The 288,358-nt window shown below is 44.9% G+C and overlaps 1 protein-coding gene, 1 long non-coding RNA gene and 1 other non-coding gene across 7 annotated transcripts; all 3 read right to left on the reverse strand.

Moving 5' to 3' along the window:
- Positions 1-24,189: 24,189 nt before the first annotated feature.
- On the reverse strand, positions 24,190-151,748 carry Plpp4 (phospholipid phosphatase 4). 5 transcript variants are annotated; one of them, XM_052712548.1, is made up of 7 exons: positions 151,580-151,748; positions 103,851-103,959; positions 95,813-95,903; positions 91,269-91,332; positions 89,241-89,365; positions 37,271-37,441; positions 24,190-24,693 (listed from the first exon to the last, which is right to left on the reverse strand). In XM_052712548.1, the coding sequence occupies exons 1-7, from the start codon at positions 151,633-151,635 to the stop codon at positions 24,620-24,622; spliced, it is 690 nt and encodes a 229-aa protein (XP_052568508.1). In that variant the 5' UTR covers positions 151,636-151,748; the 3' UTR covers positions 24,190-24,619. The 5 variants fall into 5 exon arrangements, with proteins under 5 accessions (XP_052568508.1, XP_052568507.1, XP_052568509.1 ...); XM_052712547.1 differs by having other exon boundaries at positions 24,190-24,745; XM_052712549.1 differs by lacking the exons at positions 89,241-89,365; positions 91,269-91,332 and having other exon boundaries at positions 24,190-24,745.
- On the reverse strand, positions 27,963-28,069 carry LOC128095722 (U6 spliceosomal RNA). The gene has a single exon (XR_008213334.1). It is a non-coding gene; the product is annotated as a U6 spliceosomal RNA (small nuclear RNA).
- A 93,218-nt stretch (positions 151,749-244,966) lies between the features above and the next one.
- LOC128095221 (uncharacterized) lies at positions 244,967-258,752 on the reverse strand. The gene is made up of 4 exons (XR_008213187.1): positions 258,660-258,752; positions 253,488-253,621; positions 251,836-252,010; positions 244,967-245,114 (listed from the first exon to the last, which is right to left on the reverse strand). It is a non-coding gene; the product is annotated as an uncharacterized LOC128095221 (long non-coding RNA).
- Between the last annotated feature and the right edge of the window lie 29,606 nt (positions 258,753-288,358).

Raw genomic sequence — 288,358 nt, forward strand, 5'->3', positions numbered from 1 at the left:
CCAGTACTTGAAGTGTGAACTGGATCATGAGAGGATAGATAATGTGCTAGAGGTAAGAATAGCTTGGGCACAGCTAGTGAGTGCACTATTACTGGGCCTGGGAGGAGGAGAAGGGCAAAGGTACATGCAGGGTCAGGTAGCATCAGGGAAGGAAGGCATCTTAGTTGCTTTTCTTTGTGATAAGACACCATGACCAAGGCAACTTAGAGAAGAGAGGGCATATTGGGGGCTTATAGTTCCAAAGAGTGAGTTCACAACCATCATGGCAGGGAGCACGGCAGTAGAGAGGCAGGCGAGATTCTGGGAGCTTACATCTTGAGACACAACCAGGAGGCAGAAAGAGACTTGGAATGGCAAGGGCTTCTGAAACCTCAGAACCTGGCCCCAGTGACACGCCTCCTTCAACAAGGCCACACCTCCTAATCTTTCCCAAACAGTTCCATTTACTCCAGACCAAGCATTCAAATATATGAGCCTATTGGTGCCATTATCATTCAACCACTACAGAAGGCTCCTGAGCAAACTGATGCTCAGGGGTGGTCTTCGAAGGATGCACTAGCAACTCTGTGTGGCATGTGAGCAGGGCTGAGAGGAGACAGGAGGTTAAAAGATCATGGAGGAAGCCCAAGGCTCAGGTGAGAGAGGTAGAGTGTGTGTATGGGGGGCCGGGGAGGAGACAGGGCAGGCACAGGTGTAGACAATGAACCTATGAGCACACAGTCTATAGACAGAGACAAAAATATGGGCTGCTGTCTTAGTTGGGGTTGCTATTGCTGGGATGAAACACTATGACCAAAATAAATGTGGGGAAGAAAGCATTTGTTTTGCTTACATATTCTGAATCACAGTTCACTGAAGAAAGCCAAGGCAGGAACTCAAACCTAGTAGGAGCCTGGAGGCAGGACCTGATACAGAAGATCTGGAGGATGGCTGCTCACTGGCTTTCTTCCATGGCTCACCAGCTTGTTTTTTATACAACCAGGACCACCTGTCCACAGGTAGCACTGTCCACGGTGGGCTGGTCCCACCCACATCAATCTTTAATCAAGGAAATGCCTCACAGACTTGCCTACAGGTCAATATGATGGAGCCATTTTCTCAATTGATGTTAGCCCCACTCTCAGATGACTCTACCTTGTGTCAAGTTGATAAAAACAAAACAAAACAACTAGCCAGCACAGCTGCCATGCTGTGGGGTGAGTGTTATTAAGTATTATGTGGTGGTGGTGTGGGTATCCCGCAGGCACAGGAAATCATGCTGGCAGATGCATATCATGTGGGGCCTGGCCAGGGCTGTGGCTGTGGCGGCCAGTGATACACAACCCAGACTATGCATCCACTTGGAGAGTTTATTATAATAGAAAGATTAAGAGGCGGCGGGGGCGGGGGTTCGAGGGTGCGTACCTCATGGGAAGGAAGCGAAAGAGAGAGAGCGAGGAAGGGGAGGAGTTTTTCCTTAGAATGGGGCTTTTAGTCAGGACACAGGTTGGCACCAAAGGGTGGCATTTCAAGGGGTGGGTCAGAATATGAACAGTGAGGCTTGGGGGTGAGTCACAAACAAGAGCCTAAGCAGGTGCCAAGGCTAGCCCAAGAAGTGATGTGTGAGCTATCACAGACACAGGGAGTGGGGAAGGCAGGCAGGCATGGGAGGAGCTTAACTTCTGACATCCCTTTTAACATCAAAGAGTCCTTCTAGTACTACAGTTCTCAGGTAGGGGCTGGGGAGACGGCTCAGTGCGAAATGGCCCTGCAATCATAAATTTTGATCATCTATTTAATATGACCATTTCAGCTCTCTTATGACTAGGTCTGCATGTATAGGTTTTTTTTTTCAGCCTGAGATTCTTCGCTAGCTTCTGCCTGTGAATGCATGTGTATGCACACTCACACATGAATGCATGCGATGACACATACCACACATATATAAAAATTAAAAACCTATGTCAATAAAAGTCCTAGAAAAACAAATGTTCATAGCAGCCTCATTTACAATAGCCAAAACTCAGTGTTCACAGATATATGAAAAACTGCACTGTATTCGCACAACAGAATACAATCCACTAGTAAAACGCAATGCCAGTCAGAGGACCGAAAAATACACAGGCTCATGTAGACTTCATCACGGACTAAGAAAAAGACGTTTGACATTAAGAATGCACGCCATTAACCTGTATTTATACTCGATTTTCAAACCAGCAAAACTTATCAGTGTTGATGCAAATGAGATTGTTGGTTGCCTGTAGGACAGAGATGAACTCTGAAGGGGTATAAATGACATTTTGGGGGGGATTAAAATGCTTTAGATTGAAGTAGCAGTTAGACAGATGTATACATTTGTCAAAACTTATCCACTGGGCACTTAAAAATCTGTGAATTTTATCAGTGTAAATTACACTTCAATAAAGTTGATTTAATAAATCCTCCTCCGCTGAACAGCCTACAGCAAGATTACAGCTTCCACAGACAAGACAGATGTAAATGTGACATGCTGCCAAGGCAGACAGCAGCAGCTCTTTCTGCCAGTGCCCACCTTCCAGCAGGCAAGCAGCACCCTGCGGGCCGTATTAGAAGAGGGCTTCACTTTAAAGAAACGAAGTGACTGGCCAGGCCTAGAGGTAGGGGACAGACTTTGAAAGAAAACATCTGCCCGGGAGAACTCCAGCCCTCAGCCACAAGGGAAGGACGGAGATAGTAGACATTTCTGTGGGAGCACCTGAGGGGTCACAGTAGTCTGGGGTGCACAGGGTTCTCCACTGTTCTGGGAAAGAAGAGTCCAAGAGTCAATGACAGCAAGTGTGGGCCAGAGACCCAGCTCCACCCTGCCTCTTCAATAGCCTGAGGAGTTCCTGGCGGAGCCCTCCATTCAAGCAAAGCAGGATCCTTGAGTTGACCACAGGAAACAATTTCAGAACCCATCAGTATGAATCAGAACTAGGGTTTATTAAAAGAGGTTTTTTTTGTTTGTTTGTTTTAGCACAAAATTAAGTAAAAGAGTTAACAAAAGAGAAGAGTTAGTGGAGTGATTCTCAACCTTCCTAAAGCTGCGACCCTTTAATACAGTTCCTCATGTTGTGGGGACCCCCCCAACCGTAAAATTATTTTTGTTATGAATCATAACGTAAATATCTGTATTTTCCAATGGTCTGAGGTGACCCCTATGAAAAGGTCACGACCCCCAGGTTGAGAAGCACTGGCTTAGAGCAAGCCGACAAGGTCGTGGCTGTGTGCTTCTCAAGGGAGCCACACTTCTCTGTCTATAAGGGATTTGGGTGGGTTCGGAAGTTATTATTTTGCAAGGTTGCTAAGGAACGTAAATGAAATCACAAAGTGCCTCCTGAGGTGAAGCAGATAGGATTAGCGTTGATAAGATAAACCCCTAGCTCCTCAGAGAGCTGTTAGGGTACGACGCTTTCACTGTAAACAAAGTTAAAGAGTCTTGATTGTGAGATTTTAGGAGGTAACCGGGAAAGAGCTGGATTACAAAGGTCTGGGCTTCAAGCATGGTTCACTGTTATTTTAACATTCACATTTGAAATACCTTTCTATAAAAGAAATGTCGATTCCCAGCGGGCTAGTGAGATGCTGCAACCTGACTCTGAGGCCAGGCCTCCTTCCCCTTCCTGGGCCCCATCCTGCCCCACAATCCAAAGGAACAATTTCTTAGGTGAACAGTTGCTGGTTTACAGTTGCTATTATTGTTAGCCGTGGTTTGTGGCAAGAGGGAGGTGGGAGATCCTTCCTGCATCCTAACTAGCTTCTTGGAGAGAAAAGGCAGACCCGGGAATCAGAGCTGGCATGGCTTCCTTCCTCCCGGGCAGTTAACATTAATCTACTTTCCTTCACATCTGCAGGTCCAGACATTTCCTAGCTATATTCAATCCATCTTCAGCTAAAGAGCCAAGTATGTCAACACAGCACCTGGGGGGCCCCACGGGACTTATTAAAGCTGGATTTGGAAAGTCGGAGTTACTAAACCCAAATTAATTGCTGTAAATTCCATCACAGCCAGCCTTCTTTCTGACAGAATGCAAAACATACAGCCAAACCCTCAGCTCTTTTCTGCTCCTCCTGGTCTCCTGCTTGGGGAAGATGCATCTACAGACGATACCAGTTGGGTCTCAGACCCGCGGCCTGGTAGAGAGGGTGCAGTGAGACAGCTGAACTAGACCACCCCATGGGTGGAGAGGAGAGCTTTATTGGGAATATGAAACTGCTGTGTGGTTAACACTTGGTTGGAGAAAGAATAGCCAGGGGCATTTGCGGGAGTCCAGAGCTGCCATGGCTACCTCCCGGGAGGCAGAGAGAATAGCAAGAAGGTAGGAAAAGCCTTGCCGGTTATAAAGAGGGGGGGGGGAGCTTCAGTGAGGAAGATGTGGCAGCCAGAACAGCCTGAAAGTTTAGAGTATCTGTGGGGGATTTGGATATGTGTTACAGTTATATGCTAATAGAGAACTAGATGCCCCGTTCGCTGGAGGTTAGGGGGAGATAGGGTTTCCTGGTAGACAGAAACCCAGTTCACAAGTTTCAGAGGAACACTGAGTGTTTCTCAGTCTTTCTGTTTCTCCTGTTAGAGCCCAGCCTGGACACTGTCGGTGGCACTGCCATTTTGGGGTTTGGGGATTGGAATCTAAAACTACCACCTATCCATCCAGATAGCTTCACTATGCCCAATGAAAGCTCCAGCAGGCCTCACATGCTGATGTGAGCTGCTGCTAGATTTGAGGGTTGCAAGACCAGTCCAGAAATGGAACCTTTTTGAGTTCTTTTTATTTATGTGCATGAGGGTTTTGCCTGCATGCATGTATGTGCCTGCCAGAAGAAGGCATTAGATGCCTGGAACTTGAGTTACTGACAGTTGTGAGCCACCGTGTGGGTACTAGGAAAGAGAACCCAGCCCTCTGCAAGAACAGCCAGGGCTCTTAACTATTGAACCATCTCTCTAGCCAAAGAAAAACCAGTCCCACCATTTTGGCCGAACTAAAGCAAGCTTTTATTAAAACTTTATATATTGACCAAAACGGAATTTGGTCAGGACCACTCCTGGAAATTTTCCAGCTGAGTGGCTCTGAGACACGTGTTATTGGGGCTTTTATGGACAAAACTCATAGGGCACTGTACTTTGCCCGTGAGGTTTTGTTGTTATTTTCAAAAACTACAACTCCCAGAATCCCAGGAAGTTTCCTGTCTTTGGGCAGGTGGGGCTTACAGGTTAACTTAGGGTCTAACATAGCTAAGGAACCAGAATTTTATCTTCTTTAAAAAAGACCAAAAGAGCTTTACCTGCAGCAATTAATAGTCATCCCTTGAGTCCTTTTGACTGCAGCCAGGATGTATTGCTCTTGTTACTTTGTGGCCTTCCCTCGGGCTTGTTTTCATCCTTTGAACAAACTTTTTGTTCTATACCAGATAGCTTTCAGGTTCCTTCCCCAGTTTGAGCAAGACACACATTGACACTCCAGTGTCCCACATGCTTGATTAAGAAGCAGCTCCAGGAGCAAAATGCATGCTGGTCAGAGACCATGCACCAAAGGAAAAACCTGACATATGTGACCAAGAAACCTACAGAAGCCAGAGTAGAACCTGCCCGCTAGGTGGATGGACAGAGAGGACAGAAGGACTTTTCTGGCCAGGAAGTTGGGGAAACAAGACAGTTAAGGAAAGCTATAGAGTTGGGATTGAGAGCAGCCACTGGCTATAGACAATTACCTACCATAAAATTGGACTCACATTCCCCAACCCCTGCCAACCACTCCAACGGGCCTTTCTTGTTGTATGGAGGCACCATTATCCAGGTGCCCACTAAGAGCCCAGGGCAGCATCTAGTCAGGCTGGCTGGTTTGTTAAATGAAGGTTAATAGCTGGGGCCAAGGAAACAGCTCAGCCAGTAAACTGCTTGCCACGGGAGCTTGAGGAGCTAGCTGGATTGATACATTCCGGTTCAAAGTGAGAGGACCTGTTGAAATATCCAAGGTAGCCAGCGTCCTGAGGAACAACATTCAAGGTTGATTTCGGGTCTCCACACATATGTACTCTCATACATGCACTCCTGAACACACATCGACACACATACAGAATATACACTCATACAAATCAATTTGTAGATGCAATGTGACCCCTTCCCTTCTCAGCTTTGATGAAATAGATTACCTTGAACTGTGAGACCAAACAAAATCTTCTTTCATTAAAAAACAAAATAAAAACTTAGCATTATGTTACCCATCAGTACCAAGGACTAGATAGATCTGCCTTGATATTGGGTAGGGTTTCTCACCTGGCTCTGTTCCCAGTGTGCCTTGGACTCACAGAGATCTTGAATGCTAGGATTAAAGATGTGTGCTACCATTGCCTGACTTCTACATTTAATATAGTGGCTGGCTTTTTCCTCTGATCCTCAGATAAGCTTTATTAGGGTGCACAATATATTGGGAGACACAATATATCACCACAAAAGTCATTTAAAGGAAGAGAAGTTCATTTTGGTCCACAGTTCAGAGGATAAAGGAGTCTATCAGGGTGAGAAAGGCATGGTAGGCAGGGGATCAGATCTGGTCTGTGATGCCAGGAAGTTGCTAGCTCACATTTTCTGTAGATCAGGAAGAAAACAAGAATTCCCATTTGCTTTGATGGCCTTGTCCTTTCTTCTTCTTCTTCTTCTTCTTCTTCTTCTTCTTCTTCTTCTTCTTCTTCTTCTTCTTCTTCTTCTTCTTCTTCTTCTTCTCCTTTTCCTCCTCCTCCTTCTCCTCCTCCTCCTCCTCCTCCTCCTCCTCCTCCTCCTTCTTTGTGGTTTTTTGAGACAGTTCTGGCTGTCTTTGAACTCGCGCTGTAGCCCAGGCTGGCCTTGAACTCACAGAGATCCGCCTCCCTCTGCCTCCCGAGTGCTCAGCCCAGCTCCTTTTTCCCTTCTTACCCCCATCCCAAAGCTGTACCCCACCAGTGCTCTAACTACTTATTCATCTAAGGAACTTGGCAATCAAAGCTAACATTAATCTATTTTTCTCTTGGGAAGCACCCCTCACACTTCAGTGCAAAGAGAGGTGACCCAGCAAACAGCAGTCTTAAGCTGAGGAGACAGAGTGGGGTTCATGAAAACTGAGACAACTTTGCAGGGTAGCAAGCTAGAGAGAGAGGAGCTATGCAAAGAAAGGGCTCCAGAACTCCACCTCAGTGTCTCCTCAAGTCTCAGACTCAATACTAAGCTGTATGTTTTTAGAGTGAAACTCTAGGACTGGGCAAGAACTGCTACCTAAGAACTGTGAGGTACACAATCCTCAGAACTCACCTATGGTTGGTGGACGTTCACCTATAACCAGCCAGAGGGGAGAAATTACGTTAAATACCCAGGGAATGTAGTAAAGACTTCATGAAGGTCAGGATATTGTAGTGAGATGAAACTCTTGGTTAAAGGCTATTTTAGGACCCCCAAATAGAGTTTAAGACCAAGCCTAAAGGAATGAGTTTGATCTTCCAATGACTTAACTACCAGCCCAAGTCCAATTCTCTTTAAAGAAGGTGTCAACATCTAGATGCTCAATTTTACAAGGTCTAGGATACAATCTGAAATAAGTATTAGGCCAAGATGTAAAAACCAATGCCCTATAACCAGAGGGAAAAGGAGGGTGGAAATAGAGACGGGGATTCTGAATCCTGGGTTTATTTTTGTCCCTTATCCAATCCGCCTTTTAATTAGCAATTGATTTTAGCTCTGTCAGCCTGTCTCACTATGAAGTTACTCTGTTTATTCCCAGCTGACGTTCTTGACATCTAATTAACTAAACATTTACCAAAGCCCCTTGGATGTCTGCTGACAGCCGCTGCCTTGAAAGAGCTACGAACCTGGGTTTGCCTGGATGAGATGAGGTGTAGCTCACCATGACACATAAGAATAATACCCAGCAGATGGATTCCTTCCAGAGAGTTCATTTGCCCATTTCCTCTTCAGCCCCTATAGATTTTGTCCTTGTGTCCCCAAGCTGCACCATTTATGCATCCCCCCATTTACCTACAGCGATTACAAAGCAAAATAAAAAGCTACACAGTAAACACTGACAGACTCCCAGGAGACAAGCAGTGACACAGTGAGCTTCATTTCAATGGTGTGTTGGCTCTCTATGATCCATGGAGGATTGTGACAAATTGTTTCTTTTTCTTTAGTGAGCACATTAAAAAGTGTCCCAACATTCATTCAATAGCTATGGCTTTTACTCACAACAAGCAGCCCAGCAGAGCCTGCAGAAGGCAGTGGTCATGTGGCTGTAGAATGGACCTCTCTATGACCAGGTGGAGGATGTGAGTCTCCAATAGAACCCCTAAGTGGTAGACTGAGGACATATGCAGGGCTAAGCTTTATTTTAAAAAGTCCAATTCAAATGTAGGTTTTCATGTTAAACATGTATGCATGCACACACACACACACACAGACACACACACACACACACACACACACACACACACACACACAAACACATACAAAGTCCCCCAAAACACACAAATATATAACCCTTTCCACAAACACAAACCCCCTATGCACACATGCAAATGCACATACAAGCAAACATATAAAACCTCAACCCACACACATGCAGGTACACACACATATACAAGCCACCTTCAACACACAGATATGCATTGCTCATTATATGTAGCATTGTATGCCAAAGTGACAAGGAGTCTGGGTCACTCTCTGACTTTGCTGGCACCAAGTTGAAGGATCATACAGTAGCCACAGATGTTATTATGTTCTGTATCCAGAGTGCAATTGTCCCCTTCAGACCTCTTACTTAAGTCACTATGTGGCTGGCAATGCTCTGGCCTACAATGACCCGGTAGGAACTGAGACCCTGTAATTTTTCTACCATTTTGGAGTGTTATCCAGAGCCAGTAATACAGGGCTGCATGCAGGCACTAATTAGAAGGGAGCTCTAGTTGTTTGCGGGATGATGAGGGGGAAGTCAGTGATTTAATTCTGCCCACTCTTGTTCCCTGTGGGGTTTGGGAAGGGAAACAAAGCATTACCCAGGCACACATTTGGTTGTGGCTGCCACTGTTCCTGTCTCCTCTGAACTCTGCCCCAGTCTGAGAAGCATTTGTTTCCAAGTGGCTTAAGCTACTCAGGCAGGCCATGAAGACTACTGTTCTGTGTCCTGGAGTCAATGTTGTAGCTGGAAGTTTTTCTGTTCTGCCTGGTCTGCAGTGGCTCATACCCAAGTAAACACACAGAGGCTTATATTAATTAAAAATGCTCGGCCATTAGCTCAGGCTTACTACTGACTAGCTCTTACACTTAAACTGAGCCCATTTCTGTTAATCTATATGTTACCACGTTTTCTGTGGTTTTACCTGTGTGCCACTACATGCTGTTCCCTGGACAGTGGGCTGGCATCTCCTGACTCAGCCTTCCTCTTCTCAGAATTCTCCTTGTCTGCTTATCCTGCCTATACTTCCTGCATGACTACTGGCCAATCAGCATTTTATTAAACCAGTGCACAAAAGCATTATCCCATAGCATTTCCCCTTTTCTGTTTAATTTAAAAGGACGCTTTTAACTTTAACATAGTAAAATTACATACAACAAACAGTTATCAAGCAAGATGGTGGGTTTGCAGTGGTGCATGGGCTTGTGTGCAGCATGGCAGATTCCTGTCACTGTACACAGTGGCGTCTGCAAGCCACATAGTGTGGTGCATGGTGGATTTAGCTTTTGTTAGTACAAAAAAAATGGTTTCTAGGCTACATGCTGCTTTGATGGAGGCATAGACCCACTGCTTCACAGAGTCAGTGGTAAACGTAGTTCCACCATGTTGGAAAGCTGAGGTGGGTGGAGCCAGCTGCCAAAGCTGCCATCTCAATCCTAGTCATGCTGCAGTTTAAAGCAATTGATTCACAATAAGGCAGATTCAGATGGAATAAGACTTTAAACGGTTTACAGTGTGTGTAAAAATGTATGTAGGCTTGGAAGACAGAAGAATATGAACATAGGCAATTATATGAAGAAATAGTTTAAAAAATAAAGTCTTTAAAGAAACAGTAAATGTAATATAAAAAATAAGCCACATAAAGATGGAAATCACAGAGATAATCTGGATTATGTTGTCTTTGGGATTTTTAACTGCAGAAAGACATTTGATTGAAAAGGCTACTCAGTTAAATCAATATGTATATTTTAAAGGTATCTTGACTCCGAAACTTGGATCTAAGGTTATGTTGCTTTGGAAGGGAGGTTCTGCTTTTGTTTTCACAGAAAATGAGAACCTATGGATTGCTTCCAGGCTAATATGATTTGACCAGCCAAGACCCCCTGAAAGGTTTCCAATGACACCATGGCCCCGATGATCTAACATCGAGAACAGCTTCAAGGCAACTGACTCAGACAATGCAGCCTCACAGACTATTTCAGTCAGGACTTAACTATAATTCTTAATTTTCTCAGGATCACCGTAAGATTGCCAGTGCCTTCAACCAGCAGGAAGTAGTATGAGAAGCTATGCCTAAATTCCCAAAATATTGTTTATAAATGCTTATTTTTATTTAAAGGGGGTTGATGATATAAACATAATCTTGTTCTAAAAGAAGAAAGGGGGATATGATAAGAAAATATAGGATACAGATATGATATGATAAAAGGATGGATTGTTGAACCTACTTTTAAAGAGCAACTTGTTTAAAATGTTTTACATTGGTGTAGATTTTAGTTTTTTGATACGAATTTAAAGTTAATTTTGTTATACTGTATGTATATTTCTACTCTTGTTTAAGGTATTATGTTTGTGCAGCTCATTTAAATTGTAATAGATAATTAAGAAATACAGATTAATAGTCTTCTATGATAGTCAAACATATAGTCATGTTAAGTTTTCTAGGTATACATAGATATAATTCGGTTAGGTAGATAATCTTCAAACACTTGAAAGACCTACAGAATATGGCATTTAAAATGTTTTAAAAACTTAGGCTTTCTGAACAGTAAGACACATCTGCTCCTGGCAGCACTGATTTACTTCAAAAAGAAAGATGGGCGTTGAAGACACTCCATATGGAATTTATCTTCTTCTTGCCAAAAATAGGCATTTGGGCAAGAAACTGTTCTTGCCTGGACTGCTTGACAAAATGTTGTATCGACTGGACATGCAGGACCCATAGGAAGGTGACCACTGAACTTTGCAAGGCTAAATGGTCCTTCAGTTTCCTGCTTTGCAGAAGAAACAGTCAGACATTCTACAGGACACAGAGAGAAGTGACTGAGAGACTCTAGGCCTGTGGGCTGAAGACAGATGCCCCAACATTGCAGAGGAACTTTGGGTGACTGTCCAGGCAGGCAGCTGTCTCTGTCATTCTAGATTTTTGAAAGTTGCTTACAATGCATTTCCTGTTTACTTAGGTAATATTGTATCCTTCTGAGGTCTTTGATGTAGTTGAAGACTAGATAGTTATAATTATGGTTTTCCTTGGTTATGATAAGAGATAAAGGAGATATGAAACTTTAGACTCACAAATATAGGATAGATAGAATATTTAATTTTACAAAATACAAATAGACTAGATATTGTAACTAATTCTTGCTTGATATATGTAATTTTACTAGGTTAAAGTTAAAACCTTCCTTTTGTTTAGACAGAAAAGGGTAAGTGATGGGGGAATGTCTTTCTGTATGCTGTGAAAATATGTTGCTCTGATTGGTTGATAAATAAAGCCATTTGGCCTATGGCAAGGCAGCTTAGAGGTGGGCAGAAAATCCAAACAGATAGACAGGAAGAGAAAGGAAAGGCAAAGCTTGCCACCTGCCACTGAAGGAACAACATGCCAGCAGACTGGTAAGCCACTGCCACGTGGCAACTTATAGATTTATAGAAATGGGTTAATTTAAGATATAAGAACTAGATAGCGCCGGGCGGTGGTGGCGCACGCCTTTAATCCCAGCACTCGGGAGGCAGAGACAGGCGGATCTCTGTGAGTTCGAGGCCAGCCTGGGCTATCAAGTGAGTCCCAGGAAAGGCGCAAAGCTACACAGAGAAACCCTGTCTCGAAAAACCAAAAAAAAAAAAAAAAAAAAGAACTAGATAGCAAGAAGCCTGCCATGGCCATAGTTTAAAAATAATATAAGCCTCTGTGTGTTTACCTGGGTCTGAGTGGCCGCAGACCAGGTGGGACACAGGAGAACTTTCAGCTACACAATGTGAAGCACAGAATCCAGTTCTTCAGCAACCTCAACATGTCCCCGATATCTGGCTTCCTCTGTCAACATGCTGTCTGCATGTTTGGGCTCTGCCAGCATGGCTGAAGGCAGGAACGCCCTGCCTCACTGGGAAGCCCAGTTTTCTAAGAAGAAAGCTTTAAAAGGAACTGAGGTCTCTCTTTACTACCTTGTGTTCTTTCTTCCTTTCACTGTGTAAGAAACACATCGACTGGGGGTTCTACACAGTGGCATTGGACATGCCACACCTTGCTCCTGTCCCTGCAAGCATGCTCCAAGCTGGGCCACTCCCCCACTGGACTGCAGTATTGACACAAAATTCTGATCATCTAGTTTTTGCTCCCTTTTTGGCTTTTTCTTTCTTTCTTCCCCCTTTCACTCCCCTCCTTCACTTCCTCCCCCTCCATCCCTCCATCCTTTTCTCCTTTGCTTTCTTCTCACCCTCCTTCCTTTGTTCCCTTCTCCTTCTAAGACCTCCCTCTCCTTCCTTCTGAGCCATCTTCCATCCTTCCATCCTTCCTTCCTTCCTTCCTTCCTTCCTTCCTTCCTTCCTTCCTTCAGCTCCAAACATACACAATTTGGAAATATTCTCCGGGAACACTAGTGTGTGCCTTTTTGAGTCCCTTAGGTTCTCTGGAAGCTCTTGAACGAGATCTGCTCTTAGCAAGGGTTTATTTTTGCTCCATAAAATAGATTTTTAGGTCCTACTCACTCAAGAGCTGGGTGAAGAGTGTGCTGTGGCATTTTTTTTGTCCCCACATATCAGTATGACTGCAGCCGCACCTCAACTTTCCATCACATAGCACAGCTGGTTTTCTGTGCACAAAGTGGAGTCAAGACTCAAGACTATTACTTGATCGCACGCAGGAACATGTCCATTTAAAGTATCAACTGATAGCAGGAGAAGCACTCGGTTGTCGTGACCCTTTCTTGCCAGGGTCCCAGGCCCCCACAGCATTGTGTAATGGGCAGACGTCACCTCTGAAGGCACACAAAGTCCAGACTTCTGCCTGGTAAGTAGAGCTTCTTCTCTTTTGTCATCAGACATTGAGATCCAAGATCAGACATCTTTCTGTCTGCTAAAAGGTGGATGCGCCCCTCAAGAGAAGAAGTGTTCCAGACTGCTTTTGTTCCTGTGGCAAGCACCAGGACCCCAAAACAACTTTGGGAGGGAAGAATTCGTTAAAGTTTGTTATATGTCCATCATTGAGGGAAGCCACGGCACAAGCTTGAAGCGTAAACCATGGAGAGATGCTGCTTCCTGGCTCTTCCCTTGGTGTGCTCAGTTACCTGCAGCATGAATCTTCAGAAGGTCTTATTAATAAAATCAAACCTGGAGCCAGGTATTGGGGTGAATGCTGGAAGATCAGAGAAGCAGAACAAGCCACAGCCACCTCACCTCGCCAATTCCTCAGCTGATCCTGTTTCCTCAGACTGGAAGCCTCTGAGTTCTCATCCAAATGGATCTCAGCTGAACTGCTGCTCAAAGCCTGAAAGCTTAACCAGCTCTAGTTCCTGGTTCATGCTTTATATACCTTTCTGCTTTCTGCCATCACTTCCTGGGATTAAAGGTGTGAGTCACCATGCCTGGCTGTTTCCAGCGTGGCTTTAAACTCACAGAGATCCGGATGGATCTCTGCCTTAGGAATGCTAGGATTAATGGTGTGTATGCCACCATTTTCTGGCCTCTGTATCTAGTGGCTGTTCTGTTCTCTGACCCCAGATAAGTTTATTAGGGTGCACAATATTTGGGGAACACTATATCACCACAGCTACTTTTCTCATATAGCCCAGGCCCCCCTGCCTAGGGATAGTACCACCAATGGTGGGCTGGACCTTCCCACATCAACTAGCAATTAAGAAATTGCCCCACAGACTTGACCCAGGACCACCTGATGTAGGCAGTTTTCAGCTGAGTTTCCTTCTTCCCAGGTGACTCATAATCTGTGTCCACTTGATGAAAGTTACCCAGCGCAGGAGACAGCTGCTACACATCTTCCTGAGAAAGTCCATACAAAAGTAATTTACAAATGGGATTTAAAGTATTGCTCATGCTGTTGATGGTGTATTAACCAGCCTTCTCCTTACATCTCTTCATGTTTCTCCCCGCAGATTCCATCAGAGGAAGAGTGGGTTTAAATGGACGCCTATTTATTTATTTATATAACAGATACTTGGGGAAATTGGACTTCCATGTCCCTATACTTTCCAAAATGGCATAATGGGCATCAATGACAGGGTACCATCATGGCTCTGAGCCATCAGAGGAAATTGCCGTTGAAGCCCAGCTGCGTGCGCACAGCCTCTTGCTGATGAGGGCAAGCTCCAGAATACAAACCAGCACACAGCAGCATTTAGCATTCAGCCTGCATCACCCAGACTGAAAGGCAGTGTGCTAATGAGAGAGGAGAGAGCTGAATGCTACGAAGAAGTCTCACTTGACAGGTTCTAAAGCGAGCTGGATACGCGGAGTGCCACTGAAGATGGGCATGGCAAACAAAAAACCCGGGAGGTAGAGAGAACATTTGGGGCAGGTTCTGAGCGACAGCCCCACCCCTGAAGAGAAGAGCAGTGAGCAGGGAGAACATGAATACACCTCTGCCTCGAGGCCCCAAAGCTAAAAGAAGTGCCCGCTCTGCTCAGCCCCATGGGACGAAAGATCTAAATTTGACCGAAGAAAACAAAGAATTGCATCATCTCAAACACCTGGGAAGCCAAAGGCATAGCTGGCCTTTGGCACAGCTGGGTCCAGAACCCAAATGAGGCCATCTGTTCCTTCCCCCAGTATTTGAGCTCTGACTGCCTCACTGCAGGCTTCACCCACAGTTTATAACTCTTTTCTGCTGGTAAAAAACGGCTACAGCTTTTCCAGGCTGTCATTCTAGCCTCTGGAACGGCGTCACAGGAGCTCTGATTGGTTACCTGCAGGTCACATGGTCTTCCCTTATCCAACCAATCCCTGAGGTCAAAGGGATGGGATCACCCGATTGATTAGCCTGACTAGGTCACATGCTGACCTCTGAGGTTAAGGTGAGGACAGGTCTGCAGTGGGAAAAATTATTAATTTCCCCAGGAAAAGTTGCCTTTTATCAAGCTAAAAAGGCTATGGACAGCAGCAAATGGGACCACAGTCACTTTAGAGCAACCAGCTGAGGGAGCAGAATGTCTATGGATGGCTGAGGACTTGGAAATCTAGCACTAAATGGTGGCTCTGTCACAGTTCCAAATGAATCCTCACAGTCTGAAGACTCCCTGAGACATCAGGGCTCTGTTCTTACCAGCTGTCCTTGTCACGGTGGCCATTATTGAAAAGGCACAAGATTATCAAGGACAAACAGAAATGAATTCATTCTCATTATCAGTCAGATGTCTTGAGGGCCCATAACACCTAATCACACACAGTGATTGTCTTTAGTTACAATTTTTATTTTTAAATTATGTGTGTGCAGATAAATTCTAAATTATGTGAGTACAAATGTCTCCGAGTGGCCTTGTAGATGTGTAAGTACAGGTACCCACAAAGTCCAGAAGAGGTCATGGGATACCCTGGATCTGGAATTGTAGGCAGGTGTGAACCACTGGACATGGATGCTGGGGAGTGAGCTCTGCAAGAGCCGTGGGCACTCTTACCCACTGACCCATCTCTCAGCCCTGTCTTTAGCATTTTTGATAGCTTGTAAGTTTCTGTGTTTTCTTCACAGACTATTAACAGTGAAGCCACTGTTGGGGCTTCCAGTGTGAACTTCAAAAGTTGAAGACATTTCAAGTTGCAGGTTTTATTAGAAGTGTCAAGGGTCATCATTTCATCGATTCTGGTGATGCTTCTCCCAGTGTCCTTAATGCTGAACAACTGGGAGAGGCCACTCTGAAAGTCACAGGTAGCAAACATAAAGCTCTTTAAATAGTGGATTCTCTGAAGAGGGCGTAGCACAGCATGGCAGTGTCTTCCCACGGGAGTCTCTGAGTTGGTCTGATTGACTCAGAGCAGTTCCCATGAGGTAAGACCTGGCTACATGGAAATCTGAAGGAAGAGGAGAGGAGGGAATAGTGTTCACAAATCAGAGGGATCTAGTGATGAGCGTTATGCGGAAAAGACCAGGCCTGGCTGTTCCTCACTTCTCAAGTGCCTACCTGGCTGTGTCGTGGAATCTCTCTGGAATGAGTACTCTGACATCAATGAGCATGGAAGAGAGGAGATGTCACCAAAGGCTCTGGTTCCCCCAGAGACACCTCCTCTCTTCCACTCTCAGTGCTGTGAGAGTTTTTATTCCAGAGAGATTCCTGCAACGTTTCTGAAAGTCCCAGTGAGATCTCCTTCACCACGACCCCATGGTCAAGAGGGGCTTCTCCTCCCAGGCCTCTCATCCCACCAAAAGTCCCTGGAACTGGGATGCATGCACTCCAAATAGGACTCAGGGTCCCCTTCCTGTGAACAAGGAGACTGTGAGACCTGGGCCTGGAGTCTCTGAGTAGAAGTCTTTGAGTTAAAGAGTCATCTTCTACTAGGCTGGATGCCCAGACTAGGTAAGGATCCTGAGGGGATGTATGTAGGGAGAGCCAGAAACCTGATCATCCCACAGGAAATTGCATCTGAAGCCTTAAAGGGATGCCCAGGTGGCACTGGTCTCCAAGGAAAAAGCCTTGATGGGATATTGAGGCAGATTAATCTCAGGAGAAATAGACAGGGTAGGAATTTAAAATGGGAGTGCATAACTTCTGAATGGATAGTGAGTGAGTGTGTAAATGTCTGTAATGTCCCCCAGCCTTGTGGCTATGGGATTTGATGGGGCCCCAGCCTGGAGTTCTGCTGAGGTCCTTTCACACAAACAGGCAATCACCTCCCATAAAAGGAGTGACCAGGCACAGAGTTATACAAGTGGCCCTTAGGTAAGACCTCCTAAATTGCCACATGGTGGCTGGCCAAGCAGTTACCTGCTTGAGGGGGAAGCTGGTCTCTACCACACTATATGCACCACACAGGGTTAGGCACATATCACTTCCTCCAAGCTCCTAGATAGAGAACTTTTGTCATCATGGGATTTTTCACAGTTCCAGTGTGATACTCACACAGTCCTGCAAAAATTTTTAGGCCTGAAGACACCAAGGAAGCACCCACATTAGCTTCCCTAGAGGATGAAAACTTGCCTGTGATGCTGCCTCCCTACTAGCTCCCATTGCCAGTGCCACACGGTGCCAAGGCAGTCATGAGACCACCTGTCCCATCCTTCCGACTGCCACCAAGGGAAATGCTAGGCTCTCCCCTCATCCAAGAAGATGACAGCTATGTTACCAGGTCCTAAGTCTGGCCACATGCTTGGCCTGAAGTGGAGGGAGAGCCCCTCCATGACCGTGGAGAAATTATAAAAGAGATTTTTCTCCTCACAGCTGCTTCCCAATGTAGACATGGCAACTTTTACCAGTCTGGAGGACCTGAGATGGATCCCTAGGACCCATATGGTGGAAGGAATGAACAGACTCCAACTTCCACACACATGTGGTGGCGCGCGCACACACACACACGCACACACACACAGTAAATAAGTGCAATGAAAAACCAACATGAGAACATGAAGTCTTCCCATCACTATAAGAGGTCAGATTCTGAGCTTTCATACTTACTGTCCCCTATGAATCCTGCAGACACCCTGTGAGTTAGGTAGGCAGATGACACTTGCCCAGTGTGGCGTAGCCATCTTGGATCCACTGGGCTAACTCAAAAGCAATGGAAGTACTGAAGGTGAGCCCGAAAATCATGAATTCTTACCACGTTGGGCGCCAGATGTAGATGTGACCATCTTATTAAATAAGAAACACAGAGCCAATGCAGAGATGAAAGCCCAAGAGGTCAGAGCTAAGAGCTAAAAACCTTACCCTTCACTGCCGCTGCTATCTTCCTCAGCAAGAGACCTATTTCTTGTCTGTTTGTCCTTTTTATTGACTTTCTCTTCTGCCTTCTCATTGGTTGTAAACCCAACCACATGACCTCCTCATCACTGCCTGTCTGTACAGACCTCCAGGTCTTCTATGGTTGGTATTGAGATTAAAGGCGTGTGTCTCCACCTGTCTGTGCTGAGAGGCATTTGTACTCCTTCCTCCTACTGTTGCACACAGCTTAGGCTGACACTCCAATCACCAATTTGACATAATCTAGAATTCCCAAGGAAAAGGCTCTCAATGAGAAATGGTCTAGATTGTGTTGACCTGCGTAAGGGATTATCTTGATTTTTGTTAATTGAAGTGGGAAGATACACCGACTGTGGGTGGTACCATTCCCTAGCTGAGAATTCTAAACTGTCTAAGAGTGGATAAAGGGAGCTGAACACTAGTGTACACTCATTAATTCAGTGCTCTCTGTTCTTGACTATGGTTGCAATGTGTCTGGCTGCTTTACATCTCAGCTGCCTTGAGTTCCCCCCCACAATGATGGAATCTGGAATTGTAAGCCAAATAAACCCTTTCTCTCCTAAGTTTTGTTTGCCGGGGTATTTTATCATAGTCACAGGAAAGGGAACTAAGACGTTCAGCATCATCCTTTCCATGACCTCAGCCCACCTGCTGGTCACATCCCCACCCAGCCTAGGGCTAAGCAGCTCAGGACCTGGGTGGGAGAGGCCTAGAGAATGGGACAGCAAAGCTTCCCCTGACAGAACTTTGATCCTCCTTCAGCAGCAAAGAAAACCCAACCTAAGTCCTAATCAATTCTCCTGCTCTCTATGGGTCCACTAATGAGTGTTCAGAATTATTTTCCCATCTTTGAGCTGTCCAAGGAATAAAAGGCATGAGTGGAAAAAATAGTTATAAGGATTTCAAAGGTCTTTCCTACTGAAAGGACAAAGTCAAGAGGTTCCTTCCTTCTATCCCTGAATAATGAGAGACTGCATCCACATACTTCAAGGGATGTTTCTTGCTCTTTGTTCCACGAAAGAGCTGGGTGTTCAGTGTCAGGGAGGCTGATGGAGTTCCAGAGAAGCCTGTCAAACTCAATCACACAGCAGCATGACACAAGAGGAAGACAGAGACACACCCACAGAGACACTGAGAGAGGGACAGACACTTAGAGAGATACATGAGCATTGACGTCACATAGACACACACCAATATAGAGTACCAGAAACAAATACCAAGCAAATGAGTGGGGCTGAAATGGGAAGAAAGCAGCCGCGTCAAATCTTGAATTTCATGTTCTGTCTGTCATGCTAATTTTGAGTTAAAGCAGTTGCTGCATCATTTAGACCCCTCAGAGCAGAGGTTCTCAACCTGTGGGTCGTAAACCTTTGTGGTCAAAGGACCCTTTCACAGGGGTCATCTAAGATGATCAGAAAACACAGATGTTTACATTATGATTCACAACAGTAGCAAAATTACAGTTATGAAGTAGCAACGAAATAATTGTATCGTTCAGGGTCACCACACATGAAACTGTATTAAAGGGTTATAGTATTAGAAGGCTGAGAACCACTGCCTCAGCGGAAAGACAATTTCACTTGCAGAAATATTTAAGGCAATCAGCCACTAAAGAAATGTATTTTTGATCTGTAGCCATCGTTAATACCCTGACACATCTTTGCAGGCATTTGCTGTGCTGAATTTGGTCTCTCCCCTTCCCTCCAGTGTTGCTTAGAACCTAGATGGCCTCTCCTTTACTTGGTCCTTCTGGAAAATGTCCCTGGGTTTGTAGGCCAGTTTGCTGTTGTGGTATGTGTGTGTGTATAAAACAATAATAAACACAGAAGAGAAGGTCACGAATTTGAGAAGGGGAATGGGAGGAGTAGAAGGGGAAAGGCAGAAGGGAGAGGGGGAAATGATATAACTACAGTACTCATGTATGAAATTCTCAAAACTTAGAAAATAAAAAGTCACACATCACCCTCCAGGACAGGAAAATTGAAGAGGAAACCACAGCAGAGCAGAGACTGAGGTCATGGCTTTGAAAGGTAAAACTTCAACTTTCCATCTCCATTCTGACAGACGTCAGGCCAGGGGTTCTGATGAAGTATAAGCTGTCAGCTTCAGGATCCCTTTGGAAATGAATGACCCCAAGTATGAAGCTGTGGTGGTTTGAATGAGAATGGCCACAATAGGCTCAAATATGTGAATACTTGGTCCCCAGTCAGTGGAACTGTTTGGGAAGGATTAGGAGGTGTGGCCTTGTTGGAGGAGGGGTGGGCTTTGAAGCTTCAAATGCCCATACTGTTCTTAGCTCTCTCTCTCTCTGCCTCCTACTTGTAGATAAGGATATAAGCTCTCAGCTACTCCTCTAGCACCTTGCCTGCCTTCCTGCTGCCATGCTCTCCACCAAGATGGTCCGTGAGGTAGCCTGGACACAGAAAAGGTGTCAGTGTGTGTCAGCTGCTGTCATCATTCCTCCTTCAGCTCAGAAGCCATCAAGAACACAGGGGAGTCCTGTGCTGTGGTGATATTTTATTTGTGCTCTAAATAATAAAGCTTGCCTGGAGATCAGAGGAAAAACCAAGCCATTATAAGTAAACACAAAAGTCATGCAATGTTAGCACACGCCTTTAATCTTATCACTTGGCAGGCAAAGATCTGTTTGGATCTCTGTGAGTTCAAAGCCACACTGGAAACAGAGCCAGGTATGGTGGCACATTCCTTAAATTCCAACATTAGTTAACCATGGAGGTCTAGAGGTCTCTGCAGACAGACAGGAAGTGACAGAGCTGGGCAGGAAGAAGAAGTGATGTAGCTGGACAGAGAGCAAATCAGATGGCAGAACAGCAAGGCATATAGGCATGGGTAGAGAGGAAGTAACTCTCATTTGGAAGCTGTGGAGTTGGTGAGGTAAGGTTAGCTGTGGCTTTCCCTATTTCCCTGATCTCTCAGGTTTTCACCCCAATATCTGGCTCCATGTTTTTTATTTAGTAAGACCATTTAGAAATTAATCTACACTGTGCTGTTCTTTTGTTTGAGTTACTGAGCCCTCTTCCTTCCAGGAGCATGGCTGTCTACTGAAGGGAGCCAGGTGTGTGTGGACAAAGCATGTTGTTAGCAATGCAGGGTGTTTGCCACTGTGGACTCTATCAGTCTGGTGACCCTTCCAGAACATAGCACCATGTGAGGCTGTGGTGGACAGAAACGGTCACCAGAGTTCAACCTCACTTCCTCTCTTACTGTCTCTGGGGCACCACTTTTTTCCCCAATCATGGCTTGTATTGACAGGTTCTGGGTGGTTCACAGGACTGGAATGAGGGCAGAGCAACCTCCCCAGGGAGACAGGAAACAAAAAAAAAAAAAAAGGAAACTTTTGGTTTTAAAAATGCTAGAACTTTTCATTTCAGTGCAGATCTTAATTTTTAAGTTTTATGTGAATTTCATCTCTGGATTTAAAATTGTGTTTTATGAGCTATCATTTCATCGTTAGAATTAGAGGCGTGTGCTCATCTTCTCTAGAATGCTGCCTGTATTAAGACAGCTCAACCCTGTTCCAACACCCACAACCAAGACTGCTTGATCCGGGCCACACTCCCAACCTCTTTGAAAACTCAGGAGACCTGGCCATACCAGGCTTGACTTCTAGTGTGGCAAAGTCACCCTTGAGCTATAGCACCTGAGCACCACTTTCCCAGGTGTGCACTTGCTGGTGCTCTAGTCCCTACGGCTCCTGGTATCCCCAGGCCACCTCATTCACCGTGTTCCTTTCCCAGTCTCTCCTGATGCCTGATCTGAGAATGCAGCCTCTAACATGTGCTCTGCGCAGGTGACCCCGCGGAGGAGGGAGTCTGCTGTTCACAGCTTCCAGGGGGAGCCCTGACTCACAACCTGAACCCCCTGACCAGAGACTGAGCTAGGCTCTTCACCCTTCATATTCAGAACAGACCAGGGCCCGAGGCACAAGTGTTCCTCTCCACAGCCACCTTACTGGTGCATCATGATGTTACAGTTACTTCACATTAATAGACTGTGAAATTAAACATATGGATCTACAAAAAAACGCCTGCCTTTTGTGAGCTGGCTTAGGTCCTTAATTACCGCTCCTAAGGATCCGGCTGCGTGCTTCATGCTATTACGTCCTTTGCAATTTTAATTACATTCTAATCAAAGCTTTTACAAGGCCTATTTTAAGGCTTTCAGTTTAATTATCAGCATTAACAATATTCTGTTGTGCTTTACAGAGCCCTTCTGGCCGTTTATCTTTAAATGTTAAGTATTTATACAAATGGACACCTCCTGGTCCAGAATTTTAAGTAACCACCCCCTAAAGTGTAGTTCTCTCCCTTCTTTCTGACTGCCATTGCCGAGCCAGGTTTAAGCCAGAACCAAATGAGCCCAGAGACTCCGTTTTCATACAGTAGCGCCTTTTCTTGCACTTTTATTCTTGTGCTTGGTTTTAAAAATTCTAGAAGTTTTCATTTCGAGCCAGATATTAATTTTTAATGTGAATTTTATCTCTGGATTTAAAATTGTGTTTTATGAACTAACATGATTTCATTATTAAGTGTCTTATATTCACTTTCCTTTAAAAAACTTATTATTCATTTGTGTGTGCGTGCGTGTGTGTGTGTGTGTGTGTGTGTGTGTGTGTGTGTGTGTGTGTGCGTGTGAATTCCATGGAGCATGAGTGGAGAGCAGAGGACAACTTGTGGGAACTGGTTCTCTCCTTCAACCAAATAGGTCCTGGGGATTGAATTCAAGTTGCCAGGCTGGACAGTAAACACCATACGACACTTCACCTACCACGTCATCTCACTGGCCCTCACGTTCACTTCAAGGTTGCTTGTGAATGTAGCTGCTGTAATTTTTTTGTAATCTAAGCTTTGAACTGGGTTGGAAGTTCATTCAGGCATTTCCCTGCCTCACTCCACCATTAGGCAATCATGTGGCTCTGTGCCAAAAACCACAGCTGGAGGGGACCACAGCTGGTGAGGACCACAGCTGGAGAGGACCACAGCTGGAGAGGACCACAGCTGGAGAGGACCACAGCTGGAGAGGACCACAGCTGGAGAGGACCAGAGCTGGTAAGGACCAGAGCTGGAGAGGACCACAGCTGGAGGGGACCACAGCTGGAGAGGACCACAGCTGGAGAGGACCACAGCTGGTGAGGACCACAGCTGGAGAGGACCACAGCTGGAGAGGACCACAGCTGGAGAGGACCACAGCTGGAGAGGACCACAGCTGGAGACGACCACAGCTGGAGAGGACCACAGCTGGAGACGACCATATTAGGGGCCAGGGAACAGGTGGTGCATGAGCTCCATGAGCTCCACGTGCAGCTTGTAACAGAAATGTTACGGTGTTGGCTCTACCTGGACTGCTCATCCCAGAGCACTCAGCTGATGATTTAGACAGTCACACATGAGTCTCTTAAAGTGCAGGCTGTTACATTAACTGCCAGAATATGGCATTCTTCAGACATCAAAGACGTAGTACCTTGCGTAGCATCCAGTCCCAGCAATCTGGAAATCCAGAGAGGAGTGAAGGGAACACACTCAGCTTTGAAAAGAACAAGCCGGCTGGAAGCTGTACTCAGCCTGAAAAAGATGAATGTTAACTGGCTGCATCTGACAACTCAAAGAGCCCCACAGAGGCAGCAGCTCCCTGTTCTTTTCCTGCTCCTTCTCCCAGGTCCTGCCATGCTAATGCTTCCTCCTGGCCTGAAACCAGACTATGATGCCGCCAAAGACCCCTCAGAACAGAGCTGTGCTCCATGTAACTCCCAGAGGTATAAGACACCTCAATGTCAGTTCTTACCTCTACTGCTTCCCTAGCCAATCCCCCAAGGTAAGCCACAGGACTGACATCCTCACCAGCGTGCCAGCTCACTCTGTCCTCTGTGAATTCTTTGCTAGGGTGGAATTACATTCAGAACTGGCTCCCTAACCTAGACTGCAAGGTGGCAAGAATCTTGCACCCAGGACCAGTGAGGCAACCTCCCTACACAGGGAGCCCCTTGCTTCCAAAGTTAGAATGATCCAGGGACAGAGCCTACTTTGGGCCTCACTGTGAATCCTAACAACTTTTGACACACTCATGGTCAACACCACGTCTTCTGGGTGGGAGACTTTATTATATTTTACAACATGAACACAGAGGAGGGTGGGTGCTTCAGCAAACCCTCAGGTAAAGGAATCGCCGGATGAGCAAGCACGCCCACCCAACCCTCGCATCCTCCTTCCTGGTACTTGGGTCTCTCAGAGACTGTTCCTGGTGTCCCAACCTTACAAGTTGAAAATGTTGAAGGGAGACATGGAGAGTGGCAGGAACACCATCCACAGAACGGAAACTGGGGGGACTTTAAAGTAACTGATGAGAATCACATTACAGAAAATCCTTTCCACTGTGTAATGACATCAGGGTAGAAGAATGAGCCAGGGGCTCAGCGTCCATCTTCCCCAGACACCCGTCATACAGGACCCTCAGTGATCCCCTCCAGAGGCAAGCTGGGTGCACTGTCGGCTGTAGGTCTCTCCTCCTTCTTCAGTGAAGTGGGCACTCGGAGACTGACGTATGGTTTGTGACATGCCGTGTTGGCCAGAGGAGGGTAATGCTGTCTGTAGCAAATATAGGCAAAAATGAGGCCAATCACTCCTCCAACAAAAGAATCTAGGTAGGAGACAGGAAGTGGGAAAAAACCAGTTATTCTATTCTTCCTTCATGTACCCAGCCCAGATTTCCAGAAAGGTCTCTTCCCACTTGCCCTAGACGATGGATTGCTTTCAGTCTCTCCACCCTAAAGCCCTCCCACCCCCACTTCTGGAAGACCAAAGGAAAGAAAGCATACTGAAGGTGCAAACCGTGGTGGTCTCTGCAAACTGCCATCATTTCTAGCGCTGAAATGCTAAAAACCAAGGACTCAGACTACGGAAATGGCTCAGCATGGAAAACACTTGCTGAGAAGCCTGATGACCTGAGTTCTATTCTCAGAACCTACATAAAGTGGGTGGAGAGAACAGACCCTCCAAAGTCACTCTCTGACTTAGATGTGCACCACCCCACCCCGCCCCCGGCATTTTTTTTTAAAAATCAAGGACTTGACTCTGTGCCCCAGCCCATTAACTCACACCCAAGCATTGCATGAGCTCAGATTGGTATTTTGGATTTTTCAGAGCAGAAGAAGAATCCTAGTCATCTCTCTCACATCTGAACACCCGCAGGGGCTGACATTTATTTTTCCCTAGGCAAGTCTTGCTGGCATCTTTCAATCTTGCTGGTGAGCCACAAAACCCTAGCAGGTGTTCTGGTCTCTGCCTTACAGTAAGGGGTTTCTCGGGGATAAAATAAATCCTCAGAGGCATATGGTGAATAAAACCTTTCACAGTCCTTGAGACTTGGAAAACTCTTTCAAGCTCTGTAAAAAGGAGCTTGATCCCTCCAATGAGATGCAGGTATCGCTGAGATGAAGGGGTAATGAAGAGCAGATGAAGCAGGATGACTCATCTGTAGGCAAAGACAGGCTCCTTTACCACACAGGGCCTCCAGGAGCTCAGGAGAGACCCCACGAAGGTGGCCTACCCATCAACCCTGGGTGTGTATGTGATGCATGCCCCAACTTTCTCTACAGACTATTTCTGCCAAAACATCCTAACATAGTGGGAACCTCCCACAGTAAGAGAAATCTGAAACACATGTCGTAGTCACTGCCACGATCAGCTGTCATTCTCTACATGCCAATCCTCTCGTGAAGTCATGAAGACTTCCAACAGATAGTTGGAAGCACCTCCATTTTCCCCAGCATTCCAGTTTAATTCCATTGCTGTGGCAAATCCCATGACCAAAAGCAACTTAGGGGAGGCAAAGGTTTATCTCAGCTTACAGTTTCAGTCTATCATCTTGGGAAGCCATGAAAGGAACTTGAAGCAGAAACCATGGAGGAACATTGCTTGGTGGCTCAGCCAAAGACCTATGCTTGGCAAGCTTTCTTATATAGCCCAGAATGACTTGCCCAGGGAATTGTGTCACCCAGAGTGGGCTGGGCCCTTCTACATCAGTTAACAGTCAAGATATTCCCTGAATATACATGAATGCAGGTCAATCTGATCTGGAAAATCCTTTAATTTTAGATGCCCTTTGCAGGTGACTCTAGGCTGTATCAAGTTGACAGATAAAACTGGCCAGGACGTGGACTGCTGGAACACTATTAGCCTGAGTCTGTAGTCTGTGCTGGCCCAGGGGCTGTGTATACCTTTATAGGTTCATTCTAGGCTTGATAACCTTGTGACTTTCTGAGGTCCCAGCCTTCAAAATGCAACAGGGCTGTGGGATAAAGGCTATGTCCACCCTGGGTCAAACAAGGAATAACTCTTTCCACACTTCTTAGGAAGCCAGACACTGTGCAGTCACCTCAGGTAAGTCCAGTTACCTGCCTTTTGCTTCCTGTGAGACCATAATAAGGTGTGGTCAAAGCCTTGTATCTTTCCAGAAAGTGAACCTCGCAGTGTGTAGTTGTGTGTGTGATACCAGTCACTGCTGGTCTTGTCATAAGTATCTAGGCTCTACCTTGATCTATCAGAATAATTTTAAAAATGTCCCATTTTTAAATTTATTCAGTGCACGAATATACATATGTACATATGCACATGTGCACGCCACAGTTACTGTGTGTCAGAGGACAACTTTCAGGAGTAGGCTCTCTCCTTCCACCACGTGGGATCCAAGGATCCGAGCCATAAGGCTTGTCAGCAAACACCTTAACCCCCTGAGCAGTCTCGCTGGCTCTGTCAGAATTTTTAATGGGCACAAAATTTTGTATGTCACTGTCCTCCATAGAACCAACAACTGCTGCTGTTAAAATTTACAGTAGGCCAACAGGCAAACACAGTCTTCCCTAACATACACTTTAAAGTTCTTCCAAATAAATGTAGCATTTTAGTGTGTGTACTTTTATTGATCTACAATAGTAAAATAGGAAAATAACCAAGTATAGATAAGAGTGCTTGTATTCTAGACATTTCCATGATGGAGCATGGATGTCAAGGGCATGTAGCCCAATGTCCAGCTGCTGCTCTAATGACCAGAGTCTAGACTCTGGTCACAACAGCTGGTGAACCTCCTTCATGTGCAAATAGATGGAACTGCTCCTCTGCTCAGTGGGACCTCCACTGCTCCTCAGAATCAAGAAGGCCTGGTGTTAATCAAAGCTGCTCACGTGGCTCTGCCACATACTCCTGTCTTGTCTCCTTCATGCACCATCTTCCTGCCTATACTTGCTTATTGGTTGCATACATGTAGTTTCCATCCTGGGCTCAGAAAAGGATCCTGCTTACTCCCTGTCCTGCTTCAACACTTAACTCCTTATCTTCGTACCATGAAGCCCAGGGACACATGGTAGCGACCCCTCCCCACTCCTGTGCAACTCCAGTGGTGAATAAAGGCAAACTTTACAACTGTGGATGGTTAGCACTAGGTTTAGAACTCTATGAGGGGAAGGGCTGTGGGTCTTGTTGGCTGCTGACCCCTCAACACTTGGCCAATATCTTGATGCTCATGGTGGAATTAAGATTGTTGAGGGAGGTGAGTGCACAGTAAGTCAAGGGTTAGATTTGACTTCTGTTCCGTGTATCCTTAAGTGAGTCCTTTGTCACTGAGGTCCTCTGCCATCATGTTGGTTATGTCTGAGTATGGAAAAAGCACATGGCCATGAAGAGGATTTCTTTTTTTTCCACTTAAATTTTTTTTTTAACATAAAACAGGTTATAATTCAGTCCAGTTATTTGAAACTGGAAAATATTTTCTCTGTAGAAAATAGTAAAAATGATAACATTTCCCAATAAGCCCCTTTAAGCCAAATAATAGCTAAATTATACATGTAAATATTGATCAGAAAAAAAAGGAATGTTTCATGAATTTGTGTGTCATCCTTGAGCAGGGGCCATGCTAATCTTCTCTGCATTGTTCCAATTTTAGTATATGTGGGGCTGAAGTGAGCACAAAGAGGCCTTCTTGTATAAGAGTGATCTGACATAAAGGCCAGGAACACATATGAGCGAGTGTCTGCCTGGCCCTGATGAACAGCTATTAAGATGGGAGTGGTGGTCTTAGAGAGAATAGTAGAATTAGGAGACCATGGGCTTCAGGAGGTAGCCCATCCTCATCCATACCCAGGGCCAAGCAGGTGCACCTGGGACATGGTAATACACTCATCATCTACTCTCACCCCAAACTCAGAACATCCTTGTGGTGGGATCTTTGTCTAAGACACTACAAGCCCCTGCCAGGGTGAATCATTTCACTTCCCTGAGCCTTGGCCTCCTCAGATGTCACAACAGGACCTAAAAGCAGCTAGTCTCATCGTGTCCCTTTCACATCTTACTCCGGTACTTATGGGGAGCTCTTGATTTTTCTCCATCTTTCTTCCCACACAGGAAGCCAAGAGTCCAGAACTGTAACCTCAGGAACATGGCCATAATGTTTTTAAAGCATTTTATTTTATTTTTAAATGCAGTACTCTTTTAACAAAAGATTAATTGTGTGTGTGTGAGTGTGTGTGTGTGTGTGTGTGTGTGTGTGTGTGTGTGTGTGTGTGTGTGTGTGTGTGTTTGTGTGTGAAAGTTAGAGGAAAACTTGCAGGAATTGTTTCTCTCCTCCCACTATGTGTGTCCTAGAGAACAAACTTAAGTGTCAGACTTGACATCAGGTGCCTTTACCCATGGAGCCATTTTGCCAGCCCTTTATAGCATTTTAAATAAACTTGGAAAACATGCGTTACCCAGAAACCTGTAAAGCAGTATAGACTATGAATTCTTGAACAGGGCTTCCAGGCACAGTTAGCATCCTAGAATGAAACAGCACCGCAAATGAAGAATTTCTTCATGTAATCTATGGATACCAGTCCATAAAGCACATTACAACCTTTTCTAGTTCAAGGTCTTTGAGCTGCACTATTATTTCATTTTATTATCTTGTCCAAGCTCAGGGAATAGTCCCACAGGGTGTTACTTTTATGAGCATCTAAAATAAACCACAAAACCTAACCTGCATTTGAGCCATTGATTGTCAAACAGACCAAAGAGCTAAGTGTATGAATGACACCACCTGGCTTCTCTATGGCTCAGCATTTCAAGAGGAGGGTCATTGACTGAAGACATCTAACAACTCTAGGCATATGCTTCCTGGGCTCACTGAGGTTGCAACAAAATGGTGAGGCCAGCCCAAGCATCTTCCCATTTGATGGAACAAATGAAAAACCAAGAGGGGTGGGAAGCAACAGGAACAAGAGGTAGTCCTATCCAAGCCACCTTCAAGCAGTTACTCGAGGCTGCATTTATTACCAAGATGTGGACAAGAAATAACTTGCTTTATGAGGGAGCTTGTCACCAAGGGCTCAAGCGGGCAACTGCTGCTTCAATCAGCTCACACTCACATCCTGTTGACAGATATCAGGCAAGGGCATGCAGGTCTTCATTGGGAAAGAAACCATTTAGGATTGATTTCACCCCAAGAAGGGTAGCATGCTCTTGAAGGACTCAGAAAAGAAATGAATGGATCTCCATGTCTCTAGCATCCAAATGTTGCTGTCTCCTTACTTAGCATTGGTATCAATCTCTTAACCCATGTGTTTACTGTATGTGTATCAGGTATTAGGCATTGGAGTCAGGCCAAAGGAAGCATAGGAGACCCTGCTACCCAGAGTTTACAGCCCCAAGGGACAAAACAGATGCCATATAATGATGGCTTAACAGTGAGTTGCAGCTGTGATAAGCACCAGGAATGAGAAGTGGGGGGGGGGGGGGTCTGAGAACTGGTTCAGCAGTGTGGCCTTGACTAACCTAGAGCACAGGGTTATGCTGAGGGTAGAACCCAGAGGCTAAGACATTATGAAGGGATGTAGAGGCAAGAAGAGCATCTGCAGTTTTCTAGGAAGAAGGGAAAAATGCATAAAGCAGCCAAGAAAGGAAGAAAGGGGCTTGTCAGACTGAGAAACTGATGGTTAGCCCATCTAATAAAAGGGTTATAGGACATAAGGTCACCCACCAGGTTGGGATGAAGAATATTTTGTCACATTTCTATACAACTCTAATGAGCTCTCAGCATGGACCAGAGTCCCACTTCCCTCTGGGGCATCATCTGTGCATTTTGCAGCCTCATACCTTCCATCCTGTTTGGCACCCCATTTCCAAGACTGTCTGCCTACTAGATGGTGTCTAGGATCCTAGACAGCTTGCTCATGTGCATTCCTCAGAGCTCAATAGTTTCTATTCTGTAAATGTTTGGCAAACAGATACACTGAACATCATCTACAAGATACACCAAACTGTCAATGCTACTAGTCACAAAAGACCATTCATTCCATAGCACCTAAAACAGGCAAACTCAGAGACAGAAAGTCGATCAGTGTTGCCAGGAGCAGGGGATGGTGACTGTTAGTAGTAAGCTTAGGATGGTTGCACTATTCTGAATATGCAGATAGAACCCACGGCACTGTGCACTTCAAGGGGGAGAGCTTTATGGTGCCAAATTAGAGCTCAATGAAGCCTTTCTTTATAAAAACAGAGGGAGAAAACCAACACCAGATGGTTTCTAATGGGACCAGAAACTGTGACTTTGAATCCAGCAACCTGAGAAATGAATCTTTGCCTTCACAATGGGCACAAACCCATCCTCATCTTATGAGATCAAAGGACAGGAAATGACCTTACCAGGTCTTCCACAACCAATACACCAAGCTATGTACACCTGCTCCAAAAAACCAACATGAACAAGGGCTTCCTATTTGTGTTGGCAGGTCCCCAGGAAGGGAACATCCATTCCTATCACCATGGCAACATCCAACATCATTGAGTTCACTTGACTTGAGACCTTATATGTCTTGGGCTTTATGACCCAAGACACTCAGGCAAAATTCAACTCTGAAAAACTCAACAATTGCATCTGATCTTTTTGTTTTGTTTTGTTTCTGTTGTTCTTTTTATTTTTTCCAGTGAGTCTCTGTCTAATGAGATTCCTGCTTTTGTGACTGAGTTTCTAGAAAAGAATTTATATAATACCAACCTACTTAGTACACTGTAGGCTAGAGGCATATCAACCATACTGCCTTACTGAGCCCACAGGTACAAGGAAGCATGACCAAATAAATTCTTAAAATGCAAATTTAAATTTTTTACTTTTAAAAGGAAAGCTTACAGAAAATGTGCTTATTATATTAAAATAAGTTGGATGAGCTCAGAAAAAATTCATAGTGTCTGTGTCACCTGCCATATCCCACAAATACCAGTTTCTGGTCCAAAGCCTCTAGTTAAGCCAAGTGAGGGATGGAAGCCGGCCAAGAAGGCCAACATGGAGTCCCACAAGGACACTGGGAGCCCAGTGGGCTGGCATCGTCTGTAGAGGGGACTGTTTCTTGCACAGCAGTGTCTGCTACTCAGCTACTGCTTGGAATGTTGTCCTATAAGATGAAGTGAGCTAAGTTCACGATGTTCCAGCTCCATAGTCTAACACAAGACCCTCTCCCCGCAGTGGGCAGGGCAGTGGAAGGGGGAACTGTGGAGTGGTCTCTTGAAGCCCACAACTACTGGACCCAACAGCAACTGTCCTGTGTCATCTGTGCTCCTACATACTTCCTGTTTGTCTTTCTTTCTGTTAGGATGTTACAGGGATCCAATGTCCCACACACTGTTGAGCATTTTCTTCCGTCTCTGGGCAGCTTTCCCCATTGCCTTAATACAGACTGGCCAAGGATGTCACCAGTGCAAAGAATGTGACCAGTAAGAGAGGAGCACGTGATAAGCCATGTGCATGTTTGTAACCCCAGTACTCAGGAGGTTGAGGAAGGAGGATCTTGAGTTTGAGGCTATCCTGGGTTACAAGATGAGTGACTTCTAGGGCAGCCTGAGCACACAGTGAGGCTGGCTCAAATAAGGCAAAACAGAAGACAAAGGGACAATTTAGGCAAAATCATTCACTTATTTAGCACATATGTATTGAGCGGACCTATGTCCTTTTAAAATTTCTGTCAAATTCCCAACCCCTTATAACATAGTGTGACAGTATTAGGGAACTGGGTCTTAAGGCTTTGAATTCACTGTGGAACCAAAGATGACCTTGAACCAAAGGAGACAGAACCCAGGGCCCCATGTATGACAGTAATCACTCTACCAAGTAGCTCTATCTACAGCAGAAAATGGGTTCTTTCTAGAATATGAGGTCATTGGGCTGGATATTTACCCAATATGGCTGGTGTCCTTATAATGAGGTTAGGGCAGACAAAGGCAGAAGGAGTGATGTGAAGAGATGCATGGAGGACAGGGACAGAGCCCGGAACTCTACTTCTACAAGTCAAGGAACATCTTGGATATGAGAAACTGGGAGAGGCAAGGAAGATTCCTTCTTCAGGTTTCTGGGACAGCTGTCCTGACGGTCCTTTGTCCAGCCTCCAGAATAGTAAGACAATATACTGCTGTCGTTCTTAACACCTGATGTTTAGATGTTTGATCTAGAAAGTCTAGGGAACTCCATCAGAAGACAGCATGTGACATGCAAACATCCCTGCCTATATTGGAGGGACCGGTCAGTGACATAATTCTGCTCATTTACGTATCATTTATGGCTGCCCTCACATAACTGTCACAGAAATGGTTTATCTACATAAGGCCAATGTATAGTATTTACAAAGTCTGCCTTCCTCCCCTTGTTCTAGTGAATAGGAACAGACAATTCTCATTGCGCACTATATTAGTTGTTAGAAGGTAGCAAATGAGTTAGGGTAGAGGGGCAGGATATGAGGGGAGTGCTGTGAGTGAAATGATATGTCAAGTCTATACCAATGTGATGTATGGAACAAGGCCAGAGGAGGGCAAAGGGCCACTGTACACCCACGTCAAGGAGGATAGGGTTGCAGCACATGAAGAAGCCAATTCAAAGGCACCATGGTGAGATAAGCCTAGAGTGTTCAACGAACAGCAAAAAGCCACATGAGCAGGCAGGTCTGAAGGGTGGGATTTTGTGGGTCACTGCAGGATCTGGGCTCTGATGTTGAAGGAGCAGAGCATCGATGGAAGAACTTATGGACAGAGCCACGGTCCTGAAGGCTCACTGGCTAGAGCTCAGGGACAAGGATGAAGAAGACCAGTCAGAAGCATTGGACCAGCATGGGGAGAGGGATTGGATTCTAGAACTATCTTGAACATGGAAGTCCACAGGAAACCACAGGAAGCTGAGAAGAGAAGCATTCCCTGAATAAAGTGAAGCAAGGTGCCCATGGAACTCGGGAGCAAGCAACATCTTTCCTCAGGGAAACTGGGCAATGGGCCAGCCAAGTGCGGAAAGATGCAAAAGGCCCAGCTGAGGAAGACTCCCATGGGCCTCGTTCTGTCTGTCAGGTGGGCTCTGCATGGCCGGATGAGCACCAGGGGGCTTCAGACTGCTCCTACTCCCCTGAGCACTAACATAGACATGGTGCGACCATGGGCATCTGGGCTCTGAGGTTCCTTAACAGCATGGAATGTTGTGAGTTCAGCCATGCCACACAGATAGCCAATGGAGGGGAGATACGTTCACTTGGAATGGAATTAACTAAAGGGTGAGCTGCAGGGCCAGATTTTGTTCAGCCTAGGGCTGGTAAGTTTCTGGTGGGAACAACCATACAGTCCTAAGAACCCCTTTCAAGTCCCTTCATTTAGAAAATCAAACGATTGCTTCTGATAGCCTAAGAGAGACCTGGTGAATCAATCTCTCCCAGCCCCCTCTCTTTCTTCTCCTCCTCCTCCTCCTCCTCCTCCTCCTCCTCCTCCTCCTCCTCCCCCTCCTCCTCTCTCTCTTTCTCTCTCTCTCTCTCTCTCTCTCTCTCTCTCTCTCTCTCTCTCTCTCTCCCTCTCTCCTTCCCCCACTCTGTGTGTGCCTGTGTGCCCATGCATGTGCCTTTGTGTGTGTGTGCACATGTGTGTGTCTCGCATGTGCCTGTGTGTGCCTGTGTGTGAGCTTGCATAAGTGCTAATACACCCTGGGATGGCACCAAGTACCTGTTCTTACCAGTCCTAGCTCTGGTTCTTCCCTGACCAGGAACCACAAAATGCACAAGAGAGAGAAAGCAGAGGCAGAAGCTGCCGTAAGGCATGCCCTGTCCTTCTCTGCATGGATTTTCCCCAGCATGGGGATTCTACAAATTTCAAAGTTCAAATGCTTTGTGTTCATGGTTAAACACAAAGGTGAGCCCTGCTGCCAGGCACAGGGCCCTGCACTGGCACCCCCTGTGAGTCTCTCTGGCTTCCAAATGACCTGAAGTCAACCTACCACAAAGTCAAGGGGAGCATCCGCCACACAGAGTTCTGATATCGATCCAGCCAGCTCTCTTCCTTGGGAAGTTTCGCTAAATATTTAAATGTAGCCCTATCTACGCCTATGCCCCATAGTGCCCTTGTATATTTAGAGTGGACTAGGGAGGTCGAAATAACAGAAAACAACCATTGTAACTAACAGAGCAAGCCATGTGAGATTATGGGATATTGATTAGATATGAATATGTAACGAAGTAATTGGTTGTTATTTCCATATTTGATATCATTGCTTAAATCATACTGAAATGGAGTTGTAAAATCCCATAACAACAATGTTGTTAACTAACATTAATAATGAGAAGGACTTGGGCTTTGCCGGCACCTATGGAGTTCCACATGGATTTTCACCTTGATTGATGGTCCCTGCCCATGGTCACTGGGCAGCTCAGTTCACCACAGAGAAACAAGCAATTTGTCTCAATCAAGCATCCTGCCTCCACCATCCACCTACACTGCAATCAAAGGCCTCGCTGCTCTGTGTCTGCCAAGCTCCAAACCTCAGAGGCCACCCCCATTTCTCTCCAAACAGCTGAGCACTGAATAAATACAATTTCTCATTCTTTCCTCTTGGTTACATTACTCAGCCACAGAGAAAAGGGCAATAAGCCGGGGGAGGGTCAGAGAGGGCTGAGGAGGTGCACACCTCACATCTCAGGTCGTCAGAGGGCTGAGGAGGTGCACACCCCACACCTCAGGTCGTCAGAGGGCTGAGGAGGTGCACACCCCACACCTCAGGTCGTCAGAAGGCTGAGGAGGTGCACACCCCACATCTCAGGTCGTCAGTACAAGATTGTTATGCAAAGATGAAGGGGGAAAACATCAATTCTAAAACTTTTTTTTTAAAATCTTGGGACAGGGTCTCATACATCTTAGGATGAGCGTGAACTCATTGTACAGCCAAGGATGACCCTAAACCTCAGGTTACCCTGCCACCATGACCCTAGTGCTAGAATCGTGAATGTACACCACCACATCCAATCTATGTAGTGCTGGGGATGGAACCCAGTACTTGATGCATGTTAGGCAAGCGTTCTACCAATGAGCTACATCTCTAGCCCCTTGAAGTTCTTCCTTGTTTCCCAAATCCAACCTGGTCAATTAAGAGTGGCAACTCAGTATCAGTTGCTTGTAGACAGATCATGTTGCGAAAATGCACCTGCGGCCAAGTCAGTTGTTTAGGAACCGCTACACATCCTTCCTCAGTAACAGTGAGGAAGTCAACAGAGATACCGATTTGCAGAGTGCCTCTGCATTTACCAATGACTATTTGTTATTGCATTCAGTCTATGCCAGTGCTCTGTGAAATATTCAGATATTATTCTATGGGCAAAGAAGAAATTGGAGCTCCCTGGGAAACAGGGACACAATTCACACATGGCCGTTGGTCCATACTGTTCCTGTTGAGAAATGCCCTAACCCTGCAGGCCACAAAGGAAAACACTGCTAGAGCCAGGCTGCAGTGAAGACACGCCCCTGTGCTGTTGACTCAGGGACTTTGTCCCTCCTTCCTTCATGTAATGTGGTTTTCAAGACACCAAGCACTTCCTTCAACTCGGTGGTGAAAATAAAGACCAAGGGAGGGCTGCAGCTCCAGCCCCGTGGTCCTTTCCTTACCTCCTCCATTCAGGGGGCACTGGATGCTGATGCGTCCCGCGTCTAAACTGTGCTTCAGCATCTCTTCCCCACACCCTGCACCTTCTAACTCTAAAATGCCATTTCAGGTACATGGCTCCCAAGACATGAGCTCCAAGAGGGCTGGGAGTAGACCAGAAGCTGGGAGGGAGCAGGAGGAGAAACTGGCTCTTTACTGGTGACTCTCAGCAGTGACCGGAAAGGACGGGATCCTTTGTCAACATGCAGACCCCTGGGCACCACATCAGACTCCATCCTACTCCAAGATACAAGTCCAGGACTCCGTGGAGAGGGGTGAGGCTGATCAAGGTGGTCTGTGGATGCCATTTTGGGAAGCCATACCATAGATCCTGCTGTCCCTGGAAGCCACAACTACTTTGACTGTCACCTCTGTATCTGCTCCCTGTCTATTATGGCAGGTGGCGATTCTCTTTCAGGCCAACTGAGGAGCTGCAGTTTATTGGCAGAGGCATGGTGAGGTCAGTCACATTCCAGGAATAAACCCTTCACTTGCTTGTGATTTAGATTTTAATGAATATCCTAGGACCGACACATGGAAGCAAGCTTCACCCCTGCCTTGAGACAGAGGCAAGCTTCATCCCTGCTTTGTGATAGAAATCTTGCCTTGAGACAGAGTAAGTCTCAGGTCAGCCTTGTGATAGAGGCAAGTCTTGCCCTAGCCTTGTGATAGAGACAAGCCTCACCACAGCTGTGTCAGATGCTAAGTCTCACTCTAGCCTTGAGACAGAGGTAAATCTCACCCCAGCCTTGCGATAGAAGTAAGCCTGACTCTAGCTTTGTGGTAGCTACTAAAAACATTGATGCTATAGGTCCCTTGACTGGACATACCCTTTGGCACTGCCTCTTTGGTGAGAAATATGTCCTTGGGGACTGGATTTAAAATGGAAAAGGAGCCAAAACCAGCTTGGCACTGAGTCTGGGGACCAGTCAAGCAGAGAAATCACATCTGGGCCTGAGGCCAGGGTGACTACACTGAAGACCTGATATCCTGGCAGGACTTGACAAAGTTTTCCTGAGAACAAACGAGAAGACAGAAATCAGCAGGGGCAAGATGAATGTCAGGACACACAGGAAGGGGCCCGTGTCTTTTATGACATCTAGTCTGGCTTCTGACAACAGGGACTCAGTTCTTCCCAGTTCAGTGACTGCCCAACACCCATCCCTGGAAGAAGAGTGAGGCCACGCTGAGGACTGAGCAGAGACTCACCTTGCCAGTGATGCTTGTAGTCACACATGCGGGACAGGGCGATCATCATGGCGCAGTACAAGGGCAAGATGGCAGCACACAGCCGCCAGCTCTTGCCCCGCCCACTCTCTGTGAAGCAGTGCAGCTTGCCAGCCAGGTAGAATGTGGTGAAACCAAGGCCCGAGAAGGCAACTGCCAAAGAGAAAAAGCAGGCATTACCCTAGCAGGTGAGCAGTAGCAAGAATTTGTGTATCTCAGCCTTCCTGCCTGCCATCTTCGTGCCCCAAGGTCAAGGCCAAGGCCAAAAGGAACCAGGCACCATGTAGCCAAATCTGTTCTCCTGCCACAACCATTCTAGAATAAACTTTTAACCAGGAGAACGACCCTCCAGGCCTGTATGTGTCTACTCTGTGGCATTACTTCACTCACTTCCTCATTCATTCAACAAGGTTTAGTGATTCTTGTGATGGGTAATCTTGGCTGTCAACTTGACACACCTGGGAAGACGGGACCTCAGTTAAGAAACCGCCTTCATCAGATTAACCATGGACATGTCTGTAGGGCCGTTTCTTGACTGCTAATTGAGGTATGAGGGCCCAGCCCACTGTGGCAGTATCCTCCCTAGGCATGGGAGCCTGGGCTATTTGAGAAAGGCATCTGAACGTGAGCTAGAGAGCAAGCCAGTACTCAGGTTCTGCTTTAAGTTCCTGCCTTGGCTTTCCTCAGTGATGGACTGTAACCTCTAAGGGGAAATAAACCTTTTACTCCCCAAGTTGATTTTTGTTTTCAGTGGTTTATCACAGCACAGGAAAGCTAGCTGTCCAATATATGCTAGGCAGACACATGCTAAACGAGGGAAGAAAAAGATGCCCAGGACACTATCTCTGCTCTCACAGGGTATGCTGGTTTGAAAGAAAATGGACCCCAAAGGGAGGGGCACTATTAGGAGGTGTGGCTTTGTTGGAAGAAGTGTGTCACTGGTGGGCTTTGAGGGCTCTTTTGCTCAAGCTTCCCTCAGTATGACACTGAGACCATTTCCTGTTGCTTTTTGATCAAGATGCAGCCAGCACCATGTCTGCCTGCACACTGCCATGCTCCCCGCCATGATGATAACGCACTGAACCTTTGAAACTGTAAGCTGCCACCCCAATTAAATGCTTTCCTTATAAGAGTTGCTGTGGTCATGGTGTCTCTTCACAGCAGTAGAAACCCAAACTAAGACACAGGGCTTAGGGGCTGATGGAAGGACATGGCCATTCTGAGAGATTATTTTAAAATGTACTACATTCAGTAAGAAAAAAGTGTACCCAGTTCAGTAAGAATTGCTTAGATTAGAAGGGTTGGGACAAGTCAGGAGCCTGAGATGACCCCTTGTGGTTGGTATAGACAGAACATGCAATGGCAGCATCTGCTAGGAGGACATCAGCAAATGCCACAGAGGAGTTGACTTGATGGAGAAGATGGCCATGGCAACCACCTTGAATTATTCTTAAAATATAAAATTATTGTATTTTAGACATGCCAAGACTTAAAACCATGGAGTTTGGATATAGTATACACAACGCTCCCCCAAATTTTCATCCATTTCTTTATGACAATATGAATGGATCTGGAAGACACTCCATTAAGTGAAATAAGTGTGCCCAAGAAAGACTGTTCTGATTTTGTTTCTGGTGCTATGATGAATACCCTGAAAAAAAGAAACTTAGGGAAGAAAGGGTTTATTTACTTAAAATTCCAAGTTACGAGTCCATTGTTGTGGGGAAGTCAAGGCAGGAAAGCAAAGCATCGGATGTATAGCCAATAGTGGGGAGAACTGAGTGCATGGAGCCTTGCTTCCTTGCTCTCAGCTAGTTTTCTTCTCTCTTATAGGGGACTGTTCAGGATGTCCCCTGCCTAGGGGATGGTGCTGCCCACAATGAGCTGGATCTTCCTTCATAAGTTACCAATTAAGATAACCCCCCATATACATACACACAGGCCAACCTTTCCTATATAATTCCTCATTAAGAATCTCTTTTCTAGTGATTCCAGTTTGTATCAAATCAATAGTTAAAACCAATAAACACAAAGAAAAACACCATGCATATTCACTTGTGCAGGATCTAAAAATTTGACCTCACAGCAGAGAGTAAAACAGTGGTCACTAGCAGGTGGGATGAGTAATTGGAATAGAGAGAGCTTGGGTAAAAGGCATTGAGTTTAACAGGAGACTTAGTTCTAATGCTCTATAGCACAGCAGGATGACTACAGCCTATGACATCTGCTGTGTATTTTAAGATAAACCTAAGTTTCCAAAGGCCCCTACACAAAATGTAAGTGTTTGAGGAGCTGAAAATGCTAATACCCTGACTTGGTCATTCTGCATTGTTTACAAGTATTAAACTATCATACTCTACCCTATAAATAGGTACAAGTATTGTGAACATTAAAATTTTTTGCAAGAATTGATGTTGGAAAAAAAAAGTTGAGGTTGTAACTCAGTGAGATTTAAGGTTGGTCTCTGAGTGCTAAGAACAATGGTGCTCAACCCTGGCTACACACACAGTCTCCTTCAGTAGACAGGAAACTTAAAAACTGCTGGTATCCAGATCCCATTATCTGTAGTGGCCTGGCATGGTCCCTGGTTGGGCGCATCTGTTCCTAGGTGCAGCACTGTGTGACATAACTGAACTCCCCCATGGTTACAATGGCTGCCGTGACTGAGTTCAGGGGCTTTCCTTGAGGTCAGGTGCTGCAGCTGCTCACCTCTGGATGGCAGTTTTACCAAACTTTCATCTCGATTGGAAGACACTGCTAAATATGAGAGCTCCTACACACCCAGCCCACACAGTGACTCGGGGAGAACAGGTCTGACCAATGTTTTGTCAGTCCACCAACAAGTCCAAGTGCAAAGCCTTGGCTATAGTGTGGGCATCGCAAAGACGTTTATTACACATGCAGGCTCTCAGGTGGGCTCCAGACCCGTAAGTGAGGACTGGCTTACCACAGCACTGCCCAAAGGATCATATACACACTGCAGGGTGAGATGCCCTGGCTAAAATGTGTCCATCATCCTGCTAGGGGGTCTTTAGATCAATCTCAAGGAGGTAGCATAAACTCTGAGGGGGAACTAAACAACGTTCTGCTCAAAGTTGTTTACAAAAGTGGAAAATGGAAAGCATTTGTTCAGAGGCATGTGACAAGTTCAACAGCCAGGAAGGTGACATGAAAACCCAGATTACGCAGCAGTATTGAGTGAAAAAAGGACTCAGCAGCAGGTTCCAGGTCAGCACAGCTATCGTGTATGACAGTGAATGACCTTCAGCTTTTCCAAATTATCTCTGAAAATTATGTACCTACTTAAAAGGGATCTTGGTTAGGAGCATGAACCTGTACCAAAGTAAGTCTTCCTCAGCCACCAAAGCAAACAAGGTTATAATGGATCCCCATTGCCTTTTTTTTGTTTTTGTTGTTTTCAAGACAGGGCTTCTCTGTGCAACCTACTCTCATTGTCCTGGAACTCACTTTGTAGACCAGGCTGGCCTCAAACTCACAGAGATCCTCCTGCCTCTGCCTCCTGAGTGCTGGGATTAAAGGCATGCACCACCAGCGCCTGGATCCCCACTGCCTTTTAAACAGATGTTAAACCTGGTTTGTCTCAAGTACACAGATGAAACAAAAGTCAGGAAACAAATGGAAGCTGTATGTGTGCACTGAAATTTTTCTCATTATTACCAGCATTCCAATAGCATATACATGTTGAGGATAAAGCTTAACCTAAAATGTGAGACCTGGCACTGCCCAGCGTGGTATGCTAGGATGATAGAAGGGTATTAAGCGATTTCCATAGTGTTCTAAAGTGGAATCATTTGGATACCATCCTAGCTGGTTCAATAGCTTCTTAATTCCCACCCACATGCACTGGACTCCATCCTTCCCATTCATTTACATTCTCCCATGAGGTACAGGAGTGGGAAGGCTGGACAGCTCATTCCTGTTGGCTCTGGCCTCATCCTGAGTTCTTCCAGGAGGAATAAAATGGTCTTTAGTCAATCGAGATAGCTTAGCAAATCTATCCACCTAATTACCCTAAGTGTGAGGAGCAGAAAAGAACAGCCCTGGGGCTCTGTTGGGCTATGGATGGAAGTCTCCAGAATCAGAGAGAAGAGAGCCCAGAGAAATTCCAAACAGAGTACTTAAAAAGCCAATGAACACTGAGTGGATGAGGAGGAGGAGAAGGAGAGGGAGGAGGGGGAGGAGGATGAGAAGGACAAGGAGGACGAGGAGGAGGAGGAATTTGTATACGGCCCATATAAGAATATCTTGAAGACTTCAACACTGATGAGTCAACAGCTCAGGCTACCAATTCTAACTGCACTCAGGCATCTTCAAGAGATGGCGAAGGAACTTCCAACTTCTTCCTGACTTCCGACACCCAGGAGCTCTCATCCGGCAGTGCCGGCACCAGCCCGGGCATCAAGGACTTTGCATCATTCTCTGGAGTGCAGGCAGAGTCTTCTCTTTTGCCCAGTGGGAGGCAGCACCAGAATACAGCCTCTCCCAAGCATTGAGGCCTCTGCCTTTCTTTGGAGAAGGAGTTCGGAGGCCTGGGGACCTGCAGCAGACAGTTTCCTTTGACACATGCTACTGGTCCTTTGGACTGTACTTTAAAACTGCTGTATGCTGTTACTTTTCTAGGTGACAATATAAAGCTCCAATTTCATGCTAAACCTTATGCTTGTCACTTTCTTGCTGACATTTATACAGTTATTGAACTGATGTAATGGTTTCTGACAAAAGGCTTCGGAGGATATTCCTTCTGGCTTGGCAGACACAGCTGAGCATCAGGCAGCTCTGGTCCTTTGCACCTCTGCCTTTTCATCAACAACTGAGTCTGAATTAGACCCACCAAGCTACAGCTGAAAAAATGTCATCCCTTATGTGACAAGGCGTTTGGGATCAGGACGCAATGTTCCATGAGCCATTCTGCTCTGAGGTCCTAAATCCTAGATTCAAATTCGATGAGGAGAGCGAGTAAACAAGAAAGTCATCACAGACAAATTTTCCAGCTCTAAGCATACCACACCCTATTTTCTTCTCACAGCAACACACTGAGCTGAGCTGCTGGGGCACTTCACCCCCCTGCCCTGGAACCAGTTAGATGATGTCCATTGGAAGTGAGAGTCTGTTCTGTGTCTGCCTTTACATGCATCCCCACTTTCTAACCTGATTAAGACACAAAACTGAGACTAGAATGTAGCAAGGCTGGTAGAGTGCTTGCATGAGGCCCTGGGTCGACCATAGTACCACACAAGCCAGGCATGGTAATGCAGATTTATAATCCCAGCACCTAGGCAATGACAGCAGGAGACAGAAAGGTCATAAGTTCAAGGTCATCTTCAGGTGCATAGAATTTAAAGCCATCCTGGAAACCAGGAGACTCTATCTCAAAAGAGGAACGGAGGGAGGAAGGGAGAATCCAACCCAAATGGAGATATGGGCTTTCAAACACATAGCCAGTGCACTGTCCACTTTGGAAGATGGATTTATAAGATACACACACACACACACACACACACACACACACACACACACACACACACATCTGTCAGCATTGCTAAGAATAGAGATATGAGCAGACACCGCCCCCGCCCCCACATACACACAAAACAGTGAAGTGAGGGTGTTCCAAGAACCTGCTTTATCTGAGTACCAAACTCCCAGGTGTTCTAGAATTTGGAACACAAACGCACACACACACAGCCTTTACCACAGATGGGAAGGAAGTGGGCATGGTACTCTGTGAGAAAAGCATTGTGCCTTTTGCTTTCAGAGTCTGCAGGCTTTCTTGGCTGGAAGCAATTGACTGTAAATATTGACATGAGGCTCTGCCAGAGAACAGCAAAGATGCTCTCAGCTAGGAAGAAGGCAAAAGTGAGAATCTCTCACCTTGTTTCATGAACATGGATGCTTACTCACTGTTTTTAATGACACAAACAGGAGAAATGGTCCAAGAGGTGTGCGGGGGTCCATCCAGTGACAGGGCGGTCTGCCTCCCCAGTGATGCTGGGGAGTGATCACTCATTGCTCTCCTTGAAACCCAGATGAATGAGCAGAGGTTTGCAGTTCTTCTCTTGCAAAGGAAAGTCCATTTACTGAACCCACTTAGGATCACATGTGGCTTCCCTTTCCATCTCAGCTGACTCATAAACCAACTCTCACACTTAAGATGTGAGAAAACTGACACAGAAGAAGATTCTTCAAAAACCAGTTGATTCTTCTTGTAAGTGGGAAGAACAACCCTAAACTTCAGATGGAAACCTGAAGACCCCGGATAGCCAAAGCCACCCTAAGCAAAAAGAACATTACTAGAGGTATCAGTACCTGATTCCAAGTTATATACAGAGCGATATAAAACCAGGGTGGTACTGGGACAAAAATGGACACATTGGTCAGTGGACTAGAACAGAGGGTCTAGAATTAAACACACACACACACACACACACACACACACACACACACACAGAGAGAGAGAGAGAGAGAGAGAGAGAGAGAGAGAGAGAGAGAGAGAGAGAGAGAGAGCTACCTACAGCCACCAGACCTTTGTTTGACAAAGGTGTCAAAAATAGCCTGAAAAAAAAAAAAACAGTCGCTATAAGAAATGGTGAGGAAAAGCTGGTGTCTCTCAGAAGAAGAAAACTAGATCCCCATCTCTTACCCCATACAAACATCAATTCAAAATGGATGAATGATTTCAATATAAGATCTGAAACTTCTAGGGGGAAACACTTCTCGATATAGGTACAGGTAAGGGCGTTGTGAAAAGACACCATGAGCTTAGGCAACTGCAGCAAGTGTCGGCAAATGGGATAACAGGACATTCAAAAGCTTCTGCATGTCTAAGGAAACAGCTGGGTTCCGCCATGCCCACAGAATGGAGGAAACTCTTGGCTAGCTACACGTCTGAAGAGGGTTCATGACATGGTGACATCAAAGTCTAACCCCCAAGCCACAAACAACCCAATCAATAAATGGGATAATGAAATGAACACAGTTCCCCAAAGTACACATTGCTAAGAAGTATACGAAAAAATGTTCACTATCCTTAACTATCAGTGACACGCTAATTAAAACTCCCTTGAGGGCCGGGCGGTGGTGGCGCACGCCTTTAATCCCAGCACTCGGGAGGCAGAGCCAGGCGGATCTCTGTGAGTTCGAGGCCAGCCTGGGCTAACAAGTGAGTCCCAGGAAAGGCGCAAAGCTACACAGAGAAACCCTGTCTCGAAAAACCAAAAAAAAAAAAAAAAAAAAAAAAAAAAACTCCCTTGAGATTCCATCTCACTCCAGTAAGAATGGCTATCACCAAGAAAACAGGCAATACAAGTACTGGTGAGCATGAGGGGCAAACAGAGCCCTTTATATTGCTCATGGAAGATGAAATTAATCCAGCCACTGTGGAGATCAGTGTGGAGGTTCCTCAGAAGAATAAGTACAGGTCCATCACATGTCCCAGCTTTACCACTCTCGGTCTATGCCTGAAGGACCCTTAAAGTCAGCATACGGTAAAGATGCCTTCACACGTATGTTTGATGCAGCTCCGTTCACAGTGGTCAAGTTATGAGATCTGCCTAACAGATTCCATTCATAAACAGAGAAGTGGATAAAGAAAATGTGGTCTCAATACACAATGGGGCTTTATTCAGTCCTAAATAAGAATGAAATCATGCCATTTTCTGGAAAATGGATGTAACTGGAGATAATCATATTAAACAAAACAAGCCAGCCTCAGAGGGATAAACATCACATGTTTTCTCTCATTCGTGGATGTGAGATCTTCTATAGATGCATCAAATTATTGAGATATATGGCAACACAGAAGATGGGATACTGGAGAAGGGAGGAGGGGGTGAGAGAGAGAGAAGAAAAGGAGAATGTGGAGATGAGTATGGTCCATATTCATGACACCCCTGAAAAAGATCATCTTTATGAAACTGTGGACAAGGAAAATAGGAAACACATATAAAGACGATGACCAATGGAAATTTGATGTAAGTGAAACTCCAGGGAAATGAAGAAGTATAAGAACCAATTAAATCATTATGTGTCCCATAGCCAAGATGCCATTGATTTTTAGATTTATTATTGTTTTTGTACCACATAAAGAAAAAATACTGACATTTGCTTTCTTATCACACTCACTGCAAGATGTGCTCAAACATTAGCTAATTAAAACTGTCTTGTAACTAAAAGAACAAATGAGACAAGAATCGAGGAATCATCCTGTCTTGCCTGTTGTATTTGTAACTTTTGCTAGTAATGAAAAATTTCCAGGCAAGCATCATTCCTGGAACAGTCATGCTTTAATGGGGCAACCTGCATTGGGTGGTATTTTGTTTATGCTCTTAACAAAGCTTGCCTAAAATCAGAGGGCAGAGCCAGCCACTGAGTTAGCCATAGAGGTCAGGCAGTGGTGGCACACACCTTTAATCCTAGCCCTCGGGAGGCAGAGGCAGAGATGTTTGGATCTCTGTAAGTTCTAGACTACACGAGATTAATCCCATCTAAAAGAGACACAGAGCCAGGCAGTGGTGGCACACATCTTTAATCCCAGCACTTGCGATCTCATGCCTTTGCTACCAGTATTTGGGAAGTACATACACCATTAATCCCAGAGCTAGGAAGGCTGAGCCAGGAAATTATGTGGCTGCATGGAGAAAGGCATATAAGGTGGAAGGAGATAGGAACTCAAGCCCTTTCCGCTGAGGACTCAGGGGCATTCAGTCTGAGGATTCCTGAAGACAGGATCTTACCTCCCCTTTTTTTTTTTTTTTTTTTTTTGGTTTTTCAAGACAGGGTTTCTCTGTGTAGCTTTGCGCCTTTCCTGGGACTCACTTGGTAGTCCAGGCTGGCCTCGAACTCACAGAGATCCGCCTGGCTCTGCCTCCCGAGTGCTGGGATTAAAGGCGTGCGCCACCACCGCCCGGCTCTTACCTCCCCTTTTAACCTGAGGATTCAGTAGTGGTGAGAAGTCTCTCTAGTGACTTGTTCCTTTGTCTCTCTAATCTTTCAGCATTTACCCCAATATCTGGCTCCAGGTTTTTATTATAAGATCAATTAGGATTTGTGGAACACTGTATGAATCTTCCATCTGATTCAAAGAGCTGGGTTTCCTTCCCTAAGAGGAAGAAGGGCATCACTGGTACCTCAACAACAATGTTGGATGGAGGATGTTCTGCAGAGGCTTCAAAAGCATCTGGGCAGAACCATCCAAAGCCAAGGGTACAGGCCACAAGCATGCCACCACTGCCTCATAAGGAGCAGTGTGGCAGCGAGAATCAAGGACCTGGTTTCCTTACCTTGGCTACTTTCTTAGAAGAATGCAAGCTGCTTTTACTCTCTGGGCTTTAGTAATGAGAGGCTGGGTGTATGCACATTCACAAACACACTAAATAAGCAAATAATGTAATTAAAATAAAAAAACCTTAAGAGTGATGTACTGACATTTCTGAGAAATGTCTCCAGTTTTTAAACACAAACAATCAACCCAAAATCAATACTGTGTAGACTGAATAAAACTCAATCACGAGCAAGCAGGGCTGGATCTCAGGATGCCACTCTAAGATCTCACCCTGGTCCTGCTTCCGATGTCCACAGTGTTCAAAGAGAACTCTGAGCCTAAGCTTCCACTGCCCGACTCTCCCTACTGGAGAAAAAAAAAATCACCCAATGGACCTCAAGTCATTTTTCTTAAGGTGATAACAGCTCCTAGTGGAGTTGAGCAGGTGATGATAACTTCATTTATTCCAGGGAGCACTGTGAGTAAAGGAGAAATGGGGGCTTTCAGGAGCACTGAGTCTGTAGTACCCAGTACTACCATGGAGAGTCCTGCATGAGCTTGCCTCTTGGGGCCTTCATGTCCACAATTGCACAGTAGGTTAGTGATGTCTGATCCTCCATACTATTGTGAAGACTAGCAAACAGAAACTTCGGACCCTCCGCTTAGGTCTCGGTAGCCAGTGCTAGCTCATTTCTTTCTTTCTCTGTCTCTGACTCTCTCTCTCTCTCTCTCTCTCTCTCTCTCTCTCTCTCTCTCTCTCTCTCTCTCTCTGGGTAGCTTTGGAGTTTGTCCTGGAACTCACTTTATAGACCAGGCTGGCCTTGAACTCACAGAGATCCACCTGCCTCTGCCTCCCGAGTGCTGGGATTAAAGGCGTGCACCACCACCGCCCAGCTGCTAGCTCATTTCTTATCACTGGCTGTGGCATCTGCCATTGCCTCCATTCTGTGATGCCCTGTTGTGAAAGAAAAGCTTTTATAACATCTCCCTATGCAGCCTCCAGCTCTTTGCTTACATAACTACAAATCCACTTAGAGAGAATCCCAGGGTCAGCGTCCAGGGCTCTTCACAGCCCCCAAGTCTCTTAGGAGATGTTAGCAAAATTAACGAACTCGAAGACAGGAAGAGAACAGGCAGTGGAGGGGTTTGTCTTCCTTGCTTTGTGGTAGGCTTGGAGCTCTCAGAGCAGAGGGACAGACACGCTTGTGCCAAGTGATTTATTCCAGAAGTTATCTCCTAGATGACTCCTTGGAAATGAGTTTTATGTATTGGGGCCTCTCTCCCCCTCTCCCCCTTTTCCTTCTCTTCCGCTCTCTCTGCCTACCCCCAACATCTGAATTTTGGGGCCAGGGTCTTATGTAGCCCAAGCTGCCTCAAACTATGTGTCTAAGAACAACTTTAAACTCCTGATTCTGTCACCTCTATCTCCCAAGTGCACGCACCATGATGCCTGGCTTTATGTGACCAGTTTCTCAATTTGTCGCTTTCCTACTTTCTCAGCTCACAGACTTGGCCTAGCTAAGACACCAAAGACCTGGCTTCTGCCCTGGGGAAGTGATACTGAAGAAAGGGAAAATGAAATAACACAAGCAATGGAGGACAGACTGGGAGGCGGGAAAGGGCTGAGGGTGACCTTGGCTATCTGGAGTCCAGGGTTGACAGTGTCCAGCCTTGCTGAGAGCTGCTTGTGAGTTCAGGCACGGCTAGAACGGCCAACAGTTTCCGGAAGAATCACTTCATCTAGCATCATGAGCCTTAAGATGCCACAAAAAAATGGTGTGCTGGGCCCTTGCTGGGAGCCATCTGCTTGAGCAAAGGTGGTGAACTGGGCCCTAAGCACCCTGGGGAAGCAAGCTGAGCCTGGATCACTGAAGCTACCCTCTCCTGTCCTGTCCTGTCCTGTCCTGTCCAAAGGGGTTCCGAGAACCATCCTGGACCACTTACAGAGGAAGAGTCAAGTGGATACAACCTGGCTGTCTTCCTTTTGATGGGAAGCGCTTGGTACATGCTTAAACTTATGCTGTTTCTACTGTATTTCAAGTTCATTGACAAGCTGCTTCCCCTTCCTAGGCTTGAGACCTGAGAATCCCATGTTTCTTTGTTTCCTGTAGCTTCCTCTGACCTATGAACGAAGGGGGTTCACTTTGTTCCTTGAGTCTGGCCCAGATTCTGAGCAGCCATCCCCAAAGAACAGAGAGGGTCTTGCTCTTTCAGAAGCCCAGGGGATTGTGAGATCACTATAGCAGACAGACAGACAGACAGTCTCTCCCTGCCCGCCCCCCCTCCCCCCGCCACCACACTTTCTGGAGAGTGAGATGCGGTCTCACTCCCTCTCACTGTTGCCTGGAGACAGTGCATTTGCAAACCTGACTCCGAACTTCTTCCCCTCTATTGGGCACACCCCTGCCTTCTTCTTTTGCAAAATCTTCCCGTATCATCATGTCTGCCTCCTCTCTGTCAATGTGTACATTTGCTGAGCATCTAAAACATACAGACATGGGAGCCAGAGAGATTCCTCAGTGGTTAAGAGCAGTGGAAGAGAATGTGGTAACCAAAAGGATAACCGAGGGTAGACGGTACCCATCCCTTTGTCCACGTTCTTGAGGCATCAATCCGAGAAACAGGCATTGGCCCAGGAGAGGAAGCAGAAGCTGAGGAGAATTAAGGGTTTTTTTTGTTTTGTTTTGTTTTGTTTTGTTTTGTTTTGTTTTGTTTTAAACAAGAAAATCCACCATGGCTTCCCTCACCCACCCCAGGGATGGCTGAAAAATGTTTATCAGGATTCAGAAATGTTCTTCCTGGGCCTGTGGAGAGCTGTGGGTGACTGACTGGGAAGATGGGAAGTGGCTTTGCATATTAGAATATCCCTAGCTACAGCAGGTCTAAAGCCTCAGGACAACTTCTCCTTTCTCAGCCTGGATGATATGTCACAATGATTTGAAACATAATATAAGACTAAGCCTTCAAAAGGGAGAAATTACCTTTCCCATTAGGCCTTGAGGGGAGCTGATAAGAGCCTGGGCAGGATTCCCACAAAGATAATATTTTAATGGAAAATGCTTTTATTCCACTTCCAAAGCCTTGGCATAACATAAATTTGATGATGGGGTCTGAATAGTAATGTGAATGCTTGGAAAAGGCCAAAAGGCAGTAGCTTTGATCTGCTCCATGTGCTTATCTGATTTCTTTACTTGGATGGTGGGGGGCTTTGGCTACTGAACTTTACAGAGTCGCAGTGGCTGCCACTGCCTGGTATCCTCTGAAAACAGCTTCCACCCGCCTGTCTTTTATGAGATGCTATAGCGAGACAGCCGAGAGCATCCCTAAGGCAGTCATGGCAGGGCTCATAATGGATGATGAACCAATCACATAGCACAGCCCTAATCATGTTAACTCTCCCCTAAATAGAAAAGTAACTCTGGTTGGTCAAAGGAGCATGAATAGGATGTGTGAACTCCTCACTGGTACAGCCCAAGCTGCATTCAAAAGTGACCAATGTCAATTAAGATGACCTCTATTTCTATACAGTTCCTGCCATAAGAGCTATAAAAGACTCTCTTGAGCTTTTACCACTTTTCCTTAATAAGTCTACATGTGCTCAGCTCACTCCATCTGCTTCCTTATTCTTCTGGGGCATGGGGTAATGAGCTCAGAAGCCATGCATTAGGGTGCTTTGCTGACCACAACAGTCTGTTACCCCAGTTTCTCAAGTTATACCCACAAAGAGCTAAGGATGGCTCTGTCACTTTCAAAGAAGCTCCATCAGTAGTACTTGCTTCAGGATTTGTTAGGGAAAACAAGCCTTCAAGGGCCCCTGGGGTATTGGAAGGGCATGCAAGTAAGGGCAGGCAAGATGTGCTTCCTCTGTGCGGTATGGCAAAGAGAAAAGTCTGTGATGGGTACTGGCCAAGAATCCATGCAGAGCTCCTAAGCTCTGCATAACGGAAGGAGTCTCAGGCATGGTAGCTCATACCTATAGTTTCGGCACTCAGAAAGCTGAGGTAGGAAGAATGGTTTGAGTTTAAGGTCAGTCTGGGATACACAGCGAGTTTCGGGTCAACTTAAATTCCAGACTCTATTGAAAATAAATACATATTGTAATAAGGAAGGGGGAAAGGGACTGGACTGGAAGTTACATCCTGAGCTATGCCAGGCCATTCTGTTGTTGTTGTTGTTCTTATGAGGAAAATAGCAGTCTCAGACATTCCCTAGTAACGGTTCAGCTGATGCAGTAGCATTCAGAGATCCCCAAACTTACTTGTGTTTTTCCCTCTGAAAATAATCTTTGTATAACCATAGATCAGCCATGATCATCTCTCATATTAAGAGAAACTGACCATAAATATGTCAGAGAGCTTCACTTCTTTGGCCTTTGAAAAGGATGTCTCCCCTATTATATTTAAACTTAAATAGATGAGTGTTTTGTTTATATGAAAAAGATGGGTGTTTTTAAGTCTGGAGGGCCATGTTAAATTTGGGAAAGAAAATGTATTGTACTATTATCTCTATGATGTTCACAGACAATGGCTAAAACTGATCAAGGGATTTTTATCCAGAAAGTCAGCTTCAGGCTTCAAATCTCTCAAGACAGCATGTAAGTGATGTCAGCGAACGGAACTCCTCTGCTGGCTTTCTTAAACTATCTACTCCAAGTCAGCCTCATCTCCCGAGTGTTGGAAAACTTGGGTTCTAAATCAGCTTACGTGGGCATGGTGTCTTCCATAGAGATCTCATCTATTGGCCAGATGTGGACAGTCACACCTATAGGAAAGCACTTTGCATGCGGAACCCAGTACGCAGCTGTAAGGTGCTGTCATTTGTAGAGCTCGGGAAAACAGAGACCTAGGAATACTGACTGGAGAAGCTGGGCTCAAACTCAGACCTGTCTTATGCTAACTTAAAACACAGGTGCTTCTTCTCCATTCTCTCTATCATTTCCTTGTTACTGTAGAGCTCCAGTTAGACAACCGTTAGACCCTCTCACCCTCTCTAACTTTCTCATCTGCCTCTCTAACTTTAAATAGTTTAGTTTTCCTTCCTTTTCTCAGCATAGATACACCCAACAATTCCCAAACTCAGGACTTTAGATCTTCTAATTGAAGCTGTATAATTATTATGGTTATTTATTATTAGTATGTTATTTATTATGTGTGTTATGTTTTAAACAACCAAATGTTGATAAAATTAAAAACAATCTCCCCTTAAACACATCATTGCATTGAAAGAAGAATTAATAAGAGCAGGATTTTCCCGAATGAAGAGATGGAAGGAAAGAGTTAGGCCATGGGCACCTGAGTATCGTCCATGAAGGCTCTTGATCTATATCAATGGACATGGCAGGGGAGGGTTAGTGGGGGCCAAAAATCTCAGTATACTTAAGGCTGAGACTGTGTTGCAGGAGAACTGAATAAGCCCCAGGACCTGAAGACTACACAACCTTCCCAAGAAAAAGGACAGCACAGACACTTTTCAACTTCCATCTCTGTGCTGTGTGGAGAGATGTGAGAACTACCAGCCAATATTCATGGACTGTTTAGTTTATGATCCTCTTATGGGTTCCACAAATCTTTAAGTGAAGAATTAACTTTTTGAGTGGTCCTGACAAGGTTGTGCTATGACGCAATTCATATAGGAATTTAACATTCACCTAGACTCTCCCAAATAGCAAGCTCTAGTAAGAAAACTCAATCACAAAAGATTTCTGGTATCATGAATGAGAACACACAGAGCAAGCTGACTCACCATCAACTTAGATATCCTAATGACAAAGCAGAGAATATAAAATCACTATATTCAGCATGTGTCAAGATTTATTGAGAAGCTTGGAAATAAGAACAGGATAGTCATGATTAAGGAATTATAAGATAGGTGTTTTAAAGATTTCTTTTTTAAATTTATGTATATCCATATGGGCTCACATGACTTGATGTGCACCATGTGCATACATGTGCTTTTGGAAGGCAGGACTACCTGAGTCCTCTGCAAGAGCTCTTAACCACTAAACCATCTCTCCAGCTCCAGAGTATGTGTTTTAAAGACAAAAGAGAATTTCCATAAATGAAAAATATTAACCATAAAATTTATAAACTCAACAGAGGTTAAATAGCACGTGAGACAAAACTGAATAAAGAATAAGCAAAATAGAAAATGCATTTTTTTATAGAATCCAACTAAAAGACAACAAAGGAAGAAGAATGGAAAATAAAGGAAAAGTTGGAAGAGAAAGAGGGGCTGGAAAGATGACTCAGCTGTTAAGAATATTTACTGATCTTGTAGAAGATCCAGTTTCACTTCCCAGCATCAGGAGGCAGGGCTCATAGCTGCCTGTAACTCCAGTTTCAGGGAATTTAATGATCTTTTCTGGTCTCCTTGGGCACCTGGACTCAGATGCAAACATTGACAGACGTATAATTTAAAGATAGAGACAGGAGCAGACAACAGGATGAGGAAATCTAACAAATGTCTCACTGATACTCCACATGAATGAAGAAACAAGATTCAGATCCATAACAGGTAAGGGTATCTCTAAATATTGAAAGACATGTTCATAAAGTCAAATGGATCCCAAATAAGACATGGGAAAGAAAAGCTATGCCTAGAAATATAATAGTAAAACTTCAGGAAATAAAAAGAAAAGCCAAAATGTTATAAAGAAAAATCTAGCAAAAAAGAAAAGGAAAACTCATTCTGAAGTAGCAACAAGACTTACAGATAACTACAAATGAACCCCAACTAAACACTGAAAGATAATCAAATAATATTCCTAAGGTTCTGAGAGAAAAACTGTTAAATTGGAACCCCATATTGAATAAAGCTGCCTTATAAAAATGACAGAACATAAAATTTAGAAAATTGAAACAAAGTTTCACAGAAAAAAAATAAGGAAACTGAAAGCATATATTTTCAGTGAGGAGTGGAAAGGCTGGGTTAGAAGAAGGAAAGAGAAGGAAAGACACTGACATTAGCTGAACTATGCCTGGGCTGGGGGCTCTATTGGAAAGAAGGAAACAAAAATCAGGCTTGGCATTAAAACACAAGACAAAATGAGTAACTTATACTATACTCATCAGACCTAAAGCATCTACTGTCTTTACACTGTTTAAAGAAAAGAAAAAATTACTCACTCAAAACTTTGTTAACTATGTGTATTAAAACTGAAGTTTATAAAACTTTCAAAGGCAAAGAAGAAAAATATAGATGTAGATGTGAGAATAGTACAAAAAAGAGAAAGTATATAAAATTACTATACATAGTCTCATATTTCAATAAAGAGTAGAAATGCAATTGAAATTATTGTCTTAAATTTTAAGTACATAAACAGGGTATAGACAATAGAAAAAATACTAGACAAACATTAAACACTAGAAAGCTGGAATCAATATTAACATAATATTACTTTTTATTAACACTGCTATTTTTTAGCAATAATTATATCCTTGAAAACACATGGTAACATTTGCATATGATTTTGTGCCTATATTTCACGATTAGTTAATCACCCCTGTTAAATAATGGCAGAGTGCCATGAAAATTACTTATTTCGAGAGCAAATGCAGAGCTGGAAATGTCATCAAAGTGATCACAACAGGGACTGTGCAGGCTCCCACGGGGCCACCAGGCACCACTTCATACAGGACACCCGTGCTCAAGTCTCTCAACCTGCACCTCTTTTCATTGTGACAGCTCAATCTTTGCAGGGCATACCCTCCACATGCCAAGGCTCTGCGAGCCAGGGAGAATAAGACACTAATGACCAGAAAGTGCTGGATTTGGTTTTTCAGAGACAAATACATACTATAATTACAGAGCCTTTAAATTGCATTTTTATGATGATAGTGATTTGGTTAACCAGAAAACAGAAAGCATGTTCCTCAAGAGAAAGCAGAGAAGGTAGCCTACCGGAACGTCGGCTCATTATTCAAGTGCAATGAACTCCAACTAATGCTTAATTACAACAGGCGCGGGGAAGATCAGAGGAGAATGAGACATGGCATCTCCCGAGGCACTTGATTGATTTCTCAGATTACAGAATTCAAGCTACTGAAAATTCAGAACACACAGACCCAGCCAGATAGGGCCCAGGGAGTACACATGGCTTGTGGAGGGAATGAAGGCCGAATGAATGAGACTAACTGGGCTGCCTGGGCCAGCTCTTAGACTGGACCATATTTCAGACTTCATCGCTATTTTACTTTTCAAGTGTAGCCATTTTAATGTTGATTTATGTGTGTTGGGGGGGGGCAGGCTGGGGAACATGACTTGTGTGTTGAGCTCAGTAGCCAATTTGTTGGGGTTTTCTCTCTCCTTCCACCATGTGGGGTCTGGAGAGTGAACTTAGATTCTCAAGCCTTTACTGGGTAAGCCATCTTGCTGTCCCAAGTGCAGCTATTTCTTAAGGTGAAAACACAGACTTCATTCTCCATTACCCGTGATTCTGCCGCTTGTTCGGATATTCTACATGATTTTCACAAGCTCAGGAAAAATTCTAAACCAAAGACTTGGATTATTTCTTTTCTTTGAAAATTAATACCAATGAAATGCACTCTACAAACATGAAAATGAAATAAAGTTCCTTTGTTATAATTTTTTTTTGAGGAAAAAAAAAACCCACAGCTGCATGGATTATCAATTGGAGATTTCTTTGCTGACAACGTCTTGATCTAAATTCAGTCAGCCCTTCCTGTCAGTAGCCTTTACATCTATGGATTCATACAACCAACTGCAGATGAAAAATATTTGGGAAAATACAGCATTTGTACTGAACACATATAGACTTTTTTCTTCTCATTATTCCCTGAGTGATAAAGTAGAATGGTTATTTATATACCACTTCTTTTGTATTCAATATTCCAGGGGATTGGAGGTTTAAAGCACACATGAAAATATACACAGGTGACATGCAAATAGGAAATCATTTTATACAAAGGACTTGAGCATCCAGAGATTTCATGTCTGTAGGAGGCATTGAAACCAATCCCCACAAACAGTGAGCGGTGACCGTGTAAGAAAAGGACATATTTATACAAAACAATCTCTCCCCATTTGGAGCTTAACTTCACTATTTCCTGGCTGTGTGACTTTGGACAGGGCACATAGCCCTTAATTTTCACCTGGAAAATGGATAAAGTATTTGTCATTGTGACAATTTTAATAAGATTTAATAAGGTTTAAATAAGATAATGCATGTCAAAAACTTACTGTGCACTGGGCAAGTACCCAATAAATGTAGCTGAAACATGGTTGAAAACCTCTGTATATAGTTTAACATTCTCAGGAGGCAACTGGACTTCTCCATGCCCCTTCTATTGTGAATGGCAATCTTACATTTCATGGCTGTGTCCACTGCTTGGCACGCTACCCATGACCTCTGAAACACCCTGCTCCCAAACAGATGCATGGGGCAGAAACAGTTATTTAAGCTTAACCTTTCTGTAGATGTAACCAACCTTCTTACTAAATAAGAAACACAGAACCAATGCAAAGAAGAAAGCCAAGAGGTCAGAGCTAAGAGCTAAAACCTTACCCTTCCTCCTGTGGTGGTCCTACCTCTCCAAACCAGAGCTACTTTCTGTGTTAAAGTCCCTATATAGAATTTCTGTTCTGCCTTCTCATTGGTTGTAAACCCAACCACATGACCGCCTCGTCACAGCCTGTCTGTACAGACCTCCAGGTTTTCCATGATTGGTATTGAGATTAAAGGCATGTGTATCCAATACTGGCTGTATCCCTGAACACACAGAGACTTACCTAGCTCTGCCTACCAAGTGCTGGGATTACAAGCATACACCAACCACCACTGCCCTGTTTTCCTATGGCTTGCTAATAGCTCTGACCCCGGGCAACTTTATTTATTAACATACAAATAACATTTTAATACAAATAAAATATCACCATACCTTTCCATTCCCTCTGTGACTTTAACTATGAGAACAAGGAAAACAAACATGAGTAAGGTCAAGGAGCCGGCTTTCTGCTCTCTGTACGACTAGAAGATGTGCTTCCCAGGACACTACGAGGAAGTTTCATCAATGTGATTTAAAAAAAAAAAACAATCACTTCCAGGAATCTTTGCAAAACACAGGCACCAGGGAAAGTGCTCGGTGATAGGGAAAATCATTGAATTATTGAGAAAAATGATTTAAGGCAACCCCTCCTCCCCCCAAAAAAAAACACACACAAAAAAAACAGAAACAAATCCCCCCCCCCAAAACTAAGTTGTGGATGTTAAGGACCCAAACTGTCACTATCGGTTCCTGGTTATGTCCTCAGAGTAGTGTGTGTAATCTCCTAACGGCCCCCACCCTTCCCCTAAGGTAAGTAAAGATGGGCAGCCCTTTAGGCCACAAGCCACAAGGCTGAGAAAACAACAGATTGAGAGGTAACAACACCCCAGTCTGGTCTCCCAGGAGACGGAGCCAGTTAAGGTCCCGTGTAAAACTCCCTTTTGTTGTGTTTCTGTCCTTCCTAAATGGAATTTCTATAGGACTGGTGTCACTGTGGTTGACCTCTGGGCCCTCAGCACTTCCTCTAACGCTTGGCACCCAGAAGGCAATCAAACACTACCTGCAGAGTGCATGGATGAGATGTCCAGAAACCTGTTCAAAGTCTGGCTTTCCAGTGACAGATGTAAGACTTGCGATCACTTCCATCCACTCTTCTAGTCATCCACCCATCCAGTTCCTCAGACACTGAGTGTGGCAGATCCCAAGTCCTGGCTCTTTCCTTCTATACCTAGTGGGTCTGGGTTCAGTCAATATTCATCAAAGCCTCCACCCAGAAGCTTACCAGAAAGAGCATCAGGGGCTCCTGGGGACCCGTGGCAACCGACTGAACAGCTAGCCCAAGGAAGTACAGATGCCATGTGCCTCCGGGGCTTCTTCTGTTGTTTTCTATTGAAACTGTTTCCACATGACTGGAGAGAAAATAAAAAGCTGGATACCAAGTAGAGTTCTAGTGATGCTGATTAGAATTCAAAGACCTTTGTACCTAAGCAGTCCCCACGCTCTCGACACAAGGCAGAGAAAATTAAAGTGTGATTCTAGCACAAGGATGTGAGCCTAGTGGGGCCAACCCACCGTAGAGAGCTCCTGCAACCTTTATTCAGATCAGCCATGGAACAAGGAGAAAGAGTTTCTGGTCTACTCCATGGGCGGGCACACACGTTCTTCCATGGAGCCGACCTTCCCTTCCCTTCTTCAGAGGCTTTGCCATTTCTAGTCTGCTAGAGTTTGCTGTTTGTTTGCCCTCTGTTGGTGTTTTCTCTGCTTTCTTCCTACTGCACTGCCTGAATCTACCCTCCTCTTCCACCTGCAGGCTTGGAAGGGTATCAGCATACCTCATACCTCCCAGGGGCAGGTTTGGGATGAGAGTGGTGTAGATGGGGATGCTTAGTTTTCATTGCCTACTGGACACAGTGAAGAATTACCTGGGAAGAGTCTCATTGGAAGACTGTCCCCATCAGGTTAGCTTGTGGGCAAGTTTGTGGGGAGTTAGCTCTACTACTTTAATCAATGAGAGAAGACCCAGCCTAAAGTGGGTGACGTCATTCCTTGGGCTTGGGTTCTGTAGATGTGTGGTGAAATCAGGATGAGCAGTAGTACACACGTGTCCATTTCTTTCTGTTCTTGACTGTGGGTGTGACTAGCTGCTTTAAGTTCTTGCTGCCTTAAATTCCCTGCAATGACGGGCTATAACCTGGAACTGAAAGACAAAATAAACCCTTGGTCCTCTGAGTTGCTTTTTGTCAGGGTATTTTATCACAGCCACATAAAATGAAAGGAATACATAGACCTACACTGCCAGTCTTGTTCCTTGAGGGCAAAACCCCAGTACAAGAAGTCAGAATCTTTCCAGCCACTAGTAGGAACTCTACCTGGAACATGGACGGAATGAGAAGGCTCTGGGAATGAGAAGTAAGCCAGGTGCTGTGGTCTGGATGTCTATGTTCTGCTAAGATGTCTGCTTCTCAGCCATATCTCACAGTCCTTTTAGGTTTAAATCTACCTCATCTGAAACAATTCTACTGGCCTCCTCCAAGAAGACTTGCTCATCTTCTGTTGCTGCTGCCTCTAACTGCCAGCACCCGATCTGGAATGCCCGCAGCTCTGTAGCCATTTTCTTTGACTTTATGAAATTCTGCATCTTTCTCAAAATGAGCAGCTTTCCTTCGCTATCAGCATGTGGTGTATTTGCCTTGCACTACTTGCCATGTTCATCTGAGGTTGCTGTAACTCAGAACTGTAGAGTGGCGACTTACAAACAACAGACATGTGTTTCTTACAGTTCCAGAAACCGAGAAATCCAAGGCCAAGGCTGACTGGATGTCTATGGAGAGTACCTTCCTAAGTCCTACATGGCCCCTTCTTGCTACATCTTCTCATTGTGGATATGGCAAAGTGACAAGGTAGCTCCCTGGGGCTTTTTTAGGAAGGGTGCTAGTTCCATCATGAGTGCTCTGCCTTTGCGACTGTCTCTCACAGTCCACCTCCTTACACCATCCTACTTGTGCTTAGTTTCTAACACATGAATTCGGGGAGGAGACATTCAGTCTATAGCAATGGTCATATTAAAATATCCAGGAATGAGGGAGAACTGAGTAAGGGTGAGAGGTTCACCCCCACCTAGGGCTTGGAAGGAACAGATGACAGAGAGCAGGCTATTTTTAGAAATGGTCCACTGCTTTCTTCATAACATGCTGACTTGGGTTTTCCCACACCATCCCCTAACTGCAAAGAATGAGACTACCAGTCAGGAAACAAAAACTTGGAGAGCTTCGTCATTTCGACTTTAGGTACATATTCAGTATCCCACAGGTGCACAGGGTTGTGCTCACTCACAAAAAGCCAGCATCTCTGCCCCTTCCTGGCGAGAGGGAGCACAATAAATAACCAATAGGGGAGCATCTGTGAGAACCCCAGGTTCCTTCACTATACCCTTCAGAAAGACCTCACCCTGCATCCATTCCATCAGCTCCAGTCTTGTCTACTCACTTCTTGAAAAGATTCTGAAATCAATGTGTGACATTCCTTTCCAATCACTAATGCAAGTCCACAACTTTGAAGAGATGAGACTCAGGGATGGCGGGTGGTCTATGCACTGCAGTGCCAAAGTAGGTCAGAGATTCAGTAAAGTTCAGTGGAAAAAAATACAATAGCAGCCAAGGCACTTATGAAGTCAGTCAAAATGCCCCATCTGGTCTACCAGCCAGACTGCTTTTCTGCAAATGAGTACCATACTGTGCACACGTGGAACACAGAATCTGCACATTGAGTTGAAACAATAGAACTCCCTTGAGACTTCCCAAGAGACTGTTTTTGATGGTCAATGGAGATAGAATGAAAATAGGTAATGCCAAAGCCTTAATGTCAAGACAGAGTCCACATTTCCACTCAGAGAAAGGTAACAGCCTCTGTGTTTCTACTGCGTAAAGCAGCTCTGATCCAGTAAGGAAAAGTCATCTTATTAGTTACTTTTACTGTTGCTGTGATAAAGTATCCTGACAAGAAGCAACTAAAGGAAGGAGGGAAGGGTTTGTTTTGGCTCATGGTGGGGATATCACAAGAGGAGGAGCTTGAAGCAGCTGGTTACACTGCATCCAGAGTCAAGAAGCACCAAGTACAGAATTCTTATACTGAGTTCACTTTGTTCTTATATAGTCCAGGATCCCAACCCAGGGAATGGTGCCACTCATATGGGTGAATCATTCCACCTCATTTAACCTAATCATGATAGGCCCTCATGGGCATGACAAGAGAGAGCCCTGTCACCCAGAGGATTCTATATCTCAAGTTGACAAATGAGGTTAACCACCATAACACCCAACTATAGGCAGTAAAACATTGGATTTGAAGGAAATGATTTAGCTGTAAGCCCTAAGGTGATGTAAGATTGTGTCAATGTCTAGGAATACGGCCTGCTAGGATTTTTATGGACTTCATAAAACACACAAACAATACACACCATCTGATTAGCACAGTCACAGAACCCACCACCTGGAACTATAGGGTGAGAGTTTTGTTATGAGGTCACTAAGTCAACAAATATTTGTTCAGATCTGCTACATTCTTGGCTAGTATATTGATTCTAGGGAACAAATATCAGACTTGGTTAAAATCCCAATGGATTTAGATATAGAAATCATTATTAACTGCCAAGAGTATCAGTAAAGAAGCAAAATAGGCTCTTGGGAGAGAGGATGCTGGGTGGGAACAGGAGAGCTACACCGTCATGTATACATATGATGGGCAGGGAAAGGCTATATAAAGAGTACTAGAAAGAGTGGTGTGGTGATTTTTTTTGTGCTCTAACAAAGCTTGCCTGAAGATCAGAGGGTGGAGCTAACTCCTACTTAACCATAGAGGCCAGGCAGTGGTGGCACACACCTTTAATCCCAGCACTTGGGATCTCATGCCTTTGCTCCCAGTACTTTGGAGGCACATGCCTTTAATCCCAGCACTAGGGAGGTGGAGACAGGAAGTGATATGGCTGGGCAGAGAGAGGAATATAATGTGGGAAGAGACAGGAGCCCAGCCTTTTGGTCTGAGGATTCGATAGAGGTAAGAAGTCTCTCTCTAGTGGCTGCTCCTTTACTTCTGTGATCTTTCAGCATTTACCTTGATATCTGACTCTAGGTTTTTATTATTCAGACCAATTAGAATTTTCACTACAGAGAGGCCAAGCAGGCATCAGTATAGATCCATGAAGAAGAAATACTGAATGTAGTCACGGTACCACCAGATGCCAGTGTAGGGCTTGGGCACAGAGCTCAGAGGTACAGTGATGGTTAGCATATGTGAAACCCTGAGTTCAATTCCCAGCATACAAAGGAGAAAGCTGCTAGTGTAGCTGGAAGGGAGAACAGCATGAGATGAAGCCTCAGGAATAAGCAGGGCTAGATTTTACAGGGCTTTTAGTAAGTCATTCCAATTTTATTCTAAATCAGTTTTATCCCAAGAAATTCAATGGGTAGCAGGAAATGAAATGGATATGTATGAATGGCTGGGAGATGAGCAAAGGAGAACCAAGAAGACCAGCTAGGAGCCATTGAACTTCAGTATCACTGGTTCTTCTGGAAGCTTGCTTGGCGCTTTCTGGCACCATGAAAGCTAGCCCACCATGAAAGGGAGGAGGCATTCAGGTCAGTCCAGCTTTAAGTTCTCTGGGCCCTGCGTCTGAACTGCATGGTGTCTTCAGGAACAGAGACTAACCTTCCACCTCCAGGGAGTAACCAAGGGCAACAGCAACAGGCTATGTTTTGGGAGTTTCTTAGACAGCTCTGGCTAGCAACTTGAAAGATGGCTTCTCATGTCTGATAGTGGGTTTTGCTAGGTGGTCTTTGGCTTTTGGTGAAAAGACTATCAGTCCAGATGAGAAAGGTTCATTAAAACTATATATGTATATTTTTACATAGAATTATCTGTATTGTAATTTTTTTATTTTGGTAAATAGTTAATAGTATGACTCCTCGTTGCCTTTTCAGATATCCTAATAATTATTTTATCATCTTCTTCCTTCATCTTTGTTTACTTCCCTCCCTCTTGCTAAAGAGCACTCTTTTCTCACTTCCTCTATCAGATCATTTTATACATTGTATTTTGACCATCTTCATCCCCCTCCCCAACTCCTCCCAGATCCACTCCCTTTTCCCTACCCACCTGACTTTGTGTCCTCATGTTTGTCTTAAGCCCATCCAGTCCTTAGTGCTGATGTAAATATTTGTGTGTGTGGCCACCTACTAGAGTGTCTTCAACCCATCTGTTCAAAGTTTTATTTATTTTCACTTTTTAAAAATTTATGTGTATGAGCCTTTGTGTCTGCAGGTGCACCACATGCAGGCAGGTGTCCAAGGAGGCGGGAAGAAGGCATCGGAGTCTCTGGAACTGGAGTTATAGTCAGTTGTGAGCCACCCACTGTGGATGCTGGGAATTGAACCCAGGTCCAAGGCAAGAGCAACAAGTGCTCTGAGCTGAGGAGCCATCTCTCCAGTTCCAGCAATTTCCTTTCTTTGGCTATCTATTCTCTTGTTGATATACATTGGTATTGTTTCTGGTTTGGGGTTATTAGAAAGAAAATTTACTATTTTAACACTTTGTACAAATTCTTCTGTGGATACATGCTTTTCTCTTGGTAATGCCTAGGAAATGGACCTGCTGGATAATAGGACAAGTATGTGACTGAATTTCACCAGAAACTAAAGACCAATTTTCCAGGTGATCATTTGAATTGATACTTCTACTAGCAATATCTGAGAGTTCCACTCAAGTCACATGTGACTTGAGTCCACTCCCAACATGTGATTTAATTTAGTCCATTTTCTTTAATTTAGTCATGTTGTGAAGCACTGTCTTGTACAGGTTCAGTTTGCATTTCTCTGTAAGTCAATAACAGAGCTCCTGTTCACATCCTTACAGTGACCTTCCTTTGTGGACAGTCTTTTGCCTACAGTTTTATTGTATTGCCACCCCCACCCCTACACTGAGCATTTTATCTAAGCCATCTCACAAGCTCTGCCTCTCAGTCACATCCCGCATCCCAAACCTGGGTTCTCTTTTAAAATCACTGGTCTGCAAGAAGGACTTTGTGAAATATACATGACTGGAAAATATTTTCCTTCAGTCTGTGACTTGACTTTTAATTTTCTTTTTTTATGTTAGGGCTCATGTCTTCTAAACAGTTACGTTGAGTCTTTGAACTTAGGAGTGAAATTGAGGGTGCTAACTGAAAAATGTAGGCTTAGTTATTATAATGATGTACATTTTTTGTTTATTTAATGGATCTGAATTCTGGAGATTCAAGCAAAGCACAGTAAAGACATATGCATACCCATGCTAAAGCCTTTGGGATAAGTGGTCGCTATATGGAGTAATGACATTTTCCCTCAGAAAGGACAACAGAGAAGTCAGTTAGTAGGATAAAGACATATACAGGCTTCTGGGAGTGATGAGAGTGCAGGCTGGAAATGGTGGCTCAGTGCAGTTTTATTGTTTTCCATGGATAGATGTTGACCATCAGGAAATTTAAGTGATCAGTTTTGGTCTCTTCATATTTATGCAAAGAATGGCCAAGTTCTATAAGATAAGAAATAGAAAAGGATGAATATGTTGAGATAAGAAAAACCTGGATGATATCATGGGTCAAGGTTAATAGGAAATGCTAAAAAAAGAAAAATTAAACTAAAATTATAAACTTTAGTGTTTTCTTTTTTTTTTTAATTTTCTTAATGCCTTTGGAGAGATAGGAAAAAAAGGGGGATTTTGGTGGAATTCTATTTATCATTTTATTTTATTGCTTGCACTGTAGATCCTTTCTAAGAAATCTTGCTTATCCCAAAGTACTAAGGATGCTCTTGCTAGCACCCTCTAGAGGATTTCTCTCTTTTACTTTAATATCTGATCCATTTTGGGTTAGTTTTGCATACGGTGTGTTTTGAGTCAAACTTTTTCTTTTTCTTTCAGTTTTTGTTCAGGCTTTTTATTACCACTGACTGAAAATTTTCCTTTCATCAATAAATTACATTGTTATCTATGTCCAATTTACACCAACCATACATGTGGGTCTATTTATTAACACTGTACTGTTCCATTAACATGCCTCTGGAAAAGTTTTATTACTTTATTACTTACTTAATTTTTGTGTGTGCATGCATAACTGTAGCACTGTGCACAAGTGGAGGTCAGAGAAAAACTTGAAGAAATCAGTTGTCTTCTATCAGGTAGATCTGAGGGATCGAACTTAGGTCACCAGATTTGTTATTAACCATCTTCATCTGCTGAGCCATCTCCCTGTTCACTCATCTATTCTTAAAATACACAGGATCACTACAGTTTTTATAATGACTCTTAGAATTAGGTACTTTAAACATTTCAAATTTCCTTGGTTATTCTGGGTTCTCTGACTTGTCAGATAAATTTTATAATAAACTTTTAAATTTCTACACCTATTTTAAAAATAGAACTATGTTGAATCTATACATTAACCTAGGAAAAATTAGTAGCTGTGTTGTACCGTCCTTTCATGAACATGGTATATGTTCTACTTACTTAAGTCTTCTTTAAATAATAGTTTTTTAGTTTTAAAAATATAGACTTTTCAGTTTGTTTATTACTTATGGATATCTAAATGGATGCCAGTGTAAGTGGCATTTTTAAAGTTTCTAACTGCCTGTTTCTATTATAAATATACAATTGATTTATCATGTTGCCCTTATATCTCATGATCTTGCAAGACTAGTTTACTAGGTCTAGAACATTTTGTTGACTTCTTAGATAAGAAGTCTCTGTATTTTATCTCATTTTCTTATCTAATTGCACTGACCACCAACACAGTGCTAAATAAATACACTGGAGACAGACATATCTTCGTGATGTTTATAAGCAAAACTTTAAAAAAGAAAGGCATTCAGTATTGTACCATTAAGTATGAATTTAGCAGTGGGTTTTTCACAGATCCCTTCATCAGTCTAGGGCAATTTCATTGTGTTTCCAGTTTAACAAAAAATGCTATAACTATCAAGTTTTGCTTTTTAAAAATATCCATTGAAATAATCATACAACTTTCTCTTTTATTTTCTCGGTGTGGTTAATTGCACAAATTAGTTTTATTTTCAATTTTAAAGGATTTATTTTTTTTATTTATGTGCATGTGTGTGCTCATGTGCGTGCCACATATGTGCAGGTGCCTGCAGAAGCCAGAAGAGGGTGTTGGATACCCTGGAGCAGGTGTTACATAGGTTAGGAACTGCTGCGCATAGTGCTGGGTACTGAATCTGAGTCATCCACAAGAGGAGTAAGTATTCTTAACTAGTGAGCCACCTCTCCAACCCAGTCTTTTCCATTTTTAAACCATCTGTTTAATTATAGGATAAATTTAGATTTTTAGAAATGTATTACTAAACTCATCTTGCTAACTTATTTAAGAATTTTGTCTCTGTGAATGAGGAATATTGGAGTGTAGTTTTCTTCCATACAACATCTTTGTCAGATTTTGTTATCAGGAATATTTTATGACCTATTTGTATCATCTGAGAAAACTGATTCCTTCTCTATTTTCTTTGAGAATGTAAGATTGATCTAAATTCAATGCATGTATGTATGAAAATCAAGTTTCAGAATTCCTATGGAATATCATCTAAATTAACTCCTCAAATAATAACATCAATTGATCTATATGCACATGCCATTATGAGATTCAATCACATGGGACTAAAATAGAGATAGTGACATTTTTGAAAGGCCAATGACATTGTTCTTATGGTAAAACTATAAAATATTTCTATATTTGCTTTAGAGATGAGAAAATCAAGGCTTAGGTAAGTCAGATTACCAAAGTCCTTGAAGCTACCCTGGATTCACACTTCTTTCTGCCTTCCACATTTCAGTGCCCGTAAACATTCCACTCAGCCTCATAGTTTCTGTGAACCAATCCCCAATAGTGCCCCAGGGACCGAGAACTGGAAGAGGACTGTATCTCACGAACCTGAACAGCCTACAGCAGGAAAGAGGAGTGCACAAGAGGAAAAGATGCTGTGCTGGCTAGTTTTATGTCAACGTGACACAAGCTAAAGTCATCTGAGAGGGGGGAACCCCAATTAAGGAAGTGCCTCCACTCAGGAGTCAGAGGCAGGTGGATCTCTGAGTCTGAGGCCAGTCTGGTCTACAGAGTGAGTTCCAGGACAGCAAAGGCTACATAAAGAAGCCCTATCTCAAAAAACAACCAACCCCCCCCAAAACAAAACAGAGAGAGAGAGAGAGAGAGAGAGAGAGAGAGAGAGAGAGAGAGAGAGAGAGAGAGAGAGAGAGAGAAGGAGGGCGGAAGGGAGGAAAGAAGAAAATGCCTCCATGAGATCAGGCTGTAGGCAAGCCTGTAAGGCATTTTTTTATTTTTATTTTTTTAAATTTATTTATTATGTATACAGTGTTCTGTCTGCATGTATCCCTGCAGGCCAGAAGAGGGCACCAGATCTCATTACAGATGGCTGTGAGCCACCATGTTGTTGCTGGGAACTGAACTCAGGACCTCTGGAGGAGCAGCCAATGCTCTTAACCTCTGAGCCATCTCTCCAGCCCTGTGCATTTTTTAAAATTAGTGATTGATAGGGAGCACCCATGTGGAGGCCCACAAAGGTTTCCTAGTGAGATCTGAGCTTGCTTTACCCAGCAGAGCTGCATTTAGAGGATTGCTTGACCACTGTGTGTGGTTACCAGGTGTTTGGATGGGTCTGCACTTGGCTGTGCTAGGGGAGGTCTTTTGCTCCACCCCTTGACATTCCTTTTAACAAGCCCTTTAGAAGAGACTGAAGGGGCTGGTGGATAAGGATCCAGGCCCTCCCGAGGCTCTCCTGTGTTTCTATCGGTCTCTCTCCCCTCTATGTTTCTATCTAGATATTTCTTACTTTTCCCTCCTCAAGAGTACCCTGGGGTAAAAGTGGGAGGGGGACTCCCACAGGCCCAGTCCATTGTGGTCTTGGGTTCTATAAGAAAGCAGGCTGCACAGGTCATGGGAAGCAAGCCAGTAAGCAGCACCCCCACTCCCCCATGGACTCTGCATCAGCTCCTGACTCCAGGTTCCTCCCCTGTTTGAATTCATGTCCTGACTTCCTTCAATGATGGGCTACAATGTGGAAGTATAAGCCAAATAAATCCTCCCCTCCCCAATTTGCTCTTGGTCATGGCATTTCATGACACCAGTAGTAACCCTGACTACGACAGATACCCTTGGGTCTTTCCATGTGGGTCAAGAAGGGTCCCCATGTGCTCAACAACATACAGTTGTTGACAGAAAGCAGCTCCTTGATCAACTGTAGACAGATGATACAGATCCACATCGAGTGACTAGGAACCCATCACTTGCCCACTGGAACTTCCCTGCAAAGTCAACTGTTTTTTTTCAAAAGCTTACAATGCCCACCTTTCATTCCAAAGGTGTCACCAAGGAGGGTGATGAATCCCACTTGCAAGGACACAGTGTGCTGTGTCTAGATAAAACCACAGCACTCCCAACTTCCAGTCCTTCTTTGAAAGGCACTTAGTTCTTCCTAGTCAAGAAACACAAAGGGTAGAGCACACACTTGTTTGGGGACCTTCCTAATGGAGTGCCTTACTTTAGAAAATGAAGAAAATTGGTTCAGGCATTGTTTGGAAATATCCTCAGGTTGCAATTCCTCCCCACACACCCCCGCATTATGAAAGAAGTTCGTAATTGTGAATGAGGCAGATTCTTGGTGCTGAGGCCATAGAGGCAAGCTTTGGGCTTCCTGGGTTATGATGGGAACGGAAGAAGACCACAGAGCAGGTAGAGAGGGCTGGTGAGGTGCAGAATCCAGGACAGTATTTTATTGTCAAGAGTTGAAATGAAAAGCTGGAGGCCAGTCAAGCCTTCACCCTGCTCGCCTGCATGCTGCAGTCACATTAGGCCAGAGCAAGGAACAAAAGCAGCTCCTGAATCTACATCTGCTCAGAATGACAGCGATCTGAGAGACTCTGATTAGCCCTCAGGGCGTGCATCACCACATCTCGGGAAATTTGGGTTGATGTGAAGGTTTCTTTTGGGTTTGGTTTGGTTTGATTTTATTGAAGCTTGTAATCCTCTCGTCCTTCATGAGAATGCTGCCTCTTACACTGCTAAGTCACTTCCCTGCCCGGACAACTCTGAGCAAGGTGCTCATGAAAGCTCAATGTCTTGATCTTCTCCTCCATGAGTGGCACCATCTGAGGCCCCAAATGCCAAAGGGAAACATGAAGACGAACACAGGTGCGGCCTTCTTCTGAGTTTGGAACCATGGGAATAAAATGAACAGAGATTAGAAGCACTTGAGCTTATCGCACCTAAGAAAGAAGACAGAATGCCTTATTCCTCTCAAGACCTTGACTTTGTGTTGCCAATCCCCAGCTTTCCAAAGTCTGATGAAGATTAGTAATCACCAGACATCCTTCTTATCAGACTAAACTGCTATCCCAATGGAGATAAAGCCTTGGGCCACCACCCAGGACTTAAGTCACTGGAAGACCAGGTAAAGTTATGAGCACATGGATGGGAGCTGGCCACGTGGCAGGTGCTGGCTTAAAAGGTAGTTTCTAAGGATTTGCCTCAGTATCTAGCTAATGTCTTAAAACCGTCTACAAGCGGTAGCTCCTTCTCCATCACCAGGGCAAGCTGTGTAGCCATGTGCACCAGGGTGAGGGGAAGGTGCATGGAGACTCTTCTACCCATAAGCACTCTTGACCTGGTCTCACCCTACTCTTCAGAAGTTCCTGTTCTAGATCCCTCTGGCTGTGTACATTTATAATTATGTATGATACATTTTCCAACTAGCGTGCTTTGGTAGTATAATTAAATGGCCATTTGTATAATTATTTATTTAATATCCACTGTTATGCATCACAGCTGCTGAGGAAGGTTGTTTAGGATGTCCACTGTACAAGGGTGCCCAGTGCAGGAGGGAGGCCTGCTCCTGTTCACTTGGCTCTGTGCCTAGGGATGTGCATCTGCTGGGAGGAAGGAACACCTTTGCTTAACTGCCATAGGGTACTCTCTGTGCTCACAGTGGTTCTGCCCTGTGAACTCTGTGAAAACAGGGACTATGGACTGTGGCAGTTTTATACCACTGTCTCTTCCTGCATCAAACCCAAGCCAAGTACACAGAAAGTACTCAGTACGCATGTGTGAAATGAATGTTCTCCCTGTGTGCATGTATGAACGTGTGTGTGTGTGTGTGTGTGTGTGTGTGTGTCCCATGCAAGCATGTGTGAAAGCCAGATGTTGATGGCCAGATGTCTTGCGCAACTACTTCTCTTGTTTGTTTTAGAGGCAAGGTCTCTCACTGAACCTGGACTATTTACTGTTTGGACAAGACAGACTAGCACACAAGTTCCCAGGATCCACCAGTCTCCATCCCCAGTACTGAGATTACAGACACATACTGCCACACCTGGTTCTTTCCCAGGATCCACCTGTCTCCATCCCCCAGTACTGAGATTACAGATACATACTGCCACACCTGGTTCTTTCCCAGAGTCCACCTGTCTCCATCCCCCAGTACTGGGATTACAGATACATACTGCCACACCCAGTTCTTTCCCAGAATCCACCTGTTTCCACCCCCAGTACTGAGATTACAGATACATACTGCCACACCTGGTTCTTTCCCAGGATCCACCTGTCTCCATCCCCAGTACTAAGATTACAGATACATACTGCCACACCTGGTTCTTTCCCAGAATCCACCTGTTTCCACCCCCAGTACTGAGATTACAGATACATACTACCACACCTGGTTCTTTCACGGGTGTTAGGGATCTGTATTCAGGCCCTCATGTTGATGCAGCAAGCACTTTACCCAATGAGCCACTTCTGCAGCCCAAATGAGTGCTTTTAAAATAGCTTACAGGGTACTGGGAGTTTTACCAAAGATAGGAACTAAGCCACAGGGTCACAGGACAAAGCCATCGGAGAAGTAGGCAGTGGATATGAGATCCCTCATTTGACCACAGTCAGCAATTTTCTTCCTTTTTTCTTTAAATGATCAGAATCTTGCATAACTTATAAAATGAATAATACCCAGACCAGAATATCAAACACTTTCCCCAAAGACTACATTAATAAAGGACAAAAAAAAAATAACAATATGAGCCAAGTTCTTTACAAGGTCACTAGCCACCTCTGTATGGGGGAGGGGTTCTCCATTAGAAGGCACTCCTGGGTGACAATTAAATGTTCCACTTAGTAAATAAGCCCAAGGAAAGCCAGGATCACCCTCCTCCTCTCCCCGCTCCAGCAAGGACAAGGCCTTAGTTCATTCCTCATGACCCAGAAAGCTGATGCAGCTCACCCTATGAGAAAGAATGACTCGGATCCCGGAACTGGGTCCACTGATGGATGGCAATAAGCACAAATAGGTCCCCACAAAAGCTTCAAAGTTCTGGAAATGTCCATGTACTAAAATATAGAGTACCCCATCTGCAGAGTGAAGACACTCATCTGCTTCCACTCCTACAATTCCCTGGTCCCCAGTTCCATCCCAAGCTTCTGGGTGAATGGCACCTCATGTACAGGCATTCCTCCAGCTCTTTCCAACTCTGGGCCAGGCCCGTGGCTCAACAAAAGGAGGCAGAAGGGCTCCAGAACATACCAGCCTCCTTCTACACGCCTGGCACAGGGCTGGGTACTCAACACTCTTCATCCCAGCAAGATGCTAGTCTTCTGTAGGCATGTGAAGCCCTCTTGGGAAGTAGATGGAATAGAAGGCAACAGAGACCACTGATTTCACAGCACAAAGAAATTGGTAGCTCTATCCTGGCCCTGTCATCTCCTGAGGGAAGAGGAAAACCCTGAGTGGTGAGGAGGCCACAGTACGGGTCTCTCTTACTAGGAACAAAGGAAGGTATGGACTTGCCACAGATGGCAGAACTCAGTTCATGAACCCAGACTCAGAGCTGTAAATGGAAGGTTTCATCAGAGAAGCTGAGGGTCCATGAGCCTACGGGAGCTTGAAGGACCTAGAATGCTAAGTTTTTATCAGGGATGACTGTATGCAAAAATACTATACAATCATTAAGTCTGTGTTTCTAAGGAATAGATGATTTTGCTTAATAGATCACCAGGCAGAACAAGGACAAGGAGTTGTAGACAGAAAATACATGGGAGCAAGACAAGCCTTTGTGTCTCAAGAAAGGACATCCCATTCCCTTGAGTGAGAATCATCATTTCTTTCTGTCCTTAGTGTGCCAAGGGTCAGAGTACTCTTAGATGCAGAATGTATTCCTTTCTCAAACAAGGCTGTTGGCAATGTGGAATGTCCCAAAAATATGACCTCAATGATGACACTGGGATCCTAAACACACACACACACACACACACACACACACACACACACACACACACACACACACACACGGAGCTATTTTGGACTGTTAATTGTGCCAGACAGTAGAGACACTTCAGAGCCGAGTCCTTCACAGTCCATGCTGTGATGGAGCTAAAGGTAGATACTGCAAGAAAACGACTATAAACAATGGTGATGAAGACAGACTCAATTAAACATTCTGACAAGGAATAGTGAGGGAGAGAGTCAGGGTTTGGGATCTAGAATCTTTGATAAGGCCCATGGAGCCAGAAACACTGGGAGCACACAGGAGGTAGCCATGGGATGACCTAGTTTTGGGTTCCTTCAAGATGAGACTTTGAGATGAATTCAAGTGCCAACAGTATATTAGCAAGATGAACCAGGAAGCTCCCAAGTAAGACCAGTTGAGAAGGAGACTGTCAGAAAGTATGGAGGAGCAAGTGATGACCCTAGGTACAGCCCACTTGATGCCTCTGGGCACTCTTGAAATTGAAATCCACTTGGGGGAGATTACTATCCTGTCTGAGCCTGGGCAATAAGACAAATCATAAGTAGCGAATTCAGAAATGCATAATGAGTATATTAAATGGAGTAGGGCTCTCCAGGCCTTTAACACAATGCCTGAGACATGTTATTGTCTTGTGTTTCTTCAAGAGGATGGGAGTGAAGGACTGAGATGTAGAAACAAGGGGAAGGAGAGGACCTGAAGCCATTAGAGCAGCAATGGCCATGCCATGGAAAGCATGGATATCCATGTTGCAGTCCAGGTATTGGTTGCCACTGAAGACCGAGCTGAGGGGTTTGCCGAAAGAGCCATTCTAGGATGTAGTGGACTCCAAAAATATGAGTCACCTTTCCTTCTGCATCTTCCATGCTAAGATTGCTGATGGCAAAGGATGAAGGTGCTGCTTTGCATTAAATAACTGGAATCCAAAAGCTGATGGAAGGACAGATGCATTGATCTGAATCATCCCAAGGTACCCTGGCTTGGCTGTGGAAGGATCTGTTTCATTTGCCTTTGGCAGACATAACTCTCTGACCATGCTGACTTGGGCTGCCATCCAAAAGAGTTTGCATTTTCCAAGCAGTTGCCAATGGTGGGCAAAGTGTCCCCTGAAACTATTGGGAGGCATAGGGAAGCAAGCTTGGAAAAAAGTGGTCAATATGGAGGCCATGGAAATATACGTATGCTAATGAGTTCTACTCAAAAGAGGAAATAAAGTACTCTTCTGAGGAAATGCATTTGAATGTGGAAATCACACACACACACACACACACACACACACACACACACACACACTGAGCTTGGTGATTCTGAACCTAAAAGGTAATACTTCTATGGCAAGACATAGGCTGAGGATGGTCATGGTCATTCATCTCAGAAATAGCTATATTTCCAAAGAAGGGAATTATGGAACACTGATGGCTCCTGATATCTACCTTTTAAATTATTTTCAGCCTTACTGAGGTATGACTGACAATGAAGTTCTATATATTCAAGATGTTTATTATGGGTTAGATCTTAAATGCTCCCTCCTCCAGTCTCATGTGTTGATGCCTGGTGTCTCAGTTAATTGTACCAATGATGTTCAATCTTGATTATCAACATGATTGGATTGAGGGGCACCTAGTATATTAGAATATCACACTTTTGGGTGTGTCTGTGCTGGTGTTTTCAGAAATGACTTGAATTTGGCAAATATGTCTATTGCTACTGTATAACACACACAGAGACAGAGAGAGAGACAGAGAGAGAGAGAGAGAAACACACTCCTCTAGAGAGCCTGAACTAAGAAAGCAATGATGGAAACTTCAGGAGGTAATAGAGGCTGCTGAATGACTCCATTCCACCTCCCCCAAGTCAGGTAAGCAGCTTGTCTCTAGCATGTGCCTCCTGTCATGATGTCCCGCCTCATCACGAGCCAAAATAATCAAGACAAATGACAATGTCCCAACAAATGGAGAATGTCAGCAAGGAAACGGAAACACAAAAGAGAACCGTATGGAAACATTGGAGTTGAAAAGTACAGTGACTGACATGAAGAGTTCCTCAGAGAGGTTCAAGTGTAGATCAGAAGTATCAGGAGACAGAATTAGTGCATTCATCGATATCTAATAGAGAGTGTATAATCCAAAGAAGAAAATGGGAAAAATGGACAAAATTATACAGAGTCTCAGAGAAATGTGAGACATCCAAGCATACCAACATATGTGCAATGGGAGCCCCTGAAGAAGAGGCGAAAGAAAGAAAGGAACGGGAAAGTCACTTAAAGAAATAATGGCTAAAACATCCCCAAATCAATGAAACACATTAGTGTATACACCTAAGAAGCTCAACACACTACAAACAGATAAAAATAAAGAATCCCCACAGAGAAAAGTCATTACACATGTAAGGGAAGACAAGATAAGGATGTACTAAAGCTGGAGGGGGAAAGGACTTGTTGTATACAAGGGAACCTAATAAGGTTAATAGCTGGCTTCTGGTTACAAGCAATCCCAGGAGGAAACAGCATCCTAGACTCCAATTGCTCAAAGAAAACAACTGTCAATCAGGTCAGGAAAATTTCCTTTCAAATATGAAGGAAAACTAAAGATGTCCTCTGAGAAATTAAGTTGCCAGCTAACTCACCTTATTAAAAACAGTGAAGGAAGTCTTTGAGCGGAAATGAGTGATTTTAGGTAGTAATGTAAATTCTTGCAGAAACCAGAGAAAACCATTAACATTCCTAAAGACAACATAAACATGAATCTCTTCACCATGTTCTTAAAAAAAAAAAAAAAGCAATCGTAGGGACTAGTATTCAACTGTATCGCTGGGTCTCTGCTGTACCAAAAGGAAATGTATTTGCTAATAACAGCACAGAAGAGGATGATGGGAGCAGAGCTGGACTAGATTAAGAAAATGACACTGGTAACTCACCTGTAAGAAAATGGATGGTAACTCACCTGTAAGACTCCACAATAGAGACACCTCAATTTCAAAACTGTTAAAGGGTCTGCAGAGAAAATTGCCCAAAGAAGACACAAAACTGATCAATAAGCACATGAAAAGATTTTAGCCATGAGTTGAATGTACAATATTGAGCACAGGTTCATGTGTTCAAATACTTGGTTCCCTGCTGGTGGTACAATATCGGGAGGTTGTGATACTCCCTGGATATAGGTGGGACCTGGCTGGAAGACTTAGGGCCAGAGGAGCAGTGCTTGAGTGTTACACCCTGATGCCCCTTTGGGATGGAGCCTCTTTGATTCCTAGTTACCTACACAAATTAATCAGTGCCGTGTGTACCTGCTGCCAGCCATCCTCATCATCTTGGACCACATTTCCTGAACCACAAGCCAGAATAAACCCTTCATGCCTTGAGGTATTTTTGTCAGGTATCTCATAGCACTAATTAAAAATAACAGGTACAGTCATAAAGGAAAATTACAAGCAGACAACAGTTTACACCCACAAAACATACCTCAAAAAACTGGATGTAGCCAGTAACAAAGAAAAAGAGTGCCAGAGACCTCATTTACTCCTGGTGGGAATAGAAAATGGTACAATGCTGTGAAAAACAGGAGCACAGCTTCTCCAAGTACAGAGCAGCCATGTGGTCCACCATTCCATAGCTGGTTATAAGCCCCTCCCCGCAAAACCTGAAAGTAGCCATCCATACAAATTTATACAGGTACTTATGTAGTGTTATTTCTCACAATCCAAAGCTAAAAGCAGCTCACGTGTCCATCAACTGGTAAGTGGAGAAATGAGTTGTGTCCTATATTCATACAATAGAATTTGCAGGACTGTGGAGTGCTCAGCCCTCCCCATGCACATCATATGACTTAATTTTTTGACTTGAGTGGAACAGACAACCAGTGGTTGACTGGCTGTGGGGAGGCGAAAGATGGGCAAGCAAGAGCTGACGGTTTCAGGCTGTCTCTTATGGATGACAGAAATGTCCTAGGCTAAGACTAAACCTATCAAAACTCTATGAATGAACTGTAAACTATAAGCTGTAAGTATATACCACAAAATATTTTAATGGTTGAACTGTATCATAAGTAAATTTTAGCTCAATAAAAATTTTCAAAGACTAGTGTTTGAAAACACACAAGCTGTTCATAACAAAAGCTATTAAAAGCATTATAGAGGAGAACCTTATGAATAAATGGGGAAACAGACTATTGATGGAGCAGAACACCTGATGGTAAAGAGATGTCAACTCTCCCTCAGGGCAGTTCATTGACTCTACACCAGCTCCACCCCATCCCTGGCAGGCCTCAGAGAAAGCTATGAGCCAATGCTAAAGTACGTGGAAAAAAGAAAGGACTTGTAATTGCCAAAGGCAATCTTGATAAAAAAAAAAAAAAGACCAGAGATGAAGGCTCAAATTGCCTGACTTCAACCTCCATTGTGCTGCTGTGGTAATCAATAGGGTGAGATCAGCTTAAGGGGAACAGCTCGGAATTGTGGACAGCACACAGTGCAAAAACAGACCCATACTTATTAACTTCTGCAGAGGCACTAAAGCAATCTTATGGAGAAATGGAAGTCTTCTCAAGAAAGGAAGTTGAACAATGATCTCAATATGGAAATACATCAGCTTCAAACCGGACTTTACACTATGGACAAAAACTGGTTTGAGAAAAGCTTCCAAGTCAAAACAAAAATCCTAAGGTTCTCTGAAAAAGATTGACTTTTATTAATATGTGTGTGCATGGCATGTGTTCACCACACGTGCAGGTGCCCACAGAGGTCAGAAGAGGGTATCAGATGCCATGAAGCTGGAGCTACAGGCGAGCTGCCTGACATGGATATTAGGGACCAGCACCCTTAACCACTAAGCCACCTCTCTGGCCCCAACAATAAAGTTTTGTTTTGTTTTTTTTTTAAGGAAACAATAAAGATATCTTTGCAACTTCAGGGTAGCAAAGGGAATCTTACCCAGTACACAGTAATAACCATGAAAGAAAAAAGATTTATTCAAATTCTAAACTGACCTCTCATCAAAGGATACCATCAAGACAACTAACGAGCAAACATCTCCATCGCAATGGGAGAAAACATCACAAAACATTTATCTGGCCAAAAAGGAAGAAAAAGTGCTTATAAACCAAGTACGGGAAACACTACCAACTAACCTTAACTAGAGAAAATGAACTTGAGCAGATGATATGCAAATAGGGAGATATGTGAACAGTCACTATGCAAAAGGAGAGACTTCACAGTGTCATTAGTCATCGGGGACATGCAAAGTAAATCTGCCAAGAGGTACCACTAAATACACACCAAGATGAGTAAAATTAAAAAGACTAACAACACCAAATGCTAGTGTGATACGGAAAGTCTAGAGTTATCATACATTGCCAGTGGGAAGGTAAACTGAGGCAAGTGTTTTGGAACAGGGGTCAGCAGCTTCTTTTTTCTTAATTAAGGAATTTTTTATTCATTTTACATACCAATCACAGATCCCCCTCTCCTTCCTCCTCCCGCCCCTCCCTCCTTCCTCCCCCAACCCACACCCCCATTCCCTCCGCCAACAAGGTAAGGCCTCCCATGGGGAGTCAGCAGAGCCTGGTATATTCAGCAGAGGCAGGTCCAAGCCCCTCCCCCTGCATCAAGGCTATGCAAGGTGACCCACCACCATAGGTAGTAGGCTCCAAAAAGCCAGCTCATGCACCAGGGATGGATCCTGATCTTACTGCCAGGGTACTCCTTAAGCAGATCAAGCTACACAACTGTCTTGCTTATGCAGAGGGCCTAGTCCAGTCCCATGGAGGCTCCACAGCTGTCAGTCTAAAATTTGTGAGTTCCCACTAGTTTGGTTTGGTTGTCTCTGTAGGCTTCCCCATCATGATCTTGATGCCCCTTGCTCATAGAATCCCTCTTCTCTCTCTTCAACTGGACTCCTGGAGCTTAGCCTGGTGCTTGGCTGTGGATCTCTGCATTTGCTTCCCTCAGTTACTGGATGAAGGCTCTATGATGACAGTTAGGGTACTCACTGATCTGATTACTGGGGTAAGCCAGTTCAGGAACCCTCTCCACTATTGCTAGTAGTCTAAGCTGGGGTCATCCTTATGGATTTCTGGGAACCTCCCCAGCACCTGGCCTCTCCCCATCTCCATGGCGTCTCCCTCCATCATAGTATATCCCTGACTGCTCCGCAACTCCATCCCTGCTCCAGCTACGATGAGAACGGGAAGGAGCAGTTTCTTCTAATGTTAAAAATAGGTACCTTTTGACCTACAAGTGCTACTCATAAATATTTAAAAAAAACAAAACAACAACATGTATCAATGGAAAGATCTACATAAAAACATTCGTGGAGGATTTATTTATAACTGGAGAAAACCCCAGTGCTGCCAAGAATAGAATGGACACGCAGCTTTGTGGCACTCAGTAGGGTGACATACAGCTCAGCAATAAAAAGGAATAAATTACTGATATTTACAACAACATGGTTGAATGAGAAGACATTGTACCGACAAACACTCCCGTGCACTGAAGAGAACACATTGAATGACTCCCATATATGAAGTTTAAATAGACAAAGTTAATCTGTAGTTCAAAAGGAGAGAAAGAAAAAGGAAAGAAAGAAGGTACAGGAGAGCTGAAGAGCAGATGCCTGACACCAGGGGAAGAGGATGGATTGTCTGGAAGTGGACAGAAAGGAAACATCAGTGAGCAGAATAGTCACCTGTCAGGACTGATTGGCTCCAACTTACACATTTCAAAGTACGAGCTGTGAACGTGGTTAAAGTCTAACAAGAAAAGAATTGTTACCTTCTGTCAGGGGAGTGGGGAAGCAGCAGGAAACACAAAACCAACCAAGTGGAAAACCGGAAAGGAGAAGAGTAGAGGGGGGGTCAGATTTTTATCACCACACCCGAGGGAAGCATTTGAACAGAGGGAAGCCTTGTTTCTGCTCACGGTTTCAGAAGGTCCCAGTTCCCAGGCCCTTGGCTCCAGTGTTCCTTGGTTACTTCGAGGAGGAACTGCTCATGGCATGGTGGTCAAGAAGCAGTCAGAGAATGCCTGTGACTGGGGCCTTCCAGCATCCGTCCCTCTTGTCCCATCCACGGCACCCACATTTGGGGCAGGTCTCCCCCGCCAGTCAGTGGTCTCTAGAGACCCTCACAGACAGCACAGTTGTGTTTTCTTGGTCTCCTAGGTGTTTCTCAAGCCAGGCCAGTTGATGAGCCAGGCTGGTCTGCCTGTGGCATGGGGATTCCTCGGGCTCTCATTTCTCACTTCTGTGCCCCAAACTTTTATGATAAAATGTTAGGACTAAATAAAGTGGGCAGAGAAGTGGGGAGGAAGGGAAGAAAATGGGAAGGGAGGTGGACAGGCGGACAAGGAATCAACTGGAACCATTCATCTGACTTTGGTCCTTTTTTCACAGAAATTCAACAGCAAGTCAATTTGAGACAGATTATTTTGAATCAATTAAATAACAACCATTTAAAAATATTATACCTATTCAGAGCAGGGACTTGGGGAAATGGGTGAATTTAACACATGAATAACCAACATCTTCCCTTTCCCGCATAAGTGCCCTAGGCCAGGTTTTACAGCCTGGATTAGAAGGACTGACATTTTGGATTGTAAAATCCTTTGTTGTTAAGCTTTCCATGCTCAGCAGCATAACCCCCTATACACAGACACACACATTCACACTGATACATAGACACACACACAGACACACACTTACGTTGACATACAGACACACACATTCACATTGATAGATACACACATACACACGGACACACCAATGTGCATACGCACACGCTCACAAACACAGACACACTGACACAGACACATAAACACACAGAGAAACATTGGCACAGACAGATACACAGACACACAGACATAAACAAGTGAATATAGACACAGACACACAAATGCACACAGACATATAGATACACATAAATGAACACAGACACATAAACAAATGCACAGATACATATATACACATAAACACACGCACATAAACAGACTGACATACACACAGACACACAGAAACATAGTCGCATAGACACACAGAAATACAGTTGTATAGACACACACGGACACGTGTGCACAGTCATATCACACACACACACTAGACAACCCAAAATGTATCCAGACATTGTTAAATGTTACTGTGGAGGGACAAACGGCCCAGTTAAGAATGCCTGCCCTAGAATATACATTCTTGACAAAGATGCCATTCACCCTGTGGGGAATGAAAATTGGCTTTTGGAAAGAGGACGAGTCTTACATACACATTACAGCCACTTGGAAAAAATATCATCGGAGGGGAACTATGAGGAACTCTTGCCAAGCTCTCTGGTGTCTCTTGACATCATGGTGACATTGGGAGCTTTTATTCTTAAGTACATTAAAAGAGATATAATCTGTGGCATTACAATTTCATAGTGGGACTTAAGGGGAAAGTCTACCAATTCCACAGGGAGGATGTTGGGTCTATGATAAACAGATGATGGAGAGGGGACTATGATAAACAGATGACGGAGAGGGGACTATGATAAACAGATGACGGAGAGGGGACTTTGATAAACAGATGATGGAGAGGGGACTATGATAAACAGATGATGGAGAGGGGACTTTGATAAACAGATGATGGAGAGGGGACTATGATAAACAGATGACGGAGAGGGGACTATGATAAACAGATGATGGAGAGGGGACTTTGATAAACAGATGATGGAGAGGGGTCTATGATAAACAGATGATGGAGAGGGGTCTATGATAAACAGATGATGGAGAGGGGTCTATGATAAACAGATGATGGAGAGGGGTCTATGATAAACAGATGATGGAGAGGGGTCTATGATAAACAGATAATGGAGAGGGGTCTATGATAAACAGATAATGGAGAGGGGACTTTGATAAACAGATGGAGACACACTGCTCTATAGTGTGATACTTGCCATGCTGGGAGTTAGATGTTTGCCTAGCATGTGTGATTGCCTAGGTTTAATTCCTCGTACCAAACTGAGCTTTCTCTCACTCCAGACTTTTGTCTGCTCAAAATAAGCCATCCAGCATGGAGGCAGTTCTTCTCATAAGTAGAAATACAGGACTAAATGAATTCAGTTGCTCCTCAGAAGCTTCCCAATTGTTCTGGAAGCTTGGGATGGAGGATAATAATTTAGGGGGAGGGAGAAGAGAAAGAACTACGAGGGGCTTGTGCCACACGTGTCTGCTCTGCTGATGTTCCTGGTCATGACAATAAAATTGGAAGCTTTACTGTTTACACCACAAGACAAACCACATAATGTGTGACCTCAACTCACTGGCAGTATGTCCTGGTTGAACCAATGACCTATGAAGCCCATGCCCTTTTATCCAATGCTTAAAAGAAGCATAAAGAAGCAATTGTAAGCATTCTGTCCACCCACAGAAACCCATGGTAGCAATGGTGTTTCATCAAAGGACGCACAACAAATGAATCTTGCCATCCCTCTCCCCTGGTTCCTCTTTCTCCACACAAAAGCCAGCTCAGCCACTTCAGCAGCTGCTTTATGACATTGAATATTCATGCTTGATGGAGTCCAACCTGGCATAGATGAGATCTTGCGATAATTTCCCAAGTTGTAGCTAAAACCTATTCAGATTCCATTGCTGAGAACAAACACCCAGACGCTGAGCTTGAGAAGGCAGACACACTAGTGTACACTCCGCTTTCAAGGACTTTGCTGTCAGAAACACCACCGAGGCTGAACAAGCACCTAACAGCACATGGAGCCTCTACGCTGGAGGCATTGGAGCATCATGGTGATGTTTCTGACTTTAAAATGGCAGAGAAGTGGAGCAACAAATGGTGGTTAACCATTTGTTGACCAATGTGGCTCCTTAAGGTTGCCAGTTGCTTGATCCAACCTACTCTAAACATTGCTGTGTCCTGGGAAGTGCCAGTTTTACAGTCCATTGACTTTAAACATCCAGATTTCATGCTGTACAGCCTCCCATCGGCTGTTAACCTTACTAGGGAAGATTGGGGTTTCCTCAATAAGAAAGAACTCACCTTCAGAAGTGTCACATAGAGGGCTGGGAACACAGCTCGGTGTTGGGTCATTTGCCTGCCATGTGTAAGCACCCGGCTTCAGTTTCCAGCATGGGGCATGGAGCTCATAAAGCGTGTGTGTACAAAGTGTACAAAGCTTTGTGTTTGATGCTCGGCATGTTATAAACCAGATAAGATGGGGCATGCCTGGAATGCCAGCACTTCTGAGGTGGAGGCAGGAGGATCAGCAAAGCTTCCCTTGACTATCCATGCACACATACACACACAGGTAATATGCTCACATGCACCCAGATACTCAGCCTGAGTTCAAGGTCAGCCTGGGATACAAGAGACTCTGTTATTTAAAAAAAAATTGATGCCACATAGAAACTTTGCCTGAGTATCCCACCTCGATAATCTGTCTGATATATTTTGGTTTAAGATGGTACCATCAACTTTTCCTTGACATTCTAACCTGTCAGCCTGCCCTCCTTAGACTGCCAGCCCTACTGTCTCATGAGCCAATTCTTTCAAATAAATGTCTTGAGGAAGAAGACAGAAAGACATCCTAGTGCTTCTGTGTCTCTGGATAACCCAGACAAGTCCAAACAAAACATGGATTCCATCTGGCAGCGCCTGAACTCCACCCCACTGCAGGGAGGAGAGAAGGAGCGAACAAAACAGCTGTTAATTTCCTGAGCTGAAGACAGCTCACTCTTCCTGTCCCCAGAAGACAGCAATGACAAGAAGCAGCCTTTTCAACCCATGGGACCCTGCAAACTTAGGAGCCAGAGGTATCGGGTACAATGAAAAACAGATGAGGCAGGACTTCAGAAACAGGCGAGCAGAGAGTCTCTGTAAGGAGAAGCCAAGCCTCACACTTTCCATCCTGTAAGGCCTGGAAGTCACCCACAACTTGACTCTAAAAGCTTTGGGCTTTGGAAAAAGAGGGAAGTGGAGGATCCCATGGAGGAACGAGATTGAAAACAGGGTGACTAACAAAAGTCTAGTGGGTAACCCAAAAAGCACCGGGCCTCCTGCATAGCATCAGGAGCTCTGGTTCACACCTCTGGAAGAAACTGGAGAGCCTCCCCTGAGGATCCAACAGACTCAGGGTGAAGGCCAGATGCTAACAAGCAGGGCCCCTGACTGAGCTAAGCTCCCTCCCAGTCACCCATGGAAAAGACCAGTTAATAGCAGCTTTATCTATCCACCCTGAAGGTAGGACCCATGGCTGAGAACACCAGGTATTTGAACAAGTGAGCATGTGAGGACACAGAGAAGGGAAGGCAAAACTCGAGACACAGAGAGACAAGAGTTATCATCCCATCTGTGAGAAAAAAGAACAAGGTATTAAGTTTATTAAAATCCAAAAGTTTGAGAAAGCTCTTAGAAATTAAAAATAGAAAAAATAACAATTCTATAGAATCTTATGCCATTCTCTATGTCTTAAATCTCCAAGAGGTGATTGTAAAGCAAACAAAAGGTAGACAACAGGAGAGAAAGATAATGAGAGAGTAACTCAGTATCTGCCCATACAGAGCTAGAAAAGAAATGGGTACAGAAACAGAGTGACCAAACTCCCAATTAAAAAGACACATCCAGTGGCCAGGACAATAAGTACAGAAACAGAAGTTCAGTGGGATATGTCACTGTGAAGTTTCAGATGGCCAGTGGTAGAGAATGGGTCCTTAAGAAGTCACAAAGGGGGGGAAAGCAAAAGTTAAGTGTTCTTATTTTTAGACAGGATCTCATGTGCCTCAGGCTAGCCCTGAACACCCTATGGAGCTTTGGATGACCTTGAACTCCTACCTCTACCTTCTGATTGCTGGGATTTACAGGCATGTACCACTATACCCAGTTAGTTCAGTGCCAAACACCATGTGTGCTAGGCAAACATGGGTACCAATTGAGCTACAGCCCCAGTCCTTAAGCATCTCCATCAAACACGCCTCAGGCACACTGCAACCTGGAGACCTTCATGGAAATGACGGAAAACCTGAACTTCCACTCTAAGAGCATAAAAACCGCAAGACATGTAACTCATGTTACTCTCTGGTGAGAAACTACGAAAACTCCCCTCCTGGAGGCTGTCCCTGCCCCTGGACTGCCTTTCTAGGCCCCCCTACTCTCATCACACGGCATCCCAACACTAGTGTTTGCCCTCACATTCAAGAAGGGCACAGTCAAGTTCATCCTTGCCTTCTCCACCCAGTCAATCTCAGTCCAGGACCCACCAAATACTCAGGGTTCACAAAGTCAGTTATAATCCATATGCTTTTTTTTTTTTTTTTTTTTTTTTTTTTGGTTTTTCGAGACAGGGTTTCTCTGTGTAGCTTTGCGCCTTTCCTGGAACTCACTTGGTAGTCCAGGCTGGCCTCGAACTCACAGAGATCCACCTGCCTCTGCCTCCCGAGTGCTGGGATTAAAGGCGTGCGCCACAACCGCCCGGCTTCCATATGCTTTTATATCTTCTCTGCCATACACATGTATCCCATAAGCAACAACTGTCCCATTTTATACAGTGCCAGAGTTGTTGAAAAGTGAGAGTTCCAGGGCTGGAACTGCAAATCAGTGGTACAGCACTTACTTAACAATCCTGAGGCCCTGGATCCCATCCCCATCCCCATTTAAAAAACAAACAAGAACTTCATGTGTGCGTTTTGAGCATGCTGGTCTTGTTTTAGCTGTTTGTCTGTTTAGTGGGCTGGCGGGTGTCCTGCGGTGCTTTCTATGGCTGTGATGAATACCCAGGACTAAAAGCAACTTGGAGAAGAGTCGGTTTAGTTGGCTCATACTTCCACATCCCAGTCCATCACTGAGGAAGCCAGAGAAGAAACTCAAGGCAGGATCCTGGAGACTGGAACTGAATCAGAAGCCATGGAGGAACACTGCTTATGGGCTTGTTCCACATGGCCTGCTCAGCCTGTTTTCTTATAGCATCCAGGACCACTAGCCCAGGGATGGTACTGCCCACAGCAGGCTGGGCTCTCCCATATCTATCATTAGTCAAGAAACTGCCCCCACAGACTTGCCTACAGGCCAATCTTGTAGAGGCATTTTCTTAAATGAGTTCCTCTCTTCCCAGGTGACACTAGCTTGTGTCAAGCCGACCAAAAAAAAAAAAAAAACCTAACCAACCCAGCCCATTTAAGATAAGAGTTTCACTATGCAGTCTAGACTGCCCTCAATCCCATGATTCCTCTGGCCTCTACCTCCCTTTCTCTGCCGTCATAGGCATCCCGCCTTAGTAACGTCTTGTGATACTGCTGCTTTGCAGTATTGGTACCAGCAAGGCTGCTGGTCTTTCTCCACAAAGGGCAGATCATAACTACAATCCCATGGGCCTTATGCCCCTCTCACAGCTGTTCAGCTCTTCCACTGTAAAGGGAAAGCCACCATAAAACAGCAAGTGGATGCATGGCATCTTGATGTTCCAGTACAGAGGGACTAGCGAGAGGAGCAGTGGCCGGAAGTGGCTCACATGCTGACACCTGGATGCTATGGCTCTCACCAGAGGTGGGAAGGAGGTCTCGACTCCCACTACTTTGGGAGGACAGCGGTTTCTTTATAGCTTGACAGGACCATGATTTGTTATCTCTGATGTCTCCCTCATACAGATCCTCCTCCTAGAAGCTGAATTGATACCCAATCAAAAATTGAGACAATTCCCTGTTCTGAACACCCTCATATTCAGCCCCTGGAGAAGGCACGATGCTATCATCTCTTCTTTAACTACTAAGTTTACAACCACTTGCTCTGTGCAATTGTGATCTCTGCTCTTCCAATCAAGGAAACTCAGGCTGTCTCACAGAGCAGGTCCCCTGAGAATGCTGGGATGGGGCTTTGCTGCTTGCTGCATGAACACACCACACTAGAGTCATTCAGCTGCTTAAGGGAGATTCAAACCAAGCTCTTCTGTTTCCAAAACAAACTGATGTCTGTTCTTAAGTTTGAAGAAAAACCAAGTGTTCTACAGGATAATATGAGAATATGGATTACATCCAGCTACCAGCAATCTGTGAATAGAGGAGCCCGACCCACGTCTCTTGAGCCTGGGATTCGCCTCATCCAGTCACTCAAATCTAGACTAGAAAATTGATCTTGTAAGGAACATCGAGTATTATAACAAAATGAGGGTCCACTGAGGTCATCCCTTCTGAGGAGCAAAAAGTCACACCAATCATGAGGTGTCCTAAGAGTGGCAACAAGAAACTCAGGGCACAGCACTTATGAGTTTGTCTTGGATAAAGTGGTTCTCTTCAAGCTAATACAAGTCTCACAAGTCGGAAAAGAATACAAACAGCAAACATCAAAACCCAGAGACTATGATGGACATCACTGTGTCTGCCAACAAGAGCAAATGTTAATGTCTTAAAGAGCATCTGAGGCAAGAGGTGTAACAGCCTCTGCCCCAAAGCCTGTCGGGTACAGATCCCTGCCAGCCACACATCTGCAAGGCAGGCAGCCAGAGGAAGCCTGTGAGAAAGCAAGCTTTTGGTGCGGGAGGAGAGAACACACATCTAAAATAAACATTTCATTAAAGCTTGGCCACTAATATCTGAGGTCCATAGTCTGCCAGCTTGAAGTGTGCACATGACAGCTACTTCCTGCCCAAGTTCAAATGTACCAGCAGACACTAACCTGTGCTATGGCCCTCAGTCAAATATTTGAAAAGTCAGGATTAAGATTTTCTATTTTAGGAAAGGTTTCATTTCCTAGTGATCTTAAATTTTAAAGCCCTTTAGGATGCATCATTAGCAGTAAGTCTTGCGGGGAGGGGCAGAACATGCCTCAAGAAGCATAATGATAAGGAGATGGCTCAGTTAATAAGGTGTTTGTCATGCAAGCATGAGAAGCTGAGTTAGGATCCCCAGGTCCACATTTTAGAAAAAAGAAAGCTTAGCACGGTGATGCATGTTTGGAATGCAGGTCAGCAAAACAGAGACAGGTGGATCTCTGAAGCTTGCGAGTCAGCCAGCCTAGCCCAGTCATTGAGCGCCAGGTTCAGTGAGACCCCATCTCAAAGCACACGGTGGAGAGCAACCAAAGAAGGCACTGCATGTCACCCTTTAGCCTCCACACATGCAACACACACACACACACACACACACACACACAAATATATATACACCCATGTAATATATACACCACATGCAATACACACATACACAAGAAACAACACGACATCAAAGACAGAGGGCATGAGTGAACCTACCTACAATGAAATGGAGAACCTCTAGGAGCTGATCCCCCACCCTAAATACTATTCCAGATCCCTTAAAACATTACAGCTTTGGAACCCTTGACAATGAGGGCATAATAACCTAATACAGCAGGAACCTGTCCAGCCGGCACCTGACCACAAAACACACACTCATGTTAACTAGGACTTGAGAACAGCAAGGTTGGAAGGAGGCCCTCTCGCGTTCTGAGGGAAGCCCAGAGCAACCTTGGGCTATACTTCCTCCTGTCACCATGTCCTTGCCGTAGGCACCTCAGTGGCATGATAAAACAGTGGCTTACGGCATTGGATCTGGTTGTTGATGCACTTCCTAGGCTGCTGAAAAAAGGCTATGACAAATTTGGTAACATAACAGACACTCACTCCCATACAGCTCTGGAGACCAGAGTTCCCAAACTGAAAATGAAGACGTCGGCGGGGCCGTACTTCCTCTAGGCTCTACAGAGAACCAGTCCTTCGGCATCTCCCCGTTCTGGTAGATCCAGGTGCTCCCTGCCCGTGGTTGCATCACTCCATCCTGCTGCGTCTTCACTGAGCCTTCTCCCCACCTCCATCTCCAACCTCCTCTCCTGTCTCCTATAAGGACACCTATCATTGGTTCAGGGAATAATCTAAGTGTTTATTTTAATATTCTTAACTTGTGGGGGTTTTTTCCCTCTGGGAATTAAACACTAAGATTTCTCTAAAGCAAAAAGCATGCATAGAGAACAGTAAGTGCAGTCAAGTTACTTAACACACCCGTTTTCTTATGTAGTCAGTGTGTGTGTGTGTGTGTGTGTGTGTGTGTGTGTGTTGATGTGGTATGGTGGTGGTGGTGGTGGTGTGTGTGTGTGTGTGTGTGTGTGTGTGTGTGTGTGGTGATGTGGTATGGTGGTGTGTGTGTGTGGTGTGTAAGTGTGTGTGTGTGTATGTGTGGTGTGATGTGGTATGGTGGTGTGTGTGTGCATGCATGCGTGCGTGCATGTGTGTGTGTGTGTGTGTGTGTGTGTGTTGAGAACTCCCAAAGTAAGTCCCTTGGCAAATTTCTAATATTTATTATGGTATTATTAACTACAACCTTTTAAAAAATAAAGCCAGATTTATAAGTTCTAGGACTAGGGCCTGGATTTACTTAGGGGACTCTTCAACTTAGGGGACAGTATTCAACTTACCATAACCGTCACAGCTGTAGAGAAGAAAATGAGGCATTTATTTAGCTAACATGGCACAGGGACACTCCATTGTATTAAATCTTTGGGAGGTTGAAAACACCATCACGCCAGAGGCTGCCTTCCTTGGATGAGTAACTGATCCTGCCTGATCTCATTGTTTTGTGTGTAAGAAGACATAAGGCCCAACCAGGAAGGCTGAAGTGCCACAACAAGGGTTGCTAAGGGTCCCTTAAAGTGTCTGCCACTCCCATAGCTCGTTGACAGAGCCTAGTTTCCAGTATCTCTGGGAAAATGTCCATACAGAGAAGCTTTCTGATGTTTCTCAATTCAGCCACTCACTGGTCAGTTGCATCTTTAGCACAGGATTTGGGGAAAAAAATCCCATTAATGTAAGAGGCCTGCCAAGAGTAAATGCTGGTCAGCTGTGTGGGGAACCAAGGGCTTCACAGTCTGACAGGCGCCTTTCCTGTTCCAAGCAGTCAGTCACTTGCAGCCGTACTCTGTCTCCGGTTACCCCAGGAGTCACAACATCACAGACAGCCCGCTACACCTGTGTATGTCTAGGGCCGTATTCTGTCTTATTTATCTCTGGATTCCAAGCACCAATGTCTGGTGCCTGAGTCATTCAATAAACACTGTTGGAGTGAATGGAAACACCAGCCCTGGAAATAAATAACAGGGAGAGCTACGATGGTTACAAGTCCAGATCCCAAGTGCCTTATACTTGAGGGATTAAATAAATAAATAAATAAATAAATCTCCACCTCCTGCTTTGAAGGGTGCTCCAGAAATGTTAGTAATTATTATTGCCGACTTTAATCCTCACTCCTACTGAGAACAGAGGTAGTCCTATTTCTATTAAACACGGTGGGACCCAAGGCTCAGAAAGGTGCATTGAAAGAGCTAAGGATGTGTCACGATTCAGAGATCTGTGCTTTTGCTGCTATCTCAAACTGCTGCTGGTTCAGGCTAGCCTGTGTGTAAGGTTAATCTAGGCTCCGGCATCTGCAATATACTGAGGTGTGTGTGAGCATACACACTTTCATATGCATTATGTATGTGCATGAATGTTACATATTTGTCCACACACACAATATCATAACTTGACAAAAGATTAGACACGAAGCTGAACATTGAACATCAATGTCAAGGAGCTTGGTAAGTTCCCTTCGCGCTGTCAAATTCTTGAGTCATACCATCCCGGGGTGAAATGTCACATGCCACATTCTTCCGAGCTCACAAAAGCAACATACACAACACTATGTCAAGTCTGGAGCCTTGGCTGCCAGCTCGCATGACCTCCCCTGGAACACTATTTTTCATCCACCCCACAGTGAGGAAAACAGCACCATGCTGACATTCAGGCACCAAAACTGTTCTTTTCACTCAAACGCCCCCCCAAAGTGAGCAGGAGAACACGCGTCCTCGCCTTGAACTTACACGAGGAATGGATGCTGGGGAAGCTTTTGCGGCCCTCGGACACCAGGTCAGGGTCCCCTGTACAGTGCATCTCTGAATTCATCACCCCATCTGGAAAGCAGCGGTAAAAGAAATCGGGGCGAGGTCTACAAAAGACACCATGGACATTTTCAATATACAACGCTGCCATCACAACGAGACCCAAGCTGATCCCTCCTCCCCACAGCCCCCGCCCTTCTGTAAGTCCCCTCTGTCAACAACCACAGGAGTTTCCCCAGAGCCTCCTGAACACAGTTGCTGGGGAAATCCTCAGGCTTTGGGGTCAGAAAGAGCTCAACTGGAGCTAGTTGTGTAGCCTGAGGGAGATCTCAGCCTTCCCCCATCTCATTTCTTTATCTGTAAAAGGGAGAATCAACACCTGACCAAAGGCGAGGTCTTGAGCATTAAGTAGTGGGACTTCCTGGAGGCACCTAAGCCCAGTATCAGCAGAGGAGAAGGGACTATCTCTCTTGATTTACTGCTCTACCAAGCTAGACCTTGCCCCCAGTCTCTGAGAGTCCAGGACATGACATCCCTACATGCCATATTTTGGTGGTCAGTTGCCTTTCCTCAAGCAGTGGCCCTCAACCTGGCTGGGAAACTTGAAAACTCAGCCACACAGTATGAGGAGTTCGGTGACCCAGGCCGCTGTCTGTGGCTTAAAGCAGGAAGCGGGCAGAGATCTCTAGAGGAAAGAAGGGCGACTCTGGTCCTGAAGCCATGCCTTCCAGAGCAACCACAGCTAATATTAACGTATTCTTGAGCATAGATGTAGTACCAGGCACTGCACATTCACCATGCCATATGAAGCCTACGACAATCTTAGAGGCAGGATCAGGGGTCTGAAGGAGATGACACTCCTGCCAAGATCACTCATGAGCAGTATGTGGCAAACACAAGCTGGGAGCCTTAGAATCGAATCCTGTGCTCAACATTTGACCACATGTTTGAATGTTCTACTCAAGTAAGGATTCTAGTGTGGATATGTGCCAGCCCGCTACCCTGTAGCAACTCAACTAATATTTCTGTGCACATAATGTGTGTAGGCTTACTAATACTGCAAGCACGCCTCCCTTTGATATTGCACACTGGGTCATTGTTATCACATACGGACCCATACACTGAACCTCCTAGCTCTGGGATCTAGGTAAGATCCCTCTGTGATCTATCAGACCTGCTCTTGTGCTCTCTTTTCCAGACCTGGCCAGTGTTTCTCCAGTGTGGTTGTCCACCTACTCAACCAGAACCTCAGGGGGTGAGCCCCTAGAACCAGCACTTTATCTGGGTCCTAAGGGCATGTTAAGCAGGAAGGACATCCCAGTACAGTGTCTTTATTAGCCCAGATTTACCCATCTTCCACCCCTTGATGCCTAGCTTAGCACCTGTACCATGCCAATAATCTATAAATGCTAAGGTTGTAAATGAAATCTCATTTGTTCAAGGCCAGGAGCTAGTAGTCGGAGCTCCAGTGAGCTGTAGTATTGAGAGGCCATGGGGCTTCTCATCGCTGCAGAGACCGACTCTCTACCAGAGCAGCCAGAGGACAGGGAAAGCAAATGGACACTAGAAATCATTTCTCAGGAGCAGTAAGAGAAGTGTGTCATAAAGCCAGATCTGAAATGCCAACCCATACATCTCCTCCCAAAGAAAACAATTCATAAGTGATCTTATTAATTTGTTAAAGGCCAAAACTGACAAGTATATAAGCCTGGCCAGGTGCTGGGACAGCAGTGGAGGGCTCTGGAAATGCCAAGTGCAGGCTTTAGCCAAAAGAAAGTGTGGTCAGTCAGCCAGTGGACACTTTCTTACTAGTGAACTCCCTAAAATAATGAGTTCATCATTCAAAGGAAAGAAAAGATCTGTACTGAAGGTCAGAAATCCCAGAAGGGCAACAATTTAAAGGAAAATCAGACACTGTGGAATCTGTCCTACCCAGTGTCCTCTGACCGTGGTTCCCATAGAGATGAACTTGGTAGTATAAGGGACCATTTGTTTCTTCTTGAGACTTACCTTCCCACTATTAATTTAATAGTGTTTGTGCAGACTCCATTCAAAGCAAGAGCCAAGGACACCGCTACAAAACAAAACCAACAGACAGAAAAAGAGAGTTGGGTCTCACATTAAAAAGTCATCATCCCTCAAACCACCACCATCATCATCACCATCTAGCACCATTATCACCAGCACCATCAACATACCATCATCACCACTACCATCACCACCATTATCACCATCACCACCATTATCACCATCACCACTATTATCACCATCACCACTATTATCACCCATCACCATCATTATGACCATCAGCCATCACCATTATTACCATCACAACTATCATCATCATCACCACCTCTAATTGCACTTAGTTTATGATCACAGAGTTGTTAAATAATACTTTTGGAACATGATGGAGCTTTGTTGCTAGGGGAAAATATAATTGGGACAGAACTATGGAGGTTGTCCCATAAAATGCCACATTCCTATGACATGAAATCTTTCCTTCTTGACCAGAATTTTCAGCTTCACAAACAAGCCCATCCATCACTTTCTAGCCTGATATAAACAGATTTAATACTAAAACAGCGTGTAGAATTTCTTTTACTTGTAGCAAGACATAACTTTTTGTATTTCCTCCTGGCAATTTCCCCAGACATAATTCGAATCAGAGAAGCTGCCAGACTCCTTCTGAAGAGCAGGACAGCCTTGCTAGGCCTCTGTCATCCTGACCCATCACCTGCCAACAGCTGTCCATCACTGTTTCCAAGAGGGCAGAGAGTCCAGGAGGTAACTTTTGTCATCTAAACCAGCAAGAACTTCTAGAATATATGAGTTTAAAATATACAGCCCAGGGACTTTCTCCCAGCAGCCTGAAAATCTGTTAGATTCGGGGCAGACCCAACAGAAGGGGAATCAACACCCTTTCCTACACAAACCATGCCCTGGCCTCCTACAGCTTGTTAAGAGGACTGAAGGGCACAGTCATCACCACCAGTGTGATGAAGGTCAACTGTCTTACATTAGCAGCAGAAACTCAGGGAGGCGCTCTCTGAGTAATAAAACACGTGAGCTACCCTTTCTCTTTGGCAAATATTAACTCCTTGACACCAGCAGAGATTTGTGTAAGATGAGCGCAGTGGAGGGACATTTTCGGGAAGGCGCTTCCTCAAGTGATTCGTTATCATCAAGGGAGACAGATGAGTCACTCTCCATGCAGAAAGTGCTGTGGCATAGCCATCCCAGTCACCAGGGCACACACTCCTGAGATGGAGACAAAGCCACCCACTTTTATCAGGTTGTAAGAAACAGAAAGAACAGGGAGGGTTGAGATGAAAAGGAGAAACTGAACACCTGAGTGGAGATGAAGCATTCCTGGCCATACATGAATGGAGTGGGAAAAGGGACAGGTCCCTGTTGGAGAGCTGGACATGAGTCAGTACCACAGTACTGCCATCAAAACGTCAAACATGCAACCCGGGGTATAGACTGGCTCTGAGTGCAGAGAACATGAGAAGGTCCAGGGACTACAGTCTTTACATACAGATCTCTCCTGCTGGAAATGCCAGCTTCCTTCTCTTCTGCAGAAGAGATAAAAACCCCTAGGCTGTCCTGGCTGAGTTCTCCCAGAGTCCTGACAGCGAACAAACTGTGAGCTAGCATGGACCTGACAGTGGTGGGCTTTTCCCTGTTAGCGCTGGCCCTGCTGTGCTTTCTAGGGGAGCACCATGCCTTCTTATCCTAGGAGCACGGCCTCAGTTCGGAGAAGCCATCTGTGAGCAAGCATCACTGGCTGATATCTCATCGTCCCACATCAATCTTAGTGAACTTCATACACAGCTCCATTGATCCAGAGCCCAACACACCCCCCATAAACACTCGGGGCTGAGTAGACTTGTAGACAGTACAGTCTTTCCAAAGGTTTGAAGTAAGTGAGCTAGAAAACACCAGCAAATGCACTGTGGGATCCAAATGTCCAAAAGAGACAGAGAAGGATGGGAAGCTAGAGTGGTGACATTTGGGAGTGTGGGAGTTGCTTCAGCATTCTGGAATTACATGGGACTGATGAATTTTTATCTGAATGATAGTTTGACAGGGTACTGATGGGAAGGCAGCAAAATGACAGGGTACTGATGCAGGGACCTTTCATGAGGTATCTCCTCCAATGTTTCTCATTCTTTAGAATGAAGGCTGGGCTCTGATCAGATCCTCGGTGCCCGGAAAGCCAGGAGAATACACAGCCCCAGGCAAGAACACTTGCTGACTACCAAGAGCCCCACAGGTCTAGCTCATGTGGTATTTTTTTACAGCATCTGACAGCACCATTTTGACTGATGGATCAGAAACACAAACAAGACTGGCTGATAAAGAAATTCAAAGTGGCATGTCCTACAGCTTGGCTTGCTAGGGGCTGGTTCTGAGGGCACTATGAGTCTGGGGGGTATGCCAGAGGACTTGAGAGCTTTTGCTGTTATTTTTGTAGTTTTAGGCAGCCCAGCATGCCAGTCTTTCCATATCAGAGTTCCTAGTTAGTCTATAGCCCGAATGCCTGCAAGCTAGACGTTGCACAGGGAAAACACTGCCATTCTTGTCTGTATGTAGCAGTGGGGAACACTTGGGGCTCGGGTGTAAGTGCCTGGGTTAAAATCTTCTAAATATCCGCAGTACAGAAGGACAACTAGCCTCCCCTCCCTGAGAGAGTTCTGAATTCCAGGCTTGATTCGAAACCACCTAGTTTCCCGACTTTGATGTATAAGGTCGCCCTTCCTGCCTCCAACCCTTCCTGAAAGCACGGGTTGTTTGCAACCTCTGTGCACACTGCTGGCTTTTCGTCATTTTCTGGACAGGAACTCATCGATTTAGGCAAACAGAACAGCCAATAATTCCTTTTTAGTTACCGTGTAGGAGGCAGAGTATGGTGCTCAATTTTGAAGCGTCACCCTAAGGGAGATTTAGCTGAGAATGAAAATGTCTAGAGGAGGTGGTCGGGGCTGCTTAGAGACATCACGGGAACACAGCCCCATAGCCAGCAGTAAACTATAGCCACAGCAGTGACAGCCATTCCTACCCACTGTCATTTGGGACTCTATGTGAGGGATCAGCTACAATATAACATGAGGTGAAGGGATTCCCAAACCAACAGAGAGGGTGCCCAATAGAATTCACTAAGGACCACAGTAATAGCCATCCAAATACTGCCCCACCACTAAAGCCAGGTATGGTAAGGTACCAATGCCCCCACACCCCATGAAAACACTTAAAACTTTCTGTCATCACAACTAAAGAGACCAAGGCCATGTGACCAAACTCTCAGTCTACAGGTTAGCAGCCTGGAGCATACACCTGACCTGACAGAGAGAGCCTGTAACCGCAGGCTGGCCAGAGTCAGGACTGCTTTGCTTTCAGCCTGGAGAAACAAGGGAATCAAAGTCTCCATCTAGGAGCCTGGGACCAAGGAACAGAGTGAGCATGGGGGGTGGCCACCACGGCTGAACAGTCAGACGTGCAGGGAGAAAGCAACACCACTGCGAGCCCACGCCCACAGGAAGCAAAGGTCTGGGGCAGAAGAAACCAAGTCCAGGCTGGGGAGGAGACAGGAAGTGGGGAGATGAGGGAGGGCATAGTTGAGACAGAGCAGGTTGTGAGATGTCAACACTACAGCTCTCCCCCACTGCAACCCCACGGGGCACTGCTGTGTTAGCCCCCCTTTGCTTGGAGTTGATAAGATTGCTTATTTTAGCTCTGTCTTTAAACCCACTATTTACTCGAGCTCATTTGAAAAGGAAACTTAACATTATTCTTTTCAACTAGACAGACTTAACTAAAGCTTGGTTATGTAAAAATGGCCTCTATTCTTCCTTCTTTAGACACACACTCTGCCTCAGTCATACTCCCTCACTAAGAAAAGAGAGGAGTGCCATGCTGCATTTTCCTCTTCACAAGCCCAGTAATTAACAAACACATCCCTTAGTGAGGAACCTCTGTTTCCAGACTTACCACCCCAGAGGATGGCAAGTCCATAGAATATACTAAACTCAAGCTTGGGGATGAAGGTCTAGATAATTTATTTAAAGTATATACATATCCAATTTAGTTCTCCAGAGGATTAAAAAGCTAGAGATTTAGACACAGGTTAAATTACCTTGGTTGCTAGAACACCCCAGTAGGATTGACTGATTCATTCATTCATTCTTTCTCTTTCTCTCTCTCAACCTCTCTCTCTCTCTCTCTCTCTCTCTCTCTCTCTCTCTCTCTCTCTCTCTGTGTGTGTGTGTGTGTGTGTGTGTGTGTGTGTGTGTGTGTGTGTGTGTGCGTGTGTGTGAGTGATCCATGCACATGCAGGCATGCTGGGCACCTTCTGAGAATGTCCGCTTGTGAGTGCCCTTTACTTCACATTGACTTAGAACCTTTTAAGCTTATCTTGTCTTATTTTCCCAGAGTTTAATTTTGACCAAAGGAAAAAAAATCAGTTGGGTGTAAATGAGTTTTTTTTCCAAATGTGATTATCTAATTAAGATCATTCCCAGCCCCTAAAGCAAGAACTGTGAATACTCTACCCAAGAAGGCTTCCTTAATTTCAGTCTTGTCTGTCCGCCGGATAATTTTCACCACACAAATAACAGCCAAGGGTGTGAGGAAAGAAATTGCCTGGAAGAGACAACAAATAATCCCTCATGAGGACTCTGATTTGCTTCAGATGTGGCAATTCTTAATTAGTCCCAGTTAACTTCAACTCGCTAGTCAAATGACCTTACCGAACTGACCTTAAACAAAGAAGGGCAATTTGTCTATCTGGAGCGAAAACACAGGCTTGGGAAACTAGAGGTCTGATTGCAGGTTCTAATTGATTTGTAATTGCTCGGAGCCACATTTAAAGTGGGAGCTTTTTAAAGAGTAAAGAACAGTGTAGCATTATGATAGTTCATCAACACCAGGAAACCCTGGAACACCCCCTTCTCCCCGCCTTGTGCGTTTGAGGAACGTGACTGCAGGCTCTGGTTCCACCTCCGTAGAAATATGAGAGGGTAGGCCTTCTTAATGACAGTCAGTCAGCTCGTCCCCTTTTAGGTTAGAAGTGAGTCCTTTCATTCAAATTCTTCCTCCCAACATCGTAAGATATAGAATCAGCTGGAGTTCAAACCCCTGGATATGTTTGTAAGGGAGTTTCTAGATTGGGTTCATCCATGTAGGAAGAGAACCCAGCTGTGAGCAGTACTATTCTGTGGGTAGGGTCCGAGACAGAATGACAAAGAAAGAGGCTAAATACCAGTACTCATTTCCCTCCCTCTCCTTCTCTTTCTCTCCCTCTCCCTCTCTCTCTGCTTCCTGCCTCAGATGCAACATGACCAGCCACTTCCTGCCTCTACTGGCATGACTTCCCCACCATCATGGACTATATCCCCTCAAACTGTAAGCCAAAATAAATCTGTGTTTCCTTAAGTAGCTTCTCATCAGGTATTTGTTTATGGCCACAGGAAAAGTACCTAAGGTGCCATCTACCCAAACCGCATTGGAATGAAGCTGGTGAGGTCCACATGCAGTCACACGCATCCTAAAGCACCCCAGGAGATTGTATTAAGAGCTGTATTGGACTAGTTACAGCTCTGAGACAACTTCTCGGGTTCCGTGATGGGCCTGGGGTCACACAGCTTCTAAGCTACGAGGCTGATCTTATAGTTTTGGTTGTGAGCCTAGACTTTAATGGCTGAGCCATCTCTTCAGCCCGAGGCTGGTCTTCTTAAGCCAGTTTTCTGCCTCCAATATAGTTTCTTTAATTACCACTGCCACTAGGAGAAAAGGTATTTACTTAACTCTTCATGGGTAACATCTCAGGACAACAGTGTCCAGATGGACCGAACATTGCATCAATCAGTAAGTGATGGGAAGGGGGTGGGAACTATGTTCCCTTATGTTCCCACTTAGGAATTCTTCAGTGTGCTCAGATGAGACTGTCACTTTTCACAGAGGGGCTTCCCAATGGGACAAAGTCATGGCTGGAATTTGTGAAAATGACCATGACCTTTCAAAACAGCCTCTTCCCATTTCAGGCAATTATTTTGGGCACTTCTGCCTTCAGAGATGGCTTATGAGACATCAGACAGCCTTCCTTCTTATTTGCCATCATGTCTTTGTGACCATGAGAGGTAGTAACTTGTTAGGGTTGTCCCCTTATTAGTTGTGGCTCTGGATGCCGTGGGTTATTTGAAAATAACTGGTGGAGCCTGGAAGTCAACTGCTCACATCTGAGTAACTTCAGGGCTTGCAGACATGCTGGCATACTTGTATGACCAGTCTGGGAACCGAGGATCTTTTTTTTTTTTAACAAGTATCCCAAACAATCCTGATGCTGTTGATTGAGTAACACATCTTCACCTTCAGATCCTGAAAACTGATGTCCAGAGTAGCACCGTCTAACAGCCAAGACCACAGTCAAGGCTCAAAAATCCTTTTCGTCTCCAAGCTCAGCAGCCTAATCGTTTCCATCCCTTAAAGCCCTAGGTATAGTTCATGCCACATGCTCCCTAAGAGGAGAGAGCAACTCACCAAACAGTTACCTGAAAGGACAACATCACCAAGTCAAGCCTCAACAGAATAACAAACACTGGACAGAAGAAAGCGTTAAGAGACAACCCTAGCCCACATGCTCCCAGGTGTGTAGGCAGGAATAAAATTTCAAATGAACTATGAGTGGGAAAGGCTTTCCCATGAGGCCCTAAGGCTGGTAAAAGAGGTTTTAGAATAAGTCGTTTTAGCCCACATAGAGGATAGGGCATCAGGTAAGAACCATGCAGGCTCACAGGCGGGAATGAGAGCTGGGGAGTCACCAAGGCCTGGTGGCAAAGAACTTTCTTTCAGCATCATCTCCTGACACAGACCTCTTATTTTTAACTAGGTCTCCCTCCCCTCTGCCTCTGCCAAGACCAGCCTTCATTGTACCCACTCTGCAACTTTCCTAAGTAGGTGCTATTTGGGGTCATTCTTATGTCCACCAATCGCCTGCTTACTGAGCCAGTACTAAGCCTGGGGTGGGGCGTGGGAACAGCTCAGTTTCCTCACCTCAAGAGCTCCAGAAAAGGGCTGCAACCTGACAGAGCGCCCAGCTCCATCTCCGAACAGAAGTATCTATGGACAACGGCGGGGTGTGATCTCTCCTATGTCCCAGCAACACTGGGGACACCAGTCTCATGTCTTTGTCCTGGCCATGTATGGTGGTTTGGAGAAATGACCTACATCAGCAGTTCTCAACTTGTGGGCCATGACCATTGGAAAACACATGTTTTTGATGATCTTAGGAACTGAGACACTGAGCAAAATTACAGTTATGAAGCAACAATAAAAATAAACTTATGGTTGGGGGTTCCTAAGACTTCAGAAATGTGTGATTTCCAACGGTCATGACCTACAAGTTGAGAAGCACTGTCCTATGTAGTCTCATGCATTTGAACACTTGTCCCCAGTTGGTAGGAACATCTATGAAGACTTAGGAGGTGTGCTGGAAGAAGTATGTCACTGGGGGTTTTGTAGTTTAGAAAGCTACATGATGATCTTTTCCTGCTTGTGGTTTAAGATGTAAGCTCTTAGGGAGCAAAGAGCCCAAAGACAGAGCAGAGATATATTTATATTTACCATCCCCTCCCCCCATCTGTTGCATGATGTCTCACCATATCCCAAAAATGAATGTAACATGTACTCAGAATATACCCACAAAGTACCGGGATATCGTATGGGATTAAAATATGCTCCCCCATGAACCCACAGGGCCTGAGTAGAGAATCCTGGGCAAAGGAAGAAGGTTGGAAATAATAAAAAAAAAAAAAAAGAGGTTCCCAGGCACCTTGCCCAAGTAATATATGACCACTGTCTCCAAGTGGGTTCTCACCTGTGTTCCCACCAGTGAACCCCGTGTAGGAAGTGCCCTCAGTGTCCAGATTCTACTCCATCTAGGAACAGGATCTGCCTCAGCACTGCTGCAAAGCACTACACTGTTCCAGACGTGTCGAGGAAAGGACGCAGCTTAGAGCAGCCTATCTGCCGAGGGAGGAGGCGACCACAGCAGGAAACTTCCACAACTGAAGGAGTCCAGCCCGCAACGTTCTGATGTCAAGATTCCAGCCTGGGAGGCGGCCACCAAGGCTCACTCATGTCACAGCACAGGGCCAAAGTGCCTACAGCTCTGGCACCTTACATAAAAGTGGTCAGTGAAGCGATTTTAAAGGTAACTCCAACACACGCAGACACCTAGCAAAGGCCCCACTTTGGGTAAACAATGGCAACCTGTCACCAAAGAAAGGGCCGTCAAAGACTTAAAAAGAGACTACAAATTAAACTGTCTATCACCAGCAAAGTCTGTCTTCTCCTTCCGTCCTCTCCCGGAACTGACTAGTTCCCATCGTCCTTAAAAGCATCCCAGAATAGTAGATCCTCCTAGCAAATCATCACAGTGACAGGAAGATTCTGGGAGACGAAATCAGGTGATCTCTGGCCATAACCACAAGAGACAAAGAAAATGAGTTGGACGTTTCCTTGAAAGACAAGGGAAAAATCTGCAGAACTCTACCTCAGTTTCCCTTTTAAGTCTAAACCGGTCTTCAAAGGTTTTCCAGCAGTGCTGAACCGCCCAGCTGACATTTGGGTCTGCGCCTCCACTAGACTAGAAGCCACATCGTATTCAGCTCTGCATCCCTACTGTCCACCCCTGGGCTTGGCTCATGGCAGGTATTTCATCACTGCCTGCGTAGTGAGGAACAACAATAATAATCATTAATCTGAAGTTATCTACCACCCAGCTCCATCCCTGCCTTATCTGCGCCCTCACCCTAGAGATACCCACCCCCATAAACTCTGACTCAGTTCACCCGATAGGTGCTCCCCAATAAACTCTGACTCAGTGGGTCTATGTGGCCTTGTTCTCCCACTTTGGAGCTTTTATGTCTGCGTTTTCTGTGTGTCACATGCTGGAACCACCTCTCCACCTCACCCAAGTCCAAAAGGTGGCATCAGAGCCTAAGGGCTTCTCAGTGTTCTGAGAGGGTCTGGTCTAGCTTCTAACAGTTGTAAGACCTTGGTAAAGTTGTCTGGTTTTTCATCCTCAGATTACTGAGCTGATGAAAAATGGTGCCATCAGAGATTCTGAGAAGCATTAACTGAGATGCCGCTCATCATGTGTTGAGCACAAGCACTGTCCTCAAGAAACCATGGCCACTGTGGTAGCTCATGATGGTGGTAGTGACAAGGATGTTGACAGATGATGGTGATGATAGTGATGAGGATGATGGTGAGGAAGATGATGGTGAAGATGACGATGAAGATGAAGGTGAAGAAGCTCCACAGAATCTCCCCTCTGACCTTTCCAGATCCTATTTTATATCAGGGTATAGCAGGATCCCTGAGGGTATGCTCCATGCCTGACCTGACTTCTTGTTCTCCACAGCCCTTATGGGCTCCCCTACCTACAGCATGTTCTTTGCAAGTGTGCCCTGAATGCACAACATAACATCAACAGAGGGTATACTAAGTCACATTCATGACCAACTGGCATTCCCTACACCAATAGCAGGTGTTTGATCACGCTCTGATAAACCCCACACACTCAGCAAGGACTTGTGACCTCTTCTGAATAACAGCACAGCCTCTGGCAGGGGACTGAGTGCTTGGCAGATGATGGAGAAATGTTAAGTCAAGACTCAGGGTTTCTAAAAGAATCCTTGGTCTGTCTCTCTGGTCATCATGGGAAAACACAATCTTGGCATCAAACAGTCCCACCATACCCAGACCCATTACCTGCACTATAGGAGTCACGGGCAGATAAAACGTGAGCTGAGCTTTTTCTGAGGTTGTCAATACCACTTCTTCACCCTTTGATCACACTTGACTCAGTCACCAAACTTTTACTAATTATTTTTTCTGGTTACATTTGACCAAGGGATTTTGACATACACAAACACACATGCGTGCATGCATGTACACATATGCACACTCATGACTCATGACTTGGGACCACTAATTACTTGAAAAACATTTTAGTTAGAAAGTTGGAAAATTCACCTTCAGATGGAAACATTCCAACCTACATGAAAGAGCCAAGATTTTATGAATGAAAGAATGCAATTTAGGCCAGTGAGGTGGACAGGCCAGCAAAGGTACTTTCTGCCAAACTGCTACCCTCTGCATTCCATCACAGAAACCCACACAGACTACGGAGACTCTTCTCTGACTATGACAGGCACACCATGGCATGTGTGCATCACACACACACACACACACACACACACACACACACACACACACACACACACACAAAATTGACAAATGTGCCTCCAAGAGAAACCGATCTAGATTAGACATCTGGGAGACAATATGCTCCACTCAACATTCTTCTGCAGTCACTGGGAAAGTTTCCCAGGATTCAAAGTTGGCAAACAATAGCTCACATTAAGTTCTTAATAAAATCTAGGTGAACAAATCTAATTACGGAATGACAAAGGATTTTCCACCCTTGAGCGGCAGGTATTTTAAATGGCGCTTCTGCTCTCCTGCTGCTCTTGTGGACTGCACTGAATCTGGTAGCCAGATGCATGTGCTCCATCAACCACTATTAGCAAAGTAAAAGACTGAACTGGTTTCACTATCAGGTTAGAGAGCAAGTCAGTGCATGGAGCCAAATACACATCTATTCTTCAAAAATCACGGCACAGAATGACCTGTTTGCATCTCATCCAAACCACTGGCCATGTGCAAATTGTTTCCTCCCACTTGTGTCTCTAGACAGAATCGTTGTGGCATCTTTACCCACTCTTCAAAACAATCCATTGTTCATAAATCTAGGCCAGAGCCACGAATTTCTCTCCATGTCCCGTACGAACATTCAGCTCCAAATTGCATTTTACGGCACTTGAAATGCAAAACCCTGGGAAGAATGGGTCTGAGTGATAAACAGATGTTTTCCCCTAATTGTGCTGTGAAGTCATTAGCCACACACTGGTTCCTTCATATCTAGGATTTATTGAGTTAGGATGGAATTGGAAAAGGATCTTATTGTAATATGTGAGTATCTGTCATGCCCTACTGCCAACCGACCTTAATAGTTCACATTGCCTAAGATTTACAGAAATTGATTTCATTTTCCAAGCTGAAAAGTAATTATTAAAAGCAACTGTAATAACACCTGAATGTTCATGCAGTATAAAAGACATTTCCATTTGCAGCTATGAATATCTTTTTCCAACCATAGTTACTTAAAAAGCTTTCCTCTGTGAAATAAAGGGATTCTTTCAAACAGTCCCATGTATATTGTGAATGTTCTGGAATAGTCACTGCAGTCCCCAGAAGCACAAGCATCATGGTGGGTCAACAGGAATCACCTTCAAGCCGCTAGGCAGCCCATCTGAAAGTTTTGCTATTGTTTCCGGTGGAGGGAGCATGTGACTGCTTCCTTTGCTACAGAATGGCTCATTAGCAATGCTCCAAGAGTGACTGAGCATCAGTAAGGAGCTCCCGATGCTCTGGAACATCCAGGACAGTCTCAGGGTGGACAGCTGACCTCAGATCAGACACTGTCACTCACCAGCCATGTGGCTTCAGGAAAGTCCCCTCATCTCTCTGGAAGCATTTCTGACCCTGCAGGCTGTGGATAGTAATGACCCCTTCCTCTCTGACGTAGGCTGGGACTATATGAGGTAGCCTTTCCATAGGTATTGGCACACAGGGAGGGAAAGGTCAAAGGCTGTAATTGCCACGTGGTAAGAGAAGGAGGTAAAAATAATCCCACTATATCCACCAGCTGCTGGGGTGTTTCCTCATTCATTCTAGGAGACACAGACAACATCTAGTAGTTAGGCTATGGGGTAGCCTTTTTTTTTTTTCACTTGTGTCTGGGTGTATGGTGTACACATGTGTATTTCTGTTGGCGTGTGTGGGCACAGGTATGTGTGTGTATAGCATGTACAGAGGTCTCTAGTTGAAGTTGATGTCTTCCTCAATGGCACTCCACCTTATATATTGAGGCAAGTCTCATACTTGAACCTAGAGCACACTGATTTGCCTAGTCCAGCTCTCGTGCCTGCCTTCCATGTACTGGGATTACAGGCTGGCCACCACACCCACTTAGCATTTGCATGAGTTGGGGGGATCCGATCTCCTGCCCTCGCACCTGGCAAGTACTTTACCTAATTAGACACTTCCCAGCCTACCACAAGGCAATCTTGTCAGTGATCAATAACCGCTCAGCCCAAACTAGAGAAGTGGTTCGCAAAGCTCTCTACAGTGATTTTCAGGCTTATCCTGAAAAAGGGACAGGGAATTCTTGTCATTAGCTTCCAATCTGTCTTTACTAAACTGTCACTATGTGGAAACACTCAACATAACTCAGGTAAGCAAGTTCCCCTCTCTTTCCAAAATGTTAGATAATCACAATTTCTCAAGTGAGCAATCAGTGCCCGTCATGATCTGGAAGCGGGTTTTAACTGGATGGGCTACTTTGCTCTTTATTTAAAGTTGACTACTGTCTTCAACAGGGGTTAGAAGAGTAAGGATCAAAGCCCATTTGGTTTGTAGTTGGGATGGTGAAGACATCAGCCACCAAATCACGGTACTTACAAACATGAGGCGCGTCGGTATGTTGTCTGACTGCACCAAAGGATTTTTATAGAGCCAGATCTCTTCTGGCTGGATGACTCTCTGGAATGGATCCAAAAACTCTGTAAAACTGAAAGAAAACAAAGAAAAGGACATGAAAGCTGAGCATTCAGCTGCTGGGGACAGACCCTGGGAAGCCACTTCTGCACGCCCTTAGGAGAATCTTCCAGACTTCTGGGAAGGGGAGAAATAGCCCCCAGTGATGGTCCTCAGCCAGTTCCAACTGGAGAAAGACAAAGAGACACTGAGACTGTAGAATCCTCTGTCACCCCCTGGCAGCAAAGACTCATTCTCCGGGTAAGGAAACAGCTTTGAAACTGTTTTACAAAGACACTAAGAACTCAGGCTCCTAACGTGAGCTGAAAGCTCAAGTGTCTCACAATGGCTCACGCAGGGTCACAGCACACTGTCTGAGAACAAAATGGCTCAGAGACAGAAGTGGAGACTCAGCAGGCTCCTGTGACCTACCCAGGAGGGGACAGGAAGTGTCCTGCCCTCCCTCCAGTTACCCAGATGAGGCCATGCTGCTGCCTCTCCCTCCACTAGGGGGCAGAGGAAGGATGCGATGAAGCGAGGGATGTTTGGGTCTGCTAAGGGGCTAGCTCTAGGCATCTTTCATCTTCATCTTTCACCCTCTGAGAACCCGCCCCTGCCATGGTAACCCACCGCACTCCCCAGCCTGGGCTACGTCTTCATTAGTTGGAAAACCAAAAGCAACCGCTAAAGGGGAAATGGTGGGGGTGTGGGAGACAGGCAACATGAATTTACTTTTTCAGATTTCAGCCATTAGCCTCTGCTCAGCCTCTCCAACCCCACCTCCACCTAAACCTCATTTGGAATGGTTTCAGGCATGTTGGCTGGGAGCCAGGGCATCAGGAGGTTCCAGTCTTCCTCTGCCAAGCTGAGAAATTTTGATCCTGAGCTAACAGGATGGGAAGAGCCACTCAAAGTGGTACCCCTGGCAACACAATGCACAGGACTTGGAGAAGAGCAGAGGAATAAAGGCAAGAGGATCTGCTCAGGGGTACACAACCACCTCAGTAAGAGATGTCTGCAAAGTGGCCGAGAGGACACATGGAGGGCATGCAGGTAGGTGGGTGGTGGGAATGGAGTCCAGTCCAAGCTTCCAGTTTAGGGTACTGTGGACCAAGATGGGGAGCATGGGGGGGCACTAGAAGAAGAGGAGGGCAGCTTCATGATCCTCTAGGGACTTTTAGGGTACCTAGCAGCCTTAGTCTTCCCACAGCCATCCCTGCTTTAGTCCTGAATCCAGAAATTCCCTCTGTCATAGGCAAAAAAAACCCCCCAAAAAACAAAAAACTAAACAGTCATCCAAGAGCCAGGTCCTAGGCAAATTGGGAACCTCACAACCTCAATTTGTATCCCGAACTTGAGTGTCCTATGATCACGGTCCGTCTGTATTTTTCATGTACATTTTCAGCAGTGACCACACAAGGACTGTGAGCTGAGAGCCTCCTAGGATGGCTGGACCACTAGGAGGCTCCGATCCTGCTGAACTCAACGTCCACTCTGAGGAGCCTTGCAGTCCTCCATTGAAGGGACTGGCCTCGAAGTCCACCATCGAAGGGACTGGCCTCGCAATCAGCTCAACCATGCACCTAAAAGAAGCAGTTCCTCCCTGTCTGTTTCTCCATGCCTTTCTGTCCTTCCTTCCGTTCTTCCTTCCCTGTGCATTCACCTGTAGGTGGGGTTTTAAATGCTAAGAACCTGTGGACTTAGGAATTCCAAGAAGAAAGAGGTGACTTTGCCAGCTCTGCTCAGCCTGGTGTCCACAGCCCCCCCCCCCCACCTGGAATGTTTAGGAGTCACCTGGGACATACTTGTCAGTGTAGTAGTCACAGTCATAGAGACCAACCAAGCCCTCACCAACCTGAGCTGAGAATGTGTCTACTGCAGAATGGAGCTCTAAGTGGGCCAAGAACCTGGACTGCAAAACTGCCATGGGCCCCGTGTGTAGCTGGAGTTTTCTCTCTGGGTCCCGCCAAGCCCCGGCAGTCCCTTAGCCCACTTATAAAATAAACATACAGACACTTACATTATTTAAACTGTTTGGTCATTAGCTCAGGCCTATCATTGTCTGGCTCTTACTTTTATATTTAGCCCATTTCTATTAATCTATACTTTGCCATGTGGCTCGTGGCTGGTACCTTACATCTTCCTTGTCCTGGCGGCAGCTGGCAGGTCTCTCCCTCTGCCTTCCTGTTCCCTCTGTTCTCCTCTCTGTTAGTCCCGCCTATACTTCCTGTCTGGACACTGGCCGAATCAGTGTTTTATTTATACAGAGCGATATCCACAGCACCCATGTACTTTCTTCAAAGCAAGGTATGCCGAGCACCTCCCTGAGCATCAGAAAACGCCTCCCCATCACAGCAGCCCACCCATGACGCTGCTCTACGCTACTGGGTAAAGCCCTGCCCCTTGTGGGCTGCCACGTACTCACCTGCAATGGGGAGGCTTGTGACTAAATCAGAAGCCACAGCTGGAGGTGGCTGAGAACTTTCAGATGTACAAGCGGTAGGGATACGACCTGAGGATGTGGATTTTAAACTGTTCTCTGGGTGCCATACCCCAGTGATCCCTTAAGGGTCCCACACTCTTTGACTCCAAGAAACTTGATGATTTAATTTTCATCATTTACAATCCCAGTGTGTCAATCCAGCCCTGGCTATGTGGTGCATGGAAAGTCCTTTCCTTAATGCCCGTACTCTTCAGTTTCCTTGTCTGTGCATGGACCCTATCTTACAGAGCTAGAACGGGAATTAAATGGAAAGAATACACACGGAGACTGGGCTGCAACTCACTTAGTAGATGCTTGCCTGCCATGCACGAGGCCCGGGGTTCCACTCCTGGCACCCTATCAACTGGGTATGATGGTGCACACCTACCCAACAAAACATGGGCAGAAAAGCTAGTATTTTTCCCCCATTTGCCGCTGTACTCCAGTCTCTAGTGTGTGTTTCCACCAGTTTTTAGTATTTTCTTTGACTGTGTCACAGCTGACTCCTTGCTCCCAGGTGTTTTAAAAGCACTTTAAACAAAACAAAAGGCAGCAAAGTTTATTTAAAAGATGTTTTTAGGCCATATAGCCTGCTTGTGATAACTACAATTTCTTGAATATTCTGATTACTGTGACTCTACAATAAATCATCCAAAGATATTTGATTTCACTCGTGAGTTTCTGGTTTGAGAAATTCCAGTAGTCCAGCTGAAGGGTTCTTACTTAGATGCTCTCTCTCAATATCTCAGAACATTGGCTGACACTGCGGCTATCTGAGCACCAACACATCCCCAGCAGTCCTAGGGTCCTGAGAACTCCAGCATCCGGAGAGAGGTAGGCAAATGCTGCCTGACTTCTCCTGGTCCAGCCTTAAGAGTCATGTAATGTCATTTTCATTGTTTGGATGTTGATGACCCCCAAGGGTTCAGGTGTTTTGAACATTTCATTCCTAGGAGGTGCTACTGTTTTGGAAGGGTGTGGGACCTTTAGGAGACAGAACCTAGCTGGTAGAAATGGGTCACTGAGGACAAGACTTAATGTTTATTTAATAATTTACTTATTTTTATTTTATGTGCCTTGGTGTGTTGCCTGCATGTATGTCTGTGTGAGGGTGTCAGACCTCCTGGAACCGGAGTTAGAGGCAGTTATGAGCTACCATGTAGGTCCTGGGAACTGAAACCAGGTCCTCTGGGAGCGCACCCAGTATTCGTAGCCACTAAGCCATCTCTCCAGCCCCAGGACTTGGCATTTATAGGCCTACCCTATTTCCTGTCCCATTTCCTAATCCGTCCAAATGTAAGTGAGCAGCCTTGGGCACCTGGCACCACATGAAAGAGCTGCTTCTGTCTTCCCTGACACGATGGGCTGTACCCCTAAACCACGAGCCAGAAAAGACCCTCCATCCCCTAGGAGTTTGTTGTTGTTGTTGTTTGTCAAGTACTTGATCATAGCAATGAGAAAACTATTGAATGCTGTCAGTGTGACCACACTTGGGACAAATCTTGCCGTTAGCGTCAAGGAAGGGAAGCAGACGCCTTCTCTTGACAGGTGTACTAAGCCCTGACTACAGAAAAGCAGGTGGATGCAGAATATGACTCCAGCCACCACTGAAGGACCATCTGCCACCCACAGCGGGTCGCTAACTCTAAGGGTTCCACAGCCCACTGTCAGGAACCCAGAGCCTTGACTCCCATTTATCCTCCACAAAGCAGACCACAGGAGACTTAGACACATCACTGAGCAATTTCCTTCCCACTGTCTATGTCCTGGGTACCTCTCTCTGTCTGTCTCTGTCTCTTTGTCTCTGTCTCCCTGTCTCTACCCCACCCCCTCGGGTGGTGTTCATGTACACAAGTGTAAGTGTGGAGGCCAGAGGTCAACTAACCTAAGATACTGACCTCATATGTTGCCCCCTTGTGTTTTGACACAGGGTCTCTCAACAGGCCTGGAACTTGCCCATTAGACGAGGCTGTCTGGCCAGCAAGCTCCGGGGACCCATCTGCTCTGCCTCTTTAGCACTGGTATTACAAGTATGTATCACTGCACCCTTCTTTTTAAGAAGAGAGTGGGGATTGAACTCGGGTCCTTACGCGTTCCTGTCAAACACTTTACTCAAGTCATATCCCCCCGGCCACAAGTTTTACTTTCTAAAGGTCAGGTGCAATTTTTCTAAAACATTGTCAAATACTGAGACTTTTGAACAATCCTTCACTGCACCCTGACTAGCTGCAGCCAAAACACATCTATCAGGCAAATCGTATCTCCTGGGAACAAGAGTGCTAAGAAAGATAGATGTCCCTTCTGCAGCCACTGGCGTCTGCCTCAGAGAGTCCAGACAGGAAGGCAGCTGCTCGGAGGACCCAGGGTTGATAAAAGCAGATGGGGTCAGAAGAGGGCATGTGGAGGATGGAAAACCCTGGAGACTTAGTAGTGCTTCCGAGGGAGGGCACAGCCAGCCCTGGGGGCATCCTTCTCTAAGCTCTTTGGAAGGAGGCTGTAAAGCAAGAAGTAGAAACTCTGGGGCTGGGGCTGGGGAGGTCATTCAGTCAGGAAGGTGTTTGCTGCACAAGCGTGGGGGGCTGAGCTTCATCCCCAGAACATGCACAAAAAAGCAAGGAATAGGAGTGAGCACCCATAATCCCCCATGGAGGAAGGCAGAGAGGAAGATCCCTGGAGCTCACTGACCAGCCCCTTGGCCTACCTGGTGTGTTTCAGGACAGTGACAGACTCTATCTCAAGAAATAATAATAAATAAGCAAGGTTGGTGGTCATCTGAGAACAACTGAAATCTCAGGAAAGACAAAGTGGTCCCCAGCCTCCACATGCAACCGAACACACAAAGGGTACCTCATACACAAGAACATGCACACACATGCACACATACACACGCACATGCACAAACCTTGCTTCTTTGTGAGCTGTGGAGGTACTGTCTTCAGTTACCTCATCACCAAGGCTCACTCTGAGGACACCAACGGTGTGACAGGTCTTAGGATCCCACACTCTAATGTGCCCAGGGAACACATCTGGGTGGGGGCGTGTGACTACAGGTCCAGGTACAAGAACATCTGGGAGCTGACATTTCTGGCAAGCTTCCTTCCTGATGATGACATGATGCTTACCTGTGCATCACGACCTGGGGAGTCTGTCTCAACCTCAGACCTGCAATTTGGACCTTCACTTAGCAAGCCCCAGGGGATTAGTGTGCTTTCTATGAGTTGAGACTCAGTGTTCTCAGTAAGCGCCAGAGTTTCCTAATTCCAGCCATTCAAGAACCAGGTTGGCTGATTTGTACTATTATTTTTCTGTAGACAGAATCCCCTTGGAAGCTATTCTGATTATTTTAGATGAAATTTCATGTCACTTTAATTATAAAACCAGCATGGCCTCTAATACATCTGCTAAGCCTCAACATAAACACAATGGAATCACAGGGCTGTTGACTAGTCCTGCACAGTGACCATGGTCTCTGAACAGAAGGCTGTCCTCTCTGAGAGGGTACAGAAATGTGGCCGAGGAGGCCCTCCCATGCAGGGTGGAAGAGGACTGGAAAGACCACTGAACTCCTTCACTGCTGCTGTGAGGAAAGTCATGCCCATGTCTACTCGCACTCATCCCGTAAAGCCTCGAATACCATCTCAAACCCCACTGTGTCATACGGGAGTGTGGGGCGGGGGTTAATAAAAATCAACACAGAACGCCCGAAGGCTCGGCAATCTGGGTCATTCTGAAGAAAAGTGGCTCCAGCAGCATTAGCAACATCCGTATCAACATATGCCAGTATGGAGACCACGTCCTTAGCTTTGCAAGAAAAGGATGAGGAACACAAGGGCAAATCTTTGGCCCCCTGTCAGGTACATAAAATTATTTAGTTTACTTTCATTCCCAGCTAATATAATGCAGAGGTCAACATCTTAATGGCCCAAAGCTCTGACAGGCTGAAGATGGAACTTGTTGCTTCCATTTTGAATGGCACTTTCCCTGGCTCTGTGGGGAAAAAGACCTGAAGTAACTATGTGTGCAATACAGGACCCTCAGCACGCTGATTGCATGGACCATGCCCAGATCTTCACTGTGTACCACAGTAGTCTTAACGCTAGAGAAAGACACCCAGAAAGTCATTAAGTTTGCTGACAAAAGCTGAACAGAAGGGGAAGAATGCTGTACCAGAAGGAAGCACAGAAATCTAGCACGTCATAGGGGGCAGTTACTCAGCACTTCCAAGAAAAAAACAAAAAACAAAAAACTAATATAGTGAGATTGGTTAAGTAAAGGTGCAACACTTTTTCAAACAGCCCAGGATCAGTAAGCAGTATCAGCCTAACCTTAAGTGATGGTGTCTTCCTTCATCATCAGCATGTAGAAGACACTAACTATTGTCAACCTCAGGTCACTCAAAAACAAAATGTCTGAACTCTGTAAGTCAAATGTTTCTACTACTACTAAAGTAAATACATATCATTAAGGGCTAATATAAATATGCACACGGATCATATTCTTTATGAAAACTGTGACTGTTAAAAAAAACCAAGTGACTAACTGGGCAAAAACTGAAGCATGCTCCTGCTTCCCCACTGTCTGAGAGGGACAGTCCTCTGCGTCCACCCATGCTTTACTGTCCCCTCAGCAAAGGGGAACAATGTTCCCCAGCTTCCCATGACACAGTGTGAAGGACGCAGAAAACACACAGAATACATTTTCACAGACATGATCCTAACCTTATGCCCAGAAATTCTCCCCTTGATTCATGCATAGTTCATGCACAGAGTATTTGTTTAAATCTCCCTGAAGTGCATCTCTCGTACACACATTGTACACACATAGGCAGCGTGCACGACCCAAACGCAGGCCCACACATCAAAACTGACTGAAGTGAGTGGGGAGCATGGAAAGAGAGAATACACTAAAACGTACTGAGCTGGAAAAGAGGGGCTAATGACAGCAAAGGCGAAGTAGGCAAAGCACTACAGTATGAAGGACTGAGGCCGAAGCTAACAGACAGAAAACCAAACCTTCTCCTCTGGGTGGACCCTCACCCCCTCCTCCTGCCTTTTCCTTCAGTCACCTGACTCTTCCAAGCAGCAGGTGCAATTCTGGGAGGGGAGGATGCAAAGCACCACTGTGGACTGTCCAAGCCCTTTCACAGGTTGGCCACCCCTAGAGGATCCAAAATGAGGTGTTGCAGCAGTCACACACACACAAAGGGGCTCAGACAGAAGAATGGTTACAAGCACCGCTTGACTTGGGCCATTCACTGAGCCAACTGTGGCCCAGAAAGCTGTTTCCAAACCCTGAGATCTACAGTGGGGAGACCTGGTGTGTGCTAAAAGGGCTTTGCAGGTGAGAGCCAACACCAAAGCATGTTTCCTAATAGCACTATTGACTTTTCCTCTCCACTGGGTCCTTGCAAATAGACATCAGCCGTGGCCAGCAGAATAGGCTGACCGCTCCACACTTGCTGGGAGGAGGTCTATCAGATTGTTCATTAGTGCTGGAAATGAGGGGTGGAAAGTGATTGTGGAGAGAACATATTGACAGATTATCTCTGAGCCAATAAACCATCAGCCAGACTCCAGGTGGGTCTTCCTCTGGGGCAGAGTCCTTGGAGACTGCAAGTACAAAGGTAACTATTAGAATCACAAGCCAAACGACCCATCATACTGGGCTCTGTCCTGTGCCAAGCACTTCGGTAGTGTTTTCCATAGTAGCTTCAGTAATCCTCAGAACCACCTTTTGGGGACACTGGCAGTGTTCAGCTCAGAGTCAAGTGCACCAAAGCTATAAGCTGTGGGATGCCTGTCCAAGTCCATGCTGATTTTTTAAAATGTTGTTACTGTTGTGAGTACATGAATGCCACATTTATTACTATTATTGTTGTTGTTGTTATTGTTGCGAGCACACGAATGCCATGTTTTTATTGTTATTGTTGTTGTTGCTGCTGTTGTGAGTGCAGGGATGCCCTGGTGTGAGTGCAGAAGTCAGAAGACAGGAGGACAATCCAGGTTATCAGGTTATGGCAAATGATTTTCCTCACTGAGCCCTCTCACTGACAGCCCACACAGCTCAGCCCACTAGTGTCCATTATTCCTCAGGGTATATCCTGCAAGCTTCAGGAAGTCTGGGCTCTTATCCCTCTCTCATGTCTCCCTCACACTGGTCTCCAGCCTCACTCAGTGTGAATGGCAGGTCAGGGCTTAGGAGAGGGTAGTTCCTGTGTTTACTGGGGGGGGGGGAAAGATCTAGAAGGAGGAAACAAGATTCAAGAAATCACTGCCACCAATGCCCTCCCGCCTGTCACTCAGACAGCAGCTCCCCTTGCAGCAGGTGATTTCATCCAATGGCCTGCCCTCACCAGGTGAGAACTGTGCCAATGCCATCTGCTCTAGACCAGATAAGGACCAGCTAGCTCCATGTGTCACCTTCAGCTCTGTGTGTCACCTTCTCCTCATTCCGAGATCAGCTTCCCACCCGGGTACCGGCACTGACTTCACAGACGTAAGTGACCCTTGAGGCAAAGCCTAGACACACACTCTGCTTCTCACTCTAAATATATGCCCTTTCTAGCTGAGGCCACAGACTCTGGGGGACAACTGGCTGGCTTGGATATCCATTCTTCTCTTTTCTGCCTCGTGATCTTGGGCTCCTCATCTCTCAAGCCTTGTTTCCCTCATCTGTAAAGTGATTCTGAGAGCAGCACCTACCTCAGAATACGTACGACGTGGGTCAGCTCCTTTACATTTGGACATCGGAAAGTAAAATCAAGACTTTACATCATATCTGAGCGCAGCATCTTACACCAGAAGGGTTTCAGAATCCTAATCACTAGTCTGTCCCCTAGTGATCCCCTGTCTACTTGCAGGGATAATGTCTCCTAAACAAACAATATTGTCCTAGTGAGGAGCCAGGCAGTTCCTGCTTATTCCTGAATAGCAAATCCTAGTTCCCTGTCAGCCAATACTCAACTGTCCTCTGGGAACATGCCTTAGCCCTTGCCCAGGGACTTTGTTGCTATGTGGTCTTGCACAGCATCCACTGTTCTCTTCCTGAATGAGAGTGTCTATGAACCAGAAACTCTGTCCAGGGTTGCTCATTGCCTATGGTCATTCCCCAAACCTGAGGTCAGGATTCCCTCCCTCGACTCTCTAACTCCCGAGATCAGAAATCCTCCCTCCATACTGGATGGACAATGTACAAGTAACACATGTACCCTACTACTGTGTTCTCCTAAGCATGCCAGCATAAGATGATGGAGTAAGGGCAGGACCATGGTTAAGCCTGGAGACTTTGTTCATCTGCCTAGCTCCTGGGAGTGGGGGAGGGGAGGAACCCGAAGAGAGTGGACCAGAAACCAGCCACCTAAGAGAAGCTACTCTGCTAGTGTAACTCTTCTTCAGATCTTGGAAGCTCACTAATGTGCATTTCCCCCCTATGGCCACTAATACTGGGCCTACAGCCTGTTCTTTCTGGACCTCCAACTCAATGTGATATGAAGCATATACATGGCATCTTCACTGTCAACCTGGCTGATTCTGGGTATAACTAAAGGAGTTTTCAGAGAGATTTTTTTAACTGCAGAGAGAAGACGCACTCTGAATGTTGGTGGCACCATCTCACAGGCTGGAGTCCAGGACTGAATAAAAAAGGAAGAAAGTAAACTGAACAGCAGCATTCACCTCTTTCTGCTTTCTGGCTGTAGACACTCTGTGACTAGCTGCTCTACACCCCACTCCTGCCTCCACATCTCCCCCACAACAGCGGGCTGCGTCCCCTCGAACCATAAGCTAGAACAGACCCATTCTTCCTTAAATCAGTGTCATCACTCATTGGTCAGAACAAATTTGTTACTATGAGAGCATTCCCATCAAACATTTTCTCCAAACACAGAAACCCCAAACCTCACCAAGACTTTGGATCCAACAGGGGCAAGAGAACCAAACCAGACACCTTCAAGGAACACTGAGATGAACACAGGAAGAAAACCAGAAGTAATAGCCAGGTGACCGAAGACCAAAAGACCAACCAAAACAAAACACCTCCACAAATACAGTAGGAATGCTTCGACTGGGTTTAAACAATGTTAGAACGGGGATGACAGGGGAACTGTGGGATGGGAGACGTCACTGGATATTAGGTGACAAAGGAAGGGCTGGTGTCCTTCCCCGTAGTGAGGACAGGGGTATATGGAAGAACACTTCCTTTGCAGAAACAGCTGAGGCTTTCGGGGGGCTCCAGATTCATGGAGTGTCAGCTATTTCTCTGTAGATGTTCAGAAAAACACAAATGCCAAGGCACGGGGTCAATGTGACAACTACTGACAACTTGCACCTCTGTGTGGGGCACACGGGGATCATCCTACTCTTCAATTGTTTGGTATGCCTGAACTATTTCAGATTAAAACACTGGCATAGCAGAGTCCAGAAACAGTACCTCAGAGGTGGAGGGTAAGTAGTGGACATGACAGCACACACCTGTAACCCCAGTATCCAAGAAGCAGAGGCAGGGAGGTTTTGAGTTTGAGGCCAGCCTGGGCTACATAGTAAGTCTCTGACTCAAAAGAAAAACTTAAGTAGGAAGGAGAGGCTGCAGAGAAGGCAAGAGTTGCTAAGGAAGATGGTGGGAGCTAGACCTCTAAATCCCAAAGCCTGCACACTCTTCTGACCACTCATTACCTACGTGACTCTGGGCAGGTGGTTTATCCCCCATGAGTCCTGGGAAGAGGAGCAAGGGTTCCGCTCATCACAAGAACTATGCCAGGGAAGGCAGAAGGGACTTGGCTCAGCGCTGAGCCGCACTCTGTTCAGGCCACATTCCCTTTCCCGAGGAGTTGGTCTCCATTTGTGTCTACAGCATATTGCAATTGACTTCTGTTTCACCAAAGCAGCAATACACACTCAAATGTGCTTGCAGGGCACCCAGCATGTGTGTAAGCTGAGTTGGCACAGTTCATGGGAACCATAAAAGCTGCTCCCAGAAGTCCCAACACTCAGAGCAAGGCTGTTTGCAAACATTTCCACACAGGGTGCTTCCCCTTGGGGGTAGACAACAGAAGATGGACATGCGTCAGTGGCATGAAGCCAAACAAAATCCCTGGTCTTCATGAGTTGAGACTGCAAAGGCTGATGCAGGAGGGTCTTTTGGGGGTCTTCATGGCCTCTTCTCATTTGATAAACCCCTCCTCATCTATAAAACAAGCAGGGTGACACTGCTTGCCACTGCAGGGTGACAGACATTTAGCACAGTTGACAGGACCCAGGACAGGAACTCAGTCACTGTACTAACAATACTAATTGTTGGAAAATTCCAAATTACAAACACCCTAGGACTGTTAATGAATTAGCAGGCACAAGGAGTGCTGGGGGGTTATTTTGTTTTGTTAACTGTTTAACTGACTTTGTTTTTGAAGATCTTCCTCATTAGAATAAGTATGTAGTGAAGTATTTACTATGAAATGGTGCCATGTCTGGGATTTGCTTTAGAAGATTCCATATGACAGGGAGAAGGGAATAGATTAAGTGATTGGGCTGATTGCTGGCAGAAGGTATTTGGAAATGGGATTTTTGTTGTTGTTGTTGATGTTGTTTGGTTTGTTTGGGTGTTTGTTTGTTTAGACAGGGCTCATGTGTCCAAGGATGACCTCAAACATAGTATGTATAAAGGATGACTTTGAACCCCTGTTCCTCTTGTCTCTACCTCCAAGTGCTAGAGTCACAGGCATGTGCCAGCGGACCTGTTCAACAATGTTTCATAGAATGGTTTTGCTCAGGCCCACTGAGACACTAACAAAAGTGTTTATGCCTGTCAAAGCAACAGCTTACTTTTGGGAAGTATTTAGTTCCAATTGCATTTCAGTACAATGTGATAATTAGATGAGAAATGATAAAAAAAAAAAAAAAAGGAAAGGAGAAAGCTGGCAGGAAGAGAAAACCAGAAGGAAGGGGGGAGCCAGAAAGATGCAGGACCATGTGTAAAATCAATCACCTTAAACAATTCAGGTTCCACCTAGGAGGACGTCTCTGTAGGTGAAGCGCTTGCTGTTTACACAGGGACCTGAATTTGATCCCCAGAACCCACGTAAAAAAAGATGAACATGGTTAACCATGCGTGCCATCCCAGAACTCAGGAGACAGAGACAGGAGGATACCCTGGGTTTGCTGTCCAGCCAGTCTAGACAAAATCAGTGAGTTTCAGGTTTAGTGAGAGACTGTGTCTCAAAAACAATGTGGAGAACCACCGAAGAAGAGACCTGCATGGTCCTCTGGCCTCCCCATGGGCACACATACCTCCGGACTCTGGAGTCCAGGCAAAGCTGAGGAGTCTCCACCAGGGCTTGGAGGCTGTGTGGAACACCCTGAAGGAGTTGCCAAACAACCCAGAGTTGAGAAGGGGCTGGAAAAGTGAGCCCTCTGGTGGCAGATGACCGTGGTACAGCCAGGCCAGTGGGTTTACAAGACTCAAGCCTGAAGAATCAGCTTTCCAAACAAAGTCTGGACCTCAATGGAGCAGAAGCAGGCTGGGTATTCCCCCTCCCCCTCCTCAGAACCAGAGCAGAGTGATCTCCCAGGTGGAATTCCTCTCTGGGGCAGACAAATTTCGCAGTGAGAGAGGCTGTTTGGAACAGGAGCACACACCCTCTCCTCCCCGGCTGTGTATGACACCCAGAAGCAGAAGTACATCAAAGAAATACCTAACATAAGACAGACAAGAGAAAACTGTAAAACTGTCCATTTCCTTCCAAGAGACCTCATTCTCCAATAACTCGCTGCCCACAGTGTCCAGCAAAGTGTTCAGCCCTGTAGCAAGTAGGGATCTTTAGGAATTCAGATCTTAAAACACACTGGGACATTCTACAAAAAACAATTTGAACAAGGCCACAGCATGATCCTAGGAAAGGCCACTGATCAAGACAGAGCTTTGAGCAAAAGAGAACTAACTCCATTCAGTGGTCAGGGAAACCCAGTGAAGAGGAAACAGCTTGAAGGGGGTTTCGGAGCCTGTTTTAATCAAACACCAGCCAGGTTGTATCATCTCTGGATCGGGGGACTGGGCAGAGCATATCTGAGAATTTCATCCACTGTAACCTCTGAATTCTCCATTGGTCAGCAGTGCAGGTGGCATTAGGTCTTCATATTGCTACTCAATATCTCTCCCGCCTTGAAACCAACACCAACGGGTCATCAGTCTGAGCATCTCTCTATCACCCCTCCGGGAGGTCAAGGCTGTGTTCTCCTAGCATGGTCTTTGGACGGGCTGGCTGGTAAATGCAGGAAATGAACAGCCACAGAGCAGAGGGCCCAGGCCTGGGGGCAGCCCACAATCCTACAGGAGGGTGGGGCGGGGCCACAGGGTTGATAACAAGCAAGTGGGAGATAAGCCCTGTGAACCAACCCCTCTACCTGAGAAATATCCACACTTAACAGTTTTTAAGCAGCAAAGGGGACCTCACACTTGTTCCCCACTAAAATAGTAAATTTTGCTCACGTTAAGTGTATCACTGGGCATTTTTATAACCACCCTTATGCAAACTCTTAACTCTTCAATGCAAAGTGAGATGAGACACCACACTGCTTGGTGTCCGTAACCCAGAGTCTGAGTCAAGGCTCAATAATGGGGGCCTGTTGACACAGCTGGGCTCCATGGGTAAGGTTGAGCTGCTCACCTGAAATCTTCCGAAGAAGTTAGGATGTCACAAGGCCATTGCCATTGCTGCAAAGAGTCAGAGCCATGGAAGAACAGTAGTTCCAAATGGGCAACATGGATTTTTTTGGTTTTGTTTTTGCTTTTTGAGACAGGGTTTCTCTGTGTAGTCCTGGCTGTCCTGGAACTCATCCTGTAGACCAGGCTGGCCTCCAACTCAGAGATTCACCTGCCTCTACCTCCCAAGTACTGGGATTAAAGGTGTGTGACACCATCACCAGACTACAACATAGATTTTTAACCTGTTTTTGAAGATACATTTGTCTTTATTTTATGTGTATAAATGTTTGCCTGTATGTATGTATGTATGTGTACCACAAGCATGCCCCGTGCCCATGGAGGCCAGAGGAAGGTATCAGATGCCCGGAACTGGAGCTACAGATAGATGTGAGCCTCCAGACGGATGCTAAGACCCATGGAGCCAGCTCTCCGGCCCCATGACCTGTTTTTGACTACAGCTGCACCACCAGCATTTAGCACAGTGCCCAGCACATAGTAGGCAGTCAGCAAACATTTGCTGAACCTGTTCCTGAAGAAACAAGTCCACAGCAGCTGTCTCAGGAAAGAGGCAGTCTTCTGCTACATGAGCTTTAGTTGGAGGCTGCTGGCTGGCAGCCTGGATGCAGCCTGCTGAGAGATTGAGTTTCGACTGCTCAGCGTTATAAAAATGTAATTCACAGCCAATATTTAAAAAAAACAGGAGTTTTTCATCAACACCTGAATTTCCGGATCCTGTTAAAGAATCAGTTCTGGTTACCTTGGGTCTGCACCCCTCTATACCAACTGCCAGTCAGACAAACACAGAAGCAGCTGCCTGCTGCATGCAAGGTAGATGTCCACTCCATTTGTGTTGGGAACCTGCTCTCATAGCCACTGGGCTGAGGGGCAGATGGGCTTCTGCGATAGTTAATCTTGTTTTTCCACTTGACAGGGAAACAGCACCATGGAAATGTCTCTGGGCCAGCCTCTGAGAAAAGTTTAACTGAAGAAAGACACCACCTGAATGTGGATGGTGCCACTTGCAGCCTGCATTCCCAGACTGATTGGAAGCCTGAAGATTTCATTTACTGTTCTCTACCTCCTGATTGTGAGTGCAGTGTGGCGAGCGCCCTCCCCTGTCCCAGGTAAGGAACACTGGCCTTCTGAGCTCTGAGGGCAAGGTTTGATAAATAAGAGTCACACACACACTCCTCTTTACTCATAGTAAATGAGATCTCAGCACAGACATCCAGGAGGAAAAGGGGGTGAGGGGGCAACAGGGGCGGTGTCAGAGGATCATTTGCTGACTCTGCCAGATGCCTCTGACACCTTATCCCAGTCTCTCCTCACATGTGCAAAGTAGGCAGTTAGCTCCATATTTTCAGAGAGAGAGAAACTGAGTTACAAAGCGGCTTCTTGACCTACCTGGGGACATTCAGCTGACAGGAGCAAACTGGGTCTTTTGGGAATATGGTCAAAGAGTAGTTGTGGCAATGAGTGGGCTCAATGTAACAGCTTGACAACACGGGGACACAATAGGATGACGCAGAGCCCTTGGCAATATGAGGATGCGGAGTAGTGCTGTGGGAGCTAACGTGCCCTGCCTCACCCTGCATTAGCCCTGTTACTGCTGGAGAGCCACCCACCCCTCAGTGCTGCTATTCCTTGAGGGGTGAAATGGACATTCCACTACTTACAAACCCATACATTCACCTGAAGCATGACACAGTAAAGGAAAGGCCTGAGTCCTGAAATGCACCTCTTTGGGTTAGACCTTGGCCAGCATCATCTTATTTCTGTGTCTTGGTCTATCGTCTGTAAAAAGAGTTCTGACAAGTACAACAACCAGCACCCAGGGGCAAGTTTCATGAAAGCAGCTGCTGTTTACCCTCTATTTATTCCCGCCTTAGTTTGGTGCACAATGGCAGCCACCCATGTGCCAATACACAGTCAACATGGAGTCACTTCACAAGCTAGGGTCCCACCTACAGAGGACTAGCATCGATCCCAGGCTCCCTGGGGACTGTCCTCCTGCTCTTTGTGCCTCTCTTTGCTCATTTTCTCCTCTCCAGCTCTACTTCCCTCCATCCAGTCTCATTGTGAATAATGTCACCCCCGTGAGGCCATCTTGAGACTTGACCTTCATTCCATGCAGGCCACCTCTACTCCAAGGAGACCCTGACTTCCAGGGCTTGTTCTCATCAATCTCTAGGTTCCCTATTCACAGGGGGTCCTCTAGGATTCCCTAGGTTCCCACTGCCCTCTTGTATTGGATCCCCTCTTGTCTCGGGGACTCTAACTGTGCACCCAAAGATTTCCTATTAAACTTGCAAGATAAGCCCCAAGTAGGAGCATGGCATTCCTACCAGAACTGGATCAGGTCCCTGGAGTTCTCTCTCCTAGACTGGCTGCTAATACAAGTAATTATTACCAGTTAGAAAACCCAGCTTGGGGAGTGTCTAATCCACTACATGCCAAGTCCATGGATGAGCTGCCTTCCCACCGTGCTGAAAAGTACCATGACTTCTGTTTTAGTTAAGGTTTCTATTGCTGTGAAGAGACACCATGACCATGGCAACTCTTATAAAGGAAAACATTTCACTGGAGTGACTTGCTTACAGTTCAGAAATTTAGTCCATTATCGTCATAGTGGGAAGCAAGGCAGCATGCAGGCAGACATGGAGCTGGAGCGGAGAGTCCTTACATCTTGATCCAAAAGCAACAGGAAGTGAACTGAGATACTGGGTGTGGCTTGAGCATATATGAAACCTCAAAGCCCACCCCTACAGTGACACATTTCCTCCAACAAGACTATACCTCCTCTAACAAGGCTACACCTCCTAATAAGTGCCTCTCCCTTTGGGGGCCATGTTCTTTCAAACCACCACAGCATCACTCTCTGGCTCACCCTGAAATATAAAACTCAGAAGCAACAGCCTTGTTCTCACCATTCCTCACCTGTTGCCAGACCTGCTGGACTTGGTAGAGATTTCTCCAGAATCTACAGTCATTACTGGAAGGTCTTAGTCAGTTTCAAAGATTTTTGTACAGCATTGCAAATTTAGGTAATCAAGTTTGGGAAAGAGTGTAATCAAGCTGATTTATCCACAATTACCTTTCCCTATTATCCTCCTTGTTACTCCATTCTGCAATTACTTGCATGGAAAATTTTTATGTAATGGAGACAGTGAAGAAGACTTCAGATACTTTGTGAGTCCTATACTGAGCCAGGACTCAGCTCTGTCTGTGAGCCTACGTGCCTCATAGGAAACATCTGGGGTAGGTCACCTTTTAGGCAGGTAGGGAAAGTAATGCACAGATGTCTCATGAGCCAGTTCCAAAGTTAGCAAGCTCCTTGGACCTGTCCCACTTGGGAACTCACTGTAACCTGGCCCCAAGTGAGGACTTGCTCCCTGTCTAGTCAGAGGAGACATCCTGACCTCCCCAGCACATCCCCAAGGACGCTGGAAAGCCACTGTGAAAACCAAGTCCTTCCATGTTTGCTAACAGCTCTGAGACCTCAGGAACCATTCTTCTCTCAATATCAACAGGATATCAAAACAATATTATTTGCAACAGATTCATTCTAAATACTGCACAGAATTTTGGATATTTTAAATGCATGTTTTTTTCAGTCTCTCAGCTATTACGAACTGTGGATTAGTATTAAGCCTGTTTTTACAGATTGTCAAATGGAGGTTCTCAGACTCCAGAGGCCACGCCCATAGCAGCGAATTGCCTCCACTACTGAAAAGAAGGTGGGGATAGACTGAGAGGTAAAGTGGGTTCAAGTTTTACGTCTCTTAAAGAAACATTTTGGAAGAAGCAAGAAATCCTGTCAGAAATGGAAAGAAAACTATTTCCTGTTGGGACTGGCCTGACAGGGCACCACCGACAGCATCCATCAGCTCTGTGGTGGGCATGCGAGACCCACGGAAGTCAGCTTTGGTCTCAACCTGCCCACCAGCTGTGGCATGACCTTGAGGGTGACACCGGCCTCTTTAAACCCTAGTGTCTCCATAAAAGAGAGGGCTGTTTGGGTGGTCTGTGCATGGCATTTAGTGAGTTCCAGAGAACAGCAGGACAGGACACCTGGGGCAGCTGCCTGCTTCTCAGATTCTGCTCTTGCCTTATTCTGAATGAATTAAGCTGGGGCTCCCAATCCAGGGCATCCAGGGTGGTACACCCTGCCAAGGAGCCTCCTTACAGAGCCTCTTGTAACTGAAGAAGCCAGTGAGGCATGCCTCTTTATTCTTTTTACTTGTTTTCTTTTATTGGAATTTTCTTTGACATGATCTTTGCCTCATTTACTTCCTTTCTCAACGCACCAGCAACAATGGGCCTCTTCATTTTTTTAAATAAGATATTTACAGTACCTAGCACCAGAAATTGGGTGTGGGTGGGTGTGTCTTGCCGATGAATCCTGCCGTCTAATAGCAGCTCCCCTTTTGAGGGAGGTCCCATTTGTTGTGAGCTATGCCAGCAGGCAGCACTCCAGCCTGATACAGAAGTTGGTCCCTCCACCTTAGAGGCCATTCCAAGTAGCACACAGCAAGACTTGGAAAGGAGACCAAAGCTCCTCTCCATCCTTACACCAGAGACCCAAGTTCTGAGCCGACACAGAGAGTAGCAGCACACATCTGTTGGACTTGAAGGTCATGGCAGCCGCTGAGATCTAGAGTGAACAATGCGTAGTTCCTACCCTCAGGGAACTCCAGGCTAAGGAGAAGCCATCTTTTGTCAAGAAGGTGCCTGTGCAGAGTGTCTTACAAAACTGGACACTAACTCAATTTTACAATCCAGGTTAGAGAGATTAAGCATTTGGACTGTGACCACACAGCGGGGCAGCAGGGACTCAAACCAGGCTGTTCAACCTCTGATCGGTGAAGCCCTTCCATCATCACACTTCCTCAAGAAGGATACTTGGTATCCTTGGTTGACTGGTGCTATTTTCGAGTGAGTCATGCCCGAGACAGTGAAGGGTCAGCTGTTGATCCAAGAACATGGATAGAGAGGGCAGACAAGGACTCCACTAACAGACACAAAGTCTACCAAGGCCGTGAACTAAAGTTTCTTCTCTCACACACTGGAGATAGATGTGCAGAAGCGCAGCTCAGAGTCTTCCTGAGGAGAGCTCACCCACAGGCTTCCCAGGAAAGCCTTGGTATCCTCTACCTCACTGAGGCAGTGAGCCTTATGCTTGGGCCAGCTCAGGAGAGTCTGAGATGGATTCGAACTTCTTTATCATTGCCTTCCGACTCCTCCACTTCCGCTTTCAAAGCCTTCTCCGGAGTTCAGCACTGGAGGTCAGCAGGTGGCAGTTCACAGTCGTTCTGAAGTCCTCTCATTCCAGAACCAAGCCGTCCCTTCTCCCTGATATCTACCGAGCTGCCCAGAAGCCCTTCAGAAGAGTCCACATGACCTCTTTGGCACCTTGGGTACAGCTCAGCCCTCACCCATGTCTGTTTCCATCCTGACTACCCATCTGAAATCCCACCACTTCTCCCCAATTCTAAGAAATGGCATGGCACCACCAGCTTTTCCTCTGTGCCGGTTATGATGCCTCTGCTTGGAGCAGAACATCTGATGTGGAAGATCTAGTCACTGCCTTCCAGTAACCTTGTGTCCAAAAGGCAAGGCAGACCATGAGAGCCTGGTCATAAAATGTGACAAGAACTCGGGTATGAAGAGAGGGCTGCCCAGGCCCTTGGAAGGACAACAAAGGGAGTCTGTCAAGTGGCTTCAGGGAAAGTTAGAAAGCAAGAGGTCCTTTTCAGCTCCCGGTTGTGCCTGGAACCCTTAGAAATTGAGGAGGAAAGAAAGAAGGGAATGGGATGGAAGAAGGGGAAATCCCTCCAGTAGAAGGAGAGACAGAGCATCTGTAGGGCAGCTGGGCAGTTGTTGATCATGTATGGGGCATAATTAACTTACAATTAACATCTGGAAAACTCATAGGCTTTCCTAGGTCCCCAAACTGCCCATGTTCTTCCATGGCAGGCAGGCACCGGCAGCTCAGCCCAAGCCAGCTGCAGGCTCAAATCCTATTAGGATTTATCTTGTTAGTTACAGGCCCATCATTCCTCTCAGGATTTTTATGAATCTTGATTTTATTATCTGACATATTAGTCTTCCACCCCAGTTTTGTGTCATTCATAAATTTGATAAGCCTGCCTTCAAGTTGCGGACAAATCCTTACACAGAAGAGAGCATATTTGGAGTCCCGAGGCCCAACTCTTGGCAGTGGCTCCAGCTGTGCCCCAGATGCAGAGTCACAGTTGGCACTTTCTGTCCCACCTAGAAAGAGTGGCCTTTGAACCCCTGGAACGAACACACAAAAGAACGGTGACCAGGACTATTCTACCTATACTAGCTCACCTGGGACTCACCGACCCAGACCATCCGTCTATATTATATAAGATGCAATCCAACAAGTCTCCAGGCATGCAGAAGACTCAGGCACTGAGCACTGGAGAGCTGCTCACATGCACAGAACTGGGCTCCCTAAACATTTCCCACCAGCAACCTCTTTCATCTGAGAAATCTTCATGGGACTCGAGGAATACAAGTATATAAAGTAAGTATGCAAATCAAACATTCACTGGTAAATCTCATAAAGAAATTTATTTGAAACAATTCTTTGTCAGACATGGTTTTGCCTGATTAAAGATTAAAGCAATTTTTCACATTAATAAGATGGAAGTTCTTATCTGTCTAATGCAATACAATCCAAAGATATACTAATTTGATTCTTACGTGCTGAGGAATAATGGAAGGCACCTACTAAAAGCCTTTGTTTTCCCTAATTAAACCATTATGCTTCTATAGAGCTGAAAACTCGGTATGCACAGTAAAAGCACTACAATTCCTAACATACAACTGTCCCAAACTGGAGTCGAGGTCTTTGAGGCAGTATTCATTGGCATTGTGTGGTGGGATGGCTTGCACAGGGCAAAGTGTGTGAGCCGTGCATTCAGAGCCAAAGCTGTGGTAAAGCTGTGCAGTGCAACCTGGGAAAGCAAGGCCCAAGCCACCTCGATTAATTAGGCATTTGATTTTGAATTCATGTCTGGTTATCGAGCATTTGCAAATCTTTCACTTTGTTAAGGTTTTCATCACCACCATATCCAGCTATTCAGTCCCACGTGGGGTTGTGACCCATACTCTAAGAGGCTTTGGGCTGGCCTAGCTGCTCTTCTTTTGCACATAGTTTTAACTATCTCCTCTCAATACCTTGGGCAGATTATCAGCAGCCAGTCAGAAGTGGAAGCGTGACCTGCTTTAGACACCTGCCATCTTAGCCTTTCATGAAAGGGAAGTGGTTGTATGCTATAAGAAACTATAATAATTACAGCCCCTGGATAGTCCCTGGGAAAGGGGCCTCCCACCTCAGTTATATAACAAGCTGAGGGCTGCTCATGGTCATTCTGTGACAGGTCATTTTGATTGGCATCAAGCCCAAACACCCTGCTTCCACCTTTAGAGTGCCGGGTTGCATGTGTGTGCCACCAAACCTCACTGTTAATGGCTTTTTAGGGCATGATAATCATGAGTGTCTCTGATGATGCAAGTAGATATTCACATCCTGCATACAAGGCAAGGAAGGCAGGCATTCAGGAACAGTTGAGGTGGGGAGAAGTGCAGGACAGCAGTGACCCCCCCACAAGAAAGATCCCCCCACAAGAAAGATCCTCACACCTGCAAGAGTGCAACCTGCTGAGCAAAGACACGGTAAACTGTTGTGGAATAATCTTTTTGTACACTGTGAAGATACGGCACTCTGGTTGGTTTAATAAAAAGCTGAACAGCCAATAGCTAGGCAGGATTTCTGGGCACAGAGAGGGCACTGAGAAGAGGAAAGGTGGAGTCACCAGCCAGACGCGGAGGAAGCAGCATGAGCTATACAGAGAGATGAGGTAACAAGCCATGTGACAGAACACAGATTAAGATAAATGGGTTAGTTTAAGCTATAAGAGCTAGTGGGACAAGCCTAAGCTAAGGGTGAGATTTCGTAATTAATAATACACGTTGTTATTTGGGATCTGGCAGTAGAGGGAAAGACTTCGTTACAATAAACAGAAATGGCATTAAGAGACAGATAGCATCACCTCAGACGGCAATGCCATGACAAAAAAGTTCGGAAGATGACGCCCAAGGTACACAAGCTTAAGGATCCAAGTTTAAAGCCCCAGAATCCACACAAAAGTCAGGCACAGTATCCCGAGTCTATAACCCTAGTGTTCCTATGGTGAAATGGGAGATGGAAACAGGAGAATTTTTAGAAGCCTGTGGGCTGGCTAGCCTGGTGCAAACAATGGCGAACAACCAAGAGACCCTGTCTCCACAAGGTGGAAAGTGAGGACGGATACCCCAGGCTGTCCTCTGCCCTTCTCAAGCATGCTATGGCATATAGGTCAATGCCATGGGGAGACACACAGGACAATTGCAGAGAGTGCTCTATGAAAGGGTGCCCATGCGGGGCATTTGAGCAGGACGGATGGGGAGAACCAGACATCTCAGGTGCCGATAAAGAGGCATGGATTGGCCTTTCTATGGGGGCAATTTGGCAGGAGTAGAAGGGAAAGCCTTTGCCATAGAAGTTCCTCTTCAAGGGATTGAGCGGAGGAGCACAAGATGTTCCCAGCAATGGTGGACCAGGATGTCCGTCATGGTTTTCTCTACAGCCTGGGGAAACCAGAGAAAGCCTGGCCATCTCCAGCACCAGCGGGCTGGCTGTGTTATTTGCCTTTGTCATGGTCTTGCAAAAGCCATATGAAGGAGAATATCCTCAAAAGGCAGGCAAACAAGGAGGGGGACAATATCATGTAAAAAGGAGGCCTGGAAGGGGCTTTATTTTGAAGCACATCTTTTGTGCAGAAATGTTTTGTATTATGAAAGGGGGAGGGGAAAAAACCTAAAGAGATACAATCAAAATGTTAACTTGTTTCCTCTTGGTAGTAGGCTCATAAATAATTTCATTTTCTTTCCAGTTTTCCTTCTGTATTATATAACTTTCTTATATTTGTTTCATAAGTAATCTTTTATTTAAGATAAAAGGAAAGGATCCTCAAAAGGAGAACTCATTTCAGAGCAAGGGGGTGCTTAGTCATGAGGAGGAGGAGCCCCCTCCCTGGGGAGATGGATCAGGCACCTAGACTTCAGAGAAGGGGCCTGAAGCCTGCCAGAGTCACCTATGTGTCTACACCTCCATCCTGCTATGTCCTCTCTGCATAGCCTCCAAAGGGCTAAATGCTGTGGGGACAGGCCTAGAGCCACTAGTCAGGATGGAGGAGTAGAGTTGAAAACTTCACAGAGCATCTTGAAGCCACTCCTTTCCTCAGTGTGTGTCCCCTGGAAAAAAAATGATGACCCTGAGACCCCAGCCTTAGTCATGATCATCTTGTACTTGGGCACAGGAGATTCAGAGATGGTGTCTTTCTCCAGTCAGTAAAAATATGACTGGAAAGCACTTCATGTCCATCATTTATTCACTCAGTTAGTTACTATTCCCTGGGCATCCCCCTGGGCCAGAGAGATCTCAGATCCTAAAGGCACACAGCCCAACAAGATGACTGTTGTCCTGACCCGGGGCCACATAGATAAATGGCACCCAGACTGGTCATAACTACCATTGGTCTGTACTAGGTCATGACTGTCCAGGGTGAAATCTCATCCAGCCCTGTCCAGGCTCAGACCTGCATTTGAGTCTGCGCTTACAGGAGGTAGAAGAGGAATCCAGGTCTGCAGCGGGAAATCCACGACAGCCCTCACCAAGTTCTCCTTGTATTTAAACTTGGAATAACTAAATTGAATCCAAAAAGCTCCTTGACATACCTTCAGATTCACAGAGAAGGAAGGAGGAGCCCTTGGGCATGAGTTAGAAGTGCTGACAGAGCAGTTGGGAGGATTTTTTTTCTTGGTTTTTCTTTTTGTACTGTTCTTCTGGATTAATTCAAAACAGGTGCTCACATTGCTCACACTCTTGAGAAGAAAATGGAAGCCACGACTCACTCTTGAGACACAGAAGACTCAGAAAGTTCCCCAGGCTCTGGCTGAGGCCCTTGACACACTTTGGATTGGCTTTTCAAAGGAACACAGCTTTCTAACAAGGTCTTCTGACATCCAAGGAGACACTGTACTTGTTAAAGAAGAGCCCAGGACTGTAGTAAGACAGACAGTCATTATAAGCAGATAGCTTACATGGGCAGGAAAGTGTCTAAGTAACACGAGGGCTACTGGGAAAGGGACACAGAAGACATCTGTGAGTAAAAATGTATGTTGAGCAAGTATAAAGATCTGAGTTCAAATTCAAAGAACCCATGGAAAAAGCTAAGTGTGGTCAAGTGTTCCTGTAACCCCAGTGCTGAGCAGGCGGAGATTGAGGGCTCATTGAATATCTTAGTTAAGGTTTCTATTGCTGTAAAGAGATATCATGACCACAACAACTCTTATAAAGGAAGATATTTAATTGGTGATGGCTTACAGTTTCAGAGGTTTAGTCCATTGTCATCATGGCTGGATATGGAGGTATACAGGTAGACATGGTGCTGGAGAAGGAGCTGAGAGTTCTACATCTTGATCTAGAGGCATCAGAAAGAGTCTGACTCACTGGGAATGGCTTGAGCACAGGAGATTCCCAAAGACTACCCCAACAGTGACACACTTCCTCTAACAAGGCCACATCTACTTCAGTAAGGCCACACCCCTACGGGGGCCATTTTCTTTCAAACCACTACACTGGCGGAATAAAACAAAGAGTGATAGCACAGGACACTTGACACCCTCCTCTGGCCTCTGGGGCTGCACATGGGGAGGTCGGTCCTTAGGGCGACTTTTCCACGTGTCCCAGCAGTGACTGTTCCTCCTCCCCCTTCTTATCTTCCTCTTCTTCCCCTCCCCCTTTTCTTCTTTCCCCCCTCTTCCTCCTTTCTCCATTCCTCCTCCTACACACGTATTTACACATGTACACATGTACGGGTGGTAAAGACCAGCTCTCAAGAGTACAGAGATATTGGTGAAATGTGTGGCATGCTCCCTATGTGCCAGGCAAAACTGCCAGCGTGTACGCCTGGATGACTCCATCCTGTAGACACATTTGTACCTCTTCTCTGTAGATCAGTGAACGGAAGAAGGAGAGGATGAAGGAGCCAAAAAGAGATGGAGAACTGATCCCAGGACCTCTGGCTCAGATCCTTGGATCATTGCCATCCAAGTCAAGTCTATCTGGACACCGCTTTGTTAGATGCACAGGCTGCAGTGTGGGGAACTCAGGAGACAGTGCTCCATCCACCTGCAGCGACAGAGCCATGGCTACAGAGACTTTAGAATGGGAAGAAGCCCACTGGCCAATGACCACAGGGAAAGGGATCCCTCCCCAAGCTCCAGTTTCCCACATGTGAGATAACTGATAGTATCTTTGTCGTGGTGGCTTAGGTAGCTTCACTGCACATAAAGCATACGAGCCTTGCCTGAGGAAGGTGAAGGGAAGGAGGAACAGGAGGAGGAGGTAGAGGAAACAGAGGAAGAGGAGGAGGGGGAAGGAGAAAAAAGAGGAGTATGGAGGAGGAAGAAGAGGGGAAAGGGAGAAGGAAGAGGAATGGAGAAAGAGGGGGGGTGAGGTGAGAAAGAAAAGGGGGAGGGGGCAGAAGAGGAAGATGAGGAGGAGGAGGAGGAGCAGCCACTGCTAGGACCCATGGGAGAGCAGCCCTAAGGACAGACCAGGTAGCTGGAGCCACAGCAGGGCTACGCAGAGGAGAGCACACTAGCCACAGCTGAAGCCTTTTCCTGATGCCCACAACTCTCTTCCTGCTCCAGCTCTGCCCATTTCCCCCTCCTAAGTCCCCAGCTCGCCTTTAGCCCCTCACTGTCCCTGGCAAGTCCCCCATGCAATGACGAATTTCCCAGGCAAGTACGGTTGGCCTCACTACAACCTAGGATCTCAGGACCCTGCTGTCCCCCCATGGCACAAAGTGGCGCAGTAAAGCCAGCACATGCTCTTACTCGCCTTGGTTCCAGGGTCTCATACGGTACCTGACACAAATGGGCTCAGCCATATCTGTACAGGGCAAATAGGTGAAGCCAAGGATATTATCATAAATGAGGAAATGCCACTCTCAGAGTCCTTGGCCTTTTCAAGCTGGTCAAAAAAAAAAAAGTGCCTCTCCCAGCAAACCTTAGGTTTCATCCCTTTCCCAAGCAAAGACCCATGGGAAAGTTCACTCTGGGAAGACAAGAAAGTGAAAAGACACCAGCCTGGGGTTTATCTTGTTCCCTGGGCCTCTGACACAGCTTTTGTGCTTCCTAGGAAAGCATGTTTGACTATGCTGAGGGCTACACCAGGCCTTCCTTTAGGGAAAGATCTGCTTTTAATGAAAAGAAGCTCGCCCAAGGTACCACCCTGAAATCTGCCCAGAAACACAGCTACATTCAAATGACCCCAAGAAAGAGAGGAAAGGAGCTGGGTAGAGAGTCCAGCAGGCAGAGTGTTTGCCACACAAGTGTGAGGACCGGAGTTTGGATCCCCAGAACCTATGAAAGAGCAGAATGGGTTGGGTGGCCTGGCACAGGAGACAGAGTCAGGAATTCTCAGAGCCTGGTCAAAGGGTGGCCTGGCTCTGGGCTGATCAAGAGAGCCTGCCTCAGTGTAGAAGGTGAACAGTAATGGACAAAGGCACTTTGTAATCTGGGGCCTCCACACATATGTGCACCACACACACATGAACTCCCACTACATGCAAATTCAATATATGGATATCTATGCATATCACACATACATTCATTCAAAACATTTGTACATAAAGATAAACAGGGTGGGGAGGACAAGGCCACACCTGCAGAACTTTGCATTTCTGTAACAAAGGAGGAGGAAAGGCCCTACCACTGGACAATGCTCTGACAAAGCTCCCTGGGTGATGGTGATGGTGATGATGATGATGATGATGATGATGATGATGATGATGATGATATAAAGACATTTTAAAGGAAAAAGATACAGGATGCTTCCCAAGGCCTCTCCTGGCTTGGACAATGGGCAGAAGACAATCCATCTAGCATTATTCTGAGAATGTCAAAGTTCCATTTGCTCAGAACATGTCCATGTCCTTCATGTCCAGGGTTCCACTGAGGTCATCAGGGTCACTTGATTATCAGAAAGCCTGGTCCCATCTCCTCTTCCCATCAAATCTCATGTAAACTGTCCCAACATAGGAAACACTCCTTTCAAATTTCTTTACAAAGCACTGACCATCTCACTTACTGGGAGTGTGTGCTGGGTGAGTTCATTAGCCTCCTTAAACCATAAACTCATCATCAAAGAAAAAAAGAAAATATGAACTTCCTGGGAGGGTTTGGAGGGAGGAAAGGGAATGGAAAACCAATTAAATTATAATCTTGAAAATAAAAAAGTAGGGGCAAAAAGAAAACCTTCCTAACCCATAGAGTTAGTTAAAGATTTAAACAATAATTATCTTTCTAGAAATAAACTTTATTATAAAAACTTATCCTTGAGAATTTAATAATGCATATAATAAAGTATGATCATATCCACTCTTCATTTCTCCCTTCCAACTTCCTCCAGATCTCCCACAACCAACTTGCCCCTTCCCCTTCCCAACATTGTTTTTTCCCTCCCTCCCTCCCTCCCTCCCCCCTGCTGTGTCTTTTATTAATCTACTAAGTGCAATTAGTGTTGGCCATTTGTGCCTGGATATGAGACCACTCACTGGCGTGTGGGAACATTCCAACAGCCGCATCTCCAAAGAACAATCCTCTCTCCCTGTCCTAGTTTGCCTCCCCATCGCTAAGATCAAACACTGACCAAAAGCACCAACCAAAAGGGGATGAGCAAGTTCACTTGCCTATAGCTTATGCTCCATCATCAAGGGAAGCCAGGGCAGGAGCTGAGACAGGAACTAAAGCAGAAATCATGGAGGGGCGCTGCTTACTGGCTTGCTTCCTCTGGCTGGCTCAGCTCTCTTTCTTATACAGCCCAGGACTACCTACCCAGAGACCACACTGCCCACAGTGGGATGGGTCCTCCTATATCAATTAACGGTTAAGAAATGCCTCACCCAGGCCCACAGGCTACTCTAATACAGGAAATTCCTCAACTGAGGTTCCCTCTTCCCACTATGTCTGGGTTTGGGTCAAGTTAGCAGAAACAAACTATGATGCTCCCCAAACAGCTATCAAGGACCAATAACCATTCAGTTAGGGTTGGGGCCAGGTGAGCTCCTCCCTGTCTCTTCTGGAAGTTTGGCTAGCTTGATCTTGTACGGGTCTTATGCAGGCAACCACAGCTGCTGCGAATCCATGAGAGCAGGAGCCAACTGCCTTATCACACACAGCCAGGAACACAGTAAGAACTCATGAAGGGATTTAGTGCTATCATTTTCTTCTCCCACCCCATTCCCTGTTACTGTTTGTGTTTTTTAGCAAACAGTGACAGGATCTCTTATATCACGGAACGGCAACATATTTCTCTATCATATAGGTTTTCATAAACAGGTGTTAATATTTAAAAGTCTAACTCTGCATGTTCTCATTGATGACTGAAGAGCTTGTCACTTGTCTACCAGACTGAATTAAAGGTAAACACATCCAGAAGCCAAGTACGTCAATTATTTCAACAAAAGCATAAGTGAGAATTTCAGGGACTTTTGTCAGCAGTATTGTATTCATTAATTTAGGGCTGATATGGAGTGAAACAACATCCCGGATAAGTCAAGTCTGTGCTGAATTTGGGAAAATACATAGAATTTTAGATGGCAGAACAAGACCAATGGAACGATGACTCTAAAATCCATAAATATATTCATGATAGAAATGAGAACCGATGGTGATTTTGCTGTCATTTTGTTTTGTTTTTGAGGCAGTATCTCATGTAGCCCAGAGTGGCCTTAAAGTGGCCATATAGCTAAGATGACCCTGAGCTCCTGACCCATCTGCCTCCACTTCCCAAGTTCTAGGGTCACAGGTCTGTGCCGGTCTGCCTGATATGTGTAGTAATGGGGAAGGACCCTTGTATGCCAATGGGGATGGAACCTTGTAATGCTAGGCAAGCACTCTTCCAACTGAGCTACAGTACCAAATTCTGACCATTTTTTACTAAATACAGTTTTGTGATGAAACATATGAACTATGCTCAAAGTGTTCATTTTTTTTTTCTGGGGATCAAACCCTAGCCCTTGCAACAGTCAGGCAGATGTTCTAACTCTGAGCTATACCTGCAACCCTTGAAAATCATTTTAAAACCTTTAAAATTTTTAGATTTATTTTATTTTATGTGTATGAATGTTTTTCCTGAATGAATACATGTATGTACGGATGTGCACCACATGGGAGCCTGGTGGACACAGAGGACAGAAGAGGGCGTTGGATTTCCTTGAACTGGAGTTATAGATGGCTGTAAGCCACCAGGTAGGTGCTGGGAACTGAATGCCAGTTCTCTGGAAGAGCAATAAATGCTCCTAACTGCTCAGCAATCTTTCCAGCCCCCTTGAATTTTTTTTGTTTGTTTGTTTTTTCAAGACAGGGTTTCTATGTGTAGTTTTGGTGCCTGTCCTGGATCTCGCTCTGTAGACCAGGCTGTCCTCGAACTCACGGAGATTCACCTGGCTCTGCCTCCCGAGTGCTGGGATTAAAGGTATGCGCCATTGCCACCTGACTGAAAAAAAATCTTATTAAAGAAACATGCAGTTCAAGACTGATGGAATCTCCTCACATGTTTTTTCTCTTTCTTTCCTTGAAAACCACTGCTGGTAAGAATGAAAACATAAATACAAATCTACACCCAGGCAGAAGAGCCTCAAAGGATGATAATCAGTTAAACAAAACAGGTAAAGGAGGAATGTGGGAAAGATGAAGTGCACGGGAATGAAATAAAGACTAATGTAATAAAGAAACTTCCCTGTAAAGGAGGTTAGCCACAGGGGGGATCCAAACCATGCACAAAAGTTTCTCACCACTCATTGGCAGCTCAGAAATTGCAATGTACAGGCCACTCCAAGGACCCCAGAGAGAAGGAACAGCTGCAGCCTGCAGAGCCCAGCCGAGACTTCGGCAACTAACTGGTGAGGCCAGGTAAGTCTGGGATTGAAATTCCTCCAACTGTAACTTTCCACTGAAATCCCAAAGAGGCAAGCGAAGGACAAAGCACATCCCAGGATTAAAGCGTACAACTTATGATCAAAGGCGACACAGACGGCTCAGGCCGCCGAGGGCCACGGCTCCGAGGGGAGGGCGAAGGTGAGCCAACGGCAGGAGTCAAGTGCAAGTGAGGTCAACAGCACTCCAAGCGGGGGGATAACAATTCCGAGTCTCTACAGTGTGTAAGCCACACGCCTGTACGAGTAAAACAAAATAGGAAGGTCTGCAAAGAGATGTTACCCATTATCAAGGGTGGGGGGATATCAAAACTATGGATTGTCTTGATGTCTTTACTAGCAGTAAAGGATTATCTAGTCTAAATGTTAAAGGAGGATAAAGAGAAATGCACACAAGCCAACAGATGGAAACCATCAACAGAGAGACTACAGCTCTGACAAAAACAACCAGATTTAAAAAGAAAAACTAGAACTGAAAGGAAGTTCTGCAATAAAGCACGAATCACCCAGGCTTGGAGGCAAAATAGACACAGTCAAACAAGGAATTAGTGAAAATGAATGTCAGTCTCAAGACAATCCCTTAAACTGAGTCACGAGGCAGAAAAGTCAGGAATAAACAAAACAGAGCACCTAATGCTTATGAGACAATAGCAAACTGTCTAATACAGATCCAAAAGGGAAGAAGCAGAAGGAATACGGGTGTGTGTGTGTGTGTGTGTGTGTGTGTGTGTGTGTGTGTGTGTGTGTGAGGCGGGGGAGAGAGACACCATCTTAAGACTATTCACTTGATGAAAGAAAGCAAGCCAGAGCTTGAAGAATCTCACTGAACCCAGCAAGGAAGATGCAAATGGGATGAGCTCAAGCACATCACAGTCAAACACTGCTTGAAAACAAAATGCAAAGAGAAAGCCTTAACGCTGTCAAATAAAACAACACGCAATATTTAGGACAGCGGCAATGACGGCAAGAACGACAGAGCCCACAAAACAAGATAAAGACAGCCTCAAAACGCTCTACAAAACTGACAACCTTGGGTTCTATATCTGCCAAAATAGCTTTAAAGTAAAATCGAAATGAAGACAACTGCAGGAAAATAAAAGCCAGCAGAATTCATTCCCAGCAAACTATACGAGAAACGTGAAAGGAAATTCTTCAAGCGTAAAAGATACAATCCCCGACAGAAAATCAAATCTCAAAGAAATAATATAAAGTATTGGAAATGCAAATATTTACAAAGACTATCAATTGGATTAATTTATGAAATTCAAGGCAAAGATTATTGGGATATTTTATGGGGCTTATAATTTAAAACAAAATCTAGGATAATTTACCAAAGGCTGAAAAGCAAGAAGGATGGATGCTATCCTAGATTTTTATATTGCAAATGTGGTACTTCCCTAAGGATGGTGATGATTAGCAAAAATACACCCTGATCTCTAGAGAAACTAGCAAACTGTATTAGAGGGGCATCAGTTAACATTAAAAAAAGGATACAACGGAGAATATCAACAAGTATTTGACAAACCTGAGAGACCGTAGGAAAAGAAGGTAAAAGAATAGATGAGACAAATGAAAACCAAAAGTAAATAATCAATTTAAACCTACAATAGATATTATTGCATTAACTGTAAATGTATTAACATTTCTAACTAATGACAGAGACTGGCCAGATGGATAAAATTAGAGAAAGAACTGAATGCTGTTTATAAGAAACATCTTTAAAAATGAAGAGAGTAAAAAAGATATGTTGAAATTAAAAGGATAGAGAATATATTTTGTATAAATATTAGTCTCATGAAAGGTAATATAGAAATATATTAATGTTAGATAAACTTCAAAATAAGGAATTACACAAAAAAATGACATTTTCATTAGTTTTATCACCTGGGCTTATAGGGATCCACAGGGACTAAGCCAACAACCCGGGAGCCTGCCTGGAACTGACCCAAGGTCCTTTACTCCTAACAGTGGGAGCAGGGGCTGCCTCTGACTCTTTTGCCTGCTTTTGAAATCCTTTTTGTTATACTGGGTTGCCTTATCCAGCCTTAATTATGAGGGGAGGTGCCTAGTTTCGTTGCAACTTGATATGCCAAGTTTGGTTGATATCCATGGGAGGCCTGCCCTTTTCTGGAGAGAAACTGAGAAGGAGTAGATGGGGGAGGTGGATAAAGGAGGTAGGGGAGGGGCTGGAAGGAGAAGAGAGAGAGGAAAGAGCAGTCAGGATGTGAAAGAAAATAATAGCAATAAAATAAAATAAATTCATCAGGAGGTAAAAGCGATGCATTAACTAGAAACACATTGGTAGAAATTATAACATACAAATGACTAATGGAGATAAGGAACGGTAACAAAAATATTGTCAGTTACTCAATTAAAAGTAAGATGCATGAGGTTGGGGGTGTCTTAGTCCATTTTCTGTTTCTATAACATAATACCAGAGACTGAGTAATTTATAAAAAGCAAAACCTGTTTTGGGGAGGTCCAATACAGAAGTGCTCCTGCATATCCATCCAATGTGGATAGTGCTCCATCATTCCATGGAAAAAGGAAGACAGGACAGGAAGGGCAGATGAGGACAAGGAAATGAACTGACAGCAGCCGGGTCTTTACTAACCACCATGAGGGTGAAGCCCTGTGACCTATGCACCTCCCATCAGGCCCCACCTCCTAACACCATTACACTAGAGATTAACGCGTCCTTATTGGGAACATTGGGAATGTATTCAAACCGCAGCAGGAGAGAAGCATCAAAATATAAAATAGCACAGAAAGAAACACAGGGAATGCTGGAATCAATAGGACAAAACAACAATTATCTCAACAGCAACAATAAAACAACCCAAAGACTTTAATTATCCCCTCTGATGGAGAGAGCCCGCCATCACATTTAAAGGGCTACACTGAAGAACAAGTTTGTAAGGGCTTAAATAGCATAGTCAACTTGCACTAGTATATTTAGAACTCTGCCCACCAAACAAAAACTGCTCATTATGTTCAAGCTGTGCATATTTACTCTTAAAATTCACTATATATGGCCACACAGAAAATGGTAATCATAACTAAATAGATGAACAAGCTACAGCCTTTGATCTCAATACAATGAAGCTATTTTTACACCATCGTTAATCCATATTGATGATTATGTAACCAATACACAGAAAGTAACTTGTCCAAGTTTTCACAGCTAGTTAATAGCACGTAAGTACTGTGACCCAGGACATTCTGAACTGGAAGCTTACATCACTAACCACTGTGCTACTCTACTTTCTACAAGATGGAGCATTTCCTCAAGATATTCATTCTCTCTCTCTCTCTCTCTCTCTCTCTCTCTCTCTCTCTCTCTCTCTCTCTCTCTCTCTCCTCCCTCTCCCCATATGTGATACGTGTATGTGTGTGTTTGATACACACACATACATACATATGTATATCAGAATAGTTAAAAAAAAAACCAACTACAGTAATTAAAATGTCAATTGAATCGCAACAGGTAAATAGAAAATCTGAATAGGATCCAGCTGCAAGCTCACAGACATATGATATTTGCCTCTGATAAAAGTGTCACCGAGACAAACTAGAATCTCTTCATGACAGAAAAACCATCTAACAGGAAATAGAGGGAGGACAGCTCAGTTGGTCAAGCATTTGCTGTGTAAACATGAGGACCCAGTCCATCCCAGCACCCGTGAAATAAGCCGGGGGCAACAGTGTGCACCTGTAATCCCAGCGCTGGAGAGGCGGAGACCCAAGCATCCCTAAGAGATGCTTGAATTCTAGATTCAGTGAGAGAACCAATCTCAAAAGCTAGGGTGGAGAACACCTAGGGAAGACACGCCCTCTGGCCTCCCCTGTATGTCCTCAACATGAATGTGCATCTGTGAATACACACATACACAAGCATGCACACAAACACACAGTTAAAAGAAATAACCATTACACTAGAGAGTTAATATTAAACAACTAAAGCATAAAATACTAGACACTACAAAGAATATTTCTATTTTAGGTGGGAAATGAATTTCTAAATAAGAAAGAAATCGTATTGGAGAAAAATGGCAGTTTTAATCTTATGAAAATCCAAACTTGTGAGCAACAGAAATCACAAAGAAACTTCAAAGCCAACCATGGAGGTATAGACAACATTTGCAATATATAAAGGTCTAATATCTGTCATACTGGATATTTCTCCCCTTGCTCTGACAAAATATCTGACAAGAAGCAATTTAAGAGAGGCAGGGTTTACTTTGATTCATGGTTGGAGGGGTACAACTCACCATGGTGGGAAATCCTGGTGACAGTCAGCTCCATGGTGGCAGGAGTGTGCGGCAGCTGCTTGCTCACATCTCCATGACCAATAAGCAGAGAAAAGCCAGGCTATAAACTTCAACACCTCTTCCCACCCACCATGCCAAGATGAGACTCACTTCCTCTAGCAGGGACCCAATTCCCAAGGTTCCACATCCTCCCACAACAGCGCCACCAGCTGGGGACCAAGTGTTCAGTCACATAAGCCAAGGGAGACATGTCACATTCAAACCATGGCATCCACACAGCACAGAGCACTCCTGCACATCAAGAAGAGCAATCTGGAGATCCAGTAGAAGTATGAACAAAAGAGAAGCTGGACATTTTACTGACAACCAAGTGTGTGTGGGTGAGAAGCTGCTCAACGCTGAATACGGAGACATGAGAAGCAGATACTACCGTCCCTCCCAGACGTAACAGACAGTTACATCCTATACAGGGGCTGGAGATGGCTCAGAAGTTACAAGTGTTTGTGGCTCTTGCACAGGACCCAAGTTCAGTTCCCAGTACAAGTTGGATGGCTCACAGTTGCCTTTTCTCCAGCTCCAAGGGACTAACCACTCTCTCTGCCTCAGTGGGCACCTAAAAACATGTAGTATCCACTCACACAAAAATAAACACACCTACACATAAGGTAAAATAACAAAAAGAAATCAGTTTAACATCCAGCATTATACAAAAAAAGTCAACTTTCACATGTCTGGTGATATGTAAATATAGATAGTAGACCATTTTGAATGAACAGCTTGTCAATGTGGAGATAAATATAAACTACACAAGTGGACCTTTCTGGAAAGGTCCACTGTAAAAGCTTCTTAGGCAACAATATCACAATGCTGTTTGTCACATAAATAATGAAATATTCTAAAATTCTATTCCTAGATTAATAGATTAGGGATCCAGACAGCTAGTAAAAATAATCAAGCATAATTTACACAGATAGAAAATATCTACAAGATAAAGAACGTAGAGAAAATTAACCTGTAATAGATGGTAACTCTTGTGGGGCTTCTGCAGGCTGAAAGTGAGGCTGAGACAGAGTCATTCTCTAGTCCAGGCTGGCAATTCACTATGAGACCAAAGCTGGTTGCCTCAGCCTCTCAAGTTACTGGGATTACAGGCATGCTTCACTGTGATGTGTGTGTGTGTGTGTGTGTGTGTGTGTGTGTGTGTGTGTGTGTGTGATAAGAACATATATCAAAATGTTTACATTTGAAAAGTGAAGGGAGTGGTCCTGATAGAGATAGATGAAGGAATTCAGAAAGCATTTCATCTTTCTTTGGGGGGAAATGCACTCTTTCCAACACGTCCGCCTTGCCATCCTTTCTAGCATTTGTCAAGTCAAACACACTTCTAATAGCTGTGACTCTGGGATAACCTTGTGCAGTGTTTTTATCACATGTATCATAAAATTTTATCTACCTGTTTTAAAAGATTTTCAGAAGGAGGTTATTTTAAATAGCAATATTATATTCTCTCTGTGTTCGTAATTGCAAGCCATCTTCAAAGGGGACCATTTGAGTTTTGACCCATTTCATTTTACTTAGCATACATACTTCCTTAGATGTGTAGGGACCGTTGCAATAAAAGTCTTTACAGGTGAGGATTTTTATGCCTCCTACTTTGGCACTTCAATGTATTTCCCCACAGAACTTTAGAGTAAAGGGGCAGGACTAATTCTGTGGTCAATGTGTTATAACATTGCTTCTCAAAGAGGGCCATGGCCATCTCTAACTCTACCTGCTGCCTCTGTCAATGTCCCTTGCCGTGGTTTGAATGAAAATGGCCCCCATAGGCTCATATGTAGTGGCACTATTTGAAAGGACAGAGAGGTGTGGCCTTATTGGGGGTTGGCTTTGAGGTTGCAAAAGCCCAAGTCAGGCCCAATGGCTCTCTCTCTCTCTCTTTCAGCTGCCTGTGGATCTGGATGTAGAACTCTCAGCTACTTCTCCAACACCATATCTGCCTGGATGCCACCATGCTTCCCACCATGCTGACAATGAACTAAACCTCTGAAACTATAAGCAAGAGTCAATTAAATGCTTTTTTTTTTTAAAATAAAAGTTGCCTAGGTCATGGTGTCTCTTCATAGCAAGAGAGCACTGTCAAAAACAGAAGCTGGTACCAGGGAACAGGGTATTGCTGTGGCAAGTCTAACCATGCTGCTTGTTGGCTGAATGTAGACTTGGGACTTTGGATTAGGAAAGCAGTTGAACACTTTAAGCAGGGCCTCATAGACCATACTAGTAGAAGTCCGGAAGACAGTGATACTGAGAGTAATGTAGATGAATTATCACAGCATGGCTCAAGAGGTTTGAAAGAAGAATATTAGTAAGTGGCTGTTCTTGTGATATTTTAGCAAAGAAGGTGGTTGTTTTTTGTCCGCTCCAAAAAAAATCTTCCTGAGGCTAAATTGAAGAGTTTGGGATTGATAGTGTTGGCAGAAGAGATTTCAGTACAGCCTAGTATTGACTTTGTCGTGTGGTTATCAGTGGCCACTCTTATACAGATCTATAATTTTTTAAAAAAGCAAGCTGAGCAAGCAAAAATACAAAATGTACAGTTTGAGGAGAAAAGGAACACCAGGAAGCAAAATGGAGCCAAATACAGGGTTTAAGGAGATCAAAAGTTGAAAGAAAAGCTTGATGTTAAATGAAATAAAGGGAGCAGTGACCTCAGGCAAAGACCCCACCCAGCTTAGCTTCCAACTTGTGGAAAGGAATTTTTAAAAAGCTTAAGCAATGGATGAAATCACTGACAACAGAAAGCTGGTGCAGATGTAATGGAACTAGGGTACCATGTTACAGTCCCAGTAAGCAGCAGAACTTGCCAGTTTTGGCCACACGGTTCTGGCTTTAGAGTCAAGGATATAAGAAAGGAGTTATGAATATTCCTCCATGACTAAGGAAAGCCACTTAGGCCAGGCAAGTGTCAGGGGGTTTCACAGGGGGTTACAGTTAGGAGATTGCCATGAGTCTCAGAAAAGACTTTGAACTTTTAAACAGTGTTGAGACTGTGATAGATTATGAAGACATTTGAAGTTGGTCTAAATGCATTTTGCATTACGATATGGCTACAAGCCTATGGAGTGAAATGTAGTAGTATGAATAAAAAGGGCCCCCATAGGCTCATGGGGAGTGGCACTATTTGAATGATTATGGGGTGTGGCCTTTTGGAGTAGGTATGGCTTTTTGGAGTAGGTGTGGCCTTGTTGGAAGAAGTGTGTCACTGGGGGTGGGCTCTGAGGTTGCAAAAACCCAAGTCAGGCCCAGTGGCTCTCTCTCTTCCAGCTGCCTGTGGACATGGATGTAGAATTCTCAGCTACTTCTCCAGCACCATGTAAGCCTGCATGCTACCATGTTTTCCCCATTTTGATAATAAACTAAATTTCTGAATGTAAGAAAGCCCAAATTGTTTTCCTTCATAAAAAGTTGCCTTGATCATGGTGTCTCTTCCCAGCAATAGAACACTGACCAAATACCCCTTCCAACATGAATTATAACTGGAATGTTAGTCTTTCAGTTTTCTTAAATGTTCTATATGATGTAAAATGCAGAAAGATTGATTCAAGGCACATTCCCGCTTCAAATATCCTGTAGCAATCACCAAAGAAACCCTAGTGTCACATTCAGAACTCATGTGTGTGTGTATGTGTGTGTGTGTGTGTGTGTGTGTGTGTGTGTGTGTGTGTTCTGTAACAGGAAATATGATTATTACTGGTTATGCATAAAAATCATAAACCTTTACCATAAAATTATTTAAATTATAAATAGCATGAAGCATGGTCTACAGAGCTAGTTCCAAGACAACAAGGGCTACACAAAGAAACCCTGTCTTGAAAAACAAAACAAAGAAACAGACAAAGTAGCATGAAAAAACACCAAATTTATATTATCTAATTCTATTAGCACACCCTACCCCATCACTGAACAAAAAACCAAAAACCACCACTAAGGTGTCTTATTGTGGGTCCTTAGAAGGATGTTATCATAGCTAGAAGAACAAATTGAAAATGTCACATCACCCCATGAAAACATCCGTGCACATGCTGTCCTCTGCCTTATCACTTACTGATAGTGGTTAGGTGTCGTCCAAGTCAAGAGATAGTCAACCGGAATGACTGACTATAATGGCTGTTTATGTCTCCCAGCACTCCTGAATGATGAGCTGGGCTCATCTGCATGCAACGTCACCGTGCTGTTTGCAGCGGCATATCTAGCATTGCTACAGAAGTCACATGCTGAAAGGTAGATTTGGTCTTTGTGTTTTCAGCAGATCTCTGTTCACAGCCCTTGCCCATTTTTCTATTGAGGGGTTTTTCTCTCTTCATATTGATTGGTAGGAGCTCTCTGAATATGAAAGGTGTTAGCTCTTCACTCTGTAAAATGAGAATATCACTTCCTGCCTGAGTGGTTACAACGATCCAGTCATCTAACATGACAAGAGGCACAGTCGGTGCTAAAGCTCTTCCCTGTCACCCCGCTTCCTATAGCCATCATATATACATTAGGTCAATTAAAGTTACCTACATGTAAACACATACCAGCATTTTCTCAATGACTTCTTTCATCCCTAAACTTTCTAAATCCCAGTACCAGGCTCAGCTCTCTCTTGTGGTCCTGAGAGCTGCATGCATCCTATTTTTATCACTCTGTGGTATTAGGCATCTTCTCAGTATTAGGCATCTTTTCACTGGTGTCTGTCACAGCTCAGGCACAGGAAGGATGAGAAGAAGGGGTGTTGTGTAACAGTTTCCTCTGAGATTGAAACATTCCATCCTGCAGGAAGCTCCTCAAACAGGAAAGTAATACAACTCAAAATAGCTTCAGGAAGTTCTTGAAACTGACCAAATTCATTAGGCCCCACTCTGCCAGGGTAACTAATAAAAGCTGAGAGTGCTCCTCAGACACAGGAAGGTGAGTTTTAAAGAAGACACCCAGACAAGACAAGCTGCAAAGAAGACTTGAGAGCACATTCAGCTACCTGAAAGATGCAGAAACCAGCCGAGCTTCCTGGAAGAGGTTTAGAGCAACCAGGGCACCTGGAAGGGATACTCTCGAAATGGGTGAGCTACCTATAGGTGTGCTGCATGCTACAGGTTCCTAGCTTTTGGGAGTTGTCACCCTTGCTGGGGAGGGCTTTGGTGATGCGGCTGTCTTTGAGTCATTTCTGTTCCTGTAATTAACCCCTCACCCATATTCCTATAAGTAACCCCAATAAAAAGCATTGGTTCACCATGCTGGACTTTGGTGATATCCATACTTTGGTGTGTCACAGGCTCACTATCTGGGGTGAGTAGATACGTGTGTTGCATCTCCCCAGGAAAAGTTTTGTCATACAAAGGGAATGAAGAGATGAGCTTAAACATTAATCATATGCTGTCCTAGGCATCCATCACATATTACATCAACTTGCATTTACAGCACTTCTCCTGGGTAAGATCTCATCTTTATCCCTAACAGAGTGAGGACTTAACTACGTGACCATGTGTCATGATGTACACCCTTCTACAGGGTGGGATGTTGCTGTAGGCCTCTCTGAGCAACTCTCTGAGGGAAAGTAATGTGCTATACAAATTGGATTGCAATTTCAGAGTTCCTGTTGGACAAAGAGAAGCCAATCACTTTGTTAAAAAAAAAAAAAAGTGCATTCACCCAAGGTATAGCTCCCCCTAATTACAAATAGATTTGTCAAAAATCACACCAGCATTATGTTTAATTGTCAAAACCATCAATAACAAGCAACATGAGTAACTAAGCAGGGTTTCGGGCATGCATAGGTATCTCTGTGGTGTGAGAATAAACAAGGGCTCTCGACAGTGTGGAATGAACGGTCACATGCCGAGACAAAAGTCACATGGAAGCCCGCACACTGTGAGTCCATTCATGTTGAGTCAAAAATTTGTGTTGGGGTGGTTATGGAAGTCGGCTCGGCAGGTGGGGGCTGCTCTGGGCTGCTGCACCATTATGAATAGGGTACTTTTCTTTGTGTATGTTATTTTTGGATTGAACTAAATGAAATTTCCAGTTTTGTAGGTCAAATCAGTCGAACACCTACAATTCCATACGGCTCAAACTCCCATTTCAATGGAAATATACCTCTAAACCCCTCTGGTAAGGCAGATGGGAGCATCCAGCATTGACCAGCTGATCCCTAGCTTTCTGGAAAGTGACCTAAATGCCCCTACTGAGTGGATCCTGCTCTCTGTGCCTCTGTTTTCAGTAGAAACAGTGTATTGCCAGCCCCCAGCTCCTATGGAGCCACTTGTGTTGATGCTGTCCCCAGGCTTCCCTGTGGCATCTACCTGCAGCATCCTCCCACTTGTCCCCAGAACCTCAAAGTCCCCTAATCCCATCATGGTCCTGGCTGAACAAGAGGAGCTGTCTTTAGGCAGGGTTTATAGCTCTTCCACACATGGCATCAAGATGATTGTTTTGTTTGTTAGTTTGGGTTTTGTTTTGGTTTTGGTTTTGGTTTTGGTTTTGGTTAAGACAAGGTTTCTCTGTGTAGCTTTGCACCTTTCCTGGAACTCACTCTGTAGCCCAGGCTGGCCTCAAACTCACGAGATCCGCCTGCCTCTGCCTCCTGAGTGCTGGGATTAAAGACATGCGCCACCACCGCCCAGCAAGATGATCGGTTTTTAAAGAAGCAATATTACAGAGATAATTTTTATATACAAATACTACCCCAGAAAAATAGAAGTGCCAAGCTTTTATAAGCCTTGTGAGGCTCATAAAAGGCATCATCTTTATCACTAACTGAGATAACGGTATCCACCACTTCTGAAACTGATGATCCCTTTTTGTCATCTCCCTGTGGGAAAAGACCATCAATTCTGAGCACTCTGGGCACAGCCATCTCTTGTACAGTGGCCAATATCATTTGAAACAGAAGCACTATTTGTCAGTCAGTTGGGAAGATGCATTTCCAGGGCGAGAAGACATGCTCAGGGACACTTACTCCTACGTGCATAGATGAAGGCAAGAGGGTATTGGATAGAGAAAGCTCCTGAGCATGGGTCTAACTGAACTCAATGACTCTGAAGGCAATAGGAATAGACGGTTTCCATTAACGCATTATCTGATACCGATGTACTGGTGACACTTTGGGTCCACCGTCTCAGAATTGCTATTACGAAGGTCCATAGGTTGAGTTCCCATTAAGAAGCCGTGGGCTGAGCTCTCCACCCCATCTGATAGCAAGACCCATGAGCAAGCTATGAGAGCTGGACTTGTTGAGTTATGGTAAGCTGAAACTCTGGGCAGGCTAAAAGGAATCCCTCGAAATATACTTAAAGGACTTTATTCTTTGCTAGAAATCCCACACTAAATAATTTATGATAAGAATACTCTTATCTATCTACAGAATTTCTCTCCGCATTATGGATTTGTTTTAATAAAGGACAATAATGGCATTAGCTTTTTTTGAATGCCTACAATGAGCTAAACACTGTCTCACTTAATAAGCACAAGCCTGATGTTCATGAATATAGCTACATATCCTTATTAAATAGATGGGGACGCAGAGCTTTAAGCTGGATAAATAATTTGCCCAAAGACTCACACAGTTTATAAGGGGCAAAATCAGAACAGAACCTCAGGCAACCTAAGGCTAAAGGCCACAGTCATAACAACTCTACCGTGGTGCCATTCACAGACACTACATATATGTAATAAGGATTAATGAGAGCGAGGAGAGAAGAGAGTGGCATCTCCTGCAGGCACTAAAAGCACCCATTCTAATCAAATCCGGTGAGCTATTATCTACACTTCTCATATAAAGTAACTAAGGTTCAGAGATCCAAAGCAATTTGCTGATTAGTGACAGCACAAATCCAAACATGAACCCACATAGCTCCAAAGCCCATGGTCTTCTGTTATACCACTTTGCTTCCAATACATCATTTGGATCTTGCCATAAATGGCAACAAAACTACTACAGGTATGCTATCACAAAATAGGCTAATGCTGCAGTAGCTAGCCAAACCCCACATCTCAGTTAGCAGAGAACTACCTTCTGTCCTAGAGTCCACCTGCAATATCATGAGCCTCCATGGCAACTGTCCTGGCGGCCCTATCTCAAAACTATGTGTGTCAGCATACAGCTCCATGCTCTCCCCTAAGGAAATTCACAATGCCTCTACCCAGTGCTCCATGGACTAGGACTCCTTGCCTGGCCTCATTTTATCCCTTAGCAGGGCCAGGGAGGGCAGCTGTTTCACATGGCCAAGAAGGAGAGAAGAAGCAGAGAGACCCTTAAAGGGGAATATTCATTGACAACAGCTGCCCTAGGGTTTAAGACACATCTCCATCTTCTTGCCTTTCCCCCTTGGTTCCCCATGTGATCTGGCCATGGGCCTGATTGATACCTTCTGACCTAGCTTCCCGATGGTCGTTTTCTTAGAAATTTGAGTGTGCTGCATCAGTGCAGAAGGAAGCTACTTCCAAAGGTAGTCTGCTGACCACCTGTGTCAGTTACCCACAGTCCAGTTCGGCACTTCATAACCCATGGGCTGATGCGAAAGAAATGCTGGGGTCTGCGTTTTGAGATGTGTCTCAAACCCTAGAGCAGCTGTTGGCAATGCAGTGCCAGGCAAGCACAGAGGTGCCAGAGCACAGTACAAGACAAGCTGAGAGAGGTGCTCACACATGTCTCTGCTCTTCGGGGAAGCCGAGCAACAACCATAGAGCCACACGCTATTACCCATGGAAGTGAACAAGACCTGTGTGACCAACAGAATGGTCCCTTCACAGCCCTGGGCCAATACCGGAGCAGATGGCCTTGTTTCACATCTTCAGAGCCAGGCTGTGGAGACGGCACAAGTCTGTAGAGTGTTTGCCTTGCAAGTTTGAAGTCCTGAGTTTGATCCCAGGTTCAAAACTAACAACAAGAAAAAGCTGGACATAGTGGCGTATGACTGGAGTCTCAGCACTGGGAAGATGGAGGCAGGTGGATATCTGGGACTCACTGGCTAGGAAAGTTCCAGGTCAGTAAGAGACAGTCAAAGAAAACAACAACAAAAAAAAGGTGAACAGTGCCTGAGGAACAAAACCTAAGGTTGACTTCTGGCCTACACACACACACACACACACACACACACACACACACACACACACACACACAACCTACCAGGCCTCCTTACAGTCTCCTTACATTCTAAGCTCACTTCCCATCAGAAAACATCCCAGCTTGTCCGTAAAACCACAGCCTGCAGCCACACCTGGTGAGCTGTTCCCAGTCCAAACTACGCCTGTAGGCTGCCAGACCTTTACTCTGCAGGAATGTCCTTGAGCTCAGGCCGGCCTCATACACCTGGTACTGGATGCTTAGGTGAGCAGTCAACTCCGGGCAACATTCCCTGGCATCTATCCCCACCTTCTCATCACTCCCCGGGGTTAATTATCCTTCCATTGCAGTACACTGAGCATTTTGCACAAGCTACCATAACCAACCCAGGCTGGAGTCCTACAAATGTCATACGTGATGTGTATGACTATGTATGGTCTGTACTTGTGGGAGTGTACGTGCCAGCAGAAGCATAAAGAAGGCATTATATCCCCTGGAGTTAAACTTAAAGATGTTTGTGAGATGGCCGATGTGGGTCCCGGGCATTGAATTTGGGTCCTCTTTAAAGCAATAAGTTCTCATAACCCCTGAGCCATCTCTCCAGCCCCCATATGTGACAGCCTTCATCACCACCTCACATGCAGCATTCCCCCAACGAATGGGAGCCCCCATATTGGGAACAACAGTAAATGTTATTGGAATGTTGGTACCAGCAAACCTAGGGCACAGGGCTGGTGACCAGGAACTCAGAGCTGATGAGCAAGGTCCAGGTCTTGCTGGCATTTGTTAGACACACTTGCTGATTCTCTCCTGATGAGCAAGGTCCAGGTCTTGCTGGCATTTGTTAGACACACTTGCTGATTCTCTCCTGGAGTCTTGGGTGACAGCTTATCCCTATCTCTGGATAGGACCAATAGGGCCCCTGAGGCCCACCAGCATCAGAGCACTCACTGTCCCCTCAAAGCTGCATGTGGCCCTCTAAAGTTCCCGTAAACATCACCCTCTGTTAGGCTGAAGTTGATATGCAGCTCCAGACTCATTGCCCTTTACAGCTGTTCCTTTGTGGTTGTTCCCTTGTTAAGTTTTGAAGCAGGGCTGCCCCAAAGGCACCGAGTCTGAGACTGTCAGCAGACAATCCTCTCTGCAACTTGAACACACAAATCCTGGGCACCATACCTGACTTCCTCACCAAGACCTTTCCCTCAAGAGTCACCGAGGGACAGCTTACAGGCCCATGGGTCCAGAACATTTTCACTAGCCCTCTTTTAAAGTCTACAGGGAATAGTCTGGGCATCAGCTGAGATGACAGGCCTGCTTCCAGGCAGGGAAAGGTGTCCAGAGGGCAGGCACATCTCCAGGAAAGGTCTAGAGCAGTGGTTCTCAACCTGTGGGTCACAACCCCTTTAGGGTCTAATGACCCTTTCAGAGGGGTCACATAGCAGATCAGATATTTACGTTACAATCCATAACAGTAGCAAACTTACAATGATGAAGTAGCAATGATGTAATATCATAGCTGGGGGTCACCATAGCATGAGGAACTGTATTAAAGGGTCACAGCATTAGAAAGCTTGAGAAACGCGGCTCCGGAGCATGAGCTAGCACAGAGGGGAGCTGCTCTCTCAGGTTTAAAACCAGCCTCTCATCCTGGGAGAGAGGACAGACATGACAAGTTCAAACAGGTGATGAACTACATCATCTACACTGGTCGGTATAGCGGGGAGACCAGCTTCAGCTTGCCTGGAGGGACTTCCCAAATAGTCCAGGGCTGTGGGGACCACCATCTTTATGACAAGGAGTCTTCACTCAAGTCTCTTCCCCAGGACAGCACTGCCAAAAGGAAGGAGAAAACTCCCTTCCCAAAGCCAGCTTCTGTCAAGGTGCCAGGAGCTTATCTGAGAAAACAAGGGGTCATCTGTGTCCCCGATCTTCCTGGGCTCTACCGGAAGCCATTATCTGCCTGAACCTCCACCCCCAGCTTGCCTTCAGAGCCAATCTGGTCTTGGTAGTAATATTTGCAATTTCATAGGAAACTTAAGAATCATGCCAAAACACAATCAATGTCCATATGTGTCCTGCAGTGGGGGGTGATTGCAGATCCCCCACTGAGTAACACAGGAGGGGACTCTGGAGAAAAGACTGAAAAGTGATGTTTGTTTGGCTTTTTTGGTTTTTTGTTTTGTTTTGTTTTTTTTACATAACAATCTTAGAAGAAGCCAGACACATATAAACAGTATCTACCATGTTTTCTAATTCACTACACGAGCCATTGTATATTTATAAACATTTCCTAAGTGTTCAGAAGAATGTTTGAAGGGAAATGTGAGAACATATAAATATTTTACATGTGGTTAGACCCTTTTAGAGAAAATATTCCCAGAAGCAATTAAAGCAGCTAGCCCACGGGCCTATTTCACTTTATTCCTGCTTTTTCTTTGGGGGGGAGGGGGTACGGGCATTCCTCCAACAAACGTTGTTAGATTCTACCATGCACTAAACATTTGTCTATCATTTTTAGCACATAATAATTGAATGGAGTTTTATCTGCCAACCACAAACTGCCCAGAGACCACTCACTCCTTGGAATGTTTGCTCCAAAGGTAGAGAGTTGGAGTGAGGGGAGGGAAAGGGTTTTTTCAAATGCATCAAGATCCAACTGAAAGTTCCCGCTCCTCATTCCCAGTGAATAACACTAGTGTTCAGTCAGAAGGCAGCATGGGGGGGGGGGGGTGGCCTGCATCTGGAGAGCTCCCAGCCTTTCCTGATGGTGTGAATGAACCCTCAGGATGAATTTAATCCCTAGTTTAAACACATGTGCGCACACACACACACACACACACACATGCAAAAAAAAAAAAAAAAAAAAAAAAAGCATCACTTTCCTTGCATATTCCCTGAGATGCAGAAGTAGTCTTTGATACGACACACACATCTGCCATGGTTGGGGCAGAAATTCTGAGGGGGGGGCTCTGTTTGTCTTATGGGACCTCCTCCCAACACACACCCCGAGATCCCAGCAAATCCAGAGTCTGTGCAACTTTAATATTTAAAATGTGTCAGCCAGCTATGGGTGCGAGAGGGAAACCCCGCCTGCTACTGGAGGGACACGTGCAGATCTGTCGGCCTTGGTGACAGGCGCTTAAGGCTGGCTACTAGGTGGGTTTGAACAAGACAGATGAGAGAGATGAAAAAGCTCACTGTGGTGGGCCTTAGGACCAGTGAGAAGCAGAAGCAGTCTGGGTGCCGGAGGAAGCACTGGCATCGCTGAAGGAATTGCCAGGCTCCCTCTTTTTTCGGAAATGACTATTCCCAGGTGCAACCTGGACATTTCAACGCTGTCCCTGAAGGGCTTCTGCCTCTCAGGAGAAGAACACCTACCTACACCTACACGTAAAAAAGAGCTCCTGGTGTTCCCAGCCCCGCAGCCAGCTGCAGTTCCTGACCTGCTCAACCCTCCATGGCAACAGTTATCCAGCCAGAGAAGTAACGCAGACACCTCTTGGGAGGGTGCTCTGTAGGGCGGGCAGCTCAGGAGCCACATCCAAGGAGTCTCCTAGGCTGACCCTGGCAGCCCGGGCACAGCATGGGGTGGCGGGAGATGGGGCCAAGAGAAAAATCAGCCTGCCATCATCAGCTTCAAAAGATCACAGGAGAAACTTCCCTAGGGCACCGGCCAGGCTGCATGACCTGGTCTTAAAGAGCATCCTGAATCCCAGGGACAGGTGTGCAGGGCTGGGTAAAAGACTCAGACTTGGGGCACCCGAGCTAGGGGCCGCCAGACACGCTTCCAGACTAGGGGCTACTATGGAAGCAGGTCCCAGTCCCAGCCAGGCATGCTAGGATCACCGTGCACCAAGGGTCCCAAGAAAAGGAGGAGAGGGTTTATTTTGATCCCACAGGGAACATCCCAAGCACCAACTGAGGAGAGATCCTCGAACCCAGACCCCAGAGGGATGCAGCAGCTCAAAAAAAGTTGGGGTTCCCAGAGGCTATGTCTTTTGGGTCCCCTCCCGCGGCGCACCACTACTTACACGAAGACCCCAAAGAGCAGGGCTCGCACCCCGATCTCGATGGCCAGCTCCCGCATGGTGCAGCCGGAGTAGCTCCCGCAGCAGCAGCTGGCGCTGTCCGTGGCTCCCACGGCTCGGCCCGAGCGGCTCGCCAGAGCCTGGGCGGTGAGGGAGGCGCGCTGCAGGCCGCGGGCGGGGGCGGGAGGCGGGCGCGGGGTGGGGGCAGCGGGGAGGGTTCAGCCCCAATCTCCCGCTCTGGGCTCCCGGATACCCAGACACCACACCGGCCGCTTCGGGTCCCACTCGCGATCCCGCCGATCGGGGCGCCTCGGGGACTCCCTGCTCCTTTGCGCCCAGTGCAGTTTCTGTGACCTGGGCTCCAGCCTGGCACCTGCGACCCGGGAGGGGAAGCCTGGGGAAGCCCCGCTGTTGTTACCGCGGCCTCCCTCCCGGGCGCGCTGCGTGGCTTCCCAGCTACTGGGCGGCCCCTGGGCTCTGCGCCCGCCCGGCAGCAAGCTCTGCCGGCGTTCCCTGTGCGCCTCCTCTCCAGCCCGCGACTCCGGCTCCTGCTCTCTGCTCCTTCCACACACTCCCGCACGTGGGCATGAAGTAGATGGGTGCTTTGGGGATTCTATCACTCAGGACAGCCTTGGCATCCTCTGGCCCTGCCTGCGAACACTTCTTGCTTCCCACTTTCTGGCCTCCCTATACCTTACCAACCTTAAATTCTTTCCTTTCCCACCCATGACTCTAGGAAGTTCCCATGAGATTGCTCTGGAGCTTCGCTTTCTCTCAGAAGGTGCCAGACAGGCAGACAAAAACCCTAGCACAGACGGAGCACAAAAGTGAACCCGGGTCCCCGCCATGGTTCATGCCACCAGTGCTAGGTAGTATCTGGGACCCCACCTCTCCTCTCCTCCATCATCCGACTCCCCGCACCCCCAGTGGCTTTGAGCTGCTGCTGTACTGTGGATGTGAAAAGCAACTCCTGATGCATCCCTGCCTGCACATGGCAGGCCGTCTTTAGGCAGCTAGGCAGCAGGTAGAAGCAGGAGCCTTGGCCCCAGGACTCAGTCAAAAATTCAAGTATAAATATCGGTGGCCTGGGGGTGGCGACCACAAGCCTGAGTCCAGCTAGGTCTTGGCTTTGCTTTCCCATTGCCTGTTGGAGTTATTAGTCATAATTGTTGGGTTGTCTCTGGGGAGCTCAAACCTTTCCTGGATTTTAGGAAAGACCTCTCCAGGATTTTGTGAGCAGGGATGAATTAGAAGCTGGCTTCTGGTCCTGGGCATCTGGATCTCTGACTTGGACCAAAGTAGGAGTAGATAGAAAGCAAGCCTTGGGAGGAAGGCGTGGGCATCAGCCCAGAGTAAGCAGACCCTGTTCCCAAGGGCACATGCCAGACCTTAGACGGCTGAGCCAAGGCACCCTAGGGAGGGATCCAGGCTGTGTGGAAGGGGCACCATGCCAGCAATTGAAGACACAGGAGCAGTGTCTGCTTTGTCCATAGTGTGCACTGGCACACCGTGGGTGCTTGGTGAGTATTGCTGAGTGGACAAATGCATGCATGACTATATAGTCAGGCACGTGGGATATCACGTGCAGGGAGATTAGGAAAGCTGTAGAAGGAAAGGAGGTCGCTCTGTGTCCCCCATGATTTGGACCTAGCAACTACTATGAGGACAGCTCTCTTCCCACAGCTTGACAGAGTGGTACAGGAGACCCCTGGTGAACTCTGGTGGCCTGCAGTTGAGGCTGCCAGGTAGCCGTGGTCTGGGTGGGGCGCTAACAAGAATCCTAATGTTGAGACATCAGTTACCTGTAAGCACCAACTAAGCCGCTAGGAGGAGTGGGGTGCTGGATACTAGGATGAGTAATCCACCCCTTCTCTGGAGTAGCGGGAAGTAGTCTCCCGATCACATAGAGAAGCGAGACAGTTAGGTGGGTGGTGGGGACCTCCTCGTGGCAGTCCTACTCGCCAGGGTCTGTAGTGGAGACCACAAAATGTGAGCCCTGTGTTGATATTTGTTGTCTGTTTGAGGCAGAGCCTCATGTAACTCATGCTGACCTCAAATCCTCTCTGTAGCCTGCAAGATTGGCTGTGAACTTCTGATCCTACTGACTCTGTCTTCCAAATGCTGGGGTTATAGGCATGTGTCATCTTCATGTCATGATAAGTATTATGTCTTGCACGTCTTGTTTGTAATAGAGTTAGTTACCTGGAGAGAGAATTTGAAAGGGCATGTGACTTCAAACCAAAAGAGATATGGAAACAGCCAGCCACAAGCTCCTTCATCTACAATGGTGTCCTACCTCAAAATATGCTAGGGCAATGGTGGCACAAGGCTCGTGGGAGTAACCAACCATTATCTGATTTGACTTAAGGCCCACTCGATGAAATGGAACCCATACCTGACACTGCTTGGGTGACCAAGAACCTGAGACAAGATAGCCCGGGGACCCAGGGTAAAACCAAATACTACTGTTCTTAAAAAAATTAAAAGAAGCAATAAAATGACTCCTAATGACGTTCTGCTGTACTCTTAGATCAGTGCCTTGCTCAGCCACTATCAGAGAAGCTTCCTCCTGCAGCAGATGGGAGCAAATACAGAGACCCACAGCCAGACATAATGCTAAGAGTGAGAGACCTGGAAACAACAGCCCTAAATGGGATGTCTACACCAAATCCTTCCACTCAAGGCTCAGAGAACCCTGGGGAAGAGGAAGCAGAAAGAGTGTAAGAGCCAGAAGACGGGATGAAGGACACCTCTTCCCTGGAGTAGAGGGAAGTAGTGTATCAATTACATAGAGAAGCTAGACAAAGTCCTCTAAATCAACATGGTCAAAGCTCATACGAACTCACAGAGACTTAGGCAGCATACACAGGGCCTGCATGGGTCTACATCAGGTCCTTAACGTGTGTATTTGTGGGATTCCTAAGTGTGTGAACAGGCAGGACTCTGTTTCTTGTGCCTTCTCTTGGGCTATTTTTCCTACTGTTTATTTTGTCCAGTTCTGATGTGTTAGTTTTTGTTTGATCATATTATATTTTATTTCATTATTATGTTTGTTTTCTAATGAGAGACAGAAAGAGGGTGAATCCAAATTGGGGGGAGGAAAAATCATAATCAGGATATATTATGTGAGGGGGAAAGTCTATTTTCAAAAAAAGGGGAAAAAGAACAATAAAGAGCAGCCTGATCAATGCTTGTGTGACTGCTGTGTTTTGAAATCTGAGACTTCCTGTGCAGCTGCCCACCCTGGAACTGGAAAAGCCGTCACCTTTGAGAGAGCTTGTCTAGCCTTCAGACAGCTCCACTGAAAGCCCACCTTGAAGGGAAGTCGCTACTCTGCGGCTTCTCTCAGCGCAGACGGTCTGCCGGCCCCGGTCCTGTCTCCTGGCTGTGGACAGCCACTGCAGTCAGAGCAGCCTCACAGCAAGCAACAGGTGTTCCCACCTAAATTTATGTAAGAAAAAATGATTGAAAGGTCCATGGTCCTATCAGCTTCGGGTTCCATTCCATTCGGATTGCAAGCAGCACCATCAGGGCTTGATTTTTTTTCCCAGCTTTCATCTGTATCTGTCCTGTAAGGACTTATTTGGAGTCCTAACAGTTTAAAGATGACTGCAAGAATTCTACTACTCAGGTTTAGTTTGGGAGTAAGACCCCTGCCTTGACTCCATGACTCCCAACAAAAGTGTCACTGCTGATTGACATTCTTGCTTCAAACCCTGAACCAAGAACCATGGCCTGAAAATCATGATGGATTGCTTGTCCCAGGTCCGGGTCACTGTTTCATCCCAAAGCCCCTGACTGTGAATAGGGCCAGTCTGTGACTACAGACAGGGCTGATACTTTGGGGTACAGTGCATGTTTGATGAGGTAGTGAACAACCTTCTGTGTCATGACCCTGCAGACTGAAGACATCTAAATGTCATGTGCCCACCACACCCCCCACCCCGTGTTCTAGACAATCAGTGATGTCTAGTAAAAGAGATGTCTTCTGAGCGGTCCATGATAGGCTGCCTATCAGCTGCCTTTGTCAATCTAGGCTGTAGGGCAGACCAAAGCAAAGTTGGATGGCTTTCCCAATGCTTGTCTTCAGCTTCCCAGTCTCTTCCCCATCACTTCGGCCTTCAGCACCCTGTCATCTGCCTTAATGATTTCTTCTTCCACATTCCCAAGTCTTGTGTCAGAAGAAGGCTCTAGTCATGCTTATTATATAAACCTAGATCATGGTTTCTCAGTTCTCTCTCTCTCTCTCTCTCTCTCTCTCTCTCTCTCTCTCTCTCTCTCTCTCTTCCTCCCTCCCTCCCTCTAACTGAAAGTTTTCCTGTGTTCCTCCTGATCCACAGCAGCTCAGACCCAAGTAAACACACAGAGGCTTATATTAATTAAAACTCCTCGGCCATTAGCTCGGGCCTGCCACTGACAAGCTCTTACACTTAAATTCAGCCCATTTCTGTTAATCTATATGTTGCCATGTGTTCCATGGCTTTACCTGTCAGCTATTACACGCTGCTCCCTGGAAAGCAGGCTGGTGTCTCCTGACTCAGCCTTTCTCTTCCCAGAATTCTCCTTGTCTGCTTATCTTGCCTATACTTCCTGTCTGACTACTGGCCAATCAGCGTTTTATTAAACCAGTGTACAAAGCATTATCCCACAGCAGTAAAGTGTGAAGCTGATTTTTATAAAAGTCCCTCCAGAATGGAACACTTGTGAAACAGAGCTTCCCACAGCACTTTCACGACTGTACACATCATCTGAGTGGCACTGAGTGAGGACACTCTAGTATTTCATATTGAGTTTACAGGCACACCAAGAAAATCAGCCTGCCCACTCTTCAGTCATGCTTCTGTTACGTTCACCTTTTATGGCGTTCAGCAGGATTGTCTAACATGATGAACCCATTAAAGCCAAAATCCACCTTCAAGGATCAAAATTTACAGCTCACAAGCTCACTTCCAAAAGTTACCCTTTGTGTATGAGTGGCACTTGCCTCACTGCTCTCAGTGTGTATCCCAGCAACAGGCAGTCAACACAGTCAGCCTTACCTATAAGGTCCCACAAACTCTGCCTTCCCACTGGGGTTGCCTGGCATGCCTAAAACATCAAGGATCCAGAGGGATTTCTAACGGGTCATCAAGTTTAAGCTGGTCCAGAGTTATCTCCCGGCAAGTGCCTGTCCACTCGACACCTCTAGAGACGTAGAATTCATTTGAGGTTTGTTCTGTTTCAAGAGAGATTGACTGTTTGAGTAGAAACAGAATTGCCTGAAGCCGAGCTCCATGGGCCTGAATTATGCTTTGGGGACAACACAGAATAAATGTAATGTCTATTCTTTTACACAGTAGACCTTTAAATACAGCTAAGGGGGTTAGGAGAAGAGAGGGGGAGAGGATCTTCTCTTTCCCAAACAAAGTGCTCTCTATCCTTCCCTCCACCCGCCTCCTAGCAGTAATAGTTAGAAGACCACTGAAAACCTAGCACCAGGCTTGCCACCACTGTGCATAGAGCAAAATTCCATGTGATCAAAAGTAATTATCCCACTTCCAGGAATAGAGTTGAGACACACAGAAAGTGAACGAAGTCCTTCAGAGCTGCAGAGGGGATGTCAGGCCACCAAAGGAGACAATGCATGAATAAATGAGTCAGTCAGTGCCATTTCATAGAAACGCTGAGGACTTTTCCTTCCCAGTGGGATTTTGTCTGTTATTTTCAAATCGGTCATGGGGACCATGAGGATGCTGCTTCTCTGAGTTCATCCACAGAGAAACCTCTGTGTGGGAGCTACCAACAGGCTCCTCTTTGCACACATCAGAATCCTGAAACGTCCATCCAAGACAAAAATGGTTATGCTTGGTGCACAGCTAATTCTGTTCCCAGGGAGTCTGGGCAGGATCAGGACACAGGCTCTGTCACTCAGGCCTGTCAACAGCTACATCTTGAGTGACATTTCACTGCGGTTTGGAGTTCCATGTCTCTGGTGGGTGATGAGAGTGAGCACCTTTTCATGTGGATTCTCACCAATCTTCACCTTCTTTTTCTTCATGGGTATGAGGTCTCTATTCATATCTCTCAGTCATTTTTAAAATTCAACTTTTGCTTTTTATTATTGGTTTGAAGGGATTTATAACACATTCTGAATATATTCTTTGTTAGTTTTATAAATTGCATATGTCTTCTTTGGCTCAACTTTTCATTTTCTAAACAATGCCTTTCAAAGGGTACATTTTCAATTATGAGGAAGCCACAATCTTTCAATTTTCACTCTTAAGACTATCGCTGGGTGTCCTGAGACATCTTTGCCTACTCCACACTCTTAAAGATTGTCTCTTACATTTTCTTCTAGAAATGTTATCATGCTGGATCTCCTGTTTGGGTCCATGTCATACCTAAATTGGATTTTGGATGAAGTGGTGACTAAGGTTCTCTTTTTCATAAGGATATCCAATTATTCTAGTACTGTTGGTCAAAAAGACTGTATTTTCACATTGGAATTGTCTTGACACCTTGGTGAAGACTAGCAATTTGTCTTTGACTAACAATTGGATTTGTGTGTGTGTGTGTGTGTGTGTGTGTGTGTGTGTGTGTGCAATCCATCTATTTTAGGTTTTGCTCTGTGATTGCCAATACCAAGGGACTTTTTAAAAATATTCATAATTTAAAAATATTCATAACGTCTTTTCTAGTTGTGAATTTTTATAGACAGCTTACATAGCACTGCCCCTGCCTCCCCACCCCATGGATAAACGCTGCCTTACATGACCTGGTACTCACTAACTGCTCCAAGTGGACTCCCACTGCTGTAGAGTTCTGTGATCACGATGTATGTTCAATGCTGAGATTTTGTTATAGTTCCATTCCTGTGCTGTGATACAAACCCTGACAAGAGGCAGCATATAGGAGGAAAGCATTTATGGCTTTTAATTCCAGGTCTCCATCTATCAGAAAAGCCAAGGCAGGAACTCAAGCCGCTAGTCTTATCTATCACATCAAGAGCAGAGTGAATAACTCTTGCTTGCTCATTGCTAATGTTAAGCTAGCCTTTTCCTTTCTTATACGGTTCCACTATGCAGCCCATATTCAGGGTGGGTCTCCCTATCTCAACCAACAATCAAGACAAACACCCACAGACGTGCCCACAGGCCAATCTAGACACTCATTAAGACTCTCTTCCCAAGTGAGTCTAGGTTGTGTCAAGTTAACAGTCAAAACTAACCACACAGGGGTCTGTATGAAACCCCCAGAAATTGGAAAATATCAGAGAGACATCTTTATTTGGTTGCTAAGTTTTTAATCTGATTCCCAGAAAGCATCATAAAAAAAAAAGTCAAGACTCTCTGCTTTAGTAGTTATCAAACCAAATGACCTCTGACCCCAAATACATTTGAACAGCAGCAGTTCCAGCATTGAACCCCACATCCATGAACTGGTACTTCTCTAGTGACTGGAATAGGTATGCACAGACTATCTTATTGGAAACGGGTTGGAGGTGGGCATTTAATGCAGACTTTCATGATTAGACCTGGAACTGGACCAAGCTGGGGTCTGACCCACTCTACCAAAAGACTCTACTGAATCAGACAGCAACACATTCAGACAGAGGAGCAAGTGGCCTAGGAGGGCAGTGCATCCAACCAGGGTATCTTTGGGGTATCTGAAAACGTTTCCTGTAAATGTGGAGTTCTTAGCAAAAGAAACGTCCCTCCTCCCAGGACCGGTCCCCAGGGCTTCATCCTATGCCATTCACACTTTCTTGCCTTATCTCCTCCTTTACCATCTTAGTGATACATATATGAGAGCACAAGACTATGTCCCCACAGAGATGACTGCCCCAGACAGACAAGTTGACGTTTGATGGAAAGTCATTGGTGACAACTTTCTTGAAGCCACTGAGTGGAGGAGAGTAGACAGCTATTGCTTTTTATCCAGCATCCATTTGCCCTTCCTCTTTTCTTCTGGGGACCACTCTGGGATATGGAAGAAAACCAAGATCACGTGCTTCAAGGGATGCAAGGAGGACCTAGAATGACCTCAATATAAGGTTTCCTCATATGGCTAGTGAGCAGCAAAGGAACTATATTTTAGCAGCAAAAATAAATACATATCTCAGGTATTTTCCAGTTTCTGGGGGTTTCCTGCAGACCCCTGCATGGCTAGTTTTACCTATCAACTTGACACAATGACTTGGGAGGAGAGTCTTAAAGAGTATCTAGATTGCCCTGTCGGCATATCTGTGGGTGTTTATCTTGATTGTTATTAAGATAGAGACCTACCTTGAATATTCACAGCAGAGGAACCTGGCACAGTATATGCCCATCAGTGTTGGGCTTTCATACCCTGCCTGCTGGAATAATCATTCAAAGGGGTCAACACATCGCCCTACTTTCTGATGCTGCGGCATCTGCCTCCTGTCACCTCTTGCGTGCAGCGTCATCTTCCCCAGGCTGTGAGCAGATGCAGCTAGGAAAGCCTGTTAATCTTATCTTCAGTGTCAGAAGCCGTGTGTCCTCCGTCCTTACACCCTGGGCCAGGAATCCCTCCCAAGAATCAAGGGGCTACAGAGGATTTTTTTTTTTTTTTTTTTTTTAGGGAAGCAAGATCAACATCCACAAAACAAGGTGAGAGTGATCAAGCCACATTAAAAACACAGACATTGACCCAGGGAGGGTGGCCAGAATGGCCTTCCCAAAGAAACTCCCTCCTTCCTTATCCTCTCATACTCCATGAGTGTGACCAGAATTTGACAAAGGAGGACAATAAGAGATAGTGACGTCATTAGTACAGAACCGGTCCCTTCCTCATCTTACCTGAGGCTCGTGTCCTTACCTAATTCACAGGTCTGTTTTGTAACATTCCAGGACACAAGATGTTCTGACACTTGAGTAATAAGTGATATTCACAAGATGTCTTCCCCTTCTCCATGTAAAGGGCGCTAATGAGAACAGGTGCCACGCCTCCCCCCCCTCCACCCTTTGTCTACGTGATCAGAAAACACCCTCCCCTTCCATGTCATCATCCGGTCCAAAATGCCAATAGTGTCTGTACTCTATGGTCGACTCAGTCCATGCCAACAACAGCCAAGATTTTCTTTGGTAGTGTTCTTCTGAGTTAAAGCAGAAAATAAACAAACAGGTAGAGGCACTAAAGTTACTGCCATCTCTAAAATAAGTGCTTCTGGGACAAGGAATACATGGCTAGAAGAGCCCCTGGTTACTCCCAGAAACAGATGAGGAGCCCACCCTACAGGATCTTTACTAGCACGTGTGTGGATCAAATCATCTGGGTCGTTTTGGCTTTATTTTGATATTAAATTTTTTGCAGACTAGCACAATGAGCATGCATAGAGCCTCACCTGGCTCTCCTGAGTCTTAACAGTTACCACTTGTGTGTTTACCCCTTACCTTTATAGAGATAGGTAGCTAAGGAGAGTGAGAGAAAAAGGAAAGGAGAGATCCATATGTATGTGTGTTGATGGTGATATACGGTTCTTTCCCGAATCATTTGAGAATATTTAAAAACGTCTGAACATCTTCACCTCTGACATCTCTAGAATGGGTGACCTGAGGACATTTTCCTACATAATGACTACAATAGCATTATAAAACCTACAAAACTTAACAGTAACTCCAAAGCATTATCCAACATCCCTCCAGTCATCAAGCCTCTCCAAACATATCTTACAGTTCACACAGAATCTGACCAACGATCAGTCATCTAGTTGCCAAGGCTCTTCAGTCCTTTGTCATGCATGAGTCCTTTTCATGGCACTGAGCTGTTGAAGAACCCAGGCAGCCTAGCTTGCAGGATGCCCCCGGTCAAATCAACACGCTTTCCACGTCTGACTATTGCCTCCTGGTATTTTGAACTTGTTTCTCTACCCCAGCTCCAAGTAATTCCTGTGTGTGCGGTTTGTTGAAACACTTGGTCTGTTGTAGGCTAAGCATGCGGGGCACTGCTACATCACAGGGGAGTCTCCACACTTCACATTGCTTCACATCAGGAGCCCAGGACTCCAGGGCTGTCCTTTTATTGATGGGACTAAACTTGGCTGCACAGTTTAAGTGGCAACCAGCAGATCCCCCAGCAGTCTTTCCTTTGTAATTAGTAAATCCATACTGTTTCTTTGACTGACACCAGGTCCTACCCAGCCTCAGGTGCTAAAGATCTTTATCTTACAAATTTTGATCTTGGCCATGAGTCAGTATGAATGCAGCCAGGCAGCAACATAGCATAAAGGCTCTAATCCCAGCTGCCATGATGAGGAAGGCAAGTTTGGATGGGATGAAATTAATTTGACAGACATAATACTGATGGACTATAAGCAGGTGTGGACCTTTCTATCAACCCTGTATTGATCTGGAGCCCCACCTTAATCATGTGTGCTCAATTTGCCGTCCCAATTCCAGAACTGTGTGCCAACACCCCTGCAATGACTAAATCCCTTCCCATGACCCCAGAATACTGGACCAATGGCCTGAAATCCCACCCACTCAGTAGAGCATAGAGGAATAGGGTCTGAGGCCAGTAGAATAGAATTTTTAACATGCTTATTAGGGCCGGGCGGTGGTGGCGCACGCCTTTAATCCCAGCACTCGGGAGGCAGAGCCAGGCGGATCTCTGTGAGTTCGAGGCCAGCCTGGGCTACCAAGTGAGTTCCAGGACAGGCGCAAAGCTACACAGAGAAACCCTGTCTCGAAAAACCAAAAAAAAAAAAAAAAAAAACATGCTTATTAGGAGAATTCAGATATCTTCCTGGGTGAGGTCCCATGTATGCCCATGGGCCTCCTGACACCAGATGGGAACACCTTTACATCTACAACCAATTCTCCTCTCAGGGGCTGGCCAGGGTAAGCACTGTTTAGATGTTGCTGCTGCACCTGGAGGCCAGCCCAGGTCCCTTAGCCCACAAACCACCCACTGACCCCTAAGAGCCACGCGAAGCACCCACGGGTCATGTAGGTCAAATGACCTGTGTTCAAACCCTTCCTCCGCCACCATGGAACATTAGGCATGAACACAACCTTCCTTGGTCTCACAGTTAGTACTGGACTTCGGGTCTTAATTTCAGACCGGGAAAATGACACGTCTTTGTTGCAGGGAAGCCACTGGAAGCCTGAGAGAGCAATCCATCCCTTCATCGCACAAATCTAAAACAAGAAAGAAAAACCAATCCCTGGACTAGTTTGCAGCCTTCTCAGTAAATGCCTGCTCCTCTCATAAGCTTATCTTTGTTATTTATACCACAAGGGTCCAAAGAGTTTTAATAACTGAAAATTTGAGGAGAGCTGGACCTCTGTGGGAGAGAGATGCTGAGTATTCCAGTCCTGGAATAGCTTGTCACACAAGTCAGGACAGGAGGCTGCACACTGCTCATCATCATCAGAGTCCTGTGAGCTGCATGTAGACAGAAAGATGCCACATTCCCGGGGGCGGGGGTGGGGGTCGTTGCTTTCAGCCTTTCTCTCCGTGCCCTTAGGATCAGGTGGTGAACAGGTGGGGTGCAGCAGGCAGAGTGGATGCTACTTTGTCCATCATCGTCCCCATGAAGGCTGTGGTTTGGATGTGTTCTTCAGTCAACGGACTACATTCTGCTCCTTCTCTATCCTGTGACCTTGGGCAAGTGACCTAACCCCTGTGCTTTGGTTTCTGTGGAACAGTGAGAGTATTTACACCTGCCCTGCAGAGCATTCAGGGCGCCCAGTGAGGTGAGCTATGTAAGTGGTGGGCATACAGCATGTGGCGATCAGCCAGCGCTCAGGGAACAGAGCAGCAGGTTTTACTTTGGAAATAATTGTACTGCCAGGGTGGGATCGATTGGCCGCTACGCTCTGTTCTAGTTTGATTTTTTGTTGCTGTGATAAAATACTGACCAAGAGCAACTTAAGAGGGGTGGATTTATTTGGCTTATACTTCCAGGTCACAGCCCATCACTGAGGGAAGTCAGGCAATAACTCAAGCAAGAACTTGAAGCAGAAACCATCAAGGAATGGGGCTCACTGGCTCTCTCTTGGGCTTATGCTTAGCTGGATTTCTTATGCAGCCTAAGCCCACCTGCCCAGGGAATGGTACCACCCACAGTGGGATTGGTTCTTCTACATCAGTTAATAATCAAATCTTCCCCAAAGACATGCCCACAGGTCAGTCTGATATAGGCAAACCCTCAATCAACTGAGACTTCTTTCTCAGGTGACAAGCTGACGAGACAAGCTTCTCCACAAAGCTGCCTTGGTGATTGTCTTCTTCAGTTTGGTTTTGCCTGTGTCCACGCATCTCCCCTGGAACAGGAAGACTGAAGGGAGGAGGGGCTGGCCTTCCTGCAGGCTGCATACTAGAAAAGATTGTTGCAAATTAGCTTCTAGAGTCTCAATCAAAATATGGCTGTCAATGATACTAAAAGAAGGAACAAGCTCTTTCCTATGTGGCATACTAACCCTTAGTGCATCAGGGATCCCCAGAAAGTAAGCTTGTGCAGCCTCATAGGCTGAGTTTTGTAGAAATGTTAGAGGAGATTGCCACCTTCTGCTCCTGCATGGGCCTGGCATTTGCATGAAGGTGCCAATGATCAGAAGTATTGCATTCCATGCAGGTCATTTTAATTTTCTACCCTCTGCATATCTCTTTGCATCAAATGCATTCAGGAAGACCACACTGTTACTTCAATGCATGTCCTTGTCACTTTGAACCTGTCAGCTGTGTTGTGACAAGTTTGGACACTTGTGCCAAGTAAAGTATGCAGCTGGCCCATCAGCATAATGCCCCATGTTGGAGGCACAATTCAGTCCTCTCAAAGAGTCCTGCTGCTCCCTGCCTGCCTAAGATATGCAGAAGGGAAGTAGTTATTAGACTTATAAGTGACTCATTCCACAGGCAACTACTATCTCCCTCATGTTTCTAGAATAGTTTGATTGAAATATACTGTGTTTAGAGAGCAAGACATTTAAAAATCCATTGTTAGTATTCTGTGAAAAGACTTTTTTTTTCAGTTCCATGTTGTGTTAATCAGTTCTGCATTACTACAACAAAATATCAGAACCAAGTGACTTTATATAGAAAAGAGTTGGACGTGGCTTGTGGTTTTTGAGGTTCTAATTCTAAGATTGTGTGGCCTCTGGTGAGAATGGCGGATGTCAGCACATTGTGGGGGAAATGTAGTTAAGGACACAGGAGTGACTGAGACACAATCTTCTACAGAGACATGTCTCAAAGAACCCCCACTAGGACCTGCCCTCTAAAGTTTCTTGGATAACAACTTCACACTAGTGACCAAGACTTCAACCAGAGTGGGCCCTTGGGTCCACTTCTAAATTATAGCACATTTGATCTAGAGAGAATGCAGAGACAAAGCAATGCAAGGAAGACCATGTCAGTGTCTTAGCTTCTACAGAAGCCCATACTAAGACATGGGTACAAGTGATTGTAGCCTGTTTGGATGTGACACCAGGAAGCCCTGCAGGAGATGAGAAGCAAGACAGAAGACGCGACAGTCCAGGCAGTCCCTGTCAGCAGGTGAGACGCGGTGTCCTTGGGCCTCTGAGTCACCTTCACCCTCCACCCGGATCCATTGGAGGCCAGTGTTTTTTATCCGACAACATCTGGTTCTAGGGCCACTCCAGGAGAGGTGGGGGGTGGGCAAGAATGTTGAGTACATCTGGCTTTCCTGGAGCTCTGCCCAAGCATATGATGAGGCCAGAAAAAGCCCTGGCAGGGAGGCAGAGGTACTTGCAGGCAGCAACTAAGAGCCTGCCAGAAAGAAATGAGGGACACTGGGGAGTGGGGAGGAGATGAAGGATGCTGAGGAGTGGGAGGGAGGGGACAGTACAACAAGGCCCAGGTAGGCATGGGCAGGTGCGAAGAGTGTCAGGCACACTCACCCTCTCTCCATCGCTGGCAATTTAGAGCTTGTATCTTCCTGCATTGCCTCATGGGATTCTCACAAAAACTCATGAAGAAAAAAAGAATTATTTCTATCCTCTCTCTCTCTCTCTCTCTCTCTCTCTCTCTCTCTCTCTCTCTCTCTCTCTCTGTGCATATAAAGGTCAGAGATCAATACCAGGTATCTTCCTCCATTACTCTCTATCTTATTGTTTTAGGGGAGACAAGGTCTCCTACTGAACCTGGAGCTCACTGATGTGGAAAGGGAACTGTCCAGCAAGCCCCAGAATCCTTTGTCTCTACCTCCCCAGAGTAGGGGGCTACAGTCACAGACTGCGGTGCCCTGCTTTTTATGTGAGTGCTGAAGAGGAAAACTCATTTCCTCTTCGTGTTCAGGTGGCCAGCACTTTGCCAACTGAGTCTCCTTAGCTCCTTCCTCCCCTTCCCTTTACAGATCAGGAAACTGAGGCTTGACGAGGTTAAATAACTAACTCGTGATTTCCCCAGTAAACTCTAGACTCACCATTGGATTCTGGGGTTAGCTGGTTTCCAAGTCTTAGTCTCAGCCTTTCCCCATTCCACCAAGTTCTGGTGTATTCTCTCTCATGTGCAATGCTTGCTGTTACGTCATTCTTCTACCCTACAGCAGATTAGAAACAAAATTGCCTAAACCACAGCTGCATCTCAGCTTGCAGGATCCAGACCCTCACCCTACCGCTGCACCACCTAGAGAGAGACAAGGGGCACCTCCTCTCTGGACAAGTCCCTGGGAAGCTGGGCGCTCTCTGGAAGTCAGCAGCAGGAACTGCAAGAAGACTGGGGTTTGCCCTTCAGAAGGAGCAAGCATTTCAGGCTTTGGGTTGACCCCATTCCCTGACTGAGCGGAGCCAATGAGGCTTTCTGCTCCTAATTACAGATGCTCAGACTCACTAGATTAGCCTCAGAGCAGAGAGAAGACAAGGCTGGAGAGGGGACGGGTAGGAAAGGGTTGTGTTAGAGGAAGGACATGCCGCTGCCCTGCTACAGGAGGCAACTGATGAGGGTGCACCCACAGCATTTTGGCCTCATCACCTCCCAGAGTCACCAGGAGAGGGAGGATGGCTTTAGGGAGAGACTGGAGGACCAGGTTGACTTAAAAGAGACTCAACAGGAAGAGAGGATAGCTCCTTGTCACTTCAAAGCCCTTTTCAAAAACTGACTTCAAAAGCAGCCCTGGGAAGCCCTGCCAGGGAGGGCATCCCCCTGCCACCTTTAAAATGAGAGAGAGGCCCAGGCATGACTACATCCCCAGGGGCCCGAACCACAAACAAGCAAACATCAGCTGAAGTGGTGCACTCTGGTCTGTCCACACACTCCTCTTGCAGGGAGGTCTACCTCTTCATAAAGCCATCCTTGAAATGGGATAGATGGACGACGGCTCCTTTCAAATAGCCCTGCAAAGGGAGGTGCTGAATGCGCCATGCTTGCTCATCTGCTCTCTTACTTCTAGACAGTTGGCATTGATAGCGGGCAGGGGAATTCCTGCCAGCTGCACAGAACAGGCCCTGCCTCTGTGGCTCAGGCATCTTTACCCAGCAACTCTCCCTACAGAATAATTAGTCCATCAGACGATTAATAAGCAGAGTTTGTCTTCCTCTTGAATATCAAATACAGCTCTCCAGGAGCTCGCCTCCATTCTGGTGGGCTTTGCGAACCCTGTGACCACAAACTGTAAACACAACACAAGCCACATGCAGAGCCTCGATAGTTATAATAACACCCTCTATCCATGGCTGCAGCAGGAGCCAAAATTTCCATGGCTCCAGACAGTCCAAGGCTTAGGTCTTATTCAATTAAACAATAATAACAAAACATTGCTAAAGTATACAAAGTGACATCTCAGTGGGGGAAATGTGAGTCCTTCTTCCAAACTGTTGAACATGAGAAAATCCAGCCTCAAGAGAAGCTGTGAAGACCTCAGCCAGAGATGCTGGGAGTGTAGCCATATGCTCAGCGCATCTCTCATTGAGTGTCATTCAAGCCACACCACAGCCACTGAGAGCTCTGGAACTTCAGCCAGACTTGGCAGTGGACAGTGGGAAAGGATTCAGTGCTTGGTGTTATTAAACAGACACATGCACAATATTTAAAGCAGCCAAAAGGTAGAAATGATGCAGGGCCAGGTAAGATGACTGGATGAACAAAACTGTATGTATGTATAAGTATAAATGTGTATGTGCATACACATAATAATACAGATACATAATGGAGAATTACTCATCCTTAAAAAGGGATTGTGATACAAGCTACAATAGAGATTAACCTTGGGGACATTATGCTAAGGGAAATTAGGCCGTCATAAAAGACAAATACTTAGGAATCCACTTATAAGAAGTATTTAGAAGAGTCAAACACATAGACAAAGAACATAGTAGAGGTTGGCAGGGGTCTGCAGGATGGAGCATAGGGCATCAGCATTCACTCGGTGATGGCAATCTGTTTGGGAAGGTGAAACATCCTAGAAGAGCATGGTGACAACGGGCAGGCAACATTGTGGAACTGCACACTTACAAATGGCCAACGCGGTAAGTGTTACACTGTGTATGTTTTGGTACAATAACAAAAATCCCCTGCTGCAAGAATTTCCATTTTGCTGTCTTTAGAGCACTAGCCTGAGAGTCACAGCATCTTGCAAAGATCATACCATGGGCCATGTAATGCTAGCTGGCATCTGGCCACTTTCTTCTTCCTTGTTTCCGTGGCTCACACAGTGTCATTGATTGGCAGCTCACTTAGGCTAAGTGGAAAGCCATATGGAGTAGATGTCCCATAGGAAATAGGAAATTGGGGTTAGGGGGTGCTAGACAGAGATTGGATTGTAATAACAGAATACTTCCTATTTTTAATAACAGAAGGCTTCCTATTTTTAAAATGTGGCAAAGAAGCTTACATTGGGACTTTAAAAAAAAATGATTCGCTTTATTTTGATTTGTGTGTATGTGTACCTATGCATGTATATCCACGCATGGGTGGGTGCTTTATAAGGCCAGAAAAGGGTGGCAGATCCTGTGAAGCTGGAGTTGTAAGTCACAGTGAGCCACACAACATGGGTGCTGGGAACCGAACTCAGGTCCTCTGGAAAAGCATCAAGAGCTCTTAGCTGCTGAGCAATGTCTCCAGCTCCCAAGAACGGAATTTTTACACAGAAAAACAAAATATTTGTACACACACATACACAGCTTAAGACTTTAGGTACACCAAAGGATCAGCTAGGAGTAATCTAGGTACTTATTCATGATACCCAAAGAATGAGAGTTCAGACGGGGAAGGCAGCTCTCTGCTCATGAGCTCATTCTTGCTTGGAATGTTGTCATTTGTATCCAGCTGGTGGCATTTTCCACTCTTCCTCTCAAAAGGGACCTTCGGGGCAATGGAAACAGGATCCGCAGTGATGAGAGAGGTCACCTCCATTCTGGAAGAAGGGAAGCAAGGTTTCTGAAAGTGTGTTCCAAGGGCTCCCTGCCTCAGGGTCGCTAATGCACTTATTAAAAATGTAGATGTCCTCCTGACTCATCGTCTCTGGGAACACAGGCTCTAGGTCTGCTCTGGACTAAATTATGTCCCTAGTCACAGAAGAGAGGCCTGTTGGAACAAGATGGTGGGGGATTAAGATGAAGTTCATTTCAGGTCAGAAGGATATTATGTCAAAGAATTAGTTCATTAGCAACAGAGACAGGGGCACATTCCCACCTGAACCCACAGCTCCCACTCCCCATAGCCTTCCTAGTGACCCATAACATCTGCCTTATCACATCAGCATCCCCATTTCTCATAGCCTTAGACAGTCCCTGCCCACTAATGGCTCCAGGATGACAGAGGACCCAGTGGATGAAGATAGGAAGGCAGCGGCCAATCTGGTGCTAGAACCTTGACTGCCACCCTCAGTTTCCATGTGTGCCTCCACTCTGGCTGCCTGACCTGAGCTGTCCATCCACTGCCTTCCCATGGCTGCACCAGGATAACTGGACCAGGCTGGGAAAATAGATTTCGGTCCTAAATGCTAACTCTTAACCACATGACCTGGGGATGTAGCTCCATTGGTAGACTACTTGATTGGAATGCTCAAAACCTGAGGTTTGATCCCCAACTTCTGCACAAATAAAATAGGTATGGGGGTGCAAGCCTATAATTGCAGAAATTAGGAGGAAAAGGCAAGAGGAAATAGAAACTTAGGGTGATCCTTAGCTACCTAGCAAGTTTTAAACCAGCATGATCTATACAGTATCTTGTTTAAAAATGAAATAACACTATGAATGGCTAAGTCAGTGACTCTGGGATGTGCCTTCATGGATTATAATATCTGTCATGGACCGGGAGGGCAAGGGCATCCCTAGGGCACCAGAACATTTTTCTCTGCCCTTTAGTTGCTTTTAGACAACATGTTTCACGCTTCAATGAAACATGTATTTACTCACAAGTACCTATATAGCATTTTCTACATTTCAGATAATCTTCTAATGGATTCATAAATATGAACTCATTTAATCTTATAACAACATTGATGAAGAGATGTTTTTCTAACATACTTTTAGTCTTTGAGCATTTCATGTATGTATTCAATGTATTTTGATCATATTCACCCCATCCCCCACCTCTTACTCCTCCCAGATCCACCCACACCCTCCTCCCTACTTGTTGGCGTGTTAATGGAGTGTGTTAACAGCAAATAAAACACATCAGTAAAGCAGCCATCTCTTACACTTTGGTCACAGTGCCCTGCCCCGAGGCTCTGGGGAGAAGAAGCAGTAGCTTTAATGAGGATGAGAGAAAGGGAGCACAGAAAAGGACTTTCCCTCTGACATGGTTGGAACCGAAAGAGAAGTGTGAAGTGAGTAACTTTCTGGCCCAGTGTCACAACCGGGAACCGTCATGGCCTCTGTGAGGCAGAGAGCAGCGTGTAGAGTTACTGCTTCGCATTTCTAAGTCCTTCTCAAACTTGAACCTCATTCAGATAACCTAGCACGCTGCAGGTTTGCCAAAAAGATGGGATCATTTTGTGCAAGGTGACATCTTAGTCCTAGTCATGTGATCAGACATAAGTCAGGTCTACATAAGACAAGTCCTTGTGGTTGAATGTCTCCAGTCAACACACAATCAGCACTTACTATCTGTCTAGGACACTGTCACCCCATGGCCTCTGGAACAGCAGGAATGTCACACCTGAGAACTTCTTAGAAATTAAAATTCTGAGCCACCAAACACCTACAGAGCAGACACTATCCTGTGAGGCCCAGCACACTGTCCTATGAGGCCCGGGACAGTATTGTATGACACCCAGCACACTGACTTTGAGGAACCTGGTGTGGAAAAGGGAGCCAATCCACTATGCATCACAGTGAAACAAATTCTGTCTATTCCTTGTCCTAACTAAGATTTTTGAGAGTATATCTAGACTCAACTGTGGATCTATGGTTAACTATCTATGTGACCCTAGGCAAGCGGTCTAACCTCAGGAAATCTATGTTCTTGTCTGTACTATGAGAGCAGTGAGACCTGAGATATATGGTGTGGAAAGAATTCAATGAAACCGTGCATGCATCCAGAATGCCAACAGCACATGGAATGTGATAAGGACTCAAGATAACAACTTGTCACTGGTGTTATTACCGTTGCCATTATCCATAGCATTTGATAAATAGTTTTAAGTATTTAATAGATATTTAACTGTTTTTCAATTGTTTGTGAGTTGTAGGTTGGCAAACTGAGAGAGAAAAGGTGACTCACTGACTCGGTGGGTAGCCAGGCAAGGGTGTAACCAAATCAGTCTTCTTCAAAGTAAGCGGCTGCCTGCCCCAACATTTCTTCCCAGCAGCTAGCCTGGTGTTAAAACCTACAACTTCCACATTCCTCTCTCTAAGATCCCTGCAGTGTAGAGATGTTCCCTCCAGTCAGATCTCCCCCAACCCAGGAGAGAGGGGAACAGTGTGCTCAGGGCAGACATGAAATGCTGGACAGGACAGACAAGCCTGTGTGCAGCAGAACAGAGGCAGCAGGTAAAGTGGCCAAGAGAAAAAGACAGTCTATGGGGATCTGGCTAGGCAGGAAGCGGCTTGCCATGCAAGCATGAAGACTCAAGTTCAAGCCCCAGAACAGAAGTAAAAGGCTGGGCACCGTGACACATGCTTGTAATCCCAGTGCCGGGGAGGTGGAGACAGGTAGACTCCAGTGGCTTGAGCCACCCTAACTAAATCAGTGAACCCACAGTTCCAGTGAGAGTCCTGATCTCAAAAAATTAGGTGGATGGCTCCAGAGGAACACACTCAGTGTGGAACCCTGGCCTCCACATGCTTGTGCCCACAAATTCAATCACATGTGTGGACACACACAAACACATACACCCAAATAAACCTATAATAAATAGTCTAGCTTTAAAGATGCCTACTTCAATGTGGACAACCTTGTAAATAGCCTCTTCTCTCAAGAGGACCTTAAAGTCCCCATGCCATTCAGGTGACAAGGTCCTTGTTACAAGTGATGGATGAGTTGCTGCCAGTGAGGACAAGCACCTACCCCCCAGAGCCAGCAGGCTGGAGCCATCCCTGTGTCATGTGGCCATGAGCACACTGTTCTTTGAGTGACAGACCTCAGAGGAAGGGTGGTGGGAAAGTGTGCTCCACAGGAGGGAGGTTGACGCTCCCCTTCTGACCTCCTCTCAGCAGGAGCCGCTGTGTCTGAGGAGTTTGTTTTCCCTGAGAAAGGCTGGTCTTGAATCCAAATTGCCTCGCCTACACTTTGTTAACCTGGAGACAGCTGTGTGAACACTCCAACTCAGTGACCCACTTTGCCAAACTCCCTGGCCATTGTGGACCCATCTTTTTCCTTACTTCTGGTTGGACCTGGAAGCTGCGTACACTTTGGGCACTTCACAAATCTGGCAACGGAAGTCAAGGAAAAACGAAGCACATTGTGGGGCCAGAACTGGAACCCGGCAGCTGATGGAGGGTGGTAACAAAGGAAAACTTTTAATGGGGAAATTTACTTTCCAAGGTAAAAACCTCCATCCCACATTATGAAGTCAGTAATTTGATTTAACCATCTGCATTTGAATAGTTTTGCATGAACAACACACTTAAACATTTATAAAATTAATGTTTAGCTATTATAGAAGGGTTTATAATTGTCTGATGATGGTGTATAATTAAATAGCAACTTTGAACATTACAGGACCAGGCTCCATTTAACGCAATAGTGTCAAGAGTGAATATGGGAGCTATAAATAGTATGACTTGAAGTCTGTGAGCCATGAGCCCTCTAGTGGCTGTGACACACAGTGCTACCAAAGTCTCACCCCTTATCCCCATCCCCCACCCCTCTAGCCCCTCACCCCCCACCTACCCACCAGCCACCCCTTGAGGAAATGGCTAGAAGGTCCACAGTGTGTCAGTGAGGGCCACTCTTCCTCTCGGCCAGGATTCCCGATTTTAAGAGAACTCCCGGGGAGTAAGAAAATGTTTTCATCTTAGAAGGACTGCGGCACACCAGGTCAGAGCAGGGAGGGTTCTTGAGGTGTTGGCCCATAGCAATGGGTCTATGCAGCTTTATGCTCACCCTGGGACAAAGCATTCAGTCTGTAAGAAAGGCAGTATCTGTAGGTGCTAAACCCAATGCTCCAGGACGCTGACTTGCCCAAGGTCCTTCATCCTTCTGATAGTATTGGAATGTCTCCTCTTCAGGAAGGCCTTCCCACCCATGGAACATAGCCATCGCGCGTGTGTGTGTGTGTGTGTGTGTGTGTGTGTGTGTGTGTGTGTGTGTGCGCGCATACATACTGTACCTAAGGCATCATGCATACTAGCTATTTATTCATTGATTTGCTTACTTTGAAGACAAGGTCTCACTTTCTTACCCAAGCTGAACCTTTAATCTGTAGCCCAGGCAGGCCTTGAATTTGTGATCTTCCTGCATCTGCATCCTGAGTAGCTGGGACTACTTACTCACTTCTGTCCTGCCCACACCCTGGCCATCTGTGAACTAAACTCCCACACCAGAGCAGGGCCAGATCTGTCCATTCTCTACACACTTCTGAGTGAAAGTGAGCAGCTAGGGGCCGGAGAGTTGTGAAGAACGAGAATAGTTACAGTGACTAAATCTCAGATTCAGACCCAGATTCAGAGAAGCTCATGGTCCTCAGGCCTTAGCTGCCAGAGCCCCTGGACATTCACTCAGGTCAGCCACAGACCCCTTATCTCCAAAGCCAAGGTGCATCTTGACCACAAATTCCTTCCCCTTTGTGCTATTCAACACTTCAGATGAGGACCTCTTTCTCCAGCCACCCACGTGAGCCACAAATCAGGGTGTCTCTGTACTCCCCTACATCTCTCACTGTAGCTAATTAGCATGGAGACTGCTAATTGCACCTCCTGAGAAGCCTCAGGGTGTATCTGCTGCCCTCCTTTTCAGCCTCTCTCCCCACACAGGTCACAGTCGTGACTTACCTGTATTATAGCCAAAGCCTGCCAAGGATCCTTCCCACTCCAGGCTGCAGCCAGATGGTGTTTCCAAACAATGCCCAGCCCTCACTGGGGCTCCCTATTGTTTTTAGGGAAAGTTCAAATGAGCAGCATATCCGTAATGCCTGTGTGATCTGGTCCTGATGTGGCTCCATCCTCCTTCCTGTGACCTGCTCCAGGCTGTAGGCCTCCTTCCAGGGAGCCCCTTTGTGCTAGCCACGCTCTGGCCCTTTCATGGACATTACTACACCACACCCCACAGCGCTGTGAGCATGAGTCCCGTTCTTTAAATGAAGCAGGCTCACAGAGGGAAATGTCACTCACCTGTGGCCTTGAAATCTAATGTTCCTCCCACCCATTGCCACCGCTCCTACCTTCATTGTTTAGTTGACAATATGTGTTAAACATGCTCAGGACACCAAGCAAGATAGATCCCAAGATGCCCTCCTCCATCAAGAGCACGCTGAGAAAGTCAGGAAGACACCCTGCTTATAAGCACACGTCAGCAAGATACTAACCAATAGATCATTGTCCCCAGCACCCGAATCCCCTGAATCTAGAACAGGATCTGGCATGTAGTGTGAGGCTTAATAAACATTTTTTAAATGAGTGATATCACTGGGGCTGGAGAAAGCTAGCTCAGCACTTAAGAGTACTAGTTGTTCTCCCTGAGGATTCAGGTTCAATTCCCAGCACCCCCCAGGCAGCTCACAACTATTTATAATTCTAGTCCTAAGACACCCAGTGCCCCCTGCTGGCCTCCATGTGCATTAGGTATGCACATGGTATTCTAACATACACGCAGGTAAAACACACACACACACACACACACACACACACACACACACACACACAAATAACTAAAAAACATTTAAATGAATGACGTCACATCCTTTCATCTCTATTCTCTGCTGTGTTTTAGGGAGCACAGCAGTCTACAGTATTACTCCAGCAGTGAACCCCATTCATATCTGGCTCTTCAATCATCATGGTTCTAAAAACTTTTTTCCAGCTTCCCACCTGGAGAACCACTTCTACCATCACGCAAGTCTCTTGCCCCACTGACAAGGTCTATGCTGTGGCTGATAAATAGTTGTTGTTTTTGTAAGAATCCTAAGGATGTAAGCATCCTTATGGATGGACTGCATCCCAAGGTAACAGGGCTTCAGATTGGGCCTGTATTGGGGTTGGAAGGCAGACTGTAGCTCCTACAAAATCCCAGTAAGACAAGGCTTCCCAGATGCAGAGGCAGCCCTGGTGAGAGGAGTGTTCCAGGCAGCTGCTCATCCTGGAATTCCAGTTGTCTGTTTACATCAGTTGCCATGGCAACCTCATCCTTCAAGTTTGGAAAGTCTTATGAACAAGATCACCCTGGTGTTACCAATTTCATGAGAAAAATAGGCAGATGCATCACCCTCATGGGGAGTGCAATTTCTTTGGAGGCCCCTTGAAATCTGGTAACTATAATGGGAAAAACAGTGAAGCCATTAAGTTCCACCCTACTAATGCAGGCTTTGTAAAAATCCAAATGGTGCGCCTTCCCAACCTTTGTCCTGGTATGCCATTAGTTCAACAATATCATTTTGATTAGATAAATGAAAGACATTTTTTTCTTTAAATTGGCTTCTCTTACAGATGGATGCTGGAAAACGCATGGCATTGTTCCGTACGACCGTCTAGGAAACCAACGTGGTTCTGAAACAAGGCATTGTTCTGTACAACCATCTAGGAAACCAATATGGTTCTGAAGTTGATTTTGTTATCCAAGTTAATGTGGAATCACAACACCAAGTCTCCTGCTGATTTTTCTACATAAAATAGTCTTCCTCTCAACTTTTCTCAGAGCTTGGGCCTGGTCTGCCACCTGGCCTCGGTTTATGAGACCCTTGGTCAAGGAAGCATCCCTGCCTACAGAGACTGGTGGCCTGGCCCTCTCCACACCAGCCTTGCTTTCCTTAGGGCTGATGTGAAGCTGTGATTACTCACTGGTCTTTTGCAGCTCTTCATTCACCTTCTTCCTCCTTGATTCCCAGTCCTTTCTGCAAAGCCTGCTCGGTAAGACACAAGAGATGGAGTTTATTTAGTACTTGCTGTATGCTAACCGCTCTTTGCCGGTGGCATATCATCACAGACCTATGAAGAAGATGCTAAGAAGGACAGAGATGTTGCATGACATGGTCACACTGTTAATAAGATATGAAGCTGGATTTTGAACAAAGGATGCTTACCAGTATCTTGCCAAACCCAGCACTCCATCTGACAGTCTTCTGAGTGAATGAATAAACTTAAGAGTCTGAAGTGAAGACAAACATTAAATAAATCATTACTCAACACCTACAAAACCACAGAGAACTGTGGGCCACCATGCCGTTACCTGATAGATAGCTCACACCTAATTCCAGCACCAGAAGAGTGAGTGACAATGAGACTTCTTTTGTTTGCTTGCTTTTTTGAGCCATAGTCTTACTCTGCAGTCCAGGCTAGTTTGGAACTCACGCTGTAATCCAGGCTGGCCTTAAACTCATTATGTTTCACAAGCAAAGACTGGAATTTGCAGTGATTGTGCTGCCTCAGCCTCCCAAGGGCTGGGATAACAGGTGCGAGCCACCACACCCTACTGGAAGTGACGTTTTTTCATGTAACAGTGTGCAGTGTGGACGGGTGTTAGTGTTAGTCCCTGGAGAACACAGAACTCAGATTCAGAATAACGTTGCCTGTTGGTGATGTGGAGGACAGGTCATTTCTTGTTCCTGTCTGCAGAGTTGTTGGTGATGTGGAGGACAGGTCATTTCCTGTTCTACAGACTTCCAACTCTCTAGAGATGGAGTATATGAGCTCCTGGTCTCAGAGCTCAAGAAAGAAAGCCAAACTACCCACAGGAGGTATAGGGACACATTCCATGGCAGTACCTGCTGATTAGGTTATGAGGGAATCTGCATCACAATGTCCCCTTTTCCTCTGGAAGATGCTGGATGTTTCAGAGTTTTGGTTTGCTTTCAAAGACTCTGGAATGGGTAATCCCCACATACATGCAGGGAGAATCATCTTCAGCTGGTTGAATTTTATAGTCATATTCATATAACGGTGTCTTCACTAACTAGCAGGTCACTTCTCCCTGGGTGGCCTGGTTGCTGGTGTGTTCCTGGCCACCTTATGGGTCTCACTGATATGGTGACCTGCCCAGCAGATCACATAAAACACGAGAAGCAGAACCAAGGTGGAGCAAAGATTTTCAAGTTAGATCAGTAAACATCTGAGACTCATAGAAAAGTGAATAAGTACTGTAGGTATCATCCATTTGAGGAATTTTTTTTTAATGTGAAGAAGAAACACTACACCATTGTGTTGCCCATAGAACATCAATTATTTGGTCTTTTGTTTGTTTTTGTTGTCATTTTTATCATTATTATTTTAAGATTCAAGATTCGAGTATGCAGTTCAATGACTTTTGCTCTGGTTCTGAAGTGTGGGTCTCTTAGGGTTTGTGAAGTCATGGGTTTTGGAGCAGAATCTATAGCCACCACTTTACTAAACTAATTAATGGGCCTAAGGCAAGCCCATGAGGTCTCAACCCTAGGCAAAGAACCACAGGCAGCCAAGGAATGCTGGGAGTTGGAGAAATCATCTTCCCCGGGGAAGACAACACCCATTGGTTATCCAATACGAGACTGCCAGCCCCGAAGACATACACATACAGGTAACATTACGCACACTGAGAAAACTGCATTTGTCTCTTTAGGAATACACACAGGCAGCAGACACTGAAGTCTTGGAAGGCAGCAAAAGTAAAGGGAAAATTATGTAATTACACTGTAATACCAAAATATTATAAAATATAATGAAAAAAAGGAAATTTGATTTCCTAGGGCCTGGGAGAGAGTCTGACATGCTGCCTACTGCATCACCCCAGTCCGCAGCCCAGCAGCGGGGACACAGAGGGTTCTCAGACACTGTTATTGCTGAAAACATGACAACGGTCCCAGCTTTTACACGCATTCCTTTGAGGATTCTTCCTGCCACCCACTGATGGTCCCAGGCTTCTAGTACAAGTTCTCAGGTTCATAGACTCAAAACAGCTCTTCCAGACCACAATGTGGAAGTGTTTCTCCCAAGTAAAGGAGCCGGGGAAGCACACAGCTACCCCTTCCTCCATCCACCAAGGATCACCCACAGATTCTACCACTTTCACCCCAAAATAATGGACCAGAATGCTCTTTAGGCCCTGAACATTGCTATTTAGGAGACTCTTCCTTTTGTAACTTTGCCGAGAAACGCACAAACAAATGCTACACATTTTAAAGGGATTCGGAATCTGCTGCCTCCCGAGGATATATAACGTGAATTAATTATTTAGCTATTTTCCGTAAAGCTGCTCAGAAATACCTCAGAGGCATCTGTGTTTAATTCTGCTAAAAGATTACCAGTCAGCCTAATTTCTCTTTTTCATATTTTACTAACTTTTTTCCTCCTCTGTTTACTCCATTAAAGTCTATAACCACATAACAGATGAAAGAATGCATACAATTGTTTTAAAATGCTAATTTTGCCAAACCTATGGTGGCTGCTCAAGGTGATTTCTCCTTCATCAAGGAAATGACTCTATGTGCTTCTGATTCCCAAGGTGAACGTTCAGTTCTGAGCCCCTGTGATGTATGTGTGGATGGGATCCAGGAGTTGTTTACATTGCAAACCTGCAAAAATAGCACACAGAGGAGCTTAAGAAACCAACACTGATGGATGTGAGGTCAGTGCTCACTCCTCTCTGGGAGGCAGGGAATGATCAAGAACAGGTGGCAGGAACCGAGCATTGGTAGCCACTCTGTGTTCACGGAAGCCAGGAGGATATGGGAATGACAGGCTGGGAAGACCTCACAGAGGTGGCAAACACAGACAGAATCCACTGTTCCCTGCTTGTGGAAGGTCAGAATGAGGGTGCGGGGGTATGGCCATCACAAGGGAAAATTGTAACAACACTGTCTTGTGAATGGTGATGGACCCCACATGACTTCCAGGATCCCTCTGAAGCCTGGTTCCACTATAATGTCTGCCTTCCTACATTGGAGAGTACACATGTAATCCCTCATTAGTGGTGTTAGCTGAGTGCGTCCTTGTAGATCAAAGACACAAAGCCAGTAGTGCAGGCCCGTGAGTGGACTAGATGGGGATATCAGTTAGTTACTTGCCATTATGATAAAACATCCGGGGGAGGGGGGCGGAACTTATGGGGAAAAGGTCTATTTTGGCTCACCATTCAAGGGTGCAGTCTGCCGTGGAGGAGTCAGGGTGACAGGGTGCTGTGGAATGTTCTGTATGGCAAATGTGTTGCTAATTAGTTAATAAATAAAACACTGATTGGCCATTGGCTAGGCAGGAAGTGTAGGCGGGACAAGGAGGAGAATAAAGCTGGGAAGTGGAAGGCTGAGTCAGAGAGACGCTGCCAGCCGCCATGATGAGAAACAGAATGTGAAGATACCGGTAAGCCACGAGCCATGTGGCAAGGTATAGATTAATGGAAATGGATTAATTTAAGCTATAAGAACAGTTAGCAAGAAGCCTGCCACGGCCATACAGTTTGTAACCGATATAAGTCTCTGTGTTTACTTGGTTGGGTCTGATGGCTGTGGGACTGGCAGGTGACAGAGATTTGTCCTGACTGTGGGCCAGGCAGGAAAACTCTAACAACAACAGGGGCTGGAGGCAGCTGATCCCACTACACTTTAGTCAAAGCAAAGAGGGGCGAAGGCTTGTTCTCAGCTCGCTTTCTGCTTTTTTACTATCCAGCATCCTAGCCAGCAGATGGTGCCACCCACTGTGTGCAGCGCTTCCTGTCTCAGTTTTAACCTAATCAAGAAAACCCCACAGGTATGCCCAGAAGCTCATTTCCTGGGCGGCTCTAGATCCTATCGGGCCTTACTCACTGAGCCATCTGCCAGCCTGCCTCTTCTAATTTCTGAAGTCTCTGTGCTCCTTGGCTCATGTCCCTACTCTCTGATTTCAGCGTCAGCAGTACGACACTGCCCACTGTCTATTCCCTCTCCACGGGGATGAACTGCTCTGCTGTGTGATGTTCTGTACGGCAAATGCGTTGTTCTGATTGGTTAGTGAATAAAACACTGATTGGCCAGTAGTCAGGCAGGAGGAAGTATAGGCGGGACAAGGAGGAGAAGAATTCTGGGAAGTGGAAGGCTGAGTCAGAGACACTGCCAGCCACCGCCATGACAAGCAGCATGTGAAGATGCTGGTAAGCCACGAGCCACGTGGCAAGGTATAGATTTATAGAAATGGATTAATTTAAGATATAAGAACAATTAGCAAGAAGCCTGCCACGGCCATACAGTTTGTAAGCAGTATAAGTCTCTGTGTTTACTTGGTTGGGTCTGAGCGGCTGTGGGACTGGCAGGTGATAGAGATTTGTCCTGACTGTGGGCCAGGCAGGAAAACTCTAGCTACACTGCTCTTTCTGGCTTTGTTCCTCTTTCTTCCCTCTTATCCTTATAAAGACATCTTAGACCACTCAAAAGACCCTGCACAGCCTCCACTCCTTAGGAGCCTTAATTGGACCATCAGCCAATCACTTGAAGTTCATCTTCGCTACCTGCAGGGGCTTAGTCAGCACAGATGGCCCAGATGACTCAGGCTAGGATATGGGTGTATGTAGAAAGCAGAAAGGGTCACTAGAGTGCTAAGGTTTATACTACGACCTCAGAGGAACTTGGGCTTTGTAAGCCTTGAGACATTAACACTTTTGGGTGCCCTCATTAGGAAAAGGTTTATAAACATAAAATTAATACAAAAGCAGCTAGGCATGCCTGTAATCCCAACAACTCAAGAGGAGGCTGAGGTGAGAGGATTGCCAGGGATTTGAGGCCAGCCTGGGTTCCAAAGGGAGCTGTGGGTCAGCCTGGGCTACATAGTGAGACCCTATCTCACTATAGAGGAACCTCCCCAAAATGTGAATAGTTGTTTACAATGAGGATATACAATACAGCACATCACAGATCTCCAAATGGAATGTGTGCCGCCAATGTCAGTAAATCCCAAAAATGATGCGTTATTTTGTTAGCCAACACAACTTGTATTAGTTTTTTCCTTTGATGACTGTATGTCAGTGATTTTGTGATTTTTTGTGTAATGCAATGTTACTTCTTAGATTGACCCTTTAGCAAGTTTGATTGATGTCTGGAGTATTTTGAACTAGTAAATGTGATTTCACACATAGATTTCAAATAGATATACCTACTATTTGAAATACTGTTTATGCTACAAATACGGAAATTTTAACAAATACTAATGCATATGAGGTCCACAACACAGACAGACAGACAGACAAGAGAAAATATATTATACAAACTGACTCATGCAATTTCGGAGGTTGGGAAGTCCCACATCCACCATCTTGCAAACTGAAGAACCAGGAAAGCCAGTGGTATAATTCAGTCCAAGATCAGAGCCTTGAGAACCAGGGCAGCCACAGGGTTCAAACCCTCAGGAACTAAGTGCTCTGGTATCCAAAGACAAACAGGAATATATGAGTGCGCCAGTTCCAAAACATCACAAAACAGCAATAAGGGAACGGTGCAGCAGCCGTCACCCCATCACTCAAGACATTGAGGCAAGAGATGTGTGTTGAAGTTCAGCCTGGGCTGCACATTGTTATAGAGACAGAGTAATTGATCCATTTGAGCTAGCCAGATTGGTAAGATATTCATACAGAGTCTGCTGATTCAAATGCCAATCTCTTTCTAAAATACTTCATGGATACATCCAGAAAAGCTTAGCCCAGTAAAGCTGACATAAAATCCATTGTCCCAGGCAGCTGCATAGCCAGAAGATGGGAGCACCCAGCAGTTTAGTGGCAGAAGTCAGAAGATCCTTTTGCTCCACCTGCCCACCTCCACGCTCCTGTTATTCATCCACCCTTCCACAACCCCCCATTCCATCTATCCACCTGTGCATCCAACTGTCCACACCTCCAGCTGTTTTCTCATCTGTCCATCTCCCACCCATCTATCCATCAATTTGATCCTTCTTATGACCAGATAAAGACAAACCTTTTCATTTCTAATCACATTTTCTCAATTTCTTTCTATAAAGATGAATCTTATGTAACGAGATGAATGTAAATCCTTTGTCTCATTTGTAATTTCTTCTTCCAGACTTTAATTCAAGTCCTTTTACTCCCTGTGGAGGCTCCTTCTCCTCCATGCCATTTGAATGGCTTATGCATGACTAATTAATGTCTCTAATCAGAATAATCCTCATTTCAACACAGACAAGAGCACATCCTAAGCATTGCAGTATCATTTCCTAAAACATAATAAGGAGACAATAGTCGGAATTATCATTTTGCCAACAGTAGAAACATTTGTTCAGGGAGAGATGGATATATAAAATCCAGTGCAACAGCTGGTATTGGGTGGGGATGTTCCAATACAAATGCAAAAATACAGGAATGAATTGCTTTTCTAGTTTGCATTCTGTTGCTGTGATTAAACACAGACCAAAAGCAACTTGGGGGAGCAAAGGTTAATTTCAGCTTACAGGCTATGGTTGATCATTTGGGGAAACCAAGGCAGGAACTCAAGACAGGAACTGAAGCAAAGGCTATGAAGCAATGCTGTTTACTGGCTTGCCCAGACTGCTTTCTTACACAACCCAGGCTCATTTGCCTAGGGATGGCACTGCCCACAGTGGGCTGGGTGCTCCCACATCAATCATTAGTCAAGAAAACTCACCACAGACTTGCCTACAGGCCAATCTGATGGAGGTATTTTCTCAGCTGAGGTTCCTTATCCCCAGACGACTCTAGTTTGTGTTAAGTTAACAGAACAAACAAACAAAAACAGCAACCAGCACACTGATAAACTCTGCCTCAAAAAATAAGGTTGAGAGACAAAGATACCATGACATATGGACCTCTGGCCTCCATGTGTACACATGGAGTGTGTGCCTAAACAGACACACACACACACACACACACACACACACACACACACACACACACACTTTAAAAAAGAGACTCCTTAATAATTGAGCATTTAAATACTGCCCAGTCCTGTGGCTTTGAAATAGTGTGTGTCCCACATCTCTCTGGGCCACTTGAAGGTATGAAGTGCACAAAAGCTTGCAGAGACAGCCATTCCACAGCCATACAGGCATTGCACATCGGTGATGACCATGTTCCTTGCATTTCCAGGAAAATGTGTGGAGTTTTTTTTTTTCATTTTATGTTGGAATGTATTTTAGTAACTCTCTGAACCAAACTCTGTGACCCAAGGAAGCTCTTTTTTTTCTACCCAGAAGGCAATTAAGGTGACATGAGGACCCAGGATTACTGTCACATCTGTCACTGATGAGATAGAGTAATGACTGCACCTCACAGTTGTATGAACACAGACAGCTCCACAGAGCTTTCCGACGCCACAACATGTGGGGTAGAATCTCTCTTGCCAGAAACCACTTCGCTTCAAGTTATCAGTTTGCAGCTGTGAAATGTGCAACAGATAATTGTGTAGACCTAACTACTCTCCCTATCCCACCTGACTCTACCGAGATCTCAGCAAATGCGTGCTGCATTTATCTGTTATGAAAATGACTGTGTAAAATGGGGGTGAAGAATCCCATCACTTACCCTATTGAAATGAAATGGACTGGGTATGCCTGAAGCTGGCGCCTCAGCTCTCGGGCTTTGCACGTTGCAGACTGTAGTTCCCTTGGAACCCCAAGTCATGAGTTACTGCAGCGCCTCACGCTAGGCCTGTTGCCATCCCTCCTGGGTTCAGGGGAACTCTGTGGAGTCTGGTTGCAGTGCAAAGGAACTCCCACCAGCTTCCTCCTCCCACTTACTGTATTATTATTTTAATAGGACAATGATTATTATTTTAACAGGGCAATGTACGCACAAGGAGCAGGGAGTGGAAGAAAAGATGACATCAGGCTAGACAGAGAAAGGTTTGAAATGAAAAGGGGCCATTCCTCCTCTGCCTGCTTCCTGTCTCATTTAAAGAGAACCACTATTCTGATATTCCGCACACAGCCTTTCAGTAAAATATGAATGCATTGTATTTATATATGATTTCAAAATATTTGATTAGGGCATCTTTACCCACCTATCTTCCATCATCTATTATCTATCCATGCATGCACACAGATCTCATTTCATATAAAATATTTTTTATTTTATTTTACTTTTATTGTGTTAAAATAGACATAATATTTTCCATAATTTGGCACTCAGGTTTAACTCAGTGGAAGAGCACTTATCTACTACTATAGATGGTAACCTCAGTTTTATTCACACAGCCAGAAGACATAAATATTATATGTATATATTCTTTTATACTATTTCTGAAGTATATAACCCCATGACTTTTAGAATATTCTCAATTTTGTTATATTTATATGTTAATTCTATTTATGTAAATATATGTTTTGTATGTACACATGTACATGCTTGTTGCCTGCTGATGTCAGAAGAAGTGTGTCATATTCCCTGTGAGCAACCACGTGGGTACTGGGTACCCAACCTGGGCTCAACTTTGTTGCAAGGACAACAAAATTGAGATTCTATCAATGTCTGTCACAGAGATGGGGAGGAGTAATTCCCCTGTCTCACAGTCTCAAATGAACTGGACCTGTCAGACCCAGCACTCATTCTGAGCCATCTTGAAGAGACCTAGAGCTGTTTCAAGGGCCCACACTGATTCACAAAGGCTCACCTGTGATAAATCCCCCCCTAGCATTTAGGGACTAAGGCTAAACAAATTCCTAATTAGATACTGTCTCTCCATGCCTACTTCTGATTCTCTGTTTGTTTTCCTAAGACACAAAGTCAAACTGTCCTGGCTCAGGTCCACAGTTCAGCCTTAGCTTAATAAACCATTGACATAAGAGACATGAACAGAGCTCCCTGGGTAAGCCATCATAAGGGATTATTTTGGAAAAAGAGGCAGGGAACGCCCTCTTCCCTGAAGATGTGTATAAGGCCCTGATTAGTATCAAATAAAAACTTTAATGGCCGGGATACAGGAGGCCAGGGCTCTCATCCCACTTATTTACAGTTTCTTTTAAAGGATAACTTACATAATACTGATGGAAAAATAAATATATCCATGGAACACTGTCAAAGTTGAAACACACACATTTGTCAGGGTGTGGCAGAGAGTGGAATGGAGTGGGAACTTGGTAAAAAAAAAAAAAAGAACACTTTTCATTAAGATGTCATCATCTATTTCAAGTAATTAAACCTCGTTCAGTCTCACCATAACAATGGCAAGAACGTATTGATTAGGTGAAGTTCAGGGACATAACTTCCTAAAATAAATCAGGTAAATCTATGTTATGAAAACACACATTACTCTAAGGACTCTAAGTAGCTGATGAAGAAAGAAAAAAGAGTGGGTGTGCTTGAAATATTGATAGAAAGTTTCATTTAAAAAAAAGATAGCTAAATACAGGAGATGGCATTGTCTTCCTTGAATATACATACAGGGAAGAATATACATCACACGAAGAAATGGAGAAATAAATCTCACTAAATTGCTGGTAGCTAAAGATAGGTGCTTTCGACTCATCTTAATTACTCTGAAAATTGTATATGCATGTTTAGTTTATAAAGGGAGTTAATAAAGAGTCTTTTAGAAACAATTGGGCAAACAGTGTGTCTAGCTTTGTTTACAATATACTTTCCTATCCCTCCAACTTGTCAATTCCAACTACAAAGAAAAGAATGATACAGTTATCCAGGGATGCTCTCAGCCTCCACACTGGCTCCAGGGATGCTCCCAGCCTCCACACTGGCCCCAGGGATGCTCCCAGCCTCCACACTGGCTCCAGGGATGCTCCCAGCCTCCACACTGGCTCCAGGGATGCTCCCAGCCTCTACACTGGCTCCAGAGATGCTCCCAGCCTCTACACTGGCTAGAGGGATGCTCTCAGCTTCTGCACTGTCTCCAGGGATGCTCCCAGTCTCTGCACTGGCTCCAGGGATGCTCTCAGCCTCTGCACTGTCTCCAGGGATGCTCTCAGCTTCTGCACTGTCTCCATGGATGCTCCCAGCCTCTACACTGTCTAGAGGGATGCTCTCAGCTTCTGCACTGTCTCCAGGGATTCTCTCAGCCTCTGCACTGGCTCCAGAGATGCTCCCAGCCTCTGCACTGGCTCCAGGGATGCTCTCAGCCTCTGCACTGGCTCCAGGGATGCTCTCAGCCTTCACACTGGCTCCTTCAGCCTTGATTCAGAGTGCTCATCAGGCTTGACAAACGCCCAGGCTTTAAGTAGCTTTGTTTCACTGTTACACAGGACCGCCTGTGCCCCCCACACACACCCCAGAAATGTGAAGAACAATGACATTCTAACCACTCCAACAGTTGGACAGACAGGAAAGCCAAGGAGCAAAGACAGCAGCAGAGCAAGAAGTAGATTCTGAGTTGACATGTGGGAAGCAAGGCCGTATTCTGAATTTGGCTCTAGGGAATATTTTACAGTAGGTGAGATTAGTCCGCAAATACTACAGTCGGACACCCTTGTTCCTTTGCGAACAGACATGAAAAGTAAAATGAAGAGATGAGCAAGGCAAGGGCAGAGATTGGTGGGCAGCCTCGCTAAGGGTCAGAGCTTCAAAACTGCATGCCATCAAGTCCAGTGAGAGGTCAACAACTAGCACTCCATGGGCCATGATCCTGAGAGGACAAAGAAATGATTTCATTTTGTAGTGTGTGGGGGGTGCGGTGTATGTGTGAAGGTACATGTGCACATGGAGCCATCAGACAACATTGTTACCGTTTCTCAAGTGCCATCTGCCTTGTTTTATGACAAAAGTAATATAAAATTTGGGTGGAACTTGCCAATTATGCTAGGTTGGCTGTCTAGGGAGTTCCAGAGATCCTCCTGTTTCTGCCTCCCCAATGCTGAGATTATGAGATTACAAGGGCACATCCCCACCCTGGTCTCTTTTTTGTGTGGGTCCTGGGGATGGAACTCAGGTCCTCCCACTTTCAGTGCAGGAAGTTTACCAACGGAGCCAGGTCCCCAGCCCAAAAGAAGTGATTGTGATGTGTCCACGAGCATGTACAATGATAAGCACAGGCATTTCCATCTTGATTTGGTTCCGTAGAAATCAAAATGGCACAGGTGTATGTCTAAAACTGTTGCTCAGATCAAATTTAAACACTTGTTTGAAAACCACTTTAAAAGCATCCCTGCAATTGTTCCTAGCACTCTGGCATTGTGCTTGCTCTCCATTAACAGTCACTGAAAGTACAAGTACCACAGAGTGGAGGTTGGCTGCTGTTGTTTGTCTGCTGTTGAATTGCTCACACAGTGACCACATGGAAAGCAGCTGAAGAGGCTGGGCCATGTTTGCAGTCCCAGAGAAATAGTAAGTCTACTTGGGGAGGATCTCTGCAGACTCTCATACCAAACCACTTGAAATAGGATTTTTTTTAGAGATGTATTTCTTATTTTCAGTGTGTGTGTGTGTGTGTGTGTGTGTGTGTGTGTGTGTGTGTGTGTCCACCCAAGTGCCTGTCGAGGCCAGAAGAGAGAATTGGATGGATGTCCTGGATCTACAGTTACAGACAGCAATGAACCACCTTACATGGGCACTGGGAATTGGACCTGGATCCTCTGCAATAGCAGCAAAGTGGGTATTCTCCAGATCAGGAATGGTTTTTAAAGCAGTGATTGGTAAGAACATCATGAAGTCTATGATATGAACAAAATATAAAGCCAATTGCAAGAAGGGTCTGGGAGTTGGCAACTCCTCTGTTTAGGAAGCAGGTACACTGCCTTCCCTGAGGGCACTGCATAGAAACAGGATTGCTAAAGGCATGGCTCCATCCTCAAAGGTTTCTGTTTAAACCACAGATGGTGAGCAGCCCCCTGTACATCCCACCCACAAATGGAATCAGCAGTTATGCCATGAGAAAGTGCAGACCCTAATATGAGAAGTACAGGTGATGTGGATGTGTCCTGGTAAAACCCAAAGCTAGAGACCAGGGAGGATGTCTGGGAGGGAGTAACACATAGTCTGGCTATAAAAGAGCATGTCAAATCGGGATGGTAGTACATACCTGTAATCCCAGCAGCCCTCTACAAGAGGAAAACTAAGCTTCAGGAATGTCTGCAGTACATAAAGATGCTGCTTAAACACACACACACACACACACACACACACACACACACACACACACACACACACACACACACACACAGAGACAGAGAGACAGAGAGAGACAGAGAGAGACAGAGAGAGAGAGAGAGAGACAGAGAGAGAACCACCAGGCAGTCCATACATTTGCTCACAATACTTTGGTCCTGTGACCACAGACCATAGTTCTGACAAGAACAGTAGGCCTTCTATTTCCCAACACTCTAGCTTCTATGGTCCAAGGATGTATGTCCTCTATTCCTCAAGTATTGCCATGGCTCTGACCAAAGTTGTGCCTTAGATGTCCTTTATTGCTTCACTTTCTGCCCAAAACTTCTTCATGGACTACCGCTGTTCAAGACACAACCATCTTGTTTTTTCCGTTTCAAACCTTCCCACTGAGCTAAACACACCTAGAGACATGACCTCCAGGAAGCCAGTTGTTGGGAGGTGAATTACAGAGCCACAAACCAAGGATGCCCTAGACTTGAGAGACAAAAAAGGGGATTATTCTCATCCATTATCATCCCAGGTCAGCTATGACTCGGCCCTTAGTGACTCTTACTCGGTGGGTTAGAGGAGGTAGCTAAGTGTTGATCTTTATCGACAGGTCCTTAGAGGATGCTAATGTGCAAGGGAGGCCGCAAACAGTCGAGGGGCTGGAGAGACGGCTCAGTCAACATGGTACTTGCCACAGAAGCAAATGGAACTGAGTTCCAATCCCTAAAACCCATGTTAAAAATCAGGTGTGGTAAAGCCACTGCAGTCAGAGCCTTAGCGCTCACTGGCCAGACAGCTTAACTGAATTAGTGAGCTATAGGCCCAGTGAGAGATGCCGCCTCAGGAAATAAGGTAGAGGTCAATAAAGGAGGGCATCCAATGATGACCTCTGGCTTACACACACGCACACACACACACACACACACACACACACACACACACACACACACACACACAGAGTTTAGGTGTTCCTTGATGCCAGAGGACATCAACACATCTTACCATCCTGGACCCTCTGGAAGAAGAAAAATACCACAAATGCCAAGTCTTTTTTCTTTCTAAAAAAAGCAAACAACAATTTGAAAAAGCAACTAGCCATCGGGTGAAATTAAACTCAAGTCCTGACGGAGTTTGAGGCTCAGTAACTCCAATCTTGAGATGTTTTGAACCAAACCGAGGGAGTGCGGAATCTGCAATTATCCCAGGCTGCCCGCCTCAGTTTCTGCACCGCTTTGCCCACATTCAATTCATGAGAAATAAATCAGAAACGCAGATGCATGGCAGCAGACCTCAGCTAGGGGAACAGGGTTGACATGCCGGACATGATAAAGACTGAACCAAGCCCGGGAAGCAGCAGACGTCGACACTTCAGCACACCTTCAGGGTGCTGTGTGTTCCCTGCACTGGTCATGTGCCAGTGAGCCACATCTTTAGAACACATCCATGCTGCCATTCCCAACCGGCTTCCAGTGGATGTGCCAGTTTCCTCAGAGCATCCATCCATCTCAAAAAAGGCAAAACAGAGCTGTCCCAACATGCCCTCTCGGAGCCCCTCACCACTTACATTTTACCCACTCCTGCTCATCTTTCAGAATGGAAGCAGAAAATAAAGCACCACATCTGACTACTTTTTTAATACTTACAGTTTTAAAAAAATATTTTTATGAGATAGAACATTTTAAAATACCATCCAGAACTCAAATATTTTAAACTGCTATACTCTCACTATTTAATTTTTTATGTCCACAAAGCATTACCCAGCTCCTAGTGACTCCAAGATCCATTAGAAACAGATCTTTCTCTCCTAACCTTTCTGTGAACACATTTCTATTACCACTGAAACACTTGCTAATATCATAATGGGCTCTCTACTGCCAACTAAAGTGATATATTACAAAGCCAAAGAACTGAGTAATTTTCAGATTATGGAACTCAAATCTATTTTTAATAGGCACCTAAACTTGTATTTATATAATATTATCATGCAATGAATCATAGAAATGCCCCCAGAAGTTTTAAAGTACATACTTGAAAACCAATGCCTTCAGAAACCCCAATATGTCTGACTGTAGAAATTAATATGCAATGAATCATTTGATTTGTTCAAGAAAAATGTATATTAATGCTTATGGACAAGAATAACAACAAGACTCCTTTATGTAATGTCCTTAGGTTCATTTGTCAAAGGGAAAAAATATGGCCTGGAGAGACTGCTCAGTCCTTAGAGCATTTTTTGCTCTTGCTGAGGACCCAGGTTCAGTTCCCAGCTCACATGTGGTCACTCACAGCCATCCATAAACTCTGATTCCAGGAGATCTGATGCCCCTCTCTTTTGACCTCACAGACACCAAGCACATGCCTGATGTGCATACATACATACAAGTGAAACATTTAAATACATATATCTCCTTAATTAAATAAATAAATCAAAAAAAGTTTTGAAAAGGAAAAACAATCAGAAAAAGATGACACATCATATTATTGAAAAGTCAGCTGACACAATCCCAATTCTCAAAAATAATATATTTTATACAAAAAAAGGAGAATGTGGTTTGAGGAGAAATATATCTGAGTATTTTAAATGAGCTGCATTGTATTTTTGATATATTGGGATTATTATCACTGTGTGGCAGGGTGTCTGGGGCTGGCTGCACAACACAGTCGACATGAGTTGTCTTGCCTATGTCTCTGTCATTCCATGCAAGTATTAACTCTCTTAACTGTGGTTATCGATTTGGGTATTTTCTTTGCTATCCAAAAGAATCTAGATGGTTTTCTTCCCCTATGAAAAGAATGAACTTAATCCTGCTGATTACAAACTAGACTGTGCCCTGTGGAAATTGTCCTGTAATGGATTGCAACTCTTTAGCTGCTAGTAGAACTTTTCCATGACCTGGATTCAACATCCAAATCTCTAGGTTGATCCAATGCTGTTCTACCAGGATGCTGATGAGGTAGTCTCTCTTCAGAAGGCCTTCAGCTTGGAAGTGAATAGTTTCTGTTGGCTTCTGATCTGGTCTTCACCCTCCTCAGTCTGTGATGCAGCCATCATGAGGCTCTGAAATGCACAGTGCCAACTGGTTCAGCCCTGAGAGGGAGAGGCACAGGCAGGAGGGAGATGGGGAATGAAGTTGAGGTGACTACGTTCTTTGGCCCTTTCTTTGTCCTTCAAATTTGGCTGAATCCATTCTCCTAGGGGCAGGACCAGTCTCCAGCATCAGCTCCTCTCCCTCAACCAAATAAGCATCACCCTTCATGTCCCCTTGAGCCAAGGGGTGCATGAGACCAAAGAGGCACTTACTCTTTTTAAGAACTTTGGATGTTCCACAGGCTCCCAGACTCCACCACCTCACAGCCTATGCAGATGGCTCAGCCTCTCTGCATCTGTGTCAGACATCCCCCCTCCATATGTGGAATCCTTTCCCTTCCCAGCATAGCCAGGGTGGGTGGCCCACTACTTCTGCACAGACTGCCACGATATCCCAGGGGATCTAGCATTAGCAGACAGGATGCTGTAAATGTGTGAGCTCAGCTTTTTTAACCATGTACATACACATCACTCCTCTCACCTCAAGTCATTCTGGGATTCCATTGTAGGTACTGCTCCCCTGTAACAGAAGTCCTAACAAAGCCTTTTGGAGTAAGCTTTACTTTGCCGATTCATGATTTCTGTCTCAAATACGGCAGGCTAGGTGGTTGTTCTCTAAGCTCGTCAGTGCAAGCAGTCTGCAACCTTAGCGAGTAACACCAAGGGTGGCTGGCAGCCAGGGAACCTTGGAGAGTGATAGGAGCTGCTAGTCTTGGCTGCTCAAAGAGCGGTAAGAGAACCTGCTAATGGCGAAACTGAGAGTCGCTGACATTCACAGCTCAGGGCTGCTAACTCGCAGAGCGTGGCCTGTCACTAGTGTTTGATTTTGTCTCCTCTGCTGTGACAAAACATCCTGACAAACGCAACTTAAGGGAGAAGGGGTTGATTTTAGCTCCAAGTCCAAGGAAGGACACCATCCATTGTGGTGGGAACTCACGGCAGTAGGAGTGTGAGTCCAGCCCATCACACTGCATGGGCCATCCAGAAGCCGAGAAAGAATAGTAAGTGGGGCTAAACTCTAAAGTCCCAAAGCCCACCCTCTGTCATACATCTCCTCCTAAAGTTTCCATAACCTTCCCATACAGCACCACCTGCTGGGAACCAAGGGTTCCGACACAGGCGCCTATGGAGAACATCTCACATGCAAATGACAATTTGGATTTGCAATTTCTGCTGTCAGCTGAGCCCATGGGAAACAGTAGCAACAACTCTAGGACCTTAGACCATTCCTTGGGGTATCATTCCTTGGTGTTTTCTCTTAAGGCTATCCACCTCTTTGTTAAGCCTTTTCAATTATCTGCCATCCTAGTTCCTGTTGGCCCCAACGACTCGCCTCCATGACAAGGGGAGAAAGGGTTTTGCCAGATACCAGCTTCATGCTCTCTCTACATCTTCCCAGCCTCCAGAACCATGAGTTAGATAAACCTCTTTCCTTTACAAATGACCTAGTCCATGGTAGCCAGATAGAGCTGTGTAAAATGGACTGCTTATCAATGAGAAAAAATGTTTGAACATTTAAATATTTCCCAGCAAGACAAAGAAAGAAACTGAACAAACCTTCAGGTACTTTGGCAGAGCATAACTGACTGTAACCGTCAATCATCTCAATTCTATTGAGAGAATGCACTGGATAGAATCCTACCCAAAGTTATGTCATCCCAAGACCTCAGGATGTGACCTCATTTGGAAATAAGGTCTTTGCAGATATATTAGTCATTATACAGGTTTATACTAAATTATGGTGGATCCTAACATAATGACCAATATCTTTATATGAAGACAAAATGGAGACAGTCACAGAGGGCAGGTGGCCTAGGAAGACAGAGGCAGTGATAGAGTGATGAATCAGCAGGCCAGGAATTATCTAGGCTTGTCAGTCCCCAGAAACCAGGAGAAGGAAGAGATTTCCCTGGGACCTCTAAAGGGAGCATAGCCCTGCTGACAGCATCTTAGTTTTTTGATTCTAGACACCAAAACTGTACGAGAATAGCTTCTGCTGCCTTAAACCTCTCAATTTGTGGACTTTTGTTATGGAAGCCACAGGAAACTAATCCAGAGGGTGAGCATCGCTCCAGGGCATGAGCTCTCTTTTGTCTCTTTTCTTTTTTCTTTTTACTTATTCTTCTCTCATAGACCACATACCAACTGCAGCCTCCTCTCCCTCCACTTCTCCCAGCCCCACCAACCTCCCCTGTTCCCCAGATCCACTGCTCCTCCATTTCCCTTCAGAAAAGAGCAGGCCTCCCAGGGATATCAACCAAACACAGCATAACAAGATACAATAAGACTAGGCACAAACCCTCATAGGCAAGCTGAACTTTCTCAAGACAGAAAGTTCTTGTTTCCCATCCATCTGTCAACACTTCAGCCATTTTGGCAGTGTGTTCCAATTGGAAATTGTCCTATTTTGATTGCTGAGATCCCTCAGAGCCTACCTTCTAACAGCTCCTGTCCATCTTTCTTCACTCAGGCTCTCATCCCGCCCTCCTCCTTATCCAAGACCCCACCCTCTTGGGAAAGAACAAAGAAAGGTCTCAAGAACCTTGTAGAAGAGAAAGTACTATAATAGCAAGATGGGGATCATACTGGATTACTGTGGGGCATACTCAATGACCAGTGTCTTTGTACATGGGTGATACTCAGCTGGCCCTTTGAGCCTACATCAAGTGCCACCCCAGGTCACGTGTGCCTTAGAACCCCCACTCTTGCCAGCATGTCTGTAAAGCAGAAGCATGGGAGATTTTAAGATGACATATATTTTAAACCAGTAGGGGGTGGTACATTTTATTAACTTAGCACAGGAATATGCTGGGGCAGAAGACGATCAGTCTGCAGGATTCCTTGATGTTTATTTTCTCAGATCCTGAGTTCACAGAGGCAGGAGGAGGCCCTGGTGGTCTTCTGACTGGAAAAAAAAAAAAGAGCATTCTGAACTGTGAAGAAAAGCTTTGGGTTCTAGCTCTTCTTAGAGAGACACCAGAAAGGACCCAGAAGAGTAGAGCAGAGACCCAGAAGTAGGGTCCCAGCCTCCCCAAAATGTCTATGTCCCAAGCATAACACAGAAGACCCTCTGGGACTTAAACTCATCAGAGCAGAACAGACAAACCCAGGGACCCTTAACATATGTCTTCATCAGACAATGAGGCTGGAAGTGGGCTCTGACAAGAACTAAATGGATTTCTTTCCACCTGGGGCTAAAATTAGGTTTGAATTGAACAATAAATAAAGTGACATCCTCTTACACACTCTAGCATATAGACTGGGCACCACCCACCTTCCTTTTCATCCTGATGGGCTCTCACATGGTTGAGGATGGATAAAATTCATAATTAAGATCACAGAAAGCCAACATTTCTAAGTGTTTAACCAACAGAAAGTCAAGCATAGTTTCAACAGATGCCAAGGTCCAGAAGATCCCTGAGTGTTCACCACAGCAAGACTAAACTGGGAACTTCCCAGTGGCCACTGGTAGTGGCATAAATAAGTGAACTGTGGAAGGGACATCTGATGACATAGTGTCTAACAACAAGAATGAGTAATTTATAACTCTTCACAGTAAGGGTGAAGCCACAAGCAGCATCTTGAGAGAAAAAAGTCACATAATCCCATTCAGACAAAACATTCAGTGTTGACAAACAACACCATGCTGTTAGATGAGAGAGTGGCCATGGGGAGAGGCAGAAATGAGAAAGGAGTACACAAAAGTCTGTAGAAGGCTGGGTAGTGTTTATGATAATTCTCCTAAATTTGTGCTCTCTTTCCTGCATTATCTTTCTGGGAAAAAAAATACAGTTGAAACCATGGAGATGGTTCAGTTGGAAAAAGGTTTGCCATACAGCCATGAGGATCTGTTTCAATCCCCAACACTCAGATAAAAAAGCAGGGCATGGCAGTACACGTCTGCAGTCCTAGTGTTGGGAAGGGAGGGGGAGGAAGATCCCTGGGGCCTGACTGGCTAGACACTCTATCCAAACTGGTGGGCTCCATGTTCATTGAGACTGTCTCAAGAAATAAAGCAGAAAGGGGTTGGCGAGATGACTCAGTGGTTAAGAGCACTGGCTGCTCTTCTACAGGACCCAGGTTTGGTTCTCACCACCTACTTGACAGCTCAGAATTGTAACTCCAGATCCAGGGGATCTGACACCCTCTTCTGGCCTCTGCAGGCACTGCATATACATAATAAGCAAGCGTGCACGTAGGCAAAAGACCCATATACATTAAACAAAATAAATGAAAATTATTTTAATACACACACACACACTTTACAGGAAGGAGAGGTTTAGCGTGAACAAAGAGAAAAAGGACAGAGATAGAGACTCCTGGGGACAGTTGGAAGCAGGCAGGAACAGGCAAAGCTCAGATTGTTTTTCGCCTTGTGCTATAGATTAAACCCTGGTCCTCACACACTCTAAACGAGCACCCCACCACTAACCTGCGCCCCTGCACCTCAGGGCCTGTCTTTGATAGACATCCCACTTTCTCAAAAACCGTTTGAGATCACATCCATCTTTGGGTGGTTGATACGGTACACTGGCTTGGCAGGGAGGCAGTAAGCGAGATGATGTCTGAAACTGCTTATGTGGAAAGCATGGCAGACAGCAGGCTCCCCACAAGCACATCTCTCAACCTGCCCTTCCTCTATCACCTGCTGACCATGAACAGTGTTACCAAAAGTTCTGAATTTTATAATGAGCAGCACTGTGAAAACTCTCATAAACACTCAGTATTGGAGAAAAAAAAAAAACATCCATAGCCGGAGATCAACATTTGCATCGGCTGTTCCTGCAAGTGGTGAAATATATAGCATGCTGTGTTTCAAGTGAGGAATGCTGCCCACTCATAAGTCACCGAAACTTAATGACTGTTATAAATTGCTATACAGTTTTTTCCCCAAGAACCATAATATCGCTAGAATTGTGTAGGGCATATAAAACTGTGCACATGGTAATTTCATTTTGGAAAGCTAGGTTAGTCTGCACCCTCCTTCCCACTCCTGATGAGCTAATCAGCATCCAGTTCAACCCAGTTCATGGCACAGTCTTTATACTTCTAAACACTTACCATGCTTGTTTTTCCAATGGCCCACAAAATACAGTTTTTGCAAGGGAAGTGTGAGCCCCCAGAGGACAAGACCATGAATTATTAATTGTTGGTATTAATTTATACCAAAAGATTATGTATTTGGACATGACCCTTGTTATTTCTCAAGTATTTTCCACTTGATTTATTATTCTCCCGTACAAGAATGCATGTTCATAATCTGCATTACCGGGCCACTAATGGTGCCGTGTCAGATCCAAATATCACCTCATTATTTCAGACACTACAGAACCCACAACAGTAAAAGCCAATTATAGACTGGAGAATCCCAGGAGACCTTGCCTGTTACAACAGCTAATAAGCTTCAGGATTGTTATGCTGGGAGACATTGGCCAGACACGGTGGATGCCTCCTGTGTCTGTGTGGGGCAGCGGGGCCTCTGTTTATAGTGGAGCCATCTAACAGGGAAGAGTTGGCTGCTGAAGCCCATCCTGAACATCTTGGCAAAGAGCCACAGGATGCATTATCATCTCCTTAGCTTAAGGACCCTGTTGGTTTTATTCCAGTAGACATAAGGAATCAGTGGTTCATGAACAGAGTGATTTGGGCTGAGCTGGGACCACATGTCCTAGGACACCTTCTCACAGTTGGATTCTTCTGGTGTCAGGTTGGTCAGAGGAGAACTGCTTATCATTCCAGAGGGCAGAAGCAAGAATAGGAGTAAAAGCCATTACTTCCGGGGGGGGGGGGGGCACCGTGGTCAGGCAAGGTGAAGACTGACCCCCCCCCCCCCCCGGTACTGGCAGATGCCTTCTTCTCCCCAAGACAGGTGTCTAGTTCCTCTTCTTGAGTGCCTGCCTGCCAGTCAACAGCACATCCCAGGTCTCCTCAGACAGAAGGACAGCCTCCCACAGATCTTCTCCACTCCACAGTGTCTCTGTCTCTGTCTCTGTCTCTGTCTCTGTGTCTCTCTCTGTGTCTCTCTCTGTCTCTGTCTCTGTCTCTGTCTCTGTCTCTGTCTCTCTCTCTCTCTCTCTCTCTCGTGATGGGACCTCTTCTCAGCGGTCACTTCTTGGTCTTGCTGGTGAGCTTGGCCTCTCCCACCAGGGTTGTACACAAGAAGGCTGGAAAATGACTTATCTCTACTCTCTTCCCCCCAACTTCTCTTTTTAGTTTGGAGTATTGCCGAGGTCTCAATGGACACAGGTCGGTAAGCTCAGTGATGGCAGCAAGTAGAAACCCACCCCTCACCAGATATCTGCTGCAGCTCCAATAAGCCATGCTCTGACAATAGCAAGTAGACAACCAGACACCCTGTCCCCACGAGGTCCGCATGCCTAGTAAGGAAGTCCAAACTCTAGTTGACTGGAGTTTACAGCAGGTGCCAAGTACAAACCTACGAATCCTCATGAGGGCCACTTTATGATGTAGTAGGATCTATTGGCACCTCCATTTACAGACATCAAACTGATCAATTTCCCCCAAGTCTGTTTCCATACATGGGTGACAAAATTTGACCCAGATTGCTTCTGCACATTACTCACTAAAACTTAACTTTGAATATAATCAGATTGCAACCATTCTTCTCTGAGATTCCTGACTCTCGGCCGAGCCTAGCAAAAGCACTTCCGTCAGCCTTGGCTGCAGACTGACCACACCATAGGCAGGTAAGGCCAGTGCTGCCTGGAGTTAATCAGGTTGTTTTCTATGCCACCTTCTTTTCTCTAGCTCCAAGTGTAACCTGCACACATGGTAGGGGAGGGCATTCCGAGCCAACTTTAGTCTGGAATGCTGCCTGGTTCGAGAGCCTTTTCTTGCTCAAGCAAACAGTGTTAAATTTAATTAATCTCAGATTTTTCTTAACGTAGATAAGGAAACAGACTTACTGAGTGAGGTCAAGAAACTTGGACTCTGCTCCGATTCCAAATGACAAATTTGCATCTCGTCCATGGCTGGGTTTCCCTGGGCAGGAAAACAAATCACAGGGCACCAGACACAACAGAACAAGTTGGCTCTTGACTGAGCTTCCTATCTGGTGCCCAGAATCTTTAAATGACTCCAGTTGAGAATTACACTAACCGTGACAAAATGCTCTAGGCCCTAACGAGAGGCCAGCAGACACGAAGGAAGAGCAGTCTTTCCCAGGACGTAGCTGGACAGGGAGGCAGGCCAAGCCCATGCGGGTTGGCTTCGTTTGGTTTTAATGCGTAGAGTGATGAAGTTACCAGCCACACTCACAATATAGTACTTGAGCTTTTATCTGTTGATAGTTTGAGAACTACACTAAGAACATTCTACTTAATGGTGCTTTCCTCTGAGAGGGGTGGGGATGGTGGTTCTGGAAAATTCTCAGCATTCCTTGCGTGAGAATTTTTTTTTAAGGAGGACTGATCTGCACTTAGTCATCCTTTTTGAAAAGTGTTTATGTGTGATGTGTATGAATGTGTTTATACCTGTTCACATGTGTGTGAGTGTGCATGTGTATGCAGGTGTACATGTGTGTGTATGTATGCATGTAGAGACCAGAAACTGATACTAGGTATCCTCTTCTCTTGCTCCCCGCCTTATCTATCAAGTCAGGATTCACTTGAACCCGGAGTTTGCTTGTCCAGCTGATCTAGATAGTCAGCTTGCTCCAGGGATCCATCTCCACCTCTAGTGCACTCAGATTACAGGCAGGCTCCCGTACTTGCCTGGCATTTACCTGAGGGCTACAGATCCTAACTCCAGTCGCCAAGCTGACATGCTGAGCCATCTCCCCAGCTCTGAGCACTTTAGCAGCGTGGATATATGGTTTTGTCACCAGAAAAATAAATGAAGCTTCTAATAAGACCAATAGCTTGTGCTGAAGTATTACTTCAAATAGACACCAAGGCCACCGCAAGCTCCTTTGTGCACAGGCAGGCAGCTGGCCCACATCATTCCTTTCTTACTCTTCCCCCTCCCATTCCTTCATATGCATTCAGAGAACAACAGTGAATTTACTGATTGCTTATGGTGATGAAGTCTAAGCTCACTCTTAATTGATCCTGTCTTATACCTCTTTCCCAGTTCAATTCAAGACCAAACCATTAATCATTCAAGCACAGCCCCCTCCAAAACTGCACACACCAATCTTTGCATGTTATCGCCTGCTGCTCAGGGAAGATTGAACCAGAAATCTGTCGGTGGTTTTATTACAACTTGGAAATATCATTTCTGAGTCTTTTGTGGTTCTGTCAGAAAACAATCAGTAAATACATATTCTTCAAGGTGTGTGGCTAATGAGAAGAACAGATTTGAGTTTGCCAATATTCTTCTTGGATTGATTTTTGCCTATTTATGTCCAAGTAAATAGTGCAAGACTGAACTGAAACTCTACAGAGAGACCCTTTTCCTCACTGACAGCATGGTGCATGCGGAGCAAGAGTCTAACCCGTGTAGCTTGGTTCCAGGAGAATCGGCGTTCTTTAAGTTAGTAAGGGAACTAATTCTTCAGGATTTCCAGCTCCACTGTACAGCTTAAGATGGTGGCAAAACAAAAGGAGATTTCAGTCACAAAGCCATCTTAAGATGAAGAAAGTGATCAACAGACACAAAACATGGGTTAAGAGCCCCACTGGGAATGTCATCTAGTGAAACCATTATGGAGAACAGTGTGATGGTTTCTTGAAGACGACAAAGTAGAACTCCATGTGTGATGGTTAATGTTGACTGTCACCTTGGCAGGATCTAGAACCCTGTAGGGGATGAATCTCCGGGAACATTTATGAAGTTTCTAGACTGTGTTAATGGAGCTGAAAAGAAGGCATACTTTAAACATGAGCGGCACCATTCCACAGGCTGTCATTCAGGACTGAGGGAGAAGGAGAAAGTGAGTTGAGCCCTGGTATTATCTTGCTATTTCTTGACTGTGCATGGGGCATGCCCAGCTGCCTCCCTCTCATGCTACTGGAACTCCCTTGCCATGATGGACAGCACCCTTAGACTATAAGACTGAGTGAGCCCTTCCTTACTTGAGTTGCTTTTTACTTTGTCACAACAACAAAAGGAGTCGCCCAAACACCGCATCATCAAACAAACCCACCCCCAGGTGTGCCCAAAGGGAGAAAATCAGCACTTGCTTGTGTTTTCTTTTGCTTTTCCCATTGGGGTGTGTGTGTGTGTGTGTGTGTGTGTGTGTGTGTGTGTGTGTGTGTGTGTGTGTTTTATCTATGTGGGCACACGTGTACACACATACGGAGGCCTGAAGTTGATGTCAGGATGTCATCCTCAGTTGCTATTCCACTTCATTAACTGAGGCAGAGTCTCTCAACCAAACCCAAAGCTCACCAATACAGCTGGTCTCACTAGCCAGCTCTCCCTGGGATCCCCATTTCTGCATTCTAAGTCTGGAATTACAGGCAGACCGCCATGCCTACTCAGCACAAACACTCTGCATATTCCTTGTAGTATTACTCCCAATAGCCAAGAAATGGAAACTATGCAAGTGTCCATTTACTGAGTAAAGAAAGTGTGGTACACATAATTAGATACTATTCAATCACACAAAAAATTGACTTGGATGGAACTTACATATGTTAAGTAAAATATACTGGGCATCAAAAGCCAAGTACCACATGACCTCACTCACATGTGAAATCTAAAAATATTGATTTCACAAAAGTTGAGAGTAGGGTGGTGGTTACTAGAGACTGAGGGGAGGAAGGAAATAAGGGATGGGGAAAGTCACACTTTAAAATTTATTTTATATATCAGTCAAAAAGTTAGATACTAAAGTTTTGAACTATAAAAAAGAGACACACTAGATTACTCATATCTCCCAAGACATTGGTCATCTGGACTCCCCCTTCTGGCCCTCTGTCTTCTGAGTCTTAATGCCCTCCATTCTCCATCTCATTAACTCCATCTTCATTCCCCAGGTCTAGGGAACACTGTCCCTCTGAGAAGCAGTATACTGCATTTGGTGGCCAATCTCACGGTGTCACACCGTCTGAGTACCCTGAGCTTCCCCTGCTGTAGAGAGCTTCTAATGCCTCTGGCCATGGGACACACTCCACCACTCCTTACTGACAGGCAAATGGAGCAAAGATTAAATTCAGTGTGCAGCCTTCCTGCCACAGCTGCTGATGTTGAGCAAGGCATTGAGCTCTCTGGAGTACCGTCTCCTCATCTGTGACACTGAGAAGGAAGTAATCAGGGTCTTCAGGACTCAGAATGGAGGAGAGGCTCGAGGCTGGGACAGGTGGGAACAGTTAAAAGGCATGAATGAGTGCATGTATTATAGGTTGATGTGGTGCTCAGGTCAGAGAAAGGCTGACCTTAATCTTAGAGGAAGAAACAAAAACATGGCTTCTTAATTCTAAATTCATTCTAATTTATTAAAACCTAAATGAAGAATCCACTTATAGGTATTGATCCTGCTTTCCAATGTGTGAATTTAAAGTCTTAATTATGTAAAATTTTGTCTTATTGTGAAAATTTCCCCCATTGCTCTCTCAGCAATGTATATATGTATATATAAAATTATATTTGTAATATGTACTATATAGCAATTGTATGTAGCATTAAAATAGCACTTTATTGAAAACTAAAAATAAATAAAAAATAGAAATTTTATTTTCTTATAAAAGATTTTTTTAATCTCTCACTTATCTTATTCCAAAGTTCCATTGGGAAATAAAATCCAATATTCCTATAGAGTTCTTTTTAATATTTATGTGTGTGTGTGTGTGTGTGTGAGAGAGAGAGAGAGAGAGAGAGAGAGAGAGAGAGAGAGAGAGAGAGAGAGAGAGAGACAGAGAGAGCACTAGCATGCCTTGGTGAATTTATATGTAGCACATGTGTGCTGGTGCCTGTGGAGGCCATAAGAGGCACCGTTTTCTCTGAATCTGGAGTTGCAGGTGCTTGTGAACTGCCATGTAGGTGCTGGGAACTGAACCTGAGTCTTCTGCAAAAACAGTCAGTGTTCTTGACCACTACACCATCTCTCCACCACACCCCTGCCACAGGGCTTCTAACAGATCCACTTTGAGGTAATTTTCCAGAACATTTCTATCCCATTTCCCAGTTTCTCTTCTTACTACTTTCAACCAAAAAGCAACAGATGTGTTTTATAGACTCATTATCTCCAAGGTTTAAATTAATCCAAAACCTTTTTCAAAGTAAAGGCTGAAATGCCCAAAGTAGGAATAATATACAGACAGACTGTGCAAACACTATGGAGAGCTACAGAATTCCCACCTTGTCTGGGCTGTGACTTCAGGTTCTATACCACATTGTTAAAGTCATAAATAAATCCCACTTGAGGGGTTGGCAAAGAACAACTATGGGAAGAGAAGGAGAGAGAGTGGGACAAGAGATTAGATATCATGCTGGGAATAGAAGAGCGAAGATCAGGCTTGTGGCAGGATCCCAACTATAATGTCCTGCTCCCTCCAGGCAATATCACCCCCACTGCCTTCAGCCTCAGATCTCTCTCCTGCTGTCTGTCTAGAAATACTCAGGAATATACACAGTGGCATTTCGTGTGACAACGTGAACCCAAGGACCACACAAGAATGAAAATTCCCCCACAGGCCTCTGATTCTTTCGTTGGACGCAGCCGTTGTATAATTTTGGAAACAACATTGCATGCCTTTTGGTTAATGGTGATAAGAGGTACGTTTCCTAGTGTGAGGACCATAGCTTTAAGGGAGATGGGAGCAGCAGCATCCACTGGGGCTTGTTAGTACATCAGGATGGTGTTGGGGATGATGGTTAACAAAGTATCAGGCTATTTTTATTATTTTCGAATTAAGCTATTCTGTCTCCCCCCGCTTTTCAATGAAGCCAGTAAAGCAATACCTAGAAATCTCAGTTATAACTGACAATCTGTATATCATTCTTAGAAGTTAAAAGGTGCCTAGTTCTTAGACTCACTGTTTAACAATGGCTGCATTGATCTATTTTCTATTGTAATGACAAAACACCCAAGAGTAGATGCTTGACAAAAAAAAAAAAAAAAAAAAAAAAAACAGGTTCACAGGGGTATAGATCGCCAGTCCACGGTTAGGCGGGCCCACCAATCTGCTCTCTGGTCATGACAGTGACACCACAGTGGGAGCACATAGGAAAGAGCATCAACAAAAAAGACGGGGAGGGGAGGAGCCAGAATGTTCTTTTATGACAACATTTTCTTGTGATACTCGGAGAGACACATATCAATCCCTTCAAGGGCAATGTCGCCAGGGACCTAACAACCTTCACTAAGACACACTTCCTCAGGGTTCCACAACCTCTTACATCAGCACACCGAGGGTCGAGCTTCTGACCGGGGAGCCCTCAAAGCCTCTCCACATCACAGTAAGGGCTGTCCACATGACTCTTCATATTCCTTGTGGCTTGCTTAATCCTTCAGGAATCTCCAGGCAGAAGGAGAAAAGATTATATTCCATCAAATTTCTATTTTTGTTACTAAAATTATAATCCAGTTCCAAGCTTTCTAGACAATATCAAAAAACAACAACAGTCGAACCACCAAACAACAACAATCCCTGACCATTTACTAGAGCAAGAACAAAGACAGCCCTGGGCTTTCAACTGCAGTGCTCTGATTTCCAGACTCCGATCAGTGCCTTCGGCAAGCTCCCTCCCCTCCCTGAACACCAGGGACTCCCTTAGTGAAGAGTGCTTTAGTAGACCCAGCTTATAAAGAATCTTAGCTCAAAGCAACATCAAAATCAAAATTTGGTTCCTTTGGTATTATGTTGAAAGGATTGTGATGCTGCATCCAAAAGCTTGTGTAAAAGTAGAGAAATGAGTTAACAATGTCTACACACACACACACACACACACACACACACACACACACACACACACGGCAGAACACACAAAGTCCTTCCCTCAAGAAACTGCTGAGGTGCTCTGAGGTCTAAAGACCTTACAGAGCGTGAGCTCTGTTGTGATGCCCTTACCCCATCTGCTCCAGACACCCAGCCTAGACAAATGGGCCAAGTCGACTGCAGTGGCTGTGACTGCTCATCTTAAGAGGAGATGCTGTTATTTCTAGTCACAAGGGGTTCTGAACAAAAAAGCCCAGAGGTTCAGAGATAGGGGCGAACAGCGGGCAGATATAAGGGGTGGGGAGCAAGTCTATCCTGGGGGAGCACCTGCACATGTATCACCCCAAGAATCACTTTAGCAGGAAGATTCTCTACAGCTGGAGACACTAGGAAAAGTAGATCCTACAAAAGTCCTCTGTGCTTCTCACATTTGCTTCAAGGCCATTCTGATTCTTTTTTTTTTAAATATTTTTATTTTATAATTAACTTAATTTCACATATCAGCCACGGATTCCCCCGTCCTCCCTCCTCCCACCCCCCAGTCCTCCCCCCAAATCCACCCCCCATTCCCACCTCCTGCAAGGCAAGGTCTCCCCTGGGGAGTCAACCCAGCCTGGCAGACTCAGCCGAGGCAGGTCCAGTCCCCTCCTCCCTGCACCAAGTCTGAGCAAAGTATCTCAGCATAGGCCCTAGGTTCCAAAAAGCCAGCCCATGCACCAAGGACAGGTCCCGGTCCCACTGGGGGCCTCCCAAACAGTTCAAGCTAATCAACTATCTCACTTATCCAGAGGGCCTGGTCCAGTTCCATGGAGGCTCCTCAGCCATTGGTTCGTAGTTCATGTGTTTCCACTAGTTTGGCTATTTGTCCCTGTGCTTTTTCCAATCATGGTCTCAATATCTCTTGCTCATAGAATCCCTTCTCTCTCGCTGGTTGGACTCGCGGAGCTCCACCTGGGGCCTGGCCGTGGATCTCTGCATCTGTTCCCATCAGACACTGGATGAGAGTTTTGTCATGACAGTTAGGGTGTTTGGCCATCCGATCACCAGAGCAGGTCAGCTCAGGCACTCTCGCGACCATTGCCAGTAGTCTACAATGGAGGTATCTTTGTGGATTTCTGGGGACTTCTCTAGCACTCTGCTTCTTCCTATTCCCCTGGGGTCTTCATTCATCATGGTATCTCCCTCCTCATTCTCCCACTCTGCTCCTTATCCAGCTGAGACCTCCCGCTCCCCTAAGCTCTCTTTCCCCCACCCTTGCTCTCCATTACCCCGCCTCACGTCCAGTTTGCTCATGTAGATCTCATCCATTTCTCTGTCGTTGGGTGATCCTTGTGTCTTTCTTAGGGTCCTATTTACTAGGTAGCCTCCCTGGAGTTGTGAGTTGCAGTCTGGTTATCCTTTGCTTTACAACTAGTATCCACTTATGAGTGAGTACATACCATGTTTGTCTTCCTGAATCTGGGTTACCTCACTCAGGATGATTTTTTCTAGTTCCATCCATTTGCCTGCAAACCTCATGATGTCACTGTTTTTCTCTGCTGAGTAGTACTCCATTGTGAATATGTACCACATTTCATTTACCCATTCTTCACGACAGTCTATAGAATGGAAAAAGATCTTTACCAACCCCACATCTGACAGAGGGCTGATATTCAGAACATATAAAGAACTCAAGAAATTAGACACCCAACATCCAATTAAAAATGGGCTATAGAGGCCGGGCGGTGGTGGCGCACGCCTTTAATCCCAGCACTTGGGAGGCAGAGCCAGGCGGATCTCTGTGAGTTCGAGGCCAGCCTGGGCTACCAAATGAGTTCCAGGAAAGGCGCAAAGCTACACAGGGAAACCCTGTCTCGAAAAACCAAAAAAAAAAAAAAAAAAAAAAAAAAAAAAAAAAAAAAAAAATTGGGCTATAGAGCTAAACAGAGAATTCTCAACAAAAGAAGCTCAAATGGCTGAAAGACATTTAAGGAATTGCTCAACATCCTTAGTCATCAGGGAAATGCAAATCAAAACAACTCTGAGATACCATCTTACACCCATCAGAATGGCTAAGATAAAAAACACTGAAGACAGCCTATGTTGGAGAGGATGTGGAGCAAGGGGAACACTCCTCCACTGTTGGTAGGAATGCAAACTTGTACAGCCACTTTGAAAATCAATATGGTGCTTTCTTAGAAAATTGGGAATCAACCTCCCTCAAGACCCAGCTATAGCACTCTTGGGCATATACCCAAGGAATGCTCAATCATACCACAAGGACACATGCTCAACTATGTTCATAGCAGCATTATTTGTAATAGCCAGAACCTGGAAACAACCTAGATGACCTTCAACTGAAGAATGGCTGTTCTGATTCTTAACCTCCTGAGATGACCCTAGGCTCTTACCAGCCTGGAGACAGCACTGAGTCTCCATGGCAAACCTCATCATATGACTTCTATCCCCATCAGTCTGCCTACATATTGACCTTCTTATAGTCTGCCACCCTTGGAAGTCTGAACAACTTTTCTGTTGTGCCCTGCTATAAACTTCTTATTCTTTGTTAAGTGCTGTTTTATAAGGCCTGTCTTAGTTACTGTTCTAGTGCTGTGAAGAGACACCATGACACACAACTCTTCTAAAGGAAAGCATTTAATTGTGGCTGGCCTACAGTTTCAGAAGTTTAGTCCATTGTCATCATGGTGGGAAGCATGGAGGCATGCAGGTAGACATGGTGCTGGAGAAAGAGCAGAGAGTTCTACATCCGGATCTGCAGGCAACAGGAAGAGAGAGACTCTGGGCTTGGCATGGGCTTTCTGAGACATCAAAGCCCACCCCCCAGGACACACTTCTTTCAGCAAGGCCATACCTCTTAATCCTTCCAAATAGTACCACTCCCTGGTGACCAAGTATTCAAATCTATGAGCCTATGGGAGCCGTTTCTATTCAAGCCACCATAAGGCCCAACTTTTAACCACTCTTAGAATTATCCACCCTGGACAGTTTTCTGACGATATACATAAAGCATATGTTAATAGGATGTGCTTTGTCTTGTTAATCTGTCTTTTGTCAGTCTAACCTCTAGGGTTCCAGCCAGGAGACATAGAGGAGGACAGAAGAATTTTTTTTCTTTTCTACCCCTCCCCCCACCAAAGAGCATCCTACTCAGGATCAGGAGCTCTGTTCTCTTCCTCAGACATCACATGGCCACCCACACCTGGACCAGTTATTTAGCCTTAAGGCTGTTATGTGGAAGGACTAAAAATGCTCTGGATTTAAATGAGTACAGTGCTGTGTGTAGCTAGAGGCAGGAAGTAAGAATGACTATATCCTTTTGCTGACCCCAGCAGAGCTTCAGAAAGACAGACAAACCCATCCTGGGCTGAGGTGATGTGGAAGGAAGGTTGGCCATCTACCTTAACACTCTAAAGGTGACCTGGGGAAGACAGCCTATGGTGCCCATGAGGTTTGTAGAAATAACAAACCTTGGGCTCCTCCCAGACTTGTGAATCAGGACTTCTGGCAGCATGTCCTAGCCCATTATCTTGGTTTTAAAAAAGCCCTCTGAGGGATTCTCATCCACCCACAAACCTGCGAACCATAGTTTTAATTATTGCTAGGGTTTAGGACTCTTCCCCTTATTTGATGACCCTACAGTATAGTAAAGTTTAAACTACCTCAGTTACAGAGTCAGCCCCCAACAGGGGTTGGCCAATCTTACAGTGTGATTAGGTATGATTACACACAATCTTCCCTGGTCTTCATTATTGGTTTTGCAGTTACCTGGCTCTGCACCCAGCTAAACGAGTTTTTCAAAGGACATTTCTAAAGGTTGATTTCTTTTATGTGTATGTGAGGATGGGCGAGTGAACACGCATGTGCCACAACACCTATGTGGAGGTCAGAGGTAACTTAGTGAAGTCATTTTTCTACCACATGGATTCTGGAAGTCAAGTTCAAGTTGTTAAGCTTGTGCCCTTCTCTACTGGGCCATCTCCCTGACCCCCAAGACAACTTCTTAGTGAGTTGTCACACATAGCTTCCTGTCAGAGTTACTGCACTTTGCCCCATTATAAGATTGTCACATTGATATAAATTCCCAACATGCCCATTGATATAAATTCCCAACAGTTGGGCGTGGTTGAGCATGCCGGGCGGGACCTAGTCACTTCTGCCTAGTCATTCCTGGGTCAAAACGTCCTGTGTGACCCATGACCCTGCAGGTCAAGCATGCCCAGTGGGACAGCTAGTCATTTCTGCCCAGTCATTTCCGGGTCAAACATCTTGCATAACCCAGGACCCCGTGGCTTTATGTGGTTGTGTAGAGCACACCGTGATCTATGTGCATGTGTGGAATAGCTACATGGGCCTGTGTGCGCAGGCACAGCTCAGCCTTTATAAGCCGGCGCCATGATTCCCCAGTCCCCTTCACACACGTGTCTTTCCGCAGGCCTGTACACATCTGTCCCTCTCTCCTTATCTTAATAAAACTCTTGTTAGTGGATTCTGTCATGTTTCGTGACCTTTTCTCGCAGGGTAAGAACGCTGCAAAAAACCAACACACATGGAGCAGCATTATGGAAACTCAAGGACAGACTTCAGGGGACATAAGAAAAGAGCAGGGAAGCCTGTCTTAAGATGCAGAGCCTTGGGTCTCATCCCTACAATGTGCATCACATTATCTGGTCAAGTTCAATTACCTGCATCTTAAGCTCATTCCTCCAGTGCTCAGGCTCCAGGTTGTATGGAGTACCACACCCAGAGTACCACATCTGAGGAATCCCTCTCCAGGTGATCCATCCTGGGGAGGTGCCAGGAATGACCTGCCCTCTCCCCACCCTCCCTGAAAGCCACAGAGAGCCCCTTCCAGGTTTTGTTTGATGATATCCATCAAACAAATTAAAGCTAACCAGGAATTAATGACTTTTAAGCACTTTGTGTAGGTGGCTGCCCATGTAATCAATCTTCATTCACAAATACTGCTGAGGGCCCACACAAGGGTAATAATCTGCCCAACCTCACACATAAATCTCTCCAGTGGAAATTAAACAGGTAGATGGAACACTCTGGTGGGCATTATTCAATGTCCCAAGGGGTACTTTAGGTTAACAGAACTGGAGCTGAGAAATCAATTGGAAAACAATGACGAAGAGTGCCTTCCCACCTTGCCCTGTTCAGAGCCAGGCCTGACCTGAGGAAGCAAACCCTCTCCTCTAGGAAGCAGGTGTCCTGCAGAACTGGAACCTATGGGGAGAGCAGAAAATGCTTTGAAATGGAGGGTGGCAGAGTAAGGATTACCAGACCCTACAGCTAGGTAAAATGTCCCCATCCTGTCTCCAATATCAGAGGCACCTGCTACTTCTGACGACAGAACCAGACAGACACCTCAAAGGTCATGAGTCATCTACCTGACACTCTTCTTTTGTAAAATGTGCCTTCTTTCCTGCTCTATGGGTGCCTATGAACATCATCCAGGATGCCTGATGACAGTGAATGGTCGGTCACATGTTGGCCATGTGATTCAAGCAACCAAGTCAGAGTCCTCCTATAATAGTTGGTAATGGATACTTGGAACTGGAAGTGATGGGGACAATGGGAACTAAGAGCTGTCACTGGCTAGTCTTACTGCCACTTATAAAGAACCCACCTCAGATTAAAACAACACCGGAAGAAGTAGAGCTGGGAGGCCAGACCAGCCCCCACCCTTGTACATCACATAAGCTGATGCAGTCAATTGTAGGTTTTGGTTGAATTATTGTTCTTCACAACCCACAGTCTTAACTGAAATAGTAACATGGCTGCCATATTCGGACTTGCTCAGCCCTGGCTGAGGCAAATACCTGGAACATACTATACTGTTGATGCAAAAGGCACAGCTCTTGCCTCAAACAGAACAAGAGATAGTTTATCCTGCAGCCATTTTAGCTGACCATGAGCTAGGAACACAGGTTTGTGTTACCCCAAATTCCGTGTTCCAACATGGAAGTGGTTGCATGAAGTTTTATAGCTTTATATTTTTATAGCTTTACATTACGAAGAAAGTCATAAATCAAAGAAAATTTAAAATGCATTGTTGAGTACATCAAACAGGTGGTTATAGCAAGATGGGGAAGTTTTTCCATGGGTCTAAAATATTATCTGATGACATTATAGATTTCAAAGGTTTCTATCCATTAGTCACAGATGTTAGTTCTGACACAGAGCTGGGCAAGGCGTAGCTGTTCTGAGGCTAGAACTAGCCCAAGATAAAATAACTAGCCTCTGTACCTGTAACATTCCATCTCTCCACAGTACTGTGGTTCCAATTAGTCAGTCTGTAGACATAGCTTTCCCCCAGGAGTTCTCATTCACAGCACATTGTATAAAGTTGTCGAGCTAGCCACAGTGAGAGCATTCTGCATGCTTGCTAGGGTTGCAGAAATGCATTTCTAGCTGGAGATGCAGCAATTGGCAGAGTGCTTGCCTGTAAAAAAAAAGCCCTGTGTTTGATCCCAGCACCACATAAAACTGGGCAAAGTATCATATGCCTGTCATCCCAGCACTCTGGATGTGGAGGCAGGAGGATCAGAAGTTCAAACCCATTGCTAGCTTAGGTTACTCGAAGTCTTATCTCAAAATGCATTTCTGTGAAGTTTGCTATGGCTAGGCTACTTTGTAGAGAGCCCTCTTCTGGGTTATGTGGTTTGTATGTCTATGTGTTAACATACCTCATACCCTCATAGGATATAGGACACAAACAAGTGAATTTGAACCACAAAAAGGCCACCATGAAGGTTTCAGGAAGAGAGGGCTCTGATCAAAGAAAGCAGGCGCTTCTAGCATCCAGAAACCAGAGGCTATATATAGGCATCACCATTGTAGCTGTCAGCACATGTGTGCAGAGTGGTAAAGACTCTCTCCATGCCCTCACTCTAGAGTAGTAGTTCTCAACCTTCCTAATGCTGCGACCCCTTAATACAGTAGTTTCTCATGCTGTGGTGACCACCAGCCATAGGATTATTTTTGTTGATACTCCATAACTGTAACTTTGCCACTGTTATTAATCATAATGTTAATATCTGTGTTTACCTGATGGTCTTTGGCTACCCCTGTGAAAAGGTTGTTAGACACCCCCAAAGGGGTGGAGACCTACAGATTGAGAACCACTGCTCCAGAGGAGCAGGCCTTCTTCACACTGCTACTTTTGGTGGCCTCTGGGACTTCCTGCCCTGATGACCTGAGCAGCATCCATGGAGCATTTGAGGTCACGTGAGTTTCAGATGCCGTTAGGAGGTAACTTATCTGGGTTTGGGAGCATGGCTTTCTTTGGAGCTAGTGGGTGGGCATTATGTGCCTCCTTATTACAGCTGAGACCATTGCCTGGTGTTACAGGTTGGGAGGCTAGTTATCTTGGACTAGTTCTAGCCCTCCATAACAGCCATGCCTTGACCACCTCTGTGTCAGAACTAACATCTTTGGAGTAACATGACAGGACACACACTGAGCAGTGCTCTTTACTAGCCTTGGGCTCTGCATACTGAAGGACAGCCTTCAGTGACTTCAGATCAGCAGAAAATGGAGACCCACATCTTCCATGCGCATACCCTTTCTCCCACTGTCCCTTGTAAGATGCCATCTGACTTCAGTGCTGCCTCAACACTTTCGCTCCCCCAGAGGAGTTGCCCATCCCTCACTTATCTACAGGCCAGTGTTAGCACTGACGCCACAGCTCCTCCATAATGAGCTGTTCGGTGATATCTCTCCCAACAAATTGGCAGCTCCCAGAGCTCAGGGGCTTCATTTTAGTGGCATCTGTAACCATTTCTCCATCTTCCCTTAGACTACAGCTCAGAACTTACATTTAATAAGTGCATCCTAAGTGCCTGTTCCATAGAAATCAATGGCTGAACCTTCTAACCAGAGCAAGTGGGACTTACTTACTGAAGTTCTCACACTAGGGAGCTTTGAACAGATAGGGCAGCAAGCATCCACAAAGAAGAGGCCTTGGGGTCATCCCACAGGGGAGCTGCAATGAGGACATGCTACTTTCACCAAAGGCACTGGTCTCCAGCAGAAGTCCTAGCCACAGAGTGTCACCTGCTGAGGAAGGTGGAATGTTCTTCTCACTATTTCTCACCCGTACCCACCTCAGAGGAGAAAATATAAGAGGCTGACTTCCACATAATTACATGAGCTCAGATCATTCGCTTAGCTCTGTGAAATTGGATTTAAAGGGATAAAGGCTTAAAGGGAATCATTAAGCATAAATATCCTAGGAAAATTACCCTAAAACAATACATTTCGGCGCTGCTGGAGAGAGATCCGGCAGCTGGTACAACCCCAAGCACTTTACTGACTCAGAATGAATGGAATCGTCCTCTCCTGGAATCTGACATACCTCAGAAGTCACCTCAGGTACAGCTATTCTAATTCTGGGCATGGTGGGTCCAGGAGCCTGAGTTCTCATCCCCAGTGGTTCTGATGCAGTGGGCAAGAAGCACAGAAGCACTGTGACCCTCTACCTCCCTGGGGTCCTCATCATGGAGGGGACAGCTCTGTGTTGATTACTTGTGCACCCAGCAACCTGGATCCTGCGGAGTGGTGTGGGAAGACCCTCATCGTGCTGGCCTGTGGACATCTGATCAGGTAGCAATAGACATGTGAGAGGAGGGCAGAGCACCGGGCCACGTCAGTACCGTTCCTGGTGGCGCTGGGACCATCCTAGGCGTCAACATGACAAGGGACAGTGCTGAGTGTTTCAGTCAGTCACTGGTCTAACTGTGGTTCTGGAGCCCTGTGGTAGGGATGGTTGTATGAGGCAGGGTTCTCTAGATAAAGAACCAACAGAATGCGTGCGCATGTGTTGCGAGGGAGAGATTATTGGGTGGCCTTATAGGACAGTGTCTTAGTGACCTTGGTCATTGCTGTGAGAAATAGCTGACAACATCAACTAAAAGAAGGACGAATTTATTCCGGCTCACGGCGTGAGGGTCCCGTCCATCATGGCGGGTACGGCACAGCAGCAGCAGTATGAGGCAGCTGCCTACATTGAATCTATAGTCAGGAAGTAGAGAGAGATGAGCACTGATGTTCGGTTTGCTTTCTCCTTTCTATTCCGCTCAGGATTCCAGCCCATGGAAGATTGCCACCCATGTTTCGAGTGGGCTCTTCCTACCCCAATAAACCTACACTAAGAATTCCCTCACAGATAGGCCCCCCCCCAAGGTCTGTTTCCATGGTGATTCTCAATCCCGTTGACTTGACAGCCAAGAGTAACCATCTTGGGACTTGGGCCAATTTGACAATGGAGAAACAGAGACCCAGGTCCCTAGCTCAGGAAATGGTATGCCCAAGTAGTCCCAACCCAGGCCCGAATGCCTGGAAGTTCCCCAGAGAGTCACTGTCACCTGACTTACACTGAAAAGCTAAAGATGGCTGGTGGCAGCAACAGTAGGCATATTCACTCAGGAAAAGGGGGCTTGCAGGTACATGTACCACCTTGTTCAACTTCCTTGTCTTATCTACCAGCCCACTGGAACCTGCTGCTCACATTCAGATAGGTCTTTCCCCCCAGTCACTGTGCCACATATAATCCTTTCTGGAAATGCCCCTACAGACACACGGTGCATTTCCCCAGTAGACATCTTCTTAATCCAGTCAAGTTAATAACTGAGATCAACCATCGCAGTGGTTAACAGCTGTCTTCACCACCTGAAGAAAAGATATCCTGGGTACTGTGGGTGGCTCATCTACTCAACAGAGTGCCTTGGAGCAGACACTGAAGTGTCTCTGAGGAAGAGAAACCCATTTAAAGCCTACAGCATCAGCTCCTGCTTGGGAATCTCAGACTTGTCAGCCCCATACCACGTTAGCCAATGCATTAATTTCCATAAGTGTGAGTATGTACATATGTATGGACAGATGGATATGTGCATATATGTGTCAGTTCATTCTGTGTTACTATAAAAAAAATACATGAAACTGGGTGGTTTAAGAGATTTACTTCTTACAGATCAGGGACTGGGAAGCTGCTGGCTAAAAAACCCGTATATGGAGAAGAGAGGACCTTGGTGATATGTTACTCCATGGTGGAGGGCTGCAAGGCAAGAATGCTGAAACCAGTCTCATGATAATGGCTTTATTTTATTCTATCCCTGATAGTGGGTCATCTCTTAAAGGTCTCACCCCTCAACACTTGCACTGGGGTTAAGTTTCAACACATAAACTTTGGACAATGCATTCAAACCATACATATACATGCAACCACACACATACGCATATAAAAACATACACATGCACTATTTGTTCTGTCCTCTAGGGATCACACACACACACACACACACACACACACACACACACACACACACTGGTTTCTCTTCAAATTCTAGAACTCTTACTACAGGGATTCAATTCCTTTTCAAACCAAGCAATTTTTGTAGTGAAGGCTCTGGGTTTCGGGAAAGAGAAAACAAATGCTAATATGTGCCTAGAAGGGATGGCCTACGGGAACTAAAGGGACAAGTGGCCCTCTTCCCATTCGAAGGCAGCAGGACATGAGTCTCGGTGGCTTCTCGGCTCTGCTGAGCTGACTGCCAGCCTAGCCTTCACCTAAGTCCCCAGACATCCAAGATTGGCCACCATCTACTGTAGAGATGAACCCTGTCTCCTTGGGCCTCAGGCAGGCTGTTCCTACATCCTTTGAAACAGGTGTATGGCAGACTGTGTCTTGTGAAGATTTTCATCGAAGCTCTTTCTGGTGCTAACTTGAAACTATTCTGAGGTCCTAATTTGAACATAAAGGAGCATGTGGAGTAGGCAGGGGTTTTGCCTGTTTCAGGATAGAGCTAACAGGGCTGCCTGAGCTGTTCTTGGGTATTGCTTTCTGCCCACTGTCACAAATGAAGTAGTTGACATTGAAGTCTTTTAAAAGTTGCCGGGCGGTGGTGGCGCACGCCTTTAATCCCAGCACTCGGGAGGCAGAGCCAGGCGGATCTCTGTGAGTTCGAGGCCAGCCTGGTCTACAGAGCGAGATCCAGGAAAGGCGCAAAGCTACACAGAGAAACCCTGTCTCGAAAAACAAAAACAAAAACAAAAACAAAAACAAAAACAAAAAAAGTCATTGCTTTTAATGGAGCTGGGTGATAATTTTGTCAGTAAAGTGCTTTTCTTGCAAGCATGAGGACCTTCATTCTATGCTTCCTCTGAAGCCCACATTTATTTTTTAAAAGCCAAATATGGTGGTGCATGCATATAATCGCAGCATTAGGGAGATGGAAATAGGCAGATTCTTAGGGCTCACTCTCAGCCAGCTGGTCTCAATCAGCAAGCTGAGGCCAAAGAGAAACCTTGACTCCATAAACAAGGTAAGCAGCAATTGAGAAATGACACCCAAGATTGTTTGGCTTCCATATATACAAATGCAGACACACACACCCACACACATACTTTTCCATTTCAAGTATGGTCCAAAAGAGTATTTGAAATTTTAATGCCAAGGAATAAAATGCACATGGGCTTTTATTCTGATGGAGGGGGGGGTCACAGACTACCAACAAGAGAACAGAAGAATTTCTACAGTCCATTCAAAGCTGCCACAATGAAATATCTTAGATGGGACAGCTTAGAAATAAATAGACATTTATTTCATGGGAGTGCAAAATCAAAGCCCTGGAGATCTGGAATCAGTGAGGGCCAGTCTTCATCAATGGCACCTTCTGGCTACATCCTAACTTGGCAGAAGAGGCAGGGCACTCTCTGGGACCCCTCTAATTGTATTTATGGAGGCTCTTATCTCATGACCTAATCACTCAAAAGACCCCTCCCCCAATCTCTTAATGCCCTCACAACAGGGAAACAGGCATTGCGACCTTAGCCAAGTTGCAAAAGGAAAACAGAGAAAGTGTATTATCAGAGAGGGACTGGGAATGAACCAGAGGTCAGGACATCTCTGAGAAACCACCGTTTAGGAAGACAGCCACAGAAAGGTCTGGAGGTGAGGGAGGGAAGAAAGGAGAGAAGAAGGAGGAAAGGAGGGAGGAGAAAAGAAAAAGAAAAGAAAGGAGGGAGGGAGGAGGGAACACAAGAAAAATAATAACAGAAAACTTTGAAACAAATGAGCAGAGGCTCGTCCCCGGCAAACCATGGAAACCAGGGTTTGTTTCAATGATGTCACAGTGGGGAGAAGACAATATGGCACGCTCCCTCGTTTCAGTCCCCCAACCACAGTGATTGCCTTCCAGTGCCTCCCGGTGCCTCCCATCTGCTCTAGAGGCAGCGTGTCTAGCTAAGAAAGAACACGGTGCGTCAGCATCCTCTGAAGGTCAGCCACATTTTGGTTTTTGAGTAACTTCACACTAGTCTACGGCACAGGAGCAGAAAGGAGCTGTGGGACGGATGACGGGAGTGGGGAATTCTGAGAATTTCCTCGAAAAGGAGGTAGCATAGAAGGAGGAGGAGAATACAACTGATTTTCGACCATTGCTCATCTGGTCCTTCCCTTGTGGCTAGAATTGGATATGCTGGCTCCAGCTCCAGCAGCAAGCCTGTGACCACATGAGGAAAGGAGTCCCCTAAGGACAGACTAGAATCAGAATGTGCAGAACCCTCTGTTCCTGACTGTCCTACGACAACACCATCTTACGCTTGGACCTCACATTGATAGAGTTCTCCTGAGATGAGAAAAGTCAACTCTCTTAGCAAGACACCATCCATCAGACTGTTATTGACTGCTAATGTCTTGTGCCTCCTCCACCTAGACGTGGCAAGCTTAACTGTCCCAGGATCACAGCTGGAAGCACTGTGTGTCCTCACTAGCCTGGCCCTTGCGTTCTCCTCTGACATGTGCTCACAGGCCAGTGGCAAGTGTTGCCTTCACAGCCTCTCCCCACTCCCACGACATCTATGGGTAGCACAGGGCGTCCATGTCCCATGCACGTGTTCTGTGTCACTGCATCTACAAGAGAGGCCCAACGCTTTTCCTAGACGGTTAGTGTCTTAGATCCATCCCTACACTAAGAACAACCCAATGGCTTCCTAGGAGAGAGAAAATCTTTCAATAGGTCTTCTACACCATCCTTCGTCCTTCATCCACAGTTGTGACCAGATGGAAGGTAAAACTCACATGAGAGAAAAATGTAGACTTCTTGTTTGTTGGTGACACTACCTAGTGCTCAGGGGAACTAACTGAAATGTAAGTGTTGCTCTGTGGTGGGTCTCAGATGTGCTTCAGAACATCCACCACTGATGGCTTATCAAAGGGCAGCAAGGCCGGGAGCAGAAGACAGGAGGAGGCACTTCAGGCCCAAGGCTTCTTGGATGATCAGACCTAAGATGTCTGTCATTAGACCTGCATTGTACATGACATGACCAAGTTGTGTGCCCACAAGCCTGTATATTAGAGCCTGTGGTTATTTAAATGAGAAATGTCCCCCATATGCTCAGCTGATGCTATTTGGGAAGGTTTAGGAGGTTAGGAGTTATGGCTATGCTAGAGAAAATACATCACCGGAGGCAGGTTTTGCAAGTAGAAGCCTCTCAACATTTCCAGTTCTTTCTCTCTCTTCTCTCTCTCCTTCTCTCTCCTACTCCCTCCCTCTCCCTCTCCCTCTTTCCCTCTCCCTTCCCTTTTCTCTCTCTCCCCCTCTCTCCTCCCTCCCCTACTCTTTGTAACTGTAGTTGAGATGTGAGCTCTCAGCTCCCTGTTCCTGCCACCTGCCATGCCTCTGCATCATGATGGACTCTTATCTCTCTGGAAGCGTAAACCAAAATAAATGTTCCCTTTTATAAACTTCCTTAGTCATGGTATTTTATCACAGCAATGGAAAAGTGGCCATTCTTGGAAACAGGGCCTTTATGAGAAAAGTGAAACCATGGGAATAGATACCTGACCAGACAAAACTAGTGTCATCCAACAAAGAGAAAGGGAGCCGGGAAGGCAGCTCAGTCAGTAAAGCACTTGAAGAGTGAGGACCCAGGCTCAGTCCCCCAGATGCCGCATTCAGAAAAACAGTGCCTAGAAAGCAGACACAGGCAGATCCCTGGGGCCTGCTAGCAGGGTGCCAAGAAAGTGAAGGAGGGCAGCACCTGGGGAACAGCACCAAAGGTTGCTGTCTGACCTTCCACACACACACACACACACACACACACACACACACACACACACACACACACGCACGCATGCACACACACGCACGCACATATACAAATGTACACATACACATGCATATGCATGCATGTACATACACGCATATATATATCTATACATACACATGCACACACACGAACGTACACATACATACATGCATATGCATGCATGCACATCCACGCATATATGCATACCTGTATACACACACACACACACACATACACACACAAGTAGTAGGTGGGAGGGAGAGAGAAAACATATACTTATCTCCTCCCACCCCCTAGAAAACCATAGCATAAAGGCATTGTCTGCCACCAGGAGGGGAAGCCTCAACAGACTCAGATCACTGACATCTTAGTTTCAAATTTCCAGGTTCAGAACTGGGAGAAAATCAGTTTGCACTGTTTAAACTGTTGGTTTCGGGTACCTGTCATTCAGCCTGAGGTGACTGGTACAGCAATAAAGTGTCCCCCTGAACTTAATCAACAAGCGTGAAGACAGCAGGACTGTATGATGGAGGGGTTCGCGTGGGAGCTGTGTATGGATGACCTTGTCCCCATGCACCCCCTGAAAGCCAATGGCCAGGCAAATCCACACCTTCCGTAGCTGTGGTCAGCAAACAGATGTTTAAATGCTGTCTGCTCTTAGGTCAGTGCTGCTGAGCCCCTCCTTTCTTGTTTACATGGTAGCAAATGTATAACTATGCCCTCACCAAAGAATCCAAAGGCCCTGTCATATTTCTGTATTTTCATTGAAAACAACATAGTTCCTCATATTTTTGTAGATATGCATGGGATGCTTAACTCCTGCTCACGCTACATCTCTACTTTCTCTCAGAAAGCAAACCCCCAAAACTCCCAGCTTTGGATCTCTGAAGAAAAAGCCATGCATACGTGGTACCTCAGGTGTTTCTTCTCTAATAAAGTTCATTTTTTGAATATCAACCAGGTGAGGCTACTGGAAAGTCATACTTGAATCAGAAAATGTGTGAAGAGGAAACTGTATTGGTCAAAGTTCTCAACGGAAGTGAACCCAGGAGGACACACACAGTGATGGTTAGTCTCAACTGTCAAGGTGACAGGCTTTAGAGCTACCATGGAAACACACCCCTGAGCATGTCTGTGAGGAAAGTTCTAAACAGGTTTAGCTGAAGAGGAAGACTCACCCAGAATGTGTGTGGTCCATCACGTGGGCTGGATTATGGAATGTGTATGGTACATCACATGGGCTGGATTATGGAATGTGTGTGGTCCATCACATGGGCTGAGCTATGGAATGTGTGTGGTCCATCACATGGGCTGGACTATGGAGTGTGTGTGTGGTTCTATCACATGGGCTGGGTTATGGATTAAGTCAAAAGGAGAAAGTGAACTAGGGAGATGGCTCAGTTCGTAAAGTGCTGCTTGACAAGCGTGAAGGCTGTGGGTCCTGGAGATCTGAACTCACATGAAAAGTCAGGCCTGCCTGGTAGCCCAAATCTGGAGGATGGTGGGCTAGAGACAGGCAGCTCTCTGGAGTTCACTAGCCAGCCAATTTAGCCAAATCAGTGAGCTCCAGCCACCCAGCATAGCTGGATCAGTGAGCTCCAGATTCACTGAGAGACACTGTTGTTGCAGAATATTCCTTTACACTGTGTGAAGATGTGTCTTGTGATTGCTTTAATAAAGAGCTGAATGGCCAATAGCTAGGCAGGAAGAGGTTAGGTAGGAGTTCTGGGGACAGAAAGAGCTCTAGGAAGAAGAGTCATCAGCTGGATGCAAAGGAAGCAGGATATGCAGGAGGAGAGGTAAAAGCCATGAGCCACATGGCAACATATAGATGAATAGAAAGTGGTTAATTTAAGTTATAAGAGCTAGTAGAACAAGGCTAAGCTATAAGGTGGGAATTTATAATTAATAATAAGTCTCTGTGTCATTTTTTGTGAGCTGGGAGCCCCCCCAAAAAATCCATGTATATATGGCACACAATGTGGGGCCACATATATTCACATAAGGCCTGAGAAAGCTTAAAAAAATTTTTTTGGGAACATGGAGTCAAACATGGCTTACTGGTGACCATGGTCTCTCAGGTAGACTCAGCAATGTACAGAGATGTGGCTACCAGCTATTGCCTGTGGGCTGGAGCCAGCCACCATTGCCATGCACCAGTGCCATGTGCTAATGGTGGCTGACATAGCAGTTTAAGATTTGTGTTATAATCAGACAATGCTGCAGATGCTCAGTAAAGATAGATCCAGATAGAAAAAACCTCTAAAAGGGTTACAGTATGTTTAAAATGTGCTTAGATGCTGAAGAAAGAAAAGAAAATGGTATAGACAGTCACAGAAAAAAATAGTTTAAAAATAATAAAGTCTTTAAAGAGAGAGTAAAGATATATATATTCCATTTAAGGATGAGAAATATTGTAATAGAGGGAGTTTGGACCTTATGTGGTGCTTTGTTAATTTTGAATTTTTTAAATGCTGATGAGTGAATAGCAGCTGATTACATTGGATTATGAAAGGGACTCTTGAATTAAACCAGCCTATATACTTTAGGAATGTTTTAACTTTGAAATGGAATTCAAAAAATGTATTGTGTTGGGGAAGAGGTTATGCTTTTCTCCCCACAGGAAATGAGAGACTGTGGATTCATTTAAGGTTAAAGAAAGTCAGATTTTTTTGGAGGAGACCTCCTGAAAATCTTGACTTCAGATATAAAAAAATAAACCTACAAAAACTACAAGATAGGTGACAATATTTTACCTACTTAAAACATAAAACAAAAAAGTCATCTTTGGCTGGCTCGTGTATAATGTACAGTTCAAACATGTGTTAATACAGATACATATGCTACCTTTGAAAGTTTGTGTGTTTTCAGAGCAAGGGAACGAGACACCAATGAAAATGGGTGGCTCAGGTGATCCATCCTCTCAGAGTATCTCTGTTGCACTTTCCTCAGAGTTCTGCATCCAGAACAGCTTCAAGGCTTCTGGCTGAGATGGTCCAGCCTCACAAACTATTTTAGCCAGGACTACAGATAAGCCTTGCACTTTCCCTTTGTACAGACACTGGACAATAAATTTTACAGCTAGCTTTCCCAGGACTTGGCCATTATCCCAATTTTCTCAGGGTCTCCTAAAGATGTCATCACCCCCAGACATCAGGAAACAGTCTAGAAAATACAATGCTCACTTTCCCAAGAGTTGGGGTGGGTAGTTTTTAGTTCTTCAGTGGGTTATGGATGTTTGTCATCATTGTGGGGGGGGGTTACAAATTGTTACTGGTCGTGTGAGGGAGAAAGCTAAACAAAGGAGATTAGATTCAGGGATCTCTTTCTAAAAGGAAAAAGAGGGGATATAGTATAGAAATGATGGGATAAAAGGTTGGATTGTTGAGTCTACTTTTGAAAAATCATTAGTCTCAAATATTTAACATTGGTATGGATTTTTGTATATTGATACAAATTTAATGTTATTTTTGGCAATATATATATATATATATATATATATATATATATATATATATATATATATATATGTTTCTATTCTTGTTTAAGGTATTGTACCTATACAGCTCATTTAAAAAATGTGATGTAAAGTTTTAGTACTTGAAAGCTATTTAGGATAATAAAGAAATACAGGTTAATAGTCATCTATAATGACCAAACTTGTAGTCATGTTAGATATGCTTCCAAGGTCATACAGAGATATATTTTAGATAGATAGGTAATCTTCAAAAACTTCAAAGACCTAAAGAATATGGGATTTAAAATGTTAAAATAACATAAGGCTTTTCATGATAGTCAGACATATCTGCTCCTGGCAGCACCAACCTCCTTCAAAGATGAGCATCAAAAACCTCATGTAGAGTTTGCTTTCTTTGTGCTGACAGTGTGCTGTCCAAACTAGACAAACAGAACACAAAAGAAAGTAACTGCTGAACTTTGCCAAGACAGGGTAGGACAGTCCTTCAAAAGTTGCTGCTTCACAGAAAAGTCTGTCAGATATTCTAGGCCTATAAGCTGAAGATGGATGCTCCAACATCACAGAAGAAACTTGGGTGAGTGTCCAGGCAGCCAGATGTTTCTGTCATTTCACAGTTTTAGAAGTTGCTTGCTCTGCACTTCCTGTTTACTCAGGTAATATTATATCCTTCTTGAGTCTTTGATGGAATTGAAGACCAGATAGTTATAGTTACAGTTTCCCTCAGTCATGCTAGAAAGTAAATTAGGTACAAAACTTTGGGCTTATCAAGAGAGGATAGATAATAGAATATTTTCTCTGATTTTGCCAAATACAAATGGACTGGACATTGTGAATGTAATTCTTACTTGATAATTGTTCTTATTGTTTATAGTTTTATTGTGTTGAAATTAAAACATTCCTTTTTATTTAGACAAAAAAGGAGAAATGTTGCAGAATATTCCTTTACACTGTGTGAAGATGTGTCACTGTGATTGCTTTAATAAAGAGCTGAATGGCCAATAGCTAGGCAGGAAGAGGTTAGGTGGGAGTTCTGGGGACAGAAAAAGCTCTGGGAGAAGAAAGGCAGAGTCACCAACTGGATTCAGAGGAAGCAGGACATGCAGGAGGAGAGGTAAAAGCCATGAGCCACATGGCAACATATAGATGAATAGAAAGTGGTTAATTTAAGTTATAAGAGCTAATGGAACAAGTCTAAGCTATAATTTTGGGATTTTATAATTAATAATACGTCTCTGTGTCATTTTTTGTGAGCTGGCAACCCAAAGAAATATCTGTCTACACCCTTTCTCAAGAAATAAGGTGGAGAGAGATTGAGGAAGAGACCTGACTTTGACCCGTGGCCTTCACATATATGCACACATGTGTACATACCACATGAACACACATATGTACGGCATACATACAAAACCACACATGCATATGTGTGTATATACATGCACACACACATGAGAAGAAGGGAGAGATAGCTATCTGAGTGTCACCATTCCTCTCTGCTTTCCAACTACGGACACTCCTCTTGTATAACTTCCCCACCATGGACTGAGCCCTCTAAGTGTGAACCAAAATAAATGCATTTTTCTGTAAGTTGTGTTTGTGGAGTATTTTGTCACAGTGATGATAAAAATGTCTAACCTAGAAACAAGCATGTGTATACTCATACTATTCAGAGATTCATGCTAAGGAACTGTCTCATGTGAGTGTGGGCCCTGGCAAGTCTAGAAAAGAAGTACCACCCGGTTAGAAACTGGGCAGGAGCTGAGGCTGCAGTCTTCAGTAGGATTCCTCCCTCTCTGGGAAAGCCAATCAGAGTGCCTTCATTCCATAGCCAAGGCCAGGCATCATGGATATGGCTCACATTGACAAAATGCCTTTCCAGCAACATGCAGATGACTGTTGGAACAATAACTGGACCCTTTGGCCCGACCATGTCACCACATAAAAACCAATTCTGATGGAGATGAAACAGAGCCCAGGATTCATTTCACACTTTTCTCTGCACTGCAATCCAGCAAAGAGAATGACTTAGAAGCTTTGAGGCTCATAAAGTAACTTGATTAATCATATCTTCCACTTCAGTTATTTTGCTTATATACGTGTATCTTGCATGTACATGTGTTTCTACCCACTTACATCTGTAAGCACACATACATGTCCATATATGACGTGGGTATCAACAGAGAGAGAGAGAGAGAGAGAGAGAGAGAGAGAGAGAGAGAGAGAGAGAGAGAAGTCTGTTGCCATACTATGTTCAAATGTTCTCCAAATGTGCTCAAATGGGCATTCAAAAGCTCCATTTCTCTTCATTTCTCACCCCATCTCCAAGTTGGCTGTACTTTAAGTGAACATCTTCAATTACTGTTTCTATCAGCAATGCTTGTAGGCTCATCACACTTCCCTCGTCTCATCATCATGATGGTATTTAACACATATTTTCATTCCAAGCCGTTACGTGATTACTGCAGAGGCAGGGAAGGGATCTGTTCTCTCCTGCTCCTTGGGCATCAGTGATTGTCCCAGATTACAATAAAGAGAACAAGTACATGCTATTGCATATCCAGCTATGGCTAGAGCACAGCATTAACCTGTTGTTTAATCAGTTTGGCAAACGTGATTTTATAAAACAGAGAAGAAAATCTATCCTAGTGTTTTTACAGTGGCCGTGGGTCCAAATGCTGCGGGGAAGCCCTGCTAAAAACTAGCATTAGAGACTCAAGAACTTCTAGTGTAGCCACAAGCTTGGGCTTTGTTTGTCTGTTTTTCTTTTTGTTTGCAGTTCTAATGGGTTTTTAAAAATAATTATTTATTTTATGTGTGTTTTGCCTGAATGTTTGTTTGTGTACCATGTGTGTACCTGGTGTCCTCAAAGGTCAGAAGAGGACATTGGATCCACTGGAAGTAGAGTTACAGATAGATGGCTCTGACCCACCATGTGGTTGCTGGGAATTGAACTCAGGACCTCTGAGCCATCTTTCCAGCCCATGTTTGGAAGGTGGGTATGACGAAAAAGATTTTTAAAACTTATTTTTATTTAAATCCTCACGCCCACTCCATCTTTTCCAGGCTGGCCTCCCCTTCTGAATACATAGTCAAGGATGACCTTGGATCCCTGATCTCCTTACCTCTGCTTTCTGAATGCTGGGATTACAGGCCTGAGCCGTCATGCTTGGTTTAAGCAATGCTAGCGATTGAACCCAGGGCTTCGTGTGTGCTAGGCATTAAGTTCTGCCCGCTGAGCTAGTCCAAACATTTTTGTTTTTATTTTTGTTTTTAAGAGGAAAAGAGTAGATTTATTTGTCCATCCTCGCCTCTTCTTTTTTTTCTCAAACTTTCAGAGGGTCACCCTGTTAGATAACAGCTGGGATGAGCTATAATTCAGAGTGATTTAATTAGCTCTAATAATAAGACTTGCCCTGCTCAGTCCCTTAGATTCAGTGCATCATGAGGGCATGAACTGGCAAGTTCCCACAACAGGAAACACCTGCTGTAACTCCTCCTTGCTAGACTCAGCAGCAGTCCATCTCTCCCTCTCCCTTCTACTGTGTGATGAAGGAAACAGCATTTTGGGTCCAGCTGATGCTCCACACACAGCCTTTCCTCTCAGGAACAAACTAATTTCCATGCTTTTTCACAGGCTTGTCTCTCTGGTGCGCACTGCCATTTACACAGGTTTTCACCATCAGCTTTTGCAGTCGCCATTTAGAACTGTGCTGACCCAGGACATGCCCTAAAGGAGAACTGTTTGCTTACTTCAGATTCTGAATGGCCTTTCAACATTTTGCTTGGTCAGGGACTTTTTTTTTAAGTAATTGGAGTTGAGTACTTTTTTTCCAAAGTTGTTATAGTCTTAAATAATTTGGGGTTCTTTTTATCTAATGATTTCCATTTAATTTGGAAGGTAACTAATGGAAGTCTTTATAACAAGGCAATATTTTAAGAGGTCTGCCAATTTGCACAGTCTTTCCAATTTTAAGGAATTAAATGGTTGCAAGATAAATTTGGCAATGGGATAATTCCAGGGATGCTTCTAATTGGTGACACTGTCTTAACCGGGAAAGAACGCATGTGTGTTTCTTAAGCTGTGTGTACCATGTCTAGTCCCGCTACCGTGTACAGGTGGACAGCAACGCTAGGAGCCAAATAACCCATGACCAAGCTTCAGGGGGATTTGAAGATAAGAGTTCCTATGGATGGCGATGCAGTTAACCCTTCCCAGGCTAGTCCCACTTCCTTTATTTCTTTCATTTACCTTTTTGTTTTGTAAGTGTATACGTACGTGTGTGTGTGTGTGTGTGTGTGTGTGTGTGTGTGTGTGTGTGTGTGTGTCTGCCAGAGGTCAATATAAGATGTCCTTCTCAGTCACACTCTACCTTTTTTTTTGAGACAGTCTTTCTTACTGATTCTGCTGGATTGGCTGGCCAGTGAGCTCCAGGGAGCCTCCTGTCCAGTGCTTCTCAATCTTCCTAACGCTGCGACTCTTTAATACAGTTTCTCATGTTGTGGTGACCCCAACCATAAAATTATTTTCATTGGTACTTTCAAAACTATTTTCATTGCTTCATAACTGTAAATTTGCTACTGTAATGAATCAAAACATATCTGATATTCGACCTCTGTGAAAGGGTCGTCTGATCCCTAAAGGGGTCATGACCCACAGGTTGAAAACCACTGCTCCTGTCTCTGCCTTCCACTGCTGGCACAGAGGTATATGCCACCAAAGCTTTCTTACATGGATTCTGAGGGATCGAACCCAGGCCTTTACACTTGCATGGCAAGTTCTTTACTTAGAGAGTCATCTCCCGGGCTCCAAGAATTCCCATTTAAAATCTGCCTTTTATTTCACTTTACCTTCCGGTGAGCAGCTCCCACACAAGGAGACCATCAAAAGGCCTCTCACCACCATCCTTTGCAGCTGTCAGTTCACCAGAACGGGGGTCATCTGAGCAGTGACTTACGCTTTCCAGAATCAGCTCTGGTGTGTGGTTTCAAAGCACAGAAATCCTGGCTCTAAAGACTGTGAATAATGAATTGCTGGGTTTTCAACAGTTGAATTAACAGACATAAATAAATGAAAGCATCAGGAATCACCACAATTTCCCGGTAGGATCCCAGCCAAGCCACAAGCCCCTGTCTAGGGAAGGAGCTCACACAGTATCGAGTGTATGAGATTGGCCTTCCTTAAGGATGCACAATGTATTTCTTGAAATCAGCTGACCTCCACTTCAGAAAACGGCAGCGGCGGGGGTGGGGGTGGGGGTGGGGTGTCTAAGGAAGGAAGGAAGGAAGGCAGGCAAAGAGAACAGAACAGGCATCCTAAGAAATGAAGGGAAGGACTGATGAAGGGGGAGGAAGGGTAGAGGGGGTAGTGGGGAGGGAGGCAGGAACAACAGGAAGGTAGGAGGGGGCAGGATCTTCTTTTGCATACTCATGAGAGAAAATCCAATTAACTTCTGCAGGTTTTCAAACAAACTCAAGGATAACATTGAGAAAGGAGGAGCATCTTTTAATTAAAGAAAATATAGACGCTCCTCTTCCTGCCTTGGGTCAGTCAGCTGTGTGTCCCAGTCTCAGCCTCAAGCTAGACCTGTGCTGGCTTCAGAAACCAGAAACGGGAGAGAAAATCAGACGGACTAAGATTTAAAAGAGCCAAGGAAATGACAGAGCAGCTCTGCATGCACCTGATCAAATAAAAGGATCAGACGTTCTACTGAAATAAGCTGAGGCCGTGACTAAGTGCTGGCTTCTAGCGCATCTCTTCTGTGTTTCAGTCAGAGAGTAAACAGGCTGTTGGGTAATGGAGGGGTGGGGGGGGAGGGCTTGGCTGAATTAGGTTTAAAAGGTGTCAATAAAATTAGAGGTTCATCAATTCCACTCACAGTCTAACACATTGTCTTGTAAAACTGGTCTTTTTTTATTCTTCTCTCGTACATTATACCCCTACTGCAATTTCCCCTCCCTCCACTCCTTCTGTCTCCCCACCGCCTCCCCTCACCTCCCCCAGATCCTCTGTTTCCCTTTAAAAACGAAGAGCAGGCCTCCCAGAGAGATCCACCTAACTTGGCCTAGCAAGTTACAGTAAGACTAGGCTTCTGATACAACAGAAGTCTTCTTCTGAAGTTGTAGACCCTACTCCTGGTACTGGGTCACCTTGCCCAGCCTTAATCCATGGGGAGGTGCTCAATCTTACTGAAACTTGATATGCCCTTTCCTAAACAGAAACAAAGGAAGGTTGGATTGGGGGAGTGGGAACAGAGAGAGGATGGGGGTAGGGACTGGGAGGAGAGGAGGGAGGGGAAACTTTGGCTGGGCTGTAAAATAAATAAATAAATTTATTAAAAAAAGAAAAAAGACTAGGCACAAACCCTCATATCAAGGCTGGATGAAGCAACCCAGTAGGAGGAAAAGGGTTCCAAGAGTGGGCGAAATACTCCCACTGTTAGGAATCCCACAAGAACACCAAGCTACACAACCATAATATCTGCAGAGGACATAGCAGAGACCCATTCAGGTTCCATGATTGTCACTTCAGTCTCTGTGAGCCCCTGTGAGCCCTGCTTAGTTGATTCTGTGGGCTGTGTTCTTGTAGTGTCCTGGGCCTCTCCTACAATCCTTCCTTTCCATCTTCTTCGGGGTTCTCCGAGCTCACCTACCCTCTAGTTTGGAGGTCATGCCACCAATGGAAAGCAGTTTCCCGTATTAACACTTACTCTAGATTTTTCAATAGCTTACCCACATACTATGCACTGCCTAGTTCCAATAATATCTTGAGATGTCTCCCAGAAGCAAACCTGAATCACACAAATCAGTGACCCTTTCCTGACATGCCTATGCTGTGACTGGTCACTAGCTGACTTGTGAGGTCTCCGTTGGCCAAAGGAAAAAAAAAAAACGGGAGGTGAGAGCATAATTCCTACTTGATCCTCTGTCATGGGCAGAAAAAGGAGCCTAGCGGCCACCTTAGGCCACTCCTCAGCCTTGTCCTTTCTGATCAGCTAAGACAGACCTGACAACCTTCTTTCCCATCCTTTGTCTCCAGCCACTGTCTCTCCAGCTCAGCATGGATTCAAGCCCTGATGCTCTCCCAGAAACCACTTGCTAGGCCTCCTGCCTCCAAGCCTTTGGTTTCCTGTGCCAGCCAGGTTGAGCATCTGACCATCTCATTGCCCAACAGAGATTCCACACACCTCCAGGGCTCTTTCTACACTCTACCACTTTGTCTTCCATTCTTGTGATAAGCACCACGACCCAAAGCAACCTGGAGGAAGAAACGGTTTATTTGGCTTATACTTCATTTCCTAGTTCATCACTGAGGGAAGTCAGGGCAGGAAATAAAGCAGGAACCTGGAGGTAGGAACATAAACAGAGGCCATAGAGGAACACTATTTCCTGACTTGTTCTCCGTGGCCTGGTCAGCTACCTTTCTTACACAGCCCAGGTCTATGTGCCCAGGGATGTCACTGCCCACAGTGGTCTTGGCTACTCACACATCAATCATTAATCAAGAAAATGCCCCCACAGGGATGCCCAATGGCCAATCTGATGAAGGCAGTTCCTTGAGATTTTCCCAGGTGACTCTAATTTGTGTCAAGTTGACAAAAACTAACACCTAGACCAAGTCTCTAATCTGGGGGTGTGCTCTGTCAGTGGATACTGAGAGTTGTGTCAAGAGCTATAGGAAGCTGAAGAATAAACAAACATATCATCCTAAATCTGTAAATGTACTCAAATGTTTGTCTAGGAAAACTATCTTTTCAATATAGCTGTAACAGAGCTATATAAACTTGAAGCTAGAATCTGGGGAGACGGATCAGTTGGCAAAGTGCTTGTCACACAGGCATGGAGACCCTGAATTCAATCCCCAGAACAAATGTTAGGTGTGGTGGTGGCATGTGTTTATAACCCCAGTTGAGAAAGTAGACTCAGATAGACCTCTGGGGCTCACTGGGCCATCATGGAGTCTACTGGTGAGTTATGGACCAATGAGACACCCAGTTTCAGACAAGATGCATGGCATCTGAGGTACAATACCCAAGGTTAACTTCTTGCCTCCATATGTGTGTATACAACACACACACACACACACACACACACACACACACACACACACACACACTTTAAGCTAAAACCTTAGACTTTAAAACAACAGTGTGCATGGATGGCCACATTGAACTCAGCTCTCAGAACCCATTAATAGTTCTGTCTGTGAGTGTTTTTCAGAGGCGACAGGGAAGGGCTTGAGTGTGACAGAAGGTCTGGCCTTTTTGTTCCTGACCTTTGATGTACAGAACTCACTTACAGAAATTTGTCTTATGGAAATGAGCCATCTCATGCCAAAGCCAAATGCAAAAGGTGATTCATCAGAGCTTCTTCCAACAGGAAATGGTTGTGATGACTTGAGCGACACCACCTGCTCTGGTCTATACAAGTAAAGAATGTTCTCTGTACCACTTTTGGAAGGTGGAGCATAAATGCATTGTTCGTGTAAAAATATGTTTGAGATTTACCATAAAATGGGATGGCTAGTTAGAAAATAGCATTTTATTGCTCACACATAAAAATAAAGAAGAATCAAGGCTAAAAGTTGCACATGGTTGCATAGAAAGGATGGGTTGTGATTGCTGATTATTTTTGTTTGATGATATTTTTCATAACAAATTGAGATTATTATGTAGTAGACAGAAATGATGAGGCAGATCTGGTGGCTTCAGATACTCAGAAAGTTTTGGACTACAAAGCTCCAGGCTAGCCTCAATACTGTGTTAAAATAAAAGTCAAAAAAGAAAAATAATGGGGTGTGGGAGGCACGAGGAGATGTCTCAGTTGGTAAAGTGCTTTCCCTATAAGCACAAGAACCAGAATTTGGAATCTGTTCTAGTCTGGGTTAATGCTGTTGTGGTAAAACATTGACCAAAACAACTTGAAGGATCAAAGGGTTTAATTGGTTTACAGATAGGAATTTGGAGACAAGAACTGAAGCAGAGCCCATGGAGGAACGCTGAGCACTGGCTTGCTCCCCTTGTCTTGCTCAACTGCCTATTTTATACATCTCAGGATCACCTGCCCAGGAACGGCTCTGCCCAAAGTGGGATGAGCTCGCCTATACTAATCAGCAGTTAATAAAATGCTCCACAGATATGCCTATAATTCTTCAGCTGAGATTCCTTCTTGGAAAGTGTTCCAAGCATCTATGTAAAGCACCAGGCATGGCAGTAGGGGAGGCAGGTATCAGTGGATCCCTGGAGTTCACTGGCGAGCCAACTACTGAATCACTGAGTTCTAGGTTCAGTTACAAATCTTATCTTAAAAAATTAAGATGGAGAGGAAGATACCCAATGTCAACCTCAGACAGCTCATGCATGCACACACATGCATGCACATGAACATGTATATATAACATGCACATACACAGAAATAACAGCAATAGATAAATAAACAGGAGGTAGGTATTATTTCTCAGTGAGAGAATCCTTGCCCAGCATGTGTGAGTCCTTAAAAGTCCTAGGTTTTGAATGTGACACACATCCTTAGTGAGATAGCCCCTTCCTCATTTTCATTTCCCATGACCTCTTACTGGTCCTTTGCCCACCAAGAATATTTCAGTAATGGAAGCTTCTGAAGCAAGAGATATTCTTTCACTTCTGTGCTTTGTAGATGCATTTTCCCTAGCCTGACATGTCCTTCATCTTTCTTACCAAGTGTCTTAGTTAGGGTTTCTATTGCTGTGAAAAAATACCATGACCACAGCAACTCTTATAAAATATAACATTTAATTAGGGTGGCTCATTTACAGTTTCAGAGGTTCAGTCTATTATCATCATGGTAGGGAGCATGGTGGCATGCAGGCAGACTTGATGCTAGAGAGGAAACTGAGAGTCCTACATCTTGCAGGCAACAGGAAGTCAATTGAGACACTAGGCAGTATCCTTATCATAGGAAACCTCAAAGCCTGCCCCCACAGTGACATTCTTTCTGTAACAAGGCCATACTCACTTCAACAAAGCCACAGCTCCTAATAGTCCTATTTCCTATGAGATTATGGGGGCTAATTACATTCAAACTACCACACCAAGCAAATACTTGTCCAGTGGTGATTCAGTTCCTACTGGCCTTTGTGTGGTAAGAGTGTACTGTAGTCATACCATTCAATTGTCTGATTCCCCCCATCCCTCCACACACAATAATCCCCCCTTACTATCAATTACTATAGATGGCTTCTATTATAAGACAGCCTTTGCCGCTTGGTCAAAACGAACCCATTAGGAACTTCCAGTTAAAGTAGAGGCTTCAGTTCTCCATCACAATGAGAAGACAGGATACCAATCCCACAAGATTGTTGCTGTTGTTTATTTTTATTTTTGTGGTACTAGAAATTGAACGTAAGACCTTACAAATCTAAGACAAAGCTATGTGCTCTGCCACTGAGATACATCTCTAGTTCTTTTGAAAATAATCTTTTTGATGAAGATCCTATCCCATTCTGTGGGCTGCTGTTTTGTCTGTTTGACAGTGTCCTCGGCTTACAGAAACTTTTCAGTTTCAGGAGGTCCCATTTGTTAATTGTTGATCTGAGCACCTGTGCTAACAGTGTTTTGTTCAGAAAGCCTTTTCCTGTGCCAATGTGTTCAAGATTATTTTCTACTTTCTCTTCTATCAGGTTCAGTGTATCTGGATTTATGTTGAGGTCTTTGGTCCATTTGGACTTGAGTTTTGTGCAGGGTGATAGATATGGATCTATTTGCATTCATCTACATGCCAGTATCCAGTATGTCATTTGTTGAAGATGCTTCCTTTTTTACATTGTATAATTTTTTGTTGAAATTAAATGTTCAAATAGCTTCTTTGTTGAAAAATCAAGTGTCTGTAGATGTGTGGATTTATGTCTGGATCTTTGATTCAATTCCATTGATTCATGTCTGTTTTTATGCCAATGCCATCCTGTTTTTATTACCATAGCTCTGTAATAGAGCTTGAAATCAGGGATGGTGATACTTCTGGCAGTTCTTTTATTGTACAGGATTGTTTTAGTTATTGTAGCTGAAGTTTTCCTGGTCCTGCCTGGCCCACGGTCAGGACAAATCTCTCCCACTAGCATCCCCCATGTAAACACACAGAGACTTATATTACTTATAAACTGTATGGCCGTGGCAGGCTTCTTACTGTCTGTTTTTATATCTTAAATCAACCCATTTCTATAATCTATACCTTGTCATGTGGCTCGTGTCTTAATGGTATCTTACATCATGCTTCTCCTCATGGTGGCTGGCCACATCTCCTCGACTCAGCCTTCTTCCACCCAGCATTCTCCTCTCTCCTTGTCCTGACTACACTATCCTTCCTGCCTGGCTACTGGCCAATCAGCATTTTATTTATCAATCAATCATAGCAACATATATTCACAGCATACAGGAATTCCCACAACACTTACCCTTTTCTGTTTTTTCAAAAAGTAAGATTTTAACTTTAACATAGTAAAATTACATGTAACAAAACAATTATCAAGCAAGAATTACAGTTACAATATCTAGTCTATTTATAATATCTAGTCTATTTGTATTTGGCAGAATTAAAGAAGATATCCTATCTATCCTATATTTGTGAGTCTAAGGTTTCATATTTAACTCATCTTTTATCATAACTAAGGAAATTATAACTGTCTAGTCTTCAACTACATCAAAGACCCCGAAGGATATACTATTACCTGAGAAATGGGAGAAGGATGCAAGCAACTTTCGGGAGTCTTTTGAGAGTAGACAGAGACAGCTGGCAGCCTGGACAGTCATCCAAAGTTCCTTTGTAAAGTTGGGGCATCTGTCTTCAGCCCACAGGCCTAGAGTCTCTCAGTCACTTCTCTCTGTGTCCTGTAGAATGTCTGGCAGTTTCTTCTGAGAAGCAGGAACCTGAAGGACCATTTTGCCAAGCAAAGTTCAGTGGTCACCTTCTCATGGGTCCTGCATGTCCAGTCAATCAAGCAGTCCAGGCAAGAACAGTTTCTTGCCCAAATGGCTATTTTTGCCAAGGTGAAGATAAACTCCATATGGAGTGTCTTCAATGCCCATCCTCCTCTCTGAAGTAAATCGGTGCTGCCAGGAGAAGACACGTCTCACTGTCCAGAAAGTCTAAATTTTTAAAACATTTTAAATGCCATATTTTGTAGGTCTTTGAAGTGTTTGAAGATTATCTACCTAATTGAATTATATCTATGCATACTTAGAAAACTTAACATGACTATAAGTTTGACTATCATAGAAGATTAATTATTAATCTGTGTTCCTTAATTATCAATTACAATCTAAATGAGTTACATGAACATAATACCTTAAACAAGAGTAGAAATATATATAGTAGAACAAAACCAACTCTAAATTTGTATCAATAAACTAAAATCTATACCAATGTAAAACATTTTAAACAAGTTGCTCTTTAAAAGTAGGTTCAATAATCTACCCTTTTATCCTATCATTATCTATATTGTCCCCTTTTCTTCTTTAGCAAGAGATTGCATTTATAATCAACCTGCTTTAAATAAAAATATTGGTTTTTCTCTGTCTCACACCAGAGGACTCTTCTGATATGGGACACAAGAATCTCTCAACCTTTTTTTTTTAGGAATATGTTTGAGTTTAGAGAAGGAGTGAGCCAATTCCATCTCCAAAGCCAGCTTGGTATATTTGGGAATTTGGGTGTAGTTTCTCATAGTACTTCCTGCTAGATGAGGGCATTGTGTTCTTATGGGGACATAAAGAAAATTTTAGGCTTATGGAGTAGTCTGTGAGGGTGTATTGTCTGAGCCAGTTGCCTTGAAACCATTCTGGATGTTGGGTCATGGTGTCATGGAGAACTTTCAGGGGGTCTTGTCTGGTCAAACCTGATGTATCTTAATCTGGAATAAATCCGTAGCCTCTTTCTTTCTGTGGAAACAAAAGCAGAGCCTCCTTTCCAAAGCAACATATCCTTAGATCCAAATTTTGAAGTCAAGGTATCTTTAAAATACACATATTGGCATAACTCAACAGCTTTTACAATCGAATGTCTTTCTGCAGTTAAAAATCCCAAAGACAACACAATCCAGATTCTATGTGTAATATCTATCTTTATTCAGCTTATTTTTATACTACCTTTACTGTCTCTTTAAAGACTTTATTTTTAAAAACTATCTATTTCTTTATATAACTGTATATATGCCTTTTTCTCTCTCTTCCAAGCCTACATACATTTTTACACACATTGTAAACCATTTAAAGTCTTGTTCCATCTCCAATCTCCCTTATTGTGTAACTTTTGCTTTAAACTGCAGCAATTAGTACTAAAACAGAAGTCTTGGCTGTTAGCTCCGTCCAGTTTAGCTTTTCAACATGGTGGAGATAATTCACCACTAGCACTGGGAGCTATAGTGGGTCTATGCTTCTATTCAAGCAGTGTGTAGCTCAGAAACCTCTTTTTCTTTTCGTTTCTTTTCTTTTTCTTTCTTTCTTTCTTTCTTTCTTTCTTTCTTTCTTTCTTTCTTTTTTTCTTTCTTTTTTTTTGTACTAGCAAAGGCTAAATCTACCACACGGCAGCAGCATAATGTGCTGCTTGGAGATGCCTCCTTCCTGCCACACTACTGATCAAGCTCACATACCAAGAACCCACCATATAGTAGCTCAAACCCACAGGCTGCTGCTAACTTGAGAGAGACAGCTAGGAAGCTGCTGTTAGCTCTGTTTTAAAATCTTCTTTCTCGAGTTTTAGGTGGAAACTCTTGCCAACCTGTTAGGTGCCATTTGTAGCTGAAGTTTTCCTGGTCCTTCCTGGCCCACAGTCAGGACAAATCTCTCCCACTAGCATCCCCCAAGTAAACACACAGAGACTTATATTACTTATAAACTGTATGGCTATGGCAGGCTTCTTACTGTCCTTATATCTTAAATTAACCCATTTCTATAAATCTATACCTTGCCATGTGGCTCGTGGCTTACTGGTATCTTACATCATGCTTCTCCTCATGGTGGCTGGCTGCGTCTCCTTGACTCATTGTCACCCAGCATTCTCCTCTCTCCTTGTCCTGACTACACTATCCTTCCTGCCTGGCTACTGGTCAATCAGCATTTTATTTATCAATCAATCATAGCAACATATATTCACAGCATACAAGACATCCCACAGCAAGTTATCCCAGGTTTTTTGTTTTTCCACATGAAGTTGAGTATTGTTCTTTCAGGGTCTATCAAGAATTGATAGGATTTTGATGGGGATTGCATTGAATCTGTAGATTGCTTTGGTAAAATGACCTATTTTACTATGTTAATCCTATCAATCCATGAGTATGGGAGATCTTTCCACCTTCTAATATCCTCTTCAACTTCTTTCTTCAAAGACTTGAAGTTCTTATCATACAGGTCTTTCACTTGCTTTGTTAGAGTTACACCAAAATACTTTATGTTATTTGTGGCTATTGTAAAGGGTGTTGTTTCCCTGATTTCTTTCTCAGCCCATTTATCATTTGTATATAGGAGGGCTTCTGATTTTTTTTTTAGTTAATTTTGTATAAAGCCACTTTGCTGAAGTCATTTATCAGCTGTAGGAGTTCCCTGGTAGAATTTTTGGGGTTGCTTACGTATACTATCATATTGTCTGCAGACAGCAATACTTAGACCTCTTCCTTTCCAATTTGTATCCCCTTGATCTCATTAAGCTGTCTTATTGCTAGAGCTAAAACTTCAAGTACTAATTTGAATAGATGTGGAGAGAGTGGACAGCCTTGTCTTGTCACTAATTTTAGTGGAATTGATTTAAGTTTCTCTCCATTTAATTTAATGTTGGTTATAATCTTGCTATATTTTGCATTTATTATGTTTAGGTATGTCCCTTGTATCCCTGATCTTTCCAAGATTTTTATCATGAAGAGGTGTTGGATTTTGTCAAAGGTTTTTCAGCATCCAGTGAGATAATCATGCGATTTTTTTTCTTTCAGTTTGTTTATATGGTGGGTTACATTGACAGATTTTCTTATGTTGAATCATCCCTGCATCTCTGGGATGAAGCCTACTTACTTGATCATGGTGGATGTTCTTTTTGATGTGTTCTTGGATTCAGTTTGCAAGTATTTTGATGAGTATTTTTGCATCTATGTTCATGAGGAAGATTGGTCTGTAATTATCTTTCTTTGTTGGGTCTATGTGTGGTTTGGGTATCGTGGTGAACTATCAAGAATTTATGAGGGTGACCCTAGCTAAGACTCCCAGCAATGAGAGATACAGAGCCTGAACTGGCCATCTCCTGTAACCAGTCAAGACTTCCAGTAGATTGGGACACCAATCCAGCCACAAACTCTTCAATTTGTTCTGCCTACAAGATGTGCTGGGGTAAAGATGGCACAGAATTTGTAGGAGTGACCAATTAATGACCTGCCAATCAAGAGACCCATACCACAAAAGGCAGCTCACCCCTGAGGGCCAGGACTCAGAGGCAGGATACTCCAGAGACCTAGGATAGAACCAAACACAACTGGCAAAAAAGGCAATGAAATTATTCCTAATGATATTCTTTTATGCTCATAGATTGGTGCCTAGCTCAACTGTCATCAGAGAGGCTTCATCCAGTGACTGATGGGAACAGATGCAGAGAGACCCACAACCAAACATTAGGCAGAGCTTGGAGAATCCTATGGAAGAGGAGGAGGAAGGATTCCAGAGGGGGTCAAGAAAACCACAAAAACACCCACAGAACCAGCTAACCTGGACTCACAGGTCTCACAGAGAGTGAACTGACAAGGGAGCCTGAGTGGGACTGACCTAGACCCTCTGCATATATGTTACAGCTGTATAACATGGTCTTCTTGTGGGAGCAGGGGCTGCCTCTGACTCTGCTGCCTGCTTTTGGAACTCATCCCTTCTACAGGTTTGCCTCTTCCACCCTTAGTAGAAGAGGAGGTGCAATGCAACTTGACATACTGTAGCTGGCTGATATCCAGAGGAAGCCCACCTGTATCTGAAGAGAAATGGTGGAGGAGGGGTGAGTGGAGGGGAGGTTGAGGAGTGGAATTGGGAAGAGGAGAAGAAGGGGAAACTTGGACTGGGATGTAAAAACAAAAAGTACATAAAGGCAAAAGAAATATATTTTTATTCTAAGAAGGTTTCATACATTTATTTATGCAATATATACTGATTATATCCACCCACCTTACCTCCTGCCGACTCCCCTAGAGCCTCTTGTCCCAACTCTCTTCCAACTTTATATCTTCTTTTCTAAAAAGTTGTCATTACTAATCCTATGAGTTCAATTAGTGCTGCCTATATGTACCTGAGTGTGGTGACATCCACTGAGGCATGAGCAACATCAGCTACATCCTCCAAAGAGATTAACTCTCCTCCCTCAGGAGCCGTTAACTGCCAATAGTTCCTCTGATAGCATGAAGCCTCAGGGCCCCTCTTTCATCGCACCTTGAATTTTGACTGGCTTGATCATATATAGGCATTCTCGGTGGCTGTGTATTGATGAATTCAACAGCCATGTCATGCCTAGAAGTCAGCATTTCGCAGCCCATGGGCTTTTATTTTTTAAACAGCCAGCCAATAGACATTCATCTTCAGGAAGCCAGCTACCCTTCATTCTTTTGACTGGACAGTAGCCCCCAGTTGCTACCACCAGTGTATAAATATCTGTAAAATATTTGAATAGCCAAAGGTCTTCTGATCCAGAATACATTTCCATTACACTACAATGCATAACAGAAGGCCCTGTGTTGTGAAGAATTTTGAACACTGTGCACTGTACTAGGCAATGCATGTGTGCACATGTGTGACAAGTAATAAAGAAAATATAATTTATGACCAGGGATATAGCTCAGTTAGTAGAGTACTTGCTTAGAATGGATGAAATCCCAGATGCATGGTACAAACTGTGCTTGTTTGTAATTCCAGCTCTCCAGAATATCAGGAGTTCAAGGCCAGCATGGGTTGTATACTGAATTTGAAGCTAGAATGGGCTGCATGAGACTGTCTCAAAAACTAAAAAAGAATAAAGAAAATAAAGTAGGATTTACATTTGCATTGTGGCTTCTTCAACCTGGTGGTGGAAAAACCACATTTCTTAGACAAATTTGCATTCACCTATTATTAATAGATGCCTATTATTACAACATAGATGGGAAATGTGGTCAGAGGCAGACTTTGAGCAAGAACTCTGGCAATTTGTGTCTGAGAAACTGGCAGACACTGTACCAACTCTTAGTGTCTGCACTACCTTCACCAGAAATATTGTTTCTAAGCCTGGGTCACTCCACTACATAATGCACCAGGTAAAATTGACTATACACCTGCTTCAGCTAATCATCTTCATCCGGACAGGCATCTGGCCCTGCAGTGATACATCTGAACATTTTTCCTCCTTCGGATGAATTTTTAATACAGCCTCAGAAAGGAACCTCATGTCAGCACAGTTGATATTTTAGACCACAGATGGGGTGACAGAAATGGCAGCCACGAAGCACACTTGTCAAGCAAATCTAAAGAACCAAAGGGCACAAAACTGGGCACCAGCTCCTTCCTTTGTCAGGTGTGGGTCAGTGTCAAAGCCTCTGCTCCTAAATAGCTTTGACCATGTACAACACCATGTACAGAGGCATCAACAGCCTAAGTCATGTGACTTCAGAGCCAGCTAAGGAGAGCAGTGGGCAGTGGCTACTGTGTTGGCATCATGCTGACCGCCCAGTCCTGTCCTTTACCTCATCTATTATGGGAAGAATGAATATGAAGAGCTCTTTAGTAACCCTGAAATCATGGGAATATAAACATACACAAGAGATGGTTTTCACCTGTCAAACTGACAAAGCATTCAAATTGCTTTTGTCTGGTGATAACGGGTGCGGGGAAGCAAACAGCCTAATACTCAGCCGGAGAGAGTAGAAATTGGCACAGCTTGTAAAACAGCGTGTCAACGTGCATTATAAACCTTAGAATTGTAGATACAAATTAACTTGGCGTTGTTTTTCCAGCTGAAGGGATAGAAAACTTAATTTCTCATGACTTGATCAATAAAGAAATTCATTATCTTACAAGATAAAAGTAGCCCACAAAGCTCCAGGGCTGGTTGATTCAGAAACTTGGTGACATTCTCCAAGGTCTCTGCCTGCTTTGCCAACAGTGTGTGGGCTCACCCTCCTTCCAGAAGCACATTTGTGTGGATCAATATCCAAAAGCAAGCAAACAAACACCACCACCTCTTTTGGGATGGCATCAAGCTGGTTGAAAAGAAGCCCAAGGACTATGTTCAGTGGGTAGGATTGGACCTGAACAGCTAGGGAGCTGCACCCTAGTATTTCAGCTGCAGGGGAGCTTCAGACTTATCAGCAAAGATGCATGACAGGAATTAATTAAAGGTTGTGCTCAGCAATTGTTGGAGTTAACAGACAACAAAGAAAATGAAAGACTAGTGTAGATGATGCACAGCATTCAAGCCCTCCATGTAGTGAAGGCTCCAGAGGAAACCAGACTGGATGCTCCAGCTCCCAATGGAGATTCAAACATATAAGGAGCATCCAAGGACCCAATGATATATTCATGTAAAACAGAACCACTCAAAAAGGTAAACAATTGATGGAGATGGGGCCTCTTCATCCAAAAGCAAGCATCCAGAATGCCCAGAGAAAGGAGAAAAGCCTCCTCAGTGAGGCAAAGAACCACTCAAAATGAGCAACTGGTGACAAGGCAAAGTTATGCAGGTGTTTACAGCATCCTGTGTGGATGAAGTATGCACCGGTTTGGTCCTCAGCAAAGTGATAGAGGTGTTTGCAGCACCCTGTGCGGATAAAGTATCACTGGTTTGATCCTCAGCAAAGTGATGGAGGTGTTTGCAGCATCCTGTGTGGATGAAGTATGCACCGGTTTGGTCCTCAGTAAAGTGATAGAGGTGTTTGCAGCACCCTGTGCGGATAAAGTATCACTGGTTTGATCCTCAGCAAAGTGATGGAGGTGTTTGCAGCATCCTGTGTGGATGAAGTATGCACCGGTTTGGTCCTCAGCAATAAGTCTCCCATGGAGTCTAGATCTGTAGCAGCGTGAAGGCCAGTAGTATCCTTGAGTGGCTTCCTACTTAGGTTCCTGGTAAGTTATCATTTCCACATTCAAAACCAGCTCCTTTGATAGTTATTCACTGCCTTTGGTCAGTGAAAAGAACCCCTAGCCTCCTGAAATCATGGACTCTGCTCTTCCCTAGAGGATGATGTTTGCTTCTCAGAAGAATTGCCTTATACAGGTTCATGTTTGTGGTTAGATGTGCACACAGGGCCAAGTGTGGTACCTTTGTCAATATCTCTAGCATATTTAGACTGCTTATGAAATATGTCTGAGTGACACTTCTTCCCCCAGAATAGTCAGAATAATGCATATAGGGAAAATGAAAGACAGATGTCTATTTCCTTAGTATCCATAACTTATTAAAACTCTCTGGAATGGGGTTAGGGTATATGCTATGTATATGCTATACATTTAGGTTCATATACTTAAAATATTTTAATATGATCTCCAGTACTAAAATTGGGATTGGGTATTTCTTGATTTTAAGCTTCCTACAGAGTTACTATGTCTCAGTAGATTAGTGGCATGCCTCAGGGCTTTGGGGACAAGTATAGAAATGCTGTCTTGGAATGGATCGGCTCACTGAGATGTGGATTTAGTCCTGGTGAAACTAATAGCCTTGGTACTCTTTTTGCAAGCAGATTTTATAATGTATTTCTGTGTGCAGCCTTGCTCCTCATTCGGAGGGTTTACCTCCCATGCATTGTTCCCTGCCCACTCTCCAGCCTTCATCCCATCTTCCCAAGCACCTACCTATTTCTACCTCAGTAGGTAAGTCACATTTAGTTCTCTGTGCCTCAGTTTACCCAGTAAAATTACCACTAGACTAAACTCCATGAGAGATCTTATCATAGGAGCCTTGCACAACACCTAGCCCATAACAAGTGCCCAATAAATGACTAGCAAACTAGTGAGTGGGGTAGTGGCTGGTGGGACTGATGGAAGCTGGCTTATTGTTGTAGAGGAACCTGGGAAGCATCATTCACATTTTAAATCTCTCTTGCCTTACAAAAGATCTGAAGCAACTTGAAATAACTATAAACAAGATTTAAAGTAGGGATCCAAAATGAAAATAACAAAAAAGTAATAATACCTAGTGCTTCTGATGCACAGTCTGAGCCTAGAAGCTCTTGATTATTGTACCTTCTTCTGGACACCAGACTGAGCCCAGCAGCCTCTGCTGGTGTATTTCAAGATGCCTGGAGGCTACTGCTAACCACCATGGTCGAACTGCAGAGGGGTGTTCTCTTCCCCTCTTCTGAATAAAGGCTGTCATTTGAAACTAGTCAAAGAAAAACTTGGGTGATACTCTGTTTCCTCATTGGACTAGCTAGTGGAATGACCTGGTAAGATAGGAACAAAGAAGGACAGCAGAGAAGGTAAGAATTACCCTTGAGACGTGTTTGGCGGAAGAGAAAGTTCTGGCATCTGTGTGTATAGAGGCCAGAGCCCCTCAGGAGAGCTGGGCTTTGCAGAGTGCACTTGGCTGGGGTTGGTTCATGTGTGATAGTTAAAACCGTGAGAGGAGACAAGCTCATCTTATGATAGGATCACCAAAGACGGGGGCACAGGAGCAGCCGGGTCTGGAGAGCATAGAAGAAATACCTCGAGGAATAATAATAAAAAGAGAGAAAGCAGAAGGTAGAGTCCCAGATTTGAAGGCCACACGGCCAAAGGTGAGCAGCAGTTCCTGACCTATGGGAAATGAGCAATTCTGCTTCACACAGTGATCTGCTGGTAAAGGGCATCCTCTCAATGAGGACCTCTCTAAGCTGTAAATGTGTCTAAATGAAGGATGTCCATCACCAAAGAAGGTGGGGGAGGAGGAAGGGAATCCTGACCTGGTGTTTCCTGGGGCTGGGGTCTCCTCATCTGAGCACAATGTTTTTACTCATTTGCAGGATGGGCCCCAGTATTTTTGAACTGTCGGTAAAGATATGTTACTCAAAATGCTTTTAATAACTCAGTAACTTGGGACTGGAGAGATGGGTCAGTGGTTGAGAGTAATTGTTCTTTAAAACGGGCCCAAGTGTGGTTCTTAGTACCTACATGGTAGCTCACAACCATCTGTAACTCTAGTTCCAGGTGATCCAACATCTTCTACTGACCTCTGAGGACACCAGGCACTCACATGATGCAACACATACATGCAGGCTAAATACTCACACATATAAAATAAATCTCAAAAAAATATTCCAAGACTTACTTTTATTTTTAAAAGTACATGGGTAAAATATTCCAAAGTTTGTTGATTCATATATTTATTTTACTTTAAACCAGGGCTGTCCAAACGTGACCCAGGATAGCTATGTAGTACAACACAGAACCACAAATGTATTTTAAAACATTATGAGACTTTTGGCAATTTTTTGTTTGTAATTTGATCCTGTGGTTCTCCAGTGTGCATTCAGTAGATTGTGGGGCTGTGTCACAACATCAGAAGGTTGAGTCTAAGCTGGGGGACATTTCTTCTAATTCTGTCTCTTAACTTTGTGCCATTGTCGTGTGTGTGTGTGTGTGTGTGTGTGTGTGTGTGTGTGTGTGTGTGTATCTGTCTGTCTGTCTCTCTGTCTCTCTCTCTCTGTGTCTTTCTGCCTCTATCCCCCTCCTTCCCTCCCAAGTGTGTGTGTGTGTGTCTGTCTGTCTGTCTCTGTGTGTCTGTCTCTATCCCCCCAAGTGTGTGTCTGTCTCTGTCTCTGTGTCTCTGTCTCTATCCCCCTGAGTGTGTGTGTCTGTCTCTCTGTCTCTGTGTCTCTCTGTCTCTGTCCCCCCCCTCCCGAAAGAGAGAGAGAGAGAGAGAGAGAGAGAGAGAGAGAGAGAGTATGTGTGTGTGTGTGTGTGTGTGTGTGTGTGTGTGTGTGTGTGTGTGTGTGTGTGTCTATCTGTCTGTCTGTGTGAGAGAGAGACCTCATGTAGGTTTTAAAATACATCCACACAGCCTTGGCTCCTCTTCACTAAGATGATTCTCCTTTTCTCGAGTGTGGGCTGTTCTTATTACTTGCTTATAACAAATAGAATGTGGTAGGAATGATGGTGTCCTGTCTGTCCTTTGAAATTACATTATTAAAGACACTGTGGCTTCCTCATTACCTGCACCCTACACACACACACACACACACACACACACACACACACACACACACACACCACACCACACCACACACATACTTCTCCAAGGGAAGCCAGCTGTCCTGTTCTCAGCACTCAAGCGTCCAGGGGAATTCCTTTTCCTCTGGACTTTGACCATTCCAGGTTGCAGAGCAAGGTTTCTTTCCCTTTGGGACTTCACAGAACAATGTGATTAACCACGTTGAGTCAGTCCAGGGAACATCAAAGGCCTGCAAGTGGTCCATTTTTATCAACAGTGTTTCAATATATTATTTTCTGTTGTTCCCTTACCCAACCCTTACCCCATTCCCTTACGCTGTCTGTGCACATGCTCCACCTGTTTGACATTAGGGGCACTGTCTGCACACATGTTCCCACCTGTATGACCTTATTGACATTAGGGGCACTGTCTGCACACATGTTCCCACCTGTATGACTTTATTGACATTAGGGGCATCCCCTAACAACATGTCACTCATTCAGGGATGATTTTCCACAAATGGGATTTTGCTGAGTGTTTTGTTTGACTTTATACTTTTTTACACTCAGTATTATCTGTTGAAGATTTATCAGTTCTCAAATATAAAGAGTATTAGGGCTAATAAAATACGAATACTTGGTAACCTACTATCGACTGTCTGATAACCAATATCATGGCATCCCCAAGGTGCCTCACCATTTACTCACCCCACCCCCTAGCAGGCAGCCAGTATTTCAAATTTATCACGTCCTTGCCCTTCCATATCTTAATCTATTTCTTAATTTTATTATGTATGTCACATACTCAGGTTATATCACTTAGTCTTGTGTTTTTAAACTTTACATAGATGTAATTGCATGCAAATTTTGACAATTCAGCATAAAGTATATGTCTTGGTTACTGTTCTATTGCTGTGAAGAGACACCACAATTAAGCCAACTTACAAAAGAAAGACTTTAATTGGGGGCTAGCTTACAGTTTCAGAGGGTGAGTCCATGATTGATCATCATGGCAGAAGCATGATAGCAAACAGGCAGGCAGGCACTGGAGCAGTAGCTGAGAGCTTACATCCTGATTGGCGGGCAGGAGACAGAGAGGGGGCAGGGGCAGGGAGGGAGGGAGGGTGAGCGGGTCTGGCATGGACTTTTGAAAACTCCAAGTCCTTTTCTATTGGGCTTTTGCACTTCACTAGGAGAATATACATGCCTGCGGTGAGGCATTATGTGCTATGTGTTTGCCACACTTACCCATTCCTCCTACTGCCCTGGCTGTTTCGATTCTCTCCAGCCCTTTCTTCTTGTCAACAACGTCAGGACTATCCTTGCCCAGACTCCGTGAGGACAACAGACATTCCTGTCAAAGTGGGAGTGCTGGCCTTAGAGATGTGCATATCCAGTTTCCCTAAGGAGAGACCAAGCAGCAGCAGTGTGTGAGTCTTCTGGAAACTGACGATGCTCCCCCTTCAGTCTGCACAATTGCCAGCACTTGGTATCACCCACAGAACAACCTTAGATACACACTGTCTCCCCTGGTCTATGAGTGACTCTGGAATGTGGAAACTTAGGACCAGCATTTTTCTGGTACTTTACAATGTGTAAATACTTCCATTTGTGTTTTGTCTCTTTTATGCTCAAGTCTTACCACTCACCACCTTGTAAGATGCACTCAATCAAAGCCCAGTGTACTTCATTCCTGGACTCTAAAAAATGCTTTGAACTTGTATGTTGATATAGGCATCTAGTCCTCCTCCTTGAGTACCTAGAAAAGTATTTCCTAAATCTTGTTCATGTATTGTTAGGGGTGGACATGTATGTGATGGTTACGATTATCAATTTAATGGGATTTAGTATCACCATGGAAGCAAACCTTTGGGCCCATCTGTGAGGCATGTGCTTTGGTTAGTTGAGGTGGGAAAACTCACTCTGAATTTAGACAGCCCCATGCCATGGGCTGGAGCCCAGACTAAATAAAAAGAAGGAAGCACACCGACATTTATCACTCTCTTCTTCCTGACCATGGGGCACAATGTAGTCAGCTGCCTCAAGCTGCTGCTGCCATAGCCTCTTCACCACAATGGACTGCACCCTCCAACTGTGAGCCAGAAGTTCCTCCTTTCCTAAGTGGCTTTTGTCATATAGTGTGGCATCAACTAGAAGGGCAATAAAAACAGGAGTGATAGATGAGGTCAGAGATTACTCTCTGTTATTTGGATCCTTAGAAGGGTGAATCAGGGAGCTGGAGAGATGGCTCAGGGGTTAAGGGCACTGACTACTCTTCCAGAGGTCCTGAGTTCAATTCCCAGCAACTACACAGTGGCTCACAACCACCCATAATGAGATCTTGTGCCCTCTTCTGGCATGCAGGCATACATACAGGCAGAATACCATATACATAATAAATAAATAAATCTTTAAAAAAAAGTGGGGGAGTAAATCAGGTTCTGCCATCCCCTCTCAGTAGACTCCACTTCCCCCAGGCCCCAGAAGGTCGGAAGTTGGGTAGTAGCTGGCAAGAGGTAATGACAAGGTAGCTAGCATGAGAAGTGTCAGTCACAGGTCATTTAAGGAAACTTTCTTTCCTACACTGCTATTCTCCTTATTTCTCCTCAGCCAATGTCTTCGGAAGAGGTGGGGATAATGAACGCAGCAAAACATTATCAGTCAACCATTCCTACCCATGGGGGCTTGCCCATGAACTGTTGATTTTTCTAATGACTCCATTCTGCAACAAGGCATATGGCATCCTTCTTCCATCCCAAGTGAACCAGTGTTGTTGTAGAGCATGCAAACTTCATCAATAACTTAGAGAATATAAAATGGTGTTCTCAGGGCACCATCATCTCTTTATGTAATCTTCATGGTCTATCATTTTGACTAATATTTCCTAGATTTAGCTTTTTTTTTTTATTTACAAAATGTTTGCGCATGTCTGCCTGAATCATAACTCCCAGGTTTCTGTATTATTAACAAGTTTTGAACACCTCTGTTGGGCCTTATTGATAGAAGAGATCTGTTGCAGTTTTATTTGTTTTCTGTGTCTTTGTGTGGGGACTGCATGTGTGTGGGGCATGTGGGGGGGGTGCATGTCGGGGGGGTGGGAGGTATGTACATGGATGCTCAGCCTGTGTGTGGAGGTCAGAGGTCAACCTCAAGTATTGGTCCTCAGACACCTTCTACCTTTAGTTTTAGACAGTGTTTCTCCTTAGCCTGGAACTTTAGCCGTTTGGACTGGGCCAGCTGGCCCATGAGCTTCCAGGGATTCTCCTGTCTCCACTCCATCATAAAGCACTGGGTTATAGGTATGTGCCACCATACTTGGCTTTTTATGTGGATTCTGGGAATCTCATCTAGGGTCCTTATTCTTGTTAGATAAGTGCCGTACCTACTAAGTCATCTCCTTAGCCTAAGAAATCTATTGTTCATTATGAAAATAACCTAAGCTCAGGAAAGGGAAGCCATTTGGTCAAGGTCATTGGATGGTTCCAAGATTTAACCCTAGACTCAGAACTCAAAATATAGTACTTTCTCTACCATACCACATGACACCTTTTCTTTATTTCTGCCATCATTTAACTTCTAGGCATGAGAATCCTTGGTCTTCACTTACTATTATATAAGAGATTTAGATTTACTATACCATCTATGTATTTGGATCCCCAGTGTGAAAGGTCAAGCCAACATGCCATATGGCATCCTCTCACAGGACTCTGAGATGCAGAGTGGATGTAGTCCAACTCTACAAGACATCACAGTTGAGGGTGGAGAAACCCTCCACGCCATTTTTATCTCCTCTCCCTGTGTGATACAATCAGTATCCGCACATAGCAGCACGTTTATTTTGTGTTTCTGACTATCGTGTGAGGATACCCTGCATTTTCAGCTTTCATGCCTCAAACTTCTGACAGGAACACGGTTGTCAGAGCAGCTTTGACTCAGAGTTCACAATTTCTACAAAACAGACTTCAGAAGAATATGATGAGTCATTTAAGATAAGGAGTCTGAGGACAGATAAGATGTCATAAAAGTGTCACTGGAACAAGTGTGCTTCCTTCAATTCCCTCTTCCGGAATCCTGTGCTTTTATCATTGCTGTCCCCTCTACCAGGAAAGCAGCCCACTTCCTCCCCCTCTTCATCCTCCATCTGTCTGGAAAACTCCTAACCCAAAGTCGAATTTTAGCGATAAAAACAGTCTCTGTGATAATCACTGGCTGCTCCCTGCTTCCATGGCAATATGCATGTTCATGCATTCATTCATGCACTCACTCATTCATCTAGAAAATGCACGCTAGGCCTTCCATATTCAGGGACCACTCCAGGTGCTGGGCTACATCCATGAATCACAGATAAAACCCTGTGATGAGAGAGCCTACATTTCAACTAGGAATGGTAACCACCAAAGACGATATGGAAATAGAATCGAGGCTATTGGATAATGAGAAATGCCACAAAGAAAACCAGGGCAGGGGAAGATGAACCTGGAGCAGGGCAAAGATGAGGCTTCTTCCTGTCTGAAACAGGAGACCAGTAGAACTCAGGGAGCATGTGGCACTTCAACACAAGAGTGGAAGAATGGAAGAGTTACTGGTATGGAGCAGAGGGACAGACAGACATTAGTCAAGGCAGGAGATTGGATGCCTGGAATGGAGGGAGTGAGCAAGATCTAGACTGAAAATAAGAACACTAGGGACTCTGGGTGGAGGTGGTTAGATTCAGAAAATTCCACTGAGCTAGAACACAAAACTCGGAAGAAGGAGATGGCTCCAGGGTATGAGGTGTGCTCCTAAGACCGTCTTCTTTATTGTCTTTTTTTGTATTTGTAAATCCATCTCCACATTAGGTTCTTCTCTTTTCTGTCTTCTATACATGATGTGTGGGGGGGAAGGGTGTGTGCAGGCACATGTGTAAGGGGGTGCACACGCACCACATTTACCCATACATGTGGAAGCCAGGGAGCAACCTCAGGTCCTCAGCTTCCATCCATTTTGTGTGTGAGATAGAGTCTCTCACTGGCCTAGAACTCACCAAACAGACTGTGCTGGCTAACTAGAGATCCCCAGGGATACCTGTTGTGGTGGTTTGAAGGAGAGCAGCCCCATAAGCTCACATATTTAAATGTTTGGTCCCCATTTGGCAGAACTGTTTGAGAAGGGTTAGGAGGTGTGTTTTTGTTGGAAGAGGTGTGTCACCAGGGGTGGGCTTTGAGGTTTTAGAACCCCATGCCAGGCCCAGTCAGAGTCAGTCTGTCACTGTCTGTCTGTCTGTCTGTCTGTCTGTCTGTCTCTCTCTCTCTCTCTCTCTCTCTCTCTCTCTCTCTCTCTCTCTCTCTCTCATCTCTTGCCTATGGATCAGGATGTAGCTCTCAGCTCTTGCTTGAGCACCATTCCTACCTGGCTGCTGCCATGTTTCCTGCCGTGATGATCACGGACCGACCCTGAAACTTTAAGCCAGCCCCACACTAAATTCTTTCTAAGTTGCGTTGGTCATGGGGTCTCTTTACAGCGATAGAATGATGACTAAGATACCTGTCTCCACCTATCCAGCGCTGTGCTTACAAACTTACCCCACCACGCCCAGATTCTCATGTAAGTTCTGGGAATCAAGCTGCGGGTCTCACACTTGCAAGTCAAGGACTTGACTGCCTGAACCATCCCTCCGGTCTTGTCTTATTTTTATTTTATTTTTTAAAGAAATTCCTTAAGATTCCATTTTAACTTCAGTATGAATTTCTTCTTAAATTTTGAAAAACAAATTATTGTTACAGTTCTTATGCTAAAACCTATATGCCAGGACAAGTTGATGAGTGAGAAGTCTATAATCCAGGCCCATCAGCAAACCTAGAGGCTCCTGAAAGCGGCATTATTGTAAGTGACAACCCGCTTCATCAGATTGTAAAGAGAACTTCTCCACCTAACAAGCTCTACAAGATTTCTGGATCCCAGGGAGGGCTCCCTGCTGGCCTAGGAAGCTGTGTGCAGTCAGTCCCCACGCAGCACTGTGCTTGCCTCCTACAGCATGTCCCTAGACAAGCTACCACTCTGTGTGTCCAGCTAGGGAGGGATGCAGCCTCCTGCTGCAGGACATGGGCATGGTCCGCTCTTAAGGGATCACATCAACCCCTGGCGGGATGGAGACGATCTGCCCACCTCCATGGGACTAAGCACTGGGGATGTCTGCATCTTTCCTGAGCTCCTCAGCACCAGCTGTATTAAGATAGCCTTCACTTAAGCTTCCTGAATCAGAGAGGGGAAGTGTGCGATAGCATCCTCTCTAGCCCGTCTATCACAGACACTGAATTGATCGTGGTGGTTTTATTTTCTACTGATTTCAAATGGAATCTTCACATGGTCTCCACACTGGCCAACCAAATGGCAGGGATATATGACAATGAGCATGCCTGTCATCCTTCCACTAGGGTTCAGCTTGTGGAAAGACAGAGACTATATCTTTAGCATCATTATATCAAGTGTCCACCCCCAGACAACCAGGCTTACAATGGTTAATCATGATTGTTAATTTGTCTGGACTTGAGAATCACCTAAGAGATTAGTAAAGCAAACCTCTGGGTATGTCTGTGAGGCCATTTCTAGGGATGATTACATCATGAGAGTTCAGACCTAATGAATGGACTATCCATCGATATATTCATAATACAACATCATTATTTCAAGGTAGTTGAAGGTAGCAGGTGGGGGCCTCACAGGTGGAAGTAGATCACTGGGAGGGGGGTGGGCTGCTTCACCTTGCTTTGGGTACTTCTTGTACTTCCTTTCTCTGCTTCATGGTGGCCATGGTCTGATGGCTGTTTTTGCTATCAACTTGACTACATCTGTAACTAACTAAAGTCCAAGCAGCTGGGGCACAACTATGATCAGATCATTTGATGTGGAAAGACCCTCTCTAAATTCAGATAATCTGAGGTCAGGAGACCCACACTAATCTGGGCCACACTTTCTGGTGGCAAACAATACTGAGGACATGGAAAAAGGAAGCTTTTGCTGTTTGCCTGCTTGCCCTCACTCTCACTGGTGAGTCCATTCCTTCACAGGCATTAGAGCCTACTTCTTAGGGATTCTAATGCATACTGAAGACCAGCTGAGACATCCAGCCTCATGAACTGAACAACTATTAGATTCTTGGACTTTTGATCATGAGACAGCTAGACCACAGCCTATAAGCCTGTATCAATATCTATATCTAACAATAATATGAATTTAAATATTTATATTATCATTCTATCAGTTCTGTTTCTCTAATATACATGATATGAAGCACCATGTCTACCCATGGTAGATTGACATTCCAGAGCCCATGAACTAAGAATACTCCCTCCCCTTAAATTGCTTCTACCAGGCATTTTGTCCCAGAGATGGGAAAATTAACTCATATAGACTCATTGCCATTTAAGAATTTCAATAAAGAGCCAAACTGGAGTCATTCAATAAATGTTTGTAATGATGGAGGTATCTATCAAAACATCAGTCTCATAGAAGTTACCTGTAGATCACCATGAAGGATTGGAGAGCTGGCTCTAGAAACTATGTTAATCAAATTCAGGCTGCTATTTTAAACATAAGACAATTAAAGCATCACTGGCCCCTTGAAGAACTGCCTTCCAGAAGCAATACTGTTAGGCTCCTGGACATCCTGCCTGTCTGTGATAAAACATCTTAATATCATTCTCAGGTATTCCCTTTCTGGTAATTTCTCTCATCACAACTGTTGAGAAACTTAACTGGAAAATCAGTGACAATGGAATGCTCAGACACAAACAGGCTCTATATCACACCCTCACCATGGCCCAGGGACCATCTTGGGAGAGGATTAGGAAAGAGTGTAAAAGACAGAGGTTGGGCTGGGCAGTGGTGGCGCATGCCTTTAAGCCCAGCACTCGGTAGGCAGAGGCAGGCAGATCTCTGTGAGTTCGAGGCCAGCCTGGGCTACAGAGTGAATTCCAGAAAAGGTGCAAAGCTACACAGAGAAACCCTGTCTCAAAAAAAAGAAAGAAAGAAAAAAGAAAGAGAAAAAAAGGAAAAGGAAAAAGAGAAAAAGACAGAGGTTGGGGAAGACATCCTGGACATGACAGGACCCTGCTCTCATGAACCCACAGCAACCAGCACAAGACCTGTACAAGATCAAGCCAGCCAGGACTCTGTTGTAAAGTAGAACGTGGTTCACGAGACTTCACCCCTAACTGAGGAACTACCAACAGTTGATGGCCTCAGGAGGAAGAAGAGTCAGTTTTCTTTAAGGGGGTAGCTCCAGGAAGATCAATCACACTCCAGTGAATGGTCTCACACCTGGAAATACATGGACAGCACAAATCTGAGTCAGTGGGTTAGTTAAAAAACAAGTTGGGGGCTCAGGGAAGTGGGAGTGGATCTAGAAGAAGTTGAAGGGAGTGTTGGGGTGAATATGATCAAAAAACAGTATATAAAAATTTCAAAGAATGAATAAAATAAAAATATTAATCAAAATTAAAAATTAATAAAAATAACCCTTCTGCAGCTGAGCTCCTGTCTTTCATATCCTCTACATCTTATGCAAGAACTTGCCAAACTAGCAATTTGATTCATTTTCCCTTCTTTAACCAACCCAAAAGAAGCAGTAAGACGTAAATTTTGGAAAGTCACTCAAAACTTTCATAACCTTTATTAGTGATAGGACTGAGTAGCGAGCTCTTCGGGTTTGGCATCTGTTATTCTCATGGGGCCGAGGCTGTGGCTTTTGTAACACCAGTTACTCTGGCTAACAAGCCCCATTAATCAGCTCTCCTTTCTGTAGACTGTAGAGGGTGTCTGTTGACCTCTGCAGCAGACGGCACAGACACTGTCAGGTTTTGTTTTGTTTCCCCCAACACACTGTTTTTATCAATTATTTGGGAATTTCATATAATATACCCCGACCACACTTGCTTCCCACTCCTCCCAGGTCCACTCTCCCACCTTTGTGCCCCCCCCAAAGAAAAAAGAAAAAAAGCACAAAACAAAACCCAGCAAGTCCAATTTCTGTTGCTCATATACTCATGTTTTATGTCTCTAATTTCTAACAAAGTTAAGCATGTTAGAGTCTTCTCTCATGGTGTTCTAACAGCATGCTATTTTTATTGACTCTTTGCCCATTTTTTTTTTAAATAGAGAAATGTTGTTGGCTTTTTTATTACTCTTTTGGGGGGCCCACTGCCCAGCTTCCAAATAAATCATACACAGAGGCTTATTCCTAATTATGATTGCCTGACTTTAGGTTGGCTTGTTGCTAGCCAGCTTTTCTTAATTCAAATTATCTACCTTTTGCCTCTGGGCTTTCCCCATTCTCTTACTTCTGTAAATCTTACTCTTACTCCATAGCTTGCTGTGTAGCTGGGTGACTGGTTCCCCAATGTCCTCCTCCTTCTCTGGCTACTTCTTTTTTTTTTTCTGTCCCAGATTTCTCCTTCTATTTATCCTCTCTACCTGCCATCTCCTGCCTCACTATTGGCCATTCAGTTCTTTATTAGACCATCAGTAACACAGTACTGTTTTTTAGACAGGCACAGTAACACAGCTTCACAGAGTTAAACAAATGCAACATAAACAAAAGTAACACACCTTAAAATAATATTCCCCTACAGAGAAATGACAGCTGGGGACAAACAGACTGAATTGGGACTTTGGATCTACAATAGGTTATATTTCTTTAGCATAGATGCCAAGGTCCAGTGTGCTACCTTGTGTGACAGGGCACTGCATGGTGAATGACCCAGAGAAAATAGTGATCAGGAAAATCACGACCACTCACCCTGGCACATACCATGCTGCTCCAGCCACCGTGGGGACAGCTCCAGCTCAGTGCTCCCAGACCATTTCCAGGTTCACAGTCTCTTTCTCTGAGAGAGAACCTTTGAAATTTCTGCCAGCTTTTCTCTAGTGAGCCTGTGGGTTGATCAAATTAAGGAAATAAACTTAAGAATTAAATATATATATATATATATATATATATATATATATATATATATATATATATATATATATATCTGTGACCCTGGGCAAGTTCTTTGTTTTCTCCAAACATTAGTAATCTATAAAATGAGGTGACTTAAAACCAGATTTCAGGAGCTTGTGGGATGTGTGTGAAGGCTTTGATAACACACCCAGGAGAGCACAAGGAATATAATCCTAGAACAGGAAACCAAAGGAGGTTTAAGAAAACAACACCACGCAGGGCGGCAGTGGTGCATGCACGCCTTTAATCCCAGCACTCAGGAGGCAGAGCCAGGTGGATCTCTGTGAGTTTGAGGCCAGCCTGGTCTACAGAGTGAGATCCAGGGCAGGTACCAAAACTAAACGGAGAAACCCTGTCTCGAAAAACCAAAAAAAAAAAAAAAAAAAAAAAAAAAAAAGAAAGAAAAAAGAAAACAACACCACAGCAACAAAGTAACAGGAATAAATTGTAGCTCGAGTTTTCCTGCCTGGCCCACAGTCAGGACAAATCTCTCTCACCTGCCAGCCTCACAGCCGCTCAGACCCAACCAAGTAAACACAGACTTATATTGGTTACAAACTGTATGGCCGTGGCAGGCTTCTTGCTAACTGTTCTTACAGCTTAAATTAATCCATTTCTATAAATCTATACCGTGGCTCGTGGCTTACCGGCATCTTCACATGCTGTTTCTCATCGTGGCAGCTGGCAGTGTCTCTCTGACTCAGCCTTCCACTTCCCAGCTTTATTCTTCTCCTTGTCCCGCCTACACTTCCTGCCTAGCCAATGGCCAATCAGTGTTTTATTTATTGACTAATCAGCAACACATTTGCCATACAGAACGTCCCACAGCAATAAATAAGCATTATTCAATAATGATCAGTTTCAACAGTCTCAATTCTCCAATAAAAAGATGAAAATTAACACATTGGTGCCACATTTTCTTAATCCATTCTTCAGTTGACGGGCATTTTGATTTGCATTTCTCTGATGATTAAGGATGTTGAGCATTTCTTTAAATGTCTTTCAGCCATTTGTAATTTTTCTTTTGAGAATTCTATGTTTAGCTCTTTAGTTCATTTTTTAATTGGATTGTTCAGTATTTTGATATCTAGTTTCTTGAGTTCTTTATATACTTTGGAGATCAGTCCTCTGTCAGATGTGGGGTTGGTGAAGGTCTTTTCCCATTCTGTAGGATGTCTTTTTGTCTTATTGACCATGTCTATTGCCCTACAAAAGCTTCTCAGTTTCAAGAGGTCCCATTTATTAATTGTTGTGCCCAGTGTCTGTGCTGCTGGTGTTATATTTAGAAGAATGGATTAAGAAAATGTGGTACATATACACAATGGAGTACTACTCAGCAGAGAAAAACAATGTCAGCATGAAATTTGCAGGCAAATTCATGGAACTAGAAAATATCATCCTGAGTGAGGTAACCCAAACCCAGAAGGACAAACATGGTATGTACTCACTCATAAATGGATACCAGATATAAAGCAAAGAACAATCAGACTGCAACCCACAGAACCAGGGAGGCTATATAGCAGGGGGGACCCTGGGATGACTGTGGCTTATAATAAGTCTCGGTTTTACTCAATTACTGGGCAAGCCTCAATGAAACATTTCACTAATAGGATAAGAATTTATACTGTATCAAGCTGACAATAGAAAAATAAATAAAGAAAAAAGAAAAAAAAGAATTAACATATTGGGTTAGAAAGCAGGATCTATATTTTTGCTGCTTCCAAGAAATATGCCTTGCCATCAAGGACAGACACCAACTTAGGGTAAAAGGACGGAAAAAGAACAGAGTATCTTTTAATACGCATTTAAGAAGCCTCTCCTTATGGTAGATGGCACAATATTTCTTTTTCCTTCTTCTTTTATGTGTGTGGGCTGCCACCAGAAGATGCAGCCCAGAGTTAAGAGTGGATCTGCTGACCTCAAATGATCCAGATTTAAGGTAGGTCTCCAACCTTAAATATCCAACCAAGAAAAATCCCTCACAGGTGTGCCCACTACTTAAGTTTTTTTACTTCCAAATGTAGTCAAGTTGGCAATCAAGTTTGACCATCACACACCTCATCAGTTAAATCTCAGAATCATAATATTGGTGTTCACATGACCCATGAGGAAGCTGAGCTCCGGGAAGGCCTGGCAGAATTGTCAGGTAAGTTCCTTGATGTTCTCCAAACTTTCCAGAGAATGAGAAAGAGGTAAGAGTACTCACTTTGTGATGTCTCAAAACAAAAACTGGACAACAATATCATCTCATCTGTGAACATAGACGTAAAAATGTTGAATATAAGGAAATTGCATTTGGCTCTATCAAAAGCACACTACAAAATATTTGGGATATCCCGCCAGTGCAAGGATAATTCAGCACTGGAATATCTATAACTATGACCTACTATAACAACAGATTGAAGGAAAAAATAATAGGGTTATTCCAGTGATAATGGGAAGTATGGTAGTTCCCAGAAGATACTCACCCTGATTTCTAAATGTTCCTTTATTTTATACATACATATATAAACCTACTGAGTTCAATTAGCATTGTCCCTATGCATATGTATTTAGAGTTGACCACTTAGGATTGATAAATCTATCAAGGGACTCACTCATCTCTGGGAAAAAAACTGATTGTTTTTCCCTTAGTAACTACAGACTACCTGTAGCACTTTATCAAGGAAGGGGGCCTTGTAGAAAATTTCCTCACCCATGTTAGCATGTGGACTTGTACAATCATGCATGTCTTGTATAGACTACCATATTGTTGGGAGTTCATGGGTCCAGCATCCCTGTCATGTCTAGATGATACTATCTTCCAGCAGTTATACTGGTCATCTGGTTCTCACAATCTTTCCACCCTCAATATTCCTGAGCATTAGGTGTAGGAATTATGTTGTAGACATCAGTTGGGGCTAAATTCCCCACAGTTATTCGTTCTCTGCACTTTTAACCAGTAGTGTATTTCTATAATAGCCTCTATAAGCTGCAAAAGGAAGCTAAGTTGTTTATTGAGGATGAAAGCTGCACTTAACTCTGGGTACAAGAATAAATATTGAGGGGACAGCAGAAATGACTTGGTAGTTAAGAATGCTTGCTGATTTCCAGAGGATCCAGATCTAATTCCCAGCACCTACAATGATGCCCATAACTCAGTTCCAGGAGAACTGACACCCTCGTCTTGTATCTGCAAGCACCAGACACACAAGGGTTCCACAGACATGCAGGCAAAACACTCACATACACCAAAAAACCCTTAAAATTAGGAAAAATGAGCGGCAATGCACTTTGGAGCTGTGCTGATTTAGCAAAGTGACAGTGGCATGTTTCTTTCAGAGTCTATAACCTCTTCAGCTACAGGTGGTTCTTCCCAGGCTTACAGTACTAGGCATGAATTCCCTCATTTTGAATCAACCTTAAATCTGATTAGACAGCTATTAGTTACCCCATGATATAAGTGCCACTGTTACACCATTGGTGACATTTTGCTGGGCTGGTTATTGTAGTTCACAGGCTTTACAGCTTGGTAGGACTATAGATTATTTTTCTCACTTGGTAGCTTGCATAGTACCTTCCAAATACTATCAGGGCTTCCAGGTCAGTACCAGCTTGATTCTCTCAAGTCCTATGACCATTTCAATCCTAAACATATATGCACCAATTCCTGATGTATCCAATTAAAAAAATATATAGTCCTGGACTTTAAAACACAGATTAACCCCAATTCTGTAACAGTAGGTGTGGGATGTTCTGTATGGCAAATGTGTTGCTCTGATTGGTTAATAAGTAAAACACTGAGTAGCCAGGCAGGAAGTATAGGCAGGACTAACAGAGAGGAGAATTGAGGGAACAGGAAAGGCTGAGGCAGAGAGAGAGCTGCCAGCAGCCGCCATGACAAGCGAGATATAAGGACCGGTAAGCCACGAGCCACGTGGCAACATATAGATTAAGATAGAAGAAGTAAATAACAAGAAGCCTGCGACTGCCATACAGTTTATAAGTAATATAAGCGTCTGAGTGATTATTTTGTAGGTGGGTTGTGGGACTGTGGGGACTTGGTTGGACCTGGAGAGAAGCTCTCCAGCTACAAGTAGGTGATGTAAATACCCAACTTTTGAAAGTGGGGGGAATCATCTGATCAAAAAATAAACAGAGATACATAGGAATCAAATTACTTCAGACATTAAATGGACCTAACATATACCTATAATATTCCACCCAAACGCCAGCAAATGTGCATCTATTCAGCAGCCCATACCATGATGAAATGCCACAACCACAAGCAACTTGGGAAGGAAAGGGCTTATTTGTCTTACATATCCCAAGTTACAGTTCACTGAGGGAAGCCAGCGCAGGAATGAGAACTGGGCAGGAACTTAGAGGCAGGAGCTGATACAAGGGCCGTGGAGGAGTGCCACTGACTGGCTTGCTCCTCATGGGTTGCTCAGTATGCTTTCTTACAGCACCCAGGACCACCAACACCGGTGTGGCATCACTCACCATGGGCTGGGTCTGCCCCCATCAATCACTAATTAAGAAAATGTCCTGCAGACTTGCTGATCTTACGGAGGCAGTTTTTCAGTTGAGGCTCCCTCTTCTCAAATGATTCCAGCTTGTGTCAAATTGACATAAATACTAACTGGCATGTAAATCCTTGGCCAAGTTAACCAAAAGAAAGAAAGAGGAGACTCAAATTAATAACATTAGAGATGAAGAGGAAAGCATTACAAAGAAACTCAGAAAATAATAGGGAAATGCTATAAGAACCTATACTCCAATAATCTGGGAAATGTAAAAGAAATAAATGAAGTTCTAGATACATCTGAATCGCTGAAGTTAAACCAAGAAGAGACCAACAACTAAAACAGCCCCATCACAAATAGAGAGACTGAAATCGCAATAGACTATAAAAAAAAAAAGCCCAGGTCCACATACAGTCACAGTAGAAGGGCAGTGCAGGGGAAGGACCCACAGCAGACTCACCAGGAGAGGGTGTGCATGTGACTCCTAACTGGGCATCAGTACAGAGGGGCAGCACAGGGAAGAGCCAGGAGCAGACTAACCAGAAAGTAAGCCACGGTCCACTCCCAGCTGAGCCTGCAGGCGGATCCTCACTTTACTCTAAAGCTTGAGCTGCTATTTACAAGGTTTAATTACATTCTGGGTTCTCACAAGCTCTTGATGTGACAGGTTCCCACGTTAATGACAAAGGTCTTACAAATAAAGTTCAAGAGGCACCAAGGACTCTAGAGAAGGAACAGCTATTAAATCTGGAGTTATGAGGACATCCTGTTCTTTTAAAATATTGAAGAAAATAAAATTAAAATCAATATCATCTGAAGAAATACAACTTGAGCTGCTGAATCTAAATTAGAAGCAGTTATTAATTAAACAATTTGTATGTAGTGATGGATTCATTTCATCTTCTGAAGGATAAAAGGGTGGTTTTCAGTTTGCATTGGGACACAATTGATGGAAATGGATGCCTTTTTTTATTGAAATGAAAAATCAGAAAAGGACAGAGATCAAACACTGGATTTTTCCAAAGAAATAAGCAAGAGATACAAGGCATACATAATGATGCCTGAAAATTTGAACTTAAAATAAAAGGGCGGTTTGAGTCATTTTCATTAATATTTTAAAGACTTCCTTAATTAAAACTCACCCAATTTTTCAAAGAATTGTCTTCCTGGTTTTTGTCAACATGCTTTCAGTTCAAGTTCACAAGTGATTCCTAGGAAACTGCTCTTGAGAGAAGCATTGCTTCAGGTTGTGTGAAGGTTAAAAGAATAGATAAATAAACATTTCCCTTTGGCGTGCTGGCAATCAGAACCACTACCACCACCACTGCTTTAGTGGGTATCTTTCGTGTGCCAGCAACTCTGCTAGAAAATTCACATAATTAGAAGGAAATGAAATATGCGTGTGGGAAGCCAGAGACTGAAGAACATGATGAATACCTAAGCAGCTCATTAAGACAGAAGAGCAGAAATGGAGAAATGTGTTTGGAGAAGGGGATCTTAAACTCTGGGTTGTTAAAAAGCAGCGCTGCTCCTCCTGAGTGCAAGGTGGTTAGCATGTACGAGTTGGCTACTGCTGCTGTAACAAACCAAATGATGGAACACATAGTTGTTGTCTGACAGTTCTCTAGAACAGAAATCTACCAAGGTCAGGGATGGCATGAGGAGTGCAGGGCTGGTCCTTTCTGGAGGGTCCACAGGGGAGCCTGCTTTCTGGCCTGTTTCAGCTTCTGGGATTGCCTGCTTTCCTAGTAGGCCCTCTTCATCCTCAACATCAGCCTCGAAGGATCAAGTCATGAGATCATATCATCTGATTTCTCTTGCTGCCTCCCTGTGATGATTAGTGTCGTATCAAGGTACAGAATCTGTATGACCTAAAAGGTGGGCCTCTGGCCATGCTTGTGAGGGATTATCCTGTTTCTGTTTGATATGGGAGGACCCATCTTAATGTCTGGCAGGACCATTCCCCGCTGCAAAGGATCCAATTCTAGAATGCATAAAATGGAGAGGGGGAAGCTGAACATGTATTCATCTCTCTCTGCCTCCTGATTGGGCATTAGATATGACCAGATGTTTATAACTCTTGCTGCCTTAACTTGCCCAGTTGTGGCAGACTGCACCTTGCACTGTGAGCCAAAATAAGCCCTATCTCCCTTAAGTTGCCTTTCTTGGGACAGTTTCTTATAGCAACTAAAACACACCCTTCTCCACTTTCAATATAAGAAACTTGCCATTATATTGTGTCTAAGCAGATAGCCCAGGAAACAAGTTTCTTAAAATCGAATAACTAGTAACCTTGGCTCCACTTCCTACCTTAACTTCTTTGCTATGATTTACAATGATCAGCATGTAACAGGTATCTTGGGTAGAAGCATTTTCTGCCTACCAAATAAGCATGCCCAACCTTTGGCATTACAATGTGATGTTCTAATATACAAAGTTCACAATGCCAGGGAGCTGGAAAGATGGCTCAATTGGCAAAGTGCTTGCGTTCAAACCCCAGAGCCTATATAGGAAAAGTCAGGTGTGGTGACACATGCTTATAATCCCAGTACTGGGAAGATGGAGATGGGAAGATCCCTGGGACTCACTGGTCAGTTAGCCAGCCTTACATATTCAATAAGTTCCAAGCCAGTAAGAGACCATGTCTCAATAAATGGATGGTGAACAGCATCTCAGAGTCAGAAAACACACATGAAGTTGTCCTCTGACCTGCACATATGTGTATGCACACTTGCACATACTTGTACACATACACACATGGGTGGGGTATGGGGGACACCACACAGATGGACCAGTTGTTATCCCGACCTCTTCCAGAACTTAATGGCCACTGCTGACTGCTGGAATGACTTACCTCTGTTGAGATTACATGAGATTGTTACCAATGAGTGGGATCCCAGCAGGCACACAGGGTCTCCAGTGGATCACTAGGGATGGCAAAGAACAGGCTATGTACTGACTATGAGCTGTCCATCAGAAGCTGCAGATGCTCTGCACTGGCAGTCTGGGAATGTAGGGGTTTGGAAACCTGCCCTTAGAGACAAGATGGGCTGTTTATGAGTTCAGCATTGGAATCCAAAGCCAGTAAAAGCTCTGGAGACCTCCTCGAAGGCCAATAGAACAATACCTCTCAGACTGTCAAACAGGAGCTGTGGATGCTCTGAGTTTAGAAGCTCAGGCTTGGCAGTTGGGAACACAAGTTAGACTGTTCGGGAGCTAAGAATTGCAGCCTGGAGGCTGGGAACTATCAGGTCCCCGGGTTGCACGCTGTGCTGCCCATGGAACCTGCCCCATCATTAGTTGTCAAGCCTCCCCCCAGAGGCTGGTGCTTGCTCAGCTGTCATGCCACAGTCACCACCTTCACCCGCGTTCCTGCCCCAGCAGCTGCCTCTGCCGCTCTCTACACTGCTTTCTCTCTTCTAGTGCTGTCTGCACTACCGAGTGACAAGGTAGTGACAAGCTTTGATCTGGCTTGATGTTGCAAATCAGCGAAGGCAGCGCAGATGAGCACCTCCAAGCCAAACAGCCTCCTTACAGAGCCTAAAGAAAGGTGCTGGGACCACCAGAGCCTTGCCTCTTATGTCACGTCATTAAGACGTTTGAGATCAATCACAGCCCTGTCCCTCAGCACCAGTCATGACAGTTCCCTCCACTTAGGGAAGAGCTCTCTTGCTAAGGTGCAAAGGGTACATCAAGGCTTATGATAGACAGAATTATGGTACAAACTGTTTCAAACATGTGTGACTGGGGCAGTGCCTTCAGGAGCCAGAGCCAATGGCTGCAATCTTTGTCTAATGGTCTCAAAGCATCCATGGAGGGTTCTAGGTGGCTGGTGTAGGCCTGAGGGTGGCCTGGGTGGCTGTGAGACTAATGTTCCTTTTACTTAAGGCAGTCTGGACAAAAAGAGAGTGAACCCTCTCTGCCAAATGGAGTCTCATAATGCCTCATCCCCCATATCTTTGCTTAGTTACAGGAAATGCAAAGAATTCATCATTAATGCTAATAGTGATTTTGGATAGATTTGAACAATGCTTTACACCTGCCCAGTACCCAGGAAAATGTAGGTTCCCCTCGTCTGCTTCAGACTCATGTGCATTTAGAGCAGGGTCTCAGAAACAGGATAGAGCAAGGTTGACTAATGAGGAGGAAGTATGTCCATTAGATGCTGGGGGTTGACAGTGCTAGCATCTGACTGGAATGGAATTAAGTCAAAACTGACTTTTGATGATTTACCTTCTTCTCCAAGGATAGACTAGTAAGTATTTACTGCCCAGTGGGCAGGGAAGAGACTTGATCTACAGAGATGGCCATGCTTCTGCTGTAAATATTTAGTTTAATATGACCACATGGAGTTGCTGAATGCAAAGCTGGGAAACAGTAGACACCAGATGTGGCATCAGGCTGGCTTTTCATTCTTCATGATAATGGCCCTTTAAAACTGATGTGTCCCATCAAGCCAGGCTTCTACTGTGGATAGGAAGAGGACCTGTGACTCATGGACTTCCCCTGTCCAACTTCTCGTCGATCCTCAGCAACTGAGCCTCTAACCACAACGCAAAGGAAGAAGCGAACACAATGGGATTTGCAGATACTTGGCCAAATATTGAGAAGAGTAGCTAGTCAATGGTGCGGTGACTCTAGCAGGTGGCAAAGGGCAGCTCAGTGCAGTGGATAGAAAGATCCAGAAGCCAGACCACCTGGAGCTATCAGTTCCTCCACTCACTAGCACTGTGCCTCTATCCCAGCTACTGAAACGTTAATCACCTCTGATCACAGTCTGAAAAACATGAACATTTCCTAAGAGGCTATTGACATTTGTGTCTGCCACAGGAAGGACCTTCCCCAAAAGTTACCAACAAGGCAATCCGTCAAAAGGGGTTCCACAAACACATTTATCACCAAAAGCAACAGCAAATTTCCCTCTAAAACCTTAAGTGGCAGCTAAAATGTCTTCTCTAACTTCATAAGAAAAATCAAATGTCAGCCTTGTAAATATTTATGATTCTAGGCAGACAGCTCATATTGAACATCAATTGTCTGAAAATGATCCGAGGGCTTTCTGACAGAAATCTGATATCCTCTGCATACCCTGTACACAACGTTTAGAAAACATGCCTTTATGATGTTTTCCAGGATAAGGTCAGAAAAGCCTTGAGTCTCAAGCCACTAAACAGGATTGTACAGCCCACACAGATCTTCGCTTATCCTGGCCAGGGCGTTCAGAAAGGTTAAACACAAAGCAGTCTCACAGGCCACGATGGCTCCTCCTGGTTATAATGAAATGTTACTGGAGTCAATGTTTCCTTTCTCAGACGAAACTCCTGGTAGAACACAACAGGGAATGAGAGGAAAGGGCAGGGCAGGTGCTCCAGCTGTAACAGGGGTTCGTTATGGCTGCTCCAGGGAGGAAGTGGGAGTCATAGAGCGTGCCTCCATCACATTCATGGCATTTTGCTAGAAACTATTTATGACTTTAAAGTAATCATCTGAGCCTTGAATCCTCTAGAGAAAAAAAAACCTTTAGAGATCGCATCAATATAAAGTGTTTTTTCATGTACTCTTAGTTTTTCATTTAGAAACAACTTAGTAATTTCTGGAATAAGTTACTAAGGGTTACTAATAAGTTAGAAGGGTTTCTAAAACATGTTAGCTGTTTTCCAGCCGCTGATATGAAGAACAAGAGACTCAGTCCAAACATCTGCCACTCAGGCTCGACGTTCTTGAGCATCCGCAGTGGTCTAATTTGGTACCAGCAGGCAACAAGAGTCAGAAACCCTGCCTGTGTGGCCTCTCCCCAGCTCACCTGCCTCCTCTGTTCCAAATGAGAAAGCCCAGGCACTAGCTGTCCCAGATTGTTTTGCAGTTATGGCCTGCACATGTGACCCAAATTTGGCCAGTTTGACAGAAGTTGGGGTGGGTTTGGCAGAGGTTGGGTGGGTTGGACAGAGGTTGGGTGGGTTTGGCAGAGGTTGGGTGGGTTTGGCAGAGGTTGGGGTGACTTTGACAGAAGTTGGGGTGGGGATAGTATTTTGCTTTTAATCCAAACAGATTAAGAAGAGATGAGAAGGAGATGATGACCTCCATTTTCTGCTCCAGATAGAGCTGGGTCCACTGCTGAGTCAACATGACAATGTCCATCAGGAGGGAAGCCATGATAACACCTGAGGACTGCAAGTACCTGGCTCTTTGGTGTCAATGGATCTTTAGCCAAGTTAAACCGAGGCAGGAAGGGTGTACACACATCCCTCCCTGGACTTCCACAGGAATGGAAATCAAGTGTCCTCTTGTAAAGCCACTCTAGTCAAGATACTGTCCACTTGCAGGTAAAAGGTCCCCTTCAAACTCCTAATTGGGATTCAACCTATGGAACAGGTAACCTGGTGATCCTTCTGAGTGTGGAATGGCATGAGGTGATACGGAAGAAGGCCTTTCAAAGACAGGATGTAGCTCAGGTGGTAGAGTGCTTGTTGAGCATGCACTCACCAGGTGTGGTGGTGTACACTTGTAATCCACATCTGGAAACAGCAGCAAAAACAAAGGTCTTTCACTGGGCAGAAAAGAATGGAAGTGCTTCTCTGCACAGGATCCTGTATTGAAAAGATGAAGGATAGGAAACACAGACAGGTGATGGTGTGATTCCACATCTAGATGACAAGGCTGAGCATGAGGGATAGCTATGATGGCTCGGGGGGGGGGGGGGGGGGGGGGTGTCAAAAGCCTGGCTCCCTCACAAAGCAGGACAAAATGATATCTGAGTCACAGGCCTGGAGGCCACTAGTGTGTAATGTTGACTCTAAGATGCATCACAACCCAGATGTGTTAACTTGTTCAGGAATCAGAATTCTTGAAAAGCGGTGAGTTTCTCTGTGTCGTCAACACGGAGGGCAGCTATGCTCACCACTATCTAACCAACAGATGGTGTGCCCAGCAGAAAAGGAATCGGGAGTTAGAAGGGCTCTGGGGACCCGGGAGTGGTCTGTGTGGTGTCAAGAGGGAGCACACTGGCATGGAGTCCACTGATTTCTGTGCCACCTGCATGGGGAGACAGCAACAGAAACCAGAGACAGGGTCAGATGGGGATAGATGGGGCAGGATTGCACAGACCAGGGGAGGACAAGGGCAGGAGGTCGGAGTCTTCTCCACTCAGTTAGCGTCATTTGTACACATGGGCTGATAAGACCTGGGGCAGTACACAGGCAAATGCCAAGTGTACCTGCTTTCTTGCTGTGAGGCGTTTTGCCCCTACACTGAGCCGCCTTGTTACTCTCCATCTGGCACTCTGGTGATATTTGTTTCTAGTCTCGGGGTTCTTCCTTCCAATAAGGACTATCTGCTAACTGCTAACAGCACCTTTGCTTGTAATTACTTGATTTTAATCTCCTACAGGCTAGAAGACCAGATGACCAAACTTCGTCAGCTGCTTAAAGCTGTCTTCCCTGAGTTAAGAGCATGTCCTCATTTCATCCTTCCATGTAGGTACTTTTGAGCATGTACTATAAGCAGTCACTGCTCAAGTACTGGGGACACAAAGGAGAAAGAAAGATGGGGTCTTTCTCTGACTGAATTTATATTTGAGTGGGATGTGGACTTTGACAGGTACAGTTATCAAAGGTAAATGAACAAGGATCCAGGGACCACAGTGATGCTGCAGACAGCAAGGAGCAGCAGTGTGATGGGAGAAGCCAGACGTGGTAACACGCAGCTGTGATTCCAGCACTTGGGAATCTGAGGCAAGGGCATCACCGTTAGTTTGAGACTAGAAGGGGCTGTCTAGAGAAAAGATTCAAAAACAAACTAAAAGATGGGTAATTGTCTTTTTTTTTTTTTTTTTGGTTTTTCAAGACATGGTTTCTCTGTGTAGTTTTGGTGCCTATCCTGGAACTCGCTCTGTAGACCAGGCTGGCCTTGAACTCACAAAGATCCACCTGCCTCTGCCTCCCAAGTGCTGGGATTAAAACTGTGCGCCGCCACCACCACCCGGCCAGGTAACTGTCCTAATCAAAACACATTGTATGTAGGTATGAAACTCTCAAACAAGAGGAGCAGGTAGAGGAGGGGAACTGGAGGTGAATCAAAAGTTTTAGATTCGGAATGGGGAAGGGACCTTTTATTGCAATGAGCCCCGAAAAAAGAAGGGGTCTGCTTTGCAAAGATCAGAGTTTCCCAGGCAAGCACCATAGCGAAGACCAAAAGTGGAGACAGGAGGGAAAACCGGGGCATCTGAGGATGGAAGTATGTCTGCCTCAGCTGCAGGGAAGCCACAGGGAATGCTTCACAACGCCACTGGAGACCCCTTGTGATGTTTCTGCACTGGGATTCAGTCCTGTGAATAAAGCACCATGATTTATCTTCCACTGTTTCTCTGGCTGCTGGTGGAAAGTGACTATGGAACACAGGAAAGGAAGCTGGGGGGAGAGGCCCTGTGGAGTCTTCAGTCACCCAGGAGTGAGGAACAAGATAGTCAGGACCAGAGTGGTCATAGTGAGATGAGAGAAAATTGAGGATTCTAGATGTATGTGGGGAGCAGAGGTTTGCACTGGGTAGAAATGTGTCCCCTGGAAACTGTGAACAGAACTCTTACCAGTGAACTGTAACACAGTGATGAGATGTTGCAGGTCCAGAGGCTGATTATTTTATCTTGGGCTAGTTTTAGCCCCCCCACCCCCACCCTACACACACACACACACACACACACACACACACACACACACACACACACCTCTTATCCACCTCTGTGTCAGAACTAACATCCTGTGACTAATAGATAAAAATCTTTGGACTCTCTTAACTTAGCAGACTCCCAGCTTCCACCAACCCCAAAGCTCAGATCATCATCAGACAGCATCTTAGAGCTGTAGGAAAGCTTCCCCCATCTTGCTGTAACTGCCTCTCTAATGTACACAGCAATATATTTTCAAGCCTGCCTTGATTTATGATGTTCTTTTTCTGTAAGACTATGAAGCTGCTTCCACATTGGAAGATGGAATTTGGGGTAACCTATACCCATGTCCCTGGGCCCTGGTCACACAATATGGCTCCAGAAATAAACTCTTATTTTCTTTAAGATGAGAGCTGTAATTTTTGTGTTGACAACACTTCTCTCTAACCTACCCAAAAATACCTGTAAATGTGATTTTACCTTAGAAATCAGATATTTACAGATGTGGCCAAGTAAAGTTGAGGCTGTAATAGATTCTTAGATGGTTCCAAAATCCAATGCACAGAGTCCTCATGATGAGAGAGAATACTGTGAAGGCACAGACATGCAGGGAGGACTGGGGAAAGGCAGCTGAAGTCAAGAAGCGATGGCCAGCAGCTGGCAGAAACCGGCAAGGAAGAATTTTCCCTTGGGGCCTCAGAGAGCCACGGCACTGCTGAGCCCTTGATTTAGACCCCAGCTCTGCAATAGCATGAGCATAAACTTCTACTGCTTTAAGCCACCCCCATCTGTATTCATTTGTTCCAATATCACGAGGAAGCGAGAGGGTGGGATGTCAGGACAGCATGGAGATTTATAGGATGAGAGAGAAAGAGGCACACACATTTTGGTGATGGAATGAGTGTGTCTGTGCAGGAGGCCACAAATCACTCACTCATCTGGGATATCCATCCACATCTCTGTTGTAGCACCCATGAGGAGAATAGCAATTTTGATAGTGGGGCTATTGATTGTGTGACAATGACCTTCCCCTCCATCACCTCTGCTCACTGCCGCCAGCTACCCTCACCTCACATGCCCGACACTGGAAATGGTGCTAATAAATCCATCCAGGACTGTGACTTGCAGAACCTCATCTGACCTTTGGGCAAAGCTCCTGTGATTCAGGAGCTAGTTATGACCCGTTTAGGGGGAAAGTGTGAATCCGCTGTCAGTGTGGGCTTTACAGGGAGTGAACGGAACCCAATCCCTTCGAAGCTTTGTGGTGTTGGACTTTCAGAGAGTCACCTGAAGGAAGGCACCCTTCTTCATCAGTGCCAGCTTCTCCTGGCTGTGGACTATGGGAGTCATTTATGTGGTTTTCAGCTCAGCCAGGGGCCAGCTTCTTCAGAACAGGGATTAAATTTGTTTTAAACCAAGTATATTCCTGGGCAGCGGTGGCACACACCTTTAATTCCAGCACTCGGGAGGCAGAGGCAGGCGGATCTCTGTGAGTTTGAGGCCAGCCTGGTCTACAGAGCGAGATCCAGGACAGGCACCAAAACTACACAGAGAAACCCTGTCTCAAAAACCAAAAAACAACAACAAAAACAAACAAACAAACAATAAACCAAGTATATTCACACCACCCAGCTAAGCTTGGAGCATCTTTATGAACATCTGCTTAGTTGAGTTGATTATATGATATTCCCTGGTGGGAATAAAATAAAGCAAATCATGGGGAAGAAAGAACAAAAGAAGGAAGGAGGGGAGGGAGAGAGGGGGAAAGGGAGGGAGGAAGAAAAGAGAGGAAGAAGGAAGGAAGGAAAGGAAGGAGGAAAGAAGGATGGCTATACTAAAAATAAGAACAAAACAATAATAGAAAAGGCTTCTGGGAAAGACTGCAGGGTCTCTACGCCTGAGGAAGGCTGAGGCTAACTTAGATGACTGACAAATGCACCTCACAATATACACTGGGCTAGCCTTGGGCTCTCAAAGTCCCATTGAGATTCAGACTATGCTGTACCTCTGGGGGAGTAAAAACATACAGGTAAAGGCACGCAAGAATACAGACCTCAGAGACGCACGTTCAGACCAAATCCGAGGCCAGACCGTGCTCATTGACCTTTCGCTTTCCCTCACAGCACCCGGAGCACTGTCTTCAAGCACTCACCCCACACTGAGTATGGACGCTTATGTGGCTGTGTGCTCACTACTGGCCGGCTGTGCTTGAGTCCTGGACTTACACCTCATCACAGTCTGCTCATTCCAGCACTGCCAGCACAGTGCAGGTATACGCAGAGAGGCGATATTAAATTATTTTGCTTAATCTGCTTAATCTTTGGTTTCTTTACAAGTAAAACTGAGGTCATAGTTGTATGTCCTAGAGCTAAGATGAGGCTAAATGAGATAAAGCATTTCAAATGTTTCACTCATAAGGGGTCTTCAGTGGATGATGCTACCAGTTTACGATTAATGTCATTATCAGTGATATTATTGAGAACATTATCCCTCAAATGATAAAATACATGGTAGAACACCATTTAAAAGACAAATGACTGTATAGAGACATTTGGGGAAATTGGTTAGTATGGTGGGAAGCCTGTCAAATTGAAATGAAAGCTTTCAATTGGGTAAAGGACACTTTGCTTTGGGTAGGGGAAGCGACTAGAAAGCTAAGCTATCGGGAAGTGGTAAATAAGATAACAGTCTCTCCTAGATACCTCACCTGCTTTGACTCTCCCCAAAGGGCAGTACAAGGGGCTGGGGATGTAACTTAGCTGGTAAGGTGCTTGCCAGAACATGCACAAAGCTTTAGGTTTGAAGTTTGATCCTCAGTACTACATAGAAATGAGGTGCAGTGGTATATGCCTGCACTGTACTCCAATGATAGAACTGGGGCTACCTAAAGTTCAAGACCACCCAGTCTCAAAATCCAACACCAACAACAAAGTGCAGAGTAAGAAAGCAGTGGCTGTACTTCGTGGAAATCCAGCTGGCCTCTCCCTGCAAGCCTCGAGGGATTGGTCTTTAAAAAGCCCATGAAAACACCCAAGTCTTTTCCAGGGGCCTGGAGAGATGGCTCCAGGATTAAGATGACTCGAAACCATCTGTAAATCTAGCTCCAGGGAATCCAATGACCTCTTTGGGCCACTGGCAGGACTGCAAGCACATAGTACAGACATACATGTAGGCAAAGCATTCATAGGCACAAAACTTAAAAAATTTAAGACCTTTTTCTGAACCATAGATTTTGTCAGCTAAGCTTTATGTTCCTCCTGCTTGTCACGAACATTTTCTGTCCTGCTTCTTGTCAGTATTTAGCTTAGAACTCTCCTACAGTTCCAACCAGCTCAAGAGGCAATAGTTCAGCCCACGGCGAACATACTTACAACAACCTACACCTAGATCTTGGTCATAATTTATCCTCCCCAGTTGCAAAGTTATTTCTTGCCAGACCATTTGAGCAGTTTGTCTTGAAAGCCTTTTATCTACCACATGGCTGTGTGGCCTCTCATCGGCAGATTTCCTCCCAGGAAGTGTAGATGTAGATATCGAGGGTGGGAGAGTGAGGTGCTAAGTGATTTCTTCATTGTATTTTCTTCCGCTGTGTGCCTGTTGATCCTAGATCCATCAGACATGACTGTGTGAGCTATGCAGGTCAAAACTGTTGTTGCCTCACCTCTTTAGTTCACGTGACAGCAAATATTCTGAAAATGGTCAGACTGTAAATACTTCAGGCTTTGTGAGGCACACAGTCTTTACTAGAACTACTCAACATGGCTGTGGTCATGTAAAAACACAGAAAAAAAACCAACAACATTAAAAAAATAGGTAGCTACATTCAATATATAAATGAATGGGCATGATTATGTCCTAGTAAAACTTTATTGACAATCAACCAGGCACTTACTGAAATTAGCACCAGGGACATAATTTATCAACTCCTGCTTGAGATTTCTCTTTGTCCCAAATTTAGAGAGCCAGAAAACCAATATATCTGTTGCCCTGAACTCATTCTGCAGAAAACAACTAGCTCACTCTGGCTAAATAAAATATAATTATCCATAATTATGCACCACAGTGTATGGACCTTGCTGTTTTGTTGTTTGTTTTGGTCATTTCTTCTCAGGACCAGTTATATGGGAGCACAGAGTAAAGGATCTTTTCAAATGCCACTCACAGAGCAGCTGACAGACAGCCCAGGGAAGGGACATGGAATTCCCCAGGTGCTCTGAAAGGTTACTGGCTTGAATCAGTTCTTGAGTATTTGGAAGTGCCTGGTGCTTACACAGCCCAGGGCCTAGTTAAGAAGCTCCAGTTTAGGGCATGGAAAGCAGTCTCAAAATTGGAGACATGAACTGTAGGCCAGCTACATCTGGACTCTTTGGAAGTGTCCAAAGGGGGCGGGGGTGGGGGGAGTCAGCCTGCCATAGAGCCCCGAGAAGATGCATAAGGTCATTTGGACCCAGTGTACGGGCCCCTCATTAGGTCCCTGCGGATCCCAGCTGGCCTGCTGGGGTTTCTGTCCAGTTTGCCTCCGACAGATCTCGTTTTGTTTCCTGCTCATGGTAGCTTGGCTGTGCTTCTGTTCCTGTGACCAGACGATCCCTAAACAAATCAACAGCAGAATTAGGTTTAATGACATTTCAGTCCCGTGTAGTTCATGCTGAAAGAGACATCAAACAAACCAAAGGAATCCTGCCGTATAATTTTATCTCCAAATGGCCACGTGAATAAAATATTATCCTTCCTAAGACAGAACTCAAGTATGTGGAAAGAGGAGGACTTCAGCCTTTATAGATTGCCTACAGTTATTCATATACAGTCTACCACCTGAACAACTGGAGAATGTTCAGCATTAAGATTGCGGTTGAAGGGGCTGGAGAGATGACTCTGGCTCAGAGCACTGGCTGCTCCTTCAGAGAGCCCAGGTTGGATTTCCAGCACCCACGTGGAGGTTTACAATCATCTATAGCTCTAGTTCCAGGAGATATGACACTCCCTTCTGGCCTCTGTGGACACCAGGCATACACATGGTGCACACATATACGTGCAGGCCAAACACCCAGGCACATAAAATAAAGTAAAATAAAATAAATAAATCAATAAATAAAAGATTGTGCTCCAAAGTCAAAAGAATATGACTCATGGGAGGACATTAAAATAATGTTACAGCCAAGCTAAATAATGACTAACGATGTAGAGAGAAGTGAGAGTAACAATCTATAACATAAACAGGAAAACAGTAGGAAGGCTCAGGGAAATGTCTCCAAGTTTCCTAATTCTATTCGGAAACCACAATTATCTCTGGGGCTCTCCAGCGTTCTCTTCAGTTTCTGGAGCTCAACTGGGTGGGGAGGAACAAGACGTTCGTGGAGCACTGGTTCTCAGTTGCTGGGAGGGATGATACCAGCACTGGCTTTTGTACTTCAATGGCCAAGTTGAGCAGTTACAGAGTGTGTGTGTCCTCCAAATCCTAAAGCACTTACTTCCTGGCTGTTGACAGAAAAGGTTGGCCAACTCCTGTGCTCAGTATTTCTTATGACGTCCCCCAAACTTTTTGACTTGTCCACATGCTATACATGACCAAAACGCTTCCAGGGCAAGTATGTGCATATGTGTACATATAAGGAAAAGGACCTACCTTTCTCATTCATAGTCATAATTTATAAACAATGAGCTTGGGGCCAACCTCAGGAAATAATGAATCCTGGGAAACACAGCCAACTTCATGACCTCTGTTGATCCTAGGGAGACAATGAATCTATGGCTTTCCTCTGTAATATACATCCTTTCCGGTGATACCTAAGAAGGTTTGTGTTTCCTTGAGTATCAAAAACAACCTGGGCCCATGGTCCTTGCATCCTCACACAGACCATGATGTAAATAATCACTCACACTCTGCTTTGCTCAGTCACAGGTTGCAAAGTCATCTGTCTTTACCGGATGATTTCCATCTGGCCACTCAGAAATTGGAGACGTCTAGTCTCCCCAAGAAATGCAATTCACAAAGAATAGCCTGCCGTGGGAAGGGTGAACCATTTCCGTTGTATTTCTCCTATTGTGTAAGAGAATTTCTTCTTTTTAGAACTAAGCCTTGTACACAGGATGCTTGCCTACAAACCACTGCAAGGAGGAAGTGGGGCGGGGGAGAAACAGCTGTGGCCGTTGCCCTTGCCCTTCTTGGTGAAACTGTGGGCTGACAGTTTCTGCCAGCTGATACTTTTCTGATATGGGTCATCTGTCATTTTGACAGGAGGGCGGAAACTGAATTGCATAATCATTGAATAATAACTGAATGACTGGATGATCAAGAATGTGTTTGAATAAAAAAAAAAAAAATAAGTGTCTGTAATTACTAAGCTGCCTAAAAATCAAATAAACAAACAACAATAACAAAAAACATTCATTCCTAAAATCCTGGTGCTATCGTGAAACAAGCCTCACTGAGTATTTAACACAATCACAGCCGGGTTCTGAAGCTACTGTTCATGTCGCCCTGGTGGCTTCTCCTTCCCTTCAACCATATTCAACCAGCAATCGAATAGCAAAACCTGCAGCAGGAAGCAGAACCCTCCCTGCTCCTCCCCTTGCTCCATCCCAGAGAAGACGCTAAGCATCCTCACTCCGTTCTGCATGAGAAAATGAACGCCGACTGCCGGGCAGGTGTCACCATATGTGACAGGGGAGGGGTAAAAGACTCTGAATGATACTTCACCAGGATGATAAGCAGTAGAACAGGCTCCCCGAGGAACAGACGGCTCTTTGAGCAGCCAGGCTGTCACTACCATCATCACCATGCCAACTTTCAAACATGATGCTTCCAAGAGCATCGTCAGGTACGGGAAGGGAGTCAGTATCATTCTAATAAAATAAGAGAGGATAGAGCCAGCTCATCCCATTCATGTCAATGAGATGCCTCACGAGTGCGAAGCGGTTTTCAAATCACTGGACACCAGACAATGACGTCATGTCATCACAGAGAAAACTAGTGCTCGCTTGCTGCATCATGGAGATTCGAGGGGTTGGTTTTTACTGTATCCTGACTTGTCTGGCCCTCTGCTCTTCCTCCTGTTCACCCACCTGATTCTCTCCTTAACAATGGATCCAATTATCCAGCAGTTTGACTGTATCCAAAGGCTCAAAGAATGTCAGGTTATTTCCCACCCCCCATTCAAGCTTTTTAAAAAGACTACTCTTTGTTGGTCCAAGTTCACTATGCAAAAGACTCGTTCAACTCCTGCTTCTGCTTCTCTAGAAGTCTCCTTGAGAGGATAAGTAAGTCATTCCAGAACCTGAAGGAATCCAAGGGGACTTTGGCCCCATTTACCCTTCCCCCAAGGAGAAAGTCAAGAGACAACCATAGAGCGCTAATTTCCCGTCATGCCCCGCCATCCTCATTTCTCATCACAAAGAGCGTTTTTTAGTACTGGAGCTGCTTCCCCAGAGCTTGCTAGTAACTATTCTCTGACACAAACTCCTTAATATTCTCTGACCTTTGTTCTGACCAGGCATTCATTCCCGTGTCTTGTTTACAAAGATTCTGTTTAAGCTCAGCTCCTTCAGAGTAGCAAGGGTACATTTTCTCAAACCTGATTCAGTTGACTCTGCCTTGTGCCTTTTCGGTCCCTACTTCACTTTATTATCCTAAATGTATTATTTGAGCATTTAGCACACCAGTAACTTGAGGAAACATAATGTCCAAATGTAAAGATCTCAGCTGGATTGAGACGGGAAAAAAAAAATATTCTCATTCCAAAGTGACTTAAGGACTCAAAGGCTTTATGATAAGCACATGGGGAGCTTTGCCTTTTGAAATCCTAAAATATCCTCTGCTATTCACAAAGTTTCTGAGTGCACATGAATAAAACATTGTGCTTTCTCTTGGGAACCATGTGCAAATGTTGTCCAGACAAGAAGAGCCATTTGGAAGTCCCCAGGGTTGTGTGAGTCCACAGCCTCTCTGGCCAGGAGACTCTGGGGGCCCTTTGGGATGCCCCTATGGGTCTCACGGTTCCCTGTTCTGAGGGCAAAATTGATTGGGGTACATCAGAAGAAACACAATCTCTGCCTTAACTCAGCCTTCATTTTGCCTTTGCACACAGAATGCCACGGGTTCACAGCATGGTGCATCTGCCGGGTAAGCTTACCCTTCTGCATTTTATTATAGAAAACTTTCCACACTCAGGTTTAAGAGTTTCTCACACTTGTCTCCTCCAGGTCCTTGCTGTCTTCAGGAGGCAATGCGTGAGTTTCCTTGTCTCTCTTCCTTACGTCCTCCACAATATACTTCCTGGGTTAAGCTTCTTAACACACAGGAGTGGGCATTGTTCCCTAGTCTCGGTGTTTCTGCTCTGCCAATAGATGGCAATTAAACTTCGCAGGCTAGAAACTCCACTTCAGCTAGCATGTATTAGCAGGAAGAGTTACTCTCCTATTTATGCCAATCAAAAATTGGGCAAGATATAGGAAATAATGGTTTTCAAGTCTCTGGATGCCAGGCAGCGAAGGACACTGATCTCACACAGTCCACAGACAGGAGGAGCCTCACCTTGTTGCCATTTGCTGCTTGGGGTGTCCCCCAACTACTGCATAGAAAAGGGGGTGCGGTCTAGTAGAGCCATGACTGGAGGAGATGGAGCTGAAAGTCCAGAAACATTAAAGCAATAGAGTTCATATGACAGAGTGACAGGGGTCAGAGTGTCCTTTTGTGACACTCTTTCCAGATATTCTCAGGGTTCCCTGCATGCAACAGCTGGGCACTGATGAGGACCTGTGCACACAGAAACCCTCTGAGGTTGAGGAAAGAGCCAGCAGAGGAAATGACTGAAAAGAGTGTTCACCTGGGCTTGGGGATGTGTCTGTCCCTCTTTGTTAGGATGTAAAATCCCAGGTTCAAGGCATGTGCAGTAGAGTACACAGAAGGCTTTCCCTTAGCAACAAGAGAAATGTAACCTTAGAGTGAGCATGGCTCACCTAACAATATTCCCAAAGTAAGACGTGCAAAGATAAAACTCTTTCCAAGTCAGTTAACTCTATCATGTCACAAACATGCAAGAAAGTTTCTAGAAACACAAATATGATGGATGGAAACCTGCCTATGACTGGGACAGTGTTAGAATTATCAAACAGTAGTTACGCCTTCAAATGTTACCAAGAAATAGTGAAGACATTTAAGAAATACCCAAATGGAGCTCTGGTGGGGCAGGCATACTGAAACATCTGGAATGAAATAGATATACCAGACTAGAAACTGCAGGAGAAAAGATCAGTGAACAGGGAGTCACCACAGTAAAAACCCATCCAAAAAGAACAGGGGCAAAGTCTATGACATGTGTCATTCGGGACCTTGAAAGGAAGAAGGGAAAGCAGAATATACATTCAAAGCCATAATGACTAAAATTCTTCAAAATATAAAGACTGTCCAGAAACTTCAATAAATCTCAAACATGAAAATGGAGAAAAGGACAATGTATGTCATAGTTGAAATGATCCTAACTAAATAAAGATAGACCCAAATGTAGCCAGAGGAGAAAAGATATGTGAAATATAAAATATTAAAGATTAAAAATAGCGATTTTATTGTAGGAAACAATGTAAGCAAATTCTTAACAGTAAAGCAACGTATTTAAAGTATAAAATAAAATACATCAAATCAGGCTGGGCGGTGGTGGCGCACGCCTTTAATCCCAGCACTCGGGAGGCAGAGCCAGGCGGATCTCTGTGAGTTCGAGGCCAGCCTGGGCTACCAAGTGAGTTCCAGGAAAGGCGCAAAGCTACACAGAGAAACCCTGTCTCGAAAAACCAAAAAAAAAAAAAAATACATCAAATCAAATAAAAAATGTCAGTCAATATCTTTCAAAAGCAAAGATGAAATAAATTTTAAGGCATACACAAGCTTGAACATATAACCAGCAAAGCCACACTGCATAAGTAATATTAGAAGAGGTTCTTCAGGAATGAGGAAAAAGAATTCACAAGTGAATCCAGAGCACCAGAAAGAGTAAAATCCTGAGTGAGTGAGAGAGTTTGTGTGTGTTTATTGTCCAATTTATCTTAAATACCATTGGTGACTTGGGGTCATGAGTAAAATTAAAATACATGACAAATTAGCTACATGTATACTGTAAACTTTATTTTCTAATTAATTTTTTGAAGTGTAAGCACAATTTTATTAGAGTTTAAAAGAAAAAAAATCCCCAGGTTAGGCCAGCTGCGAACCTCAGCAGCTGCCCAGAGGAGGAGGGTGGAGGAGAGAGAAGAAAGCCATGCTAATTAAGCTGGCATGGAGCTCAGAAGGAAGGGAGTTAAACAAAGAGTGAGAAAAAGCATACTTAAGGTTCTGGCCAGCATCGAAAAGGAAGACCAGAAAAAGGAAAGGTTGCCCTTTCTAAGGCCTCCGCCAGCAATGCCTCACAATGACTGGTAGAAACTGTGCTGTGAGGGAGGGTAAGCAGGGATTCTGGAAAGAAAGTACAGCATCTCATTAAAGGAAAGAATTACTCCACATATCTCCTTAGTGGGGCTGGATGTGAGTCTGGCTTCCTAAGGGCAGTCCCTTGGCCAGGAATGTCAGGCCTCCATCCAGGCCAGAGATTTGATTCTCCTGACAGGACATTCTTCCTCAGCGGGTCTTCTATTCACACACTACTTGCTAACTTTGTGTTCTAGAATGTCCTTTCCTACCACTTCCCTTGGCAGACTCCTATTCATCCTTCAGGACCCTTAAAGTTGCCTAGCTTCCCCAGGCCGGAGTTTATGGCCTCAAATTCTACATGGTTCTACCTGCCTCCTAGGGGGTGTTATCAGTGCTAAAACATTTACTATCGTAAAAAGACTGTCATAGTTACTGTTCCATTGCTGTGATAGACACCATGACCAAGGCAACTTATAAAAGAAAGTGTTTATTTGGGGCTTACAGCTTCGGAGGATTAAGTCTGTGACCATCATGGTGAGCAGCACGGTGTGAGAGCCAAAGTTACATTTTAAGTTTTAATTACTGTGCCTTAGAGATCCATGAAACAAAAATGCCTCCGATTTGTAAGCCCCTTGCCCAAGGACAGATAGTTCCTGAAATGCTGGAAGTTATTATTTATGGAGATAACAAGCCATGTGTTTTCGCTCCCCTTAACAAGTTTGTTTGACCTATCTGCACCAGGTGTGCTTGATCACATGTAGGCAGGAGGTTCACAGGCAGGAAATACATCAGGATGTATGCTTGCCCCAGATTGGAAGTAGGCTGGAAGTATGTCAAGATGTATGCTTGTCCCTGATTGGACCTGATGGGAAATACTTAAGCCACTGTAAACTGTGACTTGGAGCCATTTTTCTTGGGAACCAGAGATGGACCTGGCCAGAGTCTATCTACCTGGACAGTATTTAGTTAAAGCTTTCTTCAAATTTGACTTTAAACTGTGGTAATGGTCTTATTCTTGATAGGTGGGATTGACAAAGGCAGTCATGGCACTGAAGCTATATGGCATAAACTTTAAAATATTCACTAGAAAAACAAAACAATACTATTAAACTAACAAAGAAGATAGATAGTAATAATGTTCAAGTAACTTTTTAAAAGGTCAGGATATGAAGGAATAGAAATCAGTTGGGACAAATAGACAAAGATAACAAACTGACAAGTTCAAACCCAGCCAATTGAGTGATCACATTAAAGATAAATGGCCTAGATACTCAATGAAAAGGTACAGATTATCAAGCTGGATTTTTTTTTAAGTAAAACATAGCCAAGAAGTAGTAGCACATGCCTTTAATCCTAGCACTTAGGAGGCAGAGGCAAGTGGATCTCTGAGTTTGAGGCCAGCCTGGTCTACAGAGCAAGTTCTAGGACAGCCAGGGCTACACAGAGAAACCCTGTCCCAACTCCCCACTCCACTCCCCAAAAAAAGAAAAGAAAAAAAAGTAAAATATAACTACACAATTATACACAAAAATGCTTTAACTATTGAGACAGAAAATGTTTAAAAATAAAAGAATAGGACAAATGTACAGCAAGGTAATGCTAACCAAAGGAAGCTGGACTGGCTTTATTAATGTCAAAGCAGACTTTAGAGCAAAGGAAAGTGACACTTACCAAAAGTTATTTCATAGTGACAGAGGAACTAATCCATCCCCGGGGATATTAAATAATTAAAAGGTATTGACTCCCTGGGGAATACCATTTTCCCTCTCTCAATAGCCAGTAATGCCTGTAGCTCAGTCTTCTCCAGGGATGAGCGCCCCCGAGAGGTTACCCAGTCCCAAATGGTGAGCCCTAAACAAATACATGCGCAAGCAACACTAAATGGACTCAATGGGTTGTGTTCATATATAAATATGTATATGTAAATAACAATAATCAAAGAAGTCATGGGGGGAGGACGACATAGGAGGAGTTGCAAGGAGGGAGGGGAGTAGAAGTGATGTAAACACCATACTCATGTAGTACTCAAAATCAAATCTTAACATGATTGTCACAAAAATCAGAGATTGAAAACACAGGACTCGAACGAACCCTGGTGGAACTCTTATGAGTTACTACACTCATTGCTGTTGCTAAATGCCTAGTAAAAACAACTTCAGGAAAAAGGGTTTATTTGAGCTCACTGAGGGTGTAGCCCATCATGGTGGAGATGCCATGGAGGCAGGAGTGTGAGGAACTGGTTGCATGGCAACCATACTCGGGAAACAGAGACGTTAGTGTTAAGCTCTATGTCTCCCTTAACTTTTTTTTTGTAGGTTTGCATATGCATGCATTTTGGACAAGGCGTGTGTGTCAGGAAACAACTTTTGTGGGTTGATTTCCTCATGCCACCATGTGGGATCAGACTCCAGTCATCGGGTCTGTATGCCAGCACTGTTACCCGCTGAGCCGTCTCTCGGGCCCACATTCTCCTTTTCCTGTAGACCTAGACTCAAGCCCATGGAATGGTACTATCCACCTTTAGGGTGAGTCCTCCCACCTCAGGTAACCTAACCTGGATAACCCTTCACAGACATGACTAGAGGTGTGTCTCCTGGGTGGTCTAGACTCTGACCTGTTGACAATCCTAGTCATCTCAGGTCTTGAGTGAGAAATACATCCACAAATGTTGGAGACTTCAGTTCTGTTCTCTCCACAACTGACTAACCAGACAACCAACAAAACATCGAAAGCCTTAAAAACACGATCAACTCATATGACTTGATTGACATTTCTAGGACTCTCCACTCATAACAGAACACACTCTTTTCAAAAGCACCTAAAGCATTTTCCAATGTCCTCAGCCACTAGTCAAGTCCCAGCAAGTTGAAAAGGACTCAAGCCATTCAAACATACAGAAGGGAATAGCATTCGATATTGGAAACAAGATGTTATTGGGAAAGGCTCTAATGTTCACCAGCTCTACAGCCTTCTGTTTGACGCCTTGAAGATGCAGCCTCCTCATCTGTTTGCGTTATGATGTTCTGCTGCTATCATCATGGACGATTTTTACTGGTTGCCAACTATGTGCTAGATTTCATATGCATAATGGCTCTATAATGTAGGTAATCCCAGTCTCGTTCTATTAGTAAAGAAACAGAGCCATAAAGAAAGATGGGAATTACCTGGATTACAAAGCTGGAGAGTGTTAGGCTTGAGTTTCATAGGGCACTATTCTCAGGTGCTGCCCTCCAGCCTCTCAGCCTCTCGGCCTCTCGGCCCCATGGCTGAGCACTGGCTGTTTCAGAGACAAGCCATGCTCCTCTCTGTGTGTCTTCTCTCAAGCTGCTTCCTCTGTCCAGTGTGTAAACTCCATTTGGGCATTTCTAAATGCTCAGCTCAGAATCACCTGGTTTTCATTCCTCGTGAGTGCCCTGCCTCCCAAAGGAATGAGACAGTTCTTCTTTGGAACACCTTTTAACGGTAGCCAGCACTGGTACTATCTATGGCAAAACTAAAGAACTAGATCCACAGTAGATCAGAAGAGAGGCAGTGGAGGGCAGGCCCTGGCTTCTCTGAGATACAAATTAAACAGAGATTGGCCAAACTGGGCTCCTTTCTTCCCTGCTCTTTCCTGTTTTCGGGACACAGGCAGTGTTCCAGCTATTTACAGAGTGCGGGCTGTTTCTATACAAGTGCGTATTGTATAAGGATCCAATCAGGGCACTTAGCATATTGACTACCTCCAGCAGTTAGCCTTTCTTTGTGGTGAAGACATCAAAGTCCACTCTCCCAGCCATTTCAAATGTCCAATGTGAAAGGGTGAGCGAGAGTCACCCCACTGTTCAGCAGAACACCAAGATTATTCCTCCCACCAAACCCGAGTTTTCTTCCCCATCACCCTCTCCTCCTTCTGCACCTTTCCCCAAGCCTGGAAACCACTGTTTTTGGTACTTCTACATCAGCAGTTCTGGCTGCACAAATGAGTGACACTGTGGAGTATTTATCTTTCTGTGTCTGGCTTATTCCAAGTAACCTGTCTTCTGGGCTTGTTCATGTGGACAGAATTCACTCTTTCTGTGACTGGATAGTATTCCACTGTGGACATATTGCACATTTTCTTTGTTCATTCAGCTCTGCTGGGCATTTAAGCTGTGCCAGTGTCTTGGCAATGGTGCATAGTGTGGATGTCTCTTTGACATACTGAGTTTATTGCCTTTGGATAAATACCTAGTAGTAGGATTGGTGCAAGGGATTTAATGCAATCCCTGTCAAAATACCAGTGACGTTATTCACAGAAATATATATATTCTAAAATTCCTAGGGACTCAAAAATCCAAATAGCCAAAGCAATCTTGAGCAAAAGGAAGGATGCTAGAGGTGTCACCGTGACTTGAAGCCCTGACTACAGAGCTTTGTGGTCAAACACATGGGACTGCATAAAACAGATACATGAACCAATGTCCTAGAACAATTAACAGAGACAAATTCATACAGTTACAGATAAAGATGCCAAGAACATACATCAGGGAAACCATCATCTTTTAATAAGTATTTCTGGGAAAGCTGCATACCAATATCCCTGCAGAATACCAAGTCTAGACCTCTGTCATTTAGACAGTGCTCTGTTCTCTTAGGAGTTTTTCCATTGGGTGAAACAACCTCCTGTGTCTCCCCTGCGTACCTCCTGGATAGCGTACCTGTGAAGTCCATCACGGGACTCACTGCTGCTTCAGAAGTAGGTTTACTTCCGGCCTTACCCTGTCCTGTTCACCTGCTCATCCCAGGCCGGGGCTGGGCTGCTGCTGCTGCTGCTGAATTCTCCTGTTCCCCTGTACTCCTAATGATCAGCAGTTTTACCCTCTTTCACACTAGCTGTTGTACAAGCCCACCACGGCACTTCCCAGAACACAAAATGAAAACTTCACTGTACCACATTCTCCTTAAATCTCTGATTAGATAAAGACAAAACTCTGCACTCGACCTCCAGGACTCTGCCTGGTCTACCTGCCTCTCAGCTCCCTCAGCTCCACCTCATAGAATATTCAACACCCTCTGAGCCCCAGACACATAACCTCTCTCTGTCCCACCCACAAATCCCTCTCCTGGCTAGCTAAATCCTCTCTCCCTCTGGGGTCATCCCCAATCTCCTCAATGAATCCACTCAGTATAATCTACAGAATCTGAATGTCCCTTTACCTCCACAGCCATAGCATTGCCTTCCCTGGCTTCAGTTTGTTTTGTTAAAGTTGGTCTGCTCCATTGAACCCTAAACTCTTTAAGAACCTACCCTCTCTACCTCCACATCTGAATATGTAGTTCAAAGGTGGTCTCCAATATTCATTCATGCAGCGTGTCACTGAAGAAGTCCAGCACCCCCAGTGTAAGATGAGTGTGAGGCTATGGGTTGAATGCTATGACCTTTCTCATCTTTCCCTGGGCTGTTTTTCTGCTCTCCCAAAGAGCTTCCTGTGTAAGTCTAAGGGACCGAAGGCCTGAGGCTGCATCTTCCAACCCCAGTTTCCAAAGGCCCAGTCCCTACTGTATTTTGCTTGTGATTTCTTTTAACAATTGTTCTTTGCCTCCGTGAGAAATAGGTCCAATGCTGTCCGTGTGGTGCCTGCTGCTGTTCCCTATTGCAGTTTCAGACGACGGTCTCATCTGCCTCTACAGCTAAGCAGGTTCACAAAACAAGTCCTCCCCCGGGCTGGAGGTTCCTGTACATGAAATGGGACTGATAGAATTACTGATGAGTGACAGCGCACAATTGAGTCAGAGCGGCCATTGCAAACAAATGTAAATACATTTCGGAACTGGAAAAAGCTGGGACCTGCTTGATTTATGCTTTGCCTACATTGAAGAAAATGAGAGCACTTTCATTTATTTAATTATATCATCATCAAGAAATAACAGATCATGAGCCAAATATACCTCAGGTAAACATTTTCTGCTCTGTACTCCCCCCAAACCAGGCTGCACAGAGGATGTCCAGTCATTCTGCCCTGGGGTAAAATGAACAATAGGCTAGGAACTGAATACTATTGCCTGTCTCATTTTTCATTGGGCCATTTTCCTCTCTCCCAAAGAGCTGATGTTCTTGACAGTTCATAGAGTTGCAGCAGCTTTCAGGATTTGGGGTCAAGTTTAAATTAGCTTCCTTCGTTGACTTCTGTATTTTTCTTTTCACTCTCTTTATCCCAAGGGATTGGCCTGTGTGTTTCTCTCCTTTTCTTCTAACGTGTCTGTACTTTGTGTCACAGCAGGGAGGGAAGAATAGACTGATGTGGGGGCTTCAGAGATGAAGAGGACATGAAACTGTTCCCCATGGCCTGACCTCTCCATGGCCTGGTCCTTGAGTCTAATGTTGGGGGTACTGACGAGGGGAAAGCAGATGACAGTTCCTTGTGCTCTCCACTGCTCCTGGAGATGTCTCAGAGAGCCCAGGTCTCACAAAACTCCATCTAAACCAACACTGGTGGTGAGAACCTCACTGGAAGGAATTTCTAACATGTCCCAGAGTCCTGCCTCATGCCATCATATGGCAACAACCCTGCTTATCACAAGGCCCATGCCACGCTCCTTTCTGGCATCTCAAGGTTTGTTTTTAGTATTTACTGCTTTCATAACTATTTCATTTGATCCTCAAAATGCATGCAGAAAGCAGAGCAGGGATCTGCACCACCACTCAGAGCCCCGGGAACCATGCCCTGAGCAGGTATGTTCTCCTGCTTCCCCCGTCTCCCTCTGCATCCATCCTTTCCTGATGCTACTGTCTCCTTTCTCTAAGGGACAGTACCATCCTGCATCCGTCTGGGGTTGATGACGCCATTGATCACAGGCACTGCTGCTGCTGCTGCTCTTGCAACCTCTACAAACCTAGAGTGTCTGACTGAGGAAACCGATCTCTCTGCCTCCCAGATGCGTAAGTTGAGCACACAAGCCTAGAGCATAAGGTTAGCGGAAGCAATGGACAAACCACAGTGTCTACTGCCGTGAGCCTTGGTAGCTCTGTCCCCTCTTTTCTATACTATTCCCACACTTCTAAAAATCCTTTCTCCCCTTGCTTGAGCTAATCAGAGATGGTTTCTGTTGCTTGCAGTGAAAAAAGTGCTGCAAAAGCCTTATAATGTGTCCAAGCATTCAGCCTTGGACACACGCATCTTAGTTTTCTCTAGCATTTATGGGATGCCACGGAGGGGGGGGTCTAAGTGATATTAATGTCTTACCCAGAATAAAGAAGAAGACGGAAGAAATAAAAGAATTACTCCAAGGCTCATTTGGCCCCAAGGGACATGTGGAAATGTCTGGAGCCATTTTTGCTCGACACCAGCCGTAAAGGAGGGGCCGTGTTATATGCATCCAGTAGACAGAATCCAAAGATGCTCCTCAATATCCCACAATGCACAGGAAAGACCCCCAACAACAACGAATTATTTGTCCCCAAATGTCAATAATGTCACACAGATCAGAAAGTGGGGTGATCTACCAGGTATTCAGGATAACACCCAGCAGTGGTCTAAAAGGTAAAAATTGAAAAACTCTCAATGGTTTACATTAACCCCATCTCAGGATTATTATCTGATCCCAAGTCATCTGTGGACTGGAGTGCCTCCTTTCTATAGTGACTCAGCCATCAAGATGGCTTGAGCATGTGACAGCACCACCGTGGCCTTCTCAGCACATTGTTTCTAGACGGTCAGAGAGAGCAGAAGGGAAATGAAGGACTAAGCTTTTAAACGTCCCCGCTCTGAAGTGACACCTGCCAGATATCACTCGTGGCCTGTCTGGGCAACACAATGGCTATGCAATAGGAAGTACCTCTGCCCCAGTGCCCACGGAGGACAGTGCTGCTGCTCCACTTGGCCCAGACTTCCTGCACACCATACCCAGTTACGTGCCAATACCCGAACACGTTCTATACAGTGTATTACTGTTATCTCATAGAACCTAGGTGTATTTTCTGGTTTTAAATTTTATTTTTTTAAAACTTTATCTGTGGGGGGAGGCATGTGTGCCATGGCATATGTATCTGCGGGGGGTGGAGGGTGGGGAGTTGGATCAGAGGACAACTTGAAAAAGTCAGGTTCCTCCTTCTACCATGAAGATCTCAGGAATCAAACTCAGGTCATCAGGCTTGGTGACAAGCACATTTACCCAATGAACCACCTCAGTGGCCCTATTTTGACATTTTGAGGCAGGGTTTCATAGCCCAGACTGGCCTCAGACTCACTATGTAACTGAGGATGACCTTGAACTTCTGATCACCTTCCTCTAATTCCCAAGTGCTTGGATTACAGGCCTGTGCTACCACACCTGGTTTACACAGTACTGGGGAGAGAGCCCAGGGCTTTGTACATGCCAGGCAAGTACTCTACCAACAAAACTACATCCCCTGGCAAGTTTTAATTTTTTAGTTTCAAAAATTAATTTGGTATGGCATTCCTCCTGCAGCCAAAAAATTCATACCTATGAGTAAGTGTCTCTGAGGCCCATTTTTACCTTGTGTTGACTCGGAGCTTCAGCGGACAGGCCACAGCCAAGGTAAGTCTATTTATTCAGAGCATTTCCTTCTAAGAAGGACAGAATCATGTAAATGAAATTATTTCTGTGCCTGATGTGAAAGAGACCAATTCATTTTCATTGCAAATAACTTATTGAACTCTATGCATGCAGAACTGTCGTATTTTGATTGGGAATCTTTAAATATACATAAGGTAGTTTTTTCTCCATCGTTCTGGGCAGTGTTTCTTAGCCAGGGTAAGAGTCACTTTAGCGGCCTCTTTAAAATGTAAATGTCCCTCCAAATTTCTAATTCAGCAAGGTATAATTATAAAGACTATTGTGGCTGCCAACAAAGAATCTGGTTCTAGGTCGCCCGAGCAGCCAAGGGGCAAGGGTACCTAGAGGACTTCTGGGAGCCTGCAGAACCAAAGATGGACAGAGCAGCACTGCCCTGGGAAGGGTGGAGCCAAGGACTCCAGTAAATGCAGCAGCCAGAATTGAAGGAGTCAAGTTAAAGACTGAACAGGCAAATGACTGACTGACCGATGCTACTACTGTCTCATCAGCAAAGAACACAGGGGTGATCTACACAAGCAGTAGCCACTGTACATCTCACCCACAGACCGATGTTCCACTGGAGATTTCCACCCTCTATATCACCAGCACCTGTGTGTCAGGGAAGCAAAGCTTATTTCTTCCAGAGGCCACTTGTGGTGCCCTCTATGGCCACTGCCAGTCCCTCTTTTCCTAACATTTCTCCCCATTTTTCAAGACCATATTCTGCAAGAAAGCACAGGAGGGCCACGTTTTCTTTGATCTCATAGAATTTAAGGACGTGGCCCAGACTCCCTCCAAAATGAAGCAGTGATGCAGCCAGCCATGAGCCTCCAGGAATTTGGGCAAATGGTCATCTTTCTCCGAGTCTCAGTCTTGACAGCTGTAAAATGGGTATAGAAAATGGTAAATAACTGCAGTTGAGGCATGGTGGCATGAGCACATGCAGGAGAAACAGAATACTCCTTAACGTGCAGGAAGGGACCCACCAAGGCTTGCTAAGATACAGCAGCAAAGCGGAAGAAAAAACTGGCTAAGGAGCAGCATTTAATCACTGCTGCTATTGGTGATTCCACAGCGGGTGAAGGAAACAGACGGAGTAAACTCATCCTAAAACACTGGCCAACTTTTTGTTCTGTTTCTTTCTGTAAAGTATGTTACTTTGCCTCAGCCATAGAATATGGATTCTGGGACTAAGTGGCTTGAACCTAAATTCACCACTCACTAGCTTTGTGGACATGGACAGTTGTTTCCTAACCCAGTTTTACCTCAGTCCCCTCATGGTAAAAGGCAATCACATTAATACTTTACTCAGAGAGTAGAGTGGCAGCACTCCATCATAGATGCTACTTAAGTTTGTTATGGCATGAAACAAGGGGACTGGGCATATAGATTAGTTGGTAGAGTGCTTGCCTAGTACACATGAAGTCCTGGGTTCAAGTCCCAGCACTTCATAAAACCTAGTGTGGTGGTGCACGCCTATAACCTCAGCACTCAGAAACAGAGGCAGGAGGATCAGAAGTCCAAGGTCATCCTCGGCTACATAACGAACTTGAGACCAGCCTAGGCTACATAAGACCCTGTCTCAACCAAAGTAAAAAATTAAAAGATGAATGAACGAATGCAAAGGGATTTGGAGTCAGTGGGTATAGCAAGTTATTTGCTTTCCAAATATTCTGACTTCATCAGGTTTCCAGCTGGCCAAGGTTTACTCCATTCTGTTATGACTCACTGTCCAATCATTTTGCAAATTTGGGTTACATAAGACTGCCAGAGCTGTGCTGAATCTGTCACCCCAGCTCTAGTCAACTTGATGGCAAGTGATTTGTGTGTGGGATCTTGTGTGGATCAGAATGTCTTGAAATGCTTTGATCATGAGGAACTGCAGGAGTCCAGCTGTACCCCGGCCTCGGTACAGAGACGGGACACCAATCTCCACTTGGCTTGAGACTGTGAGAGTCCTAGGATACAGATAGCAAAAGGGCTTTGGAAGCCAGCAGATGGTACCTGGTAAACAAGTCCTTCGAGATGAGCAACAGCTGCAGGGGGAGGGGCCACACCCCGAACAAGCTGTTTTGCATATGAGCAGTTATATTTCTGATCATGTTTCCCCCAGGCTTATGGAAAGGAAGACATCAGGCTTTTCTGGTAGAAGATACTCCAGAGAGGGAAAATGTTTATGAATGCTTTCACCTCCTTTGGGTATTTCATCCATCAGGTAAATTGTGGGAGAGATACAGAGCTCTCCAGAGACTGAAGAAGCGCCAGCAGCCAGGAAAGGCATGTGTTCACTCTGTGTCTCTCACCCAGCACCTGGGTCACCCAGCACCACTGTTAGGTTGCACATCAACCCCAGCTCTGACCATTCCCATCACTGGTCCTCCATCTGCCTTAGCCCAGCCATCCTGCCCCAGCTCTGACCATTCCCATCACTGGTCCTCCATCTGCCTTAGCCCAGCCATCCTGCCCCAGCTCTGACTGTCCCCATCACTGGCCCTCCATCTGCCTTAGCCCAGCCATCCTGCCCCAGCTCTGACCATCCCCATCACTGGTCCTCCATCTGCCT

The sequence above is a fragment of the Peromyscus californicus genome, unplaced genomic scaffold, assembly GCF_007827085.1.
Source record: "Peromyscus californicus insignis strain IS unplaced genomic scaffold, ASM782708v3 Scaffold_4__1_contigs__length_199733344, whole genome shotgun sequence".
Taxonomy (NCBI): Eukaryota; Metazoa; Chordata; class Mammalia; order Rodentia; family Cricetidae; genus Peromyscus; species Peromyscus californicus.

Bases quoted from the DNA above. Each gene is read 5' to 3' on its own strand.
- Plpp4 (XM_052712547.1), bottom strand. From the start codon at position 151,635: ATGCGGGAGCTGGCCATCGAGATCGGGGTGCGAGCCCTGCTCTTTGGG. The intron at 103,960-151,579 runs GTAAGTAGTGGT...GTTTTCTTTCAG, and splicing joins CTGCTCTTTGGGGTCTTCGT to TTTTACAGAGTTTTTGGATC. The intron at 37,442-89,240 runs GTAAGTTCAAGG...TCTCTTTGGCAG, and splicing joins CCCCAGCATCCATTCCTCGT to TTGCCTTCTCGGGCCTTGGT.